Source organism: Ailuropoda melanoleuca, chromosome 14 (genome assembly GCF_002007445.2).
Source record: "Ailuropoda melanoleuca isolate Jingjing chromosome 14, ASM200744v2, whole genome shotgun sequence".
NCBI lineage: Eukaryota > Metazoa > Chordata > Mammalia > Carnivora > Ursidae > Ailuropoda > Ailuropoda melanoleuca.
The window spans coordinates 21,958,361-22,246,718 of NC_048231.1; the positions used below are offsets into that span (position 1 = coordinate 21,958,361).

General features: G+C 37.4%; 1 non-coding gene and 1 pseudogene across 1 annotated transcript; one reads left to right on the forward strand and one right to left on the reverse strand.

Moving 5' to 3' along the window:
* The first annotated feature begins 5,229 nt into the window (after nt 1-5,229).
* Nucleotides 5,230-6,093, forward strand: LOC105237220 (annotated as a pseudogene).
* A 251,103-nt stretch (nt 6,094-257,196) lies between these two features.
* LOC117796137 lies at nt 257,197-257,301 on the reverse strand. The gene has a single exon (XR_004620522.1). It is a non-coding gene; the product is annotated as a U6 spliceosomal RNA (small nuclear RNA).
* Between the last annotated feature and the right edge of the window lie 31,057 nt (nt 257,302-288,358).

The window sequence follows — 288,358 nt, forward strand, 5'->3', positions numbered from 1 at the left end:
TATAATGAAAAAATAATATGAAATAGGGATAAACAATACTACCAAGCAAAAGAGACACAGATTCTTAATGTGTGAATATTCACAACCTTGCAAAACCGATTGAAGGCACAACGAAGGTCAGGTTTCATTTTATAAGAAATTAACTGTGTAAGTGTGAGTGTACCTTAGTGTTTGGAGAAACAGTTCTATCTCAGAATATCCATTTTATCGTGTTGCAGAGAGATTTTTTCCAAGCACATTCTGATTAAGCAGTACTGATCATCAATGAGTAACTTAATTGAGTTTCTATGATGTATTTAATAGCTTCCCTAGCTCAGGAAAGTAAGTTTTAAGCCTTGAAAACTGCTCGATGAGGTAAGATTAGATTCAACTGGGGGTGACTCAAACCTCAAATAACAATAACTCAAAACCTCAAATAAGGCAGGCATTTATTTCTCTGTCGTGTAAAAGTCTTGAGGTTGGCAGTTGAGTGGGAGTGGTCATGGCAAGTTCATGGTGTCAGGGATCTGGGCTTCTGTGACTGAAGCGTGTGCGCATTATATTTCCAAGGTTGTCTCAAGATCCATTTGTCTTTTAGAATGCCAGGATTTATATTCTATTCCGTTCAGTGGGAAAGAGTAAGGATGATTGTGCTAACCCTCCTTTCACATCTCAGTAAAGTTATTACCCAGAAATTACACATATCACTTCCATTTATAAGTTCTTGATCAGATCTTTTTCACAAAGTCACTAGCTGCAAGGAAAGCTAAGGAATGCAGCTCTATTTTAGATGGCCATATGAACTACTAAAAGTCAGAGATTCTATCGCTGTATGTTACACAAGTTACGCGCCTTGTATAGGTAACAAATAAAAGCAAGCACCCACATATTTTCTTTAAGTTTTAAATTTAAGTTGACTTTAAGAAAAGCTTAGTTATTTTTAACATCATAGTGGTGTTTTAAAATGCTGTCAAGAAACTATTTCCCAAAGTTCTTAACTTCAGGTGATAGTAGGTCATTTAGCAAAGAAATTGGAAGAGAACATAGGTGTACAAAGAACTATGCTTAAAAATAGACTAAATGATAGTTATTCATTTTTAAAAGGAGAGCATAAAATATACAATTTTCTGGGATATAGTGTTATTTCTTCACCTTTAAGCACTGGACATTCAGAAAAACCAGTTTAAAGTCCAAAGGTGCATTACTGACATAATAATTAGAGTGCTTGCTAGAAAGAAGACTATGGATAAGAATTTTTAAATAATTTAGGTAGCTTACAGAAAAAAATTGAATTTAGCAAGTCTAACTTGTCTGAAGATAGCAAAGGCTTTTTCATGGGAGCTTGAGTGAGCATGATACATAAACAAGTAGATTTTTTTTAGGTAATCACTCTTTCTTTCTTTCTTTCTTTCTTTCTTTCTCTCTCTCTCTCTCTCTCTCTCTCTCTTCCTTCCTTCCTTCCTTCCTTCCTTCCTTCCTTCCTTCCTATCAGCAGAAAAGTTTTATTTCTTTTAAGGTCAAACAATTAAACTACATTCAAGGCCTTAACTTAAAGAAACCAAAGTAGCCATTTTCCCTTATTTAGAACTTGGAAGAGTGTAAGAGTGTATGTCACTAAATAGCAACGTGGATGAGTGTTGGTCAAGTCTTCCCCAGAAAAGAAGTGGGTTAGAAGTAAAAAGCTACCCCGAGATGGTCTTGAATATAGCAACTTATGGAACCATATTCGATGTGAAAATCAGCAGCTTAACACTCACCGGAGGGAGCAGAATGGATTTGGAGCTCCTCAAAGAACTTCATCCCCAGAGAACCTTTACTTCTTGATCTGTTTGGCAGCTTCCTGATCTTGTCTATATTGGCAGAATCTGTCTTTATTCATTATGACTCAGAGCTTACTTGATGAGGAAAGCTCTATCCCCAGGACATTTGTCACACACATACACACACACATACACAAATCAGTGGCAGTTGTTTAACACTGTAGATGCCTGAAGTGGCTAAGGCAATTGAGGCAAATAAGAAGATGGCCAAAAATCTTCAAAGGAAAATCTGGGGAATGAGAAACAAAAGGCAGAGTTGATGGAATTATATTAAAACAAACATGATTCAACAATACGCTATCTATAAAACCGTACTTCAAGTTTGAGGACAAAATGAGATTGAAATTACAAGGATGGAGGGGCATCTGTGTGGCTTTGTTGGTTAAGTGTTCAACTCTTGATTTTGACTCAGGTTATGGTCTCAGGGTTGTGAGATCAAGCCCTGCATTGGGCTCCACACTTAGAGCCTGCTTAAGATTCCCCCTTCCTGTCCTTCTCTCCTCCCCCACCCCCACTTGTGCATGAATGCTCTCTCTGTCTCTCTCCCTCCCTAAAAAAAAAAAAAAAAAAAAAAGAAATACAAGGATGGAAAAAGATATACTATGCAAACTGTAAATAAAAGAGAACAAAAGTGGCTTACTAATACCAAATTAAAAAGACTTTTAAGGTAAAAATTATTCTTAGAGATTAAAAAAATGATATTTATAATGACAAAAAGGGCCAATCCATCAAGGAAACATAACATTATAAATATATATGCACCTAATAATGAAGCCTGGAATACATGAAGCAAGAAGTGATAAAATTGAAGGGAAAAAAGATAATTCAGCAATAATAGTTGTAGAGCTCAATACCCCATTTCCAACAATTGATGGAATAACCAGAGAGACCATCAAGGAAATAAAAGAAGTGAACAACACTGCAAGGCAATTAAATTTAACAGACATACATAGAACACTCCATTCAACAACAGAATACACATAGTTCTCAAGTGCACGTGGAACATTCTCCAGGATAGACCATATATTATGCCAAAGAACAAGCCAGAATAAATTTAAAAGGCATGAAATCATACAAAGTGTGTTCTCTGGCTAGAATGGGCTAAATTTAGAAATTGAAAACAAAATTATTAAATTTTTAAAAATTCATAAGTATGTGGAAATTAACACGCTTCTAAAATAACAATGGATGAAAGGAGAAATGTACGTAAAGAGTAAATAGAAAATACTTTGAGATGAAAGAAAATGATAATACAAGACATCAAAAATTATGGAATACATCTAAAGAAGTGCTCAAAGGGAGATTTATACCTATGAGCGCTTACATTAAAAAGTTAGAAAAAAGAGTGAGAAAGACCTCAAATCAATGACATAATACTAAGAAGCTTGAAAAAATGGACGCTAAATCCAAAGTGAAAAGAGTGGAGAAAATAATAAAGATGAGAGTGGAAATAAATGAAGTAGAAGATAGAAAAAAGTCAACAAAACCCATATTTGTTTCTTTGAAAAGATAAAATTGACAAGCCTAGATTGACCAAGGGAAAAAAAATGCAGAAGATTCAAGTTGCTAAATCAGGACTTAAAAAGAAAACATCATTACTGACCTTACAGAAATAAATATGATTATAAGAGGACACTATGAACAACTGAATATCAACAAGTTAGGTAATTTAGATGAAAGGGACAAAACCCCAGAAAAACTGCAAACTACTAAAACTCAAGAATAGAAAATCTGAATAGCCCTAAAACAAATTTAAAAATTAGTACATTAACACCTTCCTACAAGGAAAAGTCTAGAATTCACTGATGAATTCTGCCAAATACTTAAAGTACAAATAATGCCAGTCCTTCACAAACTCTTCCAAAAAAATATATATATATATATCGGAGAACAATTACTCTGATACCAATACCAAAGATATTACAGGAAAAAGAAAACTAAAGATCAATATTCGTTACAAATATCAACACAAAATCCTCAACAAAATGCTAGTAAATCGAACCCTGCAGCATACAGAAAGGATTATATACAAAGACCAAGTGAGATTTATCCAGGGAATGCTAGATTGTTTCAACATGTGAAAACCAGTCAGCATAATATGCCATATTAGTAGAATAAAGGACACAAACTACATGGTAATCTCAATAAATGTAGAAAAATAATTTGACAAAATCAAACACTGCTTCATGACAAAAACACTCGTTGACCTAGGAATAGAAGAGAACTTCCAGGAAAACCCACAGCTAACATCATACTTAATGGTGAAAGACTGAATATTTTTCTGCGCCAGATCAGAAACAAGACAAGATTCCTGCTCTCGCTGCTTGTATTTAATATCGCACTGCATATTCTAACCAGGCAATTAGACAAGAAACAGAAGTAAATAACATACAGGTTGGAAATAGACAATTAAAACTATTTTCATCTCAGATGCCAATTTGGCAAAAGGAAGGAAAGGAAGGAAGGAAGGAACGAAGGAAGGAAGGAACGAAGGCAGGCAGGCATCTAGATTGGAAATGAGAATCCTCTATTCTCAAATGATGATTTTGTATGTAGAAAATCCTCAAGAATCCATGAAAAACACCAGAATTAATAAAATATTTCAACAAGGTTTCAAGATACAAGATCAATATACAAAAATGTTTAATATTTCTATACAGCAACCATGAACATTCTAAAAATGAAATTAGAAACAATTTATTTACAAGAGCGTCAAATGAAATGAACTGTATGAATAAATTAAACAGAAGTCTGTGAAACTTCTGCATTAAAATCCATAAAACATTGTAAAATGAAATTTAAAAAGAAGTTAATGAATGGAAAGACATCCATGTTCATAGAGTAGAAGATGATACCTTAAAGATGATGTTACCCCCAAATTGATCTATAGATTCAAAGCACTCCCTTTTTTGCAGAATTTGAAAAGCTGATCTTCAAATTCATATGGAAATAAAGGGACCCAAATAGGTTTAATGGGTAACACAACGATATTTTATAAGTAGAAACAATCATATTTTGGAGAATTCTCCTCTACCCTGACCTTTTTCCAACTTGAGGAGCCTTTAAGTTTAAGTCTATTGTTAAGGGAGAATAAATACAAAATGGCCATGCTCCTTCTCCCTTCCTTACTGAATAGAAACCATGGGTTTGCTTCAGAGACAAAACAGCAAGTGCTGGTATAAAATAGAACAGAAATATTTTAAATTAGGACCCAGGGGCCACTGGAGGGTGTTTACAAAACTTCTCTCCCAGGAGGTCTCCCTGAAATGAATTGACATGCCTTTCTCAATGTGGGAGAATGCCGCGTAGTGTTTTGATTTTTAAAATGTCTCCTCATGCTCTGCAGTTCCTCTTAGCAGCCCAGTGAGAGAAATGCAGGCTGCTACCTCTGAATGTACCCGACAGAAATGAATAATGCTCATTCAGAGAAATGACCTGCATTTTGTCAGATGCCATGGTCCTCTCCATGGGACAGTCAGCGTGCAGTGCCGCGGTGCACAGGTTAGCAGCTGGAAAAGAAATCATGGTGAGCCGAGGCTGAGTTGCAATCCAGGGAGGAGAGATGGATATACAGATTCACAGTCCTGGAGAAACCCAAGGGAAACAAGTACTCTAATAGGCACTGACTCGATGCTGTTCATTACAGGTCAGTTTCTGAGGTTAGTATCTGTCTTTATCCCTGTACTCCCTGTTAAAGCTGGATGTGGCTTAGGGGTGGATAAGAGAAGTGGCTGTGGTTAAGAGAATGGGCTTTGAGGGAGACACACCTAGGCTTGACTAGAATCTAGACTCAGATCAGAAGACCAGCAGAAGCAAAGATATTTGTAACACCACCTTCTCATCCCCCATTGGGGACCAGTGGCATTACCTGGGGAAGACCCATGCAAAGAACTTAAGGCCGAAGCAGCAGTCCACCAAGGTGAAAGGTTGCACCAGAATAGAGGTGATAGACCCAGACAAGTTCTGCAGCCTCTGCCAGGCGACTTTCAACGACCCTGTCATGGCCATTATGGGCAACATTATATGGGCAAGAAACACAGCAAATAGGAAACTGAGCTCAAACTCATGGCACACTATGGGCAGCTGCAGACCCTGCTGTCACTGACTCATCAGCTGGGCGGGGCTACACCTGTGAGATGTGTAAGATCCTGCTGAACTCCAAAGAACAGTATCAAGCTTGTATCAGTGGCTTCAAACACAAGAACCAGTCACCAAACCAATGGCATCACCTCTGAGCCAGATTCCAGTGCAAAGGTAGACCTTCTAGAAAGACTTAACCACCTTGGAAGACTAGAGGTGTTTCCATCCAGCACCTGAGGTTGAACCAGCTGTGATCTTGCTGCCCATGACCATGGTCAGCCCTGGGCTCCCTTTTCCTCCTTTCTTATACCTGGAGAACTCATAGGCCTAAGGCAGGAGTGGGCCACAGATAGCATCTGATTGGTCCAGGCAAATCCACCCTTGCTCTTCCCCTTTGGAATGCGCCCTGTAAGTCAGGACAGGGGAAAGGGGTGGATCTCGAGAGGACTTGGGGTGTCACAGGGTGGTAGTTTGGAGGATGGCTTTCCCCATTCCCTACCCTCTTTGGGCCATATGTCATGAACCCCAGGTCTGAGTTTACTCTGCAGGTCAGTTTTGAACCAGTTTGCAGTTAAAGAACTGAACTATCCCAGGCTTTAGGCAGCTCCCATGAAACCTGAAGCTTTCACACCAGACTTTGGCCAAGGTGGGAAAGGGCAGATGGGAGTGGCTGCCCCATAGAAGCTTGGAGCTGATATGACACACCCTCTTTTCCCCAAATGGGCAGGCTTTCCTGAGCCTAGGACCATGTACTGGCCAGTTATACAGCTTTCTGCCTGCTGTGAAGTCTCCTCCTGGAGAAATCTCACAGTCCTGGCAGAGCAGTGCTAACATTTCTGCCCCTTCTCTACTTTGTTTGAGAGGATCATTCTGGCTGTTAGGTAGAGAAGGAATGCAGGGGAACAGGAAAAGAGACAGATAGGAAAGCCAAAATGGAAGCTGTGTCCAATATGGCTCTCTCCAGGCTTGTCCCTTCAGGGTAGTGTAGGCCTCTTTCATCTCTACCTCTCCAAAGTAGAGAGGTATCATGAAGTGTTTATTGAATGAATGAATGAATGAATGAGGTGTATAAGGAAAGGGGGCTTTTTCCCACAGAGCACTTACAGAGCACTAGGTTTGTTGCATGGACTTACAGGCCTAGAAATTCTTGCAGGAAGCTTTTCTATGACCCAGAAATGACCTAGGGAAGGAATGAATGTGATGGCATCAGGAACCCTTTGTTCGACCTTTGTTTCAGACAGCCAGATCTAGGGAAGCTACCCAGGCAGTCTCAGCTCCCATTCTCCCTCAGAAACTACTTGGGCACCTGCTCTTGAGCAGCTGGGAAGGGTCCTGCATGGCCCCCATGGTGGGTTCTCAACTCCCAGTTCCCCAAACCAGACTGTCTCAGCAATTTCCCTGGAGTCCTTCTACCTTTTCAGGATGTCAGAATCAGCCTCATTTATCAGGCAAGGAAATGAAGGGCGGAAGAGTGGGTGGGCTGTTGTATCATGAGTCCTTGGCCTGTAAGACCTCTTACTCTGGACTCAGGAGTCCCAGCTAGCCATGTGCTCAGCCTTGTTGGCAAGAGGGCACAGAGATGAATGCTTTCTTGCCATTGGAGAGCTCACACACTATTAAAGATCATTATGGCAATGGTTGAGGGCCATGCTGGATACAGCGGGAATGCCTAGGATGCAAGCAGTAACTCAGCTAAGGCATGAAAAAGCTGGAGAAGTTGGGAAGCTTGCATTTGATCTACATAACTGCCTTTTGAGCTAGCGAGATCTCAAATTAATTAATGATATTCCATTTTATAGAAAAGGTTCAAAGAGGTATAGTATTTTGCCCAATGTCCTGACACTGAGAAACAACAAAATGGAGAGTCGAATCCATTTCTCTAGATTCTTAGTCCAGAACATTTTCCAAACAAGGACCAGAATCCTCCCCACATGACCCCTGGGCCTTCCTCATCCACTTTTGGACGGCGCCATTGTCTCACAGAATAAGCGGCCACAAGACAGTTTGGACAAGGCTCAATGGCCATTTTATATTCCAAGACCTGCCCCCATGCTTCTCATTATTTTACCCAAGATTCCCAGTGTATTATTCTCCATTTATAACTATAAGAAACTAAAATCAATGTGGTTAGAAAAGGCAATTTATTGATTCATCTAATGAAAAGTTTTGGTACAGGGATGGCTAGATCCTGGTTCTGAAACAGTGTCATCAGGAAGAATTTAACCTGGCTCTGCTTCCCTCTGTGTGGCCTGTTTCCCAGGCAGACTCTCTCCAGAAGGTAGTAGGATGGCTGCTGGCAGCTCCAGGCTTGTATTCTGGTAGATAGGCAACTACAGTGGGCATCTTTTCCTACTAGTTCCAACAAAAAATTCTGGGATTGACTCATTAGCCAGCTTGGTCCTGTTCCAATTCCTAAACCAATCACGGCAACTGGGGGAAATAGTGCCCTGATTTGGGGCCTGGGAAAGAGTAAACTCCATCTACAACAGATTGACTGCACGAGAAAAGAAGAAAGTGTAGGGTTGCTTCCAGACTAAGGGAGAAGAATGGATATGGGTGGGCAAAGGTAACCGTTGTTAGCCATATGCAGAAATTGACTTTATTTGAAATACCAGGTTTTCCCTAACTTTCTGAGCTACATTTAATGATGTGCTCCAGTTTTTAGTGTACAGTTTGAGGAATCCTTACATATGTGTGTACATGTGGGTAGTCACCCTCCATATCAAGATACAGAATATTGCCAACTCCCCAGAAGCTTCTCTTGTTCTCCTTCTCCATCAGTATCCCCTAGAAGTAAACACTATTTTGACCTCTATCACCATAGATTAGTTTTCCTTGCTCTTGAATTTTATAAAAATGTAGTCACATCCTCTTTTGCTCAGTATTATGTCTATGAGACGCATCGATGTTTTTGTGTGTGTCAGCAGTTCATTTTCCTCATGCTGTGTGGTAGTAATCCATTATATGAATACACCACAATTTAGCTATTCTGTTGATGGACAGTTGGGTTATTTCTAGTTTTGAACTATTATAAACAAAGCTGTTGTGAAAAATTAAAAAAAAAAAGGTATGGAAAGTAAGGTCAATGAGGTTATGCTACTCACCAAATAGCGAATAGTTTTCCAATGGTCCATCTTGAAGGAAGGTGTTCTGATTCTCAGCTTATCGAGTTTTACTTGAGGCTGCATAGGAGCAAGAAAAGAAACCTTGAACACCAACCATGATTGCCTCCAAAGGAAAGTAGAACCTTGACAAACCCCATGGTGATAAGTAGAGGAAGGCTAGGAAAGCTCCTTTTTTCATCTACACAATAAAGGCAAGAGTTCTCATTCTTTAATCTTACTATCTGCCAGTTCTCATATAGTAAAACTGGATGAAGTCATCCAGGAGAGAACTTGCTCTCTACTTGTTCCAAAGGAAGATATAAATTGAGCCATTGGGGAAGAAATGAAGCCATCAGACACGACTGTGATGGCTTTTTAATGAGATTGTTTGTATTAGGCCAGCAGGTAACCTTGGTGCTGAGTCAAACCCAAGAAAGAGATGGTGAGAGATCAAGGGAGGAGGGAAGGAGAGAGGCGGAACAGGAGCTTGGAGCTGGCAGCTGGCCAGCAGGCTACAGAAAAGGAGCTAAATTATGCATCTTATTTAGTACATTTATTAAAAGAACATTTCTAGGCAAACATCCCAAAACAAATGTGACTATCAGTTAAGCGCCCCGCAGTCCTGAGCAGATTTAGTGCATGACAATTTTCTCATAATGGCTTTGTGGTGTTTGCTGAGTTTCATCTCTTTATAGCATTTTATGAATTGTCATTCCATGGGGATTTTAAATAGGTTGAATTTGCCCTTCATTTGTGGTTGTTCAGCAAAGTCAAAAATGGATAAATGCAGAGTGAACATGGCGTAGGAATTAGAAGAACATATTTAAGTTCAAATGATACTCAACCTAAGTTTTTGATTGACAGTTACCAACAGTCAGAGCAATACTTACTCCTATTGCTCATTCATTTATGAAATTTTTTGAACATTTCTTTTGTACTGCAGTTTGAACTCTAGATCCTGGGGACACAAAGATGAATAAGACAGGGCTTCTAACATTAAGAAGCACCATTTTTAGGAGGAGGAGAAAAACACATAGAAGGTGAAAGCAGAATTATATAGAGGGAAGTATCACACGGCATGGCATATAAAGGAGAGTGTGATTCTTTCACTTGGAAATTGGTGGGAGAGCAAGAGAGGTTTTCAGAAAAGAAATGATGATTCTTGATTGAGGAATAGAAAGATCAAAATCATTAGGCAAGGCATAGATTACCCTGGTGGTTTGGAGAAATGGAAGCGGCTCAGAATAATTGGAACATAAAGGGAAGGAAAGGTGAATGAGAACAGCCAGAGTAAAGAGTGGTAAGATGGCACCAGAGGGTGGCTAACTTTATACTCCATGTTAGGGAGTTTGACATTTTCTCAGGAAAATAGAAAACCATTGAAATACTATAAAGTAGGAGAATACACAATCTTTGATGCACTAAAAACAATAATTCGGTAAGTAATGTGAAAGATGAGTTGAAATGTAAAACTCAGAGTAGCGATCTAAATTAGGTTTAGTTCCATAGTCAAGATAAGCAATGATACAGCTTGAGGTAAGACAGTAGCACTGTGGCTAGAGAGGGGGAAAAGAGCTATAATAGACTGAAAGCAATATAATCTGCAGTATTTGGTGACATAGTGAATGTGAGTGGTATGTAAGGAAAAGTGAAGAATCTAGAATGGGTCTCAAATCTCCAGGTTGGGTGGCTGGGTAATTTCACTACATTAAAAGGATTGTGGGGGCACCTAGGTGGCTCAGTTGGTTGAGCATCTGACTCTTTATTTCAACTTAGGTCATGACCTCAGAGTCATTAGATCAAGCCCCACATCAGGCTCTGCACTCAGCGAGGAGTCTGCTTGAGATTCTCTCTCTCCCTCTCCCTCTGCCCCTCCCCCCAAATAAATAAATAAATAATCTTAAAAAACAAAAAAAGGATTGTGAACCTCCAAGGTGGTGAAGCACAACATACTAAATAAATATATATGTAAAAAAATACACTGTAAGGAAGTATAACAAATATTAACAGTAACCAGTAAGTAATGCAATTATAGATTATCTTATTTTTTTCATTAGATTGCATAGTGCTTTCCAAATTAAAAAAGTTGAACATGAATTACTTTTAGAACAGGAAAAAAATGCCAGAAATTTTCCTTTAATTATTGTAAGTATAAAAAGAAGTGCCTATAAAACATTTTTCCTTTGGCCTTACTTTGATAATATAGTCTTATCAACTGGAAAAACAGAACTCCAGGCATATGTTGAAATATATGAATTCTTTTTTGGTTAGTAACATAGTTACTTCTTTTTCCTAGTTTTGTACACTTATGTTGTACTTCCCAAACTGTATTCACCTAAAAAGCAAATACTGTGGTAGGAAAAAACACTTAAGACTTACTCTATTTAGAAAGCTAGTGGTTAGAAAGGAGATTTAATAAAGTAGAAAGAAGATTTCACTTATTTTCCTGGCCCATGATACCTACTGGATGTGTGGCTTGGAACCAATAATACTGGAGCTTTTTGAATCAGGGTTTGCTGAGAATTTCAGAAATGCTTCAGGAGTGAATAACCCTGTCAAAAGAGTTTATATTCACAGAGTTTCTTGGATAGTATTCATATCCATCAATCTTTCATTTCCACATTGAATATATTTATACACATAGGCCTGGAGGCCTTTTGCCAGCTTTGGTGTTCTCCAATATGCTTTAGAGTGACACTTAGTGGTTGATACCTTAAGTGTGATTTGTCAATGGATGCCCCAAAACACTTAAAATGCAAGGCATTTGTCTATCGTCCCTTGGATCTGGGTTGAATTTTTTTTTCTGGGCTGAATTTTTATTTTCCAAAGTCCTGAGAATTAATAAGAATCCTTAACACAGGAGGTTAAACATTTACTGCTATTTGAAGACACCTATAGGCAGGAAAGAAAAAAAAAATCAACAACTGACATTTAATATGTTCTTATCTCAAAGAGGCCATTGACTTTTCTTTTCCATCACTCATTTGTGAGTCTATATCACCCTATTGAGTTTTGATTAGAAATTCACTTTGTGTTTCTGTTTATGTCATCCTTAGTGTGGCTTTCATCTGTAAGTAAAGTAATCCATTCTCTAGAATGTTGCGATGTGAGTTACTAACTACTTGAAACAGAACTGAAAATTTGACTGGATCACACTATAGCATTCCCTCTTGATGCTTTAATACTTTCTCATGCTGATGTCAGTTTCCTTTAGTTACGAGAGGCCCAACCCTCCCTGTTCTTTTACTACTCCAGGAAACTAAGCACAGGAATCAGTGATAGACTTAAATTCCCACTGAAGCACTAAAGGTTCCGATAGGGGCTGCACATCATAAAGTGACCCTTTCTATCTTGTATCCTTCCCCTAGTACCTCAGCTGCTTTTTTGCCTTGGTTCAATGCCTATTTCAATGTTGGGATTCCTGAGTTCTCCTGGGACTCAGAGATTGTAGAATATGATCACACTCCAGGGGCAAGTGGTCAGATAAAACTACCCACTTACACATTTGCTGCAAAGAATTAGAGGGAAAGATGCACTTGGAGAATGCATTTTACCCAGGGGAATCATAACGATAAGCCATAGCCAGCGATAGATGACTTCAGAATGAAACATCTGTCTCCGTAGAAGACATTTCGATGTGATGAGGACAGTAGCTAAGAGACCAATTGAACTTTTGAAACAGTGAAGAGCATGCATCTGGGCCTTATATTCCATATTCTTATTTTATTATCCCCCCCACATTAAAGCATAGGACACATATTTTATTTTATTTCAAATAGATTGAGACTTGGGCCAAAATAATTTCTTTTGAGTTGTGTGAGAATATGAGCAGAGGAAACAAAGAGCAAAAAGCATCATCCCTTTCTATCTCACTCAAATAGCACATTCCAGTAACACCCTGAAGATTCAGAAGGTCCTTCTTTGCCTATAAAATGTGTTCAATTTATATTTTGATTGATGGCTTGACATCTCCAAATTGTAGATCAAGGAGATAAGCACTTGGGCATAAAGTAGAAATTGTCTGCATGGTAAAAATGGGCCTCAACTTAGGTTTGAGAAGCTTGGCTTTGAATTTTGTTCGGCTTTCCTGGCTGTGTATTCCTAGCCAATTCACTTAGCCTGAGTGACACTATAAAATGGGGATAAGATAGGGATAATGGCTTCATAAGGTTTAAATAAAGTATTTAAAACTATGTTAAAACTGAAGATAAAATTTTATACCCTAGGATTTAAGATATGACATAGTTAAATGACATTAGTCAGTGTGAATCTTGGCATGGTTGTGGTTATAACATCATGAAGAAATGAATGTGATCTTATTAATTCAAACTCAGTAAACTCCAGTTTTCCAGATTCAACCAATATGAGACTGTATTGCCTCTATTTGTCCAAATGATGACTTGTTATTGATATTTTAACAGAGCTTTGAACTGTTAGAGTGCCTTAAAAGATTCCTCAGAGATATCTAGTACATGACTGATCAAGAAGCTATTTCTGCTATGGTTGGAACAAAACACCTCCAGACACACCCTGCCCCCACACACCCCATGAAAATTGTTGTCCATTCAAAGCAGTCCCAATATTTATACACGTGTCACCTGAATGCACTTTTCTTAAAACTTCCCCAGACAGAAGTTGTTTCAATTAAGATGTGGAAATAGTAAATTAGCGAGTGTTCAGCTCTTGCCTCTGGTGTGGTTAGCACAGTTGTGTAAGGATGAAAGCACAAAACTTTCCATGTTCACCTGATGGAATTCCACTGAGTCATGGGAGGGAAAAGGTAGAAGACAGTCATGTCTCTGGATGGAGAAAACATCTGGTTAAATATAAAATATATGGACTGTGTAATAAAGAAATAATTATAAGCATATCAAAGAATATGTTAAGAATTGCTGAATTTGCAGGGCAAAATTTAAAGTCCACACCCTGGAGGACAGTGAATATCCCTTGACTTGGCCATCATTTTTATAGCATTTCCTCTACTTCTTGGTGATTTACTAGGGCAATCCCCTAGTTCCCATATATTTTGCTAACTCAAACTACACATCTCACACATTCTAACTTGCACCTCAACAAGCCCTTTGTAAGCCTTCACCTTCTGGCCACAACATTCCTATGAATAACTCCCCAGACTGCTCTTAAGAGAGTGCTTGTGTGTAGTGAATGGCATGTGATTTCCATTAAATAATCTAAGGAGATTGTGGATCGTTATGTACATAAACTTTCATTAATCTTTCACTGTATGATTGTAGTGGCACTTGAGAAAAGTGAAGACTTTTCCCCTCCTATTTTAGAAAATAAGAAAAGATAAAGCAAGGATCCCAGGGCGAGGAAGAGAGAATGATTGAGAATTTCATCTCTGATTTACACGTGGTATGATGCTATTCATGAAGACTTATCTGGAATGTGATAGCTTCTGTGGCTTTAGACCTTAATTAAGCAAATTATACAGCTTCGTAAAGAGTGGCTTCTCAAGTTTCTGCAAGTCTGTTTTCATTTCCCATGGGCAGAGTATTTCTTTTTCCTTTTCTCAATGAGCGTATCTCTGTGGTATGGGTTTGTCAGTCAGGCAGGATCCCAGTAGGAAACAGATGATTATGCCTCAAACTGGGTCTTTTGGTGAGAGTGTACTGAAGGGACTATTTACAAAGATGTTGACAGAATATAGGGAAGCAATGCTGGATGAGCAGTACTCAGGAGAGTAACGGGGCAACACACATATTACCGGTGAAGGCGTAGTTCGCCAGCTGAGAGAGAGAGATGGCTCTATACAAGGAGCAGAAGCCCCACTGGAGTGGATGCAGAAGAGAGAGGGAGGGAGCTAGGATAATACATATGCCCTGAATTCACCCTCCTCTCTCTCTCCCTCCAACTCCTACGGGTTCTGCTCATCTGCAGAACCAACCAGAATGCGGTGACAAGCAGGTCATTGGCTTCTCAGGGCAGAGCAGGAAGAAATGCAGGGTGGACATGGAGGGGAAAATGGGAGACATTCAGCACCATGAGTGAGTATACTTGGGTCTCTGCAGCCACCGCCAGCCAGGTCAGGAGCACTGGCAGTGTCTTGAATACTGGACTCTGTGGCGATCCCTAATTATAAGCTCCTCCACCAGAACTTCAAAAGTTGATAGTTTGGCTTGGATAAACCATCCCTTGGAGTCAAAAAGGAAGTTTGAACTGGAGCATGGTATTCATTACGCAGCACATGTTTTACGGTAACGTGCTGGTTATTCTCAGAGCCTCCCCTCCCTGCCTAGGCTCATTCTCCACAGAGCTCTGCCCTGCTCCATGTCGTGGAGGCTGTCTTCTGATTGCATCTCTGGGCTCCCTGATCTCTAGCTTCTGGTTGAGGTTTGATAAAGGGAAACTCTGGCCATGCACATGAGTTTTGTTTATTTACTTGTTTGTTTCTTTTGTAAAAACTAGTAAACCCAAAAGGTTAGGGATTGTTTTTCTCTGCCTTTGTTTCTTTCACAAAGCCCAGCAGAATAAGGCTATGTATATTACAATGAATAAGTACTAAATAATTGATTGGCTGGAGGTTCATAAATATGTCTGAGCTTGAAACGCAAAGAAATTCCAAAGTCAGTTATGAATGGTGCTGTAGGAAGAGATTTATTTTTCCACTGTTTTTCATGTAGCCATCAAATGTTAGTCCACACTCCTACCTACTCAGCTCCATTCCTAGTACTAGGAACTGCAGGTGCAGTGAAGAATGATGTGGACAGAGCACTCGCCTTGTGCTTGTCTCTCAGTGCCTGACACTTAGAGAATGACATGATGATGAGAGCTTGGACTTTGGAGCCCAGCAGAGGTGGGCCGTGGTTCAATGCCTGCTTTTGTATGGTGCTGGCAAACTTAAATAATTTTCTAAAACTTAGTTTTCTCATCTGTAAAAACGGAGGCATGAACATTTTAGAAGTTTTTATTTGTGGGGATTAAATGAAATAAGCCAAATAAATAACTTGTGACAGTGCTGGGTACATAGCGAGAGGTCAGTAAATTCCTGGAGTAATTCCTACAGCGAACTGCATGGCAACGAGGGGAGGGGGTGTGATCAAGGGGCAGGAGAGGGTGTTGGTGACACTGATCCAGGAGCACTGGCCTTAGAGCTGATTGATTCCAAGGATCAAGAAGTCATTTGGAAGAGGATTATACCAAGAGAAGTGACAAACAAAAAGCTTCTTGGCCCAATGGGAAAACCTCAGTTCTCAGAGGGCAGGACAATATTGAGGATGTCATCATGTTTGCTGTGAGATTTGCCTGTCAGCCCAACCTTCATGGACCCATGTCTGAATCCTCTGGTGTCTGTGGGTGGGGGGAGGAGGGTAGCGGAGCCCTTGCTACCTCTTTGAGAGAATGAAACTCAAAGGACAGAGAGAGACATTCTTCTTAACCCATGCTTTCCAGTTTGGAGACTTCAGTTTGGGGCTCTGAGGGAGAAGATGGGATACAGCAAATTGAAGAGACAGCTGAGCATCTGGGGAAAATTCTAGTGGAACTGTCAGTCACCATTGCTTAGAAAAAACAATGGTCATGACCCAAGACACCCAGCTGAAGGGGAGAAGGGGAATAAAACCCAGTCATTCAGAACAAGTAGGAGACTGGCCTATCAATGCAGAAAAGCCATGGAGGTGCCTAGAATCATCCAAAGAGGAGGAAATTACTGGAAGATTGGCATCAGGACCTCTCAGAGGCAAGAGAGGCCCATTCCATTTTCCCTTTGGTGGTTTCTGGTCATTTAAAAAAATTTTTTTAAATGCCAAAACATAGTTTCAAAATTTGTAGAGTATAAATAATACTTTTGGTGTATTAATAGCAATGTAAAAATAATTCTAGTATCCGCTCTTGATTTCAATAAAAAGCAGTAATTCATTTGCAATGATAATGGGGTCCAGTATTGGAAGCCAGTTTTAAAGCATCTTTTTTTCTTTCAGTCCTGTTAGTACCTGTCTCTGATTGTAGTACGTTTTCATTCAGAGGTAACATAAAAATTCCAACTTGGGGGTCCATGGTGCATAGGAGAGGTCCTCCTCTCATTCTCTCCCCGTTCCTGCCCCAGTGCCGGAAATGGGCCCAGACTGTGGTTCCACAAGAGATGGTGGGAGGAGGAGCAGCCACGGACACAGGTGACTGCTGTGTTTACCCACAGCCCGTGGCAGCCTGTGTGATTGCACACCTCCCCGTGGCAGCCGGTGACAGAGGAAGTATTCCGCAGCACTACTTTCTTGACTCCCATTTACTTCCCAGCCAAGCTTTGGCTTCTTTCCCCCTCACTCTCCTGAAACCTTTTCATGTGTCATGAGTGACCTGTTCACTGGCAAGCCAATGACACATAGTACTTCACCATTTTAGTCAACTTTTTGGAGTTCTTTTCTTAGGCTTCCTGGATGTTTTTCTATATCCATAACCACTGATCTTTCAATTTCATTTGTCCTACCTCCTCCTCTGCTCTCTTACTCTACGTCTGTATTCCTCAGGAGTCCATCCTGGGTTTGATACTGTTCCAAATCTCTGCTATTTCCCTAAGACATGGCATTTAAATCAGTGGTTACAACTCCTTTTCATATGACACAGAAATCCACATGATATTTCCAAACCCAAATTTTCTCCTCAGCACCATGCTCACATTTCCAATGATCTCTGGCTACTGTTTTATTTTATTTTATTTTTTTTGTTTTTGTTTCACCGGAATGTAGCACACTCTATAAATACTGAACTCCTTGTATTTTCACTCTCCTTCATACACATGGAGGCACTTTCGAGTCTTTGCTCTCACATCCCACGGTAAGGAGCAATCACAGGAACTCTGTTTCACAATACTTTTCAAAGAAGGCATTCTCATGGCTCTTGTCTAACTTTTGAAATGGTACACAGGCTTCTATCTTGTTCCTCCCAATGCTTACCATACCATCAGTAGAATAATCTTCTAATAAATAAATATGATCCTGGAATTTTCCAGCTTCAAAACCATTATTGACTGTTGACTCAGAGTTGCCTTCAAAATTACATTGCACCTCCTTGCATGGGGACATAAGGACCTTAGTATGTTGCTCCCTCTAGCTATGGTGCCCCGAGGACTTTTATTCATCTAAAAAAATGCCCAAATGGTCTTCAGTAGACAGATCAATTGTCAAATTTTGAAGACAACTTTCTAGACTATTCCGGAAATGATTGTTTTATCCTTTTTTATTCTCCCACACATTTCTTCATAACATCACTTTAAAATTTCCCAGAATGGAGGGCCTGGGTGGCTCAGTCGGCTAAGAGTCTGTCTGGGGCTCAGGTCATGATCTCAGGGTCATGGGATTGAGCCCTCTGTTGGGCTCCCTGCTTAGCAGGAAGCCTTTTCCCTCTGCCTCGTTTCCCCGCTCGTGCTCTTTCTCTCTCTCAAATAAATAGATAAAATCTTTTTAAAAATAAAATTTCCCAGAGTATAACTTGTTGGTGTTTATTTATTTTTTTTACACATTCCCTTTTTTAAAAATAATTTTTATTTTGTTATATTAGTCACCATACAGTACATCCCCAGTTTTTGATGCAATGTTCCATGATTCATTATTTGCATATATTCTGAATTGCCTGTTTGGCTGAGCCTAGCACAATGCCTGGTCCTTCAAAGAAGCTCAGGATGCAGTTGAGTAATGGGTGGATAAATAGTGAAATGTAAGTTCTGGGAGTAATTTGCTGCTCCTATGCCAGTTTTATGGACTGATGGGCTTGGTGTGTGACGCTCATAGCTTTGGTTTCTCCTGACAGAAAACGTAGGAAACAAGGGTTTATAAGGAAACAACACCTTTGCAGGGGCAAGAGATGGCATTTATCAGGGGGGCAGCATGGTGTAGTAAATTTCTATGTAGGGCAGGAAGTGTGCCCAATCAGGCAGTCAACAATGGTTGAGTCAATAACCCCAGGATTTAGGGTCACCTCTCGCTTAGATCCTCAATCCCCTTTGACCAGGGGACTGCTTCTCATTTTCATGGTATTTCTCATTTGGTTAAAATGTTTAGAACAATTGAGTAATCACTTTGTTATGCCTTCTATTTATAATAACAAATGGAGGCAGTTGATCTGAGCTATAAGTTGTCATCTCTTTGTGATGTTTGGTTTGTTTTCCAAAGACAATGTGCTCTTAAAAAGAAAGGCATTCCAGGGTACACACAAGCATTCTAGGCTAACCAGGTTTTTGTGGATGGATGACAAATGATTGTAAACAAAGGCAGTTCCCTCCACTGTAACCTTGACCCATGAAGGCCAAGAAATGCATTGTTCATTTAAATGAAATTCATTTCGCTGTCATATTAGTTATGCTGGAAAGTTTTATCTCCAGCAGAGATTTTCAGGGACATGCTGTTCCTGGAGCAGTGAACATGCTAATGCAGATAGATATTAGAACTGTCGAACAAACTTAAACCGGCATAGAAAATTTAGTGCAATGAGCGGAAGAGGGAGGATGGGAGACAGGGGAGAAAGGAAAGAGAAAGAGAGAAAGAAGAAAGAGGGATGGAGGGTGAGAGGGAGAGAGAGAGAGATTTTCACACTGATTTCTTTTTTTTTTAAGAATAGTTGTAAGATGTCAACCTTTATGGATGATCGCATTACTTTTTATTTTTGCCAAATATCCATTCCTTGCCCTGTAAGAGTATCATACACATCTTGTCAAGCACTATGAAAGGTCTGAGATTTTACCCTGCTTCCAAACTATTGTTCTGCATAATTTCATGAATGCTGGCAGAAGACATAAGTTTCCTGGGTCAGAGATGGAGGACTTTGTTACAATACATGAGGCAGTGTGAGCTTCATGTTCACATCAGTCTTTCTTCCCACCCCCTCCAAGTTCAACAGAGGCAACAAGGAGGTGGTCCTAGGTTGGTGGTGCACACACAGTGGGCTCATATTCTAGATAAGGAACCCTGAAGTTTGCGAGCCCCAGTTTTATAAGGGACTGCTAGCAACTATGCTCAATTTTTGCTTGGAGGGAGACATCTCTACTACCCTAGATGCAAGCGTATCACCCCAGAGGGTGATTCTCTCTCTGTCTTCCAAGACTGTTTACTGTACAAATACCCTCGAAAAGATAGTCCTTACCTATACAAAGGTTTTCACAATTGTTTTTTCCCAAAGCTTTAAAGCTTCAAAATTGTAAAATTTTGCTCAATCAATAAAGTTTTAATGCATACTAATTGAAGATAAGAGTAACGTATATCATGTGATGTCTTTAAGTTTACAAAATACTTTCCTATGCATTATTGTGCTCAATCATGTATAAGGTCAATGATAATGAAGCTAAATTCATTCCAGGTTTGTAGGTAATGATCCATGTTGGGAGGAAGGAAGCCTACAATTATTATGACAATCATATATATTAAAGGGGTACAGCTGGCAATAGAGGTTGTGGGAGTTGTAATAAATTGTGTGTGTGCATGTGTGTGTTCCTTACCAGGTCATTGTAAAACAAATGTTATAAATTATCTATATATACACACACACACAGTTCACTTTCTAGCATCGTCCTTAATTAGCATTATTACAACTGCATCACAAGAGGGTAAGAATGTGGGTATAACTTAGAAATTAAAAATAAATGTGCTGGATTTAAAAATATAAATATAAAACATCAGAAAGAGAAAATAAGATTAACAATGACTGAAATCCTTTCTCCTTGGATGAAATTCCAGAATGAACTTCTGCAAACTGAAGGCATTTCACAGAGATGCTGTTAAACAGCTCGTAGTTATCCTTGAGATTTCCCTTTCTTTGCAATAGAATCATAACCAATCTTGAGTCAAAAATGCAGAGATCATTAGCGTTGGAAGGGCCCTAAAGAATCCTACAGCCCAGTGAATCTCAAACATTAGTGTGTGCCATGGGAATCAATTGAGAATCATTGGAATCAGTAAAATACAGAAGCTCAGTACCTCACTAATTGAGGATCTGATTTGTTAGGTCTGGTAATTCTTACACAAACCAGTTCTCAGAACCACCGATCTAACACCATTTTATAGATGAAGAAAATCTTCACTTAGAAAATCTCCAGTCATTATTTTTTTCTATCCATCTCCATTTCTACTACCCTAAACTCAACTTTTAGTACCTCAGAATCGAAGACAGTGCCTGGCAATATGTGCTTTTGGATAAATATTTGTTAAATTAAAGAGTGTTATCTTTTGCTCCGACATCATTTTCTATGCTGATAATAATCCCGCCTCCAACCAATTATTTGCTGTTGATTAATATTGCTTGAAGAACTTTTAAAAAATATTAACTAACTAACTAACTAACTAAAATCTTAAAAAAAAAAAAAAAAGAGATACTTGGGTGGCTTCGTTGGTTGGGCTACCGACTGGATTTCAGCTCGGGTCCTGATCTCAGGGTCCTGAAATGGAGCCTTGTGTTGGGCTCCGCGTCCTGCACTCAGTGCAGAAGCTGTTTGTCCCTCTCCCTTCTCCTGCTTGCACTCTTTCTCTCAAATAAATAAATAAATAAATAAATAAAATCTCTTTAAACAATTAAGTAAGAAAGGTATTATTTTTCTATTTGACGGGTGAGAAATCTGAGGCCAGGGGAGGTGAGCGACCTTCATTTCTTTTACAGGGCTAAGTGAAAGAGCTACTGTTTGAATTAAGAAACAGCACGTTTATGAAGACGTGATTCATGAACACTTTGTATAATTTAGATATATCACAACTGTTATGCTTCAAGAAATATGCTATAACCAAGAGAGAATGGAAGAGAGAGGCAATGGGAGGTAATATATTGTGGTGGTGAAGTAGACAGAAATTAGAGCTTGCCTGCTGGGTTCGAGGTCCACATCTAACATGTGTGACCTTTAGTTGTAGGACCTCAACATGTTTATTAATCTCTCTAAACCACATTTTTCTTATCCATAAAATGATGATGGTAATATTTTATTTTAGGGTTGTTATTAGGATTAAATGAAGATTAAGTATAAAAGCTTAATAGATCATCTGGCAAATAGTAAATAGTCAACAATTTTTTTAACTTTTAAACTCACCATCATCATCATCATCAACATCATCACCATTATCATTAATATGGGAATATTTTAGGAGATGAGGTTTTTGCCAAATTCAGGGTCAAAGAATGACACTGTATTTATTAACAGGACTGTGAGCCCTTATAAGGGGTTATAATTTTAACTAAAAATTAGGAAAAGAGGTATTACTCAGGTATATATAAAAAAGAATAGGGGGACACATTCAAGTTACCTAACAATATTTGAACAAAGGGTTTCCTTTAGCAAAGGTAGTTTCTTATATGCCTAGGCTTGGTTCTCAAGCCCAGGAGTATCTCAAAGGTAGGAGAGAATACCTGGCAATAGTTGTTCTTAAGTCCACACATGTAAATGTCTGTACTTTTTAAAAATTATATAAACATGGTAATATGTGTACACAGACTCTGAGATTCTTAGAGTTGGAAATCAGGATACATCTCTTTTTCATATGAGGATAATTGCATGCAGTGCAGTATAGACTTTAAGAAAATGTTATATTCATAAGCTCTCAATAGATTAGCCTTGTGACCACTTGAATTGTTTTGTTGTTGTTGCTGTTGCTGTTGTTGTTTTTTGCCCTTCCTGCCATTTCATTTGACACAAATACACAAATTAAGAGGTATCGGTAAAATTGTAAAATGTTTTACTGAGGTTGTAAATAGTCAGTGCTGTCGTCTATAAAACTTCATTGGCATTAGAAGGATCTCGCCATTTATCTAGTGCATTGCATGGGCTGCCAGGTAAGGTCTCTAGTCAGACATTGTCAGAAAGGTTCAAGGCTCGGGAAAAGAAGCATCCCTCTCTTGTTGCCTGACTATACGTCTCAGCTATCCTCTGTAGAGACTATTGAAAGGAACACCAAAACATTTTAGCCAATTGTAAAAATAGTAACTCAAATTTGGAAAGCCTGCTCCTTCAGAACTATGGACAGTTCTACCTCTGCATAACAATAACAGTAAACATTTATGGATAGGGCTTGCTATGTCCTGGGGACCATGGTAGATTCTTTCCAGGAAATAGTTCATTTAGTCTTTATGGAAATACATGAGGTGGATAATGATACTATCCCCATTTTACAGATAAGGATATTGAGGCACAGGGAGGTTAATCAATTTGCCCAGGACCATCCACCTGATAAAAGACAGATTCAGATTTTGAATTTAGGCCATTTTTCCTCAGAGCTCTAGTTTTAAATATTAACTCTATATTTTCTAGTATTTTCATTCATATTGACTCTGTGCAGTTGATATAAGTAATTTTTTTAAGGTTTTATTGATTTGTCAGAGAGAGAGTACAAGCAGGGGGAGCAGTAGAGGCAGAAGGAGAAGCAGACTCCCTGCTGAGCAAGGAGCCTGCTGCGGGGCTTGATCCCAGGACCCTGGGATCATGACCTGAGCCAAAGTCAGACTCTTAACCAACTGAGCCACCCCGGCGCCCCAAAATATCAATAGTTTTTTGATATTACTTCTTCATTTCACTTAGGAGGAAAGTATTGGTGGATCAGTTTCTTATAACATTGTGTTGGTTAGGATCGGCTAACTATTCGGTGACAACAAATAAATCTTCATTATTTCAGTGGCTTATCAGCAAAATGGTTTATTTCTGACTCATGGGTTAGGTTGCCCTCCTTGGCTGTTCTTAAATTATGGCTCAGGGTCTTTGCTACCCTGTAATTCCACTGTGCAAGCAGTTTGCTCTCAGTGCACAGATATGAGAGGGATATCAAGAAGGACACGTACCAACTTTTAACTGCCTTGTTTTGGGCTCGTATTCCCAGTGATGAAATGTCAGTCACACAGTGTCTGACTAACTCCAAGAAGGCTGGAAATATAGTTTTCCTTTGTGAAGGGGAAACACTGAGGCAAGTATATTGCTTGTTTCTCCATCAGCATCAGACCACAGGTCTCTTTGAGTACTTTAATTCATTTTCTTCAAGCCTACATCATTGCACAGAAGAAGATTATAGCAGAATGTGAGATTTCTGGAGGTACTCTTCAGTGAAATTGTGAAACCCACAGACTTCTTGAATTATGCTGGGCCATAAATGGATATAGCAGTTTGTACACATAAATCATAGAATGCCAAGGATTCTCAGTAACATCATATGTATTAAAACTTCTGTGTCTATTTTAGATACGAAGATGGGAAACCATCTAATTAACTAAAGACTTGGTTTAAAGGAGTGGCTTGGTTTTAATTACTAGTTTTTATTGAACTAGAAACATGAATGTGTGTATTATGCACATACCTTCATCTCACTAGTGGCTCATTGAAGCTGGCAAGTGTACTCTTTTTTCATTTATCCTCCAAATAATTTTCTTTTATTAAGGCAGTTGTGGTTATTGGAGCATGGGGGTTGGAAGATCAGCTGTCTACGAAGAAACCTTTTCTTCCTTACCATCCCTCTCTCCCTACCTGCACTCCAAGAATCAGGTAGAATTTACCATTCCCTTCTTCCTATTTCCTGTGTATCCTGTTCATTCTTGTATCAGGGCACTGCGTAGTTTCTGCAGGAATGATGGATAACTTAAGGCAGCAAGAAGAGCTGTGTATTTCAGGACAGTGTAGGTAGCTATATACTTAAGTGTGGACAACAGTGCTAGATTCATAGATTTCGGAGTCATTGTTTTGCTGTGGTGGTTGAAGCCATGTGTGTGGGTGAACCCAGGCAAGAGCAGTGCATGGATGGCATATCACAAGTTCAAGATCAAGTAAAGACCAGTCTAGGTTTCTACTGAAAATTAAGCAGCTGAAATGAAGAAGTAAAACTATAAAAATGACAATTTGAAGGAAGAATAACTTACGAATGTTAACACAGAATGACACAAGAACAGACAGCTGTTTATATTAAAAAAAAATCGTTATCTGCATTGAGGAAAAACAATTTAAGGAAATTAGTAAGATTGTTTTCTCCTCCACAGCAATACTGAACTATTGAGACAGATTTTTACAAATTCTATTTTCTTTGGGAATCTGTCTTCCTTTTTAAAAAAGTAACAATTTAAAGAGTCTTTTCCTTGCTTGAAATTCATCTTTGTTGCTTTTCATTATAACCTTTTCTTCTCCCATGTTGTGCCCGAAACGCAGGCACTTGAATGTATCGCCTCTGCCTAGGAGACCTAATTTTTCAATTTACATAAAAAAATAACCTGCCAAAACTAATTACTTCTCTTCAAAATCTAAATACATTATTTCTCCTCTTTTTCCAGTCTGTCTTGTTTTAATTATTTTCACATCAGTTGTCATTTTAGAAGCCGGTTTAGACTAAAAAGGGATAATCGGATGTGTCTTACTGTTTTAATTTGGCTAATTAAGATTGCTGCTTTTCTCTGGGTGTCTGGAGGCATACATTTACAGCCTGTTCAGTTTGGGATGCTAGGAGGAAGTGCAATCAAGAAAAAATAGTAATATACATTCATTTATATTTGTATGTACATATCAAGTGACCATGATCTCTACCTTCCTTGCCTCCCCAACCTTGCTCTCCAATGCCCTAAGAACTTCACCGGCAAGTCAAGGGTGGTCAAAATCTTCATCTTTATAGTTCATTATCCCAGAATAAATAATGCCTCAAATATTGCACCTGAGATTTTTATATCCTTCTCATGGTTTGAATCAAGAAAATTGTGAACCCAACACATGACTGCTCCTAGAAAGCAGATGGTTAGCTGACTAACCACACAATTCAGGGGATGCAATTGCCTGGTTGTGAGCGAAATTATACAGCAGCACCTGGAAAGGGTATAGGAAGGGAGAGCAGGTGGGAAAATAGTGTCTTTTATGCATCAGACATCTAGTTACTGCATCTGAAGTGCTTCCATTTGTGTTCTTCAGAGTCGTGCCAACTTGGATTAATATAGCACATTATCTTGCAAATTGATCACAGATTTTTTTTTCATCCTTTGTCTCATTTATCTTTACTGTGTGATTGTATAAAAAGAATTGACCATCTTAGAATTCTTATTACCGATGGGGCAACTAAAATTGAGTGAATTTGTTACTGACCACAAATCATGCAGTTGATTAGACCCCGTGTCTTATCTGTAAAACTCAGCTATTCCTTGACTTTTTAAATTATTCAAAGAGACAGGTGTTCTGCTTCTAATGGTGGTTATATACATACGTATAAATATACATACACATATATATACATTCAAATAAATATACAGACATATAATATATACCTACATATGTGTATATATATAATTATATATATAAAATTTCGTATAATATATATATATATAACATATAAAACAAATATTTACTTACGTATTTATTTTTAAGTGCAATGGAGCTTCAACCAAATAGAGAGGACAAAAGATTTTGAAATAGAAAGTTGTATGTAGTCTGATTTTCAAGTAAAGTCTACTGTTTGGGTGAGATCTCCTTAATTATCAGAGTAGTTGTTATGGAAGTCCACTATAATGGCCAATTTACATGTTCACCTGACATTAAGATTATGACACAAACTATTTTAACTAATTACTTTTGTGTGTGTTAGATCCTTTATTTCTTGATTTTATGTGTATAAGACATCTTTGTGTTCTTGTAGGTACACGATAGGACTTCCTTTACCTTAGGTGATTTTGAAATCTGGTGGGTGCTGTTGATGTTTAGGAACAAATTAAAACAACTCTTTGGGAGCACATCAAAGAAGGGATAATAATAATAATAATAATAATAATGTTTATTGAGTGACTACCACATGACAGGCCTTTTTTTTTGGAGCTTCATAGGTAGTTTCTCATTTAAACCTCAGATAATTCTAAAAAGCAATGTCATTATTATTATTATTACTATCATAGTTTTGTGCATGAACTACCTGAAGGTCAGAGGAATTATATGACTTGACAAGACCCACACATAATTCGTGGAGCCAGAATCTGAACTCCCACTGTCTGGAGCTGGAGATCTTGACCTCTACCAGTGCTACATTCCATACACTGCAGTGGCCAGGATCCCAAGACAACTCGTGTTCATCACATTCCACTAGGATTCAGTAAGGAGCTAGAAGAACTGAATGGAATGCTCTTGTTTGAAAAGCTATAGATTCAGGGACATTCCTATATCTAGCATTTCTTTCTAAATACAATCAAGAGAGAATGTTCTTTGGCCATTTCTTTTATCTTTTTTTTTTTCTTTCAATGCTTGAGGGTCAGAGAATATAAAAAGGAAGAAAAGAAAAGGGGAGATAGAGTTGAGTAATTTATTTTCATTGTTTTAATGTTTCAACCTTTTGCATTTTAACTTCTTTAATTGGTAACATCTTGAGTTGTTGGCTCTCTGGGGACTTTGAAAATTATATATAAAAATTTTAAAGGGGTTTTCAGTCATTTTCCTGAACATAGATCGAACGTAATAAATTGTAGGTAAGTGTACTCTTTGTCGTGTCTTCATAATCCATGGCTTCAAGTTACATAGTGTTGGTTGGCCCGTGAATCCTAGTGTTAAGGAATTATTTCTCAAAAAAGGTAAAACTTGAATTTCAAACAGACATAACATAAACACAAGTTAAATATTTTATTTAACTCATTATTAATGAGGGAATCAGACAGATGTTCAAAAAGTCAAAGATGCACGAATTTATATGAAGTAAATCAATGTCGAAATAAATTTATGAATAGATAACTGGCTTTTCCACAGGGGGATGGAAAGAAGTCAATTGAACTTCCCCAGACAGAATTTATTTGCATTTCTATAGGCAAGAATTATTTTGCCATTGCTATCTGTTATGCACAATTTATAGAGTTGTAAAACAGCTCAAAGGCAGTGAAAAGCTACAATCAGATAAGGGGAAAAGTGTGCTCTAACCAAGTCCTAGTTTTACCTACACTGGATGAATCTAAAAGAGAGACACCTGAAGCTGTCTACTTGCCAATGGCGGAGATGGGATTATTGGTACACAAAATCATCCAGCAGAGACTTCTGCCAAAGCAATTTTTGTTTTATTTATTGTATTATAAACACAATTTTAAATGCGTGGCAAGATTTATTAGTTGTGTTATCATTTCAGGGTGGAAATAATCATACAGAAGGAAAAATTTAAGGATTTAGAGATTGGTAAGGAGTACTTCCGCTAGAGGGGGGAAAAGGCTTATACAAAGCGATTGCTAGAAAATAAGGGAGTTCTCATGATAAAGAATTTAGGATGAGTATGAAAGCTGCAAGAGAAAGAAAAGTGTGAAGAGGCAATTTGGATGATGGATATTGTCAAGATCTATGTGATACCTAATTGCATCCACAGGCTTTTGAGGACATTCATTCAAGTACAAAGAACATTGGTCATGATTAGAAGTTCATCTTTATCATTTTTCGGTACACAGTTACTTGTTGGAAGATCAACAGGTAGAAAGGTCATTAGAGAATGTCTGGCAAATAGGAGGAACCAGGGGAGTAATTTATGAGGCAGAATGTAGGATCATGCTTTGCTGATGCCTCTCTTTTGAAATATGACATTAATAGATGACATCTGGGCAGTACCCACAACATGACATTAGTAAATACAAACAGTGATTGCTGTGCTGTCCTTTCTGAGAATGTCACATGAGGCAGAAGCGTGGCAAAGCTTGAAATCTTTGTACTTGTCTACAGGCAGCTTCAGTGGAAAGTGAATGTGCGAGAGGGTCAGGATGAGGGCAGCTCTGTCTGAGAATCCTGCATGGATCAAATCTGATTTTCTGGACCTATCACTCTGCACACAGGATTGGCTAGTGTCTGACTCATGGACACAATCAATTTTCTAGAGAGTGGGACAGAATTCTGGCCTTATAACTCCTTTTATTTAGAAGAGAATGAGTATCTTTCTTTTAAGGGCATGAATATAAAAGTAAGATATATAGATATATACATACACACATACATGTATACAAATATAATCACTAAAAGTGGTTATTTGTTAGTAATTCTACTTAAAGAAGCTTCTAATAAATATGTTGGTTCAATGGCTTAATAAACAGTCAGATCATCTTAAGCTCATTTGAAGAATCAATATACTTTTGCTATTTAATTTGAGGCGTATTGGACCAAGTGGTTTTTAGTGTCCTTGCATGGCAGTTTGGCTTTACTTATGAGACACTACTTCCTGATGACACTAGCAGTAGCAAAGGCTTCTTTCTGTGTCAAGGACCACACCAAGTGTCTTTTTTTTTATGTAGTTTGGGCTGAGGAGAGATGACTTTTGATTACCTCATTCCACCTCATTCCTCTTTCAGAGTTATCCTCAGGAGTAGCCTCTGGAAATTGAAATCATCTGTATTAGTGTGCTGCCAGAATATTCTCTTCTTCTCTGGGGACAGTGGCAAAAGGAGAAAAATCTATCTACATGCACTTAAAGATGTAAATATTTTAGCAGTTCTCCAGTGTGCAAACAACACCTTAGTTAGAAAGTGGAAGCTCTTACACCATTTATATCTCTCTATGGTTTTCAGTGAAAAACAGCATTATTTTTTAATTACTTCCATCTCCAGATTACTTCTTACCTTCCTAGTCTCCCACTTCAAAGTCTCCCTTGGCGTATAAATGTCTCACAGATGCATCTCGCCCTCCGCACTTCTGCCTCTGTGCTGCCTCTGTCGAAGAATGGGGTTGAACTGGGGAGAACATATTAGAGTGGTGAATTCCAAACTTGGCCATGGAGAGATGGGGCAAGGTCAAGTAGGCTAAATTGGACAGTCTCCAATGCCTGCTGTTTGCAGTGTTTCACCTCTCAGATTTTTGTATCAAATAAGCTCGTTCACCTTTCACTAGCTGCGCAAGTCACCTTGGAGTCACATCTGAAACCAGTTTTGCTTACTTCTGCTTTTTTTTTTTAAATGGATTTTATTGCACTTGTCATGTTTGAAAATGTATTGTTATTGTTCAGAGCTTTAGACTAGGTACTAAAAAGGTTTGCGAAATGAAGTTGTAGCTGGTTTGGAGGTGTTCAATCTTTGGGATTTCATTCTGGCTTTTAGAAATCTGGCCATTGACTAGCCTCCTTAGATAAAATATTCACTTAAACTCACTTACAAAACACAATTCTCATGACATAAGCATGGCTACTCAGGCTTGAGGAGATTTCTTTTTTTTTTTTTTTTAAGATTTTATTTATTAATTTGACAGAGAGAGAGACAGCCAGCGAGAGAGGGAACACAAACAGGGAGAGTGGGAGAGGAAGAAGCAGGCTCATAGCAGAGGAGCCTGATGTGGGGCTCGATCCCACAACGCCGGGATCAGGCCCTGAGCCGAAGGCAGACGCTTAACGACTGCCACCCAGGTGCCCCGAGGATATTTCTTTTTCTTTCTTTCTTTCTTTCTTTCTTTCTTTCTTTCTTTCTTTCTTTCTTTCTTCTTTCTTTCTTTCTTTCTTTCTTTTTCTTTCTTCCTTCCTTCCTTCCTTCCTTCCTTCCTTCCTTCCTTCCTTCCTTCCTTTCTTTTCTTTCTTTCTTAAGATTATTTATTTATTTATTTATTTGAGGAGAGACAGCCAGTGAGAGAGGGAACACTAGCAGGGGGAGTGGGAGAGGAGGAAGCAGACTCCCAGCGGAGGAGCCTAATGTGGAGCTAGATCCCATAATGCCGGGATCACGCCCTGAGCCGAAGGCAGACACTTAACGACTGCGCTACCCAGGTGCCCCGCGCCGAGGATATTTCTTAACGTTTCATAAAATCTCTAGTCACGTCAAAATATTCTCAATATTTTTATTATTTTTGATTTGTGAGATAACGAGTTCGATGATAATATCAGTCTTGGTAAGTAGTATGAATAGTCACAAGCATTGCCATTACAGTTTCCCTGTTTCTCTTACTTAAAAGATATTTTAAACTCTTTGCATGCATTAACGTTAGGTAAAATGGCATTTTTGTAAACAGAAACCTCTCTGAGGTATTTGAGAAAATAGTTAAGTAAAAAAGATGGAGTATGGATCTATTAATCTTACCTGTGTTGTTCTTCATGTGAGTGCACAGGAGCAAGGAAATGCCACTTAGATTCAGGAAAAATTGGGTAATAATTCTTTTTTTTCTTTTTAAAGATTTTATTTATTTATTTGACAGAGAGAGACAGCCAGCAAGAGAGGGAACACAAGCAGGGCGAGTGGGAGAGGAAGAAGCAGGCTCCCAGCGGAGAAGCCTGATGTGGGGCTTGATCCCAGAATGCTGGGATCACGCCCTGAGCGGAAGGCAGAGGCTTAACGACTGCCACCCAGGTGCTCCAGTTCTTGTCACAATTTCTTACAAAGCTTTGTAACTCTTATTGATAAACTTACTTGAACTTTAACAGAGTTTACTAATAACTTCACCTTTTGAAACCTTTCTTTCTATATAAAATAGGAAGCATTGTGCAGTTTTCCATGTTCTTGAGGTCATAAGAGGTAAAATGATTATGCATATTGGCTCAATACCCGGGATAGAGTAAGTACGCAAAGGAAGAATGGTTAGTTTGAGCCCTATGAAGATACAGAAGTGAGGGGGTAGGGGCTGGGTGTAGGATGGGTTCAAGACCTCTTGTAGCACAGTTGTAGAGCTTCCCATGTTTTTAATCACAATAAAATTTACCATATATTATTCTGAGGAAGAAGTTTTCGAAATGTTATAGAATGACTCTACTACATAGGGTTGTCATGATTTTCACATTATGAACATGCTTCTACTGCTTACCTAAATATTGTATTAGAACCTGTCCCATAAAAAGATCCAGTGAGTGCATTCTTGCCTCCAAATAGTAAACCCACTTGGTACTTGAAGACTAGCTGGACGTTTGAAGAGCCTAAACAACATCCGGGTTTTGTAAGTGGTCCTGAGGATAGAAAGAGGTGAGCTGAAGAGAGTGTAGGCAATGAAGCTCAAAATTTACACTAGTTAAGAAAATGATTTATGAGGGCGGGCGGGGATTTGGTGGGGAGATTGGGTAGGGGCTTGAAGAGAGATGTTTTCTCACCCTGGAGAGCCTGTGGCTGATGCTCTTGCCTCCTCAATGGCCTTTCATCTTTGCTCCCAGAATCTCAGCTCTGAATGAGCTGGAGATGTGCCCACATGCAGGACCCAGAGGGCGCTCTCCCAGCAGGTGCATCTTGTGATGCACGTGTGACACTAGTGTGGTCAGTGAGACCTAATCCACCACATCTGCTAGAGGAGGGACAGGGAAGCCTTTTGCTTTTTTTAGAAGGGTCAGAGGCTGGCCCAGGCCCTTTCCCCTTTACCTCCTGCCTTCAGTAGTGATATGACTTTGGTAGCTATTTTGCAGCTTTCCTTCGCAAGCATGAACCTGGAAGCCAGCCTGCAGAGAGGGACAGAGTACAGAGAAATAGTCTCAGTCCTACCCAGCCTCACCATGAGACGCCACAGAGGCCCACTCACGGGCTGGTGGTGTATGAAGACAAGAAAAAGCGGTTTTGTGAGCTCTTGTTAGTCAGGTTTCCTGTTATGTGTGCATAGAAGTAATCCTAAGTGATATAGATTCTCTAATATTTTTGATGTTTAAATCAAAATTTAAAAAAATGAAGACATTTTGTAATTAGATGAAAATTCACAAAGTATGTTTATACCCAGGAACTTCTTTGATCTTCACCATAAACCTTGGGGATAAGCTGTTCTACCAATTTTTAAAAATAGGAAATGTAGAATTAGTTATATTTAGTTCTGAAACTGGCAATGGCAGAGACGGGCTGAAATCTGGATTTTCTGAGTCTAAGGCCAGTGTTCTTTCTCTAATGCTGTATTGAGTGCCATAATGATTTCTTACCATTACTGGGATAGTGTGGTAATACAGAGAAAACAATCTTAAATCTAACTGTTTGCTGACTTTTATTCATTCATTTATATTTTTTATTCATATATGTGGAGACTGAAAAGCAACCTCCAGCTTTCTGAATGCCTTCACATGTAATATATTAAGGAAAAATAAAAATCTATTTTGTTAGGTCATAAGTAACATTTTTAGGATTATTTCTATCTGGTACATTTAAAAGTCAAGGGATCATAAGGAAAAAAAAGGAAGAGCAGCTGAGCAATCTAAAAAGAAATGAAAAGAATCTCATGGTTTCCTTCATTCAAAGAATATGCACCCAAGTAGGCAGTGCAGACTCCATGACCAAATTAAATATTTATAGCATAAAAGATAGTAAAACAGACCTGTTGATCAAGAACAAAAGTCTGAGGAAAGTCATCCCAGGAGCCCTGCAGTCACTTAGAGCAAACCCATTTAAGATTGGAAACAGCTTAAATCTGAAGGAGAATGTTAAATCAATTATGATACATTAAAAATTAATAAGATGTGTTGATGGCCATTTACTATGTGCAAGGCAGTGTGCAAGCATATGGTGGAAATGGTCTTTATAGAGCTTACAGTTTGTGAATTTTGGGTTATTAGGTGCATGGTCTCTGTTATAGGGTTTTATCTCACTAGGTGTGTACATATTTAGGGTTATTGTAATTTATTATCCCTTTTACCATTTTAAAAGTTACTCTTTATCTTGTTATTCCTTATCTTGAAGTCCACTTTGTTTGATATTACTATAACCACTCCTGGTTTCCTATGCAGACTGTTTGGAAGGGGTATCTTTTTTCCATTGTTTTATTTTTGAAATTATTTGGGTTTTTATATTTAAAGTGCATTTCATGTAGAAACTATACAATTGGGTCTTGATTTTTGTCAATATAATTATGACAATTTCTGTTGTGTTATTTTACTTGTATTTAATGTAATTATTGATGTTTTAATTTAAATATAGCATCTTGCTACTTATTATCAATTTCCTTTTTATTTTTTGACTGCCTCCTGCTTCTTTCTAGACTTTGTTGGAGTTATTGAATATTTTTTAATAGTTCGTATTTGTTTATGGGTTCTATACCTCTAATGATTGCTGTAGGGCAGTGGTTCTCAATCAGGGATGATTTCCCAGCCTCCCCCCCACCCCCCCACCCCCCCCACATCTGGTTTTATCTGAAAACATTTTTGGTTGTTAAAAATCTAGCTGATGGAGGCCAGAGGTGATGCTAAGAATGCTACAATGCATTGGAGAGACCCCTGCAACAAAGAGTTATCCCACCCAAAATGTCAATTCTGGGGCACCTGGGTGGCTCAGCCATTAAGCATCTGCCTTCAGCTCAGGTCATGATCCCCGGGTCCTGGGATGGAGCCCCGCATAGGGCTCCCTGCTCAGCAGGAAGCCTTCTTCTCCGTCTCACACTCCCCCCGCTTGTGTTCCCTCTCTCCCTGTCTCTGTCTGTCAAATAAATAAATAAAATCCTTACAAAAACAAAACCCAAAAAAACAAAAAAACAAAATGTCAATTCTGCTAAGACCGAGAAACCCTAACAATATGCACTCTGAAATCTACTTAGAGTCCATATTGTACTACTTTATACTTCAAACTTCCTACCAGGCCCTTTACATTTCCTATATAATGTCTTTTTTGTTTCTGACTGCTTTTAAATTTGCCCTGTATTTATAGTTTTCAGTTTGATTATCTTGGTTTGAAGCTATATTATTCATATCAGAAACGTACTTGTTTTCTAAAACTTGCTATATAAAGACATGTAATTAAGCAAGGGCCTCTCTCTGTTATGGTTTTGTCAGTTTCCCTTTGTATTTTTTTTAAAAAAGATGTTTTTAGAGAAAGAGCGAGCGAGCATGCTGTGGGGAGAGGCAGAGAGAGTCTTAAGCAAACTCTGCACTGAGCCCGAACCGGAAGCCCGAAGTGGGGCTCGATCTCACCACCGGAGATCACGCCTCAAAATCACGGCAGGTGAAGCCAAGAGTTGGCAGCTCAACTGACTGTGCCACCCAGGCTCCCCTCCCTTTGTATTTTTAACAGTTTGGTTTTACTTCTTTCTGTTTTATGTTGTGCATAAAAATTAACACATTTATTTCTTTTTTTCACATTAAACTTTTTACCATGGAATGCTCCTCGAGGAGTTTGTTTCCCTTAAATGTTTTTATTTTTAATCTAACATGATGTTAGTAGTATTATAATTTCTTTTGTTTTCTATTTGTTTGCATTTAAGTTTTATAGATTTACACATGCTTTTATTTTTAAAAATCTTTCTGGTAACTTACGTCTTTGGTCTTTTATTTTTTTTTTCCCTCCATTCTTTTTTTTTTTTTTTTAAGATTATTTATTTATTTATTTGACAGAGAGAGTCAGCCAGCCAGAGAAGGAACACAAGCAGGGGGAGTGGGAGAGGAAGAAGCAGGCTCATAGCGGAGGAGCCTGATGTGGGGCTCGAACCCATAACGCCGGGATCACGCCCTGAGCCGAAGGCAGACGCTTAACCGCTGTGCCACCCAGGTGCCCCTCTTCTTTTTTTTTTTTTTTTTAAAGATTTTATTTATTTATTCGACAGAGATAGAGTCAGCCAGCGAGAAGAGGGATCACAAGCAGGGGGAGTGGGAGAGGAAGAGGCAGGCTCCCAGCAGAGGATCCTGATGTGGGGCTCGATCCCAGAACACTGGGATCACACCCTGAGCCGAAGGCAGACGCTTAATGACTGCGCCACCCAGGTGCCCCTTTTTTTCCCTCCCTTCTTAATGACTTTTTTTAGAGCCTGTCTCCAAATGCAACTTGCACTATATTTGGCTGGAAGTTTTAATGTGTAATTAACACTATTTTCTGTTTTTGAAGTCGTGTGTGTGTGTGTATTATTTATTTCCAGTTTGGTGTTGAAAACTTGCTCTTATTCTTCTACTTCTGGAAGTCTGTATTTTTAGAATCATAAAAATGGTAGTGATCTTAGAATGATCATTTCATGTAGTATCTATTTCCTGGGGGTAATTTTTAAATTAATACTGTGAACCAACCTTGATAAACATTTTTATTATTTTAATTAATATTAATTTAATTTTATTTATAATAAATAATTTATTATTTTGATAAATATGTCTTCCATCCTTCTACCTGTTCGTTCTCTCTCTCATCATTATTATTGATAAAAGTTTCCAAACATTTTTCTTCATAAAATTTCCAGTGAGACCCCAATGATCATAATTCCTCCCATGGCAGTGGGAGGGTGTTGGTACATCAAAAATATTATCAAAATCTGATGGTGAGGATTCTGATATATGTTGCTTAGGAATTCAGTGTCTCCTCTGATTGATAATCACTAAATCTGCTTCAATTTATTATTATTTTTTTTTGAGAAATGAGTTAGCTTTCTCTTGTTCACATGGATGGTTAAATGTTGGCATACAGTGTGCAAATCTCTGGCATTACTCCTCAGATAACATGGAACCAATGTCATATAGCATTAAAGATTTGGGAGCCAGAAAGAAAAGAGCAATATTCCAGTCTAAATTTCTTATTTTACAGATGAATGAACTGAAACACAGATTGGTTCATTTACTTGTCCCACCTGACATACTAACTCGTGATAGAGACAAGATAAATGTCAATCAGTGTTTTTCTTTCTTCTTTTCCCCAGAAATTTATCAAAAGCCATATATTTAATAGGTAACAAGTTGCGTACAGAAAGTCTCAGGACAATTTTCTAGAAAAATATAAATTGCCGAAAATCAGATCAAAGAGTTTAAAACCAGAGAAGGTCAATTACTGTACTCTCCCCCAAAATTTAAATGGTAGAGGAGCTGTTTCTATTTTATACAAACTGTTCCAGAGCAAATGAAAAATGGAAACTCCCCTGTGTACTTTTATGATGGTAGTATAATGCTGTGTCTCAATTTGAATTCTTTAGAAATAAGAGCCTACATCAAACCCATGTGCTAATGCTTTATTGAGGGATATAAAGCCAGGAAAGCACAGGTAGAGGAAAAAAGGGAAGGGAAGTGGGAAAGAGGGAAAACAAATTCAGGGAGTATGCTACTAAGCTTGCCACACTTATCAAACAGAACAGAACAAAACAAAACACAAAAACCAAAACCCAAACCGATTGCTTGATTACACTGAATGTCCCCAGACTGGCCAGCTGAAACGACTATGTATGGGAGAAGTCCTTCAGGGGAGCAAGGGAAACTAATCTATCTTCCCAGTCTTCTCCAGCTCCTGTCTCTCATTAGGTCAAGTCCTCTCCATGGAGCTCTTCAGTACTCCATTCTTGTGGCTTCTTCTGGCAGCTCCTGGGGTACTCTGAGCTTCTGCGCACATGACCAGGTCAGATCTGGGTGTTAGAGCTGCTGTGGCTTCCACCCAGGTAGGGAGTGAGGAAGACAAGTCAAAACACAATCCTTGCTTCTAGAGAAGAGGAGACAACTGCCAAGGAAGCCAGCACTTTAAGACCTTGGATCATTTTGAGCTGTTGTGGGTCTTGTGGTCATAAAGTCACAAGATAAGCAGCTAAAGTGCTATTTTTACAAAGCAACACTGACACAAAAATATTTCATGATATATAAGCAAAATGAATCTAATAGCAGAGTAAAATTATATCTTGATTAGGTGGTATGGCAGTTAGAAAATGTCTGCGCTTTCTTTAATACTTCCCCCTAGAGGTTGGGTGTTATGTCCTTTTCCTGGAATCGGAGGGTAAAGGGGGGTGGGGAGCCTATGACTGTTTTGATCAATACAGTATGATAAAAGTGAAGCTGTATGACTTTCAGGGATAAGTCATAAAAAGGCAAGCAGCTCTTCCTGTTTCTCTTGGGGTATTTGCTCTGGTGGAAGCCAATTGCCATTTAAGAAATTCCAACAACTCGGAAACTATCATGGTGGAGAGACCACATGTGGGGACCCCAGTCAGTAGTCCCAAGTAAGTTCAGCCTTCCTGTCATCCTCTAGTCTTGGACATGGAGTGAAGCCATTTGGGAACCTCCTGACCAGCCCATCTGCCAGCTGAGGACCACTTAGCTGATGCCACAAAGAGCAAGGGAATTGCCCATCCATGTCCTGCCCAGACCCCAGAATTCGTGAGTACCATAAAACGCTTGTTTTTTTTTGGCCATCATATTTGGCATGGTTTGTTGTTCGGCCATAATAAATGAAATAGGTGCGTTTATCTCAGTAGGGAAAGATTGGTATGATGGTAATGAGAAAAACTCGTATGATTAATTGATAGATGCTGAGAAAATATCTGATGAAATGCACTATGCAGGACTAAGAAAAACACATGGAGGCAGGCTAAAAATAGAGGGAAATATCTGTAATATGTGACAGAATGAATAAAATAATTATAACAAACATCACGCAAAGATTTCATATTCATGATATACTGAGGTTCCTCTCTGTATGGTCTGAATGAGTCCCACCAAGAGTGATGTGTTGAAAACTTAATGCCGGAGGTGATGGTATTAAGAGGTGGGATCTCTGGGAGGTGATTAGGTCATGAGGATGGAGCTCTCATTGATGGAATTAGTGCTCCTGTAAAAGGGGCCCGCAGAGAGCTCCCTTGTCTCTTCCACCATGAAAAATGGAAGGATACAATGAGAACTCTGTGACCTGGAAGAGGGACCTCGCCTGACCAAGCTGGCACCCTGATCCAGCCTCTAGAACTGTGAGAAATAATTCTGTTGCTTATAAGCTACCCAGTCTATGGCATTTTGTTATGACAGCCCAGACTGACTAAAACACGCCCAATTAAGAAAAAAAAAATACAAATAATTTTGTAGAAAAATCAGGAAAAGATAAAGCAAGCAATTTCCAGAAGGCAAAATGCACATTGTCAATAACATTGGGAAAGATACTAAACATCATTAATAACTATGTAATTACATATTAAAACTCTAATGATAAACCATTTTTTACCTATCATATTTGAATTTTTTTCTTACGTTGTTTATTATAAGATAATTTATAAACATCTTGCTGTCTTTAGTAATAGACTTGAAAATTTTAAATCATTAAATCAATGATATTTAGGTTCATAAGGACTTAGATAGACAGGCATGTTCATTTTCTTTTGGCAGAAGTGTAAACTGCTACTGTTATTTTGGAAAATGGTTTGAGAAACATTTTTTTCAGAAGAAAATGCACGTACCCTTTGACATAAAAATTCGACTTTTAGCAATTTGCTCTGAAAAGCAAAAAATAAATATATATATGTGTGTGCATATAAAAAACCATTCACCGCAAGCATATTTTGCATAATGACAAAATGCTAGAAAAATCCAAATAATGTCTATCAATAGAGAAGTAGTTAAATGGATTATGGTATTGTGGAATACCATGGAAGATTTAAGACAGAGAGAGATGAAAAGGAATTTAATATATATTATTAAATAAAATGAAAGTAGAACAATAGGCATAAGTTCATTAAAAGTCATCCTAAATATTTGTATATATATTTCAGACGAATATGCAGACAGTTTTCCGAAAAGAAATACTCTAGATTCTTATGAACGTTTACTTTGAGGAAGGATGGGGGACAGGATTGGGGGATTTGGGAAAATGTGAAAAGGAGTGTTTCAAAGACTCTTGTATTGCTTGCATCTTCGTTTTATTGCATAATTAAATTTATTGCATAATTTATTGCATAATTAAAAGTGTTCACAATCCAATAAACCAAACACATAAAATGAAAAACCCAAAAAAGTTTGTGATGCAAACACAAACAGGGGTTGTTGGTTCCAGAGGCATGCTTTCATCTGCCAGAGTTTCCTCGCTCTTCCACACTGCTGCAGATTCTAATTGGGATAAATGCATTTTCTCCTCAGTTGGCTTTTGTGGAATTGAAGACTGAGCACATTCATATTAGTACACTAACATAGCTTCTCAGACAAAAGCATGTTCAAGTCCTTTCCATTTTACAGAGAACAAAAACATTTTCTTTTTCAGTTATTCTACTTTGCCCTGCTGCTCATGGGCTTTTCAGGGACAAAATTTTTTTTTGTTTTTGTTTTATGTCCGATAATGTTTCTATTATGTCACATTTTTTTATTCTGCCTTTGGTCTACCTATCCCAGCCCACTCTGATCCTGCAGAATAATGTACAAGTGTTTTAACTGAATTTACTTCAAAAACAGAGCCCCATGTGTGAAGATCTGAGCTGTCACTATCAAGTTGCCTCTTGAAGCATTGATTTGACTGCTTTAATTTCCTTTTATTATACTATTAACAGCTACATGCTTTTTCATGTTGTAGCTGCGTTTCTTTTGTGCTGATTCTGTTCTCTTGGGTAACAGATGAGCAGAACTGCTGTTGCTCTCCTTTCTGAATTTCTTTCCCCTTCAGATCCCCATCTTCTCTATTGTGTGTGCTCCTTTCATTAACACATCTCCCGATTCTCACCTGAGTGCCCGGATGCACTCCGCAAGTCAAGAGCTTGGACATGTTCACTGATCAAAAGACCATCATCATTGGTTATTTCATCTATTAATTTAACAACTGCTGAGGACCTGGATATGTACTTGGTATTCTATCTTAAGTGATCCATTCACAAATTCCCCTCCACTGCTCCACCACCACCTGCTTTCTTCCTCCCTCCCAACTAAGCATTCTCCTGCAGTCTTATTACCTCGTTTCCTATTGGACGCATGCTGCAGTAGACTGCTCCCTGCCGGGTTTAATTACTGTGCTCAGACCTTTCCTCCACGTTGATGATGCTTCAGTGATTTCACCAGTATCTCATCTCCTTTCAGCAACGTGGATGGTTTCATCTTCTCTCTCTTTTAGCAGCTCTGCTTCTCTGAGACTTCCCCTACCCCTGTTTCTCATGAAGAGTGAGGATAATATTAAACAAGACCAGGTAAAATGTTACCCTTCCCACTACACACCATTTCTGATGCATCTTTATGTGAAATATATTTTATGGACATAAAAAGGTCTTAGTCTTGGTGACTTTTTAATAGCCATGAGATCTATAAAAGAGCTAAAATGGCTTCTCTCTTGCCCTTTGAGTAAGTAGAAATATCACTGCCTAAATACTAATGGTCATTTTTATGACTGCTGATGAGGCACAAAGCAGAAAGAACACAGATGCACTTTAAAATGATCATTCATACCTGGAAAGTCTCACAATGCTCATCCCCTTATGAATCTGTTTACTGAGGAACATCCACATTCACATAAAAATCCCCAAAGATGTTACCTCTCTGTGGTAGACACAGTAATGGCTCCCAAGATGTCCATGCTCTAAGCCAAGGAACCTGTAAATATGTTACCCTACAGGACAAAAGAGACTTCGTAGGTGTGATTAAGTTTAGAACCTCGAGGAAGGGAGGTGACGTCCTCATCTAGGTTAGTCAAACGTAATTATAAGGGTCTTTCTATGTGCGAGAGGAAGGCAGGAGCATCAGAGTCTCAGTGATTTGATGTGAGACAGACACTACTGGCCATTGTTGACTCTGGAGATGGAGGAAGGAGCATGAGTCAAGGAATTCGGGCAGTCTCTAGAAACTAGAAAAGGCAAGGATCTGGATTCTCCCCTGGAGCTTCCAGAAGCAGCACACCCAGGCCAATACTTTGATTTTAGCCCAGCAAAACCCCATTTTGGAATTCTGACATTCAGAACTGCAAAATAATAAATTTGTGTTGTTTTAAGCCACTAAGCTCATGGTAATTTGTTTCAGCAGCAATAGGAAACTAACATACTGCCCAAAGAGGCAGTTTCAATAAATGATTTACTGGAGCAGTAGAAACATTGAGCTGAGATCCTATGGAGTAAAATAGACTTAAATTACTTCTCGCTTGCACCTTCCCAAATGAGGTTCATTTTTATCTCAACAACCAAATGCCCATCCTCTATTTTTCCCCTTGGGCTGAACTTCCTTTAATATCTTCAGCTATTCACCACCTCCACCCATGTTTGCTACCATGTCATATAATACAGAAAAATCCCTAAGCTTTACTTTCTCTTTCTCCAGTAAAGTGGAGTCGGTAAACCTTGGGGGCCTTTCCTTTTATTGGAGCAATAAATTCTTCCATTGAGATGAAGACTTATTTTTACAACCACTTCCTTTTTTAATGATAGCACGACCTACCACAAGGCCGGTCGAGGCTGGGTTGCCCGAAGTACAACATCTGCATTTTTAAGTCAAAAGCATTCCACCAAAATGCATTAGTGATTAGTGTAGAAAGAACTATTCCGTTAAAACACAAGGATATTCAGGAAATAAAGCACTAAGTATTCTTCATATATCATCCTTTCTCCAGCTTGGCGGTTTTATAATTTTCTCATGTCCTTTCAGACCAGGTCTCCATTCAAATATCCTGTGTCATTGTTAGTAAAGCTGTTTTAGTTACTTCATGTGGTACTAAATAGAAAGCATACTGTTAACCTTCCCTCTCCCCACTATTTTTTTAGACAGTGAAACAGAACTACTTGCTGCTGTGTTATTTCCATCTTTGAGCCTAACACCGAGTGATTGTATACTGCTGGGATAGGCACATTTTCATTCCGACTATATCTTAATGGCACAAACAGCTTTCCTTCCCATTTAATTCCCAACTGTTAGTCCGGTCAGTCATTCACTTGAAAGGGGTTAATTGAAAGTTAATTGATGAATCCCTGTGTGTATATTAATATGCTAGTATGTATGGTGAGTAATTTTTTTGTAAAGTATAATGGCTCTGGTCCCTGCCTTCAAAGAGCTTACTAGCACCTTTTGCATATATTGAATAGTTAATTAATATTCTACACTGTAATGATCATCCAAAGAAATTGGTGGTAAATACATTAAAAAGTACATGATTTCTTCATCTCATTGGCTTGCTAATCTCTCTTCTCTCATTAAAATAGATGTTTCCCTAAAGCTCAGGGTTTTGACACCTTGTCCTCTGATACTCACTTCCTTAATTAGAGTATTTATACAAACATTTCTCTGCCTGTTTCCAATATAGGCTATGTGACACCTTCACCTGGATGTCCCCAGACAGCTTAATCCCAAGATGTTTACAACCATACCCACGATCGTCTCAACAAAGCCAGATCTTTCTGTTACCTCTCCTCCTTTAATTATTTGATGATGCCATTTTCCCCCAAGCATTTATGCTTAAAAATATAATTTCTACCGTAATGCCATTCTAGTTCTTTAGCTTAGAATTGGCAGATAAAATACAAGAAACCCAATGAAACTGGAATATCAGATAAGCACAAATGATATTTTAGCACAAGCATGCCTCATGAGACGTACTGTCATTTTATTTGCTAAATCTGACAACCCTAGGCCAATAGTTTTCAAACACCGCTGTGTGTCGGAATCAGAGGGTTTATGAAGAAACAGGCTGCTGGGTCCTACCCATGGAGTTTTTGATCCAGTAGGCCTGGGTGGGTTCAAATTCTAACAAATTAGAAATCTGCATTTGTAACGAATCTCTGGTTGATACTGAGAAGACCGGCACTTTGAGAATCACTGACCCAGTGATGAGATTAATTCCTCTGTTAGTTGCGATTCCCGATTCTGGCTGCATATTAGAACCAACTGGGGGGCTTTAAAAAAATCTGAATATATGGGTCTTATACAAGATGCTCTACTTTAATTAAATGAGGATGTGGTCCAGCCATGGGTTTGCTAGAAATTTTACAAGGTAGTTTTAACCTGTAGCCGGGATAAACGTGACTAATTGTGTATACTCTTTATCTACTGAGTCTCTTCAGACTTACAGATAATTCAAACCCTTATGATCTCTTGTCTTAAATAACCACCTAACCCACTTTTTAATTCTCATGGCTTCACTCTTTCATTCATCTATTACACAAGTGTGGATTAACTCTTCTGAAGCGTGTCTCTGATTGCATCACTGGCTTTTTAAAACATCTCCAAATGGATCCTCGACAATTGAATAAATATACACTTAGTATCTTGGCATTTGAGATGCTGCCTGATCTCTTTCTAGTCTGCTCCTCACTGGAAGAAGGTGAGTTCAGGATCTTCCTCCCTCATCATCTTGAACTGGAACGTTTTGAAAAAGCATTTTAAGGCGTGTTTTTTTTCATATAAATGATGCCCCAGAGAAAAATAAGCTGCAGTGGTTTCCTTGTCCCCTTGTCTTCCCAGTGTGTCTCTTGCTGCCTGACCAGCGACCTGTTTGTCTTCATCTCTCCCTTCCGGGTAAATCAAAGCACTTCTCTTTTCTCTTTGACCTTTCCTTGCATATCTGGAAATGCTTTCTTTCCTCAAAAGCCTCCTCCTTTGACCGTCTTAAAATACTTACTCCCACTTGGATTGCTCATTCCATCAGTTCACATGCAATCAGTGTTTACAGTGCTCTCTATGTGCACTGGCTACCTCAGAGCCCGAGAAGCCCCTGCTCCCCTGTAGCTTACGATCTGTGGGAAAGACAGTCAGCAACTAAATGAGCAGGAGGTGGTGATAACTAATAAGAAGACAGAAAAGGAAGGGACTGAAAGATGGGGGTAATGCAGAGCTGTTTTGAATAAAGTGGTTTGGTCTGGAGATGCTTCTCTCATAAATAACATTTTACACTGGGCCCAAGTAAGTGAAAGAAGGAGCCACACAGCTGTCTAGGGGAAGGCTTCGAGTGCCAAATGCTTGAAGACTGAGCAGCAACAAGGCCACTGGAAGAACTTTGGTCTGTTCTAAGTGAAATGTGAAGCCACTGGACGGTTCTGCAGACAGAAGTGGTACAGTATGATCTGTGTGCTAAAAGAATATCTGGGCTGCTCTGTCTAGAACAGAAAGTGGGGGTAAGGGTGGAAGCAGGGAGAATGAGAAGTCAGGACAATAATTAAGGTGCTCAGAAGACAGTAGTGTCAGTAAAGACAGAACAGTCAAAAAGGAGAGCTGGCTTTGCTAGGAGATAGTGAATGGGGGTAAAAGGGTTGAGTTTCAGATGCCGCATCTGTAATGAGGGAAAAGAATGATTCAGTTGCTTGAATAATTATCTTATTTGTTTACCTGTTCATTCATTATTAAAAGAAGATCATTGAATTTTAGATGAAGAAATTGTTACACCTACAATAAGCATTTATGTGTCTCTGCTTTTACATCATATATAAGTACAGAGGTGGATTTTTCTTGAAGTGAATGACCCAGAACCCTCTTCCCCCAAACCTGGCTCTCTGAAGGCATTGGAGAGTGATCTATGAGGCGGGAAAGCCAGGTTTCGTTTCTGATAAACTGTTTATGGGGATCTCGGAAAAAAGCGACTTTAGTAATTCATTATGGTTTCCTTTTTTAATCTAAATAAATGCTCATTTATGTACCTAAGTCACATTTTCACTTTTAATTTTGTATTTTTCTTAAAGATTTTTTTTTTAAGTTCTTTATTCGACAGAGATAGAGACAGCCAGCGAGAGAGGGAACACAAGCAGGGGGAGTGGGAGAGGAAGAAGCAGGCTCATAGCAGAAGAGCCTGATGTGGGGCTCGATCCCATAATGCCAGGATCACGCCCTGAGCCGATGGCAGATGCTTAACCGCTGTGCCACCCAGGCGCCCCAAATTTTGTATTTCTCTTAAAAGGCCCCACGTATTATGTAGTAAACATTACCTATATATGTGTGTATTTAAACAATTACATAAATACTATTTTCCTGCATGTTTAATTTACGATTATGACCTATCCATATTATGTAAATGTAGATCTATCTAATGGATTTTAATTGTTTTGTAATATATTGCTCTATGATTATTACTATTTACCCATCTCCTCCTGTTGAAAAATTAGCTCATCTCAAATTTTTTTGCTATTCAAAAGAATGGACATGATGTTAGACACCTTGTACTTACTGGAGTTTCTTATCTATAAATGTGATTCTTCACTTTAAAAGACCAAAGTCAAAGTGGTTGAATCCATTTACACTCCCTTTGATAGTTTATGTGATTCGGTGAGTCTTATTTTAATTGAATTCCCATGATGCTAATTGTGGTAAGCAGAATATTGACCCCTGCCCCAGATGTCCATGGCCTACTCACCAAAACCCGTGAATATGTAAAATTGTGGAAGTTTGCAGGTAAAATGACTTGTTATCAGCTGACACTGAGTAAGAAGATTAGTCTGGATTATCTAGGTGGTTCCAATTTAATCACAAGTGTTCTCAAAAGCGCAACAAGGCTGCAGAAGAGGAGAACTAGGGAGATAGCAACATGAAGGGGTCTTGTGTGGACGTTGCTGGATTTGAAGATGGACGAAGAGGACCAGTCAAGGAGGCAGGTGGCCTCTAACAGCTGGTAAAGGTAAGGAGAGCCTCTAGGAAGAAATGTATCCTGCTGCCATCTTGATCTTGGCCCAGTGGGATCCCGTCAGACTTCCTGTAAGGCAGGAAATTTTGTGTTGTTTTCAGCCACTACATTCACAGTAACTTTCAAAAGCAGCTACAGAAAACTAATATGCTAGTGAAGCTAAGGATTTTTCATATATTCATTGGACATTCAAGTTTCTCTGTGAATTATCTGTACATACTTATTGCTCATACCTCTGTCAGTGTTTGTCTTTTCTTAAGTTGATATATTGCGGTTTTAAAAGTACTTGAGAAAAGGACTGTTTGTTATTCGCATTGTGGTCTAGGGTACTTTGCCTCTGTTTTTAGTACATAAACAAGACTATATTGGAGTTTTAACAATTGGTAACTTTATAAAACAAAGTTAAACTGAGTTCCTTCTTGGTCTTTAATAAGGTTGGTAAAAACTTCAACCTATGTCTAGTAATTCTTAATCACATTTAAGGAGCATTTGAATACCATTTAATCATATTTACACCTACACTAAGGTCTTTCATACATTTTGAGATGCATTTAAAAACACATTTAATATAATTTTAAATACTATTCTATAAAACAGTCACTTAAGAAATAAAAATTTCTAAGTGCTTAAATAGCTCTCATGTTCCAGTAGCAACAAGCCTATTCAATGCCCAGATCTTGCTTTCTAAGGCCATTCTCCAGTAAAAGGAACCGTGGGTCCCTGGAGTAATGATTGACCTTAGGGCTGGCCATGACATATACCAAATAAGACTGGAAACTTCCAGTGCGAATGTAAGGACCTACTTATTAAAATATATACACGTGTGCATGTGCACACCCAAGCCAATGGCTGCCGAAGGGTCACGAGATCTAACTGAAAGATCTCCCAATGCCCAAAGTGGAACAATACAAATGATCGAACACATACATAAATGAGGAGAATAGACAAATCTTACATGCAGAAAAATTCTGAATGATTTATGTGGGTATTTCTCTATCAAGGATGTAGAGTATAACTCCTCAGTCCTTACGTGTGGGCTGGGCTGAGTGACTTCTTCCGAAGAGTATATTTGGAAAAAGGGGACTGGGCGGGGGAGGCGCCTGTGGAGAGAGCGACTTTACATTGGAGAAACCTGATAACTACTGCTTTAGCCAGGTGGTCAAGGTCAACATCCACAGTGATGTCATTTTGATATATGTGAATAGAATAGTACTTTAGCTCTGTGGGCTTCCTCCTCGAAATTCCTACTCAGGGCTGCATCATGAGAAAAATATCAGATAAATCCCAGTTGAGGGACACTCTACAAAATACCTGACTGGTACTGCTCAAAACTGTTAAGCACTTTTAGACTATAAGGGCTTCCCAGGTAAAAAAAAAACAAAACAAAACAGAACAAAAAAACCTTTGACCTTAAGGACCCATGATGACTAAATGCAACGCCTGAAATGGGATCCTGGAACATAAAAAGGATATTAGGAACAGACCAGTGAAACATGAATAAATTATGGACTTTAGTTAATTATGTATCAAGTCTTGGCTCACATGTTTTGACAAATATGCCAGATTAATGTAAGGGGGAATGTAATAGGGCAAATCGGCTGTGAGTTTCATGGGAATTGCCTGTACTCTCCTTATCATATTTTGTAAATCTAAAGTGACCTAAAAGTTTGTTTAAAAATTGAAACATAACTTGTATGTATATAGTAGATTCAATTTATAATATGGTGAAACTAAACTTATCTTTGTTCTAAAAATCTGGGTAGGGGTGCCTGGATGGCTCATTCGGTTAAGCATCCAACTCTTGGTTTCAGCTCAAGTCATGATCTCAGGGTCTTGAGATGGAGCCCTGCTTTGGGCTCCATTCTCAGTGCAGAGTCTGCTTGTAGACTCTGTCTACATAACCTCTCTGTCCTTCCTTCCCCCACTTGCTCTTGTGCTTGCATGCTCTCTATCTCTCAAATAAAATCTTTAAAACATGGTTAAACTTTATAAACTTAACATTCTTTTTCTTTAAGTTTTTTTATTATGTTATGTAGGTCACCATACAGTACATCCTTAGTTTTTGATGTAGTGTTCCATGATTCATTGTTTGTGTATAACACCCAGTGCTCCATGCAATATGTGCCCTCCTTAATACCCATCACCGGGCTAACCCAATCCCCCACCCTCCTCCCCTCTGAAACCCTTAGTTTGTTTCCCAGGGTCCATAGTGTCTCGTGGTTCATTCCCCCTTCCTATAAATTTAACATTCTAAGTCTAAATCAATTCAACTATGAATTTTAAATTGGAATAATAGGACTAATATTTATAGGACAAAGCCTCTTAAACTTTAGAAGTATATAAATTACAAAATATATATGGACTACACACTACTATGATTCAGTTTCCTAATCTTAATCCTGTCTTCCAGATTTAAGAGATGTGTATGTACTGAAAAAAAAAAGGTAGTCCCAGTTGAGTTGGGGCTTATCATCCACTAATGAAGAAAGAGCCCAGACTGGCGAACTGAGCTCACTTTCTCCCAGAGATTTTGTTTGGGCAGGAGATTAGGAGCAGTGGAGAACCTCTGGTTCTTTTCCCTACACTGAATCATATTGAGCCCCATTTTTAGTTACCATGTCCCACTCATCATCTTGAAGGATGTTGGTCTTATTGTTCATATTACTGAACTTTCTATCCATACACAGAAATCTACAACCCCTTTACAGATCAAGCACAATTAAAACAATATTATCTGGGGCTCAAGATCTTAGTGATGTATTTCCAACTAACAAAGTTGTCTGAAATAGTGGGATCCTAAGATTGATAAGTGTGTTTTTTAATGGAAAAGACCTTCTAAATCTATTGTTTTCCTTGGGTTCCATAACACCTATGAAGCTTAAAATGATTTTTTGATAGTGTACATGAAGATTTCTGACTTAGCAGAAGGATCTCATGAGTTGTAGTCCTGATATATCCACACATTATGGTGTGTTTTCATTTTATCATACAAAAGATCTATTTTCATAAATTTTTGTTAATCCTATGTTGCAATTTCTGTGACGCTCTACCATATGAAAATGTTACTTTCTCCTAACTTTAACATTTTACTTTATCATGTATATTCTTAATCTGCCTAAAATGTATTTACTCTGTGAGATAGGGATTTAGTAATTACTTCATCTTGGCAGCCAAATCTCCACAGCACATTTATTAAATAGTCTATTCATTCCTCACTTATTTGCACTGGTATTTCTAGAACATGAGCACATTGAACGGCCGATGTTTTTGTCCTTTTATTCACTGTTGTATCTCCAGTATCTAGAACAATGAGTCTACTCAATGATTATTTGTTGAATAAGTACTTTCCATATGAATTTGCATATAGTTCACCTTTCAAAAAACCCAGCTCCATTCATGTTAATGAGTTCACTGTTTTCTGAATAACGTTGAACTTTCTTTGAGATTTCATAGTTTCATATGTACAAATCCTCAGAATTTAATTCAGATTAATCCAGACTCCATCCCACCCTCATGTCTAATGAGAATTGCCATTTTAATTTTCTTTTTTTGGCATTACTAACTTGGTAGGAGGATATAGAAAGTATGTAAAAAAGTTTAGTTCGAATCTCACTTAATCATTTACTTTATGCCTAATCAAGCAAATTCTTTTCCAAAGTTTGTGTGTTATCTGTCAGAGCTTTTAGAATATTTGAGAAAATAAGACATGTATGATACTTAACACAGTGGCTGTCCTACTAAGTCACTTATTGCAAGTTAAATTCATTTCATTATGAAGATGCTTAGGAAATGACACTTCCGTATTTATGTTGGTCCAATTTTGGGGGGATGGGGGTAGGGAGAGGGATACTTGCTATGCCCAAGGAGAAGAACACGGGATAAGACACACTCATTCTGGTTAGTGTGGATTTCATCACCTTGTGTGGCAAGATATAAGCCTTCAGTTTTATCTTTTATATGATGGGTGATGATAACAAACTTTCAAGGTTATTGTGAAAAATAAAGATAATATTTATAAAGTCACTACTACATCCTAGAACGTTTGGTAAGTCTATTTTCTTCCTATTCTGTTTGAAGAGACCAAGACTTAAGCATCTTTAAATAACTCAATAACCTAACAATCCTATTCATACGTGGTAGATGTTCAAAAATTTTTGATTAGTGATAAAGAAAGAAGGAAAACAAAGCATACCTGAAAGAAAGACCACGATTGCTCTGAATTTGTGTTGTTTCTAGCACTGCTGTGGTCGGTGTAGAATTAAGATTATTTGGGTATTAACTGTGTGATATGTTTGTATATGCAAGTTAACTTTAATTTGTACCCTGGGGAAAGTTGGTGTTGATAGTACCCTATTCAGGAATCCACGCTTCAGAGGTGGTTACACAACATATCCTGTGAAGCACCCCAATCAGAAATCCACACCTTCGGAGGTGGTAACTTAGCACTCTTATATGGAAATTTACACAAGAGAGGTTTATTATTAGCCTAAGGGGTGTTGGAAATAATTTTCCATCAGTGAAATTAAGGTGTTAAACTTAGATGGTTGCTTAGGAAGTTTGTGTATATATATCTCCGATGACAATTGCATGAATGAGGTGAAGAATTTAGCAAACTTGACAGTGGAATAATATCCATGCAGCTCTTGGGTTCTTGCGAGCCTCTACTCCAAGAGACCCCTGCCCCCTGGGCTTACGGAAGACAGCTGGGTCTGCCACCAGAGTCTTACTGAAGCCGCCTCTGGAGAGCCTTTTGAGTCTGCTAATCAGGAGAGCTTTGCTACTGAACACATGGTATAACTCTCCTTTATTGCCACTTGCTAACATGCTTTTGCACAGTATACAGAGGAATTTAGTCTTGGACTTAAGATGCTCACCAGTAGCAAAGCTATAAGGGAGAGGGATCTCAGTTTGCATTTACCCTAGGAGAGGGTCCCAATACTTAAGGGAACTTTGCAGTTACTAAGTTTTTTTTTTTTAAGCTAAAATCATGACTTACAGACTTAAAATGAACACATATTAAAGATTTAACTCACTAACAAGGAAATCAGGATACTGCTATAACTGGTTTAAAGGAAAACCCAAAGAACAGAAACATATATAGATCTGGGATACTAAAAAGAATATGCAAACAGAGGTGTTGGTCTCCAAGAACAGCCTTGGGCTCTGTGATCAGATAGAAGCTCAGAAGCTCTTCTCATGGTTACGGATTACTGCAGCAAAAGGATGCAGATCACATACAGAATCAGCAAAGGTAGAAGCCAAAGAGGGCGAAGTGTGGGAGAAGCCAGGCATTTGTTTCAAGGGGTCTCCTCTCTGGAGTCTCACAGGGATGCCCGTAATTCTTGCAGCCAAGATGTGTGACAACACACGTGAAGGGAAGCTCACCTGAGTGTTGGTGGCCATAGATTTCATCAGGAGTCACGCAGACATGTGGTGCCCACCCGACCTCAGCCCCTCTGACTCCAGCCCACCCCCCAGAGCAATAAAAGCCTTTCACCATAAGTCACACTGTTAGGATACACTTGTCTGGCCCAAGTGGTACAGAATAGCTCAAAGCCTAAAAACCTGTAAAACCTTATCAGGAAGAATATTCTAAGGGCTCAGAGGTTTTCTTCTTGGAACTGACCAAAAGCCAGTCCTGAAGACAGGCCTTTGTTTGGAATGTACAGGGTTTGACTCCTGCAGGCTTGCGGAATTAATCCTCTTCTGCCCAAGTGTCAAAATCATCTTTTCCTTGGAGTAGGGGGGAGGGAAAGGTCCCTCCAAGCAGGATTCATTTTCATGTTTATGTGCAGTTATTTTCCATTAGTGCCAATTATCTATCTGCAGAGGTGAAAATAGCTCCCATAGGATCAGAGTAGGCTGACATTGAAAGTGCAGTTCACTAGTGCGGCCCAGAGAAGGCAAACCTTGGGCATTGTGGCCCAGCAAATCAGCTGCAGTTCCTTAACACAGTGATCATCCCTTTGTGAGTTCAGGCAGAACACTGTGGAGCCGGATGTTAATGTACAAAACTACAGATTTTCAACCTAATGATTTTCCGTTAAGAATTATCTCAGGGGGGACCTGCAAACTGCATCCCCAACCTCCTATTTCTGCCGGCGAGGTAGCTCCCCTCCTAAACCATCTCTTTTAACAGCTTTCAATTTGCTCTTCAAGTTAGTAGTGAACTGAGAGGTTCTTTTCCTCTTTGAGGCTTTGCTTCTATAAGGTATCTTCTCATAGGCTTCACTGGGAAATGTATTAAACATAAAACCTGAAATATTTTTCTGTCAAGGTTATGTGTGTGTATGTGCACGTGTGTGTGCGTGTGTGTGCATGTGGATGTGTGCTCATGAGTGTGTGAGAGAGATAGATGAATGGATTGTGTCATTTACAAGGCTGTTGAAGATGCTACAGACGATATAGGAACTGTGGCCTTGGTTGCTGTAAGGAAAGCTCCCCAGGGTTTAAGGAGGTATCCTCAGAACAGAGCAAATCCTGTATAACTCTGTCATTGAGAAATGTGACAAATCATTTTTCCTTTTTAAAAAGAGGGGGGTGGTCCCTGGGCTTCTGAAAGAGATGGGTAACCATTGATAAAGTAGGATATACTTCTGAGTGTGTGGGGGAGGACTGTTACAAAGAGCAAGTATGGTCTCATTTATGTACTAACGTATGTGCATAGAAATGATCTGGAATTGTATACATTGCAGACAATAGCTTTTCTGCGACTACTGAGATTATGAACAGTTGTAATTTTCTTCCCTTTGCTCAATAAATTCTTAATGTTCGATGATGAACATTTTTTATTTAATAAGAAAGTGAACAGAAAAATTTTTTTGTCCTAATGAACTTCAGGAAAAATAACTGAATACCTCTTATCACCTCCCACAGTGGCAAACCTCTTCAGCTATAAGATAGGAAACAATCCAGTGAGCGGAATTGGGTTATATCTGGTATGTCATTCAGTTGCCCTAAAATCAAATTCTTACTTTATCAGTCATTGATCTTTCTCAAATTAAAAAAAAAAAAAAAAGAGGTGGGGGGAGCAGAGAGGATATGTTCTTAATGGCATTGGGAAACTTAAAGACTGCTACATTTGAAGAGAAAGTAGTACCAATCAGGTGAAAACCAAAGGCAATGAGCAAATAAAATGAGTTTATTCTAAGATTAGTCTATACAGGAAGTTGTCCAAATAATCAGTTTGTTTTGAGAGAAGGAAATGGGGGTAAATTGGCTTAATGCAGAATTTCTCAACTTTGTTACTATTGATATTTTAGGTCAGATAATTCTTGGTGACACTGTCTTGTGCATTCATTATAGGACGGTTAGCATCATCTCTAGCCTTTACTAGATGCCAGCAGCAACACTCTAGTTGGGACTACCGAAAATCTGTCCAGACCCTTCCAAGTGTTTCTTGAGACCATGTCCCCTTTAGTGAGAACCACTGTCTTAATGAACCACTTGCCTGGAATTTCTATATGTGGGGCTTTGTAAGTTAGAATTATTTTTGGTGGCCTGTGACAGATAAACCCCAAATAATGGTTACTTAAAAGGATTGTTTCTTATGTAACAGAATTCTGAGGCTGGGTCATTCAGAGCTGTCATAGCAATGCCACGGCTTCTTCAAATTTCTGTTCCTGCATCTTCTATACTTGGCTTCACTTCTCAGTCACCTCATAGTTCAAATTGCTCCCGGATATCCAGTCCCCTCACCCATTTTCCTGGCAAGCAAAAAGAGGAAAGGCAAGGAAGTCTGAGAAGACTATTCTCCTTTAAAGAGCGTTCCTTGAAGTCCTGTACTCTTTCACTTCCTTTCATTGACCAGAACTTAGCTACACAGCCCTCACTTAGCTCACTCATGTAGTCCTGTATTTAAGCACGTCATCTCTCCAAATCTCTGCAGCGGTTTGCATTAGAGAGTGGGCAAATGGATATGGGGATTTCATTCTCTTAACATTCTGTATAACATTACAGATGGAATTTTCTAGAAAGTTGAGTCCAAATAAAATATTACCAATTACTATAGAATATCTATTGCAAAATAAAATACAAATGTTAAGTAGTAAAAACAATCTATAATTGAATTGCCTGCGTAATAGAAATTAGAAAAATATTGGTTTTATCCCAGGATTTGGAAAACCTTCCTAAAGCATTTGCATTGCTGTCTAGACAAGGTATGGTGAATATCATTAGGTCTGTCTGCAACATTTGGTTTCCTTATAAAAAACTTTTCAGTCTGTGTTCTCCTAAGTGCAGAACCTGAGACAACGATTTCCGTGCAGGTTGTTCATTTGGGAAGTCCTCTTACGGAACAGGAGTAAGAAGAAACTGAGAAGGAAAAGGAGACAACACAAGGATGTATTTTTTTTTTTGAGGATGTATTTTGCAGATTTTTGTAGTATCCCCTGAGAAGTCTTATGAAGTGCACTTCAAAACTATCTACCTGGCTGAACAATGTGATGAGAACACCCTGGGATGGGCAGGGCTGACCAGATGTCAGTCTTTAATGGGGAGAAAGAAGTTGTACGGTCATATGAGCGAATGGCTCTGGGTAAGGTGGTGCGTGGACAGTGGCTTCAAACCACCCCCATCTCGTTACCTTTTAGGTTACGTGCTCCTTGGTTGTTCTTCACTCGATACTGGCTGAGTCAGTCCTCCAAGCACTTGCCCAGTCTAGAAAGCCTATGACAATTTACATATGTAACTAAATCACTGCAAGGAGATAGCTGGAAACCCAGACTCAATGGGGATTGCTAGGCCTCTGTCTTCATGTAGTCTAAGAGCCTCTTTCTCACCCTGCTGACTCTCCAATTGTGGTTTTTATATTTTAACTACCAGGGAGACAAAAAAGAAAAGCCTGTATCTAAAAGTTCCAGCCTCAATGGTCAACAGTGGCTCCAAAGGTACTGATGCTCCTGAACTCCTGGTTTGCTCATGAGTGTGTGCCAGATGCTGGGCAGGCGGCCCACTCCCTGGAATCAAAAAAAGAAGAGCTCACTCGTGTGAATGGGAAGTACCTCCAGACAGCCTGCATGAGGCTGGTTGAAGGCTTCAAAAACACTGGTCCTGGGAGATGGCTGGGACAACAGGTGGGACACGTAGAACTAAGGTGGTACACAAGGGGGTAGGAAACACTTATTCTGATGATGAACTTGACTGTTTTGGAGGACAGATGAAGCTTTTTAGTGTTAGAGCATAACTTGATTACCATTCCCCTGGCCTGGAGAACGGTTATTCAGGATAGTGTTAATTTGGAAATAATACGTGGGAGATATACATGCACACATAAATATGTATATTCATATCTTCCATTTTGGTATTGAATAGTTTAGGATAGATTTTTCAAAGTGTATAAGCCAAGAATAGGCGCTAGTACATGTACGTGTTGTGTGTTTCTACATTCGTGTCACTGTCAATGAACTATACTAGCTTATTCTATTTTAGATTCTCTTTGGTCCTTACTTGATGACTTCATGAACAGATTTGACTCAATAACTAAAAGAGGGTAATAGGTTATATAGTACCGAGGTGGTATAAAAATTTTCAAAGAAGAGTAACATATTTAATCTTAAAATCTCTGTGTTGGTTGGAAAACTGTCAACATCTTGAATGAACTGGTGATAAAGGATTTCTGCTTCCTGATTGATGGCTTTTTAACACTATGAAGGTTATATTCCCCATCAGTGAACCTGGGAGAAAGTTACTGGTAATTGTGCATGTAGAGTAGCTGGCAGAAATTATTGCTGGAGGGACGCCTGAGTGGCTCAGTCGGTTAGGCATCTGCCTTTGCCAGAGTTCTAGGATCGAGTCTCGTATCAGGCTCCCTGCTCAGTGGGAAGCCTGATTCTCCCTCTGCCTGCCGCTCCCCCTGCTTGTGTGCTCTCTGTCTCTCTGACAAATAAATAAAAGCTTTCTTTTTTTAAAGAAATTTTTGTTGATGTATCCAACTTCAGAATATTTGAAACCTATAGCCAATATACATGCTGGGAATAAATTTGTATAAGGACTGTTCTTTAACAACATTTACCTAGAGCTGAAACAAAGCAGTGGCTTATAGGAACAGATCCCAGAGGCTAACCAGGATATGATTATAATCTGTTCTGACCTTAAGACTCCCATTGCACTTTGACTTCTTGGAAAATATCATGATAGAAGTTTCTGATCTTGCCACTGGCATATATGGCTTGATATAGTTAAGCTTAAATTCCGGGTTATGGAGTTTTGGGTAGTTTGAATTCTTGTAACGAGTTCTCAGCAATTAGAGTTCTTTTGGCTCAGCCTTGTTGTTTATAGTCCAAAAAGAAACCTAAGAGGGAGGTTTTAACTGAATGGGACTTTTTGAGTTGAAAGTCCTTCAGTTTCTATTAAACTCCCTCCCCCAAATTTTATGGCATGAGAACACACAATTCTCTCGATGCTCAGAAATCATTGCTTAACTCTCCATGGATGCTTCTGGCTCTTAAGAGACAAACAGTTTGATTTGAGCCAGAGGGAAGAACAGGCAGAGAAACACAGCTGGGGCATCAAGGCAAAAAGCATCAGTAAATGAACAGAAGAGACATCACATTTGCTGAAATTCTCACAGCAAATAAGATGACAGGAGAGGTTTGCCGAAAAAAGTGAGCAGAAGAGAACCAAGTGATTAGCTTTCAATAAGTATCGAGTCTATAAATCTGAAGATCTGGTTTCCGTTTACTGAGTCCCCAAGTAAGGGAGGTCACCTGTGCTATTGCAACAGTATCCTATAGCGTCCTAAAGTTACTAAACTTCTGTGAGAAAAGCTTCGATAGCAGCAATAAAGAATGTTAAACTAATCCAGACTATTGGCCTGTGTTCGAGAGTGGTGGGTGGTTCATTCTTCCAGTCTTCAGTGTTCTTGCTCCGTATCAGCCAGCCCTCCAATATAAAAGGTATAAATAATACCCTCTGGTCTATCTTGTCTCTGGAGAGTGGGAATTCCTGACGGAGTCTTTTACTTTCCTAGAACAAATCCCTAAACTGTCAGCAGTCCTCTTATCCTTTGGATCAGGTAACTTTTCCATGTCAGGTGGGATGAGAAAAGGAAAAAAAAAATTGAACTCTGACTAGAATCTGAGGGGCTTCAACAAACCTTTTTGTAGAACTCAAGTTATCTCCTTGAAGAAAATACAGAGATATAACTGGGGTCCTTGGCTTCTATTGTAAATTGAACTATTGTCCAGAAATACTCATTCCTTCTCCTTGCCCTATGTGGGAATAATACGTTTGGTTTCCCACTCAATATGGCCTTGAGTGTGTGACTTACTTGATGGGATGTTAGCAAATGAGAGTTGAGGCTTGAAATGTGTCTGTTCGAGATTGTCCCCTTCTGTTCCTGCCTTTCTTAATGTAAGGATGTGCCTTGGTTAGACTTTTGTCCAAGCTTCATGAGACAGGCTTGTGGAGCTGGCCTGAAATGAGCCATGTCCTAGAATCCAGCTTAAACAAAACTCTAGACAATCTGCAAAGGCAGGATCAACAAATAATTGCTTGTATGTAAGCCACAGGTATTCTGCGTTCTTAAGCCTAGTTTAGACTACCATTTCAACTAGACTGTATTTAGGGGTTGGGAGCAGTGTAGGGAATAAGGAGACCTCTTCCTTCCTCTATCATCTCCACGTTTTTTCCAAGGGTGATCTAGTATTGAAAGTGCTGTTTTGCTTTTTTCTACCAGAGTCAAGAATTATTTTGATGACCTGCCAAAAGAACAAAGAAGGTAAGATGTGAGAGCATGTCTGAAAAGAAATCACTAATCTGAATAAAAACATGGAGTTAGAAATGCCATTCAGAGATGGCTGGGTCCTTCCCGGGGTGTAGGATCAGATTCTGCATTCGGCTGAAGAGTATAATAGTTCTAAAGGTCTACACATATTCCTTATGAAGGCATAAATCCTATGTTACTAACTTTTCCCTGAATTATTAGATGCTACTTTACAAAAGGGCTGTTGCAGAGTCCAAAGTTGATCTCAGATTTGATAAGATCTTAACCTGTAGGAACAGTGTCCATGTTCCCTGCGCCACCTGTCTCCTCTCTCCCTCCAGGATCTGAAGAGCTGAGGATCACTTCTCTGCGGTATGCAACTGTGTTCCTAGTATAGGTGACCACCTCGTATTTGTTATTCTATATCTTTGACTAAATACGTTGGGAGTTTTTAGTGGAAGTAGATCTATGGACTTTTTTTTGCAAGTTTTTATTTGAATTCCGGTTAATGTACAGTGTAATATCAGTATATTAGTTTCAGGTATAGAATTTAGTGATTTATTACTTACATACAACACCCAGTGCTCATAACAACAAGTGCCCTCTTTAATCCCCATCACCTATTTAACCCATCCCCCCACCCACTTCCTCTCCAGAAATCAATCCTCCGTTCTTCTTCATAATGAAGAGTCTGTTTGCCTCTTCCCCCCCTTGCTATGTTCATCTCTTCTGTTTCTTAAATTCTGCATATGAGCAAAATCGTATGGTATTTGTCTTACTCTGGCTTATTTGCTTAGAATAATACACTCTAGCTCCATCCATGTCCCAAAATGGCAAGAATGCATTTTTATGGCTTAGTAATACTCCATTGTGTGTATTTATAGCACATCTTCTTTATCCATTCATCAGTCAATGGACACTTGGGCTCTTTGATCTATGGATTCTTCTAACCAATCTAGTGACTGAGGAGACTTAAGTTGAGGGGAATGTTTCTTCCTAACTCGAGGCCCCTGCCCTACCTTTTCTTACAGCATTTATTTTAGAAAACTTGCAGTTGTACATTTTTTCCCCTTCTGTTCCTTTTGAGATATAAAACTGGCATGAGGTTGAGTGAAGATTTATAACTGTGGGGTATATTTTTGTGGGACGTAGGAGCCATCCCTGTGAAATATAACTATCAACGAAGATTGTGCTGGGACGCCTGGGTGGCTCAGTTGGTTAAGCATCTGCCTTCAGCTCAGGTCGTGATCCCAGGGTTCTGGGATCAAGTCCTGCATTGGGCTCCTTGCTCAGTGGGGAATCTGCTTCCCCTCTGCCTGCTGCTCCCCCTGCTTGTGCTCTCTCTCTGACAAATAAATAAATACAATCTTTAAAAAACAATTGTGCTCCCTTTCCTCCAACTTCAGTGGAAGGGTAGGAGCTTAATCATCTAACACATTAGGCCACAGATGACTTAATGGCATTGACCTACCTCCTTTGAATGTCGTGGAGTGCTTTGCCACTAGCTCACCTTCATACCAAACTCCCTTGCCTTCTGTTTCAGCACAGTTGAACGCCATTTTTATCCCCCTTCTTCAGTCATCTTCATTGCAATCATCTTCATTTTCCTAGCCTGTTCAACCATTCCAGTGAAATTTTTCTTTGATGTCAGAGTCCATCTGAAATATTGTAACATACCACAAAACAGTGGGCTATCGCTGAGTCCCCAGAGGGTAGTGATTCACTAAGAGGTGAAGAGCTACGGGAGAGCTACATTCAGTGGGACTGTTCTCAAAGAGGACTTTGAGAGTAGATAGTTACTGGGCATCTTACTGGATGAGATTAAGTGGAAAGAGCGATAACAGACTTGGTCCTGAGCTCATGAGATTTCTCCATCCCTAGGGACTTCTTGAGTTCTCTTGGAAGACTTTGAGGCACTTGTGCGTTTAAGTGGAAGTAGGGGAGTGCTAAGCAGATGAGGATTGAGAATTTGGTAGGAATCTGAGTGTCCATGTCAATGAGACATTTTTACTTCCAGAACGGATAAGTCTGAGACCTACAAGTTGTAACACTTTGTTTTTCTTCATGATCTAGCCAACATCTGCACTGAACTTTTACTATAGCACTGATGTTTATAATAATGTCATTTAACATTAGAAAAAGATTAGCTTCAAGTATGACAGAAAACCCTAAAAAATACTTAGTGTAAATAAGTGAGAAGTAAGTTGATTAATTTCTCACCTAAGTCTGGAGGTAAATGGTCCGGCGCTAGTATGCTCGCTCTGCTCCACAAAAGTTAGACTCGTCTCCCTAGGTCACCATGGTACCGTCCATAGGATTTCGTCTCTGTCTTCATGGTTCAAGATTATGGTCCATATCTAAGCATGATGATGCAGAAAGAGATGAAGAAGGTGGCAAAGGGTATGTACCAGTTGTCTTTTAATGGAAGTTCTCAGAATCTCAGTAAAAATTCCACTTATATCCCATTGTCTGGAATTTTACTATAGCTACAAGGGAAGCTAAGACAGATGCTAAGGCCTGAAGTCTTCTAGGTGCAGGTAAAGCTTAGCTAAACATGTTTATTGCAATAGAAGACCAGTGTTACGGGACAAGCAGGAGTCTGACAGTTTGTCTCTTGGCCCCTGAATTGCCTACACAGCCTTCTTTCCACACATGGAACTGCTTACCAACTTTCCAAAAGAATCTGTACTTCAATCTCCTCTATCTCAAAGGCTAGAGTCGCTAATATTATAACTCTTCTGGGAATGTTTTAGGTACAGCTCATCTTGCTCTGGAAGCTGCTAAATTTGCCTCCCATGCTCACAATATGCCACGTGGAGTGAGGGTGCAAGATTACAACCATGAAAAGTCCCGTTATGAAAAGAGAAGCAAGAGTCACACATGGCAGTCAATAGGTCACTGGACCAAAGTGACAGCTGCTCTTTTTACTGGTAACTGATTTGTAAGACTATCTAGAAAACCCTCCTGCTTTCTGGAAGTGATCTTTGTCATCCCTGGCCCTGTCATCTTGGGAGTTCTTCATTACATCTCATCCTTCCTTCCTGTGTCTGAGGTAGGCATTGGACATCTTAGCTCTTAGGAACTACACAGCTCTCATACTTTGTTTCCTGCTAGTGCAGGTTAAAGGGACCAAGGATGGTGTTAGGAAGGGAACAGTTGCAGATTTTTGTAAGGCCAATCTTATGTTTTTTTTCTTTTGAAAAATAACGAGGCCCCCAAGTTATGTGCTATGTTACCCATAGTCAAACCGTGACTGCATGTAATTCTTAAAATTACTTGATCCTTGATTTACCAGCATCTGAGTTTAGCCCCTTCCCCCTCAACATCATGTAATATCTCTAGAAGAGATCTGTATCCACCAGCATAAGATAGGAAGAGTTAATTCTAAAATCTCAGCAGTTTAGTGGGGTTGAGTGGGGGGCAGAAGGGAAGCTTTGACAGGAAACTCATCACAGTAGTCACTCAGGGACCTGGGCTGGCAGAGTTGCTTTTTAAACACATGCTTCTGGGATCATCAGAGCAGAAGCAAGGGAATGTACTGAACTGTTGACTGGTTTTGATGATTCTGTTAAGAAATTGTGTCCATTCCACACACGTTTTATTGCCCAAAGAAAGATTGTCATCCATACCTGTAACGACTCTGCTACTTGCAGTAATGGGTTTGGATGGTAAGGCAACTTCCTTAATCCGATTTTTGTAACTGAGATGGCTTCCATTATCTGATCTTTAACATGGAGATGGCAAAGAATTCTTATTAGAAGATGCTTGAAAATCTTGAGTTTTCAAGTTTTATCTTTTCAGATTATTTCCTTAGGGCACTCTGTTTATTTAAACTGTTTCAGCTTTTGGTAACAAAGAAGTTGACCTTTTCAGTGCCAGGAGGATCTGAATTAGCAGGTTCTCCACTAATGCAGATTTTAGGTGAGGTGTAGAAACTACTTACAATTCCAACTTTCTTCCTTAGCCACAGAAGAATTAGCTAGGCATATTTATGTCCAGGAGAAAGCCTTCCTTGCCTCCATTGTGACACATTTCTGTATGGCAGTATGTAAATAAAATGCCATGTACAACTTCTGAGAGCCTTCCTTACAAGACACTAGTACAAGCTGTTTGCAGCTTTCCCATCTCTCCCTCCATTTTGCTGCTTGGCCTCTCAAAGGCCTTATCCTGAAATCTAAATGTAAATGCCATCATCACTTAGGAAAGATAAAGTGGTGATCTGGAAGACTCTGTCCATGAGGGCTTGTGGAACACAGATATTCTACTAGCTGCTACAGACAGAATGTTTGTGTCCCTCAAAATTCATATATTGGTAACCTAATCCACAATGTGATGATATTTAGAGGGTGGGCTGCTAGGGAGGTGATTAGGTCACAAGGGTGGAGGCTTCATGAGTGGGAACTGTGCCTTTGTAAAAGAGGTCCCAGAGATCTTCCTTCGCCCTCCCCCTTTCTCATTCTGGGAAGACACCATGAAAAGCCAGCTCTCTATAAACCAGGAAGTGATCACTTACCAGACACAGTCTGCTCGTGCCTTGATTTTGGAGGCCTCTTATAGTCCTTGAGTTCAGCCTCAAGGACTATAAGAAATGAATGCTTATTGTTTACAAGCCACCCAGTTCATGGTTTTTTGTTCTAGCTACCTGAGTGGACGAAGACCCCTCCCTACTAATGTCCTACATCACTACAGTGACTGGAGAGGAAAAGAAATTGCTTTCTGTTTTTGAAAACTTGCTTTTTTTACTTTTAGTATTGGCCCTAGTCCTTCTACATCTATTTGTTTTCAGCAGAGGAAGCCTTTTAGGCCATCGTCTTCTGCTCAGTCCAGCTTTCTACAGCCCAAGATGAAGGAGTTCAGTCAGGACATAGCCACTTGCAATCTGATTTTTAGTGTTGGTTTCAAAGTCATAGATGCAACCTCTTAAAATGTCCAAATAGTTGCACTCTTGGCTGCCTGTAGCTTCCAGGTTGAATATGTGATGTGGGATTTGTGCTTCCAGAAGGTTTTTTGATAGCTGAGCGTCTTCACTGTTCTCAGATAAGTACTTTCACTAAAGAGAATGCGATCACTCCTTGCCTCAAGTGCTAACGAACCTTTTAGATTTTAATGAGGAGGTCAAATGTAAGAACTGAGGACTGGGTGCTGAGATGGTTAGCTTTTACTGTACTACTTTTCAAGGTCTGCCTAAAATTCACTTTATTACAGGTTCATCTAAATGAAGTTTATCAATCTGAATCCTTCAACTAACTTCCCAGAATATTAACTTCTGGCTTACACTCCTGTTAATTTCAGGATTTTACTCAGAAATATTTAATATTTGAGACTGCAAAGAATCATGAGTGTTGATAAAATAATATTAAATCTAAAAATATCTTATGACGTCTCTTAGGGCATAACCTGGCCATCCAACAAAGAGCGTGAATATTCAAAGTCTTTAGATCTAAGGTCTATGTTCTTGTGACAAGTATTTATTTATCCTTGTCTGGGTTTCCTAAAAGCTGACTGAGTCTAGGTGGACATATTCAACATCCCATTACTTATTATTTTAAGGGTATAACCTTGCAGATTTGTCATTGTTCTCATAACAGACCTTTTTTTTGTGAAGACGGAAAAGGCTTATTCCAGTGAGCCCTCTAGTGCATTTTTCTCTGTGCTGTTTTTTCAGGATGGTTTCAGATTTAAAAGGATTTGAATATCTACAAAGACCTTGTGGGGGAATTATTTGAAAGCTATTTGTAACCTTAAGGAGTTTTTCATGAGAATGGATAAAGAACATGCTAAGACTAAGCAATCTAAGAAAACTGTTCTAGAACATTGTTTTTCAAGGTGGCTGTTTCAATAATGGCATTGCTGTTGAGAAACAAAAAGGAAATAAGAGTTCCAAATCAGAAGGCAGAAGTAATTAGGGAAGAAGTAATTTTCAGTCTTCGTAGTTTTAACCACCACCTCTATGAGCACTTTCAAGCAAATGGAGAAAGTGTGGGGGCCATGGTCATAGCTGGCACCACAACCAGTGGGTTAGAATTGACCCTCTGGTCCTCAAGCTTCCTCTAGTTTCTCTCTAAGCTGGTTGCCCGTGGGACTGACCAAGAGTTCATGTCTCCATGGTGCTCACCACTACTTTACATATTGTTCATTCATCCTTTTTTGTTGTTGTTATGCTCCATCATAACAGTGACTTTATCTGTCTTATGTTTTGTTCTTTACTGTATTCCCAGAGCCTAGAATAGTTCCTACCATACTTGATTCCCAAAGCAAATGTATAAATGGACAACTCTTTGTGTGAACTATGTTATTATATAAGGGAAATTGCTTCTTCTAAAGAGTTTTTCCAGATTTCTTTCCAGAGGTGGTTCCGTTAGCCTTCTGGTTTACTTTTAAAATCTGAAGTCTGAGCATGTAGAAGATTGTCTTCTGGGGAGCCGTGCCACAAAGAGAATAAAGCACCTGTCCCTGGTAGCTCTTTTCCACTACAATTTGAAGCCCAATCTTTCTCTCATTTTATGCACCTAGAATTATATATACTGTATTATATATCCTATGTAGAATTAATAAAATACACAATTCCACATGTAAATGGAGAAAACTATATGATAGTGAAGATTTGAATCTGAGAAATACTATGGAATTATTTGGATGGAGGGGCGAGAGTATTGTGGTCCCTGGGAAAACAAATGTCTCCTTTGGCAGTCCCTGAATCTCATCAGTTTTATGCAAACAAAGCAAGAAGGGGGGATATATAGACATCCTAGTGTATAGTATCCACAGAGAAAGATGTTTGTGTCTTACTAGAAGAAATAGCACTGTTGAATATTCATGAGATCCATTTTACCTCCCTACAGGCACAAAATATTTGTATAAATATGAAATCTGTGCATAATTACATGAAAGCAGACATTCCCCAGAGGCTAAATATGCTAACATAGTAAGAAAGGTCTTAACCTCCTGTAGGTTTTATTAAATGAATTCAAGTCATTGAAAGGATGTAAACATCAAGTAAGAGCACAGTACTTTAGGGTGGTCCAAAGGAGCAGAACTAGAAGTAATGAGACTATACTAAGTATAGATAGGTTACTGCGGAACCTTTTTAACTATGTTGTACTTTACTCCATAGCACTGCTTTCAGAAATGCTTTCAAGGTAAAATTCAGTCTAATGAAATCTATTAGACTGAAATTACCTTTCTGGGGACATGATGAAAATCTTATTCCTTGAAATGCTGAATGTGACTCTACTCTGTTTCGATCCATCTTAAAATTGGATTGAACGTAGAAAGGCAAAAGGAGCATGTATTTGGTTATCTGCTTTGTCAGAGACTGGTGTGTGACCTCGGACAGTAAATTCAATGGCTTAACATTCTCTTATTTTCTTTTAAAAATACCACTTCATATCTTCTGTCATGGTTCCAGATATTATGTTGATTCTTGCTTTCATGTTAACAGCATTTTCTCATTCTAAGAAGGAATTCCTTTTTCTTATTCTATAGTCAAGTGTATGATGCCTTCCGGGCTCCCTACAACCACAATGGAGCAATAAAAAGTCTGCTTTGGGTGGTGCAATATTCACACTATTAAATGCTAGAGAACAAACTTCCTGGTACCTTCCTTGTCTTCCTGTTCTGTGAAGTTACAAGTTCAACCAAATGCATGCCTGCTATGTGAGCATTATGTATGCGGTGTTTAGAATAGCTGCTGGATTGGGTAGATCTGTAGTGAGAAAAATCAAAGGGAGAAAGCGTAAATCTCCTAAAACTAGTAAGTCTCTTTTTCTGTTAAGAATTTCCTATCTGATTTGGGCACCTACCTCTATAAAGGGTTAGGGTGTACTTTGACAATATAGGTTCTGATATATACAGCAAAGTACAGTGTCATCATTTTCAGGTTAATAATTAACTCACTGGGATTTTTAAGCTCCTTTTTAGGAAGGGGTTAGCCATAACTAGCTGAATCTTTGTGCAACCTTGCCAAGACAGTAGCCTGTCTTCCTTACCCTCCTCTATTCATGGCCCTATTTATACTTTCTGGGTAAAGAGGCAACTGACAGTTCTGGCATGGAATAAAATATTAATGTAGCTGGATCTCCCATACCACTCTATGTTCCTAAATTTGTCAGACCCAATGGCAATATATATTTGAGCTTATTACTTCAAATCCTTCACTATCCTAAGACCTGAAACTCTTGCTATTCCCCAGCTCTTGACCTTTGAAGGTTTTATGGGCCAGTTTCTTGGGTGCTGATCTGGTGGTTATACCATATATATGATATCTAAAACATTACATGTTATCATATTGTGAAAGGGTCAGATCTTCAGTGCAAAAACATCCTTGGTATAGTGGTGGTAGGAGGCTTTCTTCTCCAAACAGTGTTTTGAATACAGTCCCCTATAAAATACTGACTTTCTAGTATGCCAAAGAACTGTGGGGTATGTCAAATACTAAGCTGATCATCTTGCTGCCTACCTTATATATTTCCACTGAATCTTCGTTTCACACAGGATAAAGTGAACCTCCAACAAGTGGCTTGTGGAAACTTTCAGGAATATGGATCATGGCCTACCATTGCTTAGTTTATGCTGTCCTTTCTCACATCAAAGCTCAGCCACATTCTGCTTTTTTAAAGCATTCTATATCTTTCCATCCCCTACCTGAAAAGTTCTGTCTACCTTGCTTTAGTGGACCACAGGTGTATTCAGTATTTTTGACAACTCTCCGGAAATGTTACCACTCTGCTTGTTCTTTGCCCTAACTTTTCCATATGTTTTTTTTTTCCTTCCTTCTCTACCTTTTGCATTTCCTTCTAGTCTAGCTACAAATACTTGAGTAATTGATTCCTCTCTTTCATTTTAAACACCTATTCTGACTTGGCTTCCTGGATACTTCCTAAGGTGGTTCTCTGCTCACCAACTGCATTGGTACCGCATGATTTTAGTCCATTGTCTTCTCTTAACTGGACTATTGTATCATGTTCCTTAACGGACTTCTACTGTTCTATTGTCTCTTCAAATGCATCCTTGATGCTGTAACCAAGAGTGTTCTATCAAAAACAAATTCAGTTCTGTTAATACGCAAAATAATATAAAAGATACCACCTTTCTGTTATCTGAACTGTTTCACTTTTGAGAATAACAGGGACTGCTATGAATACATAGCACGGGAGGGCAGGTATAATCCATGACTGTGCCAGGCAAACCTGGTTGAATGATCACACTTACCTTTGTAGGATGTTTAAAAACCTGTCCAAGTTGTTGAAGGTAACATAGAAAGCCCTCTACAATATGGTGCCTTCCAGTCTCCCCATTATAATCTATAGATCCCAAATCTGGTACCCTATATTCCAGTGTCCCGTGTTTTATTTTATGCTAAATCTTCCAACTGGAATACTTTCTCCTTTTTTCACCATCCTTCCTCTACTTAGGAAGACTTCAGAGATCTCTGCCCTCTCCAAGTGAAGATATCTTTCTAAAGTCTCCAAATGATATCACATGCCCATCTGTCTTTGCCCTTGTGATCTTTTTATATTAGAATATGAACTACTGTAGGACAGAGAAATGTCTTTCATTTTGTAGTAAGATATTTCAGGTTGCATAAGACAAATAGAATTAAACAGTTTGTGGGGGTGCCTGGGTGGCACAGCTGGTTTAAGTGTCTGACTTCATTTCAGCTCAGGTCATGATATCAGGATTGTGAGATCGAGCCCTGTGTTGGGCTCCACACTGGGCATGGAGTCTGCTTAAGATTCTTTCCCTCTTCCTCTCCTTCTGCCCTTCTCTCTCTTAAAAAAGGAAGGAGAAGGAATAAAAGTAGTTAAATCAGAGGTCCTCATGTGAGCAGGTACAGGGATTTGGTACTTAACTACCTAAAATTTTTAGAATCCTCCTCACTAGCAACCTTACACCCAGTTTCTTACAGCAGGGCTGCATATCGTGTGCTTTAAGGATTTGTGCCCTACAGATCCCCACAGCAAAATATCTGTCTATTCCAAGTCATCTTTTCAGCCATTTTATTTCTTTGTTTCTACATTTTACTTCCATTAAGTCTACCCATAGTTTCTTTTTTTCTCCGTTTCTTTAACTTCTGTCCGCTGGCAATTCTTTGCTCTGAGAGATTAGGGACTGGTAAGAGGGTAACTTAGCCTCAGTCCAAATCTGTCCTCATGAGTGTTTGGCCATTTTAATTCATCTTTATGAACTCTATAGAAGTATAACTCACAAACAATAAAACTTACACATTAAGTGTAGAATTTGTTGATAAATTCACACACCCATATAATTGACGTATCTATAAAGACACACATTTGCACTGCCTCCAAGTTTTGTGTACCTTTGTAGTTATTCCACGCTCTGTCTTCTGTCTCAGGCAACCAATAATCTGTTTTTAAAATAATTGTAGATAACTTTTGCAAATTATACCATTTTATATAAATGGAAGCATACAATACACTTTTGTGCCTGGTTGCTTTTGCTCAAGGTAATTTTCTTGAAATGTTTTATCCCTGCTTACATGATTGTTTTGTGGTTGTTACTGTATAGTAGGTCATTGAGTAGTTACACCTTTTGTTTATGTATTTACTTGTTTATGGTCATTTTGCTTTCAGTTCTTGTGTTACAGATAAAGCTGCTATGATCATTCAGGTACAATAATTTATGTGGATGCCGCTTTTCCTTTTTCTTGGGTGAATCGTTAGGGATGGGATTGCTAGGTGAAATGGTAGGTATATGCTTAACATTATAAGACAATGCCAACATGTTTTTGAAAGTAGTTGTGACATTTTATACTTACAGTATTCTATTGGTTCCACATCCTCACCTACCCTTGATAGCCTAGGTCTTTCGAATTTTAGATATTCTAGCGGTTCTAATAGGTATGAGCTGGTATCTCCTTGTGGTTTGAATTTGCATTTCCCTGGTAGCTAATACTGTTTAGCAGGTTTTCATGTGGCTATAAGCCAAATATATATCTTTTGTGAAATACCCTACAAATTTTGCTCAATGTTTTATAGGGTTGTTTAATTATTGAGTTGAAGGAAATTTGGCTGTTTTAGAGTTGCATTTTCAAAGTTCAAAGTCTTTTTATAAATTCTTTAAAATAACCCTGCTAAAATTATAATTGGATGGAATTGGCTTTAAAGATCAATCAGGAGAAAATGGACATTGTAGCAATAGTGCCCATTAACATGACAAACTCCATTTATTTAGGTCTTACTTCTTTGCTTTCAGACATTTTTGCAGTTTTTAGGCCAGAAGTCTTGTATATATTCCATTAAATTTATTTTCAATTATTTTAACACTGCTTGGTATAGTATTTCCTTCTCCAATTACTTGTTACTGCATGTAGAAATACAGTTCTTTTATTTACATTAGCCATGTGTCTTGTCTGTGGCCTTGATGAGTTTACCTATTAATCCTAGCAGGTTTTTTTGGTAGATTTTTTTTTTTTTTAGAACTTCTTAGGTAGATATCTATACACTCAGATTTTTTTTCAATATATGTATTTTTGTATATGACTGTTATTTTTCTTGCCTTAATGACCTCTAGTAAAATGTTGAAAAGATGTGGTGAGAATTGACATCCTTGACTTGTTCCCATACATATGAGGAAAGTAGTTATTCTCCATTAAATAGGAGTGTGCTATAAGTTTTCATAGATACCTTTTATCAGATTGAAAAAAATTCTATTCCGAGTTTTAATTTTTATTATGAATGAGTATCGACTTGACTTGTGAAGATGGAGGCCGAAGTTCTAGGATAGCCACCTGACAAGGAATACTGCAAATCGCCAGCAGCCACCAGAAAACAGGCATGGAACAGATTCTTTCAGATATTTAAGAACAAACCAGTCCTGCTGACACATAGATTATTGGCCTTTTGGCCTCTGTAACTGTGAGAATAAATTTGTATTTTAAGCCATCTACTTTGTAGTAATTTGTTATGGGAGCCCTGATAAATTAATAGCCTCATAAGGTGTCAGTCAATCATTAAACCCAATATTTGATTTTTGTTAACTTTCTTTAATGTTTTCTATCTAATTTCTGCTCTGGTTATTTCAACTTTGGGTTTAATTTTTTTCTAGCTTAAGGTGGCAACTTAGATCATTGTTTACATACCTCTCATCTTTTCAAATATAACCTTTTAAAGGTATAAATTTCCCTCTAAACACCATGATATCTCACGTACTTTGGCATGTTTTTATTAGTTTGAAATCTATTACAACTTGCTATTTTTTTAAAGATAGGCTTAGAAGTATGGCATTTAACTTCTATTTGGGAGGGGTTTATATATGTTAAAGTTCTTAATTTCTAATTCAATTCGATTTAGGTCAGATAACCACAATTTTCATTTTTTGAAATTTATTGAAATTTATCTTAGAGCCATTGTATGGTTTATTTTGATGCATTCTAAGTGCAATTTGAAAGTATGTTTAATCCATATTTGTTTTATATATGAAATGTTGAATGAGCTCAATTAAGTCAATTAGGTTGGTAGTATTCTAAATTTCCTTAATCAACTACATCAATTTGATTTAGATTTATATATTTCTCCCTTTAATTGTTGTCATTATGAAATGACCCTCTTAATTGTTCACAGTGATTCTTATTCTGTAGTCTACTCTTTGAGATACTCATATAACCAATACAACTTCCTTATGCTTAACATAAACATGGTATATCTTTTTTTCATATTTCTTTTGACTTATTTGTATTTTTAACTTTCAAGTGATTCTCTTATAGATAGTACATAGTTGTCTTAGTTATTGATTTGGTCTGCCATCTCTGCCTTTTAGTTGGAGTATTCAGACCATTTGCACTTAGAGTAATTCTTGATATGGTGGGACGTTAGTATGCCCTTTGATATTTGTTTTCTGTTAGTTCCTTTTATTTCTCTACTCCTTTCCTGCCACTTCAATTAAACTTTTTATTCCATTTTATTTCTTTTCTTGGGTTCTTAGCTATACTTCTTACACTGTTTTAGTGGTTATCCTAGAAATAATATGTATTAACTATCAAAGTGTGTTTTGAATAAAAAAGACTATGTAATGGCTCTAAGTATGGCTTTGCTGAGGTTATTTGTCTCTGGATGAAAATGGTAAAACTGTGTCAATTCATAGTTCTTAATCTTTGGAAACCAATCAATATATATATATCTTCAGCCAGGGATTCAGCCAAAACAGATAATTTAAATAGGATGAGGGACATTACCAAGCTCAATATTTCTACTGACACTTTTTTGACAGTCTCAAAAAGAGATAATAAGAGGCAAAGGCTTAAAGTTAATGAATTTAATCAATTCCAAATCAAATGAAGAGGTGATAGACACAGAATACTCAGACTAAATTTAACCAGTTGGAATTATTTTTAAAGCCCTATTTTATTCATGCTCTTGAAATGAAGGATTTGCCTTTTAATAGGAAATCTGCATTTTCTTTTAACAGTGGAACACACTGTCCTTGACTTAGTTGTTCTCCAAAAAGTGCCTATTCATTTTTATTTCATGGATTTATTAGAGTTGAGACATATAAATCTATCAACAAAAGATGTATATAACTCCTTATTATAAATATTTAAAATATTGTCCTATACATATTAGAGTTATAAGTTGCACTGTTTTTAAATGTCTTAAAAACATAAACTACATGTTTAAAACCTCAAAATGAATTGTTAGAATTGTTAGAGTGGTATGTATGACTTTATCCTAGAATAAAACGGATGCCATTTTTCTGTTTATCCAATAAAAATTCATTAATGTTCACAATATGCTATATTTTGGGAACACAGATCACAGAATCTGTCTCCTTGATGGTAGGGGATGAGAGAAACAAGTCAACCACTCTGTTTAATAAGATACATATGGAGGGGACAGTGGAGTACAGAGGAGGGAAATGTAGCGACCAAGTTTTATGAGAAGAGATGGAGTTGGAGTTAACTTCTAAAGGATGAATGTGAGGTCTCCGAGCAAATTATGGAGAGAAACCCATTACTGGAGATAGGGAAACCTATAAGAGAAACTGACTGTGGAAGGAACCTGGCTCATCTAAGAAACTAGATGGGTTAGTAGGATTCCATGATAGAGCACATTTTGGAAGAATGATAAAAGTTGAAGTCAAGAGGACCCAAATCCTTAGGGGCCATGCTGAGAGAACTTGGACTTCATCTTGTTAATGATGGGGAGAATTGGGTGATGGTGAGTAGGAGCGATCCTACTGAATTTTGGAAAGAACCTTCTGGTAAGAGTAAGAAAGACTCATTAAAATGAGGATAGAACTGGAAGACCAGTTGAGAAATTTCTGCAGTGATTAAGGAGATAATTGATGGCTTAAACCAAAGCAGTCTCCAAGAATACTACAGACTCTGGGAAACAAACTGAGGGTTTCAGAGGGAAGGGGGGTGGGGGATTGGGCTAGGCTGGTGATAGGTATTAAGGAGGGCATGTATTGCATGGAGCACTGGGTGTTACACCCAAGCAATGAATTATGGAACACTACATTAAAAACAAATGATGCACTGTATGGTGAATAATGTAACATAATAAAAAATTAAAAAAAAAAAAGACTTTGTTCATAAAGTAAAAAAAAAAAAAAAAAGTATGAAGAGGGGAATGATGAGAGAGATTGTCCAGTTAGAATGATTATGATGAAGTAGGTGGTTGCTTCTGCCTGTTGTGGGAGAAACCCTTTCAGTGCAAGTTTTAGTTAAGCTGATCTGCCCTTTGGTTTTCTGAAAGGGTTCATTAAAACTAGGATTTTACAAATCTAAAAGTGAGAATGGCTGGACCTATATTGTGGAATAAACGTGACTTTAAAAATTCTTCCTCCATTATTTTTTTTTTGTATTTTCATTAGGCCTAGCTATATGTTTCTAATTTCAATCACTTTTACACTTAGGTATGTCTAATTTATTCCATAATTTAGGATTTCTGGAACACAATCTTATTCATAAGTTTAATTTCTTATATTACATCATAAATCCTCTATTTAGTTTTCTCCTACAGAAATCAATACATCCTTTCAAAGTAATGTCATTTTCATTAGTTCGTTTGTTTCATTTTTTTTTCTTTTTCTTTTTATTCATTTTTTTTTTTCCAGAGACAGGGAGAGGTGGGAAGGGGCAGAGAGAGAGGGAGAGACAGAATCTCAAGCAGGCTCCTTATCCAGCATGGAGCCCAATGCAGGGCTCCATCTCACAACCCTGAGATCATGACCTGAGCCAAAATCAAGAGTCAGATGCTTAACCAACTGAGCCACCAGGTGCCCCTTTCATTGGTTTTTCTTGTTAAAGTTGCATTTCTTGCCAACTGTTAAGAACACGGTGAGATGGAATGTACAAAACTCCTAGACTACACTCCAAACATATTCTACCTATTTAACTAGCCACATATTAGAGAAATGTTATTTGCCCTCTGAGATTTGGTTTCTCTATGTATTAATGGGTGTAATCTCATTTGTTTTGCAGGATTATCAGAAAAATGAAATAAAATGTTTTAAGTTCAGAGTACACTAACCAGCTAGTATAGGTGCTTAATTATCGTGGGTTTTTTGTTGTGGCTTTTTGTTGTGTGTGTGTGTGTGCACGCGTGAGCGAGTGCGGGAGCATGCTTCCTTCTATCAGGACTCCTCGCGTGCTAGTAATCATTTCCTCCAAGGTCAGGATGGTAGCTCTCAATAGGGGAGGTAATACTTTCTAAGGGAAATTTGGGTATCTGTGGGTCTTTATGGTTTTTACAGGGTTTGGAGGCTACTAGTGGCTTTAGTAATGGGGGGGCGCAGAGATACTTGACATCCTGCAAGCACGTATTTTGCTAGCCATATTTAAAACTACAAGACTATTACCCAATTCTGGTCTACATGCAAACATAGGTATTTTTTGCATAGATCTGATATATACTGAATTTTCCAGGTGTGCTACTCCTAGGCATTTGCAGAATGATTTCACTTACATAGATGAAGCTTTGCTAAAATTTCTTTGCCATTTTGGGAAATGTTATTAATGGTTATTCTGCCATTGAAGTTACAAAAATACACATCTAGTATTGGTCTGCCTTTGTAGCTTTCATATTTAAAATTGGGGGGAGTAGTTTTTGTCTGATGCCTTCATTTTTCTTCTAGGGAAGTTGTCTCAGGACCATGAATATAGAAAACATATTTAATAGACTTTTAGGTCACTGAACTGATTTGACTTTTAGGTCACTGAACTGATTTGAAAGCATCTTTTATAAGTAGATAACCTATAAATTGTACTTTAGGATTTTGGGTGACATTTACTTAATTTGATGTGATGGTTTGAGATCTCCTGTCCCAGGCCATTTATTTTTTTATGTGGTCCTTAATGAGTGGTAGACCAGGTCTAGGACTTCTCTTGAGATCATGAGCTGTGTGTCAGTGATGGTGCTAGAGAACACTCCCTGCTCTGGCCAGTTGGTTTCCATTAGTCTCTTAACCTCAAGAAGAGTGACCTTCCAGGCCTGCCCTCTGATTCCTGCTGACCTTCTGGGATTGACTTAACATCTGTGACTCTGGAAAGACCTAAGGAAAAAAGTCTTATAAAAGAACTACTTTTCAAGCGTTCAAGCTGTCTCATTACTCTATTATTGCCCTTTAGCTACCTGCATTTCTGTTCTGGCTTCCTCTGAAAGTGGGAATTTAATTTGTTCACTTTTACACAACTACCTTGTAAGTTAAAATAACTTGCATTAAGTCATTTCAAGTCTCCTTAATTTCCTATGAGAATAAGTATGGCTTTTTCAATTTTGATGAGTAATATGAGACACAGCTTACAGCCAGTAAATTCTACAGCAATATTCCTACCTCCTTTGATTTATATTTTAGCTTTTTAATAATACACTCTCGCAACCTGTGTGACACTTTCATTACTGTCTACATGCTTGGGGTTAAAGATGAAGCTTGCATGCTATATAATGCCTTTGGAAAACAGTGTGTATACTTCCTCAATTTTATGCTCTTTTTCAAAAATATTATAGATTTCAGAAGGTTTTGAATGTTTTTTCCCCCGACAAGAATATACATGTAAATGAAATTGCTGTGTTTTTTTGCAAGATACTTATTAGTGACACATTGAAAAATTGAATTATTTAGAGGATTTTGCAGCAATTTTACCAACTCAGTATCAGAGTAGATTTATTTTCAGGTGAGCTCTCTGTGGAAGCGTGTATGTATATATAATTTTTTTTTTCTCCGAAGAATGTATCTTCTCTGTGGGGGTAGTCCTCAACTTGTGATGTTGTGGGAAAACTGTTTTGCAAAATAGTTAAAACAGTGTTTTCCATATTTTCTAGGGCCTTTGTGAAGTGGGCATGTTTTGATTCTGGCCCCTGAATTCCAATTCTAACCCTTATTTACAGGATTTAAATTCCTGAAGGGAAGCACCATGTTTTATTTTGCATTCTTAGCCTCCAGCTATTGTTCCCATTACTCAGATCTTTATTTCCAGAAGCAAATCAATAGAACACTTTTAACTAATCAGCTATTGCCATACTTGGAGCAATGGGAGATAGATGGTGAGTTCCATTCATTTACTATCATGTTCAAAAGCTTGAACGATATTTGAAGAGAAAAAACTTAGAGAAAGGTGTAATTGGCTAGAATAGAATGTGTATGTATGTGCGTGTGTATGTGTGTGTGTGTCTGTTTAATAGATGAAGTAAGCTATAGAAACATAAAGTCACTAGAAATTGTTGGAGACTCTGAGAAAGGCAGGGAAAATTGAATTTTCTTAAATTGCTATTTGACAGATTCTGTTTTCAATTTTATCCATACTTTGCTGGCATAGGCATAATCTTCATATGGTTTTTTATCTTTTTCTTTTATATATATATATATTTTTAAAGATTTTATTTATTTATTCGACAGAGATAGAGGCAGCCAGCGAGAGAGGGAACACAAGCAGGGGGAGTGGGAGAGGAAGAAGCAGGCTCATAGTGGAAGAGCCTGATGTGGGGCTCGATCCCATAACGCCGGGATCACGCCCTGAGCCGAAGGCAGACTCTTAACCGCTGTGCCACCCAGGTGCCCCTCTTATATATTTTATAACTCATTGATATATTCAGCATCATAACATCTCTCCAGTGGCATCTTTTTATGTCAGGGGAAGAGTGCTGTAAACGATGTTATTGTGATCGCTGATTGGCAGGAAAGCATCTGAAATTACCAGGTTTATACTGCTGAGAAGTGTCACTTATTAATATGGGCCTGATGTTGATCTTCTTGGGATGTTTCTGACATGAGGCAGATTTCCCACCTTGCCCTACACCCTTTCAGCACTCCTTATATGACCAAGTCTCCAGTAATCTGAGAAGAAGAACTGGGGAAGGGGCTTTCAATACAAATCAGGGCATATGGGCCTGGATGAGGGTTTAACATACATCTAAAAATCTTTTTCCCTTTCTCTCTCTGAGCTTAAAAGCTAAGTGTGTGCATATAGTTACTTTCAAATTAAGTGAATAGCTTTTCTCAGTCTAGTATTTATGCAGTTTTCCCTTTTGATTTTCAGAACTCCCGTGAATTAAATTATTAGCTCACATGTTGCCTTAAGAAGTAAACCTCAGACTCAGAAGCTGTCCCCCAACCCACCCTCCAATAACAATTGTCCCTTTGCACGACTTTTGTGTTATTAGTATAATTGTCCCAATCAGAAGTCGCTTTTGGGTGACATCTTTTTATATAATTTATGCTTGCTGAGAAGCAATTTGCCGCTCTCAGATTGATGACTTATTGAAATTTCAACTATCAAAATACTGCTTAAATATCCCCTTGAAGGAGCCGTAAGTGCCTTTGTGCTATAGAAACTCACTAAGAAGTGGCTCTTAGTCTCAAACCAGGAAAATGCCCAAATGACTTCATGACTCCTGGACTCCCAAAGGTCAGCATTGTGATGAGTGGGGATAATTAAAATTCATAGGCACTGGGGGAAAAAGGTAAAATGTGAAGGGGGTGGGAGAGCAAGAATAGATGTTTTCATGAGCAGCCATGGGATATATGGGCATTTAATACAGAGTATGCTTGGGCTTTGGTCATTCTTTCTATCTCAGGAGGGAGAGGAGGCCAGGTCTACTAAGTGTCACTTTGTTCCCAGACATACACTGATCACTGACAAGTGCAAGAGACTGAAGAACTATATCTAGATTCTTTCTTAATTTTTAATTAGGCTTTTGTTTCATGTTTGGAGTTATAGGAATATTTTTGAGAGTGGGGAATACTGGTGATAAGAGCAGGAACACTTTTTCTTCTACTATCCATCCCTTTTTCAGACTCCAGGAAATGTTTCCATCTCTTACATCTCAGTAATCCTTCCCTTTCTTTCCTAGACACCTGGCTTAACCTCTTTACTGAACTTAGATTCTGCAGCAGATTCTAACAGGTTCTCCTGCCTTGCAAAATCTGAGTGTTGCAACAAGCCTAGCTATCTGCTTAGAACATGTGTGTTTCTCTGTGCCAAAAGGGGTGGGCTCATGTGTGTTTTGTTATGGGATGGGAGAATACAAAAGAACTATAGATAGAATCGTCTCAGATATCTCAAATTACATGAAAAAATGCTCAGCATCACTCAGCATCAGGGAAATACAAATCAAAACCGCAATGAGATACCACCTCACACCAGCAGAATGGCTAAAATGAACAGATGTTGGTAAGGATGCGGAGAAAGAGGAACCCTCTTACACTGTTGGTGGGAATGCAAACTGGTGCAGCCAATCTGGAAAACAGTATGGAGCTTCCTCAGAAAGTTAAAAGCGGAGCTACCCTATGACCCAGAAATTGCACTACTAGGTATTTATCCATGGGATACAAACATAGTGATTCGAAGGGGTACCTACATCCCACTGTTTATAGCAGAAATATCCATAATAACCACAATACAAAAAGAGCCCAGATGTCCAACAGAGGAATGTATAAAGATGTGGTGTCTCACATACACACAATGGAATATTACTCAGCCATCAAAAATAATGACATCTTGCCATTTACAATAATGTGGATGGAACTAGATGAACAAAACAGATGAACATAGGGGAAGGGAAGGAAAAAAATTAAAAAGATGAAAATTCCCTGCATATAAGGGAACAAGCTGAGGGTTGCTGGAGGGGAGGTGGATGGAGGGATAGGGTTACTGGATGATGGGCATTAAGGAGGGCACTTGATGTAATGAGCACCGGGTGTTATATGCAACTGATGAATCACTAAATTCTACCCCTGAAACTAATATTACACTATATGTTAACTACATTGCATTTAAATTAAAAAATTTAAAAAATGCTTATCAACAGGATTCATTTTATCATCACTAATGCAGATATCAGTGGACCCCTTGGTCCCTTTATCAGAGATTACAATTGTTAGAGGCCTGGCATCATTTGGGCTTAGCTAAGGAGGCAGGAGGGGGTAGATAAATTAGGACTGCAGTATGCTTTAGCAAAGGAAAGATTCAGTTCTAACAAAAATCATGTGAATGTGATATTTTTAAGGCACCAAACAGCAGGTATAAAGAACCTTACAACAGCAATCACATTTTCACCAATAAAGGCACTTAGAGACAGCAGGTATACCCATACAGGTGGTCTGGGTTTTGCACATTAGCTAAAGTTTGGTCTGCTAGGACTTTCACAAGCCAAACAAAAGAAAACAGTGTCAATAGATGTGCTTCTTAGTGTTTAGACCATTCTATTGCCACTGTATTCCTTACCAGACTCCTTTTTTTAATTTCACTTTATTTACTTATTTAAAAAACATACTGTGATTTTGTTCCTGGGGATTCAACTGCCTGATTTCCAAAAAAGCAGCATAAGGATTGTGATTACAAAGCAAGACTGCGGGGTGGAATGGGCATGAGTTATAGGAGAAAGAAGATGCTATTTGGTCTCAGTAAAAGGTAACCATTGAATTGGCAGTTGAGAGTGTTATAAATAGAATGTTTCTAATTGAAGAAAATAGGGTTGAGCTGACTGGAATGATCAGTTGGCCACTGAGGTACAGGGCACTTGACAGAGTATATTCTTTGCCATCTCCTTGGCCTGTTTCAGAAGTCACAGCTATGTGGTTCTAATCTGCCACTTCGGATCAGGTAGTTTCTCATAAAATGTCTTCAGTATCATCAGTGTCTTATAGAACAGCACCGTAATCAGCTAAGGCTAAGAGTATTAGCCAAAGCATATGGCTACAGCAGTGTTGGGTGATCAATTGGCTGCAGAAGGCTGAAACAGGTATTCAGGATGCGATCAGTTCCAGACACTGTGTTCTTGGATCACTGCTTCAGCTCTGCTCAGCTTCCACATGGCCTGCAAATAACACAGACCGATCATTCCAAATGCTCAGTCTTGCATGCTGGCTGATACTGCTATCACAGCAAGATCTGATTTCTTAAGAACATCTGCCTCTGCAGGGACCTCAGCCACCAGTGCAGGAAAAGTAGCCATTTAATCTCTGTCATTTTGCTTTTCATGGTTTTGTGGAATGATCCAGAAGTCAAAACATGAGACCTTGCTGGTAGTAAATTAAGTTTCTACTTTAATGTCTGACAGCGTTAGGATCTAAAATGGAACCTAAAAACTAGACTATTACCAATGTCTGTATGTGTGATCTCATTCTCCTACCTCAGAATCTCTTTCTCACTCTTGTTTGCTAATGCCTTTTATTGTAAAATAGAACACACATCAGAAACTGAAAAATGGATAGCTCAGTTATTTCAAAACAAAGCCTAGATAATAGTCACCTGAGTCAGGAAAGCATAGGTCTTGATCCCCCCAGAAGGCTCTTTTGTGCCCCTTTGAAGTCTTTTTTCTTTTTTTCTCTCCAAAGATAACCTTTATTTGTCAATAATTGTCACCACTATCTTTTTACTTATTTACTCACCTAAAAACACATCCTTGGATGCTAAAATTGGGTTTACTTACTTTTGAACTTTATTTAAATGGAACCATATCATATGTGATATTGTATTTGGCTTCTTTTGATTCATCATTTTGTTTGTGAAATTCACGTTTCACTAGACACTCTTCATTTTCATTGGGATTCAGTACTCCATTATATGACTCTCAATCTAGCTATCTAATGTTAATAGACCTCTAAATGGCTAATTGTTTCCAGTTTGGAGCTTGTATTAGAGTTCTCCAGAGAAACAAAACCAAGGGGGGTTGATGTACGTATTCACACTTATATGTAGGAGAGATTTTAAGGAATTATCCCTGTGATTGTGGTGGCTCGTGAGCCCAAAATCTGCAGGGCAGACCAGCAAGCTAGAGATACCCAAAGAGTTGAGGTTGTGGTCTTGAATCTTAATGTGCTTTGGAGGCAGAATTATTTCCTTCTTGGGAACCTCAGTTTTTTCTCTTAAGGCCTTCCGCTGATTGGGTAAGGCCCCCTCACACTATGAAGGGTAATCTACTTAAAGTCTGATTGAAATGTTAACCACATTTTAAAGACCTTCATAGCATCATCTAGACTGGTATTTGACCAAAGTTTGTTTATCCCGCCTAACCAAGCTGACACATGAAATTAACCCTAACAGAGCTATTAAGGAAAATGCTGGTAGGTTTATTATTGTACATGTGTCTTGGTGAACATAGTTACTTTTCTCATGAAAAGTACAGAAGAATGACACTGAATGTCTAACTGTCTTCCAAAGTTAAAATACCAGCCGATCTCCAGCACTGCCTTAGGGCTTATTGCTGTGTATTCTTTTGTTATGTACCTGTTCACATTCTTAGCTCTTCTTTGAGTGGTTGTCTCTGATTTGCTTTTTGTCTTTAAACATGTGAGATACAAGTCTTACCAGTTATATAGGTTGCAACTAAGTGTTCTGCCACACTTTGATTTGCCTCTAAATTTCTCAATGGTATTTTTGATGAATAGAGTTTAACTTAAACATAGGCAAACTTCTCTGTTTTTTAATGGCTAGTGCTTTCTTATTCAGATTAAGAATTTGACGATATTTATGTTGTATCATGTATCATACATTATGTATTCTAGTATATATTAAATATACATATAACTTTTACAGGCCGTATTGCTTTGACTTTCACATTTAGAGACTAATCCACTTGCAACTGATTTCGTGTATGATGTGAAATAGAGGTCCATTGTTATCCTCCCCTGTGTGGATATCCATTTATTGCAGAGTCATTTTTTTATAATCTCGTTCTTTCACCAACGATGTGTGATGCCATGGTTTTTTTTAAATATCCACATATTTGTGGGTCTTTAAGTTTTTATTCTGTTCATCTAGTTCTGTTCTTGTACCAATACCATGCTATCTTTTTTTTTTTTTTTAAAGATTTTATTTATTCGACAGAGATAGAGACAGCCAGCGAGAGAGAACACAAGCAGGGGGAGTGGGAGAGGAAGAAGCAGGCTCATAGCAGAGGAGCCTGATGTGGGGCTCGATCCCACAACGCCAGGATCACGCCCTGAGCCGAAGGCAGACGCTTAACCGCTATGCCACCCAGGCGCCCCCCAATACCATGCTATCTTAATTATTGTGCTTTATAATACATTTGTAGTTGGGTTTTGTTTAAAATGTGAGATAAGAATTCAATTTCCTTTTCCCATGTGGCTAATCAGTTGTGTAAGGATTATTTGTGGAGTAATCAAAACCTGCGGTAACCTGAAATGTCAACTTTGTAATATAAGTGTTTAAAGAAGATATGTATCAATTTGTATATTTGATTGGTCAGCGTTTCATAATATAGAAATTACTATAGTTTAAGAATATAGATCTAATATCTGGTACAACAAGACTGTACTGAACATTCAATAATGTTCTTCGGTCTTCTATATAAATTTTTGTACCATTTACATAGATCCTCCCCCAAAGAAACCTATTTGGATTTTGTTTATAATTACATTAGATCTGCAGATAATGTAGATAGACATCTTTCTGATATCAAGTCTTCAAACTGATGAATGTGGTATACTGCCTCTTTAAGTGTTCTTTTATGTTTTTTTTTTGAAAGTTTTATTTATTTATTAGAGAGAAAGACAGCCAGTGAGAGAGGGAACACAAGCAGGGGGAGTGGGAGAGGAAGAAGCAGGCTCATAGCGGAGGAGCCTGATATGGGGCTCGATCCCAGAACGCCGGGATCACGCCCTGGCAGACGCTTAATGGCTGTGCCACCCAGGCGCCCCAAGTGTTCTTTTATGTTACCTCAATGGATGGGTTATATTAGTCTTTTTTTTTTTTAATTTACACATTGTTTCTTTAAAACTTTCTCAATATCCTATGTTTCACTACATTTATTCCTAGGCACCTTTCATAATTTTCTTTACCTTGGTGGTGATGTTTTCTCTTTGCTAAAACATTTTGGAATTAGTGTTACATGAAGTTATCTTGTTAATCTCATTAATTTCTCCATTTGTAGTTCTTGGGGAGATTTTTATCTTTTACAGTCATATTTTCCCTTTGCAGTACTTTTATCTTGTTGGCTTTCAATTTTTCCATGTTTAATATTTCAAATGTTGAATTATATATTTTAATAAACATCATAAAGCTGAATTGTTTCCTTCCCCCATCCAGTCTGACATTTGTGGTCTTTTATTGGCCAGTCTTGTCATTTGAAGTTCAAAAGCCTAATATTGATAAATATAAAAGTTTTTTTCCTTTGTGCTATATCTCTGTTTTCCAAATTGAATAATAGAAATAAGGGCGAAAAGAAATATGAGAAAACATGAGAAAATAGACTTAAGTCCTACATCAAGAATTATGTGTGTGTGTCTTACCTGCTAGGTGGAAGTTGCTAAGGGATGGAAAAACTACTGTTGACCCCTCTGTAGTATTTGACACTTCCTCCCACTGTGCCACTTGGTACTGGGTTTTGCACCTGCTTATGATTGATACTTAATGTAATTATATTTGAACACTTCATCTTATTCCTTAGTCATCTGTCTTTCAGGACTAGCTAGACTTTTGTTTTTTTTTTTTTTTTCACTTGCTGAAAATTGCCTATTTTTAGTTATGTCCCAAAATGCTGTTGCTAACAATTACCTGAAATAATTATCTTCAGTTTTAAGACTTTCTCCCTGCTTGTGTTGGGTTTCTGCTCATCTTGCAATGTTTTTCTTTCTCTCCTGAGGATTTTTTTGTCTTTTTGCTTTGGCTCTTTTAATTACTTCCCTCTCCATCTATTCTATTTTTTTTAACTATCAAAACTATTTCCATTAAAAAAGTAGTACATAAAAAACATGGAAAATATAAAACTTAAAAGTAACAACTTCAGGTTGTTGGTTGGGCAAGATGATGAACTCTTGGTTAAAGATTTTTGGATCATCTAACTATATGTACTATATGTATTAATTCTGTCATAGACCAAGAGCCATCTGCAATAGCCATAAGGCCTATTTTTTGAACCATTATACCCTGTGGAATTTCTTGGTTCCAAGTCAGCATCTGCATATGTCATTGATGGTTCATGGGAAGTGGGAATATAGAGAGGTAAATGAACAAATAATGGGTGTGTAGAATATTATTTATAGTTTGAGGTTCAGTGGTGATCTTAGCACATTCTTCATGAAACATGAAATTTTGAGATCTGTGCCTTCTTTCATGACTTGGTATCACCTTAACTCTCGAGTTCTAAGTGAATTGCAATTTTTTTGTTCTCAAAAATAACTCACACATGAATAATCTAGAGTGATGTCAAGTATAAATTAGGCAAATTTAAGAAATCAAAGTCCTTGATCAGAGAATAAAAGAATACCTAACATCTAGAGCACTTACTGTGTTCTAGGTACTGTTCTAAGTATTTTGTATATAGTAACTTACTTAAACTTTACTACCAAACCAAAAGATAAGTATCTTATATTCTGGAGGCATTTAATTGATTTTTCCTGAGGTCACACAACTAATGATTCATTTGAATCCATCCAATTTGGCTCCAGAATCTAGTATCTCATTCATTACACTCTGCTTCTTCAGAGTGAATAGTAGTGGAGTTCCCAAGGAATCAAAGTTCTGTTTTCTAGGGACGCCGGGGTGGCTCAGTCATTAAGCGTCTGCCTTCGGCTCAGGGCATGATCCCAGAGTCCTGGGATTGGGCCCTCATCGGGCCCCGCATCGGACTCCTCCGCTGGGAGCCTGCTTCTTCCTCTCCCACTCCCCCCCACCCCCGGCTTGTATTCCCTCTCTTGCTGGCTGTCTCTCTCTCTGTCAAATAAATAAATAAAATCTTAGGGGAAAAAAAGCAAAAACAAGAACAAAGTTCTGTTTTCTAGTCCAAAGAACATTTTTGATCTGTAAAGATCAGACTAGTAGATATTTTCTGCTAACTGGTATGTGTATGTGTGTTTCACAAGATCTCAAAATTGGCCTCAGTAATCATTTGGGTCTTCAATTAGTGTATTCTTTTTGATTGCTTTATGTGCCATGTGCAATGATTTAGAGCAGGGTTTGGTCTGAGTTCATACCCCCCCCCCCATATTAGACTCTTGCTGGAGCCCTAAACTTTGTCTTTATGGCTCACCAACAGTATTTTATGGAGTTAGAAGAGCTGGATCTTCCCTGTTTCATGGAGATAAAAGTAACGTGACTTTCTCTGCTTCACTGTGATTAGTTTAACCCTATGGAGCTTTAAAAACTTTGGTTTTTGATATCCTCATAGCCAAAGGCATTTTGAGATGTGCAGTGTAACTGGAACGATGTAGCATCTAATTAATGAGTTTACTACATGGTATAGGATATTGGTTAAAAAACAGACTACAAAACTATAGCTCCCTGGATTCGTGTTCCAGCACTATGTTAAGTATGTGACCTTTAGCAATATATATAAAATTCCTGTGCCTCTGTTTTCCCTTTTATAAAATATTAATGATACTACTAATTTTAAAGACATCTTAGGGTTGTTACAAGAATTAAGTGAACTAAAAAATATTCTAGCACAGAATAAATGCCATGTAAGTGATAACTTGTATTATAATCTGTCATTTTCTTGAGTTAGAAGAATTTAGCTCTCATTGAAATATATGCGTACAAATAACATATAAACTGTAATTGTTACTATAAATGAAAAGTCGTTGTGTTGTAGAAGATCTAACAAGAAAACTTAAAGTCAGAGACACAAGTGAGAGTTCAAGGATGTAATGGTCAAAATAAGAATGATGGGTGACTAGATGATATTCTGAGTGGAAGGAATGGCACTAGCAAAGATCCCATGAAGAAGGAAGTATGGTCCATTCAGAGTGGAAAGAAACCCAGTGTAGCTTGAATTTAAGAGGGAAGAGGAAATAGAAATAATTGAGAGTTAATCAGATAGTGCAGGACAGGTAGAGTGTCCTATAAAAGTGATCTTTTTTTTAAATCATTTTTTTAAACATGGTCTTTATTTTAATAACAAGGTCTATCCACGAAGTAAGTGGCAGATTCCAAAGAGATAATTTTTTAAATGATGCTAAGCATTAGGGGGGCCCCTAATCCAATTAAACTGGTGGTCATTATAAGAGGCAATTAGAACCTACAAGGACAACAGGGATGTAAGCACACAAAGGAAAGGCCACTGAAGACACAGGATGGCTTTGTGCAAGGCCTCAGAAGAAATCAAACCTGATCTTGGACCCTGATCTTAGACTTCAGTCCCCAGAACTGTGAGAAAACAAATCTCAGAGTCCGTGGTGTTTTGGCAGGGCAGCCCTGGTAGACTCCTACTTTTTCCTCCCCTCTTTTTTCTTTCTCTTTTTAAAATTTTAATCTCTAGTTGTAAGATTGTAGACTTATCATGACGAACCATTTGATACTGCAAAGGTGAATTATTTGAGGCCTCTCTTACGTGCCATTTCCTGGAGGTAGTTGATTGCAACTAAAACAAATTCAGTTAGGGAACAAACATGGTGTGGGATCAAGTTTTGTGGTTCTTAACTCCCACAAAGATCCTATTGAAGCCATGGGAGTCAGGCCTGACTAATAGTTGGACCATCCACAGCCCTGCAGTTGGTGCGTTGGGGTGGTTCTAAGAATTCCTAGCATGTCTCCTTCAATAATTAATGCTTCAGTTGTTTTAAATGTTTCAATACCAAAAAAAAAGCTCACATGCAGTGTCGGACGTCCAAATTATAACACAAAATAGATGTTGTGCAGTAATTTACATGAAATGAATTCTGTCCCAGAGTTCTGGTAAAAAATTAGAAGTCATTTAAAAGTTGAGCTCTGGTGGTTCTGTGTCACTAGACTCCCTCTGTGGAACCATTTCCTTGTAAATCTTTGTAGTTCATTTATATTCTGTACGCGTGTGGTCTCTTGGTATCTCCAATGGTTATTAATTGCATTTCCATAGGCTGTCCCAGTGGTAGGCTTCTTTCAACTAACAACTAGTAGAGCTATGCCTTCATGGCAAAAAGTACTCTCCATTTAATTATTAATAACAATAGCACTGTCTTTCTAACTTTCAAGAAAAAATGAAAGCACATTACTTGATTAACACATTCTAGAAAATGAAGTAGAGTTTGTTTGGTCAAGTTTGTTGTCTTGTAAATTCAGTTCCTATTTTTGTATTTTTAGCCTTAGGTGTCCAGGGTTCAGTTAATCATGCTCTTCAATTCCTGGAGATGAGTATTGACCAGTCATAGAAACTCTGCGTTTTGTTTAATTCTTCTTTATTCCCATTTGTCATTTTCCTTTCTCTTCCCTCTGAGACAGTGTTCCAAATGTGATTTTTAAGATTCTGTGTCAGTTTTATTGAGATACAGCTGACCTGCATATTGAGTTTAACGTATACAGTGTTGTGATTTTATATACATACATACAACAAGATAAGTTAACATATTTGTCACCTCATAAAATTACAATTTTTGGGGGTGGGGTGGTAAGAACTTTTAAAATCTGCTCGACTTTAAAGTACACCATATAGTACTGTCATTTGTAGTTGTTTTGCTGTATGTTATATTCCTAGAATTTATTCATCTAACAACTGGAAATTCGTATCTTGGACAACCTTTACCCATTTCTCCCATCCACTATCCCTGGTAACTGCCTGTTTTGCTATTGTATTTGTTTTGTTTTGTTTTTTTTTTTTTTAGATTTTATTTCTTTATTCGACAGAGATAGAGACAGCCAGTGAGAGAGGGAACACAAGCAGGGGGAGTGGGAGAGGAAGAAGCAGGCTAATAGTGGAGGAGCCCGATGTGGGGCTCGATCCCGTAACGCCGGGATCACGCCCTGAGCCGAAGGCAGACGCTTTAACCGCTATGCCACCCAGGTGCCCCTATTGTATTTGTTTTGGTTCTCATAAAACTTGTACACATATTGTTGATTTGCACAATTGCTCTGTACACCATATGGTCTATTTTTTTCAGTAGTAGTTTTCTTAAGATAGTATCTTTCTTAAAAAAAGAGTTTATAAGACTGGTATCCAAGATCTACAAAGAACTTCTCAAACTCAATACATGAGAAACAAATAAACAAATCATAAAATGGGCAGAAGATATGAACAGACACTTTTCCAATGAAGACATACAAATGGCTAACAGACACATGAAAAAATGTTCAAAATCATTAGCCATCAGGGAAATTCAAATCAAAACCACACTGAGATACCACCTTACGCCAGTTAGAATGGCAAAGATAGACAAGGCAAGAAACAACAATTGTTGGAGAGGATGTGGAGAAAGGGGATCCCTCCTACATTGTTGGTGGGAATGCAAGTTGGTACAGCCACTCTGGAAAACAGTGTGGAGGTCCCTTAAAAAGTTAAAAATTGAACTACCCTATGACCCAGCCATTGCACTACTGGGTGTTTACCCCAAAGATACAGACGTAGTAAAGAGAAGGGCCATATGCACCCCAATGTTCATAGCTGCATTGTCCACAATAGCCAAATCATGGAAGGAGCCGAGATGCCCTTCAACAGATGACTGGATTAAGAAGCTGTGGTCCATATATACAATGGAATATTACTCAGCTATCAGAAAGAACGAATTCTCAACATTTGCTGCAACATGGACGGCACTGGAGGAGATAATGCTAAGTGAAATAAGTCAAGCAGAGAAAGACAATTATCATATGGTTTCTCTCATCTGTGGAACATAAGAACTAGGAAGATCGGTAGAAGAAGAAAGGGATAAAGAAAGGGGGGGTAATCAGAAGGGGGGATGAAACATAAGAGACTATGGACACTGAGAAACAAACTGCGGGCTTCAGAGGGGAGGGCGGTGGGGGAATGGGATAGGCTGGTGATGGGTAGTAAGGAGGGCACGTATTGCATGGTGCACTGGGTGTTATGCTCAAGTAATGAATCATGGAACTTTACATCAAAAACTTGGGATGTACTGTATGGTGACTAACATAATATAATAAAAAAATATTAAAAAAAATGTAAGTCCTAATTTAAAAACAACCCACAAAATCTCAGTGGCATGTTAGGCTCATTCCTTACCTGCTCTTAGACCTCCATATAAATGGATATGCAATTTTAATATGCCTCTAGCTCAAGAATGCGCTACATACGGAATGTGAGATCTCCAGAGCCCACTGGAATATTCACTAGTAAAGGGAGGGGTATTTCCGATTAAGATCGAAAATGTGATTGAAAAAAAAAAAAACAACAACAAAGGATGGCAGAGGCCAGACAGAATAAAATTTACTCCCTCTTTAAGCAGCTGAATGGACTTGGCCATGCTTGTGATTCTTGTACAGAGGAGCTTGGGTAAGCATCAGCTAAGGTTCAATTCACAGCTTCACAGAAGACCTTAACCTGGGGGCAGGGACCAGTGTCTGTGGAAGAGGGGATATGGGTATCAGGTTCATAGAACTTACAACAGCTGGTGCTTCTAGTATTCAGAAGATGTAGGGAAATGGGAAGCTAAACACAGGGGCTGAAAAGCTTTGAGATACACTATCTATGTAGGGAAAAAGGTCAGTGGTAAAGGTGAGGGGGATTTGGTTCTTCTGATTAAAAATTGCCCATACATCTGTATATTTATATCTTTCCAACAGTGATATGAGCATTAATATTTACATAGTTAAATCTATTAATATAACTTAGTGATAAGTGTGCTTGTCCTGATTTCGGGTATTCTTTTTTTTTTTTTTTAAAGATTTTATTTATTTATTCGACAGAGATAGAGCCAGTGAGAGAGGGAACACAAGCAGGGGGAATGGGAGAGGAAGAAGCAGGCTCATAGCAGAGGAGCCTGATGTGGGGCTCGATCCCATAACGCCGGGATCACGCCCTGAGCCGAAGGCAGACGCTTAACCACTGTGCCACCCAGGCGCCCCTGATTTCGGGTATTCTAAGAAGAGCTGGAAGAGACAGAGGAGAGAAAGAGAAATTCCAAGCAATATTTCACAGAATGGATTATCGGGGGGAATTAATAAGTATCCAAATGCTCGATGTAGTCCTAGATAAGTAGGCAAGTTGTCTATGGTACAGTATTCTTGACAAGAGCGGGAGCTGGCAAACTACAATGTGGGTCAGCTTGGCCAGCTGCCTATTTCTGTGAAGGACCTCTTATTGGAATACGGCAACATTCATTTGTTTACACATGATCTATGGCTGCTTTTATGATTAAACCTGCAGAGGCTGAGCAGTTGTAAGAGACCATTTGGCTCTCAAAACCCAAAATACTTATTATGGGGCTGTTTACAAATTTGACCACCCTTTGACTAGGTCAGGTTTCTAAGAGGAGCATAGGAACCATGTGAAGATGCCTGGATAGAAAGAAAATTTGGAAGGTGGTAAAGCTTAGCTTTTAGCATCATACTGAGGCTGAGTATTTAAAAGCCAGAGAAAATAAAAGTAGACTGACAATGATCTTGGGATGAAAAGAAAAAGATCAGAGGTCTTTAGACTAGAAATCATCTAAAGACAATGAGCAAAGTTGAATCCCATGGATTTCATACTTGGTTTGCCAGTCCTTCTTAGTCTTAATTCAGTTACTGAAATGACGAAGGACATAAATGAGTCCACAGGCGCTTTGTTCCTGAGTACACTTTCATAATCTTAGGCGATTGAAGTAAAGGCACACAAAGTTGATGTACAGATAGGTTTATTTGCTAGAAGAAACTTGCTGATGAGCAAAGTTAGACCTTCACATTCACTTTGGATTTGTCTGTGCTATGCGCTCTAGCAAGTTATTTATAAAGGGGGAATGACATGGTTCCTTCTAGTGAAAGGAGGCATGCTCAACTTGGGGTGGGAGTTTGGTCTGAGACTCTTCTGGAAAAACCTTACTATTATCAGCAGAAAGTTATTTTTAAAAAGATCTGAGACTGTGGAAGCTCCTGAGTTTGCAATGTTCCTTTGACCAAAACCTCTAGGTCAGAATCATAGCCCATTTCAAACACGGTCTGCTTTTCAGCTTGAGGTCATGCAAAGAGAAGTTTACAGGACTCCAAGTATATGAAATCGAACAAGCCTGAAAGTGCGTGTGTCAATAGCATGTATTAAATGCTGTTATGTGGCTGACATTGTGAGCATAACTAAGAATACTGAATAGTAGTTCTACACTGATTTCAGTTAAGGATACAACTTTTTTTTTTTTTCAAGATTTTATTTATTTATCTGACAGAGAGAGAGAGACAGCCAGCAAGAGAGGGAACACAAACAGGGGGAGTGGGAGAGGAAGAAGCAGGCTCCCAGCGGAGGAGCCCGATATGGGGCTCGATCCCAGGACCCTGGGATCACACCCTGAGCTGAAGGCAGACGCTTAATGACTGAGCCACCCAGGCACTCCAAGGATACAACTTCTTAAAAATTGTCCCTTAAAGTGAAATTGAGCTTTAATGAGATGTCAAGTGTCAAATGTAAACTTTTACCTTGACATAGTTGTTTTTTCAATATTATACACTGGCATTCTATAAAGAAGGGAGAGTATAAATGAATGAAGAATACTTCGAGAAGGAATCAAGTGAATATCACATGATTGCAAATGTATGTTCTATGTAACCTAACTTTGGAAAATGACTTCAATGTTAAAGACAGAAAAAAAAATAAATGTCCTGAAAAGGCCTGCAAACTAACTAGAAATCTCACTAACTAGAAGCCTCATTCTAATGGCAACCTTGCAGTTCAGCAAAACTGGAAACCACATTAAACTTCTTGTTGAAAGGTTCACAGTAGCATATGTGATAGTCCAGAAAAATTTCTAGTCAGTTTTGAGCTTAAACTGAAGGCCATGTGACAGTTTAGAATTTGAGTTTACAGCATTAACTAGAAAAATGTATAATGCTGTCCTTTGAATAAAGGAAGTACTCCTTATGAATTATTGAAAACGTTTCAAAATATTTAAATACAATAATCACAAATATTTTAAAACTTGTTTAATTGGGAGAACCAATTAGAACTAGAGGGATGAGGGTCTCCTGTTTCTTTTGAAATTGGTGTTGGGTCTAAAGAATACTAGACACATGAAATTGGGTCTGTATCATGAAAAAAGGGAGATTTTTCAGTCATCATATTGTAGTTCAGTACTCAGGAAGCTGCACTTGACAATGAGAGCTAGATTTACTAAATTTAAACTATTAACCTCAAAAATAAAACTATCAGATATTTGACTGAAAATGGGTTTATTTGACCAAAAAAATGGGTTTATTCAGGAATAGCAGAGAATTGCAATTCAGGACAAGCAATCTATGCCAAAGCCATAGGCAAGTCCAGAAATCAAATGAGAGAACCATTCCTTTACAGAGGAAATGGGGGAGTTGGGAGGAGTTATTATTAAATAATTTTTAAAAAAATTCCATTCGAGTAAACTAGGAGTTGAAAGTAGAGCGGCCTTTCATTGGCTGAATTGTGACCCTCTCATTGCCTGGACTGTTTTCTGTAGAGGAGACATTGTTTCTTCCTCCCGCTGGAGTAGTAAAGTATAGGCTTCTTTTGTAGGGAGTGTCAGGATATGACCCTGCCTGTTGGTGTCTGTAATTAGCAACAGGGATAGGGCCTGAGAGCGCCCCCTTCTGGCCTCCTGACCCCATTTCCCTTCCTTCAGTTTCACAAAGCTAATAAAAACCTAGACTCTGGTGCTACTCAGGTCAGACTGATACTTCACATCCCCATGGATATGATCATTCATGTTCTAGCACCCTGGGGCAGCATAGCAGTAAGGACTATACTCTGACACTTGGCAATACTTGGAACATAGGAAGTGGAGTCAGTAGTCAAACTGAATTTCAGGAGTGGTATGTTTTTTTCCATTAGCAATTTAAAATTTTTAAACTAAGACCACTCTTTATCCAGAAACAGTATTGTTATGTGAATCTCCTTTATTGTTCACTAACATCTCATGAACCTCAGTAACAGTACCTGGCAACCGTTTTCAGTCAGAACTGAAGAGCTGTGTTCATTTATGCAGCGCTAACCCCTATGATCACAGGCCACATTGAATACCAGGGAGTAGTCAGATAATCCTTTCCTAGTGAATCTGCCTTTTCCCCAATGCTATGGAATGAACTTTCAACACCTTCATTTCCTAGTTATCGGGGCCTGTTGATAACTCCTTCCTATTTTTGTTTTATTAATACTCTCCCTAGATGGGCAAAAAGCCTTCATGAAAGCTTTTCTTTCTTTCTTTCTTTTTTTTTTTTTTAAAGATTTTGTTTATTTATGCAACAGAGATAGAGACAGCCAGCGAGAGAGGGAACACAAGCAGGGGGGAGTGGGAGAGGAAGAAGCAGGCTCATAGCAGAGGAGCCTGATATGGGGCTCGATCCCATAACGCCGGGATCACACCCTAAGCCGAAGGCAGACGCTTAACCGCCGTGCCACCCAGGCACTCCTCATGAAAGCTTTTCTGAAGACAAAGTATAAAGTTCATAATGGAACCCCTATGATGACGGCTTGAATTGTCTTCCCTGTGTATGTGGACATATTGACCTAAATGGTTTATGGAGTCAGACAAGGGCTTGATTCCCAGACAGAACTTTAATTGTGCTATCTCAGGCCAAGATACTGAGCTTTCCCAGGTCTCTCTTCTCATTTAAAAAATGGGGGTAGTGTGAGACTTAACTGAGGTAATATGCATGCAACATGAACATGACAGGGAGTGTTTTAGAATTAGGAGCTTGAAGGACCAGAGAGGAAAATATCCTTTCTGATTTTGCAAGCTGGGAAAGATTTCCTAGTAATGATGTTAGAAGAAACAGAGACATCAAAACTTAGCAGACTCACCTTCTTAGAAATAGAATTACAAATATACATAGAGGAGCGATCCAATTTGGAGAACACAAAATTGAGCTCCTATTAAAGGAGAGCTAGGCATTGTGGGAAGAGCTAAAAGCAGAAAAAGCAAATTTAGAATTGACCACAAAACACTGGAATAGCTGAAGCAAGGCATACATTAGAAACTCAAGAACTCTGGTATAGGAAGACTGTCAATGATAAGACACATACAAGACTAATGTTCTGTGTGATTCCATGTCCACAGCAAATTGTCCTCTTCACATTGCATTGTTCCACAGTTTATTAGACTATATCTTGAAAGCAAGCTTGCAAGTGGAGAAGTGTGTCTATTTACTCTGGCCTACTTTTTCTGTATGTTTGAGTGACAACCTGTAATAATTAGGGTGTTAACTGCACAAGGATTTTAATAGTGATGTACCATTATACATGTAAACGAAAAATTTTCAAAGGGTCTTGTAATTCTTTCCCAACTCTGGGCTCTACATCCTGGCGGAGCAGTTCGTCCCTTACGGTAGCACATGAGAAGTACAAATTACCGATGAGTGTGAACAAAACACAGACTCACACGTATGCCTCCACTTTGTGATTGCAGCCTGCTGCTGCCAGCTGGGTGCCCTCCACATCCTGAGCCTTTGTTGCTGTTGCTGTTTTGTGAGATGTGAAAGTCCTTGCAGACCTTATCATAAATTCACTGAATCCAATCATTGGAGAAGACGGTCAAGGCCGTCTAGTTCAATACTTCAGCCAAAGAACAGATTTTTTTTCCTTGCATTGTCCAGAATTTGGAGTGCCCCCCCACCATGACTGTTTCATTGTCTCCTACTTTGAATTAATCTAATTGTTGGAAGTTTCTCTGATTTAGTGTAAAAGTCCAAATCTATTTCTCTATAGTTACTACCTCAGTCCTCATTCTGTTCTTTGAAGCTACTCAGAATAAGTCAAATGTGTCTTTCCTAGGCAGATTTTAATAATTTTAAGAAATCACTTCTTGATGCTGTATCTCAGTCTACTTTTCATAGCTAAATGTATGTGATTCCTCCAAACTTCCTTCTAACACATGTTCCTAGTGCTTGTTTTTGAGTGAATAAGGATAGGATGATTTAGATCCTCTATTATCTGCTTTCCTTTCTTCCGGATTTCAGATAATATTTTAGGTTTCTCTTCAAATATGATGCCCAGAAGGAAAGATCCTGCCCCACATTTTATTCCTGAATACTCTTGAGTAGAATGAAAGTATTTACTTCCTTGTTATGGAATTCATACTTCTATTATTATGACCTAAGACTTTAATTCAGTTCTGACCAGTATATGGCTATCAATATCAAAACAGTAATTCTGGGTCCTTCTCTTACAATCTTCTGTCTGCTCACATCTTCCTCATCTTGCCCAGAAGTAATCAGAATACTGCAGATAGTAGTTTGTTCTAAGTTAATGTTTGGGAAATATCCTAAAATAGATGAAAATACAGATATGTTCATTCCTGAGTTGTAAATTTACTATGGTGGATTTATTAAATTCCATCACCATTCTCCCCCAAAATCACCTGGCAAAAAATAGCATCTGGAAAATACTGTTTACTCATGGTCACGGGAAAGCCTATGGTGCCTTTTGACTAGAGATGATTAATGTCATGTCTGACCAAAGGGCTACCTAGCTAGAATTATCACCCTTGAGTTAAAGAACACGTAGCCTAATCTGTCTTTTGTTAACCAGGAGTTCATGGTCAGTGGGGATTAATAGTGCATTTGCTATTTATTCTGCTTAATTCTTACCTGAACTAATATCACCTGCTGTGCTCTACTGTAGGGACTTAGAAAAAGCTTTATTAATCCTGCTGTGATGTTTCTAGTGTTTAGAAGTTTAGTGCACTTCTGTAATATGTATCCACAGGTGTCTCGTGAATATTTATTGATCTGTGGTAAGTTGGTCAGAGAGAAATAGATTTCTACCAATGTGTTATAGGTTTGAATTATTTTTTTAATTACATCTTCCATCATTAGAACTGTAACCTGCCACAATGGTGCTCCTTATTAATGACCTAGTTTTTATGAGATTCTTTTAATTTCTTTTTTTCCTGGTGTATTTGTTTATTGCCTCACATAAAGTTATATGAGCTAAAGATAAGATTAAAGAATGGTGGATAAAACAAGGAAAAAATGTGCCCACTAATCTAGGACATCTGAATAGTGAATAAACTGGGTGAGGAATCTAGCAGACAGGGTGGGGGGGGGAGGGAGTGTGTATGACATTCTGATAGGGTGAAATTTTACTGAAGGTTCTATACCATGGATTTTTTTTAAATTGACTAATAAAAAGTGATACTCTACATTCCTTTTATTCTTGTAATGGAGATAGCAAGTCTGCCATGACCTGGACAATTGAGCCAAGGCATTGATAATCAGAAAAATGCATTAAAGGGCACAAACCATACGAACAAGGTTTTTTAAGGAAATATTAGTATCTTCACCCTTGATAAGACAAATGGCCAGGAGCTAGATGTGGTTGAGTTGGCATCCCAAAAATGTGTAGTATCTCCTCGTGGGAAGATTATACTATTCTTCCCTCCCCTCCCCCATATCCTGGCCCTATTTACATCCAACTTGGCCATGTTGCATGTTTTGGTTGATTGAATGTGAGCGGAAGTGATGTGTGTCAGTTTCAAGCAGCAGTCTTTGGAATTATTTTGTGAAAATGCCTCTTTCTTCCACCACAAGTTTAGGATATTCCTACTAGTGGCTGTTCTTCAGCTCCGGTCCCAGCATAAATAGGATGTGGAAGGAGCCATTGTTGACCCTGTGCTGGATATAAATGAAAGAAACCATTGTTACAAACTACATATAATACAGGTGCTTCATCACTTAAACAATAACCTTCCAGTGTTTAGACCTGTGCATCACAACAAAAGCACATTCGTTCATATTAAGTAGTAACTGTATAATTGCCAATTGTGTTAACTGGGAAATGTTAATGTTCTGCATAATTATTTGGGAAATGTATTAACAGAACAGTGATCATTTGAGATCTAATATACGCTATAATTAAAATAGTGGACACAGCACACTCTTGGAAAAATGGTTAAGAAAACATGTGATCAAATTACCATTTAAATAGTAAAACTACAATGAACTTTAAGAAGTTCAGTGATTACACTTCTAATTTATAAGAAAACATGGAGTAGGCTACATGGTTTCCCAAACATATGCCCACATCCTAATCCCCAGAACGTGTGAATATTACCTGCTATGGCGAAGAGGAAATATTATATGGCGAAAGATGGGGTTAAATTAAGGACCTTGCAAGGAAGAGTTATCCTGGAGTATCAGCTTGGGCTCTAAATACAAGCCTATGTTTCCTTAGAGAGGCAGAGGGAATTTTGAAACAGGTACACAAGGAAGATTATATAGAGGAAAATGTGAAGATAGAGGCAGCAGTAAGTCAGGGAATGCTGGCAGCCACTAGAAGAGTGGAAGAGCCAAGCAACAGAATCTCTTAGGAAGGAGCACAGCCTTGCAGGCAACCTCACATTTGGACTTCTGGTTCCCTGAACTGTGAGATAATAAGCTTCTGCTGGCATAAGCTGCCAAGTCTGTGGTAATGTTACAGCAGCCACATAAAACTAATATACATAATAGACCAGTGACCACCAAAGAGACCAAGAATTCTGGGAAACTTCATTTTTTTATGATTATTTATTTGAGAGAGAGAGAGAGAGCACACAAAGGGAGAAGGAGAGGAAGAAGCAGACTTCCCACTGCACAGGGAGCCTGATGTGGGGCTGGATCCCAGGACCCTGGGATCATGACTTGAACCTAAGGCAGATGTTTAACCAACTGAGCCACCCAGGCGCCCTTCTGGGAAACTTTATATATAAGATTATAGGTCTGGAAATTCTGGTTCAAGTAAATTCATAGCGGGACCCTCGTCTGTGTACTAAGTTTGCTAAAGTATGTGAATATTGTAAATTTGAGAGGTTTTTTTTTTTTTTTTTTTGCATGGGGGGTATCTGGAACAGATAACACATAGATGTTCAATGGGACATACTACTTAGCAGTTTGTGGATAAACCTTACAAGTTCACGTCTCCGATGATCTAACACACAACTTCCTAGTATATCTCTATGTTTCTTAATTCCCTCTTACATAGTTTGTAAAATTAAAATGTATTTACTATTTTAAAATCTTGAAAAAACTCCTCACTCCCCCTTACTTCCAGAAAAAGATAACCAATAATCGCTCATTGAATACCAGGGTTCTATAGTACACAGAGAAAATCTCTCAAAACTGCTTCTATTTATTAAGATAAGTCTTAAACATCTAAAATCCTAAACTAGCATAAACTTCGCTCTTTCAAATGTTATCAGTGATGACAGAACATCCCATTCTTATCTGGAAGATCTCAGCTCTTTGGCTCACTTTGATTGAGAGAAGCAGCTTTGATTTTTCAACCCATATTCAGAGTGTCTGATAAAGGGCTTTTGGATGCAAAATTCCACATTTTCCTAGCTTGTAGTTTCCGAGTGAATGGGACCCTGAGTCCTGCTTCTCAGTCTAAGCCTAAAGGTTTACCCATAGGGCTGCTTTGGTGTTCCAGACAAAACACAGCATCCCTTAAATTTGATCTAAACTTCACCCTTCAAAATCCTGTCCTGTCCTTATGTATTATTTGGTGAGGTACTTTGTGGTTTCTTTGGGGGTGTTCTCCCTTATTGCTAATTTATTGGACCCTACATTGGCTCTTGCTGTTCTTTGGCTGGTGGGATTTATCAACCGCTGGGGAAATGCTGGAAGAGAGGATAAGTTCTGAAGAAAATTGCTGTGAATGGGGTGGTCTGATGAGGCATCATGGAGAGGGAATTGGAGCTGGACCCTAATAGGTAGACTGGATGTGTAGGCAGAGATTTTGGAAGCAGCATTGGAGTCCGAGCAATGGTGTGAATAGACACAATAATGGGACATTCAGTTCTTTAGCAAGTCCTATAAACTCTACCTTCCCATGCACAACTGCTCTGTTCACACCCCCTGCTTCCACACTAACCTCAGATTTCCTATTTGTTCTTGTTCACACCAACAGTGCATAAACTACTCAGCAACTGGGCTTATCATTGAAAACGTGAACTTTATCTTGGTCCTCTCCTCTGCATTTCAGGCATGGCAGAAGTCAAAGGGAGCTTTCACGAAGACCTTCCATAGCCTCAACAGCCCTATAGAATCTAATCTCTGCCAACTTCTAGGAATTCCTCCCCATACCACTCTGCCCTACATTTTTATGGTCCAGTCTCACAGGTATTCTTTCTGTTTCTCTATCAGTCTAAGACTTTGTATGTTCCCTCCTTCTGTAGAAGGGAGGGAAAAAGAGGGGTGAGGGTAGCATTTGAAGTAAATAAGGGATTATATGATCCCAATTATGACTCTATGTTATAAGTATATGCATGTCAAAAACAAGTATACAGAGATTCAATTTGCAATGTGTTTTTTGCATGTAGATATCAAAAATATACTACAAATTCTTACAAGATGCCTCTTATACTTTTAGAAAAAAAAATAATAAAACAAAACCTATTTAAAAAGGAGCCCCTCAAGGCAAGTCCATTTAACACCCAATCCCACTAAAGGTGTTGTTCTGACTCAAGTACCCTTCACATTCCCTTCCTGTTTTCCCACCGTCATTTAAATAACCTGAAATGGCAAAATCCCCATCATTATCTAAAGTCAAAGTCTTCCTTGGTTGTATGGATGCTGTATAATGTTATATAATGATGGGGTTGAGATGAGTGTGTACACGGCATGACTGTGTTGCTTCTACAAATGATGGATTAGAGTTTTACAGCCAAGCTCTTCGAAAGCCCATAAATTTGCATGTATTTTTACTGATGTGACCTAATTAAGAAGTTGAATTTTATTAAAGTCTATGTTCTAGGGCCTCATCCTATTAAAATACTCTTAGCTGACTGCCTTTCATATCTCATGGAAGAGTTTGTTTCTACAAGCAGATATATCATACATTTTGACTCTGATCTCCTAAATGGAGTTGAAACCACCTGTAAGTTTTCTTCCCATGCTGGCTAGCAGCATGTGTTACCGTCATAGGTAATGCCATCCCACCTGTACTACCATACCAGGCCTCCGCATACATTGCTATATATTTAGGTGAATGTCCTTTGTACGTTGGTGTTACGGACTGAATATGTCTCGTTAAAATTCTTGAAGCCCTAACCCACAATGTGATGCTATTTGGAGGTGGGTGGGGTCTTTAGGAGATAAGTTTACATGAGTTATGAGAGACCAGACATCTCTCCCCACTATGTGAGGACATAACAAGAAACTTTCTGCAAGCCAGAAAGAGAGCCCTCATGGAGGAAACTAATCACCTGACACCTTGATCTTGGACTTGCCAGCCTCCAGAACTGTGGGAAATTCCTATTTAAGCCATCCAGTCTATGGTATTCTGTTACAGCCTGAGCTAAGACAGATGATCATGTTTGTATCTGTGGTTGTAACTAAATGTATAATATAGAAGTTCAAATATTCATAACCTTGATTTTTATTAGTATTCTTCATTCTAGAGCTTTGAACATTCCCATTCTCATGGAGTCCATGCTGATACATTTAGATGTAGAAACGTCAGCTCTATCAGTATTTACAATACTTGTAATTGCATTTCTTTTTTTAATAATAATATTTTTATTATATTATGTTAGTCATCATACAGTAAATCCATAGTTTTTGATGTTTCCTAGAGTTTATTGTTCTAAAGATGCTTTCTCCTTCCCCCACTTTAATGTTTTTATTATTCCAATCACATAGTTCATAAATGAGTGTAATTAAAATCTAAGCAAGCTGTAACTGTTTGCTTTAAATGGATATATCTTCATGTTTGCTTTTACATGGATACAGAGAGGGAAGGTTTATTATTTTACCATAATGGTGGTGGTAATTATAGAAACACTCATACTGGCTTTAATGGAATATCTAATTCCTTCCCCTACTCCCACAGTGCTAGTAAACACCTCTAAAGTTTTAACTACATGTTATAGTATGGAAGTTGATTCTATTGCTTTAAAAATTGTGTATAGTTATCGTAAACTTAATTTTTCCTGGTTCAATTGCCATTGTGTTCAGCATTATGAAGATTTACTAGGAATCAACAAGGATTAGGAATAGCATTGGTGCTATTTTTAGGATATTTTCCCATTTATAATCAATTCACATATACCTTACCTGAGATTTATCTAAAATAATTGGCAGTTGAAGTAAAGGTATAGCAATAAAAGATATGAAGTTCTGCGTATTCCCAGAATTTATTCCGAGTTTACTTCTACCTAACACAAAACATGGTAGAGTGGAAAGTCAAAAAAATTCACTAAACAGATTGATTTCAGACTCAATAATACAGGCCTATTTTAAGTTTGCTCTTAAATGTGGCGCAGAAATCCTGAACCTGATCCTGAATCCCTTCTGTTTTCTTAAATGATTTTTTTAAGCAATTGTGTCCTTTACTGTCCATGATCGTATGCTATAGCAAAATGATAACCTGGAATTTGCTTTAAATATGCTAATTAAAAAAATATTTTGTAGTAGTTTCTGAGAGCCATGAAGGAGTTCTAGGATTTTTGAGCTACAGGTTTATGGATTTTTTTTTTTAATTCAATGAATTTTGCTTTGTGGCATAAAATTCTATAGGCTTTGACAAATTTATAGATTTGTGTATTTACCACTACAGTCAAGATAGAGAACAATTCTGGCGACAAAGACTTCTGCCTTTTTTTGTAACCAACACCATCCCACATGCTCTGTTTCTGGCAACTACTGATCTGTACTCTATCCCTATAGTTTTGCTTTCTCTAAAACATCAGACAAAATCCCATAGAATATGTAGTCTTTCACTTAGCAAAACGCATTTAGGATTCATCCATATTCTGTGAATTGATTGTTCCTTTTTGTTTCCCGAATTAGCAGTCCATACCATGATTGTTTATGTATCTGTTTACCAGTTAAAGGACATCAAAAGTTCTTAAGGTCCACTATTTGTGCTGTAAAATTTCTATGGCTTTTTACTGATGCCTAAGGACTAACTTTTTACCAACCCCCCCCCTCCCCACCACTGCCCCGATGTTGAATCAACCTTGAAACTTTTGGAAGAAATCTCAGTTGGTGATGTATTATCTTCTTACATATTGTTTGACATGCTGATACTTTGTTCAGGAGATTTTGCACCACCTACATTCCTGAGGGGATGCTGGTAAAAGAAAGATTCCTCTAGGTGTAGTTAGTCCATTTCTAGAGCCTTTCATATCTTTCTGTACATCCAACTTTCTGCCTACTCCCCCATTCTTTCTTCCTGCAGAACTTCCTTTACCACTGAACATTTTCTTTTAGTGTAGGTTTCTTGGCCATGAATGTTCTGCTTGTTTGTCTGAAAAGTTTTTTGTTTCTTCATTTAAGTGTATTTTTTAAAGTTATAGATTTCTGGACTTGGCAGTTTTACCTTTTTCTTTCAGTGCTATAAGAATGTTACTTTATTATCTTTTAGCTTTTGTGGTTTCTGTTGAAGGGTTTGTTTGTAACCCTTACCTCCACTGTGTGTAAAGTGTCTGTGTTTCTACTTTGAAGATTTTGTTGGCCTCTTATTTTTCAACAGTTTGAATATGAGATCACTAGTTAGTTGTGTTTTCTTGGTATTTCTTTTTTTGGTGTTTCTTGATTTTGTTTTATCCTGACTTGTGAAAAATTCTTAGCCAAGTATTTCTTCCTTGTTTTTCTCTTCTCCATTCGGGATTTGAATCATGTACCTATGTTAGACTATTTTGTATCATGACGTCTCTGAATTCTGTTTCCCCACCCCCTCTTTCTTTGTGCTCCTGTTTGGGAAATTTCTGTTGAGCTATCTTCCAATTCATACTTTCCTCAGCTATGTCAAAGTTACCATTAACACCTTTTATCTGTTGTTGTGCTCCTGCCCCATCCCATCATTTCAGTTGATTCTCTGTTTGTGTAACTCTATTGAAATTGTATCTTGCATATTTTGTCCCTTTTGTTTAGTTTTATTTTTTTTTCAATACTCTGTGATAGTCCAACAACTGTGCCATATTTTAGTTCAATTCTACTGATTATTGGCAGTGTGATTTTTTAAAATTGTTAATCTGGACATTTGTACACATCAATAGAATAATATAAAAATCACTCCACAATGTACATGTAAATCAAATCATCATGTATACTTCAAATACAGGCATACGTTGGAGATATAGCAGGCTTCATTCCAGACCGCCACAATAAAGCAAATATTGCAATGAAGGGAGCCAAATGAATTTTTTTGTTTCCCAGTGCATAGATATTATATTTACAGTATACTGTATTCTAAGTGTGCAGTAACATTATGTCCAAAAGAAAAGAAAATGTACATACCTTAATTTAAAAACACTGTGCTTGAAAATGCTAACCATAATATGAGCTTTCAGCAAGTTGTAATCACTGATCGCTGATCACCAGAACAAATAATAAAAAAGTTTGAAATGTTGTGAGAATTACCAAATGGAGAGACATAAAGTGAGACAGTGCTGTTGTGAAAAAAAATGGCACCCATAGACTTGCTCCATGCAGGGTCGCCACAAACTTTCCATTTGTAAAAACGCAGTATCTGCGAAGCACAATAAAGCAAGGTATGCCTGTATATACAATTATGCTTATTGATTATTTCTCAGGTGGTAAAAATAAATACTTTTTAATTCCTGGCTTTAGTTTCAAGATGTTCCCTCATCTAGCCCTGAATTGGGCTGCGCTTAACATCGATTGGTGCAGTTTTTTCTGTCAATCCACCGTGCGCTTCAAATTCCTCTAGGATATCTTGTGTTTAGGGAGGGGGCTGGTTTTTCTGAGGGTTTTACTCCATGGCTGCTACACCCTCTGCTTTAGGTCTCGTCTTTGCACTATCTCTCAGAGAGGCCGTATTCCCACAGTCTTGTAATTCTTCTAGCAGTATTCTATTGCTACTTGACATTGCCTGATGGCCGGAGCTTGGGGTTCAGTTCTCTATTCAGATAAAACCTCCATCTCTGGTAGGCACTGTGACCTTGTGCCTTTGGAATATAAGCTTCTCTGAGCTCCTGCCCCATTTCTAACTCTCTGGATCAGCCTATATTTCTGACCTCTATGGTCTCACTGTTTCTTTCTACTAGCTGTAATGTATCTTTATTAGTGCCTGAGGTTGCAGTGTTGTTAATACCCCTCCCCTCAGATCAAGGCTTTTGTTCCATAGAAGAGATGGAGAGAAGATCCAGGTGGGGTTTCTAGTCTCTCCTGCTGTGCTGGCTCCTTCCTTTACTCTAGCTGGCACGATGAATGCTTTTTCATTACTTTGGCCAAAGATTTTCGTGACTGCCTAGTAGTGTCTAAGGGAAAAGCTTAAGGAATATGCACATTCCTTCCGTGTCTGTGGCTGTCACCTATTAACTATTCTAGTTGATTTCTTTCCAGTGCCCAGCTATGTTTGCCTCAGATAAGTAAACGTTGCCTTTTGGCTCTCCTGGGCTAAATTTATCGTGTCTAGTTTATTTTTATTCTAAGTGTGGGAGTGACTCTTGGAGTCTTGCTTTATACATTTTTATTGAAATTTATTATACCTCTGCATATGCATGTTTTAACTTTATATTTCTGTGCAATGTATACACAGAAGCATATATTTTTTCCATGCTATACTAGCATGGAGAACTGGGTAACGGAGACCATAACAATGATAAGAAGACCACATTCTGACATTACATCCCAGAAGGAAACCTGTCCTCTCATTGCCTTGAGATCTTTCACGTTGGCCTGGAATTCATCAATTTCTCTGTCAAATTCTCCAAGATGAAATCGCTTGTTGCAGGGAGCAGGTGAACATGTCCTCCCATTGTGTTAGCCTTCATTATGAGTTAATACAAAAGAGCAGTCATGTTCTCATTTCCCGACATTGAGTAGTAATATTTTTATGCGATTTCCCCTTCAAAATCATTAGAATTCTATACTAGAAACTTGAGAAAAAAAAGACTAGGAATAGAGTTGTAGTAGGGGTGTGGGAAAATGAGGGTGGTCCGTATATATGAAGCTAGAAAAGAATTCAGGCCCTTGAAAAACTCTGTATTCATTTCCACACCTTCACTGCCACTTTCTCCTCCACTGAAATCAAGCTCATTGGCACTGGTTCCTGGGGCAAGTGGCATCTCACTTTCACGTGTTGCTTGGGAGTTGCGATTGATGGGGAGCAGGAGCTAGTATTAGGGGGCAGCTGTTACTTCCTCCAAATAATTGAATCCTTAGAAGCAGCAACCAGCTTTGCTGTACTGTTGTCTTGTTCCCCTCCATTCATTCCAAACCCTTTATTAAACTTGCTGTATGCTAGACATTCTGCTGGGTGCTGAGAATAAAGTGCTGAACAGAGTTCTTAGACCTCCACTTAGAGTTTATCATCAAATCCTTCTGAAAATAAAATCCTAACCACTTTCCCAGTCACCACCTCATCAGATCTTAACAATAGATGTCATTTATTGTGCTTTTGTAAGTGCCAGGTCTCTTACAATCTTTGCCCTAGTTTCTTTAATCCTCAAAAGGGTCCTAGAGGATAGATGAATATCTCTACCTTACAGATAAGGAAACTGAAGACAGAAGTGATTGAGTACAACAGTCATGAAGCTACTGGAGACGGAGGGACAGAGCTGCAATGGGAAGCCAGACAGAGCAACCTGATTTTAATACATGCTCCCACTGTACAAGATTGGGTCCTCTTCCTCAAGTCTGAATTAGAGGGGTATATCTCTCTGTTGGGGCCTTCACTCTGGGGAGACCATATTTTTTACTTACATTTGTATTTTAGTAGTTATAGCTATTCCTTTATATACCTATGTATTAGTATAATAATGTAACTGTAAGAACATGTCCATTTATTTGTAGCAGTAGTTAGACTGACATAATATCAGAAAAGTGACTCAGACCTTACCAAATGTGGAAAAGTAAAGATATTCACAACCAACTGAAATGTCAATATATGTTTAAAAAGCTCTATTACCAAAGCAAACTTGAAATTACCTACACTTGAGATAAGAATGTTAAACAAAACATGAAAATGTATTTGGAAATTTCCCTGTGCTTGGTGTTAATGAGTTAGAAAGGTAAAGAAAGACCATGGGTTGCTTTCCAATTTGACAGGGCTTTGTTTATAATGCTTATTAGTAGCCAAAGCTAGCACTTAAGGGTTTTGAGTGCTCCTATGTGGTTCTCTATATGTCTCTCTGCAAATAGGTTATTTTGCATAATTAGGTCATAATGCATATTTTTACACATATTTCTATTACCGTCTTTTTACTGGTATGGACCTGTTGGAGGGCAAGAAATGTGTTTAAATGACTTCTACCCATTCAGTTAGCTCAGTGAAATTACATTAAAACTCTGTCATGATAGTTTTACAAACCCTTAAGTGTCAGGTTCTAGGAATCCCATAGAATTAGGTAAGTAGAGCTAGGGTAGGGTAGTGTGGGTTAGGGGGAAGGGTATAGATTCGGGGGTTAAATAGACTTGGTGTTACTTCCAATATTACTTCCCATCCTTGGATAGTCCTTTGGTCTCTAACACACAAAAAATGGCTTGTAGATGATACATGTGACTAGAAAAGCTATACTAATGCACTTATCAAAGAAGTGGGAGAGAATAGGAATGTTATGCATCCAAATCAATGGAACTGAAATTGTAAACCCAAAAGAATAGAGGAGACAACTGTCTCTAGTTGTAAAACAGAGATGATGGTATCTATGTAGCCCCATGTTGGTCAAAACACTAACATATTTAGAGCAGAAGGGCCAGGACCTGATTCCAAGTAGATACTCAGAAGCAGACAACACTGTTACAATTTTAATTATTATAAACATGGCCTCCATTTTTGGTGTGCTCATAGTCTATTATTTTCAAAATGTTTTTAACTATGGTCTTCAGTAAGAAATCCTTTATACATTACATTTTCAGTATGTGACATAGTGTGTGTGCCTGTATGTGCATGCTCCCTACTGAGAGAAGAATTTGGGAATAATGCTATCCTTACTGCACATGAGAAACTAGACTTCCTTACTATCCTACCTTACCCTATACATTCTTATCCTAATTTGTGATTCACTAATGGGGCATAACTCATGGTTTCCAAAATGTTGTCTATACAATATCACTGCAGATATCTATATTGAATCTGGAATTGACAGTAGTAGAAGAATATTAAAAAACATAGTGCAGTGGAAGAAGTGATTGAATCTGTTCTAGAGTGGTAAGGAGAGCTTTATAGGAAAATCGTCTGTCACAGTTTGGGGAGGAATGAGCGTTTGCAAGGTAAATAAGAATTGGGAGCCGGTAGAGGAATTAGTGTTCTATTAGGGGTATAGAATGTATGGAACTTTGGATGATTCCAAGCTGTTTAGTGTATCTTGCACATTAAGTACACGTATATACTATAACTAGAGACAAGGTAAAAGATGGGTAATGTCTTGATAGGAGGCAGGATCCTGAAGGCTAATGTGAAGTAGCTTTGTATTTATCCTACAGCTTTTTGAAAGTCATTGAATACTTTAAAGTGGGGGAATAAGAAGGTCATGTTTGTATTTTAGAAGAACACTATATTGGTAGCAGAGTGGATGACTGTGAATAGGCTGAGAACAAGCTTTGAAGAGGCAATTAAGGGAAGCAGTGGAAAGATAATGAGGGCCTAGGGGAGATTATAAAGGCAAGGATAGAGAGAATGGATCCAATGCATAGTTAGGAATTCAGATGTTTTTAGTATATAGTGATAGAATATGAAGTGTCCCTCCCCTTTTATTGGATGAGGAGGTAGATGGGAATGCATCTTTCATTGAAAATGAGGATATAAGTCTACGTAGGTTATCCAAGATGGGAAATCAGATGGCCATATAGGGAATACAGAGAAAGTTATTTTTCATGGTGTGGATGAAGAATCTAATTTCTAAGTTCAACTGGTTTACAAAAGACATTCCTTTTAATTTCCCCATTTTTCACTCTTATGAATGTAAAGGTCTTTTGACAAAAAACAACTATCTAACATTAGGGAAAAGTTTGGCATCTGAACTTCTTTGTACAAATGAGCTGGACAAACAATTTACTTGTCCAGTTAGTCATCTCTACCTAGTCTTGGTTTCTGTTATGACAGGGATTTGATAAATATTGAAATAACAAGAGAAGATTTTTGGGGTGGGGTGCAGTGCCTCACTCCTCATCACATCAAGAGTGGTTTATACATAATGTGTGTGTAACTAAAAATAGTGTTAGAGAAATGAATTAGAACCAGAAAAGAATGCATTCAAATCTATGGAGTTGAATTTTGCAAACCAAAAATAAGTTAAAAAAATTGTCCTCCTCTTCTGTTCAGGTTTTCATTTTATTACTGCCATTCTTCTATTCTTGCATCATTTCTGACTCCTTAGTTCTTTGTTAGGGGTTGTATCCATTTATTGCTTTGTAATGCATCAACCCCCAAAGTGGTCATTTAAACATTTTATTTTGTCTCGCAATTTTGAGGTCCTTATGTGGTTGTGATAAGGAGTGATGTCCTTTATCGGGTGGGATATTTGTGTAACAAATCACTTAGACTTTAATGCTTTACACTGTCTAGTTTTATTTATCATTGTCTAGAAGCCACATGGGGAAAATAGTACTATTGCACTTGATAAGCCTATTGATAAGCCTTTACTTTCATGACCTAGCTGATCTTCCTTCCAATTTTTTTTTCTTATCTTCATTGATATATTATGGAGGGATGTTTAAAATTAGTGGGTGAGAATATCTTCCAGTTGCAATACACTCATATTTAGAATTATTGAAGATGCTAGGAAAACAAATTTCTTTAGTCATTATGCTGATATTTCAGGTTTCTGTCATCAAAAAGCTAATAACTTAAGTCAATCTGCTTGTTTCATATATGTATTTATTTTAATAATTATATGAATGAAATAGTCCTATAATCAGAAGATAAGAGTTATGGGGAAAGTGGATGGATCCCATTTCACTTCTAGTTCTCCAATGCAAATGATAATATACGAGTTGGATAAATGTAAATTTCTTCCACTTCCTGCTTTCCTGCAACCTCATAACTTACATGTCTTGCATAATGGGGTGGAATGGGCTTTCTAGGAGAGAGTCTTCATGAACTGGAGAAGGGCTAGAGATTGGAAGCAGGGTACATCTTGGTGAACTTAACCTTGAGGAATGTAAAAATAGAGGGTGCTGTGATATACAGTGTCAAAGGCTTGGCCAACAGAAAAGGAGAGGACTTACAGACAATGTGTATATTTGTATAATAAGTTATTAGGTAAGATGTGAGGTGTGATGTGATTGAAGAGCCTTCTTCTGTAAACTCAGCTCTACCTGCATCCTAAGCCAATCTAAGCAGGTGAGAAAGACATAAGCAGCTACATTTGCATCATTGAGACAAGTCTAGAGTTACATATGTTGCTCCAGAACTGACCTGCTTTGAGTGAGCCTGATTTCTAAGTGCATCAGGAGTCAAGGGAAAGAGGTTCTTTTTCAAATCCTTATATTTTATTTTTTTCTAAAGATTTTATTTATTTATTTGACAGAGAGAGACAGCCAGCGAGAGAGGGAACACAAGCAGGGGGAGTGGGAGAGGAAGAAGCAGGCTCCCAGCAGAGGAGCCTGATGTGGGGCTCAATCCCAGAATGCCGAGATCACGCCCTGAGCCGAAGGCAGACGCTTAATGACTGAGCCACCCAGGTGCCCCTCAAATCCTTATATTTTAAAGTGTAGTTATTTTTCACATTGCTAGGATTTCTCTGTTTATGAAAACTTTGGACTTTTCAGATCCTACAGATATTTGGATCACCTGTTAGACTATTTTTTTTATCTAAGGCTTCAGAGTATTTTCCTGCTGTATTGCCTTAATTTGGAGTTCTTTTTTTGGACCCCTGAAACACATGGTATAGGCTCTATATATGGGGGGAGGGACTTAAAATACACAGCACTTACATCCTGCAGAACTAAGATGCCTACCATACACCTGATATCTAAGCTGTCCATTAGGGAACCACAAATGAAGTAGAAACTACTAAAAACACACAACATTCTTTAATAATGGTGGAGAGCGCTGAACTTCAAATCAGTCATGAGCAGCTAATTATAATATCATTTACATGTTACATATTTTATTAATCTGTTGGTGGTAAACTTGAACATGGTTTGGGGCAGGATTTGAGTTAAGAGGTGGAGCAGCTGCTAGTTTATTCCTTTAGTGACACTTGCAAATGCTTTCTTTATGGTGACCTCTAGTTAAAATTTATGTGACTCGCTTAAATGTCAAACAAGCTAAGTGGTGCATTTCATTAATGAAAAATTAATGAAAACCTTGGGCTGGCACATACTCCTTGTTTACAATATATATAATTTATTAGGAAGACATCGTCAAATAGGCGTCTTGGCATGGATCTGGTGGCATTGTAAGTAGGCTTTATTCTCTTCCTTCCAGCTGATAAAAGTGCAAGGCTGGGAAAAATTCACATAAAACAGATTTAATGAGTCTTTGGGGGAAGTTTTACAGAATAGGGTACATGAGTCATAAATATCACATGTAAAGTCTATTTGGCCCAAATTATTTAGGATTGGAAATGGCCATAATTTCATTTTATAAGCAAAAAGTGCCCATGTATTTAGACCAGGAAGTTAATTCCAGGCAGAAGTCCTACACTCTTTTTAGGGCCTTGTTATTAATTAGGCTCAGTCTTGAATAACTTATTTAGGAAACCAATTTATTTCTCTCTAAATGGAGGTGAAACCAGGGACCACATTCCTAGATATGGTGTACAATGATTTATTTTCTGAAAGTCTCTAAAAAGGGAATATCACTTACACACCCATTTTTGTATATAAAACTTCCTGGACCCTGATAAACTGGTTGTAAAAAATGGTACAAATTCTTTTAAATCACTTCAAAGGAATGCTTGATTTCTGCACAAGTAATGTGCAGTGTCCCAAAATATTCAAGTAGCTGACAATATCACTCGTCTGATTTCTGCACAAGTAATGGGCAGTGTCCCTCAGTATTCAAATAGCTGACAAAATCACTGGTCTCCTCTGTTTCTTTCCCTCTCACTTTCTTGTTTATTTTTTCCCTCACTTTCACTGTTTTCAGGTGTTTATAAATGGTATTATTTTTATAAATGGTATTATTATTTTTATTATTTATAAATGGTATTATTAATGGTATTATTTTAATGGTATTTATAAATGGTATTATTTATTTTATTTTACCATTATTTTTAATGGTATTATTATTTTTATAATGGTATTATTTAATGGTATTATTTAATGGTATTATTTTATAAATGGTATTATTTGAGCTGTTGGTCGTGTAGGCTACATGAGGACAGGCACTATTTTATTCAGTATGGTTTTCTAAGCACCTACAAAAGGGCTTGATACATACGTAGGTGTGGGACTCCAATAGATGTGTTTAATAAATGAGAAAAAGGCTGGTCCTTGCCCTGAAGTAGGTTTTTTGTTTTGTTTTGTTTTTCTCAATGGAGTAGAGTACTGCCCTGCAAGCCTAATTTGTAGAATTGATTGTGATGGTTAATTTTGTGTGTCAACCTGACTGGTCTAAGGGATGCCCACATAGTTGGTGCAACATTATTTCTGGGTGTTTCTATAAGGATGTTTCTAGAAGAGATTAGCATTTGACTCAGCAGACTGAGTAAAGAGATCTGCCCTCCCCACTGTAGGTGGACATCATTCAATCTGTTGGGGGTCTGGCTACAACAAAAAAGGGAAGGAAGGGCAAAATTCTTCACTTTTTGAGCTGAGATGTCTATCATTTCCTGCCTTTGGACATCACAGCTCCTGGTTCATTTGCCTTCAAACTCTGGGATTTATATCAGTGACTGCCTGGTTCTCAGGCCTTTGACCTCTGACGGGGAGTTACACCATCAGCTTCGCTGGTTCTCTGGCCTTAGAATTTGAGCTGAAAAATATCACCAGCCTTCCTGGTTCTCCAGTTTGCAAATGACAGATTTGGGGACTTCTTAGTCTCTCTAACTGCCTGAGCCAATTCGTATAATCTTTCAGTCTCTCACTTATGTATACGTGTATATACATATATATGTTTATATGTACATACACGTGTACGTGTGCACCTAAATACATACTTTAGATTGGTTCCATTTCTCTGGAGAATGCTAATAGTTACCAAGTGATAAATCATATTATGGTGAAATATAAATTTGAGAAGATGGACTATCTCCTGGTCTGAAACTAGAGGGCCTAGGATTTCATTTGGTTCTTGGAGAGAGAGATTTTTCCATAATGGCTTTTTATTGCTGATCACCTCTTTCTGGCAGAAACTCTCCCATGCCTGACACAAAATGGAAGTATTCATAGGAATCTAAGGAAGGATATATGAAAAGAAAGTGGAAACAGAAGGAAAGGGAATTTATAGCACCCAAATTAGAACTTATAATAGGTGAGAGTGATCAAGGAATTTGGCTACCATGGAGGAAAAGCTGGGAGGATGGATGCCTGATCTCCAGAGCCAGACTTCTTATGTTTAATGCTAGCTGTTGTCACTGACCTCTGTCTTAACTCTGGGCAAGGTGTTCGAGCTCACTCTGCTTCTGTTTGTTCACTCTTAAAATGATGATAAAAACAGCTCCCTTTATAGTGTTGTCAAGAGAATCTAATATTGAGAAGTGCTAAGAACAGTATCTGCCACACAGTAAGTGCTATATTGACGTTTGTTCAACAGGTTAATAAGGTAATTGTGGAGAGCTCAGGTATCCTGTGGGATAACAAAGCCATTCAAAGTTTAGAGCAGAAATGAAAAATGATAATGGTGGGATTATGGCAAGTTGAAGTTGGTAAAATATCTACAGAAAGAACTGACGAACAGAAAAATTATGGAGGCGGTTGGTGAAAATTTTCAATAGTTGAGGAATGAAGTATTTGGAGTTTAAATTCATGGTTGAAAATGGTAATTGTGATTTTGCTGAAAATTTAAAGGGGAGAATGCTCAAATGAAATAAGACAGTAATTGACCACTCATAAGGGGTGAGATCTGTAACTATCAGAATATTATATCTGCCTTTCTTTCCTCCTACTTGTTGCTTTAAATAATGGGTCCACAGCTCAGCATTCTGGATTTCAGAATCTTTGGGAAATGTACAAGATCGACTTAATGAGGTGTAGTATTGTCGGAGGTGGCTGTGCGTGGAGCCGCTGATGCCTGGGTTTTGGCACTAGAAACAGTGATTTCATTGATATGGGCCATGGAAGTTATGAACCACTCTTAATGGAGCAATTTGCTTTGTGTTTCTTTTTCTTTGCTTTCCTCCTCCATGTTTTATACAACTTCCTAACATTCCATTTGTATCTGAGAACTATCAAGCCAGGTGGTATTCTGAATCCCCTTTTCCCCTTACTGTTTCTCCTTCAGCAATTAGGAGAATTCAATGCTGAGACCTGTAATCATTTTTTTTCCTTGTTGTGAAGAGTTTATGTAATTTTGTATTTTCTTGACTTAGGATGTGTGCCCTTGGATTTAGGAGATGTTGCCTTTTAGTTAAGTCCTATCCATAATAACAGTACAAATACATAGATCCACTTGGTATATTTTCCATGAGTGATGGTTCAGTGGGTTTTAAGAGCCCCAGATAAGATCCTTAAATAAAAATACTTCAACTGGAGTCAAAAGTTAATTTTTACTTTCCTGTCTCTGGATAATTGCTCCAATTCAAAATCAATGTTTGGATTATTTTGGCAATCAGAGTTGAGGGACTTTCACAAGAGGACATCATTAGATGGTGAAACAAGGAGAACGAAGAGGTCAAAAGCCGGAGGGCTGCATCCAACACACAAGCGTGTCCTGATTTCCCCACATAACACACGTCTACACAGGGGTTTAGAGTTGAAATCAGTTAAATGTTAAAAGTTGGAGTGGGCTGCTACTGTATCAAATCTCAAATTTTTATAAAATGGAGAGTTTAGTCACTCCCATAAGACACCAAAAAGCTGAAGTTGAGCAGACGCTGCTGCTTTGGGTATGAGCTGCTGTATCTCTTTCTGCCAAACAGACCCTAAGCACCCTCAGGGTAATCTGAACCTTCTGTGTGTCTTTTCCTCTGGTGCCTCGTGATGTGCTTGACTGGGAAAGCGATGATGATGACTTTTTTAAAGCTGGTAATACGGGTTTGATGGAAAACATTGCCCTTGAGCTACTTGGACTTTCACCAGTGATGAAGGTCCTAGCTCCTGCATTGTCTCCTGTCTGTCTTATTTTCCCAGCAGGATCCCATGTGGTATGCAGTCTAGATGAGGGATTTTAAAGTTACCTCCTTGTTAAGTTGAAATTAGCGCTCACTACCGTTCAAGAAAAGGTCTTGGCTGTCAAAGCAGTATCACTGCAAAGCTATAAGGATGTCAGAATGGCATCTGCCAACCTATACACTGTCATCAGGAATCTGTAGTCATCCATAGACTCATTGAAACAACAGGATCTCGGGACACCACCAGATGGGGCAATCTGTCATGCTCAGGCGGTCGAGGACAAGATGAAGGTTCTTGATATGATTTGAGGGTGCCAAGTGCCACATCCCTTCAAAAGAGAGGCCACGGCCTGCCAATCATGACAATCGTTGTAATGCAAAAAGGTCAGATAGTCTTGTCTTTGTGTATCAGAAATGCCAACCTTCTGTCAATGATGAGGTCAAAAATCTGTACTAGATTAAAAGCATTCGTGCCAGGAGCTTCACACTTCCAAAAGGTCAGGGTCAGTGCCAATCAAAATTCATGTACAGAATGGAAGTTTAACTTCTGACTAAACTTAAATAGCTTCTTTGTTTTTATTTTCTCACTAACCCACCCCTCTGTAACTTTATCCTCAAACTGTTCTTAAATAGTCACAGTGCTCTATGCAAAGAAGGTACAGATATTTTGTCCAAACCAGTGATTCTCAAACCTGAAGCTATATTAATCAGATTTACGTGGAGGGCTTGTTAGAACACAGATTGCAGAGTTCCCACCTCCCAGATTTTTGATTCAGTGGGTCTGGGATGAGGTTCAAAAATTTGCATCTTAACTAAATCTCCAGGTGGTGCCAGTGCTGAATGCAATGGGAACCACTGCTCTAGATGGTCATACAGAAAGGAAAATGTTCAAGGATTATGTTCCTCACATATAAATAATAGGAATGTATCACAAGTGTTGGATTATTTATTTCAACTTATTTTTTTCTTGAAGCTTTTGGCTGTTCATGTTGGCATTCTTCAAGTAAACACTACAATATTTATAGGCAGATGTTTTGTAGCATTAAGCTAGGGGAATTTCTAGATGGTTACATACATACTAACCACATACACACCTCTAAGTACAGGAGAGGAAACACTATTTGCATTGACACTAGCATTGACATATTGATAAAATCATGATAATGATCATAAAATTTCCCCAGTTAAATAACAGCAAAATGATGCCCTAGGGGGACTCTATAGGTTAGGGGCATTCAAAATCCAGACTTCCTTATTTTCTTGACATCTGAGCAGGCCCCTTTGCTGACCATTTTAGTCGCCTCCTTGATCGCCCCCCGGGATAGATAAGCTGGCATCTCAAACTTAACAGATACATAAATGAATACTTGATCTTTGTCTTCCAAATTCATCCTCCAGTATCCCCACAATCTTATTCCATGGTATCTCAACCCCCCTTGTTTTTATTCATGGAAAATCGTTGTCATTCTTGACATTGGTGCAATTAATCTATCTGTTGGTTCTAATAGTTCTGTTGGTCGATTCAATTTCCAAAGTATATTCAAAAATCTGTCCATTTGTCTCTAGTTTCAGTACTGAACAACAATCATCTTTCCTTGTGAGTATTACATAAGCCAAATAAACATTCCAAGAATTTTAATTTTTTCAACCTATTTTCTGTTTGAAACTCTTCTGTTTCTATCTTTATTACTAACCAGGTAACATATGAATTTAATAAGTGGTTTAAGAAGTATGTATTATGAAATGTTGAAAGTCCTTTACTCTCCATCTGCCAGCCCTTTTCCTTCCGTAGGTACTTCATTAAGAAGGTATGTCTTACGTGCCGATATCTACACACGTGTGAGCTTACATGTTACTCAACGTTAGTGTGTTCATCAATCCATTGTTTCGATCTGGTTTTATCTGCCTCATTCTTTAAAAAAAATTAAATAGTATTCATTTATTCATTCATTTATTCATTTGATTACTATTCTGGTGATAAATATTTAAACTTCATTTTCCATTTTTCACATTTACAAACCCTGTATGACAAAACCCAACCATTGAATGCCAGTCTCCTTTCCAATCTTGAGGCAATCACCTGCTGGCTCATTCTGTTCCAGCCAGACTTGGTGTTCTTTAATTTCTCAAATAGTTCACATTTTGGGTGTTTTTTCCCCCATGTGGTTCTCCCACCTTCTCAAATGTTCTTTCCTAACTTTTCTGATTAACTTTGATTTTACCATCAAGTCTCATTTATATATTCATTCAGTCCTCAGAAATGTAGACTGCATTCCAGTGACTCCACTTCCCGCAATTGAGTTGGGTGTGTTTGTTATAAAATCTTTCTCTTCGTTTAAGCTTTTATCACAATTCGTGTGATTACTTAAGGTCTGCCACTCTCCCCTGACCCCCTCACTCCTTCATCTGTAAATTTTGTGAGGATAAAGACCATTCCATACACAGGGTAGTGAATCGATATCATTTTTTGAATGTGAAATGTTGAATCTGTAGTGACTTGGAGGTAGTTCAGCATTCTGTAATCCCCAAACAGTTTGCTTCTTATGGTATCTTCTGTGTATGTTTGTATGCAGGTCAAGTTGCTTTGGGTCTGGCTGTTTTGATTTAGGGAAGAATTCAATTGAATAGAATTGAATTGATGACATTTCAGAATTCATGGCACATGGTCATCTGCAATCTGTATATCCTTTTCTTTCTTTATTTTAACATTTTTACTTACCCCCAAGCTCATCCCTCAATAGTTATTCACACCTGTGTTTTTTTTTTAAAGATTTTATTTATTTATTTGACAGAGAGAGACAGCCAGCGAGAGAGGGAACACAAGCAGGGGGAGTGGGAGAGGAAGAAGCAGGCTCTTAGTGGAGGAGCCTGATGTGGGGCTCAAACCCAGGATACTGGGATCACGCCCTGAGCTGAAGGCAGACGCTTAACCACTGCGCTACCGAGGCGCCCCTCACACCTGTGTTTTGATAATGTTATTTATCTTCACCTTCCAGTTATTAATATATTCATATATTTGTGACAAATATATAATATTGTTTTATGTGATTTTCAAAATTGTCACAAATATATAATGAGCAAAAAATAGACAAGATTTCTAGCACAACATTTTTTCATACCTACACGTATTTGTAATCTAGGTCATCTTCTCTGATCACTGCATAATATTTCATAATATCCATAGGACTATTTCGTTTATCCCTCCCTCATGGATGAACACCCAAATTTATCTCCACTTTTGTCATCACAGATGCCACATGAATGGACAGCTTATGTTTGTATCCCTCTAGGTCTTCCTGTACTTCTGGGGATGTATAAACTCAGAGTGGCATTGATCATAGTCGTATTTCTCAGAGAATATTGGTAGTCCTCAGGTATTTCCTTCTCTTCCTAGGACCACAGCATGACTGTCTTTCCCATATCCCCCTGCAGTTAGGAATGGTTATATGACTCAGCCTAAGCCAATGAGAGAGTGCAAATAATGTGAATCATTTCCAGGCCTGGCCCCTCAAGCCCTCCCTTGTGCCTCCCTCCCTATTCTTCCCAGGTTGGAATGGCAAAGAGTTCCTGGTAAACCTTAGGAGCCATGTAGTAAAGAGGACAGAACAACGTCGTGAAAAGAAGCTGGGTTCCCAAAACAGTTTATGGGAGAACCATCTGACAGGAAGACTGGCAGGGGACAGTTATAGGAAGAGTTTTACTGTGTTAAATAACTGACATTTGGGCTTCCTTGTTTACATCTTGTTTATATCAGCATCTAACATTACTCCAATTAATACTATACTCACATCCCATTTTCTCTAAATAACTCCAGGTTGTTCTAAAAAAGGGCTACGTAAAATTATATTCCCAGTTAGAAGATTCTCATTTCCTCTCATTCCAACCAGTGCTTGATATTATCTGACTTCATAATTTTTCTAAGCCAGGTAAATTTAGAGGAGAATTTCAGTATTTTAACTTGCATATCTCTAGTTGCTGGTGAGGTTAGATACCTCTATGTATATTTATTGATCTTAGGATTGCCCTTTTCTGAGTTGTGGTTCATATCATTATCCCCTGGATTCTTTGTGTTCTCTCATTTTCTATAAAATCCAGACATGAAATCTTAGTTGATTTTGAAGGTTGCAAATATCTTCTTCCAGCCTGATACTTGATTGTTAACTTTGAATATGATTTTCTTTATTGGACCGATATCTTAAATTTTCATGAGCTTAATTTATTGTTTCCTTAATGACTTGTGTTTTATGAATATGTTTTTCTAGTAAGGTTTAGGATTTTTTTCCCCCTTACATTCATGTCTTTTGTCTACTTGGTCTTAATTTTGAGTATGATATGTGTTAGGAATCTAATTTTTTTGTTCTGTATATTGAGCTGCTTTTTCCAACACTATTTCCTAAATAATTTATTCTTTCCAAATTGATATATGCTAAGTTTCCATATAAATGCTTGTGTTTCTATATTCTCCTCTAGGTCTCCTTGTTCTCTTAATCTATTGCTCCAGAACTGTGCAGTTTTAAATTCCAAGGATTTGGTATATGACTTAACATGTAATAAGGAAAATCCTCCCTTTTGTTCTTTGAAAAAGTATCGCTGTATTAAATTTTGTTTCATGAAGATCTTACAATCATTTTATTTCTCCCCTAGCCTATAAATGTAATTTAATTGGAATTGGATTTAATTTTATTAAGTAATTTGGAGAGAATTTATATTTTTGCAGTGTTAAGTCATTCCCACTGTGGAGAGATGGTATAGCTGACCCTTTTTTTAGTTCATTTATCGTCTTATGAGTTTGGATTCTTTTCCCCCATATAGTTCAAAGCAATCATTATTTGGTTAATCGCTAAAAACTCTAGATAGAAAGGATAGAGACAGATATTGTAAACAGTATTCGTTTTATTGTATTTTCAATTGGTAATTAGTGGAGTGCAAGAAACTTGGTGTATTGATATATTATTCTGTAGTCATGTGAAATTCTTTTAGTGTTTTGTCTCTTGAGAGTCTTGTATTTGCAATGATAAATGATGGGGAATATTTATGACTGCTTTTTCTGCTGGTTTTACTTGACCATAACCTTTTGATTCTATGATGAGTAGTAGCAAGAGGAGGAAGTACATGTATCTTTGACACCTTAAAGGGGATGTATCTAGAGTTTCTCTCTTTTTAGAGATGTGACACATACTGCAGTTTACAGTAGGTAGACTTTGTAGGTTGAGAGTTTCTTTTTTATAGTTGGATGTTGATGTTTTTCAGGTAAGTTTCTTTAGCTTTTGAGATAATCAAAAGATTTAGCAATGTCCTGGGTACTTTGAGGGATTAGGAAAAAAGTATAAGTAACAGTGTGTGGTAAGATCTAGTTTTTTACCTACAGAATGCTTATGGTATCTTCAGAATAAAGTGCTCTCTGCATCAGTAGTGCCTCCTTACACACAGTGTAATCTGTTCTATGCTACCTGTGTGCTTTAGTCTACACATAGACTGGCACGCAGCTTAAGGTAGTTTTAAAAACTTCGTCTTTTGAGTAGGTTAAATTTCAAGATTCGCACAGAATCCATGGAAGGCTTGAGATCCCAATCTTCTACACAAGTTTTTGTCATAATTTTTGTTGGGTCTCATCTGCACCTGGAGGCACCTTTCATTTCCTGGGCTAACAGTTCCTTGACCCCAGTCTTCCAATGACTGTGTCCTCCAGACGACCTCAGCCCCTTATTACCACAGTCATGACATGCCATGCTTTGTAAATGGGACTTGCAGTCAGAGGATTGTGAAGTGAATTTCAGGGGGTATAAGGAATGTTTAAAAAAATAAAAAAGGAAAGGGTTTGGCAGGGTTGGATTAAAAAAATCAGAGTGCAGCCGATAATATGGGTAAGTATTAGGAAACTCCTGCTTGTGAAGCTCTTTTGTCCATATGGCAAGCAAGGACCCTCTCCTCCATTTCTGAATTCTTCAAGCACTTTCTTTGTATCTCCCAAAGGACATTTATAAATTCTGTAATACTAGGTTAGAAAGTCCTTGAGAGCGGGGATCTTCTATGTCTGATTCTCCATTGTATCCTTAGCAATTAGAACAGTGCCTAATACTAATTAGGTGCAAAACAAATATGTTGAAAAAATAATAAAATAAAATGAGCAAATTCTTACCTGTATCATATTTCAGTGTTAATAAAGTCCTCCTTTTACCATAGATACCTCCTAAAAATTTGGTTGAAATGAATTCAGTTATTTAGGTACTCAGTACAGTTCTATCAAAAAAAATCCATTTGAGAAAAATGAGCATCAAGGTTTTTTTTGGGCAGCTGCTCAAGTTTTTATTGATATCATAACCATTGTATAATTTCTCATAGATTAGCTAGGACCATACTTGTTGAAATCAGACTTTTAAAAGGATAAATTTGGTTTTACTTAGACTACTAAGATGGAACTACCATCCTCATTTGTGTTAGAATTTTACTGTTTTCTGTATTTCTCTTTTCCTTTATAGAATACCTTTTTCCTGACCATAAAACTATTGTTTCCTGTTTTTAAAAACTTGAGAGCAGATGGCTTTCCTACAAGGGCAGTAACCTACAAAAAATGGTCTATACATGACCATATGAACAGATTGATAGTATAATCAAATGAAATTTATAGAAACCGAGCTGACACATGTATATTATGTCCAATCATTTTCTGTATGGAAATTACACAGAAATGGAAGCATTAAACGTAAAATAGAACATTGCATTTATATAAACCATGTTTTTAAATGGTTTATTTTTCTTTTGTGTCTTTCCCAATGTCTGTAGTTACTATACATGTCAAGAACTCTTCACCCTGTCTTCACCCTCTTTATGTGTATACATGCAAACACACACACACACACACACACACACACAAATGCTGGACAGTGACCTGTAAGAGCATAGTTTGTGCAGAAACCTATTACGAGAATAAAACTAAGTTTGATTTCTGATTCCATAGCATCTAGGCGTTCTGTGGCCAAAAGAAATATGAAATAAAATCATAAGCCCCTTCTAACACTGTACCTTGCATAATTCTACCTAACATAATTTTAATTCAGTCTCATTCAAAATTAATTGGTCACAATAGTGTCTTTGGAGAACTGCTTAGGGGAAATAACTTCGTGAATATATACTCATCAAAAATTTTATGCTTGCTGTTTACCCTTTCTAGATTAAATAGGAAAAGCAAAGTTAGTGAATATTCACATTTAAATTCTATGCAAACTCTTTTAAAAAAATTAAGACCTCCTATTTGGTGTTAACTAAACATAAGGGAAGAAATTTCCTGAAATGTTAAACTGTGAAGATAATTTCCCAGAAATGCTACCTTTAGTTGCGAAGCAGGTCATCACTATAAATTCTAGAGCTATATACATTTTGCAAGAAATTGAATCTTCAGGTAACCTATAGAGTGTTTTTTTTTCAAGTAGGAAATTGGAGTCATTCATGTAGCTTGGAAATGAAACATGATCCTAGAATTATAAGGCTACCACTATGTAAATTATGTAAATTAATGGATGTTCTTGTATTAACCCACTGGTGTGATGTTTGAGAGCACATAATATTTACCCATAATGAGGGTACTCTTGCTGGAAAGAAAGCACCAAATTCTTTTAATTTGAATAAATTAGAAGCACTCTTTATTTCAAGTAATTTGTAAAGAGAAAGCTGGGTCCAAACAAAGCAGGAAATATTTCACAGAAGGAAAAACTAAAGTGTCAGTCTCTACCTAAGCATTTATTTAGACTATTAATTTCAATAGGAAGTTTATCTCCTCTTTTTTTCCCCCAATTAATATTTAAAATGAAAGCTGCAAATATCAACATAAGGTCTATTTTTAGTCTATTTAATGTTTTTCTTTTACATTTCCCTTTTGTTTTCCCCTGTGTCAGGGATATAATCTATCACTGAGATGTATTTTTGCTCCAAGTATAAAAATTAGATTATAATTATGTACTGAACTAGAGTCTAAAATCCTGGATCAGGGGCTGCTGCCTGGGTGGCTCAGTCGGTTAAATGTCTGCCTTCAGCTCGCAGGTCATGATGCCAGGATCCTGGGATGAGCCCCACATAGCCTCCCTGCTCCCTGGGGAGTCTGCTTCTCCCTCTGCCTTCCCCCCCACCCCTGCTTGTGCACTCCCTCCCTCTCTCTCTCTCTTTCTCTCTCTCTCAAATAAATAAATAAAATCTTCGAAAAAAATAAAAATAAAATAAAATCCTGAATCTACAATCCACATTTTTATCTTGAAGGAGGCTGGGATTAAGTTGATTTTTTTTTTAATCTTCCTATTTTTAGATTTTGTTACAGTGAAAAAGTTGAGAAGTGCCATCTATTGAGGTCAGTGGCTGGCCAGACAGGAAATCATTGATGTGGTCATATTTTATATCATCACGACAGCCCAGGGCCTGGTTTCAAACATCTTAGTTTCTGAAATCCTGTTGTAGTAGGACCCTTTGAATTTATGAATATCTCTGAAACTTATTACTAAATGCACAAAAGACTGATGTATAAACTAAATTGCCACCTTGTTAATTAGAACTGTAAAAGAGCCAAATAGTCTGTCCTTGAAAGGAAATGGTTATTGGCTGCCAAACTTTCATCCCAAGTGTACTTGAGGAGCATGGCTTTGCAGCAAAGGGAGATAGCTGGATGATTTGAGAAGTAGCTTAGTTACAGCTTGATAGATCTGTCTCATGGGGGTAAGGGGACACCTGCCAAACTGCTGTAAATACTTTTGCCCACATGTCGGGATATAGTCTAATCAATTCAAAAGACACATTAGTAATTGGTCACTTATGGATTTTCATTTGTCTAGACCTCTTAGAAACTAATTCTGTCAACACAAGCTTTCTTTAAACTGGAAATACATAATTATGTAGATTTTGGTAAAACTACAGTCATATTTTAACTCAGCTTCAAGAGTCCATGTTCTTATGAGATCAGTTGGACTTTGGGATTCCCAGATGTCCTTTACCCACCAAGAATTACTTACAGTGCCTTTTATAGTTTCTCCAGTCCATTTGCATGGATATTCAGTTACCATTACCATTACTTCTATTACAATTTCTACTACCACAATGTCTATCAGCTAGTAAGTACTGAGCATAAGCCAAGCGTCAGGTTTTATTTAATCTTCACAAACCGCCCCCCTCCTGTTCCACACCAAGAGGTAGGTATAATTATTATAATGCCCATTTTACAAGTGAGGAAACCCAGGGGCGCCTGGGTAGCTGTTGGGGTTAATGCAGAACATGAAATCAGCCACAATATCTGGCTTGCTAGAATGTAACACCGAGGCCGCTGGGCACAGGGAAGGTCTCAGAGAAGGCATAGGCCTTTGGAATGCTGAGGCCTGTGGGACCACTCTGCCGTTGGAATGCCTCGGGGAATTGCCTTCTCAAAACTTTCGAGCCCAAACAGCCACCCTGTGATCTAAGAGATGTAGGCATTGTCCCTTAGGCTATGTTTAGCAGAACTCGTAGAACATGCAAATTAGCATATTGTATCTTTTAGGTAAACAGATCCTCCTAGTTCCAGTAAGACCTCTTGTCACACATCAAGTGCTTGAGAAACAGTGATAAGGATTTGCGATTATCCTGAAGAACCATAAAAGCAGGAGCAAAGAAGAGCAAAGGATCTTTGTCTCTGAGCATTGACCTCCTTGCCTTCTCCTCTCTTTTCACAACAGAGTTTGTAATAATCTTTCATTCATCTGTATAGGGATTGCTCGCCATTCCTGGCAGGTAGCTCAGTCGGTTAAGTGTCTGACCCTTGATTTCAGCTCAGGTCATGATCTCAGGGCCATAAGATCAAGCCCTGCACTGAGCCCAGCATCAGGCTGCATGCTCAGTGCAGAGTCTGCTTGTCCCTTTCCCTCTGCTCCCTGCCCCCCACCCCCCTGGTTGCCTGCTTGATCACTCTCTCCAAAATAAATGTATAAAATCTTAAAAAAAAAAAAAAAAGCCAAGAAACCCGGATTTAGAGAGGTCCAAGGTCAAATAGAAAGTGGTTTGGGTGAGATTGAAACTCAGACAAATCAGCCTCAAATCCAGATTTAAATCAGTAATTTTACTCTTACGATGGTGCTCTTTAACATCCATAGACTTTGAAATGGCACTAAATAATTTCTGAGACTTTTTTCCCTTTGGCAAGCCAGAAAAATGGGGATCTGAAAGTTGCTTTGGAACTTGGGTTTTTCTAGATCAAATATTTCAAAGTAGGTATCTACTGTAATTTATGTAGCTTTAAATCTACCGGGGAAAAGTGACCCTGGTGAAATTGCTTGCCATGTGAGACTTGTCATAAATATTCTGTGAGAATATTTATAGTGTGTGGTAAGTGTGCATGGAGCTTAGCAAAGCATAAAGCAGTATAGACAAGGTGCTTGCCCCAAAGAGCTTGTGAACTAATTTAGATGTAGACAGAATACTAGGTACCTATAAAATACTAAGAGGTGGTTGATTGACTCATAACCTCACTCATGATGCTATAAATCAGATGGTTAAACTCTAAACATCTACCGAGCAAGTGGGTAGATCAGCAAGGGCATAGTCTGGCCACTAGGACAGCGGCAAGTGGCTTTATTTTTAAATAAAATGGGAAGTGGCCTAGAAGGCATACGAAAAAAGGGAAGAGGACTTTGCATTGGATGTTACACAGCAGGTTGGAAGGACCTCTGTAGAAAATCCTATTCACAGGAGACTGCTTCTTTTTGTTCATTGAGGGATCTTCATCTCTGTATCCCAGGAGGGCAATTTTAAAGAACTTTATAATTTTTATCAGTTATTTTTTTACTATGTGCTAACATGAAGAGTACTCAAGCCAGATAGAGGAATATGGATGGCAGTCACTAAATCACAATGAAACATACAGTTGCTAGAGAAATGGTGCTCACTAGATTGTATGCTTCTTGAAGGCATTGTTCATTCTGGACCATTACCACTCTGACATGCATGCACTAATACAGATTTGAACCTGCAAAGAGTCCATCCAGTCCACTTGTTTGCCGAGATCGGGAGAAAGAACAAGACACGTGGCTCAGATGCTTCTAGGCTTCCTCTTTTGGACCAGACTTTCTGCTAAGCCTGTACATTTCTTTCCTTTTTGCTCCTTTGTGTGGTGTATGCATGTCAGCTTCCACCCCGGTGCAAAGTGGGCGTGGGCTTGCCCACAGCTCCAAGTGGCAAAGTTTAAATCAGTGAAAATATCAGAAAGCCTGAGGCCAAATACCTAATTTGTACCTGCTAAGCAGTTGTATCAGTAATAAAACTACCATTTTTTGCCCTCTCCATCTGATTTTGTGTTTTGATCTCAGTTGGTTCAAAACTTGGAAGGGAAGAGCAAGGATGTAATTAAATTCCAACTCACATAACAAATGTGATTGAATAAAAGAGCCAGGTAAACTAGCCATAGAAAGAAAAGTGGAAAGCTAAGTTACATTTGAGTTTGTTGGAATTTTCAACATTTTAAATTATTCACATACTTGTGTATATACGTATATATGCATATATACATACATACATACTTGCATATATATCATTTGTATATGCTTGAAGACATGTATACATCCATTTTCTCTTAGATCTTTTAGATTGTAGGTCTCCTGAAAGTCAGGGTTTTATTCATCTTTGTAACAACCAACATTTAATGGTTCCAGGCCTATCATAGATGCCAATTATACTTAATATTGAATAGACATGTATTTTTTGTTCTAAATTACACATCTAATTGTAAGTAATTTATAGAGATTTTTAAAAAATTACTCTTCTATATTAGAATCTCACTATTAGGTAGGATCACTATTTAGCTTTTTGTTATGAAAGAGTACAGTGAGTCCTTATGCCCACAATCAATTAATTGGAGAAAATTATTTTAAAAATCATTTCAATTTTCAGAAATTGTTCTAACAGCATCCTGGAAGTGGGGAAATATCCATTCAAGAAAACTAAATCTTGGTAGGAGCAGTGAGAGTCTGCAGCACTTCAGATATGACTGCTTTCCTATTCCCCACTCTGTCTTACTGAAACTACTCTGGGAGTTTTAACTGGGTAGCTGCTTTAATGAGACAGGGACTCTTTCTCCCCGCCAGCTTCCAGTCCAGGCTGGAGGGGCAGGCCACAAGTATTTCTCATCCCCTCTAGGCCCACGAGGCAGAATCTCTATGCCAGGAAAATAGGGTATAGATGCTTAGGGATACCTTCCTCCAGCCTACCCAATATATACAGCAAAAACCCCATTCCAGGCTGGGAGGCTGAGAATGCTTGGTCTTGGCCTTCTGGGTAAAGAGGTTCTATATCTAAAGGACTAAGTCAAAGAAGAACTTTTCCTCTCCCAGCACCTACTTTTCAAGCCAGAGTGTCCCTCTGGGAGAAGTGTACAGTGTTTCTGCCTCCACTTCTTGTGCAGTGATGGAAAAGTTCCTGCCCACAAGAAGGGGCAAGCCAGAGAAGCAAGTCTTTTTTTTTTTTTTAAGATTTTATTTATTTGACAGAGATAGAGACAGCCAGCGAGAGAGGGAACACAAGCAGGGGGAGTGGGAGAGGAAGAAGCAGGCTCATAGCGGAAGAGCCTGATGTGGGGCTCGATCCCACAATGCCGGGATCACGCCCTGAGCCGAAGGCAGACGCTTAACCGCTGTGCCACCCAGGCACCCCCAGAGAAGCAAGTCTTAATGAGTTCTTCACTTCTGCCTAAGGGAAATGATTTTTATTTAAAACAGACTGTGTAAAATTCCATACCAAAGGATGAGGAAGAAAATACTAGCGATCTTAGTGGACACCAGTTAAGAGAGTGCATTTACAGCTCCGTGATACAAGTAGCTAAAAGCAAAATGGCAGAACACTCAGAGGTTTAACGTAGAACCAGGAAAAGAGCCAAGAAGAGTCCTTCTGGGGTCGCTGTCAACCCTGGGGATTGGAAAGGCTGTGCATATATGCTAGGCTTCACCCACTCAAGGAGCAGAATAGGACCTAGGACAGACTTGAAACGCATTTCCAAAGTCCTACACATAGCCATCAGCAGAGCAGAAGACTTACTGGCACAAGGGCTTAAACACAATGTCTGCCCAACTACTAACTGAACTGTAATTTACTCTGATCCAGAAGCAAGTCCTACTAAAGCCATGCTTAAAAATATAATCTTATGCAACCCTAGGCACTGGAAGACTGCATGCCTGTAAGAGAGGAGTGATAAGAGACAAGGTCAAACTACTGGTCCCTGTCTGAATGCAGCTGGAATTGTAAACTCTGTGAACTGTGATACAGCCTCTAAGCCACACACACATTCAGTAGTAATGGGTAAAACTTGGATTGCTAAAAGGGACTGAGCAAATCTTTTTTTTCTTTTTTTTAAGATTTATTTATTTATGTAGAGAGTGAGCATGTGAGTGGGGCAGAGGGAGAGGGAGAGAATCCTTAAGCAGACTCCTAGCTGAGAGTGGAGCCTAATGCCTGGCTCAGTCCCGGGACCCTGAGATCATGACCCGAGCCGAAATCAAGAGCCACACACCCAACCAACAGCCACCTAGGTGCCCTGGAATTAAGAAAATCTTAAGCCAATAAGAGGATCATTGCTGATTTGGGGGCAAACCATAAGTATCCAGGGTAAAAGATAAAAACAAGAAAAATATCTTAGGGGTACCTGGCTAGCTCAGTCAGGAGAACATGTGACTCTTGCTCTCCAGGTCATGAGTTCGAGCTCCAGATTGGGATCACTTAAAAAAAAAATCTTAGGGGACATCAGAAATTGCATGTTGCCAGAGATCTATAGACTTCAGAGTCAGTTCTGCCAAGTCCTGAATCAACCAACCAGGTGAACAGCAACATCAGCTCTTCAGGAGTGAGAGATAACCAGTATCCAAAGCTGCTACAATATATTAGCTAAAAATGTCTAGTTTTCAACAGTAGAAATTACTTTTGAAGGGGCCTGGATATTGGACTTAAAAGAAAGACTTCAAAGCAGCCCTTATAAATATATTCAAAGTAAAGGAGAAAATATACAATTATATGAAGGTATAATGTCTCATCAAATAGAGGATGTCAATAGAGGTAAACTATATAAAGAAAATTAATACAACAATTCTGAAGTTAACAACAGTAAAATTGAAAAACTCAAGTGAAATTTAAAAAAAAAATTCCCTACGGGGCACTCATCAGTGCCTTTGTGCTGGCATAAGAAAGACAAAAAACTTGGAGACTGATCAATAGGGGTTATACAATCAGAAAAAAAGAAAAAAAATAATAATGGAGGAAAATGAACCTCAGAAATGTGAGACAACATTAAGTGCACCAACATATGCCTACTGGAAATGCCACAAAGAAGTAGAAGGAAGACAAAAGTATTCAAAGAAATAGATGAATATTTCCAAATTTGATTAAAAAAATTAATGTATACATACAAGAATGTCATCAAATTTTAAGGATAGGCACAAAGAGATCCAAACACAGATATAGTGTAGTAAATGTTGAAAAACAAAGACAAAGAGAAAATCTTAAAAGCAGCAAAAGAATAACGCCTCAGTGAATCCCAATAGGATTAATGGCTGACTTCTCATCAGAAACCAGAGGTCAGAAAGCAGAGGGATGACATATTCAAGGTTTTGTTAAGTATAAAGATAAAACAAAAATACCTTTAACCAAGCATTTTATATCCAGCAAAATTATCTTTCAAATATAAAGTCAAAATAAAGACCTTCCTGGATGAGCAAAAGCTGAAATAATTTGTTGCTAGAAACCCTGCCACATAAGAAATACTAAAGTATTTGAGCTGAAAGCAAATGGCACTGGACAGTAATCTAAATCTCCATGAAAAAACAAAATGATTAATCTATGAAAGTATAATTGCTTATGTCTTCCCTTTCTCACTGATTTAGAGAGTAACTGCATAAAATGTTTCAGTATATACTAAAATTATATACAACAAATATTGTTTGGCTTAGCACATAGAAATGTGATATCCCTAAGTGTTACTGAACTGGAGTAAGAAAATGACATGAGAAAGCAACTCAATCTGCAGGAAGAAGTGGAGAACCAGAAAGGATAAATAAAAAGGTTTAAAACTCAAGAAACTAGAGCATGTATTATTTATAATCTCAGCTCCTTTTAAGACCTAAGAGCGTATAATGTAATATAACACTATTCAAAGAGGTAACCTATATAATAGCCCCAAATGGGAGGAAGGGGTGGAGCTATATAAGTAAATTTTGTTTCACTCAAATTACGTTAGTGTAAATCTGAAGTACATACATGCACATATGTGCATGTTCATACATACATGTATACATAATAAACCTTAGAGAAATCATGAAGAAAATAATTAAAATTATATGTAACTTAAAACATATTAAATAAATTAAAATGTTAAACTACAAAATAAAAGATGGTGAGGAAAGCAAAGGTGCCCCAGACAGACATGAACCAGATAGGGGAAAAAAAAAAAGACAGATGCAAATCCAACCATATCAATAACTTTAAGTATGAACAGATTAAACAATCCAGTCACAAGGTTGAGGTTGTCAAATTATATGGATAAAGATCCAACTATATGCTATCTACAGGAGACAGATTTTATTTTATTTTTTCAAAATTTTTTAAATTATATTATGCTAGTCACCATACAGGAGACACATTTTAAAGATAACGGTAGGTTGAGAGTAAAAGGATGAAGATTGATCATGCAAACAGCAACATGAAAGGTAATACTATAGCCCTCCTATGTAGTACGTGGCCATACTATGTCAGGAAAAATAGATTTTAAAATTTCAGAACTGTAACTAGATATAAAGGATTGAAATTTTATCATTAGAAATATCCATCAAGAAGACAAATACATAATTTTATACTTAAAAGCCCAAAATATCCTAAGCAAAAATTGGCAGAATTGAAGGACTAGACCTTTCAATAACAATAGCAGTATGACAGACATCAATACCCCATTGTTTGCTGGGGCTACCACAACACAATACCACAGAACTGGCAACTCAAACAACGGCTTACTTTCTCACAGCTGGGGAGGCTAAAAGTCCAAGATCAGGGTGTCAGCAGGGTTGGTTTCTGCTGAGGCTTCTTGTTGGCCTACAGATGGCAGCCTAGTCAGGGTGTTCTCACGTGGTCTTTCCTCTTGTGTCTCTTCCTCTTCTTAAAAGGACACCAGTCAAATTGGATTAGGATCCACCCAGTGGTCACATTTTAAATTAGCTCTTCAGAACGCCTCTCTCCAAATAGTCACATGAATTTTGAAGGGACGTATTTTAGCCCATAACACCCACTATCAATAATGGATAGGACAACTAGGCAGAAGCTCAACAAGGAAATGGAATTGTTGAACATTATAAACCAACTACGTAAGACAAACCTCTATAGAAAACTTCATCCAACACTAGCCAAGTGCTTTAACTGCAGATGGAAGATTCTCTAGGATAGACTATGTAATGCCATAAAACAAGCCTCAACAGATTAACTTGGGTTGACATCATGATCATGATGTCATATCATGATCATTTTCTCTGCTCACAATGGAATTAAATTAAAAGTCAAATGGAGAACTGGGAAACTCACAAATAAGTGAAAGTTAAATAAGATACTCCTCTAAATAACAGAAGGGTCAAAGAAAAATCAGAAGGAAATTAGAGAATATCTTGTGATGAATGACAATGACAATACAGCATGCTGGTAAAGTAGTCCTCCAAAAGATCTTTATAGCTGTACACACTGGTATTAAGATCTCAAATCAGTAGTCTAAGCTCTCACCTTGAGATAGTGGGAAAATCCGTTATATCCATAGCAAACAGAAGGAAGGAAAAAATAAAATTAGAACGAAAATATCTAGAATAGAAAAAACGGTAGGAAATGATGATTCTTAAGAAAGATCAACAAAAGTGGTTAAACTGTTAAGTAGACTGACCAAAAAAAGAAAAGTCTCAAATTACCAATGTCAAGAATAAGAGGTAGCATCACTATCAACTTAAAGGAAAAGGGTACATGGGAATACCATGAAAAACTGTATGCCAAATCAGATTAATTTAGATGAAATGGACAAACTCAAACACAAACCACTGAAATAGACTCAAGAAGAAATAAAAAATTTGAATAGACCTATAACAAGTAGAGACTGGGTTAGTGATTTAAACACTTGCCACAAAGAAAATCCCAGGCCCAGACCCTGATAGCTTCACTGGCAAATACTACCAAATCTTTAGAAAAAAGAATTAGTACCAATGCTTTATAAATTCTTCCCACCCCTACCACTGCTTAAAAACAAAAACCAAACCAAACCCAAACAAACAAAAAACACTCACCAACCTGCATACCCCCAATATTCCTCCTTCATTCTAAAGAACATCCACAAAAAACCTTACTGGTGAAGGACAGATAGCAGAAAGTTTTTTCTGTAAGATCATAAACAAGCATGTTCTCTTGCCACTTCTATTTAACATTGTACTTGAGAGTTCTAGTTTGATTAAAGAGGCAAGCAAAAGCAATACAAAACAACCAGATTGGAAAATAATTAAAATGATCTTGGAATTAAAAAAAATTAAAATCTCTATTTGCAGATGACATTCTTACATATGGAAATCCTACAAAAAATTCTACAAAAGAAGTTAGAAAAACCAATATTAGCAATGTTGCAGAATACAAGATCAACATACAAAGTCCATTATATTTCTAGACACTATAAAATAGACACGAGACACTACTTCAAAAATAAAATTCCACTTATAATAGCATCAAAAATAGGAATAAAAGTATGGGATTTGTACATTAAACGATAAAACTGGTGAAAGATATTAAAGACAAAAGTTGAAAGAAAAATCATGTTCATAGCCTAGGAGGCCAATTTTTTTTTTTCAAATTCCATTAGCCAATTCATAGTACATCATTTGAGATGTATTGTTTAACAGTTCATCAGTTGTGTATACCACCCAGTGCTCATCACATCACGTGCCCTTCTTAATGCCTATCACTCAGTTGCCCCATCTCCTCACCCACCTCCCCTTCCACAACACTCAGTTTGTTTCCCAGAGTTAAGAGTCTCTCATGGTTTGTAGGAGACCAGATGTTAAGATGACAATATTCCTTAAGTTTTTTTTTTTTAACAAATTCAAGATTATCCCTATTCAGTTCTTACCTTGATTTTTTGCAGAAATTGACAAGCTGATCCTAACACTCCTATAAAGCTTCAAGGGACCAAGAATCACCAAAAACAACCTTAAAAAATATTTGGAGGACTCAAACTTCCTGATTTCATATGTACTATACAGCTATCATTATGAAGACGATGTGATACTGGCATATAGGTAGATATGTATAGATCACTGGAGGTAGGGTTAATTTCAGGACTTTCAATTCTAACATTTACAGTCAATTTGTTTTCAATTTACAAGTCAATGGAGAAAGAGCAGCCTTTTCAACAATCAATGATGTTATAACTGGATATACACACAGAAAAGAGCAAAGATGGATCCCTTCATGTTATAGAAAAATATTAAAAGAATACTTTTTAAACTATCTCAAAATGTATCATAGACCTAAAAGTAAGGGAGAGAACTATAACATTCTTAAAAGGAAAAAAAATACTATTAAATCTTTGATCTTCAAAAGGCAATGGTTTCTTAGATATGGTACCAGAAGCAAAAGAGAAAAATGAAACAGTGGATAAATTGGACTATAAAAATTAAAAAAAAAATTCCACTGCATATGATACCATCAAGATAGTTCAAAGATAACTCACAGTATGGGAGAAAGGTTTTTTTTTTTTTTTATATTTGATAAGGGTGGGTCCAGTGTCCGAAATAAAGAACTCTTTCAACTTAATAATTAAACAACTCAGTTAAAAACGGGACACAGATTTGATGAGAGATTTCTCCAAACAAGATACACAAATGGACACATAAAAAAGATGCTCAGCCCCATTAACTATTAGGTAAGTGCAAACCAAACCATCGTGAGATACCTTTCACACCCTTCAGGCTGCTATAATCAAAAAGAATGTTGTTGAGGATGTGGAGAAATTGGAACCTTTATACCGTGTTGGTGGATGTTTAAAATACAACAGCCACTTTGAAGAGTTTGGCAGCTCCTCATTGTCACCCAGCAGAATGTCATGGTTTCCCTATGACCCAACAATTCCACTCCTATTTTTATATTCAAGAGAAATGAAAACATATGCTCTTGATAAATTCCAACAGGAATGTTCTTAGCAAAATTATTGATAATCGATACAAAGTGGAAAACCTCAAATCCATTGTGATGGTGTTCTTGATACATCAGCTTGACTAGACTATCGTTCCTCAGTTACTCAAACACTGATGTAAAAATATTGCTGTGAAGGTTTTTGGTAGGTAAGTCCATGATCAGTTGGCTTTAAGAGGTTAACTTGGATAAGCGGGGTAGGCCTGATTCAATCCCTTGAAAGGCTTTAAGACTAGAAATGAAGCTTCCCTGAGGGAGAAATTCGCTTACAGACAGGAAGTTCAGTTGTGTGTAAACATCCTTCCTGATGACCTAGCCTATGAATTTTGAATTTGCTTAGCATAAACCGATTCCTCTATCCCTACTGGTCCTGTTTCTTTGGTTATACTCTGACTGATACACCCACCAATTATTGAATAATACTTTCTATCCATATAATGGTGATAAAAACGCAGTACTTATTTGTGCTACCACAAGGATACTTAGTGAAACAGACCATATATCATATAAGATAATATCTTATATGATTTTGTTTATATATAACATCCAGAATGGGGGAATCTATGGAGACAGAGTGGGTTTTATGGCTGTGGGAAAGCATTAGGAAGAACTGCTAATATTCAGGGGGGAATATTTTGGGTAGGATGAAAATGTTATAAACTTATATTGTGTCCCTCCTCCCTCATGCACTCTCTCTCTCACAAATAAATAAATAAATAAATAAATAAATCCTTATAAAAAAATTTTTAAAAAGTGATGAACAAAGATCCTTACATGAGACTCAGCATTGAAATCATTCTGTGAAGAAAGTTTTTCATAGTCTAAAGGACAGATAATTTGTAAATATTTCCTGGATCTTGGCTTCCATTTTCCCTTCCATCATTTCATATAATCATTTCTTTTTGAATTATTTCAGGTGATTCTTTTTTTCTCCTACTGATAACCTTCAAGCTCAGTGTTTGGTGAAGGCCCTTATTTTTGGGCCTAGCAAGTGATTACTTTTGGTTTTCATCTTTGTTTTTTAATTCTTTCATTGTGTGTGACTCTAGTCATGGGTGAATCCAATGTTTGTAAGAAGCGGCAAATGTTTATTTTGTAATATCAACTCGATATTTGAATTGGCACATGCTTTAACTTTTAATTTGATATCGTTGTTCCTTAGCACAGAATTAGCTTCTATTGTGGTTTTGGAAGCCCTTCAGCATGAAAAATCAATATGATATGAAAAGGCTAATATGCTGTAAATTATATTATTATGACCTGGCCAGAAAAGCTGTTCCATGACTTCATTCAGTTTCTGCTGTGAAAACAAGTCAGACTGACACACTGCCAAAAGCAATGCCATGTTTATTTATAAAATCATGAACCAAGGAAAATTGTAAATTGACTCACTAGTGCATGATTCAATTTTTAAAATAGAAAAAACTTCACATTTTAAACCTTCTCTTTAAAATGAAAATTCCAATTTATTTTGTTTATAAATTCATGGAGCTCATAGAGCTCAACAATAGTACACTCTGTGGGTAGCAAAATATTGTGGAAAAAGTATATATTTCAGGTTCAAACCCTGTATCAGCATCTTAGCATATTTGATCATGAGCAAATTAAGCTTAGCCTTCCTCACAATTTCCCCCAAGGTATTGCATGGAAGAATTAAATAAGGGCACATTTATAAAATGTTAAGCATGGTATCTTGTAACTTACTAATAGCCATTCGAAAGTGTCTAATTTTCTATCCTATTTATTTTGGGGTAGTTTTCTTACAGTTTCTTCTGATTCCTCATCATGGTTTTGCACTAAAATTTTGTAGGATTTTATAAGATTGCTCTGTGCTTCAACAAACAGCTTGCTTTGGGAAATTTGCTAATCATTCTTAGCTTTATCAGGTCAAGAGGACAGGAAGGTAACTTTAAAAGGATGCTAGGAAACAAAGAGGCCTAGCAAATAAGAACCATGAGAATTGCAGGTAATCGATGGAAGCTGAACTCTGTCCTGTAAAGTTACCTGGTGGTAAAAATATGTTTGGGGAATATTGAAGAGTTTGATGTCCGTCAACCTTCGCAGAGTTCATATGTGAAAAGGAGTTCATCTTGTATTAAAGCAAACACAAAAGACTATACTAGAGAGCAGTGTTCTCTGATCTCAGGCATCTGCTCAGTCTATAAAAAGAAAAAATGCTTGCAAAACTTTCAGTCCTGGAGTCCTGACCTGATGAAGGCCTTCTTCCTGTATGCTCCATCAGTCATCAGGTAAATATCTGCAAAAGGAATCCGAGAGGAATCAAGAGACCAGCAGAGTAAATGTGAAAACAGAAATGAGCAGTTTTGAAGCAGACCATTGGGAGGGGGGGTAGGGAGGTTTCTATCTGGTTTTGTGCTTCCAGAGCCCCAGAATATTGATTTTTGTGCTTTCTGTAGGCCAGCCATCTACATCTTTCAGTGTTTTTAAAAGCAAGACTTCAACAGATTTGTTTAAAATAACTAAAATTATACTTTGAAATATAACTTTTTTGTAGTAAACTTTAACAAAATCATATAAATATACAGTATCATATAAACACAAATAATGCCTTCTTGCTCCTTTTAGGGAAGAAACTATTGAATTTCTCTCACAGTTTAACTAAAACAGGAGTTTACCTGTTCCGTATATCTTTTTCTGCTGCTGTCCTCAGAGTTTCTCAATCTAGGAAATACTGACTTAACTCAGTTGTTCATTCTTGTCTACATTCTTCTACTTATCCCATCTATTGAACTTTCATTACCAATATATATTGCTTTATTTGTAAATCAGGCAAACAGTGGACAAGTATTCATAGTCGATCTTTTTTCATCACTTGATACTTTGAAGAACTTCACGAAGTAGGTGTTGTCCCACCTGATTTACGAAGATGCTAATGAGGCCAGGAAAGTTAATTGATCAGCTCCAGATCTTAATTTTGCATAGGTCAGATAGTCTGAATTTCAAATTGGCGATCTGATCGCAAACAGGCTCATTCTATATTGTACCCTCAAGATAATTACATGCAGATTTCCTTTTCTTTCTGGTGGGGTGATGTCCCAGTAAACCCATTGTAATCCTGAGTCAAAAGTGCATTTAAATACACCTAGCCTGCCGAACATCATAACTTAGCCTAGCCTAACATTTCCATTAGCCTGCACTTGGGCAAAGTCATGTAACACAAAGCCTAGCTGATGATAGTGTTGATATATCATGTAACTTACTGAATCCTGAAAGTGAGAAAGAGAATGGCTGTGGGTATAGAATGGTTGTAAATGGGTCAGTTTCCCCTCGTGATCACGTGCCTGAGAGCTGTGGTTCACTATCGCTGCCCAGAATCACAAAATATACCACATATATTGCTAAACTGGGAAAAGATCAAAATTAAAAACTTGAACTTCTGAATGTATGTCACATTTGCACCATCCCAAAGTCATAAAATTGTATGTTGAACCATCATCAGTCAAGATTGTCTGTAAATACATTTATGGGTGGCTTACTCTTTGCTCATTAGGGAGATACCAGGGGGAGTACCGTGTAGTGGAATGTAGTCCTGAAGTAGATAGACTGTAATATGGAGAAAGGTTTTCAGAAGTTAATAGTTCTGAGTGCTATAAAAAAAATGTTCTTTATGTACCAGGTTCTGTGGAGATAGACAGGAGGGGGCAACTACATCATGTCCATGTAGGAAAGGCTACAGGAAGTATGCGATTGCTTTATTATGTGTTTTCCACATTAGTCTGGTTCTTGTATCCTATATGCCAGATTCCTCGTATGTGCTTAATAAACACTTGTTGAGTTAGTAAGTAAGTCAAAGGGTCAAATATCAGCTAGATTTTGCAGAAAGGGTAATAATTATTAGCCAGGTCCAGAAGAATGGAAAGAGCTTTCCAAGTAGAGAGTAGCATGTAGAAAGGTAAACAGGGAGCATATAAAGGGACTTACAAGCATGGGCTACGGTGAGCAACTGGTTCACTCATTCAACAAACATTCATTCAATGCTCACTATGTGCCAGGAACTGTTAAAAGCACCAGTAGTGTGTCCAAATTATAATGCTTATGGAAAGAATGGTAGAAGATGATACCTGGGATATGGATAATGGCCTTTTGTCTTGAACAACAGGCTAATGAGTTTCATTTAAATTGAGGGGAGCATGAAGCAAAGTTAGGTTTTAAAAAGCAACTAACTTGTCAAGAGTAAAATAAATCAAAGCTGACTTTTATCTATTTCATCAAACTTTGCAAAGTGTATTTTGCCATGAGGAAAGTAAGTACATTCATCACACACAAAAAAAACCCAAAACAAAACCTTAGAAAACAGGAGCAAAGTGATGTTTAGAGAGATAGCACTGCTGGGTGGGAGGGAGATAAGCTTGCTTAAGAGCCTCCAGTCAGACTGATGGGGGCTGAGAATCATCCAGCGGAGCAACAAGGAGAAACCAAGAGTGGGCAACAGTTCTGAGGTACGAACAGTTCTAGAGAAGGTCCTAAGGTGGTATGGAGGTGATCTAAAGGCTGACTAGTTGTAGTGAGACAATGCAGAAGTAAAAGAGAGAAAGGAGACCGAGATGAACTTGACATTTTCTTTTTCTACAGCATTGGCTCTGCAGCGGGTGGGGACCTCAGCTCAGGGTGGGAGCGCCCAGGGAAAAACAAGTATGGGTTCGAAGGTAGAGGAGTAGCATGAGCCCATTTTGGAATTGGTGGTTTGGGTTGCATTTAGTAGGCAGTCAAAAATACAGGTGTGGAACTTCTGAAAAAGGCTGAGGCCGAAAGGTATAATTAGAAGTCTTCATAATAGAAATTTTGGCTGAAGCTGGGAAGGCAGATGTGCCCACCCGGGGAGAAAGTGAAAAATAAGAGGAGAAATCAAAGCGTGGACAGCCAACAGTTAATGGGAGAGAGAAAGGAGACAGGGAATGAGCAGGCAGAGCAAAAGGTGGCATCCTCCCTGGGACCTCTGCATAAGGCTTCTGATTACATTCGTTTACAAGCTTGACAGAGCAATAATTAATGCTGATGAGCTGAGTAGCGTGCAGATCACAGATTCTGCTGTGCCCTTGACACTGGGAATTACAAGATTCCCTGAAGATCTGAAAACAAAAGCAGCCTTTGTGGAATTTGAAAGCCAACGTTATGAATAAAGCACTCAAGTTAGTCCAAATACAGTCTGGGGACTTGGCTTCAACTCTTTTCAAAGAGAAGACTATTTCTCTAGTTGCTGCTGAGTATCCACTTTTCCATAATCTTTGGTGCAAAATTAATCTTTGCAGATTACAATGGTTTGGTAGGATACCAGAACCCAATACTTAAAGGCCACAGGGCCCGGTTTTGGAAGACCAGGAATGACCGAATAAAAGGGGTTTCCTCCGAAATGACTTGAAGTGAAGAAATTCTTTTAAAAAAAATTTAATAACTACAGAAAGGAAAGAGCCTATAGATGTCTCAAAAATAAGAGGTTTATTCCCATTTCTATCTCTTTTGCCTTCCTGTTGGCATGTATTATAAAGATGCTGGTTGAGTTAGTTTAGAATAATAATTTTTTTTAAGATTCTATTTATGAGAGAGAGAGAGCGCACTAGCGGGAGGGAGAAGCAGAGGGAGAGGGACAAGCAGACTCCTTGCTGAGCACAGAGCCTGACGTGGGGCTTGATCCCAAGACCCCCGGGATCATGACCTGAGCTGAAATCAAGAATCGGACCCTCAACTGACTCAGCCAACCGGGCGACCCTAGAATAAGCATTTAAATAATAAAATTGTTTGTTTACTGTTGGGCTGGCCGAGAAAAGGGGCCGACTTTCCCGCCAAGATTTAAACCAAAACCTAGGCGGGAAACCGAAACCCGTCCTACCGACTTTCCTCACCCCCAGCAGTACCCAATAAAACCCTGCCACGACTCTCCAAGACAGACTTTCCCCCACCCCCAGCGGTGCCCAATAAAAACCCTTGCTTCCCTGCCCTGGGTGCGACTTCCCCGACTCCCCCCTCCGGAGCCGTGGAACCTCGCCCAAGGGTGCACACAAGGACACCCTCGCTGCCCTTCCCTGGGTGTGACTTCCCCGACTCAACGCTCTTTCCGGAGTCGCGGAACCTCGCCCAAGGGTGCTTGCAATAAAGCTCATCCTCTGGACCACGTTTGCCTTTGCGGTCTTGATTTCATTGGCCATGGGAAAAAAAACCCTAACATTTACTATTATATAAACATTTTTTTCTCAGCACTTTAAAGTTTCCACCGATTTATCTTTCTGTTTGAGAAGAGCTTCTACAAATAGAAACTCTCGCCGGGGGATCTTGGGATCAAAGAATGCTCAGATAAATCAAGGGCCTCTCCTAAATCTGTCAGGTTACTGTTGACAATTAGGGACAGACTTGCTGCAAGCATGATGGGTTAATCATTTATGCATTCAGGCGTGCTTTCTTTTCTAGCCTCCCCTCCATCAGCATTTGTCCCTCAGTGATCAGGGATGTCTAGAGGTCAGATCAGCTTGCCTACAGATAACCGGTCGAGCTGTGCTTTAAATTGAGAGGCAGCCTGGTGGCCCACTGTATTGAATCTGGAGCTGAGAAGGCCTAGGTTTCACCACCTAATTACTGTGTGTGCTTTGGCCAATTACCCCATTTCTTTGTAGTTCCATTTTTGTTGCTTTGTTGGGATTTTTGATTTGTCATATAGGGCTGGTGACAAGATTGGGGAAGGTAAGGAGACTATTTGTATTCTCAGGTTGTCAGGAGGATTAAAGTAGGTAATGCATAAATATATAAAATGATTCATTTGTGTTCTAGTATTATGCAGGCATACCTGCATTGCTAGAATCATCCATATATTCTAAAGCATTCTATATTAAATCTCTTCGTGTTTACAGAATTCTTTTAGATAATTTAATCTTAAAATATTCAAGTTATTTAATAGAAGGGTTTGTTATAATGGTACTTACTAGCACTTACCTTCCATTTTCCTCTTAAATTCATCTTGACCATCTGCATATTGTCTCTGGCCAGGCTGGGTGCTCAAGCTTCCTTTTGATCTTTCCACAGTTTCTGACACATTTAAAAAGTTGCTCTCTACAATTTCTTATTTCTTTCATATTTAGATCACTAGGGTGTTAGTGTTTCACAAACAAGATCTCTTGAGCCAGACCACATGGATTTTAATCCTTCATTTATGCTTTCTTTGATGTTAAGCAAGTTATAAAACCTCTGTGCCTCAGTTTCCTTATCTATAAATCAGCATGGTGAAAGCATATACTTTATATAGTTATGAGGATTAAATGATTCAGTATAGATGAAGTGCTTAGACAAATGCCTGGTGTGTAAAGGTTTGCTATTAAGTTAAATGAGTCATCTTTATGAGTGATGGCTCCATCATTCCAGTAACACTTTGGGAATAAAGATAAAGTCACTGTCATGCTACATTTAAATTAACTGATATTATCAGCAGACATAAAAGATATAAAGATATAAAAGATTTGAAGTATTTTGAAATTATTTTCTCAATGGAGAGAAAAGGCTTATTTGAGTAGCTATTCTAAATGATAATATTGTGGTACACACTTGGGCCAAAAGACCTAGGTCTTTCAAAAAGTGAAGAATTGGTACATTGATTTCCAGAGAACTAATCACTGACAAAATCTTTATAGGATGAAATCGTTTTTTTTTTTTTTTTTTAGATTTGCTTATTTCCTCTTAGAATATGTTCAAATAGTTTATTTGCAGAGCTAATAATTTAAGGGGGGGGCAAACAAACTAATTTTTCTTCTCGTCATTTTTTAATTGACAGATATTCCTACGTTTATTTTGTTTCTGACTTTATTATTTTCCTAGAGTTGCTACCATTTTACTAAAGAAAAAAATGAGTAACTATAATATTGAAATGATTAGCATTAAGTACAAGAAAGGAAATGTAAAAAGAGCTAGGTAAAAATCTTCCCTTAGTTTACTCATTCATCGTAATTTTTTCCAGGATTGAATTATTTTGCTAAGTTGTCACTTCATTTGTTCCCTTTTTCTGTTTGGTTATCATATATCCTTGTCTTTCATCCTATGCTCTTAGAATAAAATAGTCATCAATTTTGAGGCCAGGGAGTGTCATTCACCACTGCTAGTACGATTCTTTTAGAACTGAAAAAAACTGGTTCGGAGTCACTTTGTGAGGAACTCAAGATTGTACTTGTTGCTGGATGCAGAACCAATCATATTATTGGGTGTCCACCCTCTCAGATCCCATTTTTCTCTTCTGACCACCCATATCCTCCTTCTCAGTGTCATTGTTTTTTTTTTTTAATCTATTATTATGGTTTCTGTTATCTTTTTCAGTGCTTTATTTTTATCTTCTTTGTTAGTTTTCTATCCACCGATCTCTGTGGAAGAGTGACACAAATGAATTCAATCTTAAATAGAAAATGCGGTTATGAAAAGTTGAACAAAGAAATGACAAAAATATAGACCCTTTTCTATTTTCGTGTTCAAGCCTTCATTCACCATTGATTTATTCCTAGAACTTGTAGGAGGGATGGCTTAAATCTGTAATTGCCTCTAAATGAGAACACTTTCTTTAGTTTGGAAAAGCCATGAATATGTCTTTGCTGCTTCTACCCATGAAAGAACAATGCAGCAAGGTGTGTTCAACTATATTTTATTTTAATGACAATATTAAATTCATCAGTAAGAACTTCAAGCTATGCATCTAGTCAACTACATATAACTGAGTTTTTTTAGAGAATGGAACAAGTAGAGATACTATATCAGTCAGGTGATAGAAAAGATTTCAAACACAGGTACGTGTGCGTACACACACACACACACACACACACACGCGAGCTTTCTAAATAGAGTAAGGTTAAATAATAGCACTATTTTATTATCAGAAACCTTAACCTGAATACAATATTGAGGTACTTCAAGTTTAATAAAGAGAGCAATATGGTGGTCCAATAATTTTAGGAAATACATAATAATGTATGAATTAGTTTATCAGGATAGAGTTGTGAGTTTATAACTTATTTTTTTAGTGTAGGAGAAAGAAGTCCTATTTCATTCTGATTTAGATTTTTAAAAAACACAGAATTTGGGGCATTTATAATTCACTATGCATATCCCCAGTCCTAATAAAAGCATAGAATGCAAATTCTCAAAAAGTAGGGGCTTCCTTTTCTTATCTCAGCATTTCCAGCTAGTTATTTACAGTAGCACATTTTCATTATAATCTCCTTGACAGTGATTTGCATAAAGTTTACATGCAATACACATCTGTTAATTAATTTACCTCAAGGTAGTTTTGGACCACCTGGTGTGAGCATTTTTTAGAGAAACTACTTGGGCTCTTCTGGGATAGGTTTTCTAGATCTCTAATTTGCTTTTTGATGTAGTCCCAATAATTTTAGCTTTTATTTCCTTTGCCTCAGGAAAGCTGCCTAAAAAAATGTTGCTCTGGCTGAGATCGGAGACATGCGTGTGCTCTTTTCTAGGATTTTTATAGTTTCAGGTCTCACATTTAGGTCTTTAATCCCTTTTGAGTTTATTTTTGTGTATGGTGTAAAAATGTGGTCCAGTTTCATTCTTTTGCATGTAAATGACAAGTTTTCCCAACACAATTTGTTGAAGAGACTGACTTTTTTCCATTGGATGTTCTTGAACATTAATTGACCATATAATTGTGAGTTTATTTCTGGGTTTTCATCCTGTTCTAGTGATCCATGTGTCTATTTTTATGCCAGTACCATACTGTTTTGATTACTATAGCTTTGTAATATAACTTGAAGTCTGGAATTGTGATACCTCCAGCTTTCTTTTCTTTTTCAAAATTACACTGGCTATTTGGGGTCTTCTGTGGTTCCATACAAATTTTAGGTTCCATACAAATTTTAGCGCTGTGGAAAATGCTGATGGTATTTTGATAGGGATTTCATTAAATGTGTAGATTTCTTTGGGTAGTATAGACATTTAACAATATTTGTTTTTCCAATCCATGAGCATGGAATATCTTTCCATTTTTTTGTGCCATCTTCAATTTCTTTCACTGGTGTTTTATAGTTTTCAGAGTATAGGTCTTTCCTCTCTTTGGTTAGGTTTATTCCTAGGTATCATCTTATTTTGGGTGCAGTTGTAAATGGGATTGTTTCCTTAATTTCTCTTTCAGCTGCTTATTTATTAGTGTGTAGAAAAGCAACAGATTTCTGTACATTGATTTTGTATCCTGCAACCTTACTGAATTCGTTGATCATTTCTAGTGGGTTTTGGTGAAGTCTTTAGGGTTTTCTGTATATAGTATCATGTGATCTGCAAATATGAGAGTTTTATTGCTTCCTTATCAATCTGGATGCCTTTTCTTTTCTTTTTTTCTTTTATTTTCATGTTGTCCAATTGTTGTAGCTAGGACTTCCAGTACTGTTTTGAATGAAAGTGGTGAGAATGGCCATCCTTGTCTTGTTCCTGACTTTAGGGGAACATCCTTTTCTTGGTCCTGACTTCAAGGGGAAAGCTCTGTTTTCCCCATTTGGTATGATGTTGGCTGAGGGTTTTTCCTGTAAGACCTGTATTATATTGAGGTATATTCCCTTAAACCTACTCTGTTTAGGGCTTTTATCATGAATGGACGTTGTACTTTGTTGAATCCTTATTCTGCATCTATTGAATTGATCATATTGTTCTTATCTTTTCTTTTATTGATGTGAGTATTGAACCACACTTCCATTCTAGGAATAAATCCCACTTGATTGTGAAGAATGACATTTTTAATGTATTGTTGAATTTGGTTTGCTAGTATTTTGTTGAGGATTTTTGCAGCTATGTTCATCAGAGATATCAGCCTGTAGTTCCTTGTTTGGTATTTTGTATCAGGGCTATATTTGACTCATAGAATGAGTTGGAAGTTTTCCTTCTATTTTTTGGAATAGTTTGAGTAGAACAGGTATTACTCTTCTTTAAATGTTTGGTAAAATTCATCTGTGAAGCTGTCTGGTCCTGGACTTTTGTTTGTTGGGAGTTTTGATTACTGGTTAAATATTCTTGCTCATAATCAGTCTGTTCATCTGTTCAAATTATTGATTTCTTCCTGCTTCAGTTTTGGTAAGTTATATGTTTCTAGGAATTTATCCATTTCTTCTAGGTGGTGCCATTTGTTGGCATATGTAATTTTTCATAATATTCTCTTACAATTATTTATTATTTAATTTTTATAATATTCTCTTACAATTATTCCTATATTTCTCCTCTTCCATTTGTGATTTTGTTTGCATCCTTTCTCTCTCTTTTAATGAGTCTGGCTGCAGGTTTATCATTTTGTTGATGTTTTCAAAGAAACAACTCTTGGTTTCATGGACTTGTTTTGTTGTTGTAGTTGTTGTTTTTGTTTCTATATCATTTATTTGTGTTCTAATCTTTATTATTTCCTTCCTTCTGCTGGTTTTTGGTTTTATTTCTTCTTTCTCTCTTTTTTTTAAAAGATTTTATTTTATTTATTTGACAGAGAGAGACAGGCAGCGAGAGAGGGAACACAAGCAGGGGGAGTGGGAGAGGAAGAAGCAGGCTCCCAGCAGAGGAGCCTGACGCGGGGCTCAATCCCAGAACTCCAGAATCACACCCTGAGCCAAAGGCAGACGATTAACCACTAAGCCACCCAGGTGCCCCTGGCTTTGTTTCTTCTTATTCTAACTCTTTAGGTATACGGTTAGGTTGTTGGAGATTTTTCTTGCTTCTCAAGGTAGGCTTGTTTTGCTACAAACTTCCCTCTTAGAACCACTTTTGCTACATCCCAAAGGTTTTGGACTCTTGTGTTTTCATTTTCATTTGTTTCCATGTACTTTTTGATATCTTTGATTTCTTGGCTGACCCATTCATTGTTTAGTAACCTGTTATTTAATCTCTATGCATTTATAATCTTTCTAGACTTTTTCTTATGGTTGATTCCTAGTTTCGTAGCATTGTGGTCAGAAAAGATGCATGGTATGACTTCAATCTTTTTTAATTCTTTGTGGCCTAATATGTGATTTATTCTGGAGAATGTTTCATGTGCACTTGAAAAGAATGTGTATTCAACTGTTTTAGGATGGAGTATTCTGAATATATCTGTTATATCCATCTGGTCCAATGTGTCGATCAAAGCCACTGTTTTCTTGATTTTCTGTTTGAATGATCTGTCCATCGATAGAAGTGGGATGTTCAAGTCCCCTACTATTACTGACTTAGTATCAATTAGTTTCTTTATGTTTGCTATTAACTGTTTTTATTTGTATTTGGGTGCTCCCATGTTGGGTGTATAAGTATTTGCCATTGTTGGATTGTTCCCTTTATTGTTACACAGTGCCCTTCTTTGTGTCTTTTTATGGTCTCTTTTTTTATAGTTTATTTTGTCCAATGGAAGTATTTCTACCCTGACTTTTTTTTGACATTCATTTGCAGGATAAATATTTTCCATGCCCTCACATTCAACCTGCAGGTGGCTTTGGGTCTGAAATGAGTCTCCTGTGGGCAACATTTAGATGGGTCTTATTTTTTTTTGTTGTTTTTTAATCCACTCTATCTCCCTAGATCTTTATTTATTTTTATTTTTTTCTTCCTGTAGTACATTTATTATTATTATTGTGTTCAATTAGCTAACATATAGTACATCATTAGTTTTTGACACATAAGCAACTAATGAAACATTGAACACCCTAGGTCTTTTGATAAAGCATTTAGCCCATTTGCCTTCAAACTCAGTATTGATATGTATTTATTGCCACTTGGTTACTTGTTTTGTGACTGCTTTTGTAGTTTTTCTCTGATCTTATCTTCTCGTTTTCTTTCATGGTTTGCTGGCTTTCTTTAATGATATGCTTGGATTCCATACTCTATTTTTTGCTTATCTCTTACTGTTTTTTTTTTTTTAAGATTTTGTTTATTTATTTGACAGAGATAGAGACAGCCAGCAAGAGAGGGAACTCAAGAAGGGGGAGTGGGAGAGGAAGAAGCAGGCTCACAGTGGAGGAGCCTGATGTGGGGCTCGATCCCACAACGCCGGGATCACGCCCTGAGCCGAAGGCAGACGCTTAACCGCTGTGCCACCCAGGCGTCCCTCTTACTGGTTTTTGATTTGAGGTTATTACTCAATTTATCTATATCTTCTGCACATAGCTGTCTATATGAAGTTGACGGTTGCTTAATTTTGAACTCGTTCTTTACTCTTCTCCCCTCCGTATTTCAGATATTTGGTGTCATACTTTATATCCTTTTATTTTGTGCTTCTCTTGACTGATTTTTAGAGGTGTACTTATGTTTTTGCTTTTGTGATTCCTATTTTTCTTACTCTTACTTGTGGTTTTTGTTTTCCACTCAGAGTCCCTCTTAACATTGCTTGTATGGCTGGTTTAGTGGTTATGTATTCTTTTAACTTTAGTTTGCCTGAGAAACTCTTTTTCTCTCCTACTGTTCTGAATGGCAGACTTGCTGGTTCGAGTATTCTTGGCTGTAGATTTTTCCCTTTCAGCAGTTTGAGTATATTGTGCGACCCCCTTCTGGCCTGCAGAGTTTCTGCTAAAAAATCAGCCAGTAGCCTTATGGGGTTTCTTTTGTATGTAACTGTTCTTTTCTTTTGGAACCTTTAAAATTCTTTATCCCTATTTTTTTGCCTTTTTATCTTGGTGTGGACCTTCTTGAGTTGAATTTGTTGGGAAATCTCTGTGTCTTCTGAATGTGGATGTCTGTTTCCCTCCCTAGATTTAGGAAGTTTTCAGCTATTATTTCTTCAAATACATTTTTCCCCCATTCAAAACAAAGATTCTTAAAAAGAATAAGAAGTCTGTGCTGTATAGTTTCTAAGTAAAATAGAAAATTCTGTTAAAAATATCAAGTAAGTATTAGAAGTCATTCTGTGGGATCTTGAGTTTGAGCCTTTGCTCAGCCACTTAGATTGGCATCACTTTATGCAATTTTAAACCTTGAACATGTAATTAATAATAAAATTAATAAAACTTGGGGATTATAGGGAGATTAAAGAAGGAAGGATGTACTGCCTCATTTTTCATAGCATGGAATACCTAAATACTAAACATAAAATGAGGATAAAAATGTATCAAGCAAAACTTATAATAGATTTCTCTTAGTACTACCTTTTTGTAATCTTAAATACTAATGACTACCAGTTTTTTTTTTAAAGATTTTATTTATTTATTTGACAGAGAGACAGCCAGCGAGAGAGGGAACACAAGCAGGGGGAGTGGGAGAGGAAGAAGCAGACTCCAGCGGAGCAGGGAGCCCGATGCGCGGCTCGATCCCAGGACCCTGGGATCACGCCCTGAGCCAAAGGCAGACGCTTAACAACTGAGCCACCCAGGCGCCCCTAATGACCACCAGTTAATATGGGTTTTTCTCAAGAAATATTTGTAATATTTCAGTTTCTCTTTAACTTGTTTCTTTGGTAATTGAAATTAAATTTGATAATTTTATAATATCCTGAGAAGAATAATCACAATGTTAGGCAATATTTCCAAACATTCATATTTTTACTTACCTTTTTTTTTTTTTAAATAAGGAAACACACCTGGAATTGTTTTTCAACTGAAAACACTTTTAAGGATTTATATATTGTCATTGGCATGTTTTTTTGTTTGTTTGTTTGTTTTGTTTTTTGTCTGAAGGTTTTACGTTGCTTGTATAATCTGTAGGGTGAATGTGTGATGTAATACAGAATACATTTGTTTAAGACTTTATTTCCATCGTGGAGATTGGATACCAAAAAAAAAGAAAAAAAAGTCTGTGTCGACTGTGTTGAAGCTTCACTTTGCTAGTGAGTATGTTTCTTCCTGTCCTAGAAGATCTGTTTCTCCCAGACCCAGTAAAGGTATCAAGCTCTGGCAGCTGCCGTAAACCAGAGGCAGACAGGTACAGACATTAGGATTCATTCTTTAATTCATTCTTCCTCTGATCCCAAACCCTGAACAGAATCTAGCATTGTCGACGTCAGCTCCGAGTACATCCTCAGCGCTCTACCTCTGTCTGCACTTGCAGCTTCTCTGTTCTTTGGAGATTCATCCCCACTAGGTGCTGAGTTCTCTGGTTCATTACCACACCCCGTCCAGGGCTGCCCTCCCTCCTTCAACACTAACATTAGGCTTCGTCTCAATTTATTCTTTGCAGGTTGCTTCAGGGCTCTGATAACTCCACACAGGGGACAGTTGAGTATTGCAGACTTCAGGGGAGAAAGGGTAGCTTTTGTTTTCATACCTGGTAACATCTGTGTCTTCCTTGATGGTGTCTGCCTCAGGGCAGTAGAACTGACTAGGTACGCTGGTCCCTAGTAGTAACTGTAAGAAAGAGTTTCAGAACTTTTGAGGTTTTCTTTTTTCTATTCCTATCCTCAACCCACATCTATGAATGTCTGAGTGTTACAATGACAGTGGCATGATGATTAAAACCAAAAACAGCAGGGGCACTATCCATTATTTCTTTGCCCTGAATCCTTGGGTCACAGTTATACTTAGAAGTAGTGTGCTCCTTGCAAGGCACTAGAGCTTTGGGGTAGGATAAGAAATTCTCCAGTCAGGATTTGGTTCAGTAAACATGCTGCAATTAAAATTTTCTGCAGCATCAGTGACATTGCTAAATTGATCTACAACATGACTTCAAAAGCCGTAGAGACAAAAGGAGAATGAATTGACATCACAAAACCACACCTAATTCCTCCCAGAATTCTATAGGATAGAACTGTCTATTTTTTTTTTTCTTTAAATAAAATGTCTACTTTAGCTGAACCAAGTTATATACTAGGGCTGCGAGGATATATTTTATGGACACAGACTTGCCCTTAAGACCTCCTATCCAATGGGGCAGGGAGTCAGAAAATTAAAATCCAGGGAGATAAGAGCAATAATGAGAGGGTGTTGAGAACTGTTGGGAAGAGCATCCTGACAAAGCCTATGGGTCAGAGTGTCTTCCCAGGAGAGATAACATCTCAGCTGATACTTGAAGCTTCCTTGGGAATGAGCCACGTTAAATCTAATGAAATTCTCAGTCAGGAGATTATCCTTCAACTTCCCAGAACTGTTGTGAATGAAAGTGCTGCCTCTTTTCTTTTTGGAGCTTTTCTCCTCCCTGAGGCAATTATAGAAACAAATTTTCCTGCATGAAAAAGGAATTGACAGGGGCCAGTTTGCACCTCGGCTGGACCCTCAGAAAGCTGGCAGCCCAACCTACAGACAGGGGAACTCTCCAGGGACTGACGGGAGGGAAAATTAACCAGGCCCTGGACTATCTCAAGATGCCTGTTTGTTCCGTGACAAAAAAACCCAAAAAAACACAAAAAAACCACACACCAGTGAGCCGAAGGCAAGGTCCCATATCAAAGAATCTTTCCCCAGAGCTGCAGAGATGCTGAGCGAAGTCGCTGGGTTATCGGTGCTGTGAATAAATGGTGTCAGCGTTGACATTTTCTTGCTGGCAGAGACAGAACACCCCTGAGGAAAAGACACTGATCTTCGTTTTGTTTATTCAATTGGGGGCGATGTCTTGCCATGTTTTGATAAATGTGTTTATAAAGTGAAAGGGATATGCTTACCATGCTGCTTCTGCTTATTGTAATGTTGGTGGCGCTGCCTGAATTTCAGAGAGGGTCCCAAGTGATGCATATTTAAAACAGAAACCATCAGGTAACAATTAACTGTGGCCAATGCCTATTAAGATATGTCTAGCGATACCCCTCAAACTTTCTTTCCCCATTAGCTGGGCCAGGCTGTATTTGTATAGGATTTTAAGAAAGAAGCCCTTTTCCCTGTAATAGCTGGTCATTGATGTATGAAATTCCCTTAAGTGAGATAAACTTTTTACTTTGCAGGCTGCCGCTGAGGCTCAAAATGCAAATCGTCCTATGGCGATAAAGCTTTTGATTTTAATACTTTCCTGTGAGTGAATTTAATGAAATCTTATCTTTTAAGAGCAAATTTTAAAATGTGTATAAGGACTGGGAGTGCTTGTGTATATGAATGTGTGTGTGGGAGGGTGTAGGAGAGGAACAGAAGAAGACCGGACAGAGAAGTGCCGAGTTGCAGCAATAGAAGTGTAGAGAGGGGTTTACTGGGGTGGGGGTGGGGGGGAGACCAAGACTTAATCATGACTCTGAGGATCTTCCAAGATTTTTGGGTAAACAGTGTTGGACAGGTGCCCTGTTGCCTTTCTGCATTTTAAATGAGATACTATTGAAAGCAAAGCAACAGATATATAAAAAGCTAATAGCAGTGGAGTAGATTGGAGAGAAAGGCCAGTTCTGTGTACCGAGGAAGCTCTTGGCAGTACACGCACCCCTCTTGAGCACCACCGTCCTACCACCAAGGAGGCCTGCAAGACTCTCACTTTCTGAGGAGTGTTCGGAGTAACCTGGAGTCACCAAAGTTCACAGAAGGTAAGGTGAGATCATCGCTGTCCTTACAAGCAGAGAAAACAAGATGGGACAAACACCAAGAGGGGAAATGGCTCACTTAAAAATGTAATTTTCTACAGCCAGCCCCGGGAACACTTTTTTTGACTTCATTAAATGGGTAGGCTTATGAAGCTGTGAGGTCTCATGAAAATCCTACTGGCTGTCTACTTGGGCAAACCTAGTTTTAAATCTAGGTGCTGACACTTTTTGTGTGACCTTGAACCTTGGAAACTATCGAAGCCTCAATTTCGTTATCTTTAAAATAAGAATAATACTATCCAGACCCTAAGATTTGCTATTAAGTGTAAAGCATGGGAAGAAGTAGGTGTAATTATTGTTGTCCTCATCAGACAAAAATTCATCAGAAAATGTCCATGGGCTTCCAGCAGTGCCCCTGTGTGCTGCCAGGTTAGAAGCCCCGCAGAACTAGTAAATGATGATTTTGTTTGAAAAGTACTGACACATTGCTCTCTTGGGAGGTATCAGAGTGAAGTCTTTAAATGCTTGTCCTTTTGAGTCAGATATGCTACTTTGAGTCCTGATACCAACACCCTAAGTTGTTTAATATTTTTGTGCCTGTATCTTTTTTTTTCTTACATAAAAATGCTTAATACCACTTACCTCATAGAATTACTGCGAAGACTAAGTGAAGTGATAACTTGTACCTGGCGTGGAGTGGGCACTATGAAGTTTCATTATTGGTACTGCTGGGATCTATGTCCTGTGGCTTTTTAGGAGTAAAAAACTGAAACAAAACAAAACCCCAAAACCAAAACAAAAACATTAAAAGGTAAAATGTCCATAGCAAGGGCTCCATAGCTAGGGATATCTGTGTTTATAGATGGCGGTTATTTATAATCTCTGTGTTTCAGTTTCCTGATCTGTAAAATGGGCACACTAACAAATGATGTGTGCTTCAGGGTCTGGGAGGTGAAGGAACCTGTCAGGGGGCAAAGAAGTGAGAAAAGAATGGAAGGGAAGACGACATTAAACAGACAATTACCAATTACGTAACCCTACAGACAACGGAAACTTAATTTCACTGGGGGAATTCTGTGTCAAAAAGACTCAAGGCGTGGGCAAGGGCATTGGGACATGTATACATCAACTCCTGTGAGCTGTTCTTTAGGGCTGTTCTTGGAGTCATGGATTCCCCTGCTCTTACAGCCTGTCAAATAGGGAGCAGATCTGGCTCCAGAGCCCTGAGACAGCCCCTGGGCAATGAAAGGCATGTGATGGTTGTTGGAAGTTGGGCATTGATGCCGACAGAGAGGAAATGTGGGTAGGTAGCATCTGCCACACGTAGAATTTCTTCCTTTCTTTCCACAAGATAGAAAACACATATGTAATGAATCATATTGTACAATTATTAGTTTATCTGTTTGCATACTTATTACAAATATTTGTCCAATTTTAGAAGACATATATTTATAAATATCTGTATTTCTTTTTTTTTCCCCTAGTAAAATCCTTGTCACATGTGGAGGGAGGGAATGGAAGACAGTAATTTCAAGGTGTTAATTTCAGGGTCTGTAGGGAAGGCTGTGGATTCCAGTATGATATGCACCTATGGCTTCTGAAAACAAAAACAATGGAATAAAAATTATTTCTCTGATCACTTTGTAAAATAAGTAGGCCTGCCTTATACACTTTTCTTGTAGACTGCTTACTGTAATCTTTGTGTTTGTTTATTTATTTATATACGGGTATTTTAGGGGATATTCATGGTTTCAACTCAAGAAGAGTTTAGGACATCTTGATTGATAGGAAAGATAGACCCAGGAGAGTACTAGATATATCTTGGTTTTAATGCTGATGTTTGTAGAATATTGATAACACAATATAACTGACAAACATTGGACTTTGAGGAAGAGCTGGGAGTAAGTATAAATGATTGACTTTCCTTTTTTGGTAATAGGAAGTCAATAGTTACTGATTAAGATGGAAACATGTGAAAACCCACATGCAAACACATACCAAACAAAAAGGAATGACCCCCATAAATTTAATGTTTCTTACATTTGACCTTTTCTTTTAGAGAATCCATTATAAAATACGGCCAATGAACCCAAATCTGTTCTGTCATCTCTTTTTATAAACAGTCTTATTGAAACACTTATTGAAACAGACTGATAGTTTAAGAGAGACAGTAAGGGGCCTGCAGAGCTGAAAATAATTACTCTCTGGTCCTCTTCCAGCCCCCATCGAGGAAGAATACGTTACGATGTACTATCGCTAATAAGGAAAAACTCATGTTTCTCTTCTCAACACTTTACTCTCAGTACTTCTTTTTTTTTTTTTAATTCTTTTTTTTTTATTATATTATGTTAATCACCATACAGTACATCCCCGGATTCCGATGTAAAGTTCGATGCTTCATTAGTTGCGTATAACACCCAGTGCACCATGCAATACGTGCCCTCCTTACTACCCATCACCAGTCTATCCCATTCCCCCACCCCCTCCCCTCTGAAGTCTTCAGTTTGTTTCTCATAGTCCATAGTCTCTCATGTTTCATTCCCCCTTCTGATTACCCCCCTTTTCTTTATCCCTTTCTTCCCCTACCGATCATCCTAGTTCTTATGTTCCATAGATGAGAGAAATCATATGATAATTGTCTTTCTCTGCTTGACTTATTTCACTTAGCATTATCTCCTCCAGTGCCGTCCATGTTGCAGCAAATGTTGAGAATTCGTTCTTTCTGATAGCTGAGTAATATTCCATTGTATATATGGACCACAGCTTCTTAATCCAGTCATCTGTTGAAGGGCATCTCGGCTCCTTCCATGATTTGGCTATTGTGGACAATGCAGCTATGAACATTGGGGTGCATATGGCCCTTCTCTTTACTACGTCTGTATCTTTGGGGTAAACACCCAGTAGTGCAATGGCTGGGTCATAGGGTAGTTCAATTTTTAACTTTTTAAGGGACCTCCACACTGTTTTCCAGAGTGGCTGTACCAACTTGCATTCCCACCAACAATGTAGGAGGGATCCCCTTTCTCCACATCCTCTCCAACAATTGTTGTTTCTTGCCTTGTCTATCTTTGCCATTCTGACTGGCGTAAGGTGGTATCTCAGTGTGGTTTTGATTTGAATTTCCCTGATGGCTAATGATTTTGAACATTTTTTCATGTGTCTGTTAGCCATTTGTATGTCTTCATTGGAAAAGTGTCTGTTCATATCTTCTGCCCATTTTATGATTTGTTTATTTGTTTCTCGTGTATTGAGTTTGAGAAGTTCTTTGTAGATCTTGGATACCAGTCCTTTATCTGTAGTGTCCTTTGCAAATATATTCTCCCATTCCGTGGGCTGTCTCTTAGTTTTTTTGACTGTTTCCTTGGCTGTGCAGAAGCTTTTTATCCTGATAAAGTCCCATAAGTTCATTTTATCTTTTGTTTTGCCTTTGGAGATGTGTCGTGAAAAAGGTTGCTCTGGCCGATGTCATAGAAGTTGTTGCCTATGTTCTCTCAATGCTTCTGGTCCCCAAATTGTAGTCCCCACCCTTCAACGCATGTGTGCTCATGAACATGGGCACACACACACACACACACAGCTGAGTGTCCTAAATTTAACTGAGTTGTGACTCCTTCTCCCTGAAGACACCAGGAACCAAAGCTAAATATTGTAACTGAAGAGGACACTGTAGCTTTTATCAGTTTAGAATATTACAAGGGTTTTAGGAGCTCTAGACCAAGAATGAGGAGGAAAACCATATTGTTCTCCTTAGAAATCACAGTATCCTAACCCTAACCAAAAACTATCAAATTTGCAATCTAGTTTCACTTCAGTTACATTTTTATTGCTATGCTCAAGTAAATAACATTACACTTTTAATATAAATAGAAATATAAAATTGCAAAAATACATTGGATAATTTTTTTTTTTTTTAAGATTTCTATTTAGAGGGGCGCCTGGGTGGCTCAGTCATTAAGCGTCTGCCTTGGGCTCAGGTCATGATCCCAGGGTCTTGGGATCAAGCCCTGCATTGGGCTCCCTGCTCAGTGGAATGCCTGCTTCTCCCTCTCCTACTCCCCCTGCTTATGTTCCCTCTCTCACTGTCTCTCTCTCTGTGTGTCAGATAAATAAAAAAAATCTTTAAAAAGAAAAAAGATTTTCACTTAGAGAAAGCACATCACGCATGAGCTGGGGGAGGGGCAGAAGGAGAGGGAGAGAACTAACCTTAAGCAGACTCTGCACTGAGTGCAGACCCATGTAGGGCTCAATCTAACAATCCTGAGATCACGACCTGAGCTGAAATCAAGTGTCGGACGCTTAACTGACTGAGCCAACCAGGCGCCCCACATTGGATGGTCTTATACATAAGACCTGTGTGCTTTAAAGAAAATGAGTATGTATGATCTTTAGCAAAAACAGTAAAATGAATTGGGCATCAGATTGGTTTTGGGCTCTCTCTACTCAGATTTGTCTTTTGTTTTTCTGGTAGTAACAGCTTATATGACTCTGGCAGCCAAGCTACCATGGGTAATGTTGGGACGGAAGATGTCTCTTCACAGTGGATCATAAATTTACTTGCTTTATTTTTCTCAGTGAGTTTGAAGACTATTTTCCAAGTATGAGGAAATAAAACCTAGAAGTTTCCTATTTGAAAACCTAATTATAGGTGCAGTCTCAATTAAGATAAACTTGATCTTTCCTGAAGAGCTCATTGAATTCTGCCCCTAAAATAATGTGGCCTGGAGTGTTTTACAAGTCTAGAAAACTTCTTTCAGTTGATTTTTATGTAATCACTCTTAAAACTCTGATCAGTAGGAGTCAATACAGTCATACATCAGAGAAATTGCAGATTTGTTTTCAGACCATTGCAATAAAGACTTCAAATGGATATTTCGGCTTCCCAGCACATATAAAAGTCATGTTTACACTAAATTGTAGTCTATTAAGTGTGCAATAGCATTATGTTTAAAAAAGTACATACTTTTCTTTAAAAATACTTTTTAATTTAATTTTTATTTTTTTAGAGGTGGGGAGGGGCAGAGAGAGAATCTTAAGCAGGCTCTATGCCCAGCATGGATCCCAACACGGGGTTCAATCTCACAACCCTGAGATCACGACCTGAGCTGAAATCAAGAGTCAGACACTCAAGTGACTGAGCCACCCAGGGCCTCAAAAATGTATATAACTTAATTTAAAAATACTTTACTGCAAAAAGAAAAAAAAAAAAAAAAGAAAGCTAGCCATTATCTGAGCTTTCAGGGAGTTATGACCACAGATCACCATAACAAGTATAATAATGAAAAAGTTGGAAATATTGTGAGACTTACTAAAATGTGATACACCAAATGAGTAAATGCTATTGGAAAGAATGATGCCAGTAGACTTGCTCAATGCAGGGTTGCCAGAAAGCTTCTATTTGTAAAAGTTGCAGTATCTGTGAGGTGGAATAAAGCAAAGAATGATAAAACAAGGTATGCCTGTAGGTAGATTTATGTTACAGTTTTTGGTGCCGTTGCATAGGGTTGACAATTGTGTTGGGAAGGGAAATTTTTTCCTCTACCCTTCTAAGTTCTTTTAGCTGGCCTATTCATCGACATAAGACAGACTAATGGGAGAAAACCAACTTTAATTTTGTACATATGGAAGTTCCACAAAAACATGAGGGGCTCTAAACCAGGCAATTGAGGCTTATATGCCCTTCTGAGCTAAGGAGGAGTCTGGGACTTCAGAGGGAAGGAAGACAATTCACAGGAAGTTGGGAAGAGCAGGTGTTTGGTAGACACGTATTTGTCATGCCCTGTAGAGACAGTATGATACAGAGGGGGAATTTGAACCTAGCCTTGCTAGGTTTCCCCTAGTTTACTATACTTACCACCCCTAACTCACACTCTTTGTAGTTCTCTCTGGTGATAGTTCCCTTCTTGGACCAGGCCCTCTACCTAAATTCTTAGAGACAGGGAAGGGGAAGGTAAAAAGCTCTTCCTGAATATTCTGGGCCTTGATTATCCTCAGCTCAAAATTATCCACATGCCAAATTGGCACATTTTAGGGAGGCTCATTATGAACCACTTCAATTGGAAAATTTTACAAAAATTGTTAAGTTAGGGGTGCCTGGGTGGCTCAGTCAGTTAAGCATCTGTCTTTGGCTCAGGTCATGATCCCAGGGTCCTGGAATGGAGCTCTGAGTCAGGCTCTCTGCTCAGTGGGGAGTCTGCTTCTCTGTCTGTCCTCTGCCACTCTCCCTGCTTGTGCAAGCTCTCTCTCTCTCTCTGTCAAATAAATAAATAAAATCTTAAAAAAAAAACACAAAAAACACACACAACAACTTGTTAAGCTAAATGAAATTCACTCACTTTCCAAACTTTTTAAAAATTTTTTTAAAAGATTTTATTTATTTATTTGTTTAAGAGAGAGAGAATAAGCGAGCACAAGCAGGAGGGAGAGGGAGAGGCAGGCTCCCCTCTGAGCAGGGAGCCCGAACCCAGGACCCTGAGATCATGACCTGAGCTGAAGGCAGACACTTAACCACCTGAGCCACTCAGGCACCCACTTTCCAAACTTTTTGTTTCTTGTTTTGTTCAATCATATTTGTATGTAGACTTAGAAATAATGAGAAATAGTGTTATAAACAAAAGCGTAACACAGTTGAGAAGTAAAAACCTTTTCAGCTACTGAGTGATTTAACAGATTTAAAAAAGGAAATAGGAGCTTCAGTGATGAATCATATTTGAATTTTTGAAACTGTTACTATCAGGTTAGAGTGTTTATCTAATGTGGGAAGATGGCAGAACATGCCACCCCAAGATATGCCACTTTGGAATAAGGTTAATTTTGAACTAGACATTTGAAAAACAGCAGATACAAAAAGGGCACGCTGTCCTCTCTGTATGGGAAGAAAAGAAACTTGTCATCCTAGATGGGGAATGAAAGCCAAGAAAATCCGTACAAACAGTCCTTGTTAGAATAACTCTTGCTAGTCTTTAGCCCCAGACATTTTAGTTCCTTTCTGCAATTTCCACTCTTTGTTCAACCTACTAGATAAGCATTTAGGCTTTGCCACTTCATTTGGTTTTTATTTTCCTGGGTGGGGTGCTCCCATGTACATGTAAAAATATCTATTCTTTTTGCCTGTGAATCTATCTTGTATCAATTTCGTTTTCAGGCCCTAAGATAGTGAAGGTAAAGTTTTGCCCCTGCTACAATGTTCTGTATTCATAGTTGAAAAATGAAATGAATGCAAATACATTAAAAATAAAAACTTGGACTTAATACACATTCCTTAATTTTCAATACACTAAAACGCAATGCAGGGATGCCTGCGTGGCTCAGTCAGCTAAGTGTCTGCCTTTGGTTCAGGTCATGATCCCAGGGAGCTGCGGTCAAGCCCCACATTGGACTCGCTGCTCAGCAAGGAGCCTGCTTTTCCCCTTCCCTTTGCCTGCCACTCCCCCTGCTTGTGCTCTTTCTCTCTCTCTGTCAAATAAATAAAATAAAGTCTTTTTTAAAAAAATAAAACGTAGTGTAAGCAACACCTGAGTTATTTTAATAATTATCAAAATTACATAAAAATTACTTTAAGGTAAATGACTTCTTTCACCTGTAAGATATTAAATCTAGGGTTTCCAAAAGTATCTTAGGGGTGGAATGAAACATAGAAATTAATAAATTGTTTCCTATTACAGACACTAGAATATATTGATATTCAAGTTGTACTAAAAAAACAAAAACAAAAACAAACAAAAACAAAAAACAACCCTGACTAAAAAGTATGGTGTTTTGAATATAAGAAGGTGAATTTTCAACTGTAGAGCTATATATACAAGCATATGGCTGTCTCATGATAATCTACACTTAAAAGACAGAGTAACATTAAGACAACAAAGGTCTGTGATGCTTCCTGATGACATTTTCCACTTAATGGTGGCGAAACAGTTGGTAGACAATGCAAATGTTACATTTGTGCTAATGTTATTGTGCTCGGAGGGTCACAGATACTTAACCACGCAGGATGGAGCAGAAGAGATTCTGTTAACAAACTAACCATCTGTAAAAGAATTGACATTAGAAATGTATAAAGATCTAGTTGCAAATGGTCAGATAATTTATATCTTTACTTCTCTTTTCCCTTATTTAATGAGGTAAAATTTACATTAGGAAAGAGCTTAAAGCACAGTCATTTCAAGTGTTTGGCTCAGTGAAGGTCTAAATATGCAAACACATGTTTTACTAGATGCAAGATCCAGATCTGCATTTCCAGCACCTGAAAGGGATCTCTTGTCCTTTGCCTATCAGTACTCCCTAAAGGAACCACTGTTCTAGATTCTATTGCTGTAAGTTGATTATGGACCTTCCTGAAACTCACATTTATTAAATCACATTATATGGAATCTTTTGTATCTGGCTTATGTTTAACCTAATACCGATACGTTGCAGCTATTGTCTTTGTTCTTGCACATGGCCATAGTATATTCTTTTTTTCTTTTGTTTACTATTGTGTAATATAAAACTTACATATACTTCAATTTACTTATCCATTCCACTATTTGTGAATATTTTTGTTTCAATTTCGGGTTATTTAAGTAAAGGTGTGAACACTCTGGTATATCTTTTTGTAAGCAAATATGTTCATTTCCTTTGAGTATGTACCTAGGATTGGAATTGCTTTAATACATGTTGCCAGTTTCCCCATTTTACCATCCTACACTGCCACCAGTAATGTGGCAGAGTTCTAGAACTTTGACAATACTTGGTGTTACCAGTCTTTTTAATTTTAATCATTCTAGTGGGTGGTTTTAATGTGTATATCCTTCATGAGTAATGATGTTGAGCTCCTTGCTTATGATTATTAGCTATTTAGATGTGCTCTTTTTAAAGATTTCAAGTTTTCTCTCAATTCTTTATTAGGTTTTTATACTTTATATTGATTGCTTAAATTCACAATACTTGGGGACCTTCTGGTCACCTTTTTAAAAATTACTTTCAGTTCAGTTTAATACCTATTTAGTCAAAGACCATTTATGTTGTAAGTACTTTGATAATATTTGTTTTATAACCCAGCATATGACCTGTGTTATTAATGGTTTACACACACTACAGAAGAATGCATATTCTGTGGTTACTGAGTTTGGTGTTCTAAAAAGCAATTAAATTGATTAAGAGTTTTCTTGAAATCTTCTCTATCTGTAATGATTTGTGTCTGCTTCTATCATTTATTAAGGGAGGTTTATTAAAATAGCCAACTAGCTGTGGATTTGTCTACTTCTCTTTTCATTTCTGTTCGATTTTGTTTTTTACACTTTGAAGAATATTATGAGTACAAATTTATGAAGTTTTAGTCTTGTTTAATTTACTGTTTTGCCAAAATGAAACATCTCTCTATATTTTTAATAATATTTCTTCCCTTGGAGTCTTTTGTGTCTGATGTTAATAAAGCTGCAACAGCTTTCCTTTGATTAGGATGTTTCTCTTGTTTAACTTTCTACCTGTGTCTTTGTGTTTATAGTGAGTCTGTTATAAAAAGTATAGAGGTAGATTTTCATTTTTTCTTACCAATCTGACAATATTTTTAGTACTATTTATTTGTATTTAATGGTAAAGATACTTGGGTTTACGCCTACCATCATGCTGTTTATTTTCTTTTGTCTCATCTCATCTACCCTTTCCTGCCTTTTTAAAGGCAGGGAATACATCCTAAATGTATTATGTCCCACCTGAAATTAGTGCTTTTTCACTCCCAGTGTAATAAAATAATTTCTGTTTACTCATCTGCCCTTTATGTTACTATCATGTGTTTTTCTCTACCCATAACATAACCCTCACAAGACAAAGTTATTGTTTTTGCTTTAAATAGTCTGTGGCATTTCCATAGTGCCTCAACTTAGCACAGTTGGAAATACATTTTCTAAGATTCCACTTCCTATAGAGCGTGGCCACAAAATAATCTGGTGCGGCATTAAAGACAGATGCGAGGCGGCAGCCACTAGACTGAGGGGTGTTTAAGGGTCCCGGCACTGCGGCAGCATGCACACCTTGTTGCTGATCTATCGGATCATGTTGTTGAAACTGAGAGTTGAAATAGAAAAATATTGATCTGGGGGGTTTAGAATTAGTAACCACTTAGCAGTAGAAAATTTAAAGAAGTAATTTAAAGAATTTAATTTAAAGAATTTAATTTTTCACACATGTTGCAACAATTCCACGGCAAGTGAAAAAGAAATCACCTACAGGTTATATGTAGTCCCAGTATTTTGTTCAGGTAAGCTGTACACATTTCTAAACTGTGTATGAGCTTTAGTGTATACAAATACAGGTGTGTTTTGGGTCCTGACACTATACAGACTACATGGAAACTAGCTTAGAAAAATGAGTAATATTTTCCATTACTGAAAACATCATTTCCGTTTGATGTATGTTCCTATCAAATCATAGGCTCTCTCGAATATATTGTACGCCGTTCTAGATCTGTGGTCAAGCTCAAGTTCCTGTTCTGAGGTAGAAGTCACACGAAAATCCATTACTGATTTAATATCTATTTCAGTAGGAAAGCATCTCCTCACGTTTATAATGATCTGACCTAGTACATATTTGTTTTCCTTATAGCTTAATTCCCATTAGAATGTAAGCGTCCTGAGAATCCATTTGCTTACTGCTAGATACCCAGTGCTTAGGATAATGTTGCCTGCATAGCAAGTGTTTAATACATGTTTTTCTGTTTGAATGAGCCAATAAGGCTCTATTGAAGATAACCCGTTTAAATTTGAAGGTGCTTAGGAGATTTTACTAACAAAAATTATTCTGGGACCGAAAGTGATTGTGCAACAACCCTTTCAAGTTTGACAGTTGCTACACTGAGTGAAAAGGGTTCTACAGGAGTCTTACCTGGCAAAAGTGCCAAAATGACTTGCATGGTTCCACGCAACCATGAGAAGGCTGGGGATACCAATCCTATAATTTTCCTAGAAGGGGGCTATGTGGTGGTACGTGGCAACTATCACTAATGGTGACCCTACTACATATACTCTTTGAGGCCTTAATATTTCATTATCGTATCAATTTTGTAATAAAGCTTTTCCAATACCATTTGTAAATAGCAGCATAATATCTTACAGCTGCCATGGTTTATTGAACCAATCCTTTCTTTAGTCTGTTTCAAAATTTTGGTATTGTAAATAATGCTGAAACAAATGTCTTTATGCATAAATCTCTGCTCATAGTTCACATTTGTCATCAAGAACAAATTAGGAATTTCCCTGTGAAAGAACTCTTAGATCATATTTTTATGGTTTTGAGTTCTTTAGTACTGTCTACTTCTACCTTTCATTTGGCTGATTTATTTCTGTCATAGCACTGCCAGGAAAGATGATAAGTTAGTTTTTAATTTATCTGAAACTCTTTGGAAGTGAATTCTATAAATCTGATATCTAAAAATAGTTGGAGTTTCAAACTCCATGTCTCATGAAAGAATAAAAAATAATCTTCCAAATAGATAATCATTATTATCTTTCTAAAATGTGTTATTCACATCTTTAAGTGGAAAATAATGGGTATATATTTGTATCCCCTTAATGACTCAGGCCATCATTATGAAACTAAATTCACGGTCTTGAATTTGGTGTGCTTAAAAGTATATCTTCTTTGGAAATAACCAACACTTTGAGAGCACCTTTTTTCTACAGTAGCAGCTGTGTAATATTGGATAAACTTAACATTTTTAGAATTTCATGTTTTTGTTTCCTGTAAAATGGAAACAATATGTACCACACGCAGCTGATGTGTGGTTTAGATATAATACATATGAGGTCTCCTGGGTGGCTCCGTCGTTAAGCATCTGCCTTCAGCTCAGGTCATGATCCTAGGGTCCTGGGATCGAGCCCTGCATCGGGTTCCCTGCTCAGCGGGAAGCCTGCTTCTCCCTCTCCCACTCCCCCTGCTTGTGTTCCCTCTCTCTCTCTGTCAAATAAATAAATAAAATCTTAAAAAAAAAAAGAAAGAATACATATGAAATGGTCACAGGGCAGACTCATTGTAGAGAATAGTAAATGACAGCCATGAAGGAGATGGTGTTGCCCTTGAACACTACAATGCATGGGACTGTTTCTCACTGCAGTAAATGTTTCTTTTGTGTGTGTGACTTTAAATGGCATGTGTATATGTGTGCAAATATGTACATATATGTGTGTATTTATTTTATGTTTTTTACATGTGTCTGTATTTTTTAAGTGTATGTGTGTATATACATACGTAAGTGTATATACATGTATTCCCCCCCACCACCGCCAACATTTGCTGTTGGTGATAATCTGTCCTTGCTGTCAGCATACCACCTAAGCAGCCTCTCCTCATCTAATTTATTACATTCAACTGAAAGTTTGGAAACCAGAGCCTCCTTAGAAGTACTGTGTTTAGAAAAGGAATAAAAAGACCTTAACTGATGATGTGAAGGTAAGTCCTCTGAGTAAAGTTACTAAGCTCTAATGCTTTTGTTTTCTTACCTTAGTCATTAAAGATCGTTGGTATTCCACTTCTTATGTGACTGGTGGAATTGTGAATAAATGGGATTTTGAGATATTTAGGTTTCGAATAAGTGATACTAAGCTATAAACATTATTCATCTAAGAATTTGATCATCTTAATTGAGGGTTTATTCTTCATCTCCTGGAACACCAGTATTCTACTCCAATCCTATGTGTCTAACTTGTGTCAACCCTTTAGACCAAGATTAAGAAATTAAGTGTAAGAATTGAGTGTTTCTGGAATGATCTAACTCTTCATTTATTGCCTTGTTGTCTCCTTAAAGTTTTACACCAGATAGTGAACTTTTTTAGTTAATACATAGATCATACTCAACTTTCCCCTAATCTTAAATTAAAACCAACTCATTAAGAAACAATGAAGTAGTAAGAATAGCAGAAGGAGACAAAGTGAGTGGAAATTCAAGCTGGTACTCCTCCCCTATTTTAAGGTTCTCCATTTGAGGTCCTTCTCCAGAGTAGTGTTAAGCTGGGCCTTGCCTGCTTGACCAATACGGGAAGTGTGAGCCATTTATCTCCCAGTACTAGGGAAACGATCAGTTGGATAACTTGTGAGGTCCAGTGAAAGATGCAAGGGAGGAGTCCCTTGTTCTGCATGACAGTCAAGCATGGTTGTCCCTCAGGCTGACCTTTGAGGGGGAGCACTTCCCTGTGGTGGACCTGGGGGTGACTTCTTGTAAGTTAGAATTGTGCAAAGGAGGGGGGAGGGGGAACACTATCCTTTATTGATCTTTGTGTGTCTGCGGCTTACTTGACTCTTACTTAATTCTCACAGTAACTCTGCCGGGCAAATGTTGTCATCACATTTTTACATGTGGGAAATAGAGAGTCAGGTTGTTTGTCAAGGTCCAGGAAGTCTCTTGCTCTTGGGTCACCCGGCTTCTTCCACCACTTCCCCTTCCCCCAAGCTCCAGCATCTGCTGAGCTGCTCTTTCATTAAAAATGCACGCATCTCTCAGGGAATGCGCTGGACTGCTGGAATCCAGGCTTTAATAACACTGTGAAGTTCTTTCCAACTCTGGGCTTAGGTGATTCTCAAAACACAGGATTGAAAACAAGGTATCTCAGGATCTGTGGTATTTGGATACTTTTCTGGGACTAGGCCACATATCTAATTAATTAGCAAAGATCTACTTAGTGATTCACACCCAAAACCCATTAGCTACCCAGGCTTTGTGTCTGTAAAAATGTCACATCTTTTCACTCTTTTCTAAATGGCCTCTGGGATTTCTTATTTATCCCTTGTCTCTAAAAGCAACCACTACCAAAACAAAACAGGAACTTCTCAAAGACTCCTAAAGCTCTCTTAATGAGTAAAGAAAACAATTTACTTTTGAAATTATCTAGAAACCTATATGAAGCAAAATAATTATTTTCTCCTCTTTGGATAGTTGTAATTGCCTGAGTTTATATAATTATAAAGAATGGCCCTGTGATATCTATTTTTAAGAGGACTAAAAACTTAATCTTATAAAAATTAAATTTTAAATGGAAATAATTTAAAACTGTGAATAAAGGAGGAATGACACTATTTGATCCTTTTTCTATTTCTGGCCCATAAATGTAATGAAAACAGTAAATTGCTCAGATGATATTAAGAAAAAAAAAAGCTGAAGGACTTATAGTAAGTTATTTGGTAAGAGAACAAAAAATCCCAGAATAGTGTAAATGTTTACAAAAGGAAATCATAAGTTTCACTTTCACAAAATCCGTGTACCCCAGTAAGCAACCCTTTTAACTAAGCATTTTAATACTATTTTGAAAGATTTTCTGGTTGAAAAACAAGGTAAAACCTTGACTGGTTATAATTGTTATAATTTAAATTAAACCTAAAGGTTTTCTCACACAGGATACCATAAATAAGATTAACTACAATAAGTTTAGTCATTGGGTATTTGTATTTGAAGGAAATCTGCTTTATTTAGGTTTATTTAGGTTTGACGAAAATCCTGATGTGCTTTTAAGCCCAGTTTTACTTTATATCTTCCTTTGGAGAAGATATCTTCTTAAATGCTTCTGGATGGCAAGTTCTCTTAGAGCTGGTGGAAAAAAGAGTTAAGTACATGGGATAAACTTTCACAAAGAATGTACTAGGAGGCACTCACCCTGAATTCCACAATAGACTTTTTCTAAATGAAAAAAGCCAGATTGTGGAGAAGAAATACCTTTCCAGGTGTGAATGGGTTGTTTTAGAAATTGGAATTTTTTTTTCAATTCTCCTTTTCAACTCTTGTCAACATGATTTTAGGTTCAGTTGTGAATGAAGTGAAGGTAAAGGTAGCAATCCGGTAAACACTAGGAAATTAAGAGATTACCTATTGATATGCCATTCCACTGATTCACTTACTCAACAAATATTTTTTGAGAACTAATTTTGCCAGACATTTGGGCTGGAGCTGGGCATGTAGGAGTGAATAAGAGAAAGTTACCACTTGCCTGGGTGTTAAGTTTTAGTGGAATGAATCTGAACATAAAGTGTCCAAGGTGATTTTATATGATGATACTTTCCATGAAGATAAACAGAATGATGACCTAGGTGGTGACTCTGCATATGTGTGTGTATATGCGTGTAAGCATATTTGAAGAGGTGACAATTGAGCTGCGACTTGAAAGATGGGAATGAGACATTTATGCAGAAAATTAAGGAAATCCTTTGACTCCTCCATTTATTTTGCTAATCAGTTGCCTTGTACTCAAGAACCTTTCGGACCCCCCAAATTGGATGTTTCCTCAATGTTCTCAAGGGACTATTTGAGTTTATAATAAGCATAATAACCTAACTTAAGGGAATCTTTCTTTAAATTCTGGAAGTGGACGGAGGCATTGCCTCACCCCACATAAAAAAGAGTTCGTCATCAGCCATCCATCCCATCTTAGTTTGGAGGGGGAGAAGTGGGATCTGGGATGGATGGTTTTACTACCCTCTATGCCATAGTTCCATACTCTCTTTCACCAACCTTTGTCCATAGACTTTGAGGGGAGATCAAAAGAAGGAAAGCAGGCAAAGAAAATCAATCTTCTATGAATCAGTAAGCACTTATGCATGGAGTTCTGCTCTGTGCCAAACTCAGTACCTGGGCTTTAGAAGTAAAGTCTTATGGGGCTTGCAGATCAGCAAAATTTATCTCTGGAGGTAGTTATGAATCTTCATGGACTTATGTCCATTGGAAAGAAGTGAATGTGAGAATAGTTGAACTATGAAATTAGTACTTTGTAATGTTTCTCCTCCCACTCCCTGCCTCCCTCTAAGAATCCGAGCTACTTTTCCCCGAATTTCATTTCCTTAGGCATAGATCTTAATCAGGGGTCCACTGGGCTCCTACCAGCATTTAATCACTGCATTTTCAGGAATTTTATAAGGAGTTTGACATGCCAATAGCTTGAAATTGGCCATGGTGGGATTATCTGCACCATGGCCATCCATAGATGGTGCCGATTAGGTTTGCCTTTCTGAGAGCCACCTCAGTTTCTACAGCAGCGCACCCCCGGACTCTAAGCATCAGGAAGGATCCTCCTTTCTTTTCTCTTCAGTACCAGTAATACTTAACTGTAGTATGCAGTAGCACAAACATGCAGTGACTAGGGAGTTATTACTTCCTGGTGTCAGAGATCAGCTTGGACAAAGGAATGAGTTTGGGGAAGTGGCAGATACTTTCGGCTTCCCCTTGAGCTACCAGTTTCTCCAAAGACCTCCCAAAAGAAGGTAGGCCCCTGAGAGTTTTAAAGTAATTGGCCCTCCTGGGTCATCCTCTGGCTGATTTCCCAGGCCATTGCCTGCTGCTTCATGCTCAGACCCCCATTGACATCTGGAGGAATCAAGTTGGCAGACAGGTCCTGAATGTAGGGCGGAAGCCGATGGGGCATGTCACTGTTCCACTGATACTGTTTCCTCAGCTCAGAACTATTCTCATGCATTTTCATGTACCAGGTGTACCGTGCAATATGGGCCTTGTTGCCCTAGTTCGGTGAGCTTTTTAAAGATTGTGCTATTTGACTGATGACTTCTCTACCTTAATTCTATAAGAAATTTTACCTATAGTCACATTTTTTAAAAGATTTATTTATTTTAGAGAAAGAGGATGTGTGTGTGTGTGTGTGTGTGTGTGTGTGTGCATGCACGTGGCGGGGAGGGGAAGAGAGAGTCTTAAGCAGACTCTGGGCTGAGTGCAGAGCTGCACATAGGGCTTGATCTCATGACCCTGAGATCATGATCTGAACCGAAACCAAGAGTCGGGGACTTAACCAACTCTGACACCCAGGCACCCCGGTATAGCCACATTTTAATCCCTCTCTTAGAGTTCTGTCCTAAATGACATTTTGTATCCTTTGGTTCCTCATCCTGTTTGTCATAATAATTCCTACCTTTAACATCAGGTCTATTAATATATTCACAATTAACATATGACTGACTTATGCTTCCCTTTTCTGTGCCTGTATAGTGTGGATTGCTTTGTAGTTTAGAGGGGGACAGACTGTTCCCATTGTTAGCACTTTTCTAAGATGTGACTTTGGGTAAGTAATAGAATTCTGCTGTCTATGGAATGGGTGTCAACATTTCTTTTCTGTAGACTTCTCGAGAAAATCATGTAAATAATTGAGACCACGTGAGATGTTTTACTCTTCGTAAGGAATAGTCTGCATGTGTCGAAGTACAGGAATGCTACTTGAGATTCAGGCAAGGCCCCTTCCTCCCTCATAGTTCCTTTTTCACTTAAGTATTCCACTCCTTTTGCTGCCTCTCTTGACCACTCCTATGTGAGGACATTTTCTGCTCTTGTGCAAGGTGAGATTTCTGTTCTGGTATAGTGTCACTTTCAATATTGGTCTTTTTGTACCTATTGACCTTGTTATAGTATTCTGTGGGAATTATTATATAATAATGGAACATAATTCAGCCTTGAGATGATCTACTTGGAATGAGGCATTATTGGTTTCTAGTGTCTGTCTCTGTGGACATCTCTCTGGCACCCGTCACTCACCATCCTTTACTCCCAACCCAATATTCTTTCAATAGATCATTTTCAAGGCTCACACCAACTAAGCTGTGTGTGGATCTGTGTTTCCCTGCTGCATTAGTTTCCGATACCATCTGCTTCATTGCTTTAGCAAGAGAATCATGGCATGGGCTCTTTTTGATGTGTTGCCAATTACATTAAAGAGGGAGGAAAAAAATAAAAGAAACCAAAGGACAAAATGGACCTGGCAGCACCTAGGGACAGTGTTGATATGCTTGCACAGGCTTTCTGGTTTGTTGACAAGTTTCAATGGAAATTTCATGCTGTTTTCTGAGGGTCTATGTCATTGTTTTCCAGATTTAATATGACCTGTTTGGTTGTTCTTGACTCTTATTACCTCGTGGATGACTTCTCTTGTCCTTATTCCTCAAGTTTTGCTCAGCATGGAAAATGAATAACTTTAACAGCCATGGATCATGGTGGGAGGAGCCAAGCCCAGTTCTTTTGGTTTCAAGGCTCCAACCCCAGCAGCCTTCTAGCTACCGCCTTTGCTCCCCTCTCCCTTCCTTACTTGTGCATGCGATGCTCAAACCATGAGGTGGCAGCTTTCCTTCAGCCTCCTTCCTTAAGATTTTCATTTCCCTCACTTGAGGAATCCATCAGGGGGACCACTACCCAGGTTGGCTAGATACTTTCTAGGATTTAGCACTGAAGGTCCCACATTCTGGTAAACCATCAGTCATGGGCACACTGAAACGGTTGATCACCCACTTCTTGTTAATCAGCTAAGGGACATGAAACGAATGCTAACATCATAGGGTGCTGCATTCAGTCTTTTATTGAACTCAATCCTGTGTCTCCTATCAGGTGGACGGACCACAGTCCATCAACCACATTGAGCCTGGGACCTGTTTTTGTGTAGTCTATGATTTAAGAATGTTTTTTACATTATCACAGAGTTGTTAAAAACAAAAAAAGTGAATATAGGACAGAGACCACATGTGGCCTGCAGAGTTAGAAACATTCATTCTCTGGCCCTTTATAGAAAAGCTTTGCTAAACCTTCCTTTGACATACAATGCTATCTTGGGATGTACATACAGCCCCAGCTTGGGATGCTGGGTGACAGTCCATTTTGCTAATGAGATGCAGGGAGAAAATAGTGATCTTTTAATTATTGAAAGCAAATTCCAGAAATGACTCTAATATCATTCCTTTAATAATATTTTGTTTATTCTGGAGAAAGCAAGCAGTGTGTATGGACATAAGTGGCATAGAATTATGTTTAAAACAAGGTGCTTTAAATTCAAATTAACAGTGTGACTGTAGTCTTTGTGCATAACTGGCTAATGGTTGCGGATGATTTCCCTATATCTATTTGCTATAAATGATTTGTTTAAACCAATAAACCTTTCTTGGTCCAGGGATAGCATGTGTCCCAAATGTGCCTAATAAGATTGAAGGAAAGGATTTATATTCCATGGGCATTAACAAAAAGTTATGTGTACCCAGACAGTGGACCTGTGTGCAAGTTAAAAAATTTTTGATAATTCCAGGGATTTTCTCCACTTTGCGAAATTGGCTTTTTGTGTGTTGTTTTGGTTTTAGTTCAGACCAAGGAGGAAAATGAAATCCTAGAAGCTGAACCCTCTTGAGTTGACTTTCTGTTGCATCTTATGTGAGGCACGTGCAGTTTGATTTTAGTCTTAAATTCACAAACATTCTTACTGGATCAGATCATCTTTTTATTCTTTACATTGTGTAAAGGCAACTTAAAGGACTGCCTTATGTAACTTTCTCCTTGCTAACATACCGAGAGTGCATATAAACTGTCAGAACAACTAGAAATAAGGTTATTTGGCTGTGATACTTGTTTTACTTTATATTCTTTCTTATAGAATGTTTTAAAAATCCAATGTAAATCTCAGACATTTCTGCTTGTTTAATTCTGAAACTAGCAGCATGCTTTCAGTAAGAATGTTTTTACACAATAGAATTGTGATGGTTGATTTTGTTTATTGCTCTCTGAGATAGAGCCTATCTCCTTTCTCTTTCAAATGTCCTTTTTTGCTCAAATATGGCCTTGTTTTTGACAATGGGCAGTAGCCAGGCTTTCCCTGGCTGAGCTCTTCTTTTTGACTTCGTCATATTGTCTAGTTAAAACATTTTTTAGAATTGAAAATGTATAGGAAACTGGTTTAATACAGAAGCTGTTGACCAGTAGTCAATTGATTCCTAGTAAATTCATAAATGGGCTTTAAGGAGTCTCTTGAAAATGTATGCATTGGATATGTGCATTTCGAGGAAAAAGCATCGAAGCTTTGATGACAGTCTCAAAGAGAGCCTTGCTAAATAATGATACAAAATGATTCTAAGCATTCATTCTACAAATGGATAAACAAGGCATCGGTGGTTATAGGACTGAACATCAGCACCTAACTAATTAGAAATCCTGTGTCAGGACAAAATTGCAAGACATCTGGCTTCCAGTCCAGGGTTCTTGTCACTTAGGAAATTGTGTGTGTATGTATGTGTGTAGAGGATGGTAAATTAGTTATTCCTCCAACTTTAAGTGGGTCTTTGTGTAGGGTAGGCTTTCCAGAAATGATTGATTTTTCACATGTGGCTTGGGAAAACTGCCTTGTTCTTCCATATGCCCAACTCTGATATGTGATAGAGTTGGGTTCGTTAATATAGTGAATACATTAACAGATGATGTCATCTGTTTAAATATTTAAATTTAAACCTACAGAATTTAAAATTTAGCTTAAAAATTAACTATCATTTAAGTTGCCATCTGTAGATAAGTTGAAACCTGTGCCAGTCTAATTAGCAATCAGGAATATGGTAATTGCTTTTGGCATATGAATGTGGAAAACTTCTGGAGAAAAATAATGCCAAGTTGTGCATTTGAGTATTTTTCTTCCAGCTTGACAGTGTTAATATTCTAATAATATATTACTTGGCATTCTGCTTGAGGCTTTAAAAAAAGTTTTTGTTTTTATTTTTTTAACAAATGACTATTATCTGTCATTTACCTATCTCCTAAGTCTAGAACAGAGTTTCTTAATCAGGGCACTATTAACACTTTGGAACAGATAATTCTTCGTTGTGGGGTATCATCCTGTACAGGATGCTCAGCAGCGTGTCTTGCCAATACCCTCTGGATGCTAGCATCCTCCCTTCCCATGATCACGACACCAAAAACGGCCTTAGACATTGCTCCGGGATGAGAACCCAGGTACATTCTGTAAACTGTTTCAACATAATATAACACATCAATGCTTCTGGGAAAATGGCTTTCTAAAGTTAACAGAATAAAAATGTTAGGCCTCATGCTCAGTTCATTTACAAACCCACTTCAAGTTTAAAAAAAAAATCCAGTGTAGTTACCATATAGTGTTATATTAGTTTCAGGTGTACAACATAGTAATTCAACGTTTCCATACAGTACTCAGTGCTCATCAAGTTCAGTGTATTACGTGTATTCTTAATCCCCTTCATCTATTTCACCCGTCCCCCACCCACCTCCCCTCTGGTAATGTTTATTCTCTATATTTACCAGTCTGTTTTTTGGTTCATCTTTTTCTTTTTTCCAGATATCAAGTTGTTTTAAGAAAGAACATTTTAATCTTTGATATGTATCATATTTCCTATTTGAAGACCCAGTAATTATATTTTATTGTTTTACTGTAAGGGTTCAACTTTTTCATGGTTTATATTTTTCCCAATATGCATTTTCACAACTGAAAGTCCTTTCACATAGTAAAAATGAGTTGTTGTTTTTCAAGATTAGTAAAATAATCATGATTGCGAACTATTGCACAGTGACACGGGGGAGTCTTCACTGAAGTAACAGCTGTTTGTGGTTGGGGTGATGGTTGCTACCCTCAGCTATGGCCACCCCCCATAGGAACACACAAATATTTACCTGGGTGAGGCCCCTGGCCTTTGCAGGTTATTTCCTATATGCCAGGTTACCAGGAAACAAGGAGGTAGGGAGCAGCCCCAGGAGTAAATAAGTATTTTGTTACACTGATAGGCAGTCTTGGAAAATAGCCTCCACTCTACTACCCATCCTCTTCAAACATACATTTCTATTTAGCCTTTAGGCACTGGACTTTCTACTGCATTTTCAGAAAACTGTTTTATAAGAAAGTAGAGGACTGCTTTTATTTCCTGTATATTCATGATACAAATTACTCAGCAGATATATAGAGTTCTTTTTTGATTTTCCCCAAGATCCCTTTTTTTTGCTGGCTGGGCTGTGGAGATTTTCCAAATTGTCTTCCAGATTAAGCCTTGATATGATGGTCCTTAATCCGATAGTGACTTCTCAAGTAGCAATTCTCAGGTGTTTGCTATGAAAAAAAGAAAAAAAAAACCTCTTTGGAATGCATTTTCATCTTTCTTTGTGTCACCTTGTTTGAGGAGCAATGAAATCCAATTATCCTTTACAATGATTTGTGAAGTGGCAAATGGAGTTGACATCTGTTCAGCAAATTCTGAAGACGGTCCATTTTTATTTTTCCCCCCATGGAACTAAAGCCATCACAGATTTTGTCCTTTGGCCTTCCTTCAGTCCCTTGCTATAGCCTGGTGATTGTCTAAGCAAGATTGACTTTAAAAACCCAAAGGAGGGGCACAAGGGAGAAGACCAGAAATAATTTTTCATTATGCAGTGAGAGGAGCAGTGTTTGGTCCTAAGCATTTCATTGAGAGATCAGGATAATTAAACAACCAGTGGTTTTGTGGTGATTTATTCACTTATTAATTTAACTATGTGTATTTATTGAACTTCTGTAATGTGCCAGGTGTTTTCTGGTAATGGCAGACAGGGATGTGAATAATACACACACTTTCTCTGCTTTCATGGAGCAGCTAGACATTAAAGAGCTAAATATATAGACAAGGTAATTACTGATAGTGAAAACTCTGCAAGCAAGTAGGAGAGGTTACCACGATCAAGAGAGGGACAAGTGATGTTCCTGCAGGGGCATCAGGAGCCAGCATTGAAGGTGGTTCTGTAAATCCTGTAAATGCTGGGGCAGGGGCAAAGGACAAGAATATGTAACTCCAAATTTATCACTTCAGCATAAGGATTATTTGGAGCTCAAGATCTGTTTGGGACCCCTGGAGCTTGGTGCCCTTGCACGCCTGCACACCAGCTACATAAATATAACGGAGTAAAGACAGCCCATGTGCATACTAGTAGCCTGTGCTTGCAGGAAGGGGTGGAGCGGAGCACTGAATAAGACAATTTTACAACAGTAGGTCTGAAAGAAAGGGTTTGCCCTCTCCACTGCTGGATGAGAGCAAGGACCTGCATTAAGAAGGACGAAGAGTCTGGAACATTCTGGCTCCTCTTAGTTAACTTGCTGGGTGCCTTTCTAGGACAGGGTCCTACACCGAGAAGAAACTTCCCTTGAGTGGAATCAAAATCAAGCCAGCATAGGGCCAACAGAGATGCAGGCAGGAGACGGTTGAGACCAAAATGAGGAGGGAGAGGAACAGAACCAGGACATTCCGCAAAAATCACTAAAATTTTTAACACTACACACAAAAAACAGAAGAGAAAGGTCTGTGAAGTTTGAGAAGCTTTTCTGATTCCTGTCTCTTTCAAAAGTTCTGAAAAAATAATTTCAAATAAAAATATCTGCAGTGATAGAGCCTTATTGTCCCTGAAAGGGTAAGGGAATATGGAGAAAATCCAGGTGGCGATGAAGTGGCAGATGATATAGGAGAGTTTGAAATTATATAGCAGTCAAAGGAGTAGACAGACCAAATGCTTGATAACTTCTAATACATGGAAAAGAAATAATTTATTGATGTAGTCATCTTGGCTGCTAGTAAGTGGTGGTTGGGAGGACCTGCCCTAGGTGGTGACTTGTAACCACTGCGCATGCTTGCATACTGTTCTAGTTTGCTGTAATGCTGTTCTTAAGGAGAAGGCTGTGAGGGGCTTGCACAGCATCTGCATTCACATTTCATTGAATTTCAGCAATTTTCTTTTACATTTTTAAAATATGAATTCCAGTGTATTTAACATACAGAGTTACCTTAGTTTCAGGTATACAATATAGTGATTCCACATTTGCATGTAGTACTCTGTGCTAATTAGGGCAAGTGAATTCTTAATCCCCTTCACCTATTTCACCCATGCCCTCCATCCTTCTCCCCTCTGGTAACCATCAGTCTGTTCTTTACAGTCAAGAGTCTGTTTCTTGGTCTGTCTCTGGTTCCCCCTCCCCTTTGCGCCTTTGTTTCATTTCTTAGATTCCACAAATGAGTGAAATCAAATGTGTTTTTCTTCCTCTAACTTATTTCGCTTAGTGTTATACTCTGTAGCTCCATCCGTGTTGTTGCAAATGGCAAGATGTCATTCTTTTTTATTGGTGAATATTACACCACTTCTTCTTTATCCATCCATCTATTAATAGCCACTTGGGCTTCTTCCATAGTTTGGCTATTGTAAATAATCCTTCAATAAACATTAGGGTGCATACATAGCTTCAAATTAGTGTTTTCATATTCTTCGGGTAAATACCCAGTAAAGCAATTGCTGGATCACAAGTTAGTTCTGTTCTCAACTTTTTGAGGAACTTCCATATTGTCTTCTAAGGTGGCTGATGCACCAGTCTGCATTCCCACCACAGTGCATGGTGTTCCATTTTCTCTGCATCCTTACTAACACTTGTGCTTTCTTGTGTTTTTAATTTTAGCCATTCTGACAGATGCTATATCTCGTTGTGGTTTTGATTTGCACTTCCCTGATGATGAGTGAGGTTGAGCATCTTCTCATGTGTCCATTGACCATCTGTATGTCTTCGTTGGAGAAATGTCTGTTCATGTCTTCTGCCTAATTTTTAGTTGGGTTTTTTGGGGTTTTTTTGGTGTTGAGTTATATCAGTTCTTTATATATTTTGGATACTAACCCTTTATTGGATATTTCATTTGCAAATATCTTCTTCCATTCACTAGATTGTCTTTTAGTTCTTTTGGTTGTTTCCTTTGCTGTGCAGAAGCTTCTTATTTTGATGTAGTCCTAATAGTTTATTTTTGCTTTTGTTTCTCTTGCCTCAAGAGATCTATCTAGAAAGATGTTTCATTGGTGATATACTTGGATTCCTTTCTCTTTATACTTTGTATATCCATTACTGGTTTTTGATTTATGGCTACCATAAAGGTTGTACATACATCTTCTGCATATAGCAGTCTATGTTAAGTTAATGGTTGCTTAAGTTTGAACCCTTTCTTCACTCCTCTCCCCCCATGTTTTTGGTATATAGTATCAAATTTTAAATCATGTGTGTGTGTGTGTGTGTGTGTGTGAATCCCTTGACTGATTTTTACAGATACACTTATTTTTACTGCTTTTGTATTTCCTACATTCATACTGTCACTTTTGGTCTCTCATTTCCACTCAAAGTCCCCTTTAATATTTCTGTAGGGCTGGTTTAGTGGTCATGAACTCCTTTAGTTTTTGTTTGTCCAAGAAACTCTTTATCTCTCCTTCTCTTCTGAATGATAGCCTTGCTGGGCAAAGTATTCTTGGCTGCATATTTTTTGCTTTTAGCACTTTGAATATATTATGCCACTCTCTCCTGGCCTACAAAGTTTCTGCTGAAAAATCAGCTGATAGCCTTAGGGGTTTCCCTTTGTATATAACACTCTTCTTTCTTCTTGCTGCTTTTAAAATTCATTATCACCACTTTTTTGACATTTTTTATTACTAAGTGTCTCGGTGTGGACGTCTTTGGGTTGATTTTGTCTGGCGGTCTGTGTGCCTCTTGGATCTGGATATCTTTCTTTCCCCAGGTTAAGGAAGTTTTCAGCTATTTTTTCAAATAAATTCTGCCCCCATTTCTTTCTCTTCTTCTTTTGAGGTCTCTATGATGCAAATGTTGTTATGCCTGATAGTGTCACAGAGTTCCCTATCTTTATTCTCATTTTGCATAATTTTTTTCTCATCTGCTCAGTATGATTACTTTCCATTTCTCTGTCTTCCAGGTTCCTAATTTGTTCCTCTGCTTCCTCAAGCTTGCTATTTATTCCATCTAGTGTATTTTTAAATTTTGTTTATTGTATTCTTCATTTCTGATTGGTTCTTCTTCTTCTTCTTTTTAATCTCTTTACCCTTAAAGAGATGTCCTCACTGATGTCCTCCACTCTTTTCTCAAGTCCAGTAAGTATCTTATAATCATTACTTTAAATTCTCTATAAGCCATATTACGTATCTGTTTCACTTAGTTCTCTTGCTTTGGTTTTGTCCCGTTCGTTCATCTGGGACATATGCCTCTGTCTCCTCATTTTGTCTAAGTCTGTCTTTCTGTGCGTCAGAAAAGTCAGCTACTTCTCCTGCTCTTAAAGGTAATGGCCTTATAAAGAGGAGGTCTTGTAATGCCCTCTAGTGCAGTGTTCCCTGTCCCCCAGAATCTGGCACTTCAGGAGTTATCTCCTATGTATGCTGTTTTGTCCTGGCTGCCTTTTCCTTCAGTCCAGTGATCTGCAGAAGCTCCGTTTGCCCATTGTGAGCAGTGTTTGTTCCCCAGCTAGGGTGGGGCATACAGTTTTAACAAGGTGCACGTTGGTCTGCTTCCAAAGTGAAACCTGTCATTGCAAGGACTGGGGTTGCTGGGCAGAGGCCGTTTTAACAAGGTGTGCTGTGGGCTTCCACAGGGCCCACCGCCACTGGGAGCAAGACCTTTCAAAATGCACAGGTCAGGAGATGTAATGTTGGCAAGGTTTGCATAGGTCTTCTGAAGAAGGGGACCCACAGCACCTAGACTGAAGCAAGCATGACCAAGAAGGGTGGATCCTCCAAACTATGGGTGGTGGGTAGAACTTAGACTTAACAAGTTAGGTAGTGAGCATGACTCTGCACTGGTTTTGCAGGTGGCCACGTGTGTATGTTGTGGGGCAGGGGAGGAAAGTGGTTCCTGACTGCTCCTTTGTTCCTGGAGGAGTCTCCCTCTGGGACAGGATCTAAAAAGAGTCAACTACTCTCCCTCCCATATGCTCTAGGTATTTTTCCAACTACTGCTTCTGTGCTGTATCTCTGCTGGCTCATTTGTCATGTTGTCTCTTTAACGTCGAGAGCTAAGTTTCCTATCACCCTCTTTTCTTTCTCAGAGCAGAGTCCACTGATTTTTAAAATTCTGGGCTTTAAGTCTCTCTGGTTGTAAGAACCCATGTAATTAGGCCCCTCTTGCTTTCAACCCCAAATATTACAGGGATTTATTTTCCTCATACAGGTCCCGCAGGGTGATAGTCTCTTTCTTGCCCTTCTCTGTGCCCTGGCTCACTCCCATCTGTGTACACCACAATCCGTTTCATTTCCCACCACATCTCTGCCCTCCCTACCCTCTTCAAGTGCCAAGTGCCTCTTCTGTGCCAGTCTTCAGGTTGTTTCCTGGGTTATTTACACTGATGTGTTATCTAGTTGTACCTGTGGGATGAGGTGAACTTAAGGTCCTCTTACTCTGTCAACTAACCAGCCTCAAATTCCAGCAGTTTCTTAGCCAACCTAGTATGCATCGCAGGAATCACTGGCTGTGTAAGCTACTGAAAGCAATATATGACCGTTTTAATGTTCATTTTGTTAGATTTTTGAATTTTTGTCAAAGCTGTAATGTTAAGGTTTGAATATTGATCTCTAATGATCTAATGATGATCATTTGAATTTCTTTTCAGATTATTTTTGTCCCTTTTGACTGAACATGAACTGGCCAGTTGTTTTCTTTTATATGCAGATTAACTGTTAAACAACTTTTCTGTTAAAAAGTCATAACACAAGTTTCCCTCCAAAATATTCTACCACACAGTAAGCACTTTCTAAGCTACTGGGGAAAAAAAAATGGAATGGGCAAATTTAAGAGAGAAATAGGAAGATATAAAAAGGGCTGCTCGATATTTTCTTAGTAATACCTAATCTGTTAGCTTTCCATTTATGCAACAGTTGCTTGCATTCCTGTACCTCACACAGATGTTACCCGAGGAGCCACCACCACTGCTACCAAGGGATGAAGGAAGCTATGGAATGATGTTGCCTGCCTGAGGCAGGTCTGGGCACCAACACCCGAGAGGTTGCTCCCTCTACTTGGACCCACAGCTATCATTTCTATCCTAGGGATTAAACTTCATCAAACTTTAATAGTACTTGTGAGGAGTTTCTGACTCATTAGGAGTTTTTATCCCATGAAAAACAGCCCTTGCTATTCCTCCTCTATCTTTCTCCATTTCATGCCCTATGCCCTTACCTCCTCTGAAGCTCCGTTATAAACAGAAACTGTTGAATTTCAAATATTCTGTCCACTTATCATGACATGGGAACACCATGTGTCCTGACTTTTGATTTAGAAAACATGGCTGTTCCGTCTCTGGAATCCAGTCAATATAGATGAAGGGGAAGTCTATTCATATGGTGTTATGAAAAGCTTAGTCTTTTAATGTGGGAGAGATAAGGGTACAGGAAAATTATTCCTGACCTCTTCCGTTGGGCCCTCGGTTGTATTTTCCCCTCAGAAATTATAAGAAAAATGTTAAGTTAAATAAGGGTATGGGGCTTACTTAACTTGTTTTAGTTAAATAGGCTTCCCTGGCAAACAATTTCCCCTATGCCATTATTTCTCGGGGTAAATGTGTTCAAATTTCAAGCAATAACTTAGCAAACACCATTTGGGAGATAGCCTAGTCATTAGCTATAGACTTCTTATAAGAATCCTTCAACCCTTCCTATGCGTCCTTCTTGTGTTGACAGTATATACACTGAGGTAATGGATATACTCTAAATATATATAGGATAGAAGTCCAAAAAATATATTCTTTAGTTAAAGACTAATTTTGTAATCATGCCACATATATATGTGAATAAAGATTTTAGCTCTGTCCTCAGCTCATTTTGAGAAAGAGAAACTCACATAAATAGACAATAATAAAAGGAATGTACCTCATCCAAGTACCATTTGCTATGAGAACATACTGGAAAGGGGGGTTAGTTCTGCCTTGTGGAGTAGGAGAAAGCTCCATCGAGGAGGAGTCATGTAAGCCAGGTGCCAAAAATGTGAATGTCAGTCTAGTAAAAGGAAGAAGGGGACTGGGTATCTTGAGCATGAGTAAATTCAACAGATGAGTCTTCTGTTTGAAATGCTGAGTGTGATTCAGTTTCTACTCTTCATCTCCCGTATTTTAACTCTTTACTGCAGTTCAAAACTGTTGTGTTTTTCTCTTTAATCCTTTAATTCTCTCCAGTTCCTCGACATGTTTCACATAGCCAAAGAGATTATCACACTCTCATAAATGCTTGATGTCTCTGACTCCTTTTCTGGAGAAAGCATGAGCATAAAAGGCATTGGGATTGATCCTGTTCTCCTCCCTACCAAAGCCTCCCAGGAATATACGCAGATAAGAGCCGCAAAGGCTATCCTCACAGAATCTCTTTCAACCCTTTGTTCACTCCATCCATTCTGAATTGTTCTCTGGTAGCAGCATGCACCATGCTTTCTCTCCCCCCAAGATTTTGCAGAGCCTGCCTTGTGCCTTGGGCATTTTCCATAACCACTTAGCCTAGCTAATTTCTGCTTATCATTCGGAATGCAGTTTTGGTGTTTTTTCATTTGGGTAGCCTTCCCTGAATTTCCAAACTTACCAGACCATTGCGCATAAGGTATTTCTGTGCATCCATTAAGCCTCATATTTCCTTTATCAAATAACTCTGTATTGTAATTGTTTTTTTTTAATCATCTCTACTTACCACTAGACTGCATATTCTGTGAAAGTAAAGATGGTTTGTCTTGTTTATTAAGTTCCCTATGTCTACTACCTTAATGCCTTTTAAAATAGCTGCTTACTGAATATTAGTTGAATAAGTTAATGAATATTGTGTGAAATACTACTACCAATAATATCTTTGAATTATTCACCATTTTTTATTTCTGGATACTTTAAATATATTATTTTAATTTTGTTGTCAATATAATCACTTATGAGAGAGATTATTGTCTTTATTTTTAGATAAAGGAACTGAGACTTGGAAAGTGAACTTGCCAGAGACTTCACTGTATAAAATGGGGCCACTTTGGAGCTTCTCTAAAGCTTCTTTTCCCCCCAACACGTTTCTCTTTATACATTTATTTAGCCTGTCATTGCATTGCTATACTCTCTGTAAGAGCTGTAAAATCCATCTTTTTTTTTAGAAGTAGGGAAGTGCATTTGCCAGGAGTCAATAAACAGACATTTCAAGTGGTTCAAATTTGAAAGGTAGACTTCAGAAGCTTTGAGAAACATTTAACCTTGACATTCTCCCATCCTAATTGACAAGTCTGGTGTTGGTTACTTGCTGATAAGAGGGATTTTCAGTGTATAATATGCAGGTCATTGGTTTTAAGTTGGGTCCATTATAATTTATTGGAGTCCTGACAGTTCTAGGCAATATAAAGAAGAAAGATTGGCTTTATTAGGTGATTTCCTCGTCTTCAGTAGTGCTACTTTAATAGATAATAATGGTTAACAACTTGATGACATTTCCCTGATTTTATTTTAGCATTTGGAAGGTGATGAATTCTAGGACTCACTAATGTTGGAATGATCTCATCACTCAGAATAGTGAGTCTGGGAGTCACAAAAAGTCCATTTTCCCTAAACTTTAGCCCTGTGGCTTTAGCTCCGGGCCTCTCCAAGTACAACCTGACATTTGTGTTTGATTGGTTGAGAGCTCTTAGAAGCAATTAAGAGTACACTTGGATACCCATCCAAATATTCCAACTTAATAGATTTCCACAGAAACGGAAAGCCCCAAGTGGTTTGCCAGGTTTGGAAAGAAGGCTTTTGATGCCAGCTCGTATTTAGAGTCAGTTTTACCTATAAGCAGCTTAGTAACCCCCTTTTTTAGTTAAATTTCAGGGGCACCTGCAGGTATGCTGTCGTCCCCCTCTAAAGCTCTTTTTATCCCCAAATCTCAGAATTGAAACATGGGGAAAACTTTTCCTGTCATGATTAGATATGAGATTGCAAATAGCCACAGAAATAATAATGCTTTGGCTTACATTATGATTTGACATATGTAATTATAGAAGATCTTCCCCTATGGTCTTTGATAGGATAAGAGTGAAGGAACATTAGAACCCTGGCCAGCTGAAAGCAGTAATATTAAGGATAGAATGGCCCTTGAGTTGATTATTAACTTTGAATAAAATAGGTGATACTTAGAGAAATATGTGTTAAGATACTATGCTAAGCATAATTATTTTGACACATATACTCGTGTGCATACACACATGGCCACACACACACCTTTAGAGTTAAATATTTACCTTTCATCTAGATTTTATGCTTGCTTACCTACTCAGGGACATGGTTCAAAAATCCCTTCAGTCTTTGTTCAATTTTCAGTTTTTCTCATTCTATTTGATTACTTCTATCAGCAGAGCTTCAAGCTATTAATTTTCCCATCTGGGAAAAGAAAGCTCTTTTGGCCAAATTTTCTTTTTTAGTGACTAACTCAAGTCTCTGTTCTACAGCAACTCCTTAAAACTTCTCTTTTTAACTTTAGAAATCTAAAGAGTGAAGGCTACCCTCTACCTAAACAGTCTTTAATCAGTCATCAATGATTTCTATTGTGCTATACCTCATGGTCAGCTCACAGTCACTAGGATTTGTTATAGTAGATGGCTATCTTCTGTGATCTATTCTAAATATAGATCTACCTTAAAATAATTTCTTTACTTGGTTCCCAGGTCATCATAATCCGATTATGATAATCTCCTACTTCATTGACAATTTCCTCTAAGTCTCTGCTAATTCTTCATCTTCTTGACTTTTAAAATGCTAACTATATTGAGGGGCGCCTGGGTGGCACAGCGGTTAAGCGTCTGCCTTCGGCTCAGGGCGTGATCCCGGCATTCTGGGATCGAGCCCCACATCAGGCTCCTCTGCTATGAGCCTGCTTCTTCCTCTCCCACTCCCCCTGCTTGTATTCCCTCTCTCGCTGGCTGTCTCTATCTCTGTCGAATAAATAAATAAAATCTTAAAAAAAAATGCTAACTATATTGAGATATTTTTTGGCACAAAAATTTAAAAAATTATGTGTATAGCTGAATTAATTTTTACAAGTGTATATACTATATAACCACTACCTAATGGAGATTTTTTTTCCAAGTTGAGAATTTCCCATATGTTACTGAAGTAACACTTAACTGATTTCTCTATCTATAGTTTCACTTATTTTTGACCTTCATATAAACAGAGCATAGGGTATGTAATCTTTTGTATCTGACTTCTTTTGCTCAACATGTTTCTGAGATCTCTCCATGTTGATGCATGTAACAGTAGATCATTCTTTCTGTTAAAATCACATTATGTACTATCTTTTCTTTGTACATGGGCATTTGAGTTATTTTCTCTGATTGGCTCAATTGTTTCCTACATTTGGAGGAACTATGAACATTCCTGAGGAAGTCTTTGTATGAATATACATTTTTATTTCTATTGGGTAAATATGTTAGGGCGTGTTTTCTGGATTATTGGGTAGCTATATGTTAAACCTTATAGGAAGTTGACAGTTTTCCAAAGAGGATGTGCCATGTAAAATCCCATGAGCAAATGTGAGAGCATTGTTTCTTAAAGTCTATTATTAATTTAGCTACCCCAACTTTCTTTTCCTTTAAACCTCTGTGTTCTTACATTTTTATGTTTCTCTCTTGTAGACATTTTATTTTTATCCAGTGTGATGATCTTTTAATTGGAGTGCTTAGTCTAAATTTAATGTAGTGACTAATTTGGTTACCCTCTTAAGTCTACCGTCTTGCTCTTTATTTATGTATTCCATCTGTTTGTTCCTTTGTTTCTCCTTTTCTGTATATATTTAAATTATTTCTTAGTATTCCATTTTATCTCCTCCCATGACCTTTAGCTATATGTCTTTGTATTTTTGTGGTTCTTCTAGGGACTATAATATGCATGCTTAACTCACTATGGTGTACTTTGAAATAATACAGTAAAACTTTGCAATAAAAGAGCCTTAGACCAGCATCATTCTGTTTAACCCGAGTTTTGTCCTTTTCTCACCTGTCTATATTTTACTTTCACCTATGTTACAGTTTCTTTGCTTCTAGGTGTTGGAAGGGCCCAGTGATAAATCCTTGGGTCTTTTCACTTCTTAATTTGTATTCATTCACTTAGTGGTTTCATGCAGCCTCATGGCTTTAAATATTCTTATGACTCCCAAATTACATGTAGCTCTGACCTCTCCCATGAAGTCCAAGGTTAAGTATTAGACCAACTACTTGACTTATTTCTGATAAATTGGAACCCCAAAATTTCCTCCCAGAAGGACCTTTCTAGAACACAGTATTCCTTATCTCATTTCATTGCAATTTCTCATTTCATTCTTATAGTTCCTCAGAACCAAAACCTGTTGTTTTGACTTTTTCTCTCCTATCCAGGACTGCTCTTTCAATCTGGTCAGTTCAACTATCCATACGTAATCAGAATCAGAACACTTTCCATCACTTCCACCACTACACCTCTGAGCCAGGTCACCACCACACCCAGTTGCGCTGGCCTCCTAAGTGGTCTTCTTCTTTATGCGTTTACCCTCTTTCAACTTAGCAGTCATAGAGTTGTGTGTGTGTTTTAATTTAAGTTGGATCAAAGCCTCCTAATAGAGTTTCATCTCACTAAAAGTAAAATCCAGAGTCCTCACTGTGCTTTATAAGGTCCTACATGATCTGACTCTCAGTTCTTATCTCCAGTTGCTTTTTTTTATAAAGATTTTATTTATTTATTTGACAGAGAGACAGTGAGAGAGGGAACACAAGCGAGGGGAGTGTGAGGGAGCCCAATGCGGGGCTTGATCCCAGGACCCTGGGATCATGACCTGAGCTGAAGGCAGACATTTAACGACTGAGCCACCCAGACACTCCTCCAGTTGCTTTTCTGCTTTATTAAATCTCCTGCTTTACTAGTTTTATTTCTCAGGGCTTATACACTTGTTTTTCTCCATGCCTGAAGTGCTTTTCCAAAATATAAGATATATAATTTACATTCTCACATCCCTTAGCTCTTTCTTTCAAATGTTTGTGAAGACCTTCTCTGATGCTTCTCCCAGACCAACACATATTTTTTGGATGCATGAATTAATTAAAATAATCAGTCCTCAATTTAAATATGAGCAAACTCAGGCCTTTGGAAGCTATATAAAACTTTCCAAAGATCATAAAATCAGTAAGTGGTAGAATGGGATTGAGCAGCATAACTAAATGAAGGTTAGAGGTTAATTAAGGGCATTTGTAGCAGTGAACTCCAAGAAATTTGGACAATGGGTTGTTCATGAGAGATTACAAACAACTTTGTCTCATGAAGGATAGAGAAGGAGAGAACACCTTTTGGAGAGGTTAGAGTAAGACATGACAGAGAGTGTTAAGAAGTGGGGCAAAGTGGTCCTGGCCATGCAGAAGAAAGGAAGTTATGAATTCCGTTTTGAATATATTAAGATGCAACTTTTGCAAACCTGTTTAGTTGTTTCAACTTTTGGGTGAGGGTAGAGAATGTGTGAAGGAAGGACACAGAAAGGTCTAGCTATGTATTGCATGATTCTGCCTTAAATTAAAAATATAGTAATCCTATATCCATGTTGTGATCACCTTGATTATGGGGACACTCAAACTTTTCAAAATGTTCTTTCTTGCCCTATCTGCCAGTGTACTTTTCAAGATCTAGCCTTGGACAATGAAACCTGTGCTAAAATCATCTTGCTGAACCCCTAGTGCCTCAGGCTGTGGCCTGACTACCATCACCCTGAGTCTTCCCAACTTTAGCCACTGTCACTGTGACTAAGCTTGAACCTCAGGTAGTGGGCTGCTTTCATAGAGACAGATGCAGAAGGTGAGTGGGTGGAGGCACAGGTCTCTTCTTGCCTTTTGTAAACCGGCATCCACGTCCACACTTGGAGTTACGTAGAACCCTCTCACAATCCCAGTTTTCAGGTATGGAACACAATTTCTTGACATTTTTAGGAATTGGAGTTTCCATTAGGGCTGCTTAGCTCTGTTCTACCATTATCCTGGGTGTAGTATGTAGAGTCCTTGACACTCCCCAACCTTGAGCCAACCATAGAGCTTTTTATTTGTTTCCTCCAATTTTCGTCCCAGAGGCAGAAAGAAACTAGGAAGTCCCTCTCCCTTTTCCCCAAATCTCCATTACCTCCTAGCTATTATGACCTCTTCAACTATACCAAATGTTCCAGGATCTCCACCCTTCCCTTGCCACTTTTGAATTCCTCAACCCAAGTTTTCCATTTAAGCCCGTCCACCCAAAGCTCAGGTACTCAGATACATAGATAACATTGAGCTATACCTGAGGATTTTTTAACTTGGCTTTTTAGCATCATCCAGATACTCAGCTCTCCCCAACACCCCCATCTCTTCATGCCTGATTCTGCTCCTTGGATGTCATCTAAAAGTTCATTGAGAAAGCACTGACTTGATACTAGCTAGGTATTTTGGCAGGCAGTTAAAATAAAAACCAAAAAACCCCTAAACCTTGCCATTCTTTTTTAATGAGATAGTCTCCTTTTACCAATTAACATTTAAATATTGTTTTATAGCTTACAGAGAATTTTCACATACGTAATTTTCCTTTTACGGAAGAAACAACTAGGTGAAGTTGATAAGGCAAAGATTATCCAATTATCCCCCTTCTAAAGGAAGATAAGGAATCTGAATCTCAAGGTGGTAAAGGAAATTTGCCAAATGTCACTCAGCTAATAAACACAAGAGCTGAGAGGTGAACCAGATTTTTCAAACCTTTATAGGATGTACCTTTTCTTATGTGACTCTGTCTCAGCCTTGGATAGTGTGGAAAGGAAATAATTAAAGGTCTCTGTCAAACTGGAAGTGTTGGGTAGTAGGGTTAAATTCAATTTTTTTGCAGAGGAGGAACAACATCCACAGGAGTTGAATTCAGGGTCTTGGATGACAACGCAGCACATCTCATTCATTGCTCCCTTCATTATCAGTAGGCTGCCTTGGCTGCCTGTGTTTGTGGTTTGGATAGGGTTTTTATAGCAATGTTTACTCCATCCCATATGTGCAATGTTTTGTGCAAGTCATTTACTTGTGCTTTGGGATTCAGCACTGAATATTGTGGGTTATATACTTTAAACTCCCTACAGCCGTTCCAGAGAGAACTTCAGCACGATGAAGACCTTTCAGTCCCCAGTAGTTTCACCCCTAGACATAATGTCATTTGCTGGGAGCCTCAATAGGGGTTATTTCTCATTGTTGCTTAATGGGGGAACTATTCATTTCCCAGGCAGGAGACCTGAATCCTCTAACAGTATTCTCTCATGATTTTATCCTGAATGAGATAACTTAATTTGATAAATGCAAATGCAGAAGATTGTCAGTTACTATGTTTTGTCTCTTTTAAAAGGATTTGAAATTTTAAAGGGAATTCCGTTTAGGTGAATCATATCAAATTCCTAATCCCTATAGCAGGAAGTGAACCTCTAACCTTATTATTATCCTGAATCCCAGAAACTTGTCTCTCTCCTCATTTAAAGGAGTCTTCTAAACCTGTTGTGACTCTGTATATCCCTCGCCATATATCAAGTCAATGAATAGATAAAATAGAATGAGTAAAACTGGGTATGTGGTATTATTTACAGTAAAAACTAAAGTAACGGTGCGATCATCTGTAGATTTCACTGTATCTTTAGTAGTGAGTGCTAATGTTAGGAAGAAAGAAATTTTTACTATATTTTCTCACATCTTGGGTTTCATGTACCACATTGAAAAAGTCTTATCTTGGACACTGGGATGGGGAGTTGCTAATGAAATAGAAACACTGTTTTATTTCTGCACTTTCTGCAGTGTTTGGCTAGAAAATGTGTTCAATGCATTGTTGAAATAATGTGTCTGTATTTTCAGTGATTAAAAAGTAAATCTATATTAATAACTGTCAAATGATAATTTATTATTATTTGAAAACTAGAAGGGGACTTTGGTCATTTTATTTTGTCCCCTCATAATGCAGATGAGAGAGCTGAGACCCAGAGATACAATTTGTCCAAAGTCATACAGCTTCTTAAAGACTGAGGTAGGATTAGAATTCAAGTACTGAGTCTGGTAGTCTGTGATGTCCTAAACTATTGAGGTAGAAACTCCCAGCTCTTCATTAAATAATCAGTAACAAGTTATTAACATGTCATTTCTATAGATTCTTATGGCAGAACATATTAACTGTGTCTGCTACCTTCTCCTTAGAATTTAAAGTCATCTAAGATTATCCTGTTATATCAACAAGAAACAAAATCTCCCTTTCTGAATTTAATACCAAGCCTAAGCTATTCTATAGTTTTTTAAGGTACATGATATTTGAGTGGACAGAGTTTGGTTCATGGTTCCCATTTTTCCTCCTCCTAGTCAATTCCTAAAATTAAGTTTTATTTTATTTATGTAACTTTTGTCTTTAGAGGAGTTCCATTTTCCCCCCACTGATAATAAATATCAACACAATTAAGGGAATGAAGTCTTAAAGGAATAAATTCCAATGATAAGGATACTATTTTCTTTTTTTTTTTAAAGATTTTATTTATTTATTTGACAGAGATAGAGACAGCCAGCAAGAGAGGGAACACAAGCAGGGGGAGTGGGAGAGGAAGAAGCAGGCTCATAGCGGAGGAGCCTGATGTGGGGCTCGATCCCGTAACGCCGGGATCACGCCCTGAGCCGAAGGCAAACGCTTAACCGCTGTGCCACCCAGGCGCCCCAGGATACTATTTTCTTGATGGAAGTGAGAATACAGTGTTGTGAGCCATTCTCTGGACGGTGACTTGGGAGAGGAAGAAGGATGGGCATTGTGAGTCAGAGTTAAAAGCATTAGTGAAGAAAAATTTCTCGCTTCCCCCTCGTACTAATGGCGTGAATGTATTTGTGATTGTGGAGATGGCCATTTCTCAAGATTATAATGGCTGTGACATGTCTCCAAAATGATTCAATACCATTCCTATTCACTTGCCAAATTATTCCTTCTAATTGTTTGTTTTAGATGCTTCAATTTCTTAAATGTAGAAAAGTCAGTTCTATCCGGTACAATATTAGGTAAAGTCAGTATTACCAGCCAGTAAACTATAGCTTTATAATGTTGCAGAAATAGCAACCTTCTTCTTCATATTTTTAAGTAAAATGCCCATCCACCCTCTTTCATGACACCCAGAGGAGTTTGAAAATGTGATAAGTCATGGAATCAGCTGTTAAAGGAAGACCAGCTTCTGGCTGATGTATGGAGTCAATTTGCGTTCTCACTCAAGAGCAATATGGCCACAACTACCAATGCATAAATTAGCCCCAAATGTAGGCGGAAACACTTTCTTGCAAGCTGACAGAGTATCACCCCAAAATATCTCTGATAACTCATGAATAAGTCTGCTTTTCTGATCCAGTACAGGCAATAAAAAGCAACAGAAAGAAGGGGAACTTCAGATGCTCAGAGTATAAAGTGGGGTTAAAAACCAGGTTCACCATTTTCTATGTGTATGATCTACCACAAATCATTTAACTTTTTTGAACCTCGGTTTTTCTCATCTTAAACCTTAAAACTTGAAGAAAATTAGTTACCTTACAGTCCAGTTGTGAAAAATGAAAGAGTTAATGTTTGTAAATGTGGGTTATCCTTCAATGCAAGTTCCTTCTCCTTTCTGGTCATGTTGAGAATGTTGTATTAAGAATGTGCAAGTCTGGGGTGCCTGGGTGGCTCAGTTGTTAAGCGTCTGCCTTTGGCTCAGGTCATGATCCTAGGGTCCTGGGATTGAGCCCTGCATTAGGCTCCCTGCTCGGCGGGAAGACTGCTTCTCCCAATCCCACTTCCCCTGTTTGTGTTCCCTCTCTTGCTGTGTCTCTCTGTCAAATAAATAAAATCTTAAAAAAGAAAAAAAAAAGAATGTGCAAGTCTGAGAGGGTGCAGTCTCTGACTCATTGCCAACTAATAATTAGGAGATTTATTCCAACTGCTACACAGCAGACACTGTGCTTGATGCTGGGATATACTGGGGAAGAAACCAGGAAATGTCAGAGCCATGATACTCCTATGGAGGAAAGAGACTAATGTAGTAAGCAAATTGAAATAAAGCTTATGTGTGGGGGAAACAGTGGGCTGATAGGGAGGAGGTTAGCAAATGTAGTGACGTGGGAGAGAAAAGTGATCAAAGCTGGGGTGGAACCAGGCACTCCAACCACTGTACTTACTCCCAAGGGGGAACTAATGAAGGAAGGAAGTAGGTAATAACCCTATGACCCACTGAAATGACCCTTCAGGGAACACTTGCCTCTAGGGAGAGGAGTTTACAGGAGAATATGTAAGCCCTAGGATTTGATGCAAAAATTGAAGGAGAGAGTCAGGGGTAAATAAAAGAGAATAAACACCCTTGTTAGGTCAGGGATCAGAACGGCCCAGAGCTGCCACAAAGGAGTCTGAGGGAAGAGGAAAAGAGGGGGGAGTCTTCCAAACCTGAATGGTTTGGTTTGGGATCTAACTGGCTGAGATTCATTGAAAAATGCTCTAAATCTCCGGGTCACCCAGACTTGTAGGTATAGACAGACGTCTTTCCTATATTCTTTGAAAGATGTGGGCATCATAGCGACACGGGTGTATAGACCCGACTTACTGCTCCTTTGGTGCTGCTAAATCTCTAACACTCAACTCACAGTCAATGCTGCTCATTTTCGAAGAGTGTGGATTATGATGCTTTCCATGCAAAGCACTTTTCACACAGTATACGGGAGTTTGCCAGTTGGCTCCACACATTCTCATCTTGGTACCTGACCTCTCTTCTTGGGCCTTATCATTTATCTTTTGTCTGGGTCACTGTTCTTAAAGTCATTTTCCTTTTTTGTTTTTTTGTTTTTGTTTTTTTTCTCTCTCTCTCTCTCCCTTTCTTTCTCTCTCTGCAGACACTCTGATCAGCCAGCAGATGCTGCCCTCCTGCACAAAACTGAGCAGAGCTGTTTGTCCTGCAGCCCGAGCTATCATCCGTTCCCAGCGAAGCCAGCTGTGGAGGATGGCAAACACACAAATGGGCACTTGAAAGTTTCACGAGCAAAGTGCTACTAAAAGAATTTTCCCATTCTCTGATATATTTTGACTTAAATGGCCCTCTCTTGCTGGGAATATTTACAGTGAATCACCTCAGTTTACTAGAGGGTAGCTGGAGGAACATGGGATCCTCAGGCAGGAAGCTAAGAGATGAAACATAAAATGAAACAATGCATGATCAGTCAGAAGAAAACTCCGCATGCCCAGAGTGTAAAGTAGCTCAGAACTCAATTTCAGGAGGCAGGGAGACTTGGCTCTCCCGGAGGGGAGCTGTGTAGGACGTTGGGCAGGTTACTTCATAGTAGGTAACTTCATTCTTCTGAGAATGAAATGAGATGATGCATGTAAAATTGTTAGCATGGAGACAGGTCAATAGGTATTACTCAATAATTTTAGTTTGCTCATGTTGTCCTTACTATTATAATGATTGCTGTCATTGAAGTAACCGAGCGACAAGAAACGTGATGGTTTGAAATTATATGATCTTTGGATTATTCATATGGAAATTTTTGACTATGCGTTTAATTTTCTAAATCACCAAAAAAGATCTGTAAAAAAGTCTGTTTACTGTGCTATCAATTTTCACCCTAGCTTTTAATCTCCCTTCCATACTTGGTTTGTTTTTAGCACGATTTAGTGATTTTTAGATTTGTAAAGTACAAAGAAATCAAGACCTGCCTTCCCACAAGAAACTTCTCGCTAACCTGGTAGTAACTGAGAAAATGGTCGTGGGTCTTCTCTCACTCTGCCAGGCTCAAACAGGGTGGGAAAAGGACCTGTTTCAGTTTCTAAATACACAGTGTATTTCAGAAATGCTATTCCCTGCCTACCTCCAAGATTAAAAATGGCAATGAATCTAAGATTTTGCTAGGAAATATACAGTGTTATAAATTTAATAACCTAAGTCGAGGATAAATTCCCTTATCAGAAAATAAAATTAATGATTTACCTTTCTCAGGAATAAAAAGAAAATGATGAGCTCATTAGGAAATAACTGAGATCTGACAAGCAACAGGAAAATGACTTTGTAAATAGATGCCTTTGTTTGGTGAATAGTTCCCTAAAATTTGGAGTTGTCTATTTTTCTCCTAATGATATTTCAGCATTTGTAAATGTTAGTGCTATTGTACAGGCTAAAAGCAGCTCAAGAGATGCATGGGAGGTGTGGTTCCTGCAGCAGCCCAGGGAACCCTGCAAAGTGAGAAACCAAAATGTATGCGTGTGTGTGTGTGTGTGTGTGTGTGTGTGTGTGTGTGTGTGTGTGATTTTTGCCTTAGGAGAAATTAAAGGCTGGCTCTGGCAGATAGCATTTTTTTTCTTTAGGTAGCACATTGAGGTGATAGGCATTTACATTTGAGTCTGAGTTTCAGATCCTTTTGTAACAGTAGGTTTACTTGTGCATTAATTTGAGTACAGGAGAAAAGCAGGTCATCTGAAAGACTCAATAAAGACTTTGAAATGATGAGAAAAACCTATTCACTTTGCCCAGTGGCAGAGACACATGATATAATAGATGTAATTTTGAATCAAAGGGAAACACTAATATCCGGTAGTTAAGGCAAGTCACGTATTCAGAAGCGAAACTACATTGTTTGGGGGCTACATGCCTGTCTATCTAGGTCTCAAAACTAATGTTTGGAAAAGAAGACCATCATTTGAAATACGGTGTCAACCCTACATATAATATTTTTTTACATATAATATTTTTAAAAATAAATTTCAACTTTGATTCAACTTAATATGGTTTTAAACTGATTTATATTTAAGATCCAGAAGTATAAGTGCCAAACTTGTATACCCACTTACAGGAACACATTTATCTAAGGTGGAGAAAAAAAGACATGGAAGAAAAAGTCGAAAGAGAGAGTATACAAAACCATAGCGTTTTTCCCGCTGAGTAAAATGAAAAAAAAATCTCTATTCAGGCACCTTTTTGGCTTCTGAAGCTCCCACCTCCAGTGTGTGTGGGGCAGTGATGGGCTGGGTTACCGCACACTTTGAGCATGAATAATTATGTCTGTCCTGAGTGCTTGCCAGCATGACGCATCTTCATTTCATTAAGGAAAAGAGGACAGGCTGGAATTGGCAATGGCAGAATTCATTTATCACATTTTAATGGAGAAGCAGCTCGGGAAGGGCGGGCCTAATGAGATATTTCTAAAGAAATTAGCCGGTTTCTATTAAAGGGCCATCTCTTCTGTGTTCATGGTAGTGATGGATGACAGGGACACAGCCCAGGCAGACTGCCCACAACACTTCCCTCGGCTTTGCTTTCGTTAGCTGAGGCATGTGATCATTTTTGGGTGATCCATCTCATGAACGCTTGAACGAATCATTGTGAAGGGATACCAAATTTTAATGTGCAGATAAAGGGACTAGGTTTGATTTTCAGTGCTTAATTTAGGGAGAGAGCCATACTTGTACGCCCAGGCGTGCCTTAACACTAATACCCCTAAAACTGCTCATCTCTCAATCCTATAATAAAACCTAAGTAGAAAGTTATCTCTTTTTCAGTTGTTTTAAATCCTTTGAAGTAAATACAACTAAAATCATTCTGACAGAATCCCGTTCCAAAAATTTCTAAGGGTGACAAACTTTGATTTTGTTTCAAACTCGATTTATCAAGGCAGAATGTGCTCAGCGCTACCAGCTTGTGGCCTAATCTAGCTTTCTATAGTTTCCCCCTATTGCTCTAGTGTGATTAGAAATCAGAAGTTTTTTATGTGCATCATATAAATAGGAGTGAGTAATTTGACTATGTGCCTGACACATCAGTGTTGGTCTCCTATTGCCAAAGGAGTTTTATGCTGGAATCTTTATGCACTAATTTGCATGAAATTAGTGGTGAGGAGCAGAAAGTTAACACAAACTCCTTATACAAAGACTTAGAAAACACGACCGATTATGGTCTGTGTTATAAGGCAAGAGGCCAGACCTCTGGTGATTTATTTACCCAGCAAATATTTATTGAGCCTCTGTTCTAGGCCAGACACTGTGCTACACGATGGGAAGGTATCAGTGGATAGACAAAGATTCTGCCCCTAGTAAATGTACAGTCTCGCAAAGGACACACACACAATTAAGTAAATATAAATAGGCAGTGTGATGTTGGCTAACTTACCCAACAAACTTCCCTGGGTTGTTTACATAATACACATGGGGATGCTTTTAGAATAAAAATTTCTATTGAAGCAAAATATTCTTAGTATGTTCAATATTCAATCAAATGTATTGACTTGAGTCGATTTTCTAGCATACGAACTTGAGAAGAACATTTAGGAAGTATATGAATTTAAGTGTATATACCAAAGCCAAAAGGGGGCCAATACAGTACTGTGATTAATTTCAAAGGAAGTAAAAAAAAAAAAGGAATATTTAACATTTGGGGGAAAATGATAAATAAGATCCTGGGGCAAGAAATCAGAGAGATAGACACATTGGCAAGAGAAAGCCATGATCTTGGCAGAAATATGTTGGATGGTGTCAAGTAAAAAGTGAACAACATAGCTAGGGAACAGAAGGTTACAGTAAGCAAAGCTGGGAATGTGTTAGGATGAACTAAATGTTTGGCTTTCTGCTTTCCTGGGTTTCTATCTGTTGTCCAAACTTTGCAGATCCTCAATGAGCCCTAGGTCCTTTTCTTGGGTCACTGTAGAGTCTGCAAGGGCTGTCCAATGTGGCAGTGACTAGCTACATGTGACTTTAAGAAGTTTTTATAAACGGAGCTCCTTAGGCACCCGAATAGCAATGCTAGTGCTCAGTAGTCACATGTATTTAGAAGCTGCGCTGTGGGCTGGGCAGAAATTATAGACAGCTTCCACCATTGCGGAAAGTTCTTTTGGATAGCCCTGCTCTGGAAGCCCTGGGAGAACGGCTCAACATGGCTTTCACAGAGTAGGGGCTTAGTGGATCCGTTGACTGGGTGTTTAGAAATGCAATGCGTGTTGCTCAGATATCACCTCCTCTGAGATCGGACTGGAACAGGTCCTATATAACCATCGTTTTGCATACTATATTTCTCCCTATCATTTATGAAGTATAATTAGTACTTAATGTTATTAATATTTAAGATCTGCCTCTTCCATGTATTTGCACGGACTGTGACAGCAAAAAGCCATCTCTTTCTTTTTGATACACTTTCCTACCTCTTAACATTATGACATACAAGGATATGTTGTCTTAATTAGCAAAAAAGTGACATAGGAAGGGATGGGATATTCTCATGAAATCAGGTATCACTGAACACAATTTTGAGCGCAGCTAATTATGTGCCACAGAAATCCCCAAGCCAGATCAGGGACTGGCAGGACAAACAGGTGTGCAAGCTTTCCTTCTCCTGCGGCTCTAACCCTGTGTGTATCAGCAATTCCATGGTCTTGCTGGTGCACTGAGTGCCTCAGTGAGGGAGGTAGGCCTGGGCTGACCTATTTTGGTGTCCTGAACCACGATGAAGAGCAACTAATCACTGAGTAGAAGGTGAATAACCACTCTATAGATTTCGGTCTTCGGGTGGCAAATCGGAGGTGAGGAAGTATGCTCCTGGTCCCTGAAGTGACCGCTGGTGCCCAGGGATGTGATATCCTGCATAATGACTAATTATTCAGGAACAAATTGTGTCCCAACCTAGTGCTACATGAAGCAAAGTCATTTTACCCAGGCTCTTTGAGTTATAACATGTTCCCTTCCCTGTGGTCCTAGGAAGGCAGGAGGTCCTGGCTGAGGGGGAGGGGAGTCAGTATAGCTTGGTTCTCAAGCACTGTTTTCAAGAAGGGGATAAATGTTCCCATCTGTCAGTTGTGTCACACAGAAAAAACTATAATAGGTGGGAATGTGAGGTCCCTGCTGGCAGTAGGGGCATCATCTGAATATTTATTAGAAATGAAAATTTTCATAACTCTGGAGGTTTGCTTCAACAATGTGCGCTTGAATACATCCCCCAGGTGATTCTGAGGAATGCTGGTTTGAGGACCACAGGACTTGAGGACAGTGAAGTGTTGCTGTATCCCTGGCCATATGGGGCTTTGGGATCAGACCCCAGTGATGAAGTCTAGGTCCCCTGCTCCTGCTCCCACTGCATGCTGAAGGACTCACTTCTCAGTGTATCTTTGAGAAGAGATCATTCCCTAATACCACAGTCACCGGACCTCAAACCTTTCTGAGACTGAGCCCAGAGAGGAAGAGCCTCAGATGATGAGGTTTTCACATAATGGGGCAGAGAGTTGCTGGGGCTTAAGCTCATGCCAAGAGCACTGGGTCAGGATTTATTCCAGCACCTAATACATTGAGAACTAAGGCACACTATCTTTCTTGTCACCACAATGATCTTCTCTCTTCTAATAGAACAGCTTCTATTTTATGGCCCATAAACCTATTGTCAATCTCTGTCTGGAAGCCTCTTCTTCAGCAACTTTCAGGGATATCAAAATGGTATTTTTCCCATCAATCTTATACAGTTAAATAGCTGGTCCTTCTGTAGTGAAATAAGACAAAAACCAAAACCAAACATAATTAAACATTAATTTACTCTCTACTGTGGGGTAATTTTCTTGCAGGAAAAAAAAAAAAAAGACCTAAAATATTTGAACTCAAAAGAATCCAGCTTTTCCTCTCTCTTATTTTGGTGTCTTTGAAGATCTGGCTGTTACTTCCTCATAACTATATTCAGAAAATAAAATTCTAGAGCCTATGTTTGTCCTACATCTCTGTCAGGAAGTTAATTCAATCTAACCTCAAGCCCTGATCCTAACAATTTCTTCCTCTATCTTCATAGTTGGTGCTTAGTGGAGAAAGGAAATATCTGGTCAGCATCTTACATGTAATTACCCTAGGCATCGTGACTGACTTTGGCAATGGCTGTTTATCATCAGCGACAGGGGAGGTTTTAGGGGTGGGTACTATAAAAAATGACACCAGATCTCAATCAAATAAAATTTCTGGGGAAATTTTGATCAGTTCCCTGCTGGCAAAATTATTATAATCTTTTGGGAATGAGAAACAAATGACCACACTCTCAAAGTGAGCTCCATCTGGACAGAAGCAACTCCCTTGAGAAAAACAAGTCCAATAGGCTCCACTAAGAGAACCTTTCACATCGGGGCAATTTCATTCCAGCCAACATAAAACATCTCAAAAGACTTCAACTTTCAAAATGTGATAACCTCTTACTATAATGTAAAGAACAGAAGGCAATAGTTTCATTTCTCTTTTAATAGGTCTTTGATGGCATTACTATTCATGGATCTGGTCCAATGGACTGTTTCTGTGAAATCATTGTAAGATATAGGAAAGGATCATTATTTCAAAGCTCCTCAAAACAGGATTGTTGTAACAGGACTGCTTAAATCGTCCGAATTTTCTTCTTTGTTACTCTGTTAGTGTTCAAAGAAAATTAAGGTTCAAAAGATGACACCAGAGCTTAAGAGATCCTTTTGTGTCAAAAAAGATTAAACTATCCTCACTGAGCTGTAACTGTAAAGGAGGAAAGAGGGAATTAGCAAAGTTTTAAGAGATTTACAAAACAAATCAGAATAAAACTACAGTGGGATCATCAATGGTCATTAAAATTGTTAGGTAAAGTATTAGGGAACAATGGTCATAGAGTGTCAGAATATAATCGTGTTGACAGTTGCAAAAAGAACAATACACCAGAGATATCTGGAAGGAGCTACCTTAATGTCATCAGAGTTAGCATCACTGATAACGGTCTGACAGCCCATGTCCTTCAGTTGGATGCAACTTAAAGTTCATAGCATCTAAAATGATTTTTGCCCAAAATGTCTAGCCTAGATCTCACAAAGCTTTAAGACCTAATCTTCATTGTATAAGATACAAAGGACATAGAAGAACAAGTTAAATCACATAATAAAGTAATACTTAGGCAAATCCAGAATGTGGGGCCTTCTGTTAAGACCACTGTCCTGATCTTTTCAGAGAAATCATTTCCCACCCATTGTGGTAAGCTGAAAAATGGCATACCAAGATGTCCAGAAATTAAGAAATCTTAATCCTCAAAACCTGTGAATATCACTTTATATGGTGAAGTGGAGATGCCATTAAGGATCTTGAGTTGGGAAAATTATTCTCTTTTGTCTGAGTAGGCCATGAATGTGTCATAAGTGCAATATAAAAGGGATTTAGACAGAGATTTTACTAAAAAGAAAAAAAAAATTGATGTATTCAGAGGAGCAGAGCTTGGAGGGATGTGTCTAGGAGCCAAGGAATGCCAGTAGCTTCTAGAAGTGGAAAGTGCAATGAATGGATTATCTAATGGCACTCTCTTTACAATTGAGTCCTGGTATCTTGATTTTAACCCCTTAAGAATCATTTTGAACTTCTGACCTCCAGACTTTTAAGAGAATAAATCTGTGTTGTTTTAAGCCACTAAATTTGTGGTAATCTGTTACAGTGGCAATAGGAAACAAATATACAGAAGCGACAAATAATGATAAAGAAGCACAGGGAGGAGGTGGTCTGTTTGGTTTTAAGAGATTAGAGATGCAGCAGGTAAATGCATTGCCTGAATCCTGGCTGAAATTTCAACTTACCCAAAGCAGCAATAAAATACAATTTTTGAAATACTTCAGAATTTGAGGACTGATATTATATGATGATGTAAAAACCATTGCCATTATTTTCCTATTTTAAGAGATACATTCCAAAACATTTGAGGACAAAGCCTCACGACTTTGTATTTTACATTTAAATATATATAAGAGGGAGAGAATATTATAAAGCAAATTAGGACATGTTGAAACCGGGTGATGGTGTGTGACTCCATTACACCATTTTTTTTGTTCTCATTATGTTTGAAGCTTATTCTTTTGTTTAAATTTTGTAAGATTTTATTTATTTATTTATTTATTTATTTGACACAGAGAGAGAGAGAGTGAGAGAGGGAACACAAGCAGGGTGAGTGGGAGAGGGAGAAGCAGGCTTCCCACTGAGCAGGGAGCCCGATGTGGGGCTCGATCCCAGGATCCTGGGATCATGACCTGAGCCAAAGGCAGACACTTAACAACTGAGCCACCCAGGTGCCCCATGAAGCTTATTCTTAATAGGAAGGAAAATTCCATAATAATGTTCGCAGTGACATTTTTTTTTAAGTTAACCAGTTAAAAATGTTCATTCAGATGTTCAAGAATGCCATTGCATTATTTAGGGTATGCTAACTCAAAACCTCTACATCTCCGTAGCTGAACAAAATGAAATTTTATTTCTCCATCATACAGCAGTCTAAAGTGGGTTTCTGGCCCAAAAGATTTGGGAAACTCACCTATGAGCCAACAGGACCCTTGGCACCTTGTGCTGCAGCCCCACCATTCCCCAGTATCTTTGCTAGCTCATAGCAGGCTCATACAGGAAGTTGTCCATTGTCTGCACTATAGAAGTGGCCCATCACTTCATCCCATGTCCCATTAGCTCTAACTTAGGCGGATGGTCACATCTAATTGCACAGAAGTTCAACATTGTCAACCACTTTTATCTTCAGGAGAAAAGTCCTTTTGTTAATATCTAGCGGTCAATGTCCAAATTCCTCCTTCTGAATGACTATGTAGTACCATGATTTCCTCCAAGGAAATGTGTTAAGAGAAATCTGTGTTAAAATGTATTAAGATAAACTGCCCACAGCATTTTATTGACCATAAATCTAAAGTAAAATCATTGAGGGAAGCCATTAAAACAACCCTACTGGAAATTCTCATTAATGTCTTATTCTTTATTTATTTCCTGAGAATGAAAAGGTTATTGAATTAGGTTAATATTATTGCATTATTTTATAGACACACGTATGTACACACACACACACATTCAAACATTGCCAACAAAATGGAAATGCATTTTTAGATGCTACCAAAATTTTTTCCTGAAATCATGTGAGTGTAGCCATATATGACTAATGATCTGTAGAACAGTTGATAAACTGGTCTGTCCTTTGCTTCCTTTAGTCTCCTAGTCTTCCTGGTTTCAATTTTGCAGCTTGAACTAATAACTTCAGGCATTCATTCCATTCCCCATTCGTTCGAATAGTTAATAACCTGCAGGTGAGTGCTGTGGTAGGAGGCCTGTAACAATAGGAACATTTTCATGTTCATCTGAAAAGTTGGAGGGAAGGTGGGCTGTAAGAATAAAGAGACAAACATAATATTTTAAGATGCTCTCGTAGATACAAATGCAGAAGAGATATACGAGTTGTCAATTACATGGGGATGGATAGATGTCAATAAACTTTCTAGAAGCAGTGATGCTGGAATAGAGTTTTAAAAAATGAATATGGTATTTTCTAGGCTAACCAATGAAGTCATTTGGGGTGAAAATTTTGCCTGACACGAAGTGTCTCCTGTAGAGGGATGCTAATAATCTCTTTGTCTAGGAGATTTTTCTACATATTACTTCTTGTGGTAACTTTCTTATCCCGTGTCTAATATTTTTGTTTTACGATGATGAAACCTAAGACACAAGGAGGTTAAGAAAACTGCTAAAAGACAAATAGCTATTGTCAGAGATGGATGCTGGGCTTAATCTGTGTCTTTCCAAACTTTGTTTACCATTGATAGGGGAATCTCCTATCACTCATACAGGTTTGTTATGTGGATAGAAAGGTGAACTATAGGCTCTCATTTGTGTAATAAATGACAGGAAATAAAAAACTATAATTTTACATGAATTGATTTATATTGTCTTACAATTTACCTTTCAAAAATAATCTGTCATTGCAAGCTGCTTCTTTGCTTTAGCATTACTGACATTCCAATTTTGCAAAGCCATGGGAATAGGCTGAAAACCCGAGCAGAAAACTATGAGGGATGGAGAAGGGAGTTCAATTTGTTCTGTTAAGGAAAAAAAAAATCTTGGTTCACCTTATATTTCTTGTTTTTAATAAAAATAAGGCATATGGGGTAAACAGCAAAATTCTCCAACTTTTCTGATCCTCTGAAATACGTCTGCAAATATTGTAAACATGCATGTGTGTGCACATACCCACACATTTCTAGGAATGCTTCTTGTGATCCTGCATTCATAAATATAGAATAATCTACTTAATAGTCATCAAGCTGAGAGTCAAGACTCTTATCTTTTTCTCTGACATTTATTATATAAAACATCTCTTTAATAATGAGGTTTTATTTTAATGAGGTTTAGGTAACAGCTTTGTTTCTGACTTTTTGGAAATTTCAGTCATGCTGTAGGAACTCGTCCTAAAGGATGACATGTCCAGATGAGGGTAATGAACCATGTGTAACAAATGTCATAAATCAGTTGCTCTCATGGACTCTGAAAACCATGAGGGATATTTTGGCTAACATCCTGTTATTTACTCCATGAAACCTCCCTCCCATGGTTTGTCTTTTTCTATATCACTTGTGATCCTCATAATTTACTCTCTAGATTTATCTAAAAAAGTGGGGTCAACATAAATTACGTGCAGAGGTCTCCAGATTGCGGAAGAGAATTGGGTGAATGTGACGAGCACTGGCACTTGTTTTACACAGGTACTCCCAAGCCTGCTGGCTCAGTTTCCAGCCAACGATAGTGAACCAGGGACTCTTCAAACCCCAGATATTCAATCTATGGATATGATAAAGTCAATCATAATTATTGTGGTAAAGGCACCTTTTAAGAGTATTAAAATCAAGAATGGAAATTTTAGGAAACAACTACTAAAAATACACAACAAACATAATAACCCAGCTCCTTTTAAAAAATACTTTTATCTTTTGTAAGTCAATGTACTGCAATATACCAAAGTTTTTGAGTTAATTCTATTTGCAGATTTTTTTTCCATCTAGCCATTATTTAAAAGGCATAGTACTTCTCCTGTAAGAACCGTAAAATCAGTTCTTTCTTCTTTCTGTTCTTGGCACGTAGTCAGAGTAGATATCAGTTAGGATGTAATATAAATAACAAAACAACTAACCTTAGATGTAATATAAATGATCACAAGTGCAAAGCTGATAGGAGAGAAAGAAGAAAGTCATTGTCAACTTTTTGTGATGAAAATGCATAAACAATAAAATGAAAAAGTGCAGAACTCAGAAAAACAACTACCAGGTATCAAAACAATAAGTCAAGATGTATACCATATATTTCTGTAAAATCCATTTAAAGAACATGTCATGCTATTTATAGAAATTTATTGATAGCTATTGGTGAAACAATCATTCCTCCCTTGCATAATCTGAATTTTTAAATTTAGAATAAGTTTGTTTTGCCATATATATATATTTTTTCTTGAATTATTCCCATCATCAAGGAAGTGATGCCATGTAAAGGCATAGAAAATCCACTGTCGTTTTGTTTCAGGCTACATTGATTTCAGTTTGAAATAAATTGTTGATACCCTGTCTGGTGAGAAAGGAAGTTTATTTTTCTCTATAGCTGATTAGTGTCTCTTTCTTAGATTTATTTTTTAAAGGTCACATTCTTCCCAAAAGTTTGAAGTCATACTTATTAGAATCTGGACTAGCAATACATTATTCTAGGACTCTTGAAGGGAAAATGTTTTTATTCTACCAACTTAGCTGTAGGCAGCTGTGATTTAACAAACAAAATTTTTTATAAGATTATGAAAAGCATAGCGGTGACAATTACAATAAATTGTTCCTAGTCTTGGGCACCCTTGGCCAAAAATCAACGTATAAAAGTCTTTGTTTTTGGTTCTTTCCCTGAATAAACATATAGGGCATTTGGTCAGTTATTAGAAATAGTGATAGCTCAAAGTAACTTATGCAGGGAAGGGGAATGTCTTCCTAAAAATCACCTATTGGAGCTGTTGTGGATTTATCTACTGTAAATATGTGTTGAAAACACCTAAGTAAAAAATTACAGACATGCCTTGTCCCCTTTTTTCCTATATGATAAAACACTCTTATTGTCCCATGTGGAAAAACCCTACCCTACAGCCAAAAAAAAAAAAAAAAAAAAAAAATCTGCAAATGAGAAAGCTTCTGCAATTTTAAGGAATAGCTCAAACTGGGAACTACCTAGATATCTCTTATCTACTTAGTAGCAGAATGGAGATATAAATGAAATAAATGTAATGTTATATTCTTATGATAGAATACTATACGACAATAATAATAAACACTAAAACTATATTCCATAATATAGGCAGATTCTCACAGACATAATGTTGAACAGAAGCCGTGAGATCCAAAAGATATGTTTGAATCCATTTGTATAAAGCATAATAAGTAAACTATGCTTTTAGAAGACAGTCTAGTGGTTATTCTTGAGCAGTGGCTTATAACTTGAAAGGGGAAGAATGCAGTGAAGCTCTGTGGTGCTGGCAATGTTCTGTTTCTTAATCTGGGTGTGTGTTACTCAGGTGTATGCAATGTGTGATAACGTGTCAGTCCGTGGGTTCCTGTGATCTACCCTTTTATTCTACAGAGTATGTTGGATTAAAAAATGGACACAAATGCTTTGTTACTTTGGTCAAGGGTCAGTGTCTATTTCCACTCTTCTTGAGTGTGGGCTACTCTTAGTGAGTGATTTAATAACACAATGCAGACTATGTGACATTCTGAGATTACAGTCTGAGTCATACAAAGCCTTCGCTTTCCCCACGCCTGTTGGAAAACTGTCTGTTGGAGTCCTGAGCTGTCCTATCCATCTGATGACCCTACGGCAGTCATGCTGTGAGCAAACCCAAGCCACTAGGAGAAGCCATGGGCAGGTAGTCTGGTTGATGGTTTTCCAGTCATCACCAGTAAGGTGGAAGACATGTAAGTGAAGCTGTTTTAGATTCTTCTAGAACAGACCTTCTGCCAGCTGATTATTACCAAGTGACTGAGTTGATGTCACATCGAAAAGGAATCACTCAGCTGATCCTTAATGCAAAATCCTATCCTTCAAAATCATGATGTATGATAAAATCAGCTGCTAGTTTAAGCCAAATTTTGGAGTAGGAGATAGTCTGATACACAGCAGTAGATAACAAAAATAGATATCTTTAATAAAAAGCATTTCTGATTTCGAAGTAATTTATGATATTTTAAATATGTAAGTTGTTCGTTGACAGAAGGCTGTTAGTTTATAGGCTGCTGAAAAGGCTTCCAAATGAAAGTACATGCCATTCATTGAAATGATTTTGGAGCTATGGCTAGGTCTAAAGATTTTTTTTTTTCCTTCACAGTATCACATTGCTGCTCATTGCAGAAATATGTTATTTGAACAATATTTTTGACAATAATTATAACATAAGCCAAAATTCAATATAAGACAGACCACATATGGCAAATATCACTGATAGTTAAATTACATTTTAACAATGGAGTTTTTATAGCATAATTTCAAGGCCACAGACTTTGGACGATTTAGCAACATTGATATGATTTTCCTATTTGACATTGATTTTTTTGCTACCTTAACAAAGGTAGGCCTCACCTTATTTAGTCAAAATGATTCTATCAATTTAAAAATGTTGATAAAATCAGCCCTCCTTGTTTCTTAAACTTTTATTTTAAAAAATAGCAAATGTTAGAATTATTTTTATAGTAATAGCTTTTGTATTTTTTCCTATTTATAAGTAAAACAAATGTTTTTGCCTTATCCATTAAGTAAATAATGATCTCAATGTGTTTTAAAAGTGATGAGCTAAGAACAGAAAACCTCAAATTTAGCATGTTATTGAACGGAATAAAAAGAGAAGTAGGTTAATTATGAACTTTCTATGCAAGTAATAGTAGAGTATAAATGACTTTGAAGGGTTATACTAACTCTTTTATGGACTTGGAGGTAGAGCAGAAAGTGACCTTAAGGGAAGAAATTAACTGCTGGCTGTTACCCTGCTATTCAGTCTACATGTCCTATCCTTTTGGGCGAGTTGGAATTGGTACACTTGCTTCAACATTGCAACAGAATGAAACTCCAGATGCTCACAGATGGTAAGCCTACAAACTTAATTAAAACTCATGCTTTATTATCACAAAACGGGAAAATTGAGAAAGCCTTGCCCAAAGAAAATGTTTGTTTTCCCCATTTCATCTCCAACCATCCAGAAAACTTTAGGGGTCACGGAAATAGGGGAAATAAAAAAGTCTTGCTTTTGCCAGGCAAGGGAGAAAATTAGAGTTACAGGCCATTAACCTAAATACTGCTTCAAATTCAAGGTTAACAAACAATTATGAATTATGTGCTATGTGTCCAGCACTATATTATTGATCATGATATAATAAGAATATTGTAAAAAAGTATAACCATCCATCAACAAATATGTATTGAACAGTTATATTCTGGACATGATCTATATGTAATTATACATTTTTCTTGTGATTGTTGAGGGCACAATTTTACTCTCTTCGGGTATTGAAATGAGATTAATTGACCGTCCTATAATTATTTATATACACTTTAGACTCTTAGAGAGTTTTTCCCTTCATATTGCAAACCCTTATTGTGTTTTAGCAAAGACCCATAGGTAGGTAAGTAGTATTGTAATTTAAAGATTGTATTCACTAGTAAATGCAGTTACTTATTTCTCTGGATGCTCAGTATTGACTTGATAGCTTTGTAGCTAGAAGAGTAGATATATAGAAAGAATGATCCCTTGTAGGTCCACTTCTTTGAAAGGTTTTATAGCCTGCTATATCTTTAAGGAATGTTAGGATAGAAGAGGTGTGTCAATTTAAAATAATACTACCTCCATTGAAAATAAATCACTACTCTCTCCATTAGCTCCATTAACTTTCCTCATAGAAATAGGAGAACATGTAAATAGCTTTTTTCTTTTTGACAAGTTACATTTCATGTACTATGTGTAGAAAAAATGTTTTTCTAAAAACTAACATCTGTATTTGTATGCATCAAGATAAAGATCAGGATTCATATTATCTTATGCCAATTATTCAACACTTTAACAAAATAGTTATTTATTTGAATATCTAGATTCTATGTTATCTATTCAATTATTTCAATATATTTAAATGTATTGATTTTTTAATTTTTATTTTATTTTATTTTTTTTTTAAAAGATTTTATTTATTTATTTGACAGAGATAGAGACAGCCAGCGAGAGAGGGAACACAAGCAGGCGTAGTGGGAGAGGAAGAAGCAGGCTCATAGCGGAGGAGCCTGACGTGGGGCTCAATCCCATAATGCCGGGATCACGCCCTGAGCCGAAGGCAGACGCTCAACCGCTGTGCCACCCAGGCGCCCCTAAATGTATTGATTTTTTTTTAAGATTAATTTTGAAGAAAATCACATATTTGAATCATCTATTTTGATCATTCCTCTTGTTCAGTCTTTGGAGCTTTTTCTGTTTTTTTTTTTTAATAGCTTGTTATATTTTTTTTCTATCTAGGATTGTTATTGCAATTTCTAAGTAGAATATTTTATTTTTTTTAAAGATTTTATTTATTTACTTGAGAGAGAGAGCATGCATGAGTGAGAGAGCACAAGCAGGGGGAGCAGCAGAGGGAGAAGCCGACTCCCCACTGAGTAGGAGCCTGATGTGGGGCTCGATCTCAGGACCCTGAAATCATGACCTGAGCTAAAGGCAGCCACTTAACTGAGCCACCCAGGCACCTCACCTAAGCAGAATATTTTAGTGTTCATTTATATTTCCTTTTGTTTCACCTGGGAAATCTTATTAGTAATAATGATTATGATTTTTTCTTCACTTTCCCAATATTTCTATATTTAATTTGCTTTCTTGTCTTATTATGACTAGCACTTCCAGAAAAATAGTAAATAGTGATTCTTCTAAATACATTTTTGTCTTTCCCATGTCACATTGGGAATGAATGTACTTGGGCAATTAAAAATGCTCGTTGGTAGACATATACTCAACAACAAAGAGTGCTTGATGCGCATAAATAGACCTGTATGGGATTGTGTATGGTAGATTTATTCATAAATTTCAAACTGCAAATAATCAACGTGTCCATCAGAGATAGAATGGATTAAAAATTGTGGAATATTCATATAATCAACTAAACATCAGTAAAAGTCACAGCAAACTACTGATACATGCAACTGCCTGTATGAATCTCAAAAAAGTTCTATCAAGAAAGACCTAAAAGAGAGATATTGTAGAGTTCCATTTACATGAAATTGAAGGACAGTAACATTTATTGGTAAAAAATAAAGGTTAGAATAGTGATTTTCTGTTGTAGGGTGGAGGATATTATTAGAAACCAAAAGGTGTCTCTTGAGAACTTCAGTGATGCAAGAAATACTCAGTATTTTGATCTTGGAGTATTTTCACAAGTACATAATTACATAAAATTGTGTTTAGCTGTATAATGAAAATTTATGCATTTTACTGTATCTGTTTTACCTCAAAAAATAGTAAAACCAATAACAAGCAGGAAAGAATGATGCAAAAGGACTTTTACTTTTAGTTAAAAGGTAGTCTTGTGGCAGATAAATGAGCCTACTAAAGCAAAACAAAACAGAAAAAAAAAACTAGATTGGCCATATAAAATCAGGAAAAAAAAATATTTGACACCTTCTAAGGCAACTAAAACTTGAATCAACACCTGTGCATTCTATAAGCCTCTTTTCTTTTAGTGGCAGTTGCAAATTCATGGAACATTAAAGGTTAAGATATCCAGGCAGAGGGCCATGGGTAGGAGGTAGAGAAGTCAGCAGAACTTTGAGGGGTGACATAAGTCAGAGGAAATCAAAATTAAAATGCACTGCAGTCAAGGCAGCTAGAACTTAAAGGGCCAAGATGATGGTGGGTCAATCTTAAAAACTGTTTTCTCTTTCTGGTATTTGCAAACTAGTTATTTCAAGGCAGGGAACTAAAGAACTAGGCAGAAAGCCATTGAAAATAGAGCAATATTATTTGCAATCTTACGTAACTGAAGAGAGGGAAAAAATGGAATACACAGATATCTAAATAAGAGATGGCTTAGTTATCACTGGAGACTTTCAGGTAGAATCCTTGGAGAGAGAGCTTCTTCAGAGTAGTGCAAGTTATTGGCAAAACCTGACCTCTAAGTCAATCCAATCATGGTTTAGTGTAGTTTTCTTCAAGCTATCTATCAGGAGATAGAATGAAACTTTTCTGGATTAAAAAAAAAATAAATCTTCTGGAGCTTCCACAATTTTTCATACATGATGGCTGACATCAAAAAATAACACCAAATATATCAAGAAAAATACCAAAAATTTAAAAAAATTTAAAGAAATGGACTCACAGATGACTCCATTATTGAAGTTATTGGGCATAGATATTAAAACAACTATGATTAGTAGGTTGAAGGAAATAGATTACACGTTGCATTACACCAGAGCCCTAGAAAACATAAAAGAAAATAGAATGAAATTCCAGAATTAAAGATGGAGTAAATTATCATTAATGGTTCATTTGTTGTGATAAATGTATCATCCAAAGGTAGGATGTTAATAGTAGGGGAAACTGGTTGTGTGGTATATGGGAATTCTCTGTACTATTTTTGCAACTTTTCTGTAAATTTAAAACTATTCTAAAATTAAACATTTATTTTTAAAGTGGAATAATTGAAATTATGAGCTCAAGAAGTGAGTTAAGAACAGATTTCATAGAGAAAAATGATTTATCAAAGAATGTTAAGTCAGCAGAAAAATAACTGGATTGAAAAAAAGAAGAGCAAATGGGTGGAAAAGTCCAGAAAAGAACATAAGGTAAATATAGGAAAATGTGAACAATTCTAACTTTGTAATTCATGCCCCAGAGATAAAGAAGAAAGAGAAAAAGGGTATAAGCAATATCTGAAGGGATAATGGATAAGAATTTTTCAAAATTGAAGAAAGACATCAAGCCAAAGATTCAAAAAGCTCCATAAAACAATCAGGATAAATATATAGAAAATCACACCTGGGCACATTGATGTATTACTCTTGAAAATAAAACACAAAGAAAATCTTAAAAGCATTCAGGAAATCAATAAAACTGATAGCAACTTCTCAACAAAAATGAAGGATAGGAGACAATAAAATAACAACTTTAAAATGCTTTAAAAAATCCTAAAATTCTATACTCCATAGAAGCATCCTTCAAAATTGAAGGCAAAAGAAGGACATACCTAAAAAAAAAAAAAGCCATGAGATACCTTCACCAAAATATTTTTCCCAACGAGTTTAAATGGCATTCTTTAGGCAGAAGGAAAATCATACTAGTTGGAAAAATGGAAATAAAGAGCACTGGAAAAGTTAGTATGTGAATATTGATGATATAAAATATGAGTATTGATGGTATAAAATAATAAGTATAATACAGTGTTGAAATGCAAACACATACTATATATGTATACATATATATGTATTTTTTATAACAGCAATAATATTTATTTAAAAGCTGAAAATTGGATTGAGATTTAATGGAGTTAAAAATATTCTAAAATCCATGCCTTGTGCACTAGATGGGAAAGAAACCAATTTGAAATACAACAAATGAAAGATACAAGGGATGGATAGGCTGGCCTCCTATTACCCACAAGTGTGGACTTGAGCAGCAGCGGGATGAATTAGGACAAATCATTCGCCTGTCCTAAAGGTGTAGAGAAATACTCCCGGCCCATGGTTAAGCAAACATGTACAGTAGGGTGCAGTGGTGCTCTCACAATGAACAGGTTGCTAATGAGAGCAAGGGGGATAGGCACTCAGTTCAGACTTGAAAGATCAAGATAAGCTTCCTGTCAGAGCAAGTCTGAAGAAAGGATATGAATTATCTAGAGGAAAATATGGGGGAATGTAGGGAGGAGAGCATGTAAAAAGACCCAGAAATCACAGTACATTCAGGGGAGTAAATATTATTCAGGACGGCTAAAGCACCATTGGAAAGAAGAGCTTTTCCTCCATTTTAAATATTTAAGGTGTGTGGGTGTGATGATTCACGTGTGTGTTTAAGTTCTGATCTTTGAGTTAGTGGAAGGAGGGTAGTTAGTATTTGAAGTAGCCTAATCAGGAACACATTTGAAAAACGTTCATCAGAAACCGCACTCCAAAGGCAGTTATTGCATGTGTTTCAATTAGCTTTACTTCTGATCAGTACTTGAAGGTTTGTTAATTAGCATAACTCACAACAGAAAGAACTTTTCTTTGGTTAAATTAGTGATACTCCTGGTACTCTACAGCTACTGCCTGCCTTTGCTTGAATTCAGTGTAAGAATCTGTCAAAACCCACAGCCTATATGGGACCTTCAGAAAGACCAAGAGCCTCCCTTAGGTCTGTTGAGGAAGGATTCTCTCTGCTGGGTCCGCCAGAGTGTGATGTGAAGCTTGCTACCTCTTAGATCTACCTCAATTAAGTTGATCAGGCAAGCTTTTTAGAAAACAGAGAATTTATCGTAGCTTTCAGGATGGCTGACTGACTTTTTGTGTGTGCCTGTTCATTAACAAATGTTGATATGATGGAATTTGTTCTGAGACTTGCTTTCGTTATACTAGAGGCTGACTATGAGATTACTGGGGAATTGACCTAGATGGACTTTGCTTACCTCTAACTAAACGATTGGAACCTGTCAATATCTGCCCCTCCTCCCCCGTGGTAACTGTGAATGATCAGGTTAGGTTAGGTGGGCTTCCCACAGAGAGGCATGCTGCATGAAACTTAGAGCACCTTGAAAGCCCTGATGATGGTTTAGACATCATCCAGGGCACAGAGGTCCAGGGGGAGCCCTGAAGAATTTTATTCAGGATGATAACATGATCAGATTGATGTTTTGGAGAGATTAATGGCCAGAATGGATGCAGTGTTTTTAAAAAGTTTATAGAGAAGAAAGAGGTAAAACAAGTCAGGAGAGACACCGATGCCTCAGCTGGTTGTACTTGATTAAACTTTCAGGAGTCTCAGAGAGTTAGAAACTGAACACTTTCAGCAATGACTTCAGCCATGGTGCACAGGTGGTAAGTCATTGCTGAAAGTGTTCAGTTTATGGCCTATGGATGGCACTTGTCTTTGATTTCCATCGTTGACCCAATTTGGGGAATCCGATTGGTTTCTTTTAAACTGGTAAGTTTACTTAAAAACCCATCAAGGCATCTGAAATATTTCTACGCACAAACCCAGGCTGGATATATCTCTTATTCTCAACAATCAGGTCTAGAACATAGACTTACCCTGGGTTGGTAGTAAGCATGCTAGCCTTGCTGGTTTTATAGGATGACAGGGCACTTTGTCCTCATATGCTTTGCTTAGCAATGTAGATTTATTTACACATTTCCTTTATTTAGAACTCTTAAGAAAGTTATCAGACAAGAGGGAGATAAATTTGGTCAACATGAATTGACCGGTCAAAGAAAATTTAGTTCAGGAATTACTTCCTTTATGACTTAAACATCAAATTCCATTAAAAAAAGATTCATTCAGTGCCTTTCACTGAGAAATTTTGTCAGTACTTTGAGGCCCAACAGAATCACTTCATCGGGAGGGGTGGTGTTAATTGCTGCCAGTTGTTTTAAAGAACATGGAAAAATAGGATTTATTTTAATATATATAGTTCTGAGATGTTATTGTTTATTACTATGATGTAAAATATATGGTCTTTCTCCCTCTCTCTTCTTACACTCATTGATCTTTCCTCTTTCAGATTTATCTTATTCATGGATCTGCTATTTAGTTTCGAATGGATTATAGATATAGCAACTGGAACATCTGTGAAGGATCCCGCTCTATTCATAGTAGGGACCCTTAGTCAATAAACCTTCCGGTGATATGATATACTTCCCTGTTGCTCTCGATGCTGTATCTACTGTATGACCTAACTAAAGAATTTAATTTGGCACCTTTCAAATGCACTACATTCACTTGAAAGGACAAAAATAGTCCAATAAAAAGAAAACTATATAAAAAAAAGTGATAACTCTAAATAGAAACAAAATAACATGTCAAGCAGGTTTTTTGTCCCCCAACTTAATTTATGACCTGCATTTCCACTCATATTTAGATATAATTGCTAATTGGCTTATTCGAAGGTGGCAGTAGGATTGCAGTCATGTGAAATCTATAAAGACATATAAAATAAAAGTAAAAAGGTGGCAGTGATAGAGCAAAGAGATATCTCAATTCTGAGAGGGCAGGTTGATAAACTGTCTGAAGGGATGGTTCTGGGTGGCCCAATTCTTAAGAGTTACCAGTTTTCCCTCTAGCGCAGAGCTCTCACTGCCTTACAGTGGATCTCTGATCTTGAAGAGAACATTGTAGTCAGGAGAATTGAGTCCATTCTTATGCACCATCTTTGCAATAATTTAAAGGACATATGTCTTTCAAATAATACTATTAGATTTGATGGTGGCAACAAGAGGTCAGTAAATATATTTATAATAGAAGGAAAATATAGAAATATATTAAGGGGAAAATCCCATACCACAGCAATAAATTCCTCTCACAGAGCTGAACATAAAAAGGAGTACCTTCAGAGGAGCTTAAATCAGCAACCCTTGGAAACATGTCAAGTTTCAGTTTGCATAGTTCTTGTTTTGTTTTTTATCTCCCAGAAGAATCTTTGAAAGCTGGTCAGAAAACATTTATCAGTTTACAAGGTTCCAATTCAAAGAGAGGTCCAATTTAAGGAGAGGTTTGGAGAGACATGTGTATCTGGCACTTTGGCATCCCTTATGCTTGGGGTCACCCATGGCCTGTGAGAATCAATGAATCTTTATTGAGTGTGTTCCCCTTGCTAACTCCCGTGGCTCTCCCAGAAGCTGATGCATACTTGGACCATGGAACTGACAATGCGCGCTTCCACTGCATTGTGAGCTCCTAAACAGCAGGGACTATTTCTTTATTCAGCTCTGCATCTCTAGCATCTAGCAGAGTCCTGGCTCCAAGTGGAACTCAATAAAGGATCTCTAAATAAATGACTAAGGAGTGCTGAAATTTTAAGTTGAGGGCAGAATGTGGTCTATTGTCTCATCTCTTCTCATTAGTCAAGAGTACCTGATTTTCAATGTAGATTTCAGAAACTCATTTGATTGGTGGATAAGATCAAGAAAAGTGAGGAGATGAGGTTAGGGATGAGACACAGAGGCAGTGTTATGAGATAAACAGTCATTTGTAGGTTATTCCTGATTAATATATACCACCAAATATTCTGGCTTTGGAAGTTGGGATAGTAAAGGATGTTGACACAGTGGGATTAGGGTATTGAAGGCAACCTGTAAAGAACATACTTTCTAGAGGAGGAAGATAAACCATGAACCTCTTGTCAATACATAAGAAATTAGATGTGGCTAAATGCTATGAAAAGGCCAGAAAAGAATGAGGTGGCAAAGAGGCATCATAGCTAGTGTGGTCTGAGAAGTGCTATCTGAGGAAGTGACATTTGATGGAGGCCTGAATGATGAGAAGGAAGCACCCATATGAAGATATGGAGAAAGATATTTTGAAATGGGGAACAGCAAAGAGAAACGTCTGGAAGATGTTTCATACGCTCAAGAGACAGGAAAAAATCCGACTTGGATAATTTCGTTGCACAAGAGTGGGTAGAAATCCAGCTGAAGAGGGAGATGTGTGATAGATCTTCAGGGTGTCATGCATGGTGCTATTTACAGCATGTACCTAGGGGTACCATTTGTCAAAACACTGAAGTATTTCTATACTGCTTGACAAATAGTCACTGACCCAAATGCTCAAAGTGCCTACTTCAGTGACTCAGCCAGTGCCAGGGATCCCATGGTCCCCTTTGTGATCCAACAGCTAAAGGGTAAATGAAATCCACAACAGCAGCTCCCAGGGCCTTGCTCCAGCTCTTCCACCTGTGCTTAGTCTGTTGGTTAGTGTTCACGCTGTGCCCGACGAAAAATATCTTGAATATCACTTCTGATTTTCGGCAACAGAGAGAGATGTAGATTTTATTCAAAGAGCAATGGGAAGCTGTTGGAGGTTTTCAAATAAAAGAGAACAATGATCCAATTTAAACTTTAAAAAGATGACTCTGGCTGCTCTATGGAGGATATACCAATAGGGAGAACTGGAAATGGGAGCCCCAGCAAGTAGAGATTATCTATAGGTGAGAAGTGATGGCACCTTAGGTTGGAGTTCAAGCAATAGAGATAAGCAGACTCAGGATAGAATTTAGAGATAGAGCTATTTTTTTAAAAAAATGTTTTAGATATGGGATTGGGAAGACAGGAATCAAGAATGAGAGCAAGTGCATAGTGTAGTGATTCATTTTACTGAGGGTGGAGAGGCAGGAGCAGGTTTTTAGAGGGATGGGAATCCATAGTTAAATTTTCACCAAGTTAGGTTTGAAATATCTATTAGACATTCAATTGGAGATGTTGAGTTGCTGTTTGGTCACTGAGGGATAGGTCTGAGCAGTAGAGAAAGAGCGTAAGACCTATGTATAGAGAATACATACACGGAAATTATGCACCAGAGACTAATAAGTAAGATGGTATTTGAAGCTGTGGGAATTCTCTTTTTTATCGTAGAGTACATGCTGATCTGAAGAAAAGAGGGCCAAAGACCTATTCTTGAGACACTGCAACATTTGAATATAGAGGAAAATGCAGTTAAAGGGGATTGATGAGGCAGCATACTGATGAGGCAGGTGCAAAACCAGGTTCAGTGATGTCTTGGAATAAAATAAAAAGTAAACATCTAACACGTGAGAATACTGGGGCTCCTGGGTGGCTCAGTTGGTTGAATGTCCAACTCTTGGTTTCAACTCAGGTCATGACTTCAGGGTCCCGGGATTGAGCCCCAATAGGGCTCACGTTCTGTGGTGCCTGCTGGTGGGTGTGCACTCTCTCTCTAAAATAAATCTTTTTTAAAAAACCTCCTTGGGGGCGCCTGGGTGGCACAGCGGTTGAGAGTCTGCCTTCGGCTCAGGGCGTGATCCTGCCGTTATGGGATCGAGCCCCACATCAGGCTCCTCCGCTGTGAGCCTGCTTCTTCCTCTCCCACTCCCCCTGCTTGTGTTCCCTCTCTCACTGGCTGTCTCTATCTCTGTCAAATAAATAAATAAAATCTTTTAAAAAAAAACCTCCTTAAAATATGAGAATACCTTGACCATCAGAGTTTGATATTTTCCCCAGTGTTCATCTTCCTCAATTTCAGCAATAATGTCATCTCCACGTAGCACTGGCTGGGAGTATGACCCCTAGCTAGAAACCCCATTATCCAGTTTCCTTTCTATGTAAGGGAAGCCATAGAACTAAGCCCTGGCCAGTCACGCGTGACCAGAGTGAGGTTGTGATGTGTGCAGCATCCTGGTCAAATATGTGAGGAAGAAGTGCTTGTTCTGTGCGCTCTCTCCCTCCCAGGAGATGGAGACAATGGTATATTGGACTCAGAGATGGAGTCTCCATGTTGAGGAGAGCTGTACCACACCACTGCCCTGGGGCTGCCAATTTAGGGACTGTTCTATAGAAGAAAAACAATTTCTGCTTTATTTAAGCCTCTGTGGTTTGGGCTTCCTTGAAACAGCAGTTAACCTATGCATTAATTCAGCAGGTAAGGCCATTTTTAACAGTATCTTGCAGGACTATTGTTAGGTAAGCCATTATCTAGAAAGAGCTCTTCCATCTGCAAATACTTACTGACCTACACGTGAGCTTCCAGCAATTGTTTTAATTGCTTGGGATACAGCAGTGAGCAAAACAGCCAAAAATTTCAGCCCTTACTGCTCTCACATTGTAATCAGGGTTTATTCCTGAGGGTTAGCTCTTTTAGCCTAGTCGTCTTCGTCTTTTCCACCCTCCATTTGTGTTGGCTGCTGCAATTTGCTGACAGTAGAGGTCCAAGCTACCTTTTTTATTCCTTACAGACACTAATTAAATCTTTGTGAAGCAAACCTCTCTTGGGTTCCATTAAGCCGGTTAAGTCCTCCAACCTTGGAGCATAATACTTTGCGCTTACAGCACATCTTTTCCATTCATTTCCACGCTGTAATTTTGTTTTGTCTTCCTGCACCTGTGTAAACTACTAGATCATGCGTATACCTAGGGTAGGGACTTGTTACTTTTTATATTCCACGTGCATGTGCAACAAGCTCACTAAACACTGGTTGACTATGTGATCCAAATTCTATTCACCATTTTTTATCTTTTATCATTAATTTATTCATCAAACAATTATTGTGACTGCTATGAATATGTACCGGGTCTGGTATATCAGATTCACTCATCCAGAAGTCATACAGAGACGTAAAGATAAGAAAAAAGTTGAGTTCAAACCCTCATTAACTATTTAGGTCTTTTATTGTTTTTAGTATTTTGAATGACATATAGATAGTACTGCTACTGGTGAATGTTCAACCTGCCAGCAACAAAGACCAATGCTGAGTCCCCAGTATGACATCTTTGTTTGAGAAGAACTGGTTACCAAATGGCAAATTGATTGCATGTGGAAATTCTGGAAGTGGGGATCTCAGCCAGCACCATACCCAAGGGGTTATGATATATCTGATCTGTGGTATGGGATCCTACGTAACATCACACTACACCAAAGAACTGAGTGAGTTCCCAACAACAATGGTATACAGAAGGGCCCATGTCAATGGTGTCAACAGGGCACATCACATGCTGTACTCCCAAGAAGATGCCTATCAAATAGTGTATGGAAACAGCCTGCAGGAGACAGAGCCAAAGCCCCAGATGGGAGGAAATATTTTTCAGGAAAAGGATGCCCTCCTCCAGGATACAACGTGCACCTTGAATCAAAGAGCTTTCTATGCCATTTTTTCCCCCAGTAGGAAGAATGGGTTCAAGCAGCTCAAGAGTTTCCACTTATCATCACTTCTAGCGGCCACTCGATAGTATGTGCTTCCTGTCCCCGCAACTCTGGATTGAGCAGAGGTCCTGTCCCCAATGGGGGAACACATGCTAGAGAACACGGCAGGTGTGTCATTGAACTGTAACCTTGACCTCTAGCAGAACATTTTGGGCTTGTGACTGGCAGGCAAGAAGAGACATCACCATCTTGGAAGGATTACCAAATATCAGCCATAAAAAAAAAAAAAAAAAAAAAAAGCAGGACTGCTATTACATAATGAAGAGAAGGAGAAATATGTTCATTATTCAAGTCGTCCACATGAGTAACTCCTTCTACTGCCTTGCCTGGTTGTCATGGTAAAGAATCTCATTCAGCAATCACAGCCTGCTATGGGAGAAATTATGGCTCCTCCCAAATTGCTATGATGAAGCCCTAACTCCATCTAGGGCTTTATTTAGAGATAAGAGCCTGTGAGGAGGTGATGAAAGTTAAGTCAGTAAGAGTGAGGCCTTAATGGGATAGGACTGGGGTCTTTCTAAGAGGAAGGGACACCAACTATCTCTTTCACACTCTCTGCATGTGCACACACACAAGAGGCCCGTTAAGGACTAAGAAAGTGACTGTCTCCAAGTCAGGAACAGAGGCCTCATCAGAATCAACACTGATGGCACCTTGATCTGGGACCTCCCAGCCTCCAGCTCTGTGAGACAATACATTTCTGTTTTTTAAACCACCCACTCTGTGGTATTCTTTTCCAGTAGATGGAGAATATTAATCCACATCATTCAAGGGGCATGATGACCAGGGCTTCAGAGGGTCCGGGTAGTATCACCACTAAGGCACTGCAGCAAGCAGAATGGCTCCCTGAGCTATGAAGAAGATGTAATGGATCGTGGAGGGAAATGACGAATATTGATTCTGATCATCAGATCAGCTGCAACAGTGGGAGTTATCGCTTATCTCACTGGTCCTTCTCCAAGTTCTCTCTACTCATTAAGACCCATCCATTGAACTGCTCCCTAGACATCTATGAAAAAGTGTCTGTAGCACCAGAAAGAGACAGTAACTCGGGTCTTGTGCCCCAGCTGCTGACAGTGTGGTCACAGTCTTCAACTGTCAGCTCATTAGGGATGGCCAGGGCTGCAGACAATTGCCAATAGCAAGGCCACACCTTTGATATAGAAGCCCATGGTTTATACCTGCTGGAGGCAGAACTAAAAAATGGCCAGTTTGGCTCAATGCAGGACAGCTGTGAAGGACAGTGACCACTCCTGATCCTCCCATGGGGTTGAGTGATCCACTGGGTCTCGATCAAGACTCCCTTTCTCTCTTCACCCAATCCTGCTTTTTCCCTTTTCTTCCTTCGTGGTGATTTCAAAGTCAATTCTTGATAAGCTTCCTGAGCAGTAAACGGTTTCTGAGTCTGCTTCCTGGAGAACCCAAACTGTAACATGCTGTGAATGGCATCAGTGTTATAAACTGTCATTTAGTCCAGAGACTTTGAAATGATTTTTTTTTTAAGATTCTATAGTAATGCTTCATAAAAATAGCCAGATTAAGCGTTTTTCTTAAAAAATCAGAATAAGAACATTTTTATATTTTTACTTTAATGTTACTACTAGAATTTATAATACAGTTTATACTGAATCATAAATTTCATATCAAAGTAAGTTCCTATTATATTAAAAAACAAAAACCAAAAACCCAGAAGTTCACTTAAGGGGAAAACATTCTTAAAAAAATTCATTTTTGAAAGAATTTAATTTTGAAGTTTTGAGCAATCTAATATGAAATGTAAAGGACTTATATTTTTCACTTTTGAATCAATCTATTTTAGTATTTACAAAGAAAGGTAACATTATATTAAAAATAGACAATGTAAGCCAAATTTTCATATAAATTAAAAAAAGATCCAATTTATGTTTTGGGCCAAAGATCATATTCATTCCTTCATCTCAAATCTTCACTTAATTGCATCTCAATAGTTGTAGCAAAACAGCCCATGTGATGTTAACTACATAATATATTTATGAAGTGGTGATTTTCTGCATATGAGATGTACCAGTTTTCTAAGAACAGAGAAATTTCTTAATTACTGTGGTTACTCCTATTTGCTACTTTAGAAACTTCCTTCTGGATTCAAACCTAGTGAGCCATGGTTTTTTTATGCAAGGCAACAACTCTAAATTTCTAAACATATTTGCATGTATAAAGGGGAACTCATGTTTGCAGGTAATACTTTCTGCAGTTAGCTCAGTGTTCTCTTGCAAATCCAATCATAAAGCAAGTTTTCATGTACATTTATGGAAATCACAGGTACTTGGTAGAGTCTTTTTCTTCAAAGTACCAATAAAGATTTGTAAGATCCTTGGCAAAAGTTACTTTACAGAATGAGTCCATATAAAGTAAGTCATATGCCACAGCTTTGTTATGCTTCAGTGTGTAAACACAATAGTCCCTCTTGGGATTTGTCATGTATTTTTTTTTTTAAACTAAGAAATTCCTAGCGACTTTGAACTTGCTCAAATGGATCATGTAGATCCAGTACATTCTGAACTCAATTCTATAGTTTCATGTTTAGAAAGGAAGAAATCTGAATACAGATAGAAATAATAGCCAGGGGATATTGAGTCCTAAGGGCACAAAGAGCTCATCTAGTCTAGGTCTCTCCAACTATATGCCTCCAAACTCCAGATAGATGACGGTATCCAGCTGTTGGAAAATAAGATGTGATGGGCATTGTAGTAAATTGGAGAAAGTCTGTTTCTTCTAAAGGCAATCCAATACAACAACAACAAAAAAAACCCAAAACTTAATACTTCTGCAAGTTTTAGTCAGTGGGCCACCATTGATGACCCCTGCTAATCTATCCACTTATTTATTTATTTATCTATTTATTTATTTATTTTTACTGATGAGATTCCTGAATACAGTGATTACAGAAACTGTAATATTAAAAATGAATTTATTCACAGGGAATTTGAAGGGAATGTTCTAGAGATGGAATTCAAGCCTCCTGACACCCAATATAAAGCTGTTTCTCTCAGAAGTTGATGTCTTTGGAATTGAGAAAAGTTTGCTCTCTTCAACCAGACATTTCCAAATCCATTCAAGATTTAACAATTATTTTCAAATCCAACTATAATGTATTAGATTCACTACTGTCTAAGCCCTTAGAACTACAAGAAGCTAGATATTCTTTTCTGGGGTATTCAGATTGTGGGGCGAACATGATACATGATGTCAAAAACTCTATATATTTCATCAGTGAAAAATTATTTCTGTTTGAGCAATTCCGTTAATTTTCCCATGTGGCGGTATTTTTAGTTTCTAAGTCAGGAATGTTGATGCACAAGGAAAAAAAAAAGCAATTTACAACTCTGCAAAGAAATATAGCCTTTTCCACTTCATTTGTGTTTCATCTTGATTATCAACACATTTGTCATTCCCCTGTAATTTATTCATTATTTTTACCAGAGGAATATGAAGGGAAAAAAGAAGATAAGTGCACTTGTCAAAATGTGAAACAGATGCTCTAACAATGATTGGAGACAATTAATGTTCTCAGGACGAAGCAACAGGCTGGATTTGTGTTTAGCTTCAGATTTTTACAGCAAACAGACTACGGGAATATGCAAATGTGAAATAAAGGCTTTATTTTCCAAGCAAAGAAAAATAGTATTCTCTGACTACATTGTTGTGCATTTCTGTTATGATTTGACAGTTTAGATCTTTTCAGCAAAATCATTAAGAACAATGGGACCAAAATGCAAATTGAGCATCTTTGAAGAGTGTGATTCAATGGCTCTTTGCTCTGAATCACCAATTTGAAATTGTAGTACCGTGGTAATGGCTATGGAATGGTGGACTGACAAGCAGAGTGAATATAAATGTTTGTGTCTGATCACACTTTAATTTCGGTTGGGCACCACAAAGTAAGTGCCTCCACTTACCTTCGCAGTATATCCTTTGCAATATATCCTTTGCAATATATTCTTTTATTGAAGAAAGAGCTTTCGGTTCTATCACCTTCTGGACTCCAAAACTATTTTCCTCTACCCCCATCTAGCTGCCTACTCCTGTGATCCTCCGATAGACCTTTAATCAATATAAACTCATTCCTTCACCATCACCTCTATCCTGATGGCCCAGTTACTTAATCCATCCACTCACTTCAGTACTCCCCCTCTAACATTTTTCCAACCCCATGAAATTCATTATTGCTGTAGACAATATCCAGTTACCCTCTGGTTTAAGATTTGTGGGTAGATCATAGTACTCCACACCTAGGTCTGGACTCACTTCAAAGTTATGGCCTCTCAAACACCAAGTGTGCCCTTGAAACCAATCCGATGTGTTAGGTAGAGTACGCTGTGGGGAAAATTGACCCCAAAAACACAATGGCCCAACAGAAGTTTACCTCTTATTGACCTAACAGTCCAAAGTAACTCTTCTGGTCAGGTTAGGAGGTGATTCTCCTCTACTAGTGATCTGGGGACAGAGACTTCCTCCATCTTCTGGCTTTGTCATTGCCAGAAATTTAGCCATTGACTGCATCCAGCTGGCAGAAAAGAAGAGGGGTGCATAGAGTGGACTCTTCTGGGTCTTGTTTGAAAATAACACATGTCCCTTCTCACATGCCATTAGATAGAGCTCAGTCACGGCCACCATCTTTTTAAAGACCATCTGAAAACTGTAGTCTAGTTCTGTGACCAGGAAGACATGAAAAATAGCACCTTTCCAAGAGAACTGAATGAAACCTCAAGAGAGAAAATGCATAGATGAACCAAGTCAACCCACAGTATCATGAGAGAAACTAGTTTAATTTAGCCATTAGGCTTTTGGATGGTTTGCTATGAAGCAATAGATAACTAGAAGGTTAGGCCTGAACACTAAGTATTACTCATGTATATTTTCACATCTGAGAGGCCACAGTCTGGTGAAGGACTTTAAAGAATGAATTAAAATGTGAATATAAGGAAATAACGGTGAGTTATATGAGAGGTATGAGTACATGTAGGAAGAGAAGAGGAAAAACTTGTTTAGGAAAGTATCATTTGAAGTGGGTTTTGAACTGGCTGGAGAAAATCTCTTATTTCTATTTGATAAGGTGGTTAGGGAGTTCTATAAAGAGAAAACAGCTTGAGAAAAATCTATGCTGACCAAAAGCTAAATTGCTGTTAAGGTTTGGGAACTTGATATAGATTTTTATTATATTGCATATATTTTATTATATATATATTATATATATGTGTGTATGTATGTGTATATATAAAAATAAATCATATATATGATTTATATATTTATATTTAATATAAAATATTTAAAATAGAAAAATATGTATATATACATATATGTGTATTTTATATATATCATAAATCATATATATGGCTTATTTCTAAATATATATATAAACATTGAAATATTAAAAATATAAAAATATATGTATATTTATATATATATATATAAAAATTTTGTCAGAACAATCTAGCATGGAAGGAATTAATTAAATCAGAATTCAAATGTAGTACTGGAAACCTAGACTCTTTTCAGCATGGCACTATGCCTCAAGGAAAGGATAGAAAGAAGTGGGAAGCATCCTTTAAATAGGAGGTTGGGACACTTCAGTAGAAAAAGATGAGGCTCTGCAAGAGCTTGTCTTTAATCAGAGTAGCAAAATGGACCCAATAAATAGTTCTCTGCAGGGAAACCCATGTTCTTACTGCTACTTAAAATATTCATGGGATTTCCTTTTTTAAACTGTTTTCTGATTTGACCATGTAAATTTGTAATGTGGAATCTTTCCTACTATTCATTTTATTAATGTAAATATTTAAAAAACATTATTAAATTATTGGAGAATAGGTAATTCAGTCAGTTTTCTGGGTAGCAGGTTTAAATCTTTATACACCATCTTGATTTTAAAGCATTAAGAAGTCTGAGATTTCCTCTTTTATCCTCTTTCAATTTTTAGATAGGAATATTCAAGCTCAAAATTGTTGGAGTTTACACAAAGTAGCAACAACAGTAATGGGGGAATAAAAAACGTTAACTAGCCAGGAAACAAAAGTACGATCCAGGTATTTGACTTCCAAGTAAGTGTTAAGCTCACTTATTTTTAAAGACTTCTTTTGAAGAAGTCATCTGTTTGTCTTTCTCTCTCTCTCTCAATAAACATAATATCAGAAACATAAACATAGTCTTTATTTAATTTTCAGAATAAATTTGTAGAGGACTGACACAATACTCTGTTATGATTGTTTAAGATTGCAGATATATAAAAAAAAAAAACCCTTTTGTAAATCTATATTGGCTTGAGGCCACATCTTGGAAGTAATTTTAGGTGTTTATTTAAAAGATTCCCTCATATAATCTTTTTCTCTCTCCGTTCTTTAGTGCAGTAGTTTAATTTTATGGAACCCTATTTGCATTTTTGTAAGAAAAAACATTTACTATATTACTGACTATAAAAGTAAGGCATGACTATAATAGGAAACATGGAAAATACAAAAGAGTATTAAAAAAATCACATATAACCTCTCCGCCTGGGCATAACCGTTTCAGTTTTCTTTATTTCCTACTATTATCAATGGAAATATCTTATTCCTTGTGGATCCAGAATTTTATTATGTCTCCAAACACTACCTATAGCTTTACATACATAGTAAGAGCTCAAAAATATATTTTTTGAATAGAAAATAATGTTTTTCATTTCCTTGTTTCTTTCCATATCTTTTACATAGTTAGGATTGTTCTATATTAATGAACTTATGCCCACCCAACATCTTGTGCTCAACATATTGATATCAGTTCATAACATATTCATAAATAGTATGCTTAATGTCTGCATATGATTCCCTCAGATGGATACCTCAAATGCTATCTAACTATGTATAAGTAGTATAAATATTAGTATAAATAATTTGGTTTTCAAATACCTTAGATGGAGACTGTTTTTTATCTGCCTAAGTAAGCCATTACCTATCCCCACCACCCTCTATTTCCTTTGTAACAGAGTTGTAATGGTTGGTTGATGACTCAGGGACTGTGATTCCCAGCTCCTCCTAGCAGCTACATGTGCCCATGTGACCAAGTCCTTACGAACAAAATAGGAGGAAAGGTATGCTATGCTTCTTTCAGGACAAGCCCTGATCTATAAGCTGTTAAGTAGCTTGGGTATTTAATCTCCGTGATATAGAACACTCATCTTTGATGAATACAAAAAGAGTTTTTGCTCTTGAACCAACATTGTTGGGTCTCTTGTAAGAGCAGCTGAGACATTTGTAGTAATTAATGCAGCCACATACCCCATCACTAAATATAGTTCAGCTTGCACTCTGGGCTAGCTCATCTGTTGTGCTCTTGACTCACAAGGGTTACTGTCTAAAGTAGGAAACAAGGTTTTTCAAGAGTCACTTTTCCTGTGATTAAGTTCCAAGTCAGAGTTAGCCAATAAATGGATAATAGATTGGAGGTTGATTTCCACCTGGAAATCTATAGGGGGAAGGTGGAACAACATACCTGCTTTGGTAGATTACTCTTTATCAATGGTTCTTAAGTTTTACTGTGTTTGAATCACCTGGAGGGAGGTTAAAGTACAGGTTTCTCATTCCACCCCCAAGTCTCAGGTTCAACCTTGGGTAGGTTCTGAAAACATGCCTCTCTAACATATTCCCAGGTGATGCTAATATTGCTGGTCCAGAGATTCCAATTTAAGAACCACTGTTCTTGAAGAACAACAGCTCAATTATTCCAGAATGACAAAGAAGTGTGGCAGTAAAGAAAATAATACCTTCCTGAGTTCATTTCTCTGAGTAGGTTTTAAAGGAACTTTATAAAGTCAACATTTTCTCCATGTGACAATAATTAGTCAAGCTATTCCATTTGTCTTTGTATCTCTAAACAGGTGGCAAATACTTTGAACCCACAGTCCGATTGCTGCTTTTTGTTTTTGTCTTGCCTGGGGCAGCTCTAGTGAACATGTGGAAGGACTAACACTGCTGAAACCAAATAATCTGCATATCTACTGGATCACTGGCTTGTGACAGAGAGCACTTTTTTCTCCCTACTAGCTGTTCCAATCATCAGATGGTTAGCTCATCACTGATGCTTAGCACTGTAAATGATCTACTTGTCATGTAGGGCTATTAATCTTCATGGTCTATCAGAGGATTCTAGAAATCAGAATATAATAATAATAATAATGGAGAGACACCTGACCACGAAATTCACCATGCCATGCTTGTCATTCCTGCATTCTGGCCATTTTATTGGCTTATAAAAAAACACCAGTTTAGAGTGCGGGGGAGGTAACATTTAAGGAGACAAGACAGTCATTTGCAAGAGTCTTTCAGGTAAGATGCTTCGTAGGCCCTTTGATGTTTTTTCTTGCAAGAATACTTACAAACCCTTTTGAATCCTGTCACTTTCCTGTTAAGGAGCCTACAGTGTCACCCCTACTGTCCTCTGGGTCAAAGTGAAATTCTGCCATTATTCTGTCAAATCAGGATGTGGTGACTGAGGGGGATATCTCAGTCATCATCAATACCAGCTACCTCTACAAAGACTCATAATACTTTTTAATGACATAAAACAGATATTGGTACGTATTTGTCATCCAGTCTTTATTTTTTATAGGAGATATGCCATAAATAAGACAAATGATCACTGTTATATAAGACCACATGCTCCAGAAGAGGGAGATAGCTACTTGTAAAAATGAACTGACAGTCTTCACACTTTCTGGTTAAACCCCACATGTCTTAAGTTGCGACACCAAAAAGAAAATTCTGTGCCCTTTACAATATTATTTATGATTAGGTGCTCCATGCTGGAGGAGGGCCAGTGTATGGAAAGGGAAACAATATTGACAACTGTGAAACTTTGGTTGGACAAATATCCTCAGAGAAGGGAATCATGGGTTTCTAATTCAGGATTTTTAATTGCATAAATTTTACTTTCTGAATCTTCATGCTCTTTATTTTTAATTTAATGCCACATCATGTATCTGCCCTGAAAATGAGGCAAAGTCACAGCCATCCTGTATTTCCAGGTCTTAAGAGAATTACCTCAGGTCACCATTATGACTAAGATTGAAAATCTTCACAGCTTTGCTTTTAAAAAATTTAAGCAGGTCATCGTAGCAGTGACAGTTACTGGCATTTGACATCTTCCCTGGAAGCACCAAAAGACTGTCTCTGTGTAAATGGCCTGAGGCATAGCTGGGGAATCAGGACTCTGGAAGACCAGCCTCAATGATCCAGTAACCCTATGTTTAGATTGTTGTGTAATGACAAGTGTCTGAGGGAGAGGGCCCCACACCTATTATCATGCTATTGTTAAATACACATACCAGCCATCACTAAAATATTTACTTCAAGGGGAAGGAATGCTACTTGCATCATACATTTGGTGCCAATTATTTGAGCATATTCAGAGTTTAGGTCTACTGACATGTAGATCATAGCCTCCTTCAAGCTGGGGTTGATTCGTTCTTAGAATATTCCTGACTCCATCTGATGATTAAGAATGACTTCTCTGATCTATTTCATCAGGCTAGCACTGTGTGTGTAGTTACAAGCCAATCACAGCTCTAGAGCCAGATCTCTGGGGGTTGAGATCTTCGCACTGCCACTCACCAGCTCTCTCACCTTGGACAAATCACTTAGAATCCCGTGATGTAATTATGTCTTAAGTATACAATTTTCAGTGGACAAGATGAGGAAATGAAGAGACCATACCTAGCATAGTGCTTAAGGCAAATTAAGTGCTGCATAAATTTAGCCATTATTAATAGAACACGGCTAGTCTTTTTACTTTCTAAATGTGTGTATGGTTATCTGAGGGAGAGTGGGGAAAATGCCACTGATAAATATCTTTCTCATTGAATATTTGTTTATGCAACAAATTTTCTTTGGTTAGAGGGAGTATCTCTGATTAATTTGTAGATGCAACTGGGATTAGGAAACTTTAGTGGATATCAGTTATGTATCTCTTTGAGATAAATTCCTTTATCATATAATTTCTTTATCGTATTATAATCATATCATATAATTTCCTTTATCAGATAAATTTCTTTATCATATAATAAGAGTGAGCTAAGAACAAGTGTTATTAAAAGGAGAGAAGGATTTTGAAACTCTTTGTTTGCAGAATCCTTTGGCCCATAGTTAAGTAAGCCCTTCTTGTTTAGTCATTTATCCAACATAACTGTTGAGTGGCAGCTCTGTGCTAGTCAAATAGGCAACACAGCTAGGATAAAACAACACACATTACACTGTAATGCTTGTCCTCGTGGAGTTTACATTCTATTTCAAGTCTTTTCCAAAGTACTGTCCCCAGTTGAACATGATACACTAATTTCCACTAAACTGTAAATTACACATTTTTGTTGTAATTATCAGACTTTTTACCTCGGGCTTTTTTTTTTTTTTTAAGATTTATTAATTTTTATGCTTCTCCCTCTGCCTGCCACTCCCCATGCTTGTGAGCGCACTCTCTCTCTCTAACAAATAAATAAATAAAATTTTTACAAAAAAAGATTGATTTATTTTTAGAGAGTTGGGGTGGGGCATAGGGAGAAGGAGAAAAAGAATCCTCAAGCAGAATCCCTGCTGAACACGGAGCCCGCTATAGGGCTCCATTCCAGGACCCTGAGATCATGACCTGAGCCAAAATCAAGAGTTGGCTGCTTAACCAACTGAGCCACCCAAGCTCCCCACGAAAAAAATTGAATTAATACTCTTATTTATTTGATAAATGTTCATTATTGCTTTCTCTTTGCTACTTAGTGGTAACAGTTTCCTGTTGTATAAATGTATTATATCCTCATAGCAAACATATTAAGTATTATTGTTTTCTCCATTGTATATACAGGGATTAAGTACCTTGCCCAAAATCACACAGCTAGTAAGTGGAAGGCCAAGATTCAAATTCAGACAATCTGATTCCAGAGTTTGGGATCTGAACCACTGAACATTTTCAGGCAATGTTATTCCTGACTCCAGTGTGAACTAAAAAATATTCGTCTGAGACAGGTGAAAATTTGTTCCCTGTCATTAAGAATCCCACTTTCCTTTCTCAGTTTCTCTCTTTTGTGTTCACTGAAATATATTCATTATTCTATAATAGCACAGAATGCCACTGACTGGTACCATTCTTAAATCCGCTTTTCCATTTACTCATTCCAAAAACAATTTCCATGGGAAAAGATGAGATGTGCTTGTGTGTTAATATGCATTGTTAATGTTATTTTTGACTTCTGCTTCTTTATAATGTGTTTCAAACTTTTCATGGTTTGTTTTCTTTCCTGCAGCCCAAATACAGTTTATTTTTCACTTGCATTATATAGAGATAGCCTACTATGTGTGGCAAACACACGTGAGCATTTTGTTTGTTTTAGCTTGTACTGGCACTGGAATAAGTGCTTGACATGTATTATTTCACTGAATTTTCACAACAATGCACGAAGTCCGGTACTGCTTTTATCTCCATGTAGGAGGTCATAAAACAGACTTAAAAGCAAATAAGTAGGTCAAAGCGTTCTGTGAAGTTATTGGCATCTCGGATGGGAAATGGACATGTCAGGAATTGAGTACAGGTTCAGGAAGATGCCAAAGCCGGAACTCTTAACTGCTGGTGGTACTCAGAAAACAAGGACCTGATCTTATGTCTGGGTCTTAGCAAGGCAGTATATTCTTATGTGAGTTACTCAGAGTCTCTGGTTTCCAGTTTAGCTATTTTTAGTTTAAAATACGTGGCATTCCATCATTGATTGTACATTTATGCATGGTAGCATTATCTGTTGAAACCTGCGCTATGAATAGAAGAACAAAGAGGAATAAAATATCTTTCATTAACGACCTTCGAAGGCAATGGTAATATAGTACTTATATCACAGTTATGTGACTATTGAATCAACAGGCAACTTCTACAGAATACATCCATATTATAGTGAAGCATGAGTGTGCCCCCTCCCCCTGCGCTTGTGCGCGTGGGCACGTGCGCGCGTGCACACACACACACACACACACACACACACACACACTACTAACACTGGTAAAGATAAAGGGTGATAGGGGCGCCTGGGTGGCACAGCGGTTAACCGTCTGCCTTCGGCTCAGGGCGTGATCCCGGCGTTACGGGATCGAGCCCCACATCAGGCTCTTCTGCTATGAGCCTGCTTCTTCCTCTCCCACTCCCCCTGCTTGTGTTCCCTCTCTCGCTGGCTGTCTCTATCTCAGTTGAATAAATAAATAAAATCTTTAAAAAAAAAAAAAGATAAAGGGTGATAAAAAATGCCTATGGGAGGGAGGGTCTCCTGTAGACAAGAGCCTGTCTGTATCTGCCTTCCAGGTACGTGGCAGAAATCCATGCCAAAAAGAACATTTTGAATGATACAAAAGGTCAGTTTTAAAATTCTTTTCTCCATGGACTCTGCCACAAAGTCACACATCTACCAAGGATTGATACTTGGCATTTCCCAACTAATTTTCAAAGAGGAGGGGCCGCTGGGTGGCTCAGGCGGTTAAGCCTGTGCCTTTGGCTCACCTCATGATCCCGGGATCCTGGGATTGAGCCCCAAGTCGGGCTCCTGGCTCAGAGGGGAGTCTGCTTCTCCCTCTCCCTCTGCCTCTGCCCCTCTGCACCACCCCCGCCCCTGCTTGTCCTCTCTCTCTCTCACACACACACACACATTCTCTCTCTTTCTCTCAAATAAGATCTTAGAAAGATAAAAAAATATATGAATAAATACATTTCAGGGAGGTGTAGTACGATAGGTAGAGATGCGTGCCAGACCTAATGCATCTGATCGTCAGCGTGCTAGTCACATATTAGAGCTTACACAGGTAACTAGGATTCTTAATTAAGAGACTTTTAAATATTTTTATAATTTCTACAGTATTAAGGATTGATGAATGATTAACCACGCATTAAGGTAGCAATAATGTGTTTGGAGATGTTAGCAGCTGAGGACCACTTATTAGACATTATAGCACCATTAACAAAGAATACAAAATATTTGACAAAGATATCTGTATTATCTCTTCAGAGGCAGAAATGATTATCTTAAGTCTCGTACAGAAATCTAAGTAATTTCCATGAATGACTAATGAAATTAAAGACATTCTATGCAGACAGCTATGAATGTAAGTATCACTTTCCAGTAGAAACACTTCACATAATTACATCACTTAAAATGTTAAATTTAGATAATTTTTGACCCTTACTTACTAGTTCTAAATTAGCATTTCAAGACCGTTCTTAAAACTAATACCTCCATATATTATGATGAGGCAGTGTCATGTGAGAATTGCCCCCCCAATAAATAAAAAAAATTAAAAAAAATTGTAACATATTTAATAATTGCCATTACTTTGATTTAAAAAAAGCAAAAATAGAGGGACATTTTCCTCTGTGGTCTGACTTGTTTTATTTTGTGTGGTGGCTGATTCTGTTTCCTATCATGTACTTGGCTTACTTGGGTTTAACCTTTGGACTTGGTTCCCTTTGAGTTCATTTTTTAAATTACAGGGCATTGAATCCTCAGGGACTCATCCCCCATCTCCGCATTTCCTTCTCACTTGACCACTAGCAGACTGGGAGCTCCACTCTCTTATCTTAGCGTTAAATTGGAGGGATTAGCCACAGAAACCCCACTGCCTTGGGCTCAGCATTTCTTCAATTATGCTATCAGTCCCATCCTGCCTGCTGTCACCTCTTTTCTGATCTTTGTGATTCTGGTCCTGTCCAGTTGAGTCAGCCTCTTCAATATTTTCTCTGCACCTGGGCCCCTTGTTTTAAGTGATCTTAAGTAAGGCGGTGCTTCTCAAACTTCATTTATGTCGATGCCACTCTCATGATTTTTGCCATTCGAGTTCTACTTATATCGTTATTTACATAACACGTTGTTTTTTTAATTAAATAAACTCACGTGATTTATGTTTTTAAACACATCGGTTTGAAAAGCAAAGCTAGTATTCCTCTGCTATATAGAAAAGGAGTATCCTTGACCTTAAAGTAACTACAGAATGAAATTTCATATGAGAAATGATCAAAGTGATCAAAGTCTCTCCAGATATTATTGTGGGTCTGAGGACTGTTCTCTGCTTGATGATAATGGAGGTTGGTGATGTTACTGAACATAGTTACAGTAGGCTGAGGTTCTCGTCCTTCCACAATCAGAATGACTAAAAAATAACCAAGATCTTAGTAAGGTGACAAATTGGGGCAGCATTGCAGAATTTCTAACACAATTTTTAAAATCAGCAACAAATAGTAAATATAAAACCACTAGCAACTAAATAAGGAAAGGAGCATGACAATGAAATCAAGTTGGCAAACCAGTAATGGGGGCAGGGAGGCACAGAAGATTCTGGAACAGAGTGGAAGGGTTCAGGAGCTCCTTACCCTAATCCTGCCTCGTGGGAGCCACCGTGATGAGGTGATACTACTACTTCCTGGCATGAGTAGAAATGAAGAAATAGATATTAAAATAATTGTTCCATTTTAAGAGAAAAAAAGATTCCTAGTTTGACTATGTATAATTTTATATAGGGTCTTCTGATTAGCTTTTAGCATTTTTTTTTGCAATGATACTTGATAAAACACAAAATATAAAAATTATTAAGGCAAGTTCTGGTCACAAGTAAGGTTATATACCAACCATTTCTGTGATTAATTGGAAAAGTCTTTATGCTACAGAATGCTTGCCTCTGAAGTTCATTTTAATTTATATACCCTAAACTACGCTCAGTTTCAGTTACAAAATCCTTTATTAAAAAGAGTTGCCAAAACTTTACATGATTCAAAAGGAAGTCCTTCCAAGCTGAAATTTTACAAAGCACATCTTATAGGTGGTGATATATTAAATAAAAGGTTACTTTAATAATTTTTTTTGCCAGCACAGCTTCAATGCCATATAAATGTTTCCTATTCAATTACCTACTCACATTTTTCATCTTCACTGATTTTGCAATGATCAGAATATTTCTCTTAAACCTCAGTACATTAATCCATCCAAGTACTTTTTTCATTAGGTGATGAAGTTTTCCACCCAGAATATTGCCGGGGAGGATGATGACATTTCCTATTGTTCCACCTCTAGACTGTTAGTTGTTGAGGATATTTTTATTCCTTTAACCTCCCATTATTCGAAAAAACATAAGGGGATCACTGTGCAGAAGGAAAATTGGAAACCAACCAGAATCAGATTCCTCAAATCCTTCAAAGAATCCTTCTCTGCCTATCTTCAGGCCTTTGCAGTTTTACCTAATTAATCACCTTTCCATTGATTAATTATTCAATGCATTTTTTTGCTGGAATGTTCATTTAATAGAGTTAATCTCAAACACAAACAGTCCACATTATAGCAGGCATCAGAACATCAAGCAAGGAAGATATAAAAAACTCCTCTTGGAAGGTTGATAGCTAAAAAAGATAAGCAAAATCCCTTGAAAGACTAAAATGAACAAGACTCCACCTTAGAACAGAATGCGGGCAGAGAACACTCATTCCTCTGATTCACCTTCCGTGTTGTTGGTTTCTTCTTTTGTGTATTAGGTTACCTTAAGATTTTGATGATATAGAGTTAACTGATTTGCCAGGAACATTCTACAGGGTTCCATCAAAGAAGGAGAAGAAATCGAACAATTGTAGCAAATGTTACAAATGTAGCAAGTGTGGATTGGTACTGAGAGCACTAATCTCTGCCTTGAATTAAAGGAATATAAAAGATATCTGTATTTAAAAATATTTTCTTTTTGCCTCTTTTTTTTTTAAGATTTTATTTGTTTGACAGAGATATAGCGAGAGAGGGAACACAAGCAGGGGAGAGGGAGAGGGAGAGGGAGAAGCAGGCTTCCCACTGAGCAGGGAGCCCCACGCGGGGCTCAATCCCAGGACCCTGGAATCACACCCTGAGCTGAAGGCAGACGCTTAACAAATGAGCCGCCCAGGGGCCCCTTCTTTTTGCCTCTTAAAACTCCTCTATTTGCATTATTGAAATATCTTTAATACCTCATTGAAGGTTTACACACCTTGACAAAGTGTGAAAATACCTGATGTGAGGGCTAGGTGAGGTTTGTCCTATCTATTATTTGGAGATAGCAAGTGGGGGTGGGAAGAGTGGGATCACAGCACCTGAAGTATTGCATCCTCTATTACACAATGTAGCTTAGACTAGTTCTGCTGATCAAACAATTCCTTAACTACCATGTATTTACCCAGCCCTGCCTTGGGAGGGTCGATCACTATAGGAAGGAACTTTGTTTTCCTATAGAGATACCTGTTGGCTAAGAAAATACGTAAACAAATTGGGATGTGCCACCTAGTGAGAGAGGGACTCTCCTGAAGAGGAAGTTTTGAAACAGGCAAGTTCAACATGAGCAGAGACATTTCCTTGGGAAATTAATTAACCAGGTTGTGAAATAGAGTTTTTTAGGCAGGGATGGTGTTTTGGATGTTTTGGGGTCAGGGAAGAGAACAGAATAACAACGCAAAAAGGTGAGAGCATCCATTGTTTACAACTGGGCAGAGCAATTCTGGCTTTCTCAAGTCTGGTTTTAACTCCTGAAGCCCATCCTGAGTATGGAAGGAATGGAACAAAATTTGGGCTTTAGACAGTTCCTAAAAATGGCCATAGATATTGCCCAATTTTATTTATTAGATGTTCATTCATTTAATCAAATAGAGGTAGGTATTCATGACTTGATGCATGAAAGGCAATCAGGAATGTCCCAAAACTTCATTCTTGAGTCCTAGTAGATGGTCCACTGGGATATGGTACGTTTGTTCCTCTGAACTTCGAACTTTCCTAAAACCTGGTAGGTCTTCTGACAAATTCTACAGATCCTTTATTTCTTTCTTCTGGGTTTCATTTTTTCTTTGTGGGGCTGCTTTCAATATCAGAAGCTGTTGTGTTGAGTGCTGCTCAAGGAATTGAAAAGGAACTGGATTAAAATGCATGTATTTGATATGGGAGATTAAACAAACCCAAATCAAACATAAGACTAGATATATGTGCACCAAGAGGAGAATAACTAGGTCTCACAAGACTTATGAAAAATGCTGAGTTTGTTATAAAGTATACATAAGTGTGAGTGCATTTGTATTTAATATTGGAGTTATTAACAGCATAAAGTTAGGGAATAGTTCCTCCTTTACACTTCACTTTATTTAGGGTTTAGAAAGCTTTTTCTGATCCCTAATACCAAGTGTTAACCCCTGACCACCCCTCCTGACCTCTTTGTTTAAACCCACACCCCTCCCTAGTGTATCTCCCTGGGACAGTTTTACATGGTAATACCACTATGAAATAATTTCATTTATTGTTTTTCTTTCACAGTAGAATAAAACACCAGGAAGGTAGAAACTTCAATTACTTTGGTTCTTGTGTCTAGAATAGTGTCTGACACACTGTAGGTATTCAATAAATATTCATTGAATTAATGATTATACGTATTTTCTAGGTCCCCTCTTTTAGTAAATAATTAGCAGAAAATTTGACTTAGTAGAAACATCTTCTGGATAGTTCTTTGTCATGCAAATAATATAGAAAAATAAGCATAGGGGATAAAGACAACCTCCCTCTGTTCATAAAAAAAAAAAAAGGAAGCTAAATGATGATAAGCATGAAGAGATTGGGCAGTATTATAAAAGGGAAGCTGAAAACTGGACCTTGCCCATAGTAAGAGCTCATTAAATGCATAAGGGACTTTACCATCTTTAATTTTAAGAGTTGCAAAGTATCTTACAATTACCAATAGATAATACAACTTATTCGACTATTCTCAGCTTAAAAAAAAAAATCCCAAAACCTTAAAATGTTAGAATATAGTCCCTCAAGATTTATTACAATGCTTTCTCTAATCCAGAGAATTTACACCATCTTATCTGGACCCCAATTCTTATATGAAGGAATTTGACCAATCTTGTTCACTACTGTTTCACAAGTGCTTAGAAGATTATCTGACATTTTGAACAGCTCTGTATTGGTCAAATTAATAAAAAACTTTGGTTTGTACACTTTGATAAATTTGGTCTTGGGAACAAACCTCCTGGTAGTTTAAGCGGAAGAGCCCAATGAATGAGTTATATAATATTCTCTACATCCCAAAGCTAAGAGATGTTTGCTTTTAAAACCACATTATTATCATTATAAAGATAGATCTTGAGAGCGTGATGGAATTAAGGAGGCGGCAAGTTTAATTCGGTCTGACCAGACTTTAATCATCGACCTTGAGACAAATTACTTCCCAGTAAAAAAAACTATTTGCTTAAACAACTTTTGGGTGACTAAATATTTTAGACTACTGTTGTTTTCCTCACATTTAATGGCCAATTTTAGGCTCTGGACAAAAATCTCAAAATTTACAACTGTAATTTTACAGGAAGACCTAATATTACAAGGTTTATCGTTCAGCTCGTGAGATTTAAGAGTTTGTGGACAGTTTGAATTAGGTTTTGCTAGAAAAGCATCAGTGAAAAAAATAAAATGAAATGATTTTTTTAAAGAAAAAGTGACTTTCCTTCTTCCAATAAAACTTCTAAAAGTCAGTACATATGACTTTGTTTTCAAAAACACACATTAAAAATGGCAGATATAGGGCTATTCAGACAAAGACTGGAAACAGAAAATAAAGGAAATTGGCTGAAATAGGAACACTTGTCCGGTAGAATTGGCAATGAAAGTGTTGTAGGTCAGGTTCAGGGAAAAAGTCCGTACATCTAAGATTTTTATTGGAGGTGGTGGGAGGTGAGGCGGATTTATTGGGGAGGTTCTCAGGAAAACAAGGGCTGAGGAAGGCAGAATTAGGCAGGGGAAGTTGAAGTAAAAAGCTGTTGAAAGAGAGGCTTCGGAAAATCCCATGGGGAGTTTGGGATCTGACTCAACCCTTCCAAAGTTACCCCAGTTTGAGGCCAGGGGGCAGGCCCTTCTCCTGCTGCTAGAAGGAGTCATGAGGTTAGGACAGCCCCATGGCAGGGTTTGGCTGGAGAAGAGCGGAAGAGTGGTTCAGCTGAGAGGTATCAGCCCACAGGGCCACAAGCTAAGGGAATAGGCAACTCAGTTTGGACAGAGAATCTGGGCTGCACATCACAGCACCCACAATGGAGAATTTTATGTTACTGGAAAACGATAATATTTACAAAATCCTTTCAGTTTTGTTCAGGAAGCTCTAGTACACAAAAAGCATCTGATAAGAAAGGGGCATGTTGCCTCCTTTAAAAAACAGATAAGGAAGGAGAAGAAAAAGCACAGCATAGAGAAAAGGAATCACCACAATGTCCGCTCCTTGAGGTAAAGCACTCTGCCTGTCCAGCCTGACACAGGAGTGTTCAAAGCTAAGATTGACATAATGAATGCATTAGTTATTCCTCGACTCTTTTACAATCAACAGAAACAATTTTCTATTAAAACAACAGGCACAACGTCTCCTTTGGTCACTTGGTTGAAACTTTTCTAGCCTCCTTTCTGCAATGAACTACCCTTTTCCCCCCATTAAAAGCAGCCCCATACCAATGATGGACTTCAGCAGCCTTCTCAGAAGGGAAAGAAAAAAAAAATCACATAAACGGATAATTGCAGGCTTTCTTTAGGCTCCTGATAAAACTTCCCCAGTGCTTTGAGTCAGAGTTTGCTTTCAAACTGGGGCTCAGTACCTTAGTAGCTCTGTGACCAAAAAAGCAAGTTTCTCAGCCTTTCTCTGTATCTTGACTGCAGAAGTGGAATGTTACCACAAACCTTACAGGCTTGTTGTGAGTCTTTAATTAAACTCCTCTGCAGAACTAAAAAAAGAAATACTTAGAAATTTTGCTAATAATTATATTGAATTGGGAAATTCCATTCTCCACAAAGCACAGAAACCTAGAAATCATAAAGGGACAGTTTTTTTCTTTTTTTAACTTTGCAGAAATCTTTAATTTAGAAAACGAGTAAATATTTGCAACATTTAAAAGAAGGCAAATGTTAAATATACCAAAGCATTTTGTGAAATACTGAGGATAAGGCCAAGAACCCAATTTAAAAAATGGGAAAAAAAAAACAACATACAGATGTAGTTCCGAAATAAAAACAAACCAAAAAGCAAAATGCAAATGATATATAACCACATGGAAATAATGTTCAATAAAATACATAATTAGAAATTAAAAATTGAAATAACACTGTGAAACAACCTTCCGCTTTTCAAAAGGCAAAACCTAAAAAAAAGGAAAAAGAAGTTACAGAATATACTGTCAGTAAAGGTCCAGAGGTTCTGTTTCACGGTTGGTGTAAGTGTGAATGACTGTGATCTCCTTGGAGAATAATTTGGAAATAGGTATTAAATAAAAAATAAACATACCTTTTGACCCAGCAATTTAATCTCTAGGAATGTGTATTGCTGATTAATTTATGCTTGCATAAATATTTGTTGCAGCACTATTTGTAGTAGGAAATGACCAAAACAACCCATCTTTACCTTAATAATGGATTCGTTCAGTAATAAGTTGATATTCATGACTACGTGACTATATTTGTACACAAACTGTATAGAGAAGGAAAAAAATGGAAGTTTATCCACAAACGTTTGTCTCTGGAAGTGGAGATGGAGGATTTGCAATGAGAAAGAGACATACTTTTTCATTGTGTACAATTTGTACAGCTTGATTTGTAAACTCTAAGGATTGTTTTTAAATTAAAATATAGTTAAAATGAAAATTTAATAGGAGGCACTCAGTCTACCTCATTTAATGTTATGTCAGTATTACCTGGGGCTCTAACTGGCACATAGAAAACATTAGATATTGTTGAATGAATCTCCATGTAAATATCGCACAGGGAATTTAGGATTCCCACTGTGTATCTCCAGCCTGGATTCTTCTCTTGAGTTCTAGAAAAGCATTTGTTTCTGGAACATCTACCCAAGTGTATGGTAGATACTTCATACTCAGCACATTCAAAACTTGGATCCATAGTCACCACTGGCTAATGTCTCCTTCTGAACTCTGTCTTAATTGTATTACTGTCCATTGAAAACTGAACTACTTCTGTTCCACTTGTGACATGCTATTTCATGCCTTTATGCCTTCAGATACTCTTCCCTCTGGCTAAATTGCCCTCTCCTCCCCTTTTACCCCAGAAAATACCCTTTTATCTTTTCATACACAGCATAGAAGTCATGTCCTTTGAGAAGCCATTAGACCAGAGATTCTCATATTCCCGAATGGGCTTCTATTCCTACACTTACAAAACAACGAGGTAACTCTCTTGCATTAGACTCTCTGGACTAGATTACCATTCAGGGGTTTGACTAACAACATAGTACTAAGCTGAAAGAACAGCGGGAGATTGCTCTAGATGAACATCAGGTGGGCACAATTAGAACAGATAGCAGAAGAAACATGATTTCGTTTAAGGAAAAGAACCAAAATTTATTACCTGCTCTATGCAAGTCATGATTTTCCTAAACCCTTCCCAAATTTTTGATCGTCTCTTTTATTAAACTCTCCTGAAATTACCCATTTTAATAGAGCCATCTATTTTCTGCAAGGATCCTGACTGATGTACAGTCTCATTCCAAATCACTGATTGAGTTCATATTCGTAGTAATTGCTAAGCTGTGTTAAATTACTGGTGCGTCTTTACCAACTGTTCTTTGTTCAAAATCGTGTACCCTCAATTATTTTGTGTGAGAGACTTTGTAAGAATAAGGTAATCCACACTTCTCTGAGGACAATTTTGTGAAATGTTGTTGCTCTTATATTCTGGCATATAAGGTAAATCTTATGAAGAAAATACCATCTTTCCCCTCATGTTTTGTGGTCCCTGCCCCTTGTTTTTATCCTTTTCTCCGCCCCCTCAAGAAACTCTCATCTTTATGTATCTATAAGTATACAATTCTTTGCCCATCAATTTATTCATTTAAAAGCCATTTCCCCTAACTTACATTATTTGCTCTACAGACTAAGATCCCTTCTTTATCAGAATTCTGAATTCCCTTTGTATAAGTCCAATATCAAGAAAATTCTGAAAAGAATTCATTCAAATGTAACAATTCTGTTAATGATTGAAAACTAATATTTGATGAGAATTATTGATGTAGAAATGGAGAAGGAAAATTTTCACTCACACTGATTATTAGTCAAACTGTAATTACACCACCAACTTTAACCAAAGAGCTTTCATTGTTTCCGGAAATTGTAGGTAAGAATAACTGTTCGATTTTGTGATTTATTTGGTTGATAATGTGGAAATGTACAAAAATAATGGAAAATAACATTTTAAGTTAGCAAAAATAGTATTAAGAATGAGGAAGAATTCTATGCAATGAAAAAACTAATTAGATTGTTTCTTTAATGGAAGGAAATATCAACTGAGCATTTTATACCAGACATTGTTCAATATTTTCATGCAGTATTTCATTTAATCTCCACAACAATTTTCTTTAAAAGTGTTACTGTTTTTTTGTTGTTGAAGAAATTATGGCTCCGAGAGATTTTCAGTCTTGTTAAACGAAACATGACTGTACAGGGCAAGGTCAGGACTCAAATCTCAGACTCTAACTGTATTCATTATAATCACATTATCAGCTGCTCTAACAACTCCCAAATCCTAATGGTTTTTGTTTCTTTTTTTAAAGTTTGGGATATTTCTTTTCATCTTTCTGTCTAGCTATTTAAACTAGCTAGCTATCCTTATACTTACAGATATGTATAGAAAAGTGTCTGAAGTGATATTTACCTATTTGTTAATCATGGATAGTTCAGATAGTGAGATTCCTGTGACTTTTGATTCTTAAAGAAATATGTGTTATTTCTTTAAGTATGTGTTACTTTTTCAGTTGCTATTCCAAAATAATTAAAGAACATACTGCTTCCATAAGTGTATAGTTCATTTGATGTCAGACCATGGATTTATCTTTTGCTTTGTTTTATTGAGATGTAATTGACATATTGTATTGTCCAAGGTATACAACATCGTGATTTACTATTTGTATATATTACAAAATAATTACCACAGTAAGTTTAGTTGATATCCAAACCTCGTGTAGTGATATTTTTTCTTGTGATGAGAACTTTTAAGATTTACTTTCCTAGCAAGTTGCAAATACGCAATACAGTATTGTTAAGTCCCATTCTGTACATCGCATCCCCAGAGCATATTTATCTTATAGCTACAGGTTCTTACCCTTTGATCATCTTTACCCATTTCCCCTGCTTCACTCCCTGCCTTTGTCAACCACCAGTCTGTTCTCTGTATCTGTGAATTTGTTGTTGCTGGGATTTTTTTTTTTTTTTAGATTTTACATATAAGTGAGATTATATAGTATTTGTCTTTGTCTGATTTGTTTCACTAGTGTAATACTCACAAGGTCCATTCATGTTGTCATAAATGAAAATTTTCTTTTTTATGGTTGAATAATATTCGAGAGAGAGAGAGAGAGTGTGTGTGTATCTACCACATTTTCTTTATCCATCTACCGATGGACACGTGTTTCTATGTCTTGGCTACTATAAATAATGCTGCAGTGAACATGGAGATCAAAATATCTTTAGGAGATAGGGATTTTTTTCCTTTGGTTATATAATCAGAAGTGGATCATGTGGTATTTCTAGTTTAGAGGAAGCTCTACTGTTTTCTATAGTGGCTGTACCAGTTTGCATCTTCACCAATAGAGCACAGGAGTTCCCTTTTCTCCATATTTTGCCAACAATTGTTATATCTTGTATTTTGAAAATTTTTATGTATTTTATTTATTTATTTGACACAGAGAGAGAGAGAGAGAACAAGCAGGGGAAACAGCAGAGGGAGGGGGAGAACAAGCAGGGAGAGCAGGCTCTTCGCTGAGGAAGGAGCCCAATGTGGGGCTTGTTCCTAGGACCCTGGGATCATGACCTGAGCTGAAGGCAGACACTTAACTGACTGAGCCGCCCAGGCACTCCTATCTTGTGTTTTTGATAATAGTCATTCTAATAGATGTAAGATGTTATCTCATCATGGTTTTGATTTGCACTTCCCTGATTAGTGATGTTGCGTACCTTTCACATACCTTTTGACCATTTATACGTCTTCTTTGGAAAAATGCCCATTCAGTTCCTCTACCCATTTTGTAATCAGGATTTTTGTTGTTTTTGTTGTTGTTATTGAGTTGTAATGAGTTATTTATATATTTGGGGTATTAACCCCTTATCAGATATATGGTTTGCAAATAGTTTCTCCTATTCAGTGGCTTTTCATTTGTTGATTGTTTCTTTTGCAGCTTTTTTAGTTTGATGTAGCCCTACATGTTTATTTTTCCTTTTGTTGCCTTTGTTTTTGGTGTCAAATCCAAAAAAATGATCACCAAGATTGATGTCAAGGAGCTTTTTTTCTTATGTTTTCTCCTACTAGTTTTATGGTTTTAGGCCTTACATTCAAGTCTTTAATCCATCTTGAGTTGATCTTTGTGTTGGTGTAAGATAGTAATCCAGTTTCATTCTTTTGCATGTGGCTGTCAAATCCTGATAGTTTGATATATATATATGTGTGTGTGTGTGTGTGTATATATATATATATATATATATACATATATATATATATTTGACACTAATATATATATATGTTTGACACTAATATATATATATATATATATATGCAAGACATATATATATATATCTTGCTTATACTATAAGTGCAGTTGAGATGAGGTTGAGAAAAGAGCACCCCCATCCCATTTCATGCAGTCATGCAAGATTGCAAAATGGGGGCTCCGCTGTATTAAACACATGGCTACAAGGCCGCCCAGGACATTAACGTCAGCTGGCAAAAAGAGGCAAGAGAGAAAGAAGGATCACCTGAGAAGTTTTATGGGCCAGTCCTAGCAGTGATGCATGTCAAACTCACACACATTCCCTTGGCTTGAATTCAGTCATATTTCACATCTAAATTAAAGAAGTCCTAATAAATGAGTCTAAGTGTGTGCCCAATAGAAAAGGGAAGTGAACAACTAACTAGCCTAGCCATAAAAAGTTGGGAGCCCTTTACTAAATTAAATCATAATAGCCTCTCATCAATCACTAACTTTCCCAGTAAACCATCAATTACATTAATGTGCAATCCCAATATTTCACAGCACTGGCTAGATCTGTAGGAGAGACCTGAATTTAGGTTTTTGAGCATCTCCATGGCTGCTTTGTTTTTTTTAGGGGACAGCCTGACTTAAGAGTTTACTGCTTATCACGGTATCTTCCTATAAAGATGCAGTGATGACTAGCATATTGCCAAGCTTGTTTATTACTTTTCAATTAAATTTATGATAAATCTAGCTAAGAAAACTTGACCTATTTCTATCCCTTGACCCTAAACCTAAGAATATAATTCTGCTTAAGTATTAAAAAGTTAATCATTCCCTTCACCTAATTCAGCAACTTACTAGAATTAATATATTGGATGAAAATATCTTAATTGCTGCCTTCTTGCTATAAGTCAGTGTCCATCATGAAAATGGGATCACTGTTTAAGAAAACAAACACTTGGAAACATCTCTTTCGATGAAAACACCAATAACTAAGCTTCATTAAATACACTTTCTATCTCATTTGTAACACATACATTTTTTATCACATGGGGAAAATATGAGATATAAAAATAATTGATTTGCTGCAATTCTTGATCCTAATAGACTTAATAATTTTTAAGAGATTCTATATATTTTCCACATAAAATACATAATTGTGATTTAGGTTTTTTTACAAATTAAATTTTTAAATATGTCCAGAAAATAAAATGATTAATTAACAAATATTCTAGCATTCAGATTCATGATTTGGGCTTATGATCTGAAAATGGATCAAGAATTAAAGAGGTTTTAAGGAATTTGATCCTGAGATAAGCTTCTATCTCATCTAGGGCTTTGATTTTTTTCCAGTATGTAATAACTGACAAGGGTAGATATGGTTTGACCAAACATCTGCTTGGCTAACCCCAGAGTTAAATGAATTTCCTCTTATAGTCATATTTTTATGGTAGCAGATAATAATGAATCAGCAATAAGAAAGCAAGCTAACCATTGTGTTTAATTCCCTAATCATCAGAAAGCAAATTCATAATTATTTTCATACTTTTCTTCTCTGAAATGAATTTATGGTAAGAGTTATTTTACATCAGCTTGCTGTGGTCTATGTAGGTAGAAATACTTACTTCAAAGTACATTTCGATAAAAGTAAAATATAGAAAAGACAATGCTCAGATCTTTAACCTCTGAAAATCCGCTTTGAAAAATAAAAATACAATAGGCAATTTACAACAACTACAGGAATATCAGTTATCGCACGTCAAATGTATGTGCAAATTTTACATGGTTTATTTCATCCTGGAGGAGCAGAAAATGCTCATTATGGACAGAAATTATTTCATAAGAGAACATTCATCACTTATATAATACAAGCCCTTTCAGAACAGACCAGGCACACTGTTACTGACAACTCAAAGGCAAATTTTGAAAGGACTAAAACTGAAGGTCATTTTTGCCTTTCTCATTTTCTAAGACTTTGCAAAAACACAGAAAAGTTCTAGCCATTATTTTTCCCTATAATGTGTGCGGAAATTGAGTCAGAAAGCTAACCATTTCATCTGTCATATGAATTTCACAATCTTTAAATAATATTAATAAAATTATGGCATCTTTAGATTGGGCTTTTTGCAGTGACCAAGAAGTAGTAGAGGACTTGGCTCATCTTGAATGGACCTAAGAGATAATTAAACAGTTTTTATAACTACCAGAAATAGAGGTCAGCAAACTGTGGTCCATGGGCCAAATCGAGCCATCTACCTATTTTTGTATGTACCACAAACTAACAATTTTTTTTTTACATTTTTATTGTTTAAAAAAATCAGAGTTTTCATGAAGCATAAGTATATGAAATTCGGGTCGCTTGGGTCTCTCAGTCGGTTAAGCATCTGCTTGGGCTCAGGTCATGATCCCAGGGTCCCCGGATTGAGCCCTGGCTCCTGCTCACTCCCTGATCAGCAGGGAATCTGCTTCTCCCACTGTACCCCCACACCCCTGCTGCTCGTGTTCCTTCTCTTGTTCCCTCTCTCTCTCCCACTCTTGAATAAATAAATAAAAATCTTTTAAAAAAAAGAAAAAAATGAAATGCTAATTCCAGTGGCCATAAATAAAACTTTATCAAAATATAGCTACACTCATTCATTTACATATTGCCTGTGACTGCTTTTGGGCAAGAATGGCAGAGTTCAATAGTTGTGTCAGATACTGTTTTGCCCACAAAGTCTAAAATATTTATTATTTGATCCTTTCTAAAAGAAGTTTGCTGATTTCTCATCTAAAGCAAAATGGAAGTAAGAGCATTTCTCACTCAGAAAAATAGGGTTCAGTAGGGTAATGGAAATACCTTCGCCAGGACCAGTGTAATGTGCGTGGCACTATATCCCCCAGGTGAGATGATTAAAAATGCGTTTGCATTTTACATAAACCTTCCTGACTGAGTCACAACATTAACCTGGTAATTAATACCTCACGTCTTCCACATCTGAATGCCCAAGGCAAAGTAAGGTGGGGAGAACACGTGGAAGGAAATAAAATCATGAAGATTTGATCTGAAATGACTTATAGAAAAAAATGCAAACATATTATCTAATAATATAAAAAAGTCAACACATTTCAGGGAACTATCTTTTGTTTTAGTTTACAGAAATATGCTGATTTGGCACAAAGGGTATTTGACTTCTGACAGCAACAATTTGAAACCCTTTCTTAGGGGGATGTGTAGCATAATGCGTGTGAGAAATGTGCATGAATTTTATAACCTAGTGTCTATGGTTAAGCAAATCAAATGAGATAACACAAATATATAGGCATCTGAACAAACTGCAAAGAACATTATTTCTGTGGTTCTATGACATGGCTTAAATATCTCCATCCATCATTGAAACCTATAGACTTCCAGTATTAATTTAGACTTGCTGACAGTTGTGTGGGAGGAATGGTGTCAAAAATACAGCCATAGACTTTGCACCCCTTAGTTAAATGTCACTCACAGTTTCCAACACGAGTCTTTTATTGACTGAGATTTCACCTTGGAGGTGAAGATTGGCAGCTCAGAATGCCTGGTTGTTTTCGATTGGTTATTTGTTTGATGCAGAGTCAAATAAATGCTTAAGTCAATCAAGAGATTTCCAATTGCTTTTGAATTTGCAGGGTGCAAATAAAGCTTTGCCTTTGAAAGGACAGCAGATTTAACTTCATATTATAAGACATGATTCTTTGTCTTTAGAAGCACCATTTTTCAAATTGTTCTTATATAGAAAATAAAGTAAAAAAAAAGAAGAAGAAGAAAAAAAAGTGAATCCTGGCCAGTATTCTGACATTTTTGTCCCCTACTCAGGGATTTAGAACATTAGTTGCCATTAGTTCATAATATGAATTGATGCCTCAGGATGTTTTTAGGGAAGAAAAACCTTAAAACAAGTAGGGTATTATATCTATCTAAAAAAAGCTACAGGCAAAAGGTGTTAAGTTTTGTGACAAACTGGGATGTGGCTTTTAAATAAGTTTCTCCCAATTTTCAATTCTAACACTTCTCTTTTTCTGTTGTATATTCTGGGAATTACAGGTAAATTGTCTCTAAGGAACATTGTTTATCATTTGATTACCCATGGTGACTGCAAACAAATGATCCATACTTACGTTTTAAACATAAACTATCTAAAACACGTACATGTTAAAGTCCAAAACTAAGGTTTTGAAAAAGTTGGCTTATATTTTTTAGCTTGTCACCATCAAACAGTGATATGGAAACAGTGGGGACCTACTGTAAAATATCTTTTGAATAATGCATTCAGAACTGATATGTTCAGAAATATAACGTTATTCTATAATAGTTTATTTTTTTTATTGAGTCATGAACTATATTCATGGGCTTTAAAAAAAAAAAACAACTTGGTAAATGATCCCAGCTGAAGTATGAAAGCCCAGATTTAACTTTTCTCTCTCTTACTTTACCAGGCAGGCAGAGCAATGTTGAGATGGTTGATGGTAACTATAAGAAGGAAGCTACTAGGACTAATAAAAGCATCAACTAACCCATTATTAAGAGCTTACTTCACGCTCAATCCTGTTCTACATAAATGCTATTAACATCCCTAACATGAGTACTATGAATAACCTCATTTTATAGAGGAGGAAATAGATATTTAGAAAAGCTAAGGAGTGTTGTCAAAATTACACACTCGTAAATGGCGTGGAAATGAAGAATGATGTGATCTGGCTACTCCAACATCTTACATAAAACAGTTATTAATACACACTCTTCATAGATTTTAATACTCAAATATTTTGGATTTATCCTAAAAGCATTCAGCACACTAAAATTAGATTTCTAGTAGTATACATTTATTGACAGAAGATCTATCAGAAAAACAAGTCTCTGATTTGTTATGCGTATTTGTCATTAACATTTTGAATTTCCACAATGGGACTGGATTAGGATGTTGGAATCAGAGATGACAGAGTCCCAACTCCACTGCTTACTGGCTTTGGGATGTTAATCTCTCTGAACTGGTTTCTCCTCTATCAATTGAGCCTAACGAGAACATGCACATCACATTCTTATGAGAATTAAAGAAGAAATGTAATTAAAATGATCTTTATAAAATGTAAAATGCATACAGATACAAGTTACAGATACAAAAATATCACACACATAATGCTATATAATAGGAAACATTGTACTGTCAACATTATACTATCAACTATCAATTATTCATGTACTTATCAGTTTTTATTTTATTTTGCTATCCCTTAGTATTTCTTATTACAGAATCAGGTCCTAGAAACTGAAAAGAAAAAAAAGATCGAAGACCAGTTAATTAGCATTACTTGGCTACATTCTGTGTTGTTCAAGTTTTATCACAAACTCTTTCCATTGTTGTTGGGAATTCCAGAGGCCATTTCTGTGGGTGATAGTTTCAGCTGGAGTTGTAAACACACAAGACGATTTATTTAAATACATATTCTGTGAGGAACAACTGGAACATTTGAAAGTATTGGTTATTTACCCAGTGAGAAAGGAAAATACTATTTAGTCCATAAATGGAAACCGGGTGTTTTTTGTTTTTTAGCCAGATGCTATGACTGATAGAAGATTTGGGTGGTATCCTTGCTAGTGGCTGGTGCTACTCCTTGCAAATAATTTCCAATCTTGCCTTTCTCCACAATTATGAAGACTGTTATAAGCTACAGGTTGGCGATCCATGACATGTTTACTAAAGGCAAAATAAGTTTGAGTGATTCTTCACTGCTAGTTCAGGTAAAGCATAAACATATATAGAAACAATAATTAGCATCATCCATCCACAGCTAAAATATCTGTTTTTGCACAAAAGTTCTAAATCACTTAGGAAATAGATTATGGAAGATGAAGATTAACAGGAGGATAAAAGAATGATTCATTTTCCCATACACTTGGTCATCTGGATGCATCCGCTTTCCTTATATCTCCATTTAGTCTTCTAAATGTGGACCTGTGTGTTCTCTTATAAACAATATATCTTGCTGGTAAGTTTTTAAAATCAACCTTGAAGAAACCGAAGAGGTGAGAAAGGGCACAAATTTATAAAGATTTTATTTTTTTAAAGTAATCTCTACACCCAATGCGGGGCTCGGACTTACAACCCAGAGATCAAGAGTTGCATGCTCTACCAACTGAACCAGTCAGGCCCCTCAAGAGAGGGTACAGATTTAAAGAAATTTTAAAAAATGTGTCCTTGGAAAGAGTAAAGGCTGCTGGACACTGGTCTATGAGGAAGAGACTGATGGTAGCTGCTGATTGGGGTGAGAAATGATAGTATAGTTTGGGGAAGAACCATTAAGTTCTGCTCTCACCTGTCTTTCATATTACCTTGGATACTCATTTCTTGGCCTCAAGAACTCAGTATGTCGTTTATCTTAAGAGAAACTGTAAATGCAAGAAGATAAGTATCTACCTAATTTTGATTATTAGATAGGAGCAAAAGATGAACATATAATGTTACAGCCAAATTGTCATTTAAACATGAGGGCATGAACTCCTAGAAAGAGCAGTATGATGGTTTCCAAGGGCTGGGAGTAGGGGAAATGGGCAGAGTTTAGTCAAATTGTACAAACTCCCAGCTATAAGGTAAATAAGTTCTGGATATCTAGTGTACAGGTTGGTAACTATAATTAATGATACTGTATTATTTACTTGAAAATTGTTAAGAGAGTAGATCTTAAATGTTATTACACACACACACACACACACACACACAAAGTAATTATGTGAGAGGATGGAGGTGTTAATTAACCTTACTGTGTCAATCATTTTCCAATATGTATATGTATCAAATCATCATACTGTATACCTTAAGCTTACATATGTTATATGTCAACAATATCAACAAAGCTACAGAAAAATAAAATGTGAAATAAATATGAGAGAAATAACCTGACTGGTACATCTTGGGTCACATGCCCACACATGAGAGGCAAGGTGGTAGTCTACTGCAAAATGAAAAGTATAACAAGACTATATAATCTTCCAGACCATGTATAAACCCCAAATATAGCATTACATGGATAGCAGCCAGAATTCAAGAGAAAAAACTCAATAATTAGGTCCAGAAATTTAGATCCTTTCCCTCTAAGGAAGTAATTTTAAGCAGAAAAATAGAGTAAAAAAATCTGAATAACATAAGGTATTAACCTGATAAAAATTACACATCTGTGAAGATATTTTAAAGCAATGCAAATAAAATATATTCTGAATGAATGGAAATTTATTCCATGTTCTTGGGTGAAATAGCACATTATAAATTTTTCAGTTCCTCCCAGATTAATAGTATTATACATTTAGTAAAATCGTGGAAATAAACAAACCTACCAGATGAGAGCAGACAAAGACTATTTTTTCAGAGCTTGCTCTACCAAGGAGTCAGCTACCATCGCTGACTACATTTTGGCAGAAACTCAAAGCAGGCAGAAGAGTGGGAAAGCTTTACAGTGGAAAAAAGGGAAGGTGTTTTAGATTAGAGGCTGGTGGTGTGGGAAAACTGTAGACGGGCTAAATAGAAGTATGGTATCCTTTGTGATTGGTTAGGGGTGCATATTCGGCTTTCTCTGGTTGGTCCCAAGGCAGAAGTGGGGACAGAAATTAGAACCATTATCTGTTATTAATCAAGTCCTGGCTGTTTGGGGCCAGTTGTTACAAGATTGATGTTTGGTTTCTTTGATTGTGTACTAGTGATACTGGTCTGACTGCCCACAAGTCTTACCTGTACATAATAGGTTAACTTCTTGGGCTAATTGCTATAGATAATGGGTTGGTTTCCTGGGCTTCTTACTGCAGATTGTGGGTCAGAATACTATTCTTATGTAAGATCTGGATATTGTATATTCAGTCTTTCACTGACTGGTGAGTTTTAGGAATGATCTTAACAAATTTATTTAAAAATGTGTATTGAAGGAAAAAATTGTATTGAAGAACTAAGGACCACAGAAAGATAATTAAGCCTCAAAAATGAATAAAGAGGAATGATTTATGGTAAGAAACAAACTCAGAGTCATATTAATAAAAATAATATGCACATCTAATGAATCATTGTACACTACATCAAAAACTAACGTTGTACTATATGTTAGCTAATGGAACTTAATAAAAAATGCTTTTGCTATCAAAATAATATGTTAATGACAAAAGTATGACTTAAAATTACATATGGAATAGAATAGTTATTTCAAAAAGATTTCCATATATATGTGGGAAATACTCCATGATTAAAATGGCATCATAAAAATTGGTAAAGGACAAACTATTTAACAGATAGCATCAGGAAAATACCTTCACTAAGGAGAAGATAAAACTGAACCCTCACTATGAGCAATGAAGTGTCAAAGATAGAACTATAAAGAATAGATAGCCACAAGAGAAAAGATCCTTTTAAGTAAAACTATGAGTAGAAATTATAAATTTAACACCAAAATTAAATCTTCTTAGTGAAGCAAAAAGAACAACTTAAGTGTAAGATTAAGAGAAGATACTTGCATTTCTAATTTAAAAAAAAAGAACAGTAATGGGCAAAATCTAAAATTATCAAAAAAGGTTATCGAAAAAGGAAATGACAAGATTGTAATTAGAAAAATGAGCAAGGAATATGCAGAGGCTATTTATAGATGAGAAAAGCCCAAAGACAAGGAAGCATGTCAATAAATGCTCAGTTTCATCAGACAAAAACAAAATTAAAACATGATATTCCAAGGGGATCCCTCCTACGTTTTTGGTGGGAATGCAAGTTGGTATAGCCACTCTGGAAAACAGTGTGGAGGTCCCTTAAAAAGTTAAAAATTGAGCTACCCTATGATCCAGCAATCGCACTACTGGGTATTTACCCCAAAGATACAGACGTAGTGAAGAGAAGGGCCATATGCACCCCAATGTTCATAGCAGCATTGTCCACAATAGCTAAATTGTGGAGGGAGCCGAGATGCCCTTCAACAGATGACTGGATTAAGAAACTGTGGTCCATATATACAATGGAATATTACTCAGCTATCAGAAAGAACGGATTCTCAACATTTGCTGCAACATGGACGGCACTGGAGGAGATAATGCTGAGTGAAATAAGTCAAGCAGAGAAAGACAATTATCATATGGTGTCTCTCATCTATGGAACATAAGAACTAGGATGATCGGTAGGGGAAGAAAGGGATAAAGAAAGGGGGGTAATCAGAAGGGGGAGTGAAACATGAGAGACTATGGACTCTGAGAAACAAACTGAGGGCCTCAGAGGGGAGGGGGGTGGGGGAATGGGATAGACTGGTGATGGGTAGTAAGGAGGGCACGTGTTGCATGACGCACTGGGTGTTATACGCAACTAATGAATCATCGAACTTTACATCAGAAACCAGGGAAGTACTGTATGGTGACTAACATAATGTAATAAAAAATCATAAAAAAAAACACATGATATTCCTCTCACCTAGCAACTCGGCAAAGATTAAAAGGTGTATCTGCCACATGTTGGTGGGAGTGTAGGCGCCTCAGGTGCTACTGATGTGAGTGTAGACTGGGGCAGCCATTCTGGGGTTTGTTTTTTTTTAAGATTTTATTTATGTGAACAGAGAGACAGCCAGCGAGAGAGGGAACACAGCAGGGGAGTGGGAGAGGAAGAAACAGGCTCCCAGTGGAGGAGCCTGATGTGGGACTCGATCCTGGCACGCCAGGATCATCCCCTGAGCCGAAGGCAGCCGCCTAACGACTGCGCTACCCAGGTGCCCCTGGGGCAGCCATTCTGAAGAGCAATCTGGCAGTGCTTAGTCAAAATCCATACGTAGGTAGGTACATAGGTAGGTAGGTAGATACCCTCCGATGCACCAATCTCCTACCTGGGAATACACTCCAAGGAAATATTTGCATAACGACATAGTCATATGAGGATGTTGTTTACATAGCCAGGAGATGGAGATGATTTAGTTAGCCATTACTCAGGGAACAACAAAGCACAGTAGATATTCTCTCTGGAATACTACATAGCAGTAGAAGGAACATAATAAATGTGTATACAACAATGTGGAAAAAGCATAGTGCTGAGTTAAATAAAAATAGAATGAGTTTATGGAAAACACAAAACTATAAAATGCATTTTATAAGAACATAGATAAGTCAAGCACACTAACGACATAAGAATAGTTGGGGGTGCCTGGGTGGCACAGCGGTTAAGCGTCTGCCTTCGGCTCAGGGCGTGATCCCCGCGTTATGGGATCGAGTCCCACCTCAGGCTCTTCTGCTATGAGCCTGCTTCTTCCTCTCCCACTCCCCCTGCTTGTGTGCCCTCTCTCGCTGGCTGTCTCTATCTCTGTCAAATAAATAAAATCTTAAAAAAAAAAGAATAGTTGGATATGGGAGAGGATAAGAGTAGGTTTGAGTTAAAAAATAAAGAGTAAATTAATAAATGGAATAAGAGGGACCTAATGCAAGCCAATGATGAGAGTGTTTTGTTAACTAAGAATCTGTAGGAACTCAGATTTATACACTGGAGGACCATAAGTAAGTGCATATAAACTAAAAGGATTTATCCTGCCTTGTCCTAGCAAGTAGCAAATTACCCATTGAGTCCAAGCAGAGAGGGGTGTGGTCAGAGTATGTGTGCTAATAATGTCATCACCTGGAGCTCTGAAGACTACCTAAGAAGCACAATACCAGAGCCTATACAAGAGAAAGGTGAAGGGGCACCTGTGTGGCTCAGTCGGGTAAGCATCTGCCTTCATCTCAGGTCATAGTCTCAGGGTCCTGGGGTTGAGCCCTGTGTCAGGGGCCTTGCTCAGTGGGTAGTCTTCTCCCTCTCCCACTGCCCCTTCCGGCTGCTCATGCTTTCTCTCTCCCTCCCTTTCTCTCAAATAAATCTTTAAAAAGAGAGAGAAAGAGAGAGGTAGGGCCTTATTAACATACATAATGCTGTAAGAATGTGAGGGGAAGGCACATCTTTCTTCTGAAAGCAAAATAACCAGTATAAAGTAGCCACAGATAATCTTACCTGATTAACCTTCATCCATCATCCAAACTGATAACCTGTGGATGGATGAACAAGGGGGCTCCAGGCTATTCAAATGTTCCAGCTTGTGAATCATCTTGGTTAATCTGGTGACACTCAGCAATATTATCAATCATAGTCCTTAGATTTAGATCTTTGTAGAAAGTGACAGATTTTATAAAGAGCATTTTTAAACTTTTCTAGAAATTTAGGAAAAATAGCATTCACTTCTAAGCATTTTAGAAATGAAATGTAGATTTCGCATAATTGCACCTGCTTCATTTCAGCATTGTCTGTCAACAAATACATGCATCACTTAGTCTTTAATTCCATCAACATCTATTAATTCTTTGGGCCTGACACTCTGCTGGGTGCTAAGAATAGGACTCTGAAAAGTGTGTGGTTGCTTTCCTTGAGGAACTCACAGATGTAAATATTTTATGCACAAAGATCACAGACAAAATTGTAAATAGAAAAAAAAATCAGGGAAATCTCTCTAGCAGTTGAGTTGAAGGGACTAGGCAGGTAGAACAGCATGTGCAGAAACAAAAGTTTGAAAGAGTTTGGCCTTTTTATAGAATGTTGAGAATATTTTCCAGCAAGAGGGACCTGTACTTAAGAGGGAGTCTGAAAGGGGTATGTTTAATGCAATTGAGATGGTTATATATGGTTTTCATTTGATGGATGCCATCATCATGGATCTAAACCTCACCAGAAGAAAATGGAAGAAATATCTTAGGTTTTAACCAGAGAGTGACATGATCTGCTTTACATTTTGAGCAGTAACTCTGGCAATGAACCCTTTCTAGGCTGAGAATTAGGGTATAATATAAATATGGGCAGAAGGCCAAATAATAAGTGCATTTCATCTCTACAGAAAAAGAGTATGCTCTTATTATTCTGCTCACCCCTCAAACTCAACTAACACATTCCTTTAAAAGTGTGTATTTTGAAATCAACTCGTATCTCATGGACATATCCCAAATCCTAAATATTAACCAAACCACTCTAGCTCCGTAGAGGGTTTTTTCTGTGCTCCTCTATTATATCTATTACAGGGCTTGTTTCTGCTACTACTCATTTATTTGATATTTTTGTATTGGTTTTGAAAAAGTTTACTCAATAATTAGGTTCCTGTGTTTGTTGTACAAAACCATTTTACCCTGAGTATGGCAAGGAAAAAGTCATTTGCTGTCTGGCAAATGGTTTTATTCTTTTTTTTAAAAAAAATGTCTGCACTTTGGCATAAAAAACAAACAGACCCAGAAAGAGGGAGAGGGTCCTCAAAGAGAATGATGGCTTATCTTGGACCTGTGAAATCTGACAAAGTGTATTGAAGTAGAAAAATGGAGATATGTTAGTTGCTGTGCAGGTTAGTGTTATAGTACACTTAAAAGTCCTGTAAAGGTTTTCTTTGTTATATAGAAGTTCAGCAAGACTTCAGTTTTTTCTAAAGAATGAATAATATTTTTGCTTCTGTGTCTACAAACTCACCCAACTCTAGCTAGCTTATTATTTAGATGTAGAGCTTGATTTTTATTTTTTTATTTTATTTTATTTTTTTTTTTGCCACCAGTCTGCCAAGTTTTGTTTTTTAGAATAGTTTGGGATGAGAAAAAAAATCACCAATAAAAACAAATAAATATATACATTATAGACCCTGTTCCAGGAACCTCTAGTGCTATTTGGCTGTTTAATATGTCAGTATTATTAGATGATAATGATACAATAGGTTATGTTACAAAATACTAATTGTTTATGCTACTTTTTTTAATCAAGTAAATTTATCTTAGAAATGTTAGAAAATTAGGGTGCATGGAGGCTCAGTTGGTTAAGCATCTGACTCTTGATTTCAGCTCAGGTCATGATTGCTGGGTGGTGAGGAAGAGCCTGGCATCGGACTCTGCGCTCTGTGGAGAGCCTGTTTCTCTCTCTCCTGCCTCACCCCCGCCACTCCCCCAACCCCCTTCTCATTCTCTCCCTCTCCCTCTCTCTCAAATAAATAAAAAATTCTTTAAAAAAGAAAGAAATGTTGAGAGATTCATAATATAAAAACATCAATTTATTCCTTCCTCTTTGGCAACACGTTTTGTATAAATCATGCCTATCTTGGTTTTATGTATCCATGTATCTTGCAAAGAAGAATTTTATTTCACTTATCAAGATCCTTGTCATTTTCTCATATTGTAAAAAAAAATCTTAAAAGCATATATTTATGGATAAAATTATTCTATAATAATGGAATAATTATTCCATTTTTTTCTTATTTTATATGCTTTCCTGATTTTATATGCTTTCCTGACATTTGAAAAACTTTATAGCCTAGAGGTTGTGAACCTAGGCTCCAGAGCCGGATATCTGAGCTTTCATCACCACTTCACCACTGTTGACATGTGAACTTGAACAAATTTCTTAACCTCTCTCACTGCCTCAGTTTCCACATATGAAAACTAGGGATAAAAACAGTACCTACTCCATAGGATTGTTCTTATAATTACATGGTTTTATATATATAGTGTAATTTAAACAATGTTGGGATGTGATACATACTATATAAATGCTACATATCATTATTATTTTTTAAATCCCATGTTAATAGCCATTTGGATTATTTCCAACATTATGGACTTTTGAATAACAATATGCTTAACAAATTTGAATGTAAATCTCTCAAAGAATATTATAGCCAAATGATATGTCTTTCTGATATATACTGAAAAATCTCCTCCAGAAAAGTTACAAAATTTACACTGCCCTCTGTCAGCTTGAAAGAGACTGCTTGCTAAGCATTAAGATGCCTCATAATTACGTGGACTACATGTTATTGGTAGAAAAATTAGTTGTTTTACTCACAATTTATATTTTCATTTAAAAAATTGCCTAGTTGTATCTTTCCTTTTTGAATTTTTCTTTTAGACATTGTTTTAATAGTTTTCATAATCTATAGATGATATTTATTTATTACAAACACCATCCAGGGTTTATTTGTTTATGTTTGAATGTCATGAGTGGAAATTATCTGCCTCATTTATATTTTTAGCTTGTACACACTTTTTAATATTGTTTTCCTGATTTTATATGCTTTCCTGACATATCTTTGATCATCATATTATTTTAGTTTCTTCATGTCTTTTATTTTAGATCATGTCTTGAAAGTACCATACATTTGGACTTTTGTTTCAGGTTTGATCTGTCTTCTAATAGTGCAATTTAACTCATTCACATTTATTGCTTTAGTTAACATATTCTTGAATTTGTTATCTTTTTTGTCTCGATGTTATGTGCTTTACTGTTTATTCTTAACTTTGCTAAATATAACTAATGCCTGCCTTTCCCCAGCCTCCTTCATCTCTCTGTAAGAAATTGCACCCATTAGTATAATGACTATTATTAGTTACATCTATTTTTATCTAATTTCGAAGTCCATACTGAAACCCTATCAGGTCTTCTGGTTCAAAATAGGTTTTGGTTAATGCCTTTAATGGAATTTCTTTAGTTTACCACTAAAATATGTATAAAAGCTGGAAACAATCCTTGCCAGACAAAAGGATTCCAGAATATTTGAGGAATGTCCACTACCTGTAGGTATGATCCTCTTGCCAAAGGTGTAACTCAGGAACCAGATTGCTAGAGGAGGGATGCGGGAGAGTTTTGTATTTCTTTCCATGTCTGACTGACCCAAAAGTTCAGACCTTGAGCCACTGGGAAAATTAGATACACCTGCTCATAGAAAATGGAGGAGAATATGACAGACATAAGCAGAGAGAGTGTGGCTCCTGTAGAAGAGAAAGAACAGATGATAAAGAAATTATCATTTATAATAAAAAAAAAAAACAACCTAGCCAACAGAACAGAGATACTATAGGGACTCACACTAGCAACAGTAGGCTGTCACAATCCAGGCCCAAAGAGTTTGATTCCCAGAAATAGAAGGAGTGTTGGAGAGACCACAGGCACGTACAACTTTATGATGTTCTTGACAAAATTTTGCTGTAGGAGTGTAATAGTAGTCAACACCGACAATTACTGGACTTGAAGCTTCATTCTCAAGTACAAAGATGCTTTGAAAAAAAGCACATTCCCAATTTTTCAAGAAGGGAACAGCAAATATTTTGATTGTAATACATTTTAAGCAAATTGGCCTCTCAGCTAGAAATGTGTTTACTTGAGAAAAATATGTATTCTCGCTTCAAAGAGATGGAGTCATAGAACAATTTAAAAGTGAGTAAGTTAGTAAGGACTAGAGCTCTGAATTTGAGGCTGTGTATAAATTGTCATAGGTACAAAAAAATCTATTCAGAGTGCTTTATTAACTTGGCATTTCCAATTGATATAATACAGACAATATCAGTGTGTACCACTAAGACCAATCAGAGATGTGTAAGATCATCAAATGTTGTGCAATTGATCTTTTCGGGGGGAAACTGGAGAGGGAAACACCTCTCCTGAAACCTATGAATTTTCATGACTTCATGCAGCAAGTACGTATCTCATGTGGTTAATCCCTAGGGTTTTTCATTAGTGATAGTCATCTTCAAGTCTTCCCATATTGGTTTGCTAAATATGAATCTTGTAAGGAAAAATGGATGATGGTAATTGTGATGAAGATGGTTATAAAGCCCATCATTTAATGAGATGTGTATGTACCTAGTTTTGTGATAAGTTATATATACTGCAAAATAAACCTCACAACAATCCTATTAATATTTCCATTTCACGGAAGGTGAAGAAAATGCTTGTGAGAGAATATAAGTAATTCCCAGTGACATAGTTATAAAGAAATATAATTGGGAGTAAACACAACCACTTGACTCCAAACACTAGGATCTCTACCCCTTAGCTATAATGACCCTTGGTACTATGCATATCATGTAGTTGGTGCCACCTGTTTGTTCTCTGTAAGGTTTGGTTATATTCCCAGAGAGGAGAGTGCTTGTCGGCAGAAGTGTGCCACCTCCAGTTCTCTAGGAAGACATTTTAACTAAATTACATCTCCAGTCTATTACTGCTATGAGCTAGGCCTTTCACAAAAAATGTAGAGTTCCTTACATTGTGTTCTCCTACAAAGTATAATTGTATTTCACTTCTGTTTCACTGAATCATAGCCTATTTTTTTAAAGCACTTAAGGAACACTGGAATGTTTCTAGTGCTAGGATTCAGCACATTTACATATATATAATTGAGTGTGAACCTGATTTGCCAATGTTTTCCCTCCCCCATCTTCTTTCTGGTCTTTACAATGATATCAATGATACTGCCCTGTATATTTTCTTCTTAATGAAACGTGATGGTTGGACCATGATCATTGACCTACATGAGTTAAAAATAAACTATTTAGGTGCACCTGGATGGCTTGGTTTTGGCTCCGGTCATGGTCTCATGGGTCGTGAGATCAAGCTGTAAGTCTGGCTCCATGCTCGGTGGGGAGTCTGCTAGAGAGTCTCTTCCTCTGCCCCTTCCCCCACTTGCAAGCACTTGCATCTCTCTCTCTCTCTCAAATAAATAAATCTTTAAAAAAAGAAAACTAGGGGTTTCTGGGTGGCTCAGTCATTAAGCATCTGCCTTCAGCTCAGGTCATGATCCTGGGGTCCTGGGATCGAGCCCCGTATCAGGCTCCCTGCTTGAGCCTTCTTCTCCCTCTCCCTCTGCCTGCAGCTCCCCCTACTTGTGCTCTCTCTGTCAAATAAATAAATAAAATCTTGAAAGAAAGAAAGAAATAGAAAAAGAAAAAGAAAAAACTAGAGTGAATTATTTTTATTTTAGTAGGAAAGCCTGAAAAATTGTTCTGTAATTCAAGAAAATATACCTACAAGTGAGTATTTGGGGCCCCAAAGAGGAATGACAAAAAGGGCATTTTGAAGCGAAAGAATAATCTCTATTTATATATTTGTCTTTAATTCTACCTCCTTTTAAGATTTATAACTTCATAAGCTTTCTACCTATTTAAAGATTAGTAGAGATAAGCCAAGAATAAATCTTTGCACAAACTTCCTTATGTCCAATTTTGGCCATTAGAAACAATATCATGATCCCCTCTGGTTTTTCTGAAAACATCTCTGGTAAAGTCTTACAGTATATTGCCTCTCTTACAGTAATCATGCTAAGGCCCAGGACTTTAATTGTGTTGTGGTATCTTAAATTGATTGGTATCTTTGGGTTGAGCAAGGCTAACCAAACTCGTAAGAGATTACAATGTAAACTAGAATTCCATTATATTAATAGATCTGTCAAAAGCACTGTAATAGTTTACTGGCTGACCCATATGTTTTCTTTCCTCTGAGAAAACTACTTAATTAACTCGCACGTAATAAAATGATTGTTTATTGAGCATCACTTTAGATAAGAGAGGGTTAGTTAAATAATCTTGATGACTAAAATCCTGAAAAGCTGATGCATCTATCTCTACCATTAAGTACCATATTCCTTTCCTAGGAAGGTTGTGAAAATATTGCCATAAACCGGGTGGCTTGAAATAATAGTATAATGTATTCTCTAACAGCTCTGGAGGACAGAACTCTGAAATCAAGGTGTTGACAGGGCCATGCTCCCTCTGGAGGCTCCCTTTCTTGTCTCTTCCAGCTTCTGAAGGCTAAGGGCCCTGAGTGGTTTCCTTGGCTTGTGGCCACATCATTCCCATCTCTGCTTCTATAGTCACATCACTTTCTCCCATGTTTCTGACTTCTCTTCTATGTCTTATAAGGACACTTATTATTGGATTTAGGTCCTATCTGAGTAATTCAGGATAATCTCATCTCAAGATTCTTAATTACATCTGCAAAGACCTTTTATTCCAAAGTCACATTCACAGTTTTCAAGGGTCATAAACGTTTTTAAAAAAATACAGAATACTTCATGAATTTGTGTATCATTCTTGCCACAGAGGCATGCAAATCTCTATATCATTCCAGTTTTTAATATATGTGCTGCCAAAATGAGCACCATAACCATATTCTTTGAGGTCACCATTCAGCCCACTGTGGGTATCATTTACTTGAGAACTAGAATATCAAGGGGCCATTCATCAAGGTGCTCTCTGCCTCCACAGTCAACAGTATTGAGGGTACATAGACCATGGGCACTTTACTTTTCTTTGACTTCTTCCTTTCTTGCTTTTAAGTAGAACCTCCCATTTTATTAACTCACTTGATATATTTTAGAAATTGACAGAGACATAGTTTAAAAGAAAGTAATGGTATGAGATAAGTTTTAGGATAGAAACTAGGTAATATAGCATCTTGGAGAGCATAGGAAAAATGTTAACTTTATTAAAAGTGCAGTGGAGAGAGACAATTATCATATGGTTTCACTCATTTGTGAAACATAAGAAATAGCAGAGAGATAGGTAGGAGAAGGAAGGGAAAATGAAGGGGGGTAAACAGAGGGGGAAATAAATCACGAGAGACTATGGACTCTGGGAAACAAACTGAGGGTTTTAGAGGGGAGGGGTGGGGGGATGGGCTACCCCAGTGATGGGTATTAAGGAGGACACATATTGCATGGAGCATTGGGTGTTATACGCAAAAAATGAATCATGGGACACTACATCAAAAACTAATGATGTACTGTATGGTGACTAACGTATTATAATAATAATTTTTAAAAAGTGCAGTGGAGTACTTCTAACTAGTGAAAGCTATCTATATTTTTACCCGTATTGAATTACAGATGTCTTCATACGTATCTCCATATATGTAAACGTCCAGGCTCAAGAACACTATTTTTTGTCTAGGTGCAACACTGGAACATTCAATACCGGACAAGTTGAGAATACTTCTCATGGGAACTGATGTGAATAAGAAGATACATTTATATTGTTGTTCCTATGTTTTAGAATTCAGTTTTTCCATTCATCTTGCTAAGGTTCTGAGGTTAGTTCAAGGATGAATAAAGGGTCCCTGTTGCAGAGACAGAGTGAGGAAACTGTTAGCATTTCCAGTTTTGCTACTGTTCTTTTTTATTTCTGAACCTCGCATATTCTTCATTTTATGTGGTGGACCCCAGAAGGTACTAAAGCACCTTTCCCCTTCCTCCTCTTAATTTCTACTCATTTATACACATTTTTGTTGTTTTTGTTACACCGTCATTCTTTCCTCCTCCGTTAGTCTTCTCCCAAACTGTACTGTGACCATTACAACCCACTCTCCTTTACTTAAGCCACTTCTAGAATCCTATTCCATCCCCCACTAGTCAATGATAAATTAAAACAGAACAGTGTCTTACATCTACACCAGCCCTTTATTTCTCTGCCTAAATACCTAAATATTCATGTTCTTGAACTTCTCTTTCACTCACCACTTCACAAAATATACTGATTTCAGTGTTCATATATAATGTTAAGAGTTTATTTTATATTACTGTTAAATGTTTGCACAGTTGTCTGAATTGAGCCCTCCATCTGTCCACACAAATGAACAGACATTCCACATTATGTCAATGGGTTGTTTGTAATGACATATGCACTAAGATGGAATGTGAAAATGAGGCTGCAAAAAGTTTGACCCATATGTGCAAAGAGAAAGAACATTTATGCTAATACCCATGATCTGACTATTAGAAGCATATATTGTTCAACCCACTGTGAGGTGTCAGGAGTTTTGTAGAAGTTGAAGATGCAACCTCTGACATTTGGAATTTACAGAATAAATAAATGCACAGCCCCAGAAATAAGAAACCATACAGAAGAAACTGGAGAGATCTGCACATTTGTTGAGGTCAAGATGCATGAATTATCCACTGCAAGAGGGATCTGAGGAGTTTTGAGATGTCACTATGTGTGTGTGATAATGGGGGAAGGGTTATAGAAACTTGGCTCCAGCACTAATAACTGTATATACCTGGGTTTCCTATTTTTCAGGTGTAAAATGGGGATGCTGATGTCTTCTTTGAGGACTATTAATGTTAAATGATTTTGTATATGCAAAATATCTGGCATATGGTTGCTTATATGTTAATTCTCTGCCATCTGCCCACCCTCAAATAGGAAGTGGACTTGGTATCAATATTACAAATTCAGCATCACAAGTATCTGTCTTGAATATGACTATATCGAGGTGCTATAGAAGCCATAGTTAAAAGAATGACGAGCATCTAACAATTTAGAGAGATGTCCATGCATATAAAACTTTCACTAGTTTATTTTTTTAATAAAAAATTTATTGACATCCGTAGAACAACATATTCAACTAAATATATTCAAATTTAACTTTGCAATGTCTTCATAAATAAACTTTTTAGAATTATTTCAGTTTTTATTGTTTTTAGGGGGTGGTGACATTTAAGTGGTTCTTTTTTTTTTTTTGTTAATGTTTCTTTAAAAAAGTTTAAACCAGTGATATTTTTACATATATATTTATCAAGTTAAATGCAGATATCAGGTGACTAGACGCTGTGTGATGAAATTTGTATCCTTTCAGGATATATGATCATATAAAAATAGGATTTTATGCATTTATTTTAGATTAATTAAGCTTGCTGATCACATAATAATACTGAAATTATAAGGCCATGATATCTGAGGCATATTATATCTTTTCTTAAGTTAAAGAATACAGTATCCTGGGGAATAAGGATACGAGATTGTGTGGAGAGAATGAGAGGTACAAAAGAGCATTATGTGAGTAAAGACAAAACAAATTGGAGATTTTCTGTATGAACCAACTAAAAGAAATAGAAACACATTTGTATTGCATTTAGATTAAGATGAAGGCATAGCCGCACTATTAGTGTTTCTCCTGCTTACCAACCCCATTACTTGCCTATTGAGATGTCAGAAAATTTTGTTGTTCCAAAAAATGAAATCCTACTCTATCATCTGTAAAGTATTCTCAGTTATTGTTACAAGTCTCTAAACCAAACCCTGAAGGAGCGAAGACATAGCCTTTGTGACCAGCAAGCCATCTGTCATGGAATGGTGAGCACAGTGAGTTTGAGAGTCAGAAAGTATGAATCCAGGGGCGCCTGGGTGGCTCAGTCGTTAAGCGTCTGCCTTCGGCTCAGGGCATGATCCTGGCATTCTGGGATCGAGCCCCACATCAGGCTCCTCTGCTGGGAGCCTGCTTCTTCCTCTCCCATTCCCCCTGCTTGTGTTCCCTCTCTTGCTGGCTGTCTCTGTCAAATAAATAAATAAAACCTTACAAAAAAAGAGAGAGAGAGAAAGTATGAATCCAGATTCCTGGTGTATCACTTAATTACTGCCATCCCAAGCAATCATTTGTCTATTTTAAGCCTCAGATTCTTCAGCTGTAAAATCAGGATGATATATTAAAATCATACCTCAAAGCATGAGGATCAAATAGCCTCATATTTTGGTATTAAACCTAGCAATTCATTTATTCAAAACAAGTAACTTGTCTCCTCCCTGTATCAATTCTAATCTGAACTCCACAAAAAATGAGCTCAGGCTCAAACACTTCTATATATATAGTCATTGATCCATTCTTGCATAGATGGTCTATATGGCACCCTCAGTGTGAAATCAGCCATGGAAATCTTCCTGATATATCATCCCGGAACTTCACCAACATCACTGCCCATGGTTAGAGTGATATTTACCTTGATTTGTATTGTGTTAAACTGTGCAGAGATCTCATAATTTTGAATTTCTACGAAGAGGAGTATTATTTCATGCACTTTAGATTAACATAAAGGTATTTTTTATAACAAAAGCAGGGGTTAATAATGTTTACCTGGAAGTGGTTTAGAGGAACGACTGATGGGAGAACACTTTTACAAATTCAAAATGTCTTGCATGTGTTTCACAATGTTATAAAAGTAACTTTCCAAGGAGTCATTGCCCCAAGTGCATCCCTTCCCTGAGAATTAGTACACTATGAATAAGGATGGTATGTTATACCCTTTAGTTGTGTTGGGGTAGAAAATAGTTAAACAACCATTAAGTTAAAGAGCATGATTTTTTTCATAAAAAATAACTTTATCACTTGTTATGTAGCTTCCTATAGCATGGCTTCTCCATTCCTTGATTTTTATTTTGTATAAGTGATACTTTTTACACCCTACTACAATCACCCACTCACAGGGATTCTATTCTAAGTTGCACCAGACCTGCAACGCCTACAAAAATCTGCTTCAAACACTCTTTTGGTATTTTCTCTTACTCCTCCAGCTCACTTACTGCCCACTTGGACCCAAGGCTCAGCAAGGCTACAATCCATGAACTCTAAGACTTCTGCCTATCCTGTCTTTTCTCCCCAGGTCTCCATATCCTTACTCTGGCCAGAGTCCATATTTTAATATTAGATAAACTTGAATGTACCCACTTTGAATAAAATAAATAAATTGAAAATTTATTTAACCTTTTCTTTTCTCTCTCCTCCTCCAAGAAGTTCTTGCTCGACAAACTTATGTTACAACCCCATAAAGTAACAGAACATTGCTGGAAAGTTGTTTTCCACCCCCTAGAAATCCTATTTCGCATCTCTACTGCCTGCTGCCAGCATCATGTGTCATGACTCCTTTGTGGTTTCTTTTAAAGTTCCTTGTGAGGTAAATAACTTTAGTGTGTGTGTTTTTTTTTTCCATGATTGACTATAACTTCCCATTGCTTGTTTTTAAAATTCTCTTAGCAGAATGCATCTTCCTTTTTCTATTTTTTTTTTTTGTATTTTATTATTATATTATGTTAGTCACCATACAGTACCTCCCCGGATTCCGATGCAAAGTTCGATGCTTCATTAGTTGCGTGTAACACCCAGTGCACCACGCAATACGTGCCCTCCTTACCACCCATCACCAGTCTATCCCATTCCCCCAGCCCCTCCCCTCTGAAGTCTTCAGTTTGCTTCTCTTTTCTATTTTTTTGGACAGGATGCATAAATATCTCTTTGTTGTTGAAGCTCAGTAGCTCAAGTAGTATAAAGTTGGTATTGATGTTGAAGACTTTTGCATCAAATTTTTTAACGCATGAGATGGTCTTTGACATGATGATTAAAACCTTCGTTCATTTCAAAAAAAAATTCCGTTTCTGATGTATTCCAGTTTTGTTTGGTTTTCTGTTTCATGACACCAATTATTCCTATATTGGATCATTCATTTTGGAAATTTTTCCATTTCTAATAGGCTGCATTCACATACTTGAATCTACTTATAATTTAAACTGCTTTCACTACTTTTAAGAGTTAATAATACATAAATGGATTTTTCGGCCCATTTATTCTGTTTCTTATTATTTCTAACATATATTTTAGTATTATAATGATGCTATTTGCCTATTAAAATGTCCTTTATTTTCAAATCTCCCTTTTTATCTCATTTTGTTTTCTTTACTATAGGTTAAGCTCTTGTTTTATGAAATGTGTATCTTATTAGCTAGTTATAAAGCATGAAATGATCAAGAGGGTTTACCTCCTGCTGCTTATGTTATATTTTTCCTAGAATGATTCTTTTTGTTTTTTTCTTTCTTCCAATATATCAGGATCTGGTGCTATAGTTCACAGAGAAGAAGAGAAGTGGCCTCTGACCAGTGAGAATAAAGTCATGATTAGTCAATCAATGAAAATGTCAGTAAAGGGATGTTTGAACAAAGATACGAAATAAGAGCCTACTATTTTTTTGTGTTGTGGCCACTCTTGTGTGAGGGAAATGGAGGATTCAGCAGGAAAATCCAGTTGAAATAATACTCTCTCTTCTGAAAGATTTTTTTTTTTTAATTTCTCTCTACCTGGAAGGTGGTATATATCATTTTTCTGGGAGGATTGGTGAGGCTATGGATCATTTCTCCAACTCTATGTTTAACTGTTTGGCTTTCATTTAGTCTTGTTAGCAAGGGGCATTGTGAGAATTGTCAGAATTTTGTCAGCCCTTCCTTAAGAGTTCTGTGAAATTGCTCTTTCCTATATTTGTATGTATTGTTATTTTATTTTATTTTATTTTATATTTTATATTTTATTTTTTGGTCATCATCTTTAAGTATAGTCAGGAGATTGTGTCCCTTTTCTCAGTTGGTTGCCGATGTTGCTTTTTCTGTCCCTGTTCTTGCAGACCTCAGGGTAGGATGTGATCCATGGAATTTCTATTTTCCAATTCAATGGTGAAACCTGCCTGAATAATGTTGTTTATTTCTCCAATATAAATAAGTATCCATATTCTCTGCCACTTTGTAGGTTGTCTGTCTCCATATGTTAAGGAGGATTGCTTATTTATCTATTTCTGCAACCCTGACTCCTAACCTCCTTAAATCAGTCCCAGCAAGTTTTGAGCACAAAGTGTTGAAAGAAAGAAGTGCCCTGAAACTACCTTTCCTGACTTTATAGTTTAATACTATTTCCAGCATAGGCCCAAGGGCATTACAAGAATGTGAAAGCCTAGAAACCATTTAATTTAAAAATCCCCTTGAATAAAAGCCTCCAACCACTGCTTGACATTGTTAAATACTTTTCCCTAGTTCTGTGTAGAGATGTCATGGACAGAAATGAAACTTGAGAGCATAATTTAAGGTTTTCTATTTTCCGTAGTTTGGTTTGCACAGCAGATTTTACAGACAGAGGTTAGCTATCATAGGACACCTTTACTTACCCTGGCTTAATGAACAAATTCCATTTTTTCTAGAGAAAATCCTGGGCGTGGTGAACAATATGGATCTATGGCTTGTGTAATAAATGGAAAGTCAAATATAGAAATTTTAACAGCTTCAGATGCTATACACATTTATACTCTAATAAGCATATTATGTGTGTATCATGGTCTATCTATGAGTTGATAAATACTGAATCATATTTGAGCCATTGAACATAATGAACAAATTCTTCTGAAAGGACCATTTTATGACCTGCTGTGGAAAATTCCTTAAAATGTGGATACTTGCGGAAACAGTTTGACTAGCTTATGGAGTTTTTAGAATAAAAACATCACAATAATTGTTGTTAATACCTACAGCTGCTAACTAATTTATTAAGCATTTGGTATACAAAGACAATAGAAGTATGATGAGATATTAATGAAACCTTGTTCTGCTCATAATTATAAATGCTATTATGAAAATATTGCACTGATCACGACCTTCAAAAATATGAGAAACTCATAAGAAGTACCACATTAAACTGTTATTCCTCTTGAAGTAATTACACCATATTTTTTTCTGAGGTCTCTGAAAATCTTTGACTCTTTTCTCTGTCCCCATCTCCCCCCAGCTTCTGGAAATTACCTTTTATCATATATTTTTTATTTATAAAAAACTATGTAAGTTTTTGACTTTTAGTATTAAGACAACATAAATTCAAGGTATAGTTTTAGTTTAACTCTCCTCTCACTCCATTTAGGCTCTCTCCTTCTCTCTCTTTCCCTCCCTCTCTGTTTATTAAGATTTAAGGCTAATTGACAGAACAAATTAACAAAATTCCTTTTGTATCAATCAGCACTTCATTTTATTTTGGTAAATTTTAAATCATTTTAGTAACAAAGTTACTATTGAGTAGGGAATAAAGAGTATAAATGCTTCAAGTTTTATACCTTCTCCAGGTATAAAATTGATTGTTCTTTGTTGAAAAATATTTACAAAATTAAAATGGTCTGAAAGGTGAAAAAAATCCATCTAGCTTTCTTTATTACCGAGTCTTGTAAGACACCAATACAATTGAATTGATGTTGGTTACAAGGCAATAATTACATTTTTATAGTTTCTTGTGAGAAATCATTGCACTTGTAGATTTTGAAAACCCATGGAATAATTTAATTGCAGGGAGCTTTTTGGATTAGGTTTCTAGAAAGAACTTAGGTAATAGAATAGGACAAGGTTTTCCTAAATTGATGGGGTGTTATATCTAAATTCAGTTATTGCTATTGTAATTTAATGAAAGTGAATTTTTTTAATTTTTTTTATTATATTATGTTAGTCACCATACAGTACATCCCTGGTTTCTGATGTAAAGTTCGATGATTCATTAGTTGCATATAATGAAAGTGAATTTTTTAAGTGAGATTTCAGAACATATATTTAGGACTGTCACCACTTAGTAAAATCTAAGAATTATGTACTTTGGCTATTCTAATGAACAAACCTCCTTCGGTTGGACTTACAGAACTTTCTGATGTTATATTTTATCCTCAGGGAATACTGGATCAGTGAGACTCCATTTTACTGATTATTATTTGGTCTGTAGTATTCTGGACCTACTCATCCCTTCTTTCTCTTTTTGGAGAGGCAATGCATGCATTTCACCCTACCTCTAACCACATGGACAGCAACTAAAATAAGCTCTATATGTTTGTTTTGTTTTTGCTTTTATGGTCATAGTCAAATGGTTTTTGACAATAAAGAAGGCTCTTTCCTTCATAGTTTATCAAAGGTCTATATTATGCCTAGTCTCTTCGTCTGTGCATTGTGGAGAAATTCTTTTCAGTTACAATAGACTGAAATGGTATCACAAAAGTTCCAGGCCCTGAAAGGTGCTCTGATTTAATTTAATTAGATGAATTATTTAAGAAGGACATCCTTTGATGTACTAATGCTGCTTCTGGAAATTCCTTTGCTAAATCTGGTAGCAGAAACATCTTTGTAACTTCTAAATTAAAAAAAAAAAAAGCAAGAGAGAAAGAAAAGAAACCTACACAAAATCAAACATCACAACACTCCTTAAATTAAACATTAAATCTATGCATTTCCATAATTAGATGGACTAAAACAAGACAAAATATACAGCTGCTTTGGCTTCAACAAGAAATAATAATTATAATACCAATGACTCACATTTATTTTATTCTTTATGTTTTACAAAATTCTTTAAAGAAAATCTTGTGTTTGATGTTGAGAAAACTCTGTGAGATCGGCATTATTAAATCCCAAGTTGACAAATGAGGGTATTGAGCCTAAGGAAGAGCAAGAGATCTAAGTTTATAGAGAGAAGCCTGATAGGCTGATCTAAATAGCAGTAGTCAGTGTTTCCAGAAACTCAAAGTTGCTGCTTAATTTATTGATGTTTTCCATAAACATAAGGTATTAGTTCTAGCAATTGATGCCACTTTTGAAAATATTACGGTATCTTCATTTAATCATTCCTTAAATTATCACTGTGACAAGAAGCATGCTTAGATATTCCCTATGATTTCTGCCCCCTGGCGTGTACAGCCTGTGTAACCTTCTTCAGTGAGGGCAGAAACTGTGCATTTGATGAGATGGTATTTTCATGTGATGTTATATGGCAGAGGGAAGATCATCCTGGTGAAGCCTGGTCTAATCACATGAACCCTTTAAATAGAGAGCTTTCTCTGGCTGGTTGCAGAGGAAGGCGTCAGAAATACATTCCTGCTTGCCTGATGGAAAGTAAACATCCATGTTGTGAATGAACTGTCTATGGGACCTTTTTGGTAGGGAATCGTGGGCAGCCTGTAGGAGATGAGAATGGTCTCTGACTATGGCTAGCAAGAAAACAGTGACCTCAGTCATACAGGGGCAAGGAGAAGAATTCTGCCAATGAGGGAGCTTAGAAAAGGACTCCAAACCTTACATGTTTGTGGGTTTGTATCTTCATTACGACCTAGTGAGACCCTGAATGGATGATCCAGGTAACCCATACCCAGACTCCTGATGCAGAAACCTTGAGATAATTAATTTGTGTTGCTTTAAGTTTCTGAGTCTGTGGCAATTTATTAGGCAGCCATAGAAAACTAATACAGTCGTCTTTCCTGCTGACATTGGTATGCACATCAAGAGTGACCTCATTTCCAAGGGACTACAGGCTTTAGTAGAGAGCTAAAAAGTCAGAATTAAGAAAATATTAAACTGGATGGAGATTGTGTTTATTTTCTTTTTCTAGTTTTACTGTCATAGGGCACTTTTTTAAGGACACATTTCCTGAAATTATACAAAAAATTGTAAGTATCTTGGTCTAACAATTACTTAAACACTGGTATAGACCATCATCTACTCTTTCTGTTACAAATTCCCTAAAGAATTTTCTTCCTTTTAATTTTTTTTTCTCCAGGTATTTCTGTTGTGCTTCTCTCTTGAGTACAGATTGATAATTGGACAGCTTTACCTTGTGTATTAGGTTGAATGATCCCCTCCTATTTCTGGCATATGCATTACCTTTGGTTCTTTCTTGTTATGTGTAATAACCATTCAGCGTTTCCATAATGTACAAACAAATGGGAGCATAAATGATATCTGCCTGTAGTAGCTCTGAGAACAGGAGTCATGGGATCAACACTTTCTCAAAGTCATGCTGTGAATTTCAATACTGAGGTTATGCAGGGTGCTGAACTGATGGGAAACTTCTTGGACCTCAGAGAATTGGAACTCAGGAGTACTGCAAGGCTTTTGTAGACATTTTGTCCGTATAGAAGAATGCTAACTTCTGCTATCTTCTCCTAGACTTGATAAATTGTAGAATGGATTGGTAGCTTGGTTTCACATACGGAGCCAACTTTGCTTAAGTGGTAATGGTAGCTAGCTGCTATCTGATGAGAAGGATTCTGAGGCTAAAATCGGCTTCTGTGTGAATGAGCCTGGTGATTGACTAATAATGTCTGCAATGGTTATGACATAGAAAACTGTTCCCACTCACATGAATTACATGCATAATAATCCTGAAATAACTATTCATCCATAAAATTAATTGAAAATATGAATCATATTAAAGATTTTTGAGAGGCAAAAACATGCAACTGAGGGAAAAATGCTCATGTTTCAGCTTTATGTTCTTTATTATCTAAATGTATCTGAGTCGTTGGATACTTGTTCTTCCTTAGGCAAGTATAAACAGCCACACAGTTTCCTCATTATATGTCATCCTAAGATTTATTCAGACATTTGAGAAAATTATAAATTCCAAAATAGCTTCCCACCTTAAAATTGATATTTTATTTTTCCCAATTTGATAACCCTTTGTGTTTCATAATGTCTTCGATACTACATAAAGTGTATCTTTATCATTAAATACTTTATTTATATGACAATGTCTGGGAGTCTACATCTGAAGATTGGTGCCTGGGGAATCAAAACGTAATTATCATCCATCACCATGTGCAGCTCTCCACTCCACTCCTACTCTGTGTGGTTAGGAACTGTACAGAAACATCGAAGTGACAGCATTTACTTTACTTTTTTGCATTACGGAATAGGACTAATTTCAAAGCTATTTACTTTTCTTCTATTCATAGAATGGGAGTGGGAGTATGGTGCTAATTTAATAGGTATCTGGGCTGTGAAATTCTAACATCCTCCTGTTTCCTGGAGAAAATAAAAAATGGAAGTTAATTATGCTTCTTTCACAAAAGGCAGTTGATGAAACCTGTAGGCGGTTGATTGTCCAGGTGGGGCTGGGAGGCACCCACCTCTAAGCCTGCCCCTCCCACCTCCATTAGCATCAGAATAGCATTGAGGAGGCACAGTCTGGGATTTTGGTGAGGGATTTTACTCTCATCCAAGATAACTTTGACCAAGAACAACAAACTTACCTGGGAGCCTAGGTAGCAGAAAATACTTTATTCTATACCTACACTTTGGGACCTCACGTCCTCTTCTTCTGGTCTCAATGACATATTATGAAAGTTAAAAAAAAAAAAAAAGTAGCCATGGTTCTAATGTACAATGTGAGATGAGACTTCAGCCTAAATACATCCATGGTTCTCATAGGCAGAGATAAGATCATTGTATCACACAGACACAAAGGGCCTGAGGTATTAACAGAGAGAAACAGCTGCTTATATTCTATGATTTGACAGAGCACAGGAAGATCCTCTTCTGGAAGATACCAACTTGACTGATTACCATCCACATTGTAGTGTTTGGATCATAAAAACAATCTAAAATTCAATGTGTTTTTTTGTATTATCTAGTTTTATATCTAAATAGAATTCTATCCATTGTAATTTTATAAATATCCCTATAATTAATCTGTCCCCACTCTCTAAGCACTCAGCATCTATGGCATTGATTATTTTCACAAATTTTCTAACTGATCTGTTCCTATTAATAATAATAGTTAACATTTATTTAGTACTTATTATTTGCCAGGCTCCATGCTAAGTCATTTGCGTGTATTATACCATTTAATTCTGAGAGCAACCCCCTTGAAGTAGGTAACATTTTTACCCCCATCAATAAATGGAAAAAATGAAGGTCTCACAGCCAGTCAAGCACAGAAGCTAAAATATATACTAATCTCTACAAACTCTAGTTCACTTTCAATTAGAGTCACAACTCAGAAGTCGGTAGGGGCCAGCAGGAAACAGAAGTGCCTGATGAAAGCAGCCCAAAGATGTGTGTGTTGTACTCCACTGTGTTTACTATCTAGTTATATTACTTTTAAAATATAGCACTTACCAAACAATTTCCTAAGGGATAATGGCCACAACTTATCAATTTCTGGCATTTCCTCTAGGTAATATTCAGTATAATATTATTTAAAAAAAGTTAACCATGTATTTCTTCTGAAACCCTCACCGAGCTTTGCACCATGTTTGAGATTAAATATGTAGGCAGTTGCCTTTCATAAAAGTCCCTCCCAGTGTGATCCTGAATTATCTCATATCTCCTACTCACTTGGCAAGACAGCCTGCCATCCGACCATAATAAACATCTTGACTCTTCCTGATTAACTCTCCTTTAATACTCTTGTGTCTCTCCAATTTTTGTTCCCTATACCTAAAATACACTTCTTTTATCCCCACCTGGATGATGCCTATTCATCCTTTAAGATGCAAATCACATATCACCTGAACTTTATAACTATTTCCAACTCATATTAAAAACACTGTGTGCAGTTATTGCTAACCCAGTATGGTGAGTGTCACTCTAGCAGTACAGACAATATTTCTAGGCAAGTGTAAACGCGCTGTATCTGTCCTGAGAGGGAGCATTGTTTGAAGCAGTTCTATCTAAGGAATTTTATCTGAAGAAGTATTTGAAGAACAAATAATTGTGATTTGCAATCAACCTGTCTTAGGTTATCTATTTGAAAAAAAGAACCTTTGTTTCCCTGGAAATTCAGTAGATTAATCTATCTTTAGTACAATGAACGTCTTCATTTATGCATCTCTGCAGTATGGCTTTTGTGGCTTTGAGAACTACGTATATTTTTTCTTAACTTTTTTTATAAGTTGAGTTAAAAATGAAACTTTATCTAAAAACCTGAAAAACAGAATGATCTCTGTTTTGCGCTCATTTTCTCATCAGTTTGTTGAACTGATGACATACTACATTTTCCCCCTATTGTTAGAATAAAGTGCTGACCTTTTGTATATGGCTTAGAGAGTCCTGTATAAATATAGTCATTGCTCTAATGTAAATCACAGTACATGACATACATTAGAAAATCAATTATTTCTGGAAAAACTCAGAACCCTGATTATATTAAGATACACCTACCAACTTAGAGAAAATTCATCTACTAGTCTTGTATACATATTGAAATGGATTTTGTAATGATAGAGACTTGAAGCTAAACTTATACATCAACCAATATTTGCTTCGATGCTTTGTTTCATTTTTTGTTTGCAGATCTGCCCTCCCACCCACCCCTGCCCCACTGGGAAAATGAGGAGGCATAGAGATGAGGGGATAAAACAGAGAGATGAAAAAGATAAGGTAGTAGATATTAGTATATTGTCTGTCTTCTATCTATATGAGCTATCTTGTTGAACAAACATATTTCAAGGAACTTAATCATAGAGTCATCATATTTTTTTCTTTCATTGGTCCTTAAATGTACTTGGAGTGAGATATTTTTTCCCTCTGCCTCATGGATAAAAATACAGATGGTTATCTAACTTTCCTTTGTGCTTTCTTATTTATTATTTTCTAATTTTCCATTTTGAAATAATTTCAGTTTATAAAATCTCAGCAATACTTTACAAAACATGAACATTTCTCAGGTCACTTGAGAGGAGTTTGGGTTTAGTAACCTTTTAAAATGACCAATTTTGTAATTATGAAAACATGGGCTTTGACTTAGGTTAAAATGACCCTGCTAAGCTCAGACATGGTATAAGTTGGAAGTCTGTAGGCTCAAAGAGGAAGACAACTGGACTCTTCTTCCTCCATTAAGCACCTCTACTCCTCTAGCCCTATCTTATTAACTGTAGTTTCTGACTTTTCAGGCTTGGATCATGGGAGAAGAAAGCCCTTATTTTCCTGACACATGAAGTTTCAATTTTGGTGCTCTCTGATCGTGTCAGGTGTCTCAGATATTTAAAGTTTACTTTGTCCTAAGCATCTTTGTGGCTTTTCCAGAGAGCCAGTCATTTCTCTCCATATTATTGTATGTCCTTGCCTTATAGATGTTTGGTTGATAAGGGAGTGAGGTCAGTTCCCATGAGTTCTTACCCTTGGGTCAGTCGGTACATAGACATCCAGCAGTGTTTCCAGTGTCATTCTATTGAATCTGTTCAGCCTTCTCAAAGCCCCTTTTTTTTTTTTTTAAAGATTTTATTTATTTATTTGACAGAGATAGAGACAGCCAGCGAGAGAGGGAACACAAGGGGGAGTGGGAGAGGAAGAAGCAGGCTCACAGCAGAGGAGCCTGACGTGGGGCTCGATCCCATAACGCCGGGATCATGCCCTGAGCCGAAGGCAGACGCTTAACCGCTGTGCCACCCAGGCGCTCCTTCTCAAAGCCCTTTTGGACAGGCTCCAGGACCACCTCTCTTTGGGTCTGTCTCACAAATGGTTCTCCTCTTGTTCAAGTAGGACCTACATATAAAATACAGGTTAATCTGTTAAACTTGAATGTCAGAAAAGCAAGAAATACTTTTATAGGTATGTCCCAAATGTCATATGTGACATATTAAACATGTATTCTTTATCTGAAAAGTACAGTTTACTGGCCTTTATAAATTTATTGCTAAGTCTGACAACCCTTGGCCTAAAATACACAGTCACACAATCTTTTCCCCAACAAACTTGCAACATAGGCCTGAGACAAATATTTTTCTATTTGCTTCACCATCAGCATATAAGCCACCCATCTTTCTGCATTAGATTTCCTAGACAGAAGTCAGACACCAGGGGAAAAAGAAAAAGACACCAAGATCTCCAAAGGGAAATTTTAAAGAAATTCTCTTTTTGACTTGAAGTCAAAAGAGAAGGAAAGGAAAGAAAAACAAGCTGTCTCAGCACTCAGAGCATACCATAGCTCTGTAATGATCTGCAATATGGAGAACAAATTGGTGGTTGTCAGAGGGGAGATGGGTTGGGGGATGGGTGTAGTAGATAAAGGTGATTAAGAGGTACAAACTGCCAGTTATGAAGTAATTTAAGTCATGGAGATGAAAAGTACAGCATAGGGAATACAGTCAATAATATTGTAATAACGTTGTTTGGTGACAGATGGTGATTACATTTATCATGGTGAGCATTGCGTAATGTATGGAATTGTTGAATCAATATGTTATACACCCGAAACTAATACAACATTGTATGTTAGTTATATGTCATTTAAAAAATCTAATACCCCTAAGAATTTAAAAATCGAATCTCAAAAATCTAATAATGCTGATCTTCAGCCTCTGTGCTTTATTTACTTTTGATGTGAGTGAGAGTTAAAAGACACATAACTGGACTTTGAACAACACCTTTGTAAATCCAGAATCACGATTGTTCACCTTACTTAGGAATGTTGACTCCTGTCTTGGCCCCTCAGATAAAACTTCTATTTTATTATCCCATCTCACACACACACACACACACACACACACACACACACACACGCATACACATTGTTAACAGTTTTACTTACTGGTTTAAAAATATATGTGTGTTATTTTCTCCTATATTTGAATGATTTTTACAGTGATTTCATATCACTTTATTATTTTAAAAATAGTATAAGATAAAAATAAATTCTAAAAACATAATGATTAATTTATGATAAAGTAAAGGCAAACAAGATTCAAACTTTGAAAAATGTTCTAGTAAAACATTTAATAATGTAAAGTAATAAAATAATAGTCTTCATAGACAATATAATCCATGAATATATATATATAATTCCTAAATGTTTCAAAAAGTTATATATTAACAGTGTGATAGAGAATTCGTTTTGCTTTTCTTATATTTATTTTATTTTGTAATCTTAAGAGTAAGTATATATTGTTTTTATAATCAGAAAAAAAGTCAAAATTTTTAATGGCATGATATAGAATGAATTAAATCTAAAAATTACCGAGAATCTACTATAAATTATAGTTACATATGACTGACAATGGTAATTTGCTTTACTGAACTTAACGTTCAACCCACATTACTCTTCTGAAGGGATGAATCTTGCAGTCCCTTCCTTACAAAGTTTCTCTGGAAAAAGATTGTGGAAAAGTCTCAGTCTTGGAACATATTGGATCAATATATTGGGCTTCTTATTTCTTAGTTTCTTTTTCCTTTCCCAGACTCAGTGAGCTTTTTCTTTTATTTAATGCAAAAGTTAATCTTTTTTCATTTCAATCTGTAATACCTTTACTTTTTCACAAATCAAACCTACACATTCTGCTATTGAATTGGAGAAACATTACCATGGGCAGTGCAGTTAACTGCCTTTAATGACTCTGCAGTCATGGCAGTGATTAAAATGAGTTAAAATAGGTAGAGAAAGAAACCATTGGCCTATGATAGCTCCATATGCACAAAACAGCCTCATTATAACTTGTAAAACAAGTGATTCCATTTTAACCATTCAAATAAGAAATGAAGATATATGCATCTATCAGTAATATTCTCTAAAAAGGAAGCATATTACCATTGATAATAAAACATGGACCCAAGTTCTGGGCACAGAAAATAAGATTTTAAAAAAATTCTGAATGCCACATCATAAATTATTATTGATCCTATTATCAAAGATGGCAAAATGACCCTGGAATGTAATTTACTTTGTATACAACCCTATTATGAAACCTGGAAAAGATATTACAGTTCTGTTTAAAATTTAACCCTTGAATCTCCCCAGATTTTTAGTCTGGAATTTTACATATACACCATGCTCAATTATTTAACTTCAAGTCAATCACTCTGTCATTGGTCATTCAATACAAATCAAAGACAACAATGGCTATTCTCCATAACCCAAATGTAATAATCCTGAAGGCTTTTTTTTTAATAATAATTTTTTATTATGTTAGTCACCATACAGTACATCCCAAGTTTTTGATGTAAAGTTCCATGATTCATTACTTGCCTATAACACCCAGTACACCATGCAATACGTGTCCTCCTTACTACCCATCACCAGCCTATCCCATCCCCCCCCCGAAGCCCTCAGTTTGTTTCCCAGAGTCTGTAGTCTCTCATGGTTCATTCCCCCTTCTGATTACCCTCCCTTTCTTTGTCCCTTTCTTCTTCTACCGATCCTCCTACTTCTTATGTTCCATAAATGAGTGAAACCATATGATAATTGTCTTTCTCTGCTTGACTTATTTCACTTAGCATTATCTCTTCGAGTGTCGTCCATGTTGCAGCAAATGTTGAGAATTCGTTCTTTCTGATAGCTGAGTAATATTCCATTGTATATATGGACCACAGCTTCTTAATCCAGTCATCTGTTGAAGGGCATCTCGGCTCCTTCCATGATTTGGCTATTGTGGACAATGCAGCTATGAACATTGGGGTGCATATGGCCCTTCTCTTTACTACGTCTGTATCTTTGGGGTAAACACCCAGTAGTGCAATGGCTGGGTCATAGGGTAGTTCAATTTTTAACTTTTTAAGGGACCTCCACACTGTTTTCCAAAGTGGCTGTACCAACTTGCATTCCCACCAACAATGTAGGACAGATCCCCTTTCTCCACATTGTCTCCAACATTTGTTGTTTCCTGCCTTGTCAAGTTTTGCCATTTTAACTGGCGTAAGGTGGTGTCTCAGTGTGGTTTTGATTTGAATTTCCCTGATGGCTAATGATTTTGAACATTTTTTCATGTGTCTGTTAGCCATTTGTATGTCTTCATTGGGAAAAGTGTCTGTTCATATCTTCTGCCCATTTTTTGATTTGTTTATTTGTTTCCCATGTATTGAGTTTGAGAAGTTCTTTGTAGATCTTGGATACTAATCTTTTATCTGTAGTGTCATTTGAAAATATCTTCTCCCATTCCGTGGTTTGCCTCTTAGTGTTTTTGAATCCCGAAGGCTTTTTACAATGATCTCTTTGCCATCCTAGGTAGAAATCAAGTCAGAACAATTCCTTATCACTGTGAAAAAGCATGGATGTGGTGATGGTTCCAGAGGCAAAAGCAGGAGAAGCAAGGGCAATATTTTCTGCATTTTTTATTTCAGTTGTAAGGAAGAGACAGGTAGCATTAAAAAGTGTCCTAGTCAGAAGGAACCAGAAATTAAATAGTAAGATCTGGTGGTATTGCTCAGTACCTGCATGCCTGGGCCAGTTCACAAATCATCTGAACTTTGGTTGGTTGTTTGCTTGTTTTCTCTAAAAATGGGGAAATAAAATAAGAACACCTACCTGACTCCATTGAGTTACAAATCTTGCAATGTCTTGAAAAAACTGAGTAAATTATAAAACACTGCATAAAGCATCATATTTATTATTATTATTAATTATTATTATTATATTTTCCAAAAAGAGCCCTCCAGTCTCATGGTCACATATAATAGGCAAAATCACACTGGTATTCTTCCATAATTGAAACTACTTAGTCAATATGATTTTAGGAGTCATTAGCAATACTTTTTCACAAATTGGAATAACCTCTTTGAAAGCATATTACAAATATCTCAAGTTCTACCAGAAGATACTTATTTCTCTAGTACCTATTTATTTCTTTGGGCCAACTATTAAAACCTCTGTTTTCCTGTAAGGGCACATATGATTAGGAGTTGGCAGCTGTTTACCACTTACTGAAATAAAGCCTTTAATCCAGATAAGTTTTAAAAATGGGGATCATGGGACTAGCATGAGGAACCTGGGTGTCTAGTGATGGTAGGACAAAGGAGGACTATAAAATGAGGACAAGAAAGCAACATGATATCAAAAAAAAAACAAAAACAAAAAAACAAAACCCCACTTATTTGGCATCACTAATTGGATGTATGAACTTGAGTAAGTCCTTGAGTCTCTTGGAATTTTAAATTTCCCACCTATACAATAGGGACATGACTGTATGTTTAAAAAAAAAAAAACGGGTGGGGGGCTTTAATAAAGTTTCTACAGTGCTTACAAGAACTGTTTTCTATAACATGGAACACAGTACTTACTTAATAAATTTTTATTCTCCTTTCCCCAATAAAAAAAGTATGAGTATGTTTACTTAAGATTACCCTCCTTTTCATGATTTTACTTGGAACCCACCCAGAAATTTCAATTATGTGAAAGCAACTTTTTTTTTTGTCGTGGGTTTTCATAGCTTAAGTTTCCTATAACTAAGTTTCATCTACTTTAATCTTTCATAAATCTATGTATGTATGATAAATTATATTGACATCACATGGATATTTTTTGGAAGATGTAATTATCATTTACAACGTGGTTGAAGATTAGAGTTGATGTCTTATAGACTCTGAAAGGTATTATATCATGTAAGCCCCAAATAGATCATCTATGCAGTGTAAAGTGAAATCCCATAGGGGGAAAAATTGTAGAATAAGAAAGGCATAGACTCATTGTGTTTATGGAAGACAGAAGCTTTCCCTTGCATTACTAGGCATTGTTATTATGGGTCATATATACTTGTCAAGTGTTGGAAAGTTCAGGTAATTATCTATGGCTCTTAATAAATACCATTTATTTTTCTACATTTTATTCTTAGTGGAGGTCATTTCATTAATTTTTCAGTGACCCTGCTAACTCCATTGGCAGTTTTTCATTGTATATTTTTGGAGTTAAATAGGTTCTGCAGAAGAGTATTTGAATTAAGTCTGAAATCTTCTCAGTTGATGGAACTATTTCAATTTTCTAGACCTTTTTTACCTGAGTATTTCTTTAACGTGCACATACGTATTAGCCCAAGAGGAGTTTTGGTAATTTATTTTCCACAGCTAACACTTCATACATACATGGCCCCTGTTTGAATTTGTAATAACCGTAAAACCATATAGATGACGTGCTACTTCCAGCTTGAAATCACCAGTTGTGAGAAGAATCCTAGATACCTTTCCAGATCAGGCAATTCTGCAAGGATGCACTCAGTGTTCTATATTTTCCTGGGCTTTAAAGAGAACCTGAATAATTCAGTTAACCTAAGGAAAAAAACTCAACCCCATTTTCAAATCACACACACACACACACACACACACCGAAAACACACACGATGCACGGAAAAAAAATGTCAATAGCTTAAAACCCACAGTCCAAATCTACAGCTTCTGGGATTTCAGACCCAGATTTCCTTACAATGTTAGCAGTTCATTGTTCTAACAGCAACTGCATCATGCCCTGACAAATTTGCTTGTTCGCTGTTCCTTCAGTTGTGAGCGATAAATGAGGTAATGCCTAAGTAAAGTGCTTTCAAACCAATAACACATTATATAGCTTAGGAGTTATTATTATTATTTATTGCTCATTTTTTAACAATCTAGGTCAGGTCTGATTCTTCCACAAAGCCTTTCCTCACCAGCTGAGGTCACCACTACCAATCTTTTTTCTAATATCCCACAGGAGATATGGTACTTCTTTTTTGCATCTTAGTATGACTCATGTCCCAAAGCAGAGTGCAGGTTCAGCAAGAGGAAAGGCCAAATGTCATTTATCTCCGAGTCTCTCACAAAGTCTGGCATAAGGTCTCACATAGAGAAAGATGAATGTATATTTATTGATAACTGTGTGAAATACCCAGATACCAATTAAGGCCTTTCAATAAACAAGTTATTCATTTACACAGTTTATAAGTTCCACTTAATACAGTCTCTCTCTCTTTTTAACTTTCAGGAAATTTCTCATGGAAAACCAATACGCAAATACCAAGAATAAAATGCACCTGCTATCTGTGTGATGTGCCAGACATGAATGCAATTTTAAAGTAGTCTTGTACCATTGCTTCAACATCTGTTCTTGTTCTAGTTACGAATTCTAGCTAATATCACACAGTTTGTAACCTCATGTCTTTCTGCTCAACCCATTCTTTCCAATGCCCATGTGTGGATTAAATTGATCAGGTAGCAAACTAGCTCAAATGGAAAGAGTTTCTTAATATCATTTTGTTTCAAAAAACTTTCTACCTTTTATGAGTGAGCGCTATTTCCAAAAAAAAAAAAAAAAAATCAATCCAGGCTATTTCATTCTTGCTGTTATGTTTTTCTTTTAATGAGGAACTTATGAAACCAGAAATTGTATTTCATGTTCAAGCATCCCAGAAGCCTTCTACTCTGTATTATATCCCCTCTCCTACAGGCTTTCCAATCCATTTCATGCTGTCACCCTTCCATGGCCAAACCAATAAATATTCCTTTTAAAATGCAAAAATTGGTTTTTAAAATAATGGAATATATTTTGTAAATAGAATTGTGAGATTTACAGGCAAGTGAAAATCTAGTCTTTGGAAACTGCTCCAATAACCGATTTTTCTGAAGCAAGGTCACAGGAGTAGAAGGAGATAGTCTTATCCTTACAGGAACACAGTAGGTGGCTTTTTCACTTCTCTCTAGATAATATTCAGTCTTAGTGTGAGCAAGTACAGGGTTATACTTTTCTAAGCAGAATAGTTACAGAAATATCACCTGATTAAAAACAAGGCCTTCAAATAATCTTCAAGTTTGCTAAATAATTTGAGATCTTTTGTTATAGATAATTTAAAAATTAATATTAGAAGTTCATCATAAGTTTTTAAATAAGAAATGCCAATATTTCATTCAAATTGCCCTTCAAGCTTAAGGAGTTATATTAAATCAGCTAAATAAAACTATCTTTCATGTTCTTCATCTATCCTTTAAGACAAACAAACCTACTGGAAAATAGAGATCAAGAAGTCACCGTTCTGATACTTGAATAGCTTTAAGAAAAATTTCTGTGACATCAATGCAGAAAAGATTTCAGCACAATTGAATTTGTCAGACTAGTTTCTGAACAGAAAACAGCCTTACCTCCTTTGCCACCAATGGATTTCTTGAGGTTAATCTTGTTTTCATGACGTTGTCACCAAAAGTAGCACCAGGACTGTAAATTTTCCTTCATATATTATGATGGATGGATTACTAAGATTGCAAAGGATGTAAGCACCTCAGTAGCATTAAGAAGTTAAACTCAAATGTTTATTGCAGAAGGTGTGTGGTATGTCTAGACATAACAAAGCATTAAAAAGCTGCAAAGAATAAAAATTAACCCTACTCAAATTCTAATTGCAAAAATTATGCATTAAATTGGAACAAATAACTATACTTAAAACTGAATTAAAGTGACAGTTGCTAAATCTTGAGGCTATTTGCTTATCATACATTTGAAATTGTTAGAATAGATGTGAAGAGTAAGTGAGAGGATACAAAACTTGGCTATTTAAACAACCCCCAATGCATTACAATATGACTCATAGTAACAAAAATTTATCTGGTTTGTGGTTTGGTCTAGAATTTCCTTTGAATGAGAGTGGTAATTTTACTTTTGTTTCTGATTTTGGTGAGGCCAAGTTGTTCCAAATCAATCTCTGTGGGGCTTATTTTTAATTCTTAGAAAGTGACCCTTTTGCTTTAAACATTAGATTCCTTTGTACAAACGTACTTAATGGTTTGTTCCTATCCAGATCATAGGAGTTAGCCATGCCATCGTACCAACCTCAGTATAAAGTAGTATCACTCATCAATTATACTATCTAAAGCAAAAATTAAATTTCCTGTTATTTAGACTCAATTGAAATTTAAAATAAATATAACAATAAACTACCATTACAGTAAAATCCCTTTCCCATATACTAACACTGGGAAGATAAAATCTTTGCGAAAGAAAAAATGTAATTCAAAACCCCAACCAAACGTTGGCTTACTTTAAGTCATATTTAATAAAGTATGAGTTCAATCAAATAACAGCCGGCTGCTTGGAAAATATTGCAACGGTACTGTGTTCTCAGGATACCCCAGAAGACATGGCAGCCTTATCTTGTTTTGCAAATGTAATCAACACAGATAGAACTGTTAGCTTAAAGTTAAATAGGAATTCCTTGGGAAATACAGTCTCGATCAAATGCAACCTCAGACAATTACATAAGGCAAATCAACCTCTGATTTTAGGTGTGTGCTGGTATTAATAGTATGGTGGATGAAAGCCAGACATCCTGGGTTTAAATTCTGGTTCTGCTAGTTCTGTTACCTTCAATAAGTAATATCACCTGTTTGTGCTTCAGTTTCCTTATGCACCTTCACCCTTACAAGCATGACCTTTGCCGTTTGTAACACTTTTCCTTTTTGCATCCTAGTCTTGGGATCAAGCTGCTATTGCTCATCTGAACCACAGAACACAGAAAATGATTTTTTTATCCACCACCCCATATAGTTATAATTTTTTTTCTTGTGATGAGAACTTTTAAGAGCTACCCTCAGCAACTTTCGAATGTATAATACAATATTAATTATTGTCACCATACTGTACATTACATCCCCAGGACTTATTTATTTTATAATTAGAAGTTTATACCTTTTTTTTTTTTTAAGAGAGAGGACACTCAAGCTGAGGTGGTGGGGTGCAAGGCAAGGGAGAGGAGAGAGAGAATCTCAAGCAGGCTTTGTGCCCAATGTGGAGCAGGTCTCCAGGCTCCCCAGAAGTTTGGACCTTTTGACCACCTATCGCCATGATTTGAATGTCCATTTTCTTGATTCTCCCAAGGAAGGTACAAAGCTAGAGCCATTCTAGATGTATAAGAGGGTGATTAATTTGTTACATACAATAGATGTTGGGGTAAGCTAAAAAATTCTCCACCCCCCAAAAAATATCTACATTCTTGTTATGGGTTAAATTCTACCCCACCCCCCATTATATCTTGGATACCTCAGAGTGAGACTTATTTGGAGATAGACTTATTTGGATCTTTAAAAAGATATTTAATGTAAAATGAGGTCATTAAGATGAAACCGAATCCAATGTGTGTGGTACCTTTTTAAGAGATTAGGATATAGACATGCACACAGGAAAGACTATGCAAAGTCACAGGGAGAAGACAGCGTGAGAGGCCAAGGAGAGAGACAGAAGAATATCAACCCTGCTGACATCTCAATCTTGGACTTCTGTCTTCCATAAGTGAGGAAATTAATTTATGATGTCTAAGCCATCTGGTCTATGGTACTTGGTTATGGCCACCCTAGAAAACAAAATATAGATTTGATTTAATGAATACATTACAATTTATGATACATTCTATTCTTGTATATTGCTGCTATCAGCCTTTTTACAAATGACCTTACATGAACGCACATAAATGTTTTTGTTGAGTATCTATGTGTATGTTTAAGGTGAGCAAATACTATGACATATTTCCCAAGTATCAATTTACACCCCTGCCAGCAGTTTGAAAGTACTGTTTTTCATAAATCTAGCCTTTCTGATAGCTTGGTAATAACCTATTTTGAATTAATTTAATGTAGTATTAACAGAAAATAAATTGTATCCATTTTAAGTACAGGTTTGATTAGTTTAGATAAATACATGCACCCATGTAACTACAACCCCAATCAAGACCTAGAACATCTCCATAGGGGCACCTGGGTGGCACAGCAGTTAAGCGTCTGCCTTCGGCTCAGGGCGTGATCCCGGCGTTCTGGGATCGAGCCCCACATCAGGCTCCGCTGGGAGCCTGCTTCTTCCTCTCCCACTCCCCCTGCTTGTGTTCCCTCTCTCGCTGGCTCTCTCTATCTCTGTCAAATAAATAAATAAAATATTTAAAAAAAAAAGAACATCTCCATAATCCCTTGAATTCTCTCATGCCTATTGTAGTCACCTCTTCCTCAGAGAAGGTCTACACCATTTTCTATGGCTTCAGATGAGCTTTGTCTTTACTAAAGTTTTATATAAAATAAAATTATGGAGTATAAAATTTTGTTTTCCTTTTCTTCACCAAATTTCTGCTGTCCATCCCTTGTGTGTGTATGAATAGTTCATTCGCTTGTATTCCTGAATAGTTTTCCATTATAAAGATATGCTAAAATTTATGCTTAGTTCCTCAACTGTCAATGAATATTTGGGATGTATGGTAAAAATGTACGCAGCCTTGTAACACAATGCCAAACATGCTAAACGCTTTTCCAAAGTTAGCTTTATTATTTTACATTACCAACAACAATGAATCAGTTATAGTTGGTGAACATACTTGCCAACACTTGGTATGGTAAGTATTTGAAACTTCACGTTCCGACACATTTAATAGGATTTTGATTTAATTGGTTTAATGTTTAAATATTCTCATCACAGTCCCTCATGATGAAAACTATGGGACATCTTATGTACTTACCAACATTTGTATATTTTCTTTTATGAAGTGACTTTTCAAATGTTAGCCTATTTTCTGTTGGACTGTTTTCTAAATACTGAGTGGTAGGAAAGACTTCTTTGTATGTTCAGGACACACATCCTTGGTCAGATAAATGAATTTGAAAACTTTCCTTAGGTCTGTGCCTTTGCTTTTCATTGCCTTAGCAGTATTTTTCAAAGAGAACTTTTTAATTTTGACGAATTTTAATTTATTTTTTTCTCTGGTGAAATATGCATTTTGTGTCCGTTTAAGAAATCTTCATCTGCTTCTAAGTAGTGAATATGTTTCTTTTATATTTTCTTCTAGAAATTTTATAGTTTTAGCTCTTTTAAATCTGTGATGCATTTCAATGTGGATTTTTTTTTTTTGGTTTTTGTTTTGCTTTTTAATATCAAATGGTTTTATCACCATTTGTGTGGAACTGCCATTCTTTTCCCTAATCAATTGGTTGGGCATCTTTATCAAAAATTAAATGAACTTATATAATTAAAATAATAATAAAAGTTTAAAATCAGAAAAATACGCAGACAATGCAATCTCATATTTCCAAAATAAAACACATTTCTAGTTTAAAAAAATATATGAATGTGTAGATTATATGACTCTATTTCTGGGCTCCCTTTCCCTTACTGATACATGTATCTTTACACCCATACCACACTGCATTGATTACTGCATTGGTCAGATATTGTAAGTCCTTTAATTTTCTTTTGAATTTTGTCCAATATAAATGCTTTGCAATTCCATGTAAAATTAAGATTCACTTTACAACTAAAAAAAAAAAACTTGTTATTAGAATTGAAATTATGCAGAATAAATTAAATTATTTGGGGAAAAATTGGCATCTTAAAAAGATTGAATTTTTCAGACTTATAAATAAGGTATTATTCCATTTGTTTAGTTCTTTTAAAATATATTTTTAAATTTGTGCTTTTATGGTACAGGTCTTGTAGAAATGATATTAAATTTTGCCTTAATTAATATTTTTGATGCTATTGTAAATGGAATTTTTATACATTTTTGTTTCACTATACTTTGTTGGTAGTATAAAGAAATAGATTTCATTTTGGATATTGACCTTATATTCCAAGACCATGCTATATTAAATAATTAATTCTAGTAGCTTTTATCTAAATATATTAGGAGGTCCACCTACTTGACCACGTTGTTTACAAATAAACATTTTTTTCTTTTTTTTAAATATTTATTTATTTGTGAGAGCACACATGAGGGAGCACGAATTGTGGGGGAAGGGAGAGGGAGAAGCAGACTCCACGTTAAGCAGGGAACCCTAGGTGGGGCTAGATCCTATGACTCTGTGATCATGACCTGAGCTGAAGGCAGACTCTGAACAACTGGGCCATCTAGGTACCCCTCCATTCCATTTCTTGTTTATTACTTTTCCTTATTTATTGCACTACTTAAGTCTTTCAGAATAATATTAGATAGACATAGTGAGAGTGAGCAGTCCTGCCATATTTCCTATCCTGTTGGCGTAAACATTCATTTTGTTATTTTTAAGTTAGCTATAGGATTTTGTAGATTTTTTTAATCCATTCATACTGTTTATCATAAATGGGTATTGAATTTTGTAAAATGCTTTCTCTGTAGTCATTAGGATACTCATATGAGTTTTTTCTCCTCTGTTTATATGGTAAATTACATTGATTGCCTTACTGTGATAAATTCTACTGGGCTATTATGTATTAACTTTTTACAGATTAAAGTATTTGCTTTGTTAATTTTTTTTAAAGGCCTATAAGTATATGAGGAAAATTGTTCAGGGGAATCTTTGTCTTCTGATAATCTCCTTACCCAATTTACCATCACACATTCTCCCCCTTCTATTGTATGAAAGCACCTATGGGGGCTGATTTTTTTTTTTCCCTTAAATGTTCAATAGAATGCTCCTAAAATGGACATTCTGGGCCTGGTACTTTCTTTGGAAGAGGTTTTATTTAATAGATAGAAGGCTATTAAATTTTTCCATTTCTTCTTGATTGAGTTTTGGTATTTTGTGTCTGTCAAGGATTTCTCCATTTGGGGGTGCCTGGGTGGCACAGCGGTTAAGCGTCTGCCTTCGGCTCAGGGCGTGATCCCGGCATTCTGGGATCGAGCCCCACAAGGCTCTTCCGCTATGAGCCTGCTTCTTCCTCTCCCACTCCCCCTGCTTGTGTTCCCTCTCTCGCTGGCTGTCTCTGTCTCTGTCGAATAAATAAATAAAATCTTAAAAAAAAAAAAAAGATTTCTCCATTTGTCCTAGTTGTCAGATTTTTTTAGAAATAGTCATTCATGAAAAAAAAAAAAAGAAAAGAAAAGAAATAGTCATTCATGGTATTTTCCTTCTATCCTTTTTCATGTTCATTGGAGTGTAATGGTATCTCCTCTTTATTCCTGATACTGTTAAAAAGTATCACTCTTTTCTCCTTTCTTCCTCTCTTTCTTTCATTGGTCTAGATAGAGCTTTACCAACTTCATCCACCTTTCTCTAAAAAGTCCTCTTTGGTTTCGTTGACTTATTCCATTTTTTTTGTCCATTTTCTATTTCATTTGTTACAAGTTTACCTTTCCTAAATATTTTAGATGGAAAATAAGATTTGGTGTGAGATTTTTTCTCTTTTTTAATATAATTATTTAAAGTTATCAATTTATCTCTAAGCACTGCCTCAGCTGAGCCGCATAATACAGATATTGTGGTTTAGTTTTAATTGTGTCAAATATAATCTCATATACTTTGTAATGTAATATGTAGAAATATATTGTTTAATTTCTATGCATTTACAAATACATTTATGTTGCTGATATAATATAATTCCATTGTAATTCAGAATAACTACTTTAAAGGACAGAATGTATACCTGGTATATAATCAATAATCTGTATTGAGAAGTATTTTCTTTGGACTAGTGTGTGGACTTTACTGATGAATGTTCCATGTGTTTTGAAAAACGGTGTTGAAAAATAATTTCTACAGAATTTGGAATCGAGTTTTTTTTTTTTAATGTCATTAAAGTTTGGACAGTTTTGTGCAGGTTTTGTATATCCCAGTGATTTTTTTAATTCTGCTCTGTCCATCACTGAGATAGTAGTTTGAAATTTCTACCTATAACTAGATTTGTCCATTTCTCCTTTCGGTTCTGTCAGTTTTTTATTTATGTAATTAGAAGCTTTTTTAATAAGCTAGACTCAAAATTACAAATATTGTGGATTGCATTTTAATGAAGTACCTAGAGTTATCAGATTTACAGAGATGGAAAGGAGGATGGTGGTTGTCAAGGGCTGGGAGGATGGTGGGTTGGGGAGTTGGTGTTCATGGGCACAGAGTTTCAGTTTGGGAGGATGGAAAAGTTCTGGAGATGGATGGTGGTGATGGCTGATGGCTGTACCACAATGTGCATATACTTAATGCCACTAAGCTGAACACCTAGAAGTCATTAGACTGCTAATTTTTATGTTATATATATAGTTTACCACTATTTTAAAAGTTGTAACAGTTGATTTCTTAAAGGTAACTATGATTTCTTGCTTTGTTTCTGTTGACTGCTGTTTCCTCTGGCAATTGGTCAAAATTTCTCACTTCTTCACATTTTTAGTAACTTTGGACAGAATGCTAGACCCTATGAATGTCACACTGTCACTTGATGTATGTTATTATCTTTTTAATTTTGTTTTGATGGCAAGCAGTTTCTGTGGATGGGCTTGATCTTTTGGGGGCATGGTTTAAAGTTTCATTTTTTAGGTCTAAGCTAACCTTTACTCTAGGACAATGGTTCTCAACCAGGGGTGACTCTGCTTTATAAGGTATATTTGGAAATGTGCAGAGGCTTTGCTGGTTGTCAAAACTGAGGAATGTGATTGCTGTCTAGTAGAGGACAGTGATGATACTAACACCATACAATACACTGGAAGCCCCCAATAACAAAGGAATTATCTGGGCCAATATGTTAATAGTGACAGGGTTAAGGAACTGCTCTAAGCCTGGGTTTGCCCTGTTACTGAGCTATGAAATTTTTATGCCCTGTACTGAAGACCCCAGGTGTTCAATGAGGTCTCTCCAGTTTGGCTTGTTAGTATCTTTCTAAGCTTGGTATAGTTTCAGCTTTCTGCTCAGCCTGGTTCAGTTTTACTCTAAACATACAAAATTTAGTGTTCAGCTGCAGAGACAAGGGAGACTTATGGAGCTTTCTGGAACTCTCTCTCTGTGGAATTTCCTTCTTTCTGGTATTCTGCCCACAAATTCCAGATACTTCCTCTTCTATCAGGTGTCTTTATGTCAGGTTTTGTTTGAGCATCCCCTACCTTGTGCTGTGGACTGGAAATTGCCTTCCAACAGAAAGCAGAGAAGTTCTTAGTGTGCACTTTCAATGTTCTCCTCCTCTCAGGAATCACATCTTTGTGCTATGTGTTGTCCGATAGTTGAAAATAGTCACTTCATATGTTTTTTCATATTTCTAGTCATTTCTAGTAGGAAGGCAAAGCTATCTCAATGATTTCACCCTGGCTGGAATTTTAAGTACCTTATTTTGGTTTGAATTTCCTTTTGATGATTAATTATTTTGAGAACCTCCATTTTAACCTTCCCATTGGCTATTTATATATCCTATTTTGTGAATTACCTATTAAGTTGTTCCCATTTTATCCATGGGTTAGTCTGCCTTTTAAATACTGATTCTCAGGATTTCTTTTTATATTCTAAATGCAAGTTCTCAGGCACCTGGGTGGCTTGGTCCTTAAGCGTCTGCCTTTGGCTCAGGTCCTGGGATCGAGCCCTGCATCAGGCTTCCTGCTCAATGGGAAGCCTGTTTCTCCCTCTCCCACTCCTCCTGCTTGTGTTCCCTCTTTAGCCATCTCTCTCTGTCAAATAAATAAATAAAAATCTTTAAAATAAATAAAAAAATAAAGTAAAATAAATACATGCAAGTTCTCTGTCAACTATGTGATGTACTAATATATTCCCCCAGTCTGTGATTTACTAATTTTTTTTAAATGTTGTCATTTGATGTTCTTAGCTGTAATAAGTCTCCATTGATCTTTTACTTTTTTTTTTCTGTTAGCATTTCATGTCCTTTTCAAGGAGTCTTTGATAACCTGAGGTCATAAAAATATTTTCTTATGTTTTTCTTGTTTATTGCTTCACCTTGCACATTTATGTTTATAATCTGCCTGAAATAAACTTTTATGTAAGATGTGCAGTTGAGGTAGAAATTCAATTTTCCCAGCATCATTTCATAAAAAGGCCAGTCTTTCCTGCACCTCAGTTTGTTATATATGTGTGGAACAGTGTCTGTGGAGTCTATTCTATTAAATTGTCCACTTTGCTGTGTTTCTGCTGCTTTAATTGACATCATTTAAAATAAAGATTATATCTTATATGTAATTCTTTGAGGTTTATTCTCCTTCAAGATTTCTTGGATATCGGGGCCTTGCAAATTTCCATACAAGTTTTACTACTGGCTAATTTTCACATGCAAAAAAGAGAAAAATAAAAGTTGTGACTTTTTTTAATGGGAATACATTGGTTCTGTCAATCAATGAGCGGAGATCTGACTTCTTAGCAAAACTGAGTGTTCCATTAACTGAACAGGCTATATTTCTCTAATTATTTATATATTTGAAATATTTGGTAATGATTTGGCTTGTTTAGTATAGCAGTTTTGCAGTC